Source organism: Rhodamnia argentea, chromosome 2, assembly GCF_020921035.1.
Source record: "Rhodamnia argentea isolate NSW1041297 chromosome 2, ASM2092103v1, whole genome shotgun sequence".
NCBI lineage: Eukaryota > Viridiplantae > Streptophyta > Magnoliopsida > Myrtales > Myrtaceae > Rhodamnia > Rhodamnia argentea.
Window position 1 is genome coordinate 6,527,903 of NC_063151.1, and position 212,387 is coordinate 6,740,289.

The 212,387-nt window shown below is 41.4% G+C and overlaps 28 protein-coding genes and 1 long non-coding RNA gene across 49 annotated transcripts; 16 read left to right on the plus strand and 13 right to left on the minus strand.

Moving 5' to 3' along the window:
* The first annotated feature begins 4,611 nt into the window (after window positions 1-4,611).
* LOC115726247 (phytosulfokine receptor 2) lies at window positions 4,612-8,997 on the plus strand. Its single transcript, XM_048274134.1, has 3 exons — window positions 4,612-4,936; window positions 5,025-5,335; window positions 5,424-8,997. Exon 3 carries the CDS (start codon window positions 5,595-5,597, stop codon window positions 8,754-8,756), a length of 3,162 nt encoding a protein of 1,053 aa, XP_048130091.1. The 5' UTR covers window positions 4,612-4,936; window positions 5,025-5,335; window positions 5,424-5,594; the 3' UTR covers window positions 8,757-8,997.
* A 1,201-nt stretch (window positions 8,998-10,198) lies between these two features.
* Window positions 10,199-13,034, plus strand: LOC115726257. Of its 2 annotated transcripts, XM_048274176.1 has the most exons (3): window positions 10,238-10,330; window positions 11,626-11,764; window positions 12,405-13,034. In XM_048274176.1, exon 3 carries the CDS (start codon window positions 12,424-12,426, stop codon window positions 12,802-12,804), a length of 381 nt encoding a protein of 126 aa, XP_048130133.1. In that variant the 5' UTR covers window positions 10,238-10,330; window positions 11,626-11,764; window positions 12,405-12,423; the 3' UTR covers window positions 12,805-13,034. The 2 variants fall into 2 exon arrangements, with proteins under 2 accessions (XP_030511909.1, XP_048130133.1); XM_030656049.2 differs by lacking the exon at window positions 11,626-11,764 and having other exon boundaries at window positions 10,199-10,330.
* A 2,643-nt stretch (window positions 13,035-15,677) lies between these two features.
* LOC115726248 (germinal center kinase 1-like) lies at window positions 15,678-26,192 on the plus strand. Of its 4 annotated transcripts, none has more exons than XM_030656023.2 (21): window positions 15,678-15,845; window positions 16,426-16,536; window positions 18,269-18,325; window positions 19,449-19,476; window positions 19,547-19,669; window positions 19,821-19,932; window positions 20,134-20,171; window positions 20,299-20,352; window positions 20,917-20,985; window positions 21,099-21,215; window positions 21,343-21,411; window positions 22,283-22,362; window positions 22,630-22,755; window positions 22,823-23,084; window positions 23,750-23,842; window positions 23,944-24,111; window positions 24,535-24,665; window positions 24,741-24,873; window positions 25,312-25,436; window positions 25,529-25,711; window positions 25,917-26,192. In XM_030656023.2, the coding sequence occupies exons 2-21, from the start codon at window positions 16,442-16,444 to the stop codon at window positions 25,954-25,956; spliced, it is 2,103 nt and encodes a 700-aa protein (XP_030511883.1). In that variant the 5' UTR covers window positions 15,678-15,845; window positions 16,426-16,441; the 3' UTR covers window positions 25,957-26,192. The 4 variants fall into 4 exon arrangements, 3 of the variants coding, with proteins under 3 accessions (XP_030511883.1, XP_030511885.1, XP_030511881.1); XM_030656025.2 differs by having other exon boundaries at window positions 16,431-16,536; XM_030656021.2 differs by having other exon boundaries at window positions 15,682-15,845; window positions 16,405-16,536.
* Window positions 26,193-26,777: 585 nt separating this feature from the next.
* LOC115726255 (PRA1 family protein H) lies at window positions 26,778-31,205 on the minus strand. The gene is made up of 4 exons (XM_030656046.2): window positions 30,685-31,205; window positions 29,539-29,675; window positions 27,252-27,323; window positions 26,778-27,139 (listed from the first exon to the last, which is right to left on the minus strand). Exons 1-4 carry the CDS (start codon window positions 31,110-31,112, stop codon window positions 27,072-27,074), a joined length of 705 nt encoding a protein of 234 aa, XP_030511906.1. The 5' UTR covers window positions 31,113-31,205; the 3' UTR covers window positions 26,778-27,071.
* Window positions 31,206-32,860: 1,655 nt separating this feature from the next.
* On the plus strand, window positions 32,861-35,868 carry LOC115726261 (ribosomal protein L11 methyltransferase). 2 transcript variants are annotated; one of them, XM_030656053.2, is made up of 7 exons: window positions 32,861-33,177; window positions 33,320-33,403; window positions 33,789-33,929; window positions 34,229-34,294; window positions 34,528-34,695; window positions 35,132-35,458; window positions 35,769-35,868. In XM_030656053.2, exons 1-7 carry the CDS (start codon window positions 32,908-32,910, stop codon window positions 35,862-35,864), a joined length of 1,152 nt encoding a protein of 383 aa, XP_030511913.1. In that variant the 5' UTR covers window positions 32,861-32,907; the 3' UTR covers window positions 35,865-35,868. The 2 variants fall into 2 exon arrangements, with proteins under 2 accessions (XP_030511913.1, XP_048130121.1); XM_048274164.1 differs by having other exon boundaries at window positions 32,893-32,940.
* A 290-nt stretch (window positions 35,869-36,158) lies between these two features.
* On the minus strand, window positions 36,159-39,104 carry LOC115726260 (transcriptional regulator ATRX homolog). The gene is made up of 3 exons (XM_030656052.2): window positions 38,868-39,104; window positions 36,554-38,275; window positions 36,159-36,413 (listed from the first exon to the last, which is right to left on the minus strand). The coding sequence occupies exons 1-3, from the start codon at window positions 38,925-38,927 to the stop codon at window positions 36,348-36,350; spliced, it is 1,848 nt and encodes a 615-aa protein (XP_030511912.1). The 5' UTR covers window positions 38,928-39,104; the 3' UTR covers window positions 36,159-36,347.
* A 1,818-nt stretch (window positions 39,105-40,922) lies between these two features.
* On the minus strand, window positions 40,923-43,730 carry LOC115726267 (protein yippee-like At5g53940). Its single transcript, XM_030656058.2, has 5 exons — window positions 43,477-43,730; window positions 43,063-43,106; window positions 41,905-42,013; window positions 41,362-41,417; window positions 40,923-41,270 (listed from the first exon to the last, which is right to left on the minus strand). The coding sequence occupies exons 1-5, from the start codon at window positions 43,570-43,572 to the stop codon at window positions 41,186-41,188; spliced, it is 390 nt and encodes a 129-aa protein (XP_030511918.1). The 5' UTR covers window positions 43,573-43,730; the 3' UTR covers window positions 40,923-41,185.
* An 8,029-nt stretch (window positions 43,731-51,759) lies between these two features.
* LOC115726273 (ethylene-responsive transcription factor 4) lies at window positions 51,760-52,895 on the minus strand. The gene is made up of 2 exons (XM_030656065.2): window positions 52,883-52,895; window positions 51,760-52,799 (listed from the first exon to the last, which is right to left on the minus strand). The coding sequence occupies exon 2, from the start codon at window positions 52,710-52,712 to the stop codon at window positions 52,050-52,052; it is 663 nt and encodes a 220-aa protein (XP_030511925.1). The 5' UTR covers window positions 52,713-52,799; window positions 52,883-52,895; the 3' UTR covers window positions 51,760-52,049.
* Window positions 52,896-56,882: 3,987 nt separating this feature from the next.
* On the plus strand, window positions 56,883-58,931 carry LOC115726271 (putative pentatricopeptide repeat-containing protein At3g15200). Its single transcript, XM_030656062.2, has one exon. The coding sequence runs from the start codon at window positions 57,156-57,158 to the stop codon at window positions 58,737-58,739; it is 1,584 nt and encodes a 527-aa protein (XP_030511922.1). The 5' UTR covers window positions 56,883-57,155; the 3' UTR covers window positions 58,740-58,931.
* LOC115726272 lies at window positions 58,870-60,107 on the minus strand. Its single transcript, XM_030656063.2, has 3 exons — window positions 59,896-60,107; window positions 59,524-59,621; window positions 58,870-59,374 (listed from the first exon to the last, which is right to left on the minus strand). The coding sequence occupies exons 1-3, from the start codon at window positions 60,026-60,028 to the stop codon at window positions 59,159-59,161; spliced, it is 447 nt and encodes a 148-aa protein (XP_030511923.1). The 5' UTR covers window positions 60,029-60,107; the 3' UTR covers window positions 58,870-59,158.
* A 1,350-nt stretch (window positions 60,108-61,457) lies between these two features.
* On the minus strand, window positions 61,458-63,685 carry LOC115726285 (30S ribosomal protein S20, chloroplastic). The gene is made up of 3 exons (XM_030656092.2): window positions 63,482-63,685; window positions 63,228-63,397; window positions 61,458-61,853 (listed from the first exon to the last, which is right to left on the minus strand). Exons 1-3 carry the CDS (start codon window positions 63,633-63,635, stop codon window positions 61,623-61,625), a joined length of 555 nt encoding a protein of 184 aa, XP_030511952.1. The 5' UTR covers window positions 63,636-63,685; the 3' UTR covers window positions 61,458-61,622.
* Window positions 63,686-65,570: 1,885 nt separating this feature from the next.
* LOC115726265 lies at window positions 65,571-74,708 on the minus strand. 2 transcript variants are annotated; one of them, XM_048274155.1, is made up of 17 exons: window positions 74,486-74,708; window positions 74,311-74,374; window positions 73,954-74,062; window positions 73,704-73,766; window positions 72,667-72,770; window positions 71,344-71,410; window positions 71,167-71,238; window positions 70,725-70,886; window positions 70,265-70,338; window positions 70,096-70,193; window positions 69,576-69,683; window positions 69,130-69,227; window positions 68,300-68,437; window positions 67,484-67,531; window positions 66,689-66,803; window positions 66,146-66,246; window positions 65,571-66,052 (listed from the first exon to the last, which is right to left on the minus strand). In XM_048274155.1, the coding sequence occupies exons 1-17, from the start codon at window positions 74,556-74,558 to the stop codon at window positions 65,963-65,965; spliced, it is 1,584 nt and encodes a 527-aa protein (XP_048130112.1). In that variant the 5' UTR covers window positions 74,559-74,708; the 3' UTR covers window positions 65,571-65,962. The 2 variants fall into 2 exon arrangements, with proteins under 2 accessions (XP_048130112.1, XP_030511915.1); XM_030656055.2 differs by having other exon boundaries at window positions 65,571-66,012; window positions 74,486-74,706.
* Window positions 74,709-80,636: 5,928 nt separating this feature from the next.
* LOC115726266 (protein CUP-SHAPED COTYLEDON 2) lies at window positions 80,637-83,058 on the minus strand. Its single transcript, XM_030656057.2, has 3 exons — window positions 82,641-83,058; window positions 82,278-82,561; window positions 80,637-81,429 (listed from the first exon to the last, which is right to left on the minus strand). Exons 1-3 carry the CDS (start codon window positions 82,837-82,839, stop codon window positions 80,845-80,847), a joined length of 1,068 nt encoding a protein of 355 aa, XP_030511917.1. The 5' UTR covers window positions 82,840-83,058; the 3' UTR covers window positions 80,637-80,844.
* Window positions 83,059-98,865: 15,807 nt separating this feature from the next.
* Window positions 98,866-102,150, plus strand: LOC115731441 (probable aminotransferase TAT2). Its single transcript, XM_030662105.2, has 7 exons — window positions 98,866-99,287; window positions 99,779-100,118; window positions 100,211-100,429; window positions 100,565-100,624; window positions 101,124-101,279; window positions 101,374-101,467; window positions 101,822-102,150. The coding sequence occupies exons 1-7, from the start codon at window positions 99,034-99,036 to the stop codon at window positions 101,938-101,940; spliced, it is 1,242 nt and encodes a 413-aa protein (XP_030517965.2). The 5' UTR covers window positions 98,866-99,033; the 3' UTR covers window positions 101,941-102,150.
* A 1,784-nt stretch (window positions 102,151-103,934) lies between these two features.
* LOC125313799 lies at window positions 103,935-115,682 on the minus strand. Its single transcript, XR_007197417.1, has 3 exons — window positions 115,672-115,682; window positions 113,345-113,348; window positions 103,935-104,108 (listed from the first exon to the last, which is right to left on the minus strand). It is a non-coding gene; the product is annotated as an uncharacterized LOC125313799 (long non-coding RNA).
* LOC115731442 (D-amino-acid transaminase, chloroplastic-like) lies at window positions 107,660-110,202 on the plus strand. Its single transcript, XM_030662106.2, has 5 exons — window positions 107,660-107,837; window positions 107,935-107,996; window positions 108,694-108,869; window positions 108,992-109,665; window positions 109,947-110,202. Exons 1-5 carry the CDS (start codon window positions 107,801-107,803, stop codon window positions 110,042-110,044), a joined length of 1,047 nt encoding a protein of 348 aa, XP_030517966.2. The 5' UTR covers window positions 107,660-107,800; the 3' UTR covers window positions 110,045-110,202.
* On the plus strand, window positions 112,460-115,283 carry LOC115755085 (uncharacterized protein At4g28440-like). Its single transcript, XM_030694361.2, has 2 exons — window positions 112,460-112,845; window positions 114,830-115,283. The coding sequence occupies exons 1-2, from the start codon at window positions 112,608-112,610 to the stop codon at window positions 115,018-115,020; spliced, it is 429 nt and encodes a 142-aa protein (XP_030550221.1). The 5' UTR covers window positions 112,460-112,607; the 3' UTR covers window positions 115,021-115,283.
* Window positions 115,683-117,232: 1,550 nt separating the features above from the next.
* LOC115755079 (homeobox-leucine zipper protein ATHB-52-like) lies at window positions 117,233-125,054 on the plus strand. 2 transcript variants are annotated; one of them, XM_048274174.1, is made up of 3 exons: window positions 117,233-117,947; window positions 122,683-122,685; window positions 125,041-125,054. In XM_048274174.1, exons 1-3 carry the CDS (start codon window positions 117,509-117,511, stop codon window positions 125,043-125,045), a joined length of 447 nt encoding a protein of 148 aa, XP_048130131.1. In that variant the 5' UTR covers window positions 117,233-117,508; the 3' UTR covers window positions 125,046-125,054. The 2 variants fall into 2 exon arrangements, with proteins under 2 accessions (XP_048130131.1, XP_030550214.1); XM_030694354.2 differs by lacking the exons at window positions 122,683-122,685; window positions 125,041-125,054 and having other exon boundaries at window positions 117,235-118,211.
* Window positions 125,055-126,857: 1,803 nt separating this feature from the next.
* Window positions 126,858-130,209, plus strand: LOC115755087 (E3 SUMO-protein ligase MMS21). Of its 2 annotated transcripts, XM_030694363.2 has the most exons (7): window positions 126,858-127,136; window positions 127,467-127,538; window positions 128,243-128,353; window positions 128,464-128,574; window positions 128,801-128,940; window positions 129,582-129,667; window positions 129,816-130,209. In XM_030694363.2, the coding sequence occupies exons 1-7, from the start codon at window positions 127,041-127,043 to the stop codon at window positions 129,962-129,964; spliced, it is 765 nt and encodes a 254-aa protein (XP_030550223.1). In that variant the 5' UTR covers window positions 126,858-127,040; the 3' UTR covers window positions 129,965-130,209. The 2 variants fall into 2 exon arrangements, with proteins under 2 accessions (XP_030550223.1, XP_048130130.1); XM_048274173.1 differs by lacking the exon at window positions 128,464-128,574.
* A 1,265-nt stretch (window positions 130,210-131,474) lies between these two features.
* On the plus strand, window positions 131,475-134,736 carry LOC115755088 (uncharacterized exonuclease domain-containing protein At3g15140). Its single transcript, XM_030694366.2, has 6 exons — window positions 131,475-131,822; window positions 132,298-132,500; window positions 132,709-132,789; window positions 133,035-133,160; window positions 134,093-134,216; window positions 134,466-134,736. The coding sequence occupies exons 1-6, from the start codon at window positions 131,562-131,564 to the stop codon at window positions 134,661-134,663; spliced, it is 993 nt and encodes a 330-aa protein (XP_030550226.2). The 5' UTR covers window positions 131,475-131,561; the 3' UTR covers window positions 134,664-134,736.
* A 2,494-nt stretch (window positions 134,737-137,230) lies between these two features.
* On the plus strand, window positions 137,231-146,012 carry LOC115755050. 5 transcript variants are annotated; one of them, XM_048274131.1, is made up of 8 exons: window positions 137,231-138,183; window positions 138,334-138,616; window positions 138,797-139,425; window positions 139,895-140,044; window positions 140,178-141,939; window positions 142,724-143,034; window positions 143,785-144,635; window positions 144,716-146,012. In XM_048274131.1, exons 1-8 carry the CDS (start codon window positions 137,620-137,622, stop codon window positions 145,878-145,880), a joined length of 5,715 nt encoding a protein of 1,904 aa, XP_048130088.1. In that variant the 5' UTR covers window positions 137,231-137,619; the 3' UTR covers window positions 145,881-146,012. The 5 variants fall into 5 exon arrangements, with proteins under 5 accessions (XP_048130088.1, XP_048130086.1, XP_048130087.1 ...); XM_048274133.1 differs by lacking the exon at window positions 137,231-138,183 and having other exon boundaries at window positions 138,337-138,457; window positions 138,537-138,616; XM_048274129.1 differs by having other exon boundaries at window positions 137,231-138,616.
* A 791-nt stretch (window positions 146,013-146,803) lies between these two features.
* Window positions 146,804-148,618, plus strand: LOC115755086 (ras-associated and pleckstrin homology domains-containing protein 1). Its single transcript, XM_030694362.2, has 4 exons — window positions 146,804-147,270; window positions 147,623-147,841; window positions 148,020-148,045; window positions 148,169-148,618. Exons 1-4 carry the CDS (start codon window positions 146,881-146,883, stop codon window positions 148,392-148,394), a joined length of 861 nt encoding a protein of 286 aa, XP_030550222.2. The 5' UTR covers window positions 146,804-146,880; the 3' UTR covers window positions 148,395-148,618.
* A 3,327-nt stretch (window positions 148,619-151,945) lies between these two features.
* Window positions 151,946-157,182, minus strand: LOC115755033. The gene is made up of 2 exons (XM_030694273.2): window positions 157,173-157,182; window positions 151,946-154,624 (listed from the first exon to the last, which is right to left on the minus strand). Exon 2 carries the CDS (start codon window positions 154,450-154,452, stop codon window positions 152,170-152,172), a length of 2,283 nt encoding a protein of 760 aa, XP_030550133.2. The 5' UTR covers window positions 154,453-154,624; window positions 157,173-157,182; the 3' UTR covers window positions 151,946-152,169.
* A 6,619-nt stretch (window positions 157,183-163,801) lies between these two features.
* Window positions 163,802-168,070, minus strand: LOC115755034 (reticulon-4-interacting protein 1, mitochondrial). Its single transcript, XM_030694274.2, has 7 exons — window positions 167,622-168,070; window positions 166,787-167,014; window positions 166,567-166,640; window positions 165,879-166,038; window positions 165,426-165,545; window positions 165,241-165,349; window positions 163,802-164,009 (listed from the first exon to the last, which is right to left on the minus strand). The coding sequence occupies exons 1-7, from the start codon at window positions 167,889-167,891 to the stop codon at window positions 163,828-163,830; spliced, it is 1,143 nt and encodes a 380-aa protein (XP_030550134.2). The 5' UTR covers window positions 167,892-168,070; the 3' UTR covers window positions 163,802-163,827.
* A 557-nt stretch (window positions 168,071-168,627) lies between these two features.
* On the minus strand, window positions 168,628-173,937 carry LOC115755035 (protein SAWADEE HOMEODOMAIN HOMOLOG 2). 4 transcript variants are annotated; one of them, XM_030694277.2, is made up of 10 exons: window positions 173,733-173,937; window positions 172,030-172,063; window positions 171,776-171,861; window positions 171,644-171,686; window positions 171,406-171,571; window positions 170,447-170,507; window positions 170,268-170,319; window positions 170,028-170,171; window positions 169,807-169,926; window positions 168,628-169,203 (listed from the first exon to the last, which is right to left on the minus strand). In XM_030694277.2, exons 1-10 carry the CDS (start codon window positions 173,765-173,767, stop codon window positions 168,832-168,834), a joined length of 1,113 nt encoding a protein of 370 aa, XP_030550137.2. In that variant the 5' UTR covers window positions 173,768-173,937; the 3' UTR covers window positions 168,628-168,831. The 4 variants fall into 4 exon arrangements, with proteins under 4 accessions (XP_030550137.2, XP_030550135.2, XP_030550138.1 ...); XM_030694275.2 differs by having other exon boundaries at window positions 170,447-170,522; XM_030694278.2 differs by lacking the exon at window positions 172,030-172,063.
* Window positions 173,938-183,219: 9,282 nt separating this feature from the next.
* LOC115755040 (probable E3 ubiquitin-protein ligase ZFP1) lies at window positions 183,220-188,019 on the plus strand. 2 transcript variants are annotated; one of them, XM_048274154.1, is made up of 6 exons: window positions 183,220-183,368; window positions 185,336-186,161; window positions 186,539-186,924; window positions 187,009-187,107; window positions 187,246-187,413; window positions 187,544-188,019. In XM_048274154.1, exons 2-6 carry the CDS (start codon window positions 185,369-185,371, stop codon window positions 187,688-187,690), a joined length of 1,593 nt encoding a protein of 530 aa, XP_048130111.1. In that variant the 5' UTR covers window positions 183,220-183,368; window positions 185,336-185,368; the 3' UTR covers window positions 187,691-188,019. The 2 variants fall into 2 exon arrangements, with proteins under 2 accessions (XP_048130111.1, XP_030550147.1); XM_030694287.2 differs by having other exon boundaries at window positions 183,235-183,380.
* A 642-nt stretch (window positions 188,020-188,661) lies between these two features.
* LOC115755042 (ras-related protein RABA1f) lies at window positions 188,662-190,758 on the minus strand. The gene is made up of 2 exons (XM_030694291.2): window positions 190,402-190,758; window positions 188,662-189,487 (listed from the first exon to the last, which is right to left on the minus strand). Exons 1-2 carry the CDS (start codon window positions 190,623-190,625, stop codon window positions 189,055-189,057), a joined length of 657 nt encoding a protein of 218 aa, XP_030550151.1. The 5' UTR covers window positions 190,626-190,758; the 3' UTR covers window positions 188,662-189,054.
* Window positions 190,759-192,767: 2,009 nt separating this feature from the next.
* On the plus strand, window positions 192,768-197,136 carry LOC115755084 (homogentisate 1,2-dioxygenase). The gene is made up of 10 exons (XM_048274160.1): window positions 192,768-193,073; window positions 193,487-193,717; window positions 194,353-194,432; window positions 194,714-194,881; window positions 195,070-195,245; window positions 195,447-195,516; window positions 195,625-195,779; window positions 196,083-196,166; window positions 196,578-196,824; window positions 196,861-197,136. The coding sequence occupies exons 1-9, from the start codon at window positions 192,868-192,870 to the stop codon at window positions 196,794-196,796; spliced, it is 1,389 nt and encodes a 462-aa protein (XP_048130117.1). The 5' UTR covers window positions 192,768-192,867; the 3' UTR covers window positions 196,797-196,824; window positions 196,861-197,136.
* A 626-nt stretch (window positions 197,137-197,762) lies between these two features.
* LOC115755060 (sodium/calcium exchanger NCL2-like) lies at window positions 197,763-208,384 on the plus strand. 5 transcript variants are annotated; one of them, XM_048274144.1, is made up of 9 exons: window positions 197,763-198,348; window positions 199,483-199,689; window positions 200,160-200,341; window positions 200,600-200,745; window positions 200,833-201,097; window positions 201,188-201,330; window positions 201,432-201,699; window positions 201,794-202,093; window positions 207,869-208,384. In XM_048274144.1, the coding sequence occupies exons 1-9, from the start codon at window positions 197,931-197,933 to the stop codon at window positions 208,097-208,099; spliced, it is 2,160 nt and encodes a 719-aa protein (XP_048130101.1). In that variant the 5' UTR covers window positions 197,763-197,930; the 3' UTR covers window positions 208,100-208,384. The 5 variants fall into 5 exon arrangements, with proteins under 5 accessions (XP_048130101.1, XP_048130104.1, XP_048130102.1 ...); XM_048274147.1 differs by having other exon boundaries at window positions 197,766-198,348; window positions 201,794-202,099; window positions 207,876-208,026; XM_048274143.1 differs by lacking the exon at window positions 207,869-208,384 and adding an exon at window positions 202,392-202,687 and having other exon boundaries at window positions 197,782-198,348.
* Window positions 208,385-212,387: the final 4,003 nt, after the last annotated feature.

Below are 212,387 nucleotides of genomic sequence, written 5' to 3' on the forward strand. Positions count from 1 at the left end.
CCTTTGCCAGGGAAAAAAGAAATTATCTTTTTGGTATGTAATCATATCTCTAGTGACATGATCCGATAAGCCAGAAGGATGCGATGTTAGAAAATTATGTCGGAATATAGTAATTTGTTGAGCATCGAATCGAAGTTGCGTCTCGTGGTTCATTTACTTTGCTATTTGGCTCAGATTCGAACGAACCGGCCCGTTTCATGCGAATTGAATCCCCGGAAGAGTGTTTCGACTAAGCGCAAAAAGTACGATCATTTAAGGATGGGTACGTCTTACTTATGGATAACATCACAAGGTTTCGTCCATCCTATGGATCTTACTCAGCTGTACTGATAAAATTGAAAATGTCAAAGAGGGAAAAAGAGAGAGAGAGAGAGAGAGAGAGAGAGAGGGAGAGAGAGGGAAAGAGGAGGAAGTCGCTCCATAAGTGACACTACGATCCGTACGGCGACGAATCACGCTTCGTTTGAGTAACAGGATTTCAATAGACCTTGGATGCATTTCCTCTCCTCTACCAATGTGATTTAGGATTCAAAATTTCACAAAGTGGGAAATGATACAACTGGAGAGCTTTTCCCACTTACTAGGGTGTATGTAATTCTCTACTATCCACCGATAGCAACTACGACTAAAAAGTCGCATGGGTTGGTCTAGCGGCTGCTAGCTAAATTGACAATTCTGAACCCCGATCTTCAAACTTCAACAGATTAGGTAAATTCGCACAATCCTAGCTGCAACTAATGGTCGTGATTGCAGCCTGGAATTCAATGCATGCATCGCCAAATTCTATGCTCGATGTTTGGGTGTCTCCGGAAAAAATGAGACGAAAAGACAGGGAAAAAGAGTTCCGTTGACATTGCGTCGCTTAATCACCGGTAGTATAGATGAATCGGGACACTCGGCTGGAGAAATGATCGTTTGGACATGTATATCACGTGATTTGTTTTTCTCAAAAGTCATGTCAACAAATGTCTCGGATACGCTTTTCAAGCATGCTTAATTGGGGGATAATTACAGCAACAAAAATCGTAAACCTACATGACAATTTGTTATAAAATTTTTAATTTGGCCAAATTAGTTCTAAACATTTTGACAATTTGTCAATGTAGCCTTTTCGGCCAATTTTGACCAGAAGTCACATACATAGCGGTCTAGTCAATGCCGACTATCTTAAATGATACAATAAATGCCGATGTGGATAATTTTTGCAAGTTTTTTTTTAAAAAAAATCTTCTTTTTCCTTTTTTCCTTCTTCATCTACCAATTGTTGGGACTTCGATGAAGGCTGCCCGTGCCATACCTAATATGGCGAGTGTTGATCTCGCCGGCTCTCACTTGTGACTGATGACCGGCAAAGGAAGAAAAAGAAAAAGAGAGAAAACAATAAAAACTAAGGAAATTATAAAAATTAAAAAAAAATTATCAACATTAGTGGACGTACCATGTAAGACTCCCCGGACAAGAAAGACTATATCTACAAATTATAAAAAAAAATATTAAATTGATCAAATTGAAAAATATATAACTTAATTAACATTCGTACAGTAGATTTATGACCTTTTTTTAAGCATTTTTCCCTTAATTGGGAATGATTCTATTTTCAAAATTAATGTCGCACAACGTGAAAATAGTATGTGCATTAAAAACTAAAAAGAAAATTTTAATTGATTATTCATAAAATAATTTTTTCCCAACTTTCTATTCCATTAATTTTTGCACACAAATCCGGGGATGAACATAGTTCTAGGGTAGAATCGAATTGATGAGATTCCGGGTTCTAAGGCATCCAAGGTAGGTTACAAGCTTTAAAAATTGAGGAATCAATTTCGATAGGTAGATCACAGATTCTAGATACAAGTTTTTGTGTTTTTCTTATTCTATGCATTCATATGACCTTATAGTATTTCAAGGCGTTTGATGAGTAGTGTGTAAACTGGAACTACTAGTTCAAGTTTTCATTTATGGTAACATCAATAGTCGAGACTTTTACGTTGTTAATATTTCATATTTTTCATGTGCCTAAATATAAATTGTCATTGTAATAGTAAGTGGTTGTCATTAGCGGTAATGATCACCGCAATCGTTCAATTAAGAATACGGGGTGAAATGCGAGTAGATCCTATAATCGACCGTCGAACATGTGACAAGGGTTTTAGATTTCGGATTATGTATAGTAAGTTTCAAGTTTTAAAAATTAGAGAATCGATTTCAACATGCCACCTAAAACCTGGACCGACTCTTGAACTGCACACCTCTACACAAATCTTTGGAATTCACGTACCATTTTTGAGATTTTTTTTTTATATCCTTTTTTTCTTCTTCCGGAGAGTGTGGTAAGCAGTGAAGGAATAAGAGGTGGGTTCGGTGAGAGATCACGTGAAAGTAGGTAACGAGTGGTTGACCCAACAATGGAGTGGCTGGGGACTGTCGGACACATTTGCTCAGATCACGGCCGCGGAATCCCCCGCCCGACCCCGTGACGTCCGCTCACCGCCGTCCGTTCTCTTTCCACCGGCTGCTCCCGGTCAACAAATCTCACGTCACCTCTTTGACTTGACAACTCCCCCTCACTTCTCACCCTTGTTTTCTCCCGCTCCCTCGGTCCCCGTTCCACCACTTTCAGGTCGGGCGCGTACACGACACGCGCCGCTAAAAGCAATGTACTTCGGCACGTTGCACACCTCCATGATGGGATGCACATAGAAGTACTCATTTTGCTCACAAGCATGGTCGAGGTGTGGCCGTATTTGTAAATCGATTTCGTCTGCGTTTCATCATGAGAAGTTGACACTTGCCAGCGCTGTTTTGATCGGGAGGTCCTCCTCCACGTGGCCTATTGATTGATATTTGCACTGCGCATTAGGTCGCGCATAGTCGGACCACGATCTTCTGAAACTGATGTTTGACCGGTTCTTCTCGAGCCTAAGAAGTCTCACCCCGTCGTTCGTACCTCCGATATTGACTGAATTACTAAGGCCAATATTAGTCAGGATTAGACATGGGCACCAGCTATGGTCGTGTATGATAGTGGGTATTTGTACCTTTATGGTAACCTATATGGCGTTGTAAGATTGTTATAGCTGAAATCCACGTTCGGGTCATAAACACTCTTGCTGCAACAAGTTCACTGGCTCTCGAAAAGTTTTGACGATAAAGCATTTCTATCTCACCAATGCGTTGCAACTTTTAACCTTCGTTAACTCATATTCTATGTTTCATTCACCCAAGGATAACGAGTTTTGACATTGACCCTATGTAGATTTAATGAAATCGATCAATTTAACCAATTAAAATTAAGATGTAATGACGATATTTCTTTGCTTGTGTCACGAGACACAGAATTTGTGCATTCATGCGCGCCTCAATTTTTGTTTAGACTTGGAACGATTAAAAGATGAAATCACAATTGTTACATTCTTTTAAGACCATCCTTTTGGACTGATCCAAAGAAAATTGGTTGGCCAAGAAGATCAAAGAAAGCGCCTTCTTTGCACACAAGGTTTTACCCTAAAAAACCCAATCTTTAGATTTAGACCCATTTTTATCTCGTATTTTTTTTTGTCTAGAATAATTTAAATTTTAGGTGTAGTTTCAATTCTATCTCGAACTTTTTTTTTTTTTGCTTAAGATAAAACACCGACTTTAGGTTTAGTCTCAATTCTACTCTAAGCTTTTTTTTTTTTGTCTAAAAGAAATCAGCAAGTTTCACTCGAGTCCTAGATTTATCCCCAATTAACATGCTATCCAAGTAGCCATTGGTTATTCGACGTAGCATACACGTGTATCCGTTAATATGAAATTTAGGTGTCACATCAGGTTTTTTAAGGCAAAAAAAAAATGTTCGAGATAGAATTGGAATTGTATCTAAAGTTAACGAGTCTTTTAAGTTAAAAAGTTCATACAAATTTAGAAAGGAGTCTAAAGGTGAGTTTTCTTTTTTTTTTTCTCAGGGCAATGAACCCATGAGCTTCAACCCCCCCTCCTTGATTTTGTCTCCACACGCGCATGATGGAAACGAGGACGAGCCAAGCCGGTGCTCCTGCTTGCGGAGAGCACTAGTTAGACCCGCACCAACCAAAAACATGTCCCGGAAACCCTCTATAATCTCCCTCCAAACCCCGCCACTTTCTCCCTAATCAATCACATTACTCTCTTGCCCCCACAGAGCGACATCGACAAGAGGACAAACGTAGGTGTTGACAATCAGACCAAACCGGGGTCTGCCGTGTGAAGCCAAAGAAGGAAAATTGGATTAGATAAAGAATTTAGCAGGAAGACGGGTCCAAAGAAAAGTCAGCTCTTGGGCCCCCATTTCAAACAATCATCACTTTAGAATCTCAGTGCCAATTTTAATTTTGAATTCGTGTGGAGACGAAAGAATTTAGTTCTCGTTTTCGCATGAATCGGATGAGTATCGCGCATTTTATGCGCTGTCGAAGGCGACCTAAAGAGATATATGCCAACGCGACGATTCGAGTTCGAAAAAGGAGAAGGAGCTTATGAAGTTGTAGTCTTGTTGCTTAATCCGATTGAATATTTGATTTTTAACTAGGATTTTCCTTTTCTGTGTTGCACTTCCGAGTTGCGACCAACCCCATTTCCGTTCTTTGTCCTCGCTCTGATTTTGAGATATCGGCTTTGCTTTCCCTTTTGTTTTCTTTATACCTCCAACCCCTCCCTTCTTCTTTTTCGCAATGTCCGTTTGACAAAAGGGAAATGCAGCGAGGGCGACGTCTTTGTTTGAATTCACGAGCAGGGAATCAGGACCCACGAATAAAAACAAAGAAAGAGAGAGAGAAAGAGAGAGACAGAAAAAGAGAAGAAGAGAATTCGCCCACTGTCGATGTTGGGTTCTCAGGAAACTCTTGCTTCACTTGCAAGTGACGGTGGCTGCGCGATAGCAAGTCTCAAGGTCTCTAACGGCGGCCCCTCTTCGCCGGTAAAATTTCATTTCTTTATCGTTGTTTTCAACCCCCCGTCTCTCTCTCCTGCTCTCTCACGCTCTCTTTTGGTTTTGCTGCTTCAAGATTCAATTCTTTTTTAACCACTCAACTGATCTTGGGATCTGATATTGAGTGGAGCGCCATTTGATCGTTGTTGCTGGCTTGTTGCTTCGCTTGCAAGCGCCGTATTCTTGGCGGGGGGTTTTCTGTCTCGTGGGTCTTTGTGTTTTGGGACGCGCGGGTTGAGGCAAGCTTCTTTCAGAGGGTTTATTATTTTAACTGTGCTCCGAAGAGAGGTTTTAGCTGCTTCTGGTGCTAATTTACATTCAGTGCCATTGCTTCTGTGGTTCCTGAGGCACTTGCTGAGCACCCAAAAAAGAGGAAGAGCAAGTCCAGTGTGTTGTTTCTTCATGGAGTGACATTTGAGCTCTGCACATGCACCGTTGAGCTCAGTTGCTTTTTTGCTTCTTTCCTTGGTTCAAGGTCTGAGGATTTGTTGTCGGATGAGCATTGGCGGAAGCAGGTGATGCTCTCGCTGTTTCAATTTGTCTGTGAGATGCAATTCGGCATGTGGATGTGCAAGTTTCTCCGTAAGAGTTGATGGGAGTGTTGGCCTTGATTTGAGCTCAAGATCCGAGTTGAATAATAATAATAATGCTGCTGCAGCTTTTTCCAGGGATTTTCCAGAAATGGGTCTTCCTGGCCTTCTCTTTGTGTTCATTTCTATGTCTGAAAACCCCAGCACAATCTTGTGATCCAAATGATCATTTGGCATTGAAGGAATTCGCCGGTAACCTCACCGACGGGTTAATTATTGCTGCTTGGTCCAATGATCTTGTTTGCTGTAAGTGGGATGGCGTTTCCTGCGAGTATTTAAGTAACTCATCAACTCCCTTCAGAGTTACTAAGTTGATTCTGTCGGACCGAGGCCTCAAAGGCTTTGTTTCTCGCTCCTTGGGCCGTTTGAGTGAGCTGAAATTGCTTGATCTCTCGCACAATTATCTCAAAGGTGATTTGCCTGCCGAACTTTCGCTCTTGAAGAGGTTGAAGTTTGTTGATTTGAGCCATAATATGTTGTCAGGACCAGCTTGGGGAGCATTATCTGGTATTTCATCCATCCAATCTCTGAATATTTCCAGCAATCAGTTCACTGGGGATTTGCTCCAGCTTGGGAATTATCCTAATCTTCTTGTGTTCAATATTAGTAACAATTCTTTCTCAGGAAGCTTCAATTATCATGTCTGCGTTTCATCTAATAGTATTCGTGCCCTTGATTTATCGATGAACCATTTGGTGGGGGGTCTCGATGGCTTGGAGAAATGCGGGCTCTCTCTTCAGCAGCTACATCTGGATACTAATTCCCTTTCTGGCCATCTCCCAGAATCTTTGTATAGTATGTCATCTCTGGAGCAACTCTCCATATCTGGGAACAACTTCTCTGGCTCATTGAGCGCAAACTTAAGCAATCTTTCTAGCCTCAAAGCCTTGATTGTATGTGGGAATCGGTTCTCGGGCCCTTTTCCTGATGTTTTTGGAAACCTTAAGCAGTTAGAACGGTTAATTGCGCATTCAAATTCATTCTCAGGCCCACTTCCCTCTAGCCTGTCTCTCTGTCCAAACCTTCGAGTGCTTGACCTTCGGAACAATTCTCTTACTGGCCAAATTGATCTAAATTTCACCAGGTTGTCCCGTCTCTGTACAGTTGAGCTAGCCTCCAATCATTTCTCTGGCCCTCTTCCAGATTCCTTGTCCAGTTGCCGTGAGCTGAAAATTTTAAGCCTTGCCAAGAATAGTTTCAGTGCAGACATCCCTGTAAGTTACGGGAAGCTCACATCGCTCTTGTTCCTCTCATTGTCAAACAACAGTCTCGTTAACTTATCCGGTGCTTTGTCCGTGCTTCAGCAGTGCAAAAATCTGAGCACTCTTATCCTCACAAAGAACTTCCATGGGGAGGAAATTCCTGGAAATGTGACTGGTTTCGATAGTCTGATGGTTTTAGCTCTTGGAAATTGTGCTCTCAGAGGTCAAGTCCCTGTGTGGCTATTGAGTTGCCCAAAGTTACAAGTTCTTGATTTGTCGTGGAATTATTTTGATGGAAGCGTCCCTTTTTGGATGGGGAAGATGGAGAACTTGTTTTATTTGGATCTCTCGAACAACTCTCTCTCTGGGGAGATCCCCAAGAGTTTAACGCAGTTAAAGTGCCTTGTTTCTTCGAACCTTGTCTCGCCAAATGTCACTGCTTCTGCCGGAATCCCTCTATATGTCAAGAGAAACCAGAGTGCAAATGGCTTGCAATACAACCAGGTCTCGAACTTTCCTCCCTCGATATATCTGAGCAATAACAGACTGAATGGGACTATATGGCCTGAAATTGGTCAGTTGAAGCAGCTTCATGTCTTGGATTTGAGCAGGAATAACATAACCGGAACGATTCCTTCTTCCATCTCAGGTATGGAGAATTTAGAAGTACTGGACTTATCTGATAACAATCTCTATGGATCTATCCCGGATTCACTTGAGAAGCTCAGCTTCCTCTCGAAGTTTAGTGTGGCCAATAATCACTTAACGGGTCCCGTTCCTACCGGGGGACAATTTGGGAGCTTTCCAAGCTCTAGTTTTGAAGGGAACCCTGGGCTTTGCGATGAAATAGATTCTACATGTGGTGGAGCTGATAATACGGGGATGAGGCCTAATATTACAGCCGGGCCCCAGAACAAATTCAGCCGTAGAAGCGGCATTCTTGTCATAACAATCAGTGTCGGGATAGGGGTTTCACTACTGCTGGTTGCCATTTTGCTAAAGATCTTGAGGAGGGACATTAGCGATCACATAGATGACTTACATGGGGAACTAGGCAGGCCTCATAGGTTATCTGAAGCTCTTGAATCTTCCAAATTGGTGCTTTTTCCAAATTCAGACTGCAAAGATCTTACAGTTGCGGACTTATTAAAGTCAACAAGCAATTTTAGCCAAGCGAACATTATTGGTTGTGGTGGATTCGGTTTAGTTTACAAAGCGAACCTCCCAAATGGCACAAAAGCTGCAATCAAGAGGCTTTCTGGGGATTGTGGTCAGGTCGAACGCGAATTTCAGGCCGAAGTGGAGGCTCTGTCAAGAGCTCAGCACAAGAATCTTGTTTCTCTCCAAGGTTATTGTCGCCATGGTAACGATAGGTTGCTGATCTATTCGTACATGGAGAATGGAAGTCTAGATTACTGGCTGCATGAGTGTAATGATGGAGGCTCTGTTCTTGCATGGGATATCAGGCTCAAGATAGCTCAAGGAGCTGCGCGGGGATTGGCGTACCTGCACAAGGTTTGCGAACCAAATATTGTCCATCGAGATGTGAAATCCAGCAACATACTATTGGATGAGAAGTTCGAGGCTCATTTAGCTGATTTTGGCCTCTCGAGGCTGCTTCGTCCCTATGATACTCATGTGACTACGGATTTGGTCGGAACTCTAGGGTATATTCCTCCAGAATATAGCCAGATGTTGACAGCCACCTTCAGAGGCGATGTTTATAGCTTTGGCGTCGTTCTTCTCGAGCTTCTCACCAGTAGAAGGCCTGTGGAAGTTATCAAAGGCAAGAATTGTAGGGATCTGGTTTCTTGGGTGTTTCAGATGAAGTCCGAGAAGAGGGAGGAAGAGATCATCGACCCGTCGATCTGGATCAAGGATCACGAGAAGCAGGTACTGGAAGTGCTCAGTGTGGCGTGTAATTGCACTGACAGGGATCCCAGGAGGAGACCCTCGATTGAGCAGGTCTTGTCGTGGCTTGACAGGGTTGGTTTGCAGGGCTCTCCAGGATCTTGACTCAATCACCTCTCTTTGCAAACTGAAGGGGTTGATCCATGGAGATTGTACATGTAAAGCTACAAAAGTGTTCCTAGTTCCTGCAACGCTGGTATAGTGTCGACAGACCATGTCATCACAGCAGTTATAGGAAAACATCTTTGGCTATGCATACTGAAAGATAAAATCTTTTGGATCTTTAGGCTGTTTCGCCGTTTATATTGTATAAATAAGAAGTTTCTCCCAATATTCTTTTGCATCAGCATATGTTCCTGCATATCTGTGTACAAGCTATTCAGATTAATATGTCGAATCTGCGTTGCATTGTGTCAATATTATCTATTCTCTGTAAACTTGTATAAGTAAAGGGTCTAATGACATTCGTCCAAATCACTGCTAGAACTGTTGGACTGGGACAACATATCACATTATAATCTGAGGATTTTTATACAGCTAAAAGGGAAGGTACGCTCATTGGTTCAGGAGCGGAATCAAGGACACTTCTCTTTTTTCGAGTGTCCCTTCAGCTGAGTAACATTCAGAGACTTGTTGGTTAGTGGATCTGCGAGACTGAATGGGCTATGCAAAACTTGAAAAGGAAACATTTCTGTAAGGCGGTACTGAAGTTAACTTTGGAATATTGTCATTTTACTACACTTTGGAACGAGAGAAATGCTGCTTTGCATGGAGGGGTTACTCCTTCAGTTGACAGGAGTCATTGAGAATGTCTTTATTTGCAGTTCTCATATCTCTGTCTCACTTATGAATATGTCATTCTTATTGAAGCATACATTAGTCATTACAAGAGTAAATTTCACTTGACATAAATAACTTCACTTACGTTTCTTATGACATAAAAATTCGTGGAAGAAATTAAAAATACCCATCTCGTTGCCATAATATATAAGTATGATCTATTTCGTCAATTGAACGTCTTTCAATTTTGCCAATATAATCTTAAATATTAATGTGAAATTCCAATGAAGTCCTTTCGGCTCACTTTATATGTACATTTCACTCGAATCTAACGAAAAAAATCAAATTAATACATAATATTTATTCTGACGGTTGACTCAACTCAAGTGCCCCTTGGGGAATTACTAATCGGTTAGGGGGAGGAGAAAGGCTTGGGACTACTGATCCCAACAAGATCATTTTACGTTATTTCGAAGATTTCGTCTAATAAGTACTCACCCCGGACGAAAGACATCTTATCCTAAGACGATATAATTTATAGCTTATTCAAATAATTTATCTATAAGATAACTTAAATTGAGAAAATATAGCATTTTATATATAAATTCCGACAATGATAACATTGAGAAAAATAAAGTCTTGTGAAAAAAGAAGGGGATTCTTTTTAGTGGCAAAAGGGAAACATTTCGTGGTGTACTCCTCGTGTCGGGGAGAAAAAGGAGAAAAAAGGAACTTAATGGGCTATAACCACAATTAAGCAGATATTTGAGGACCATCTTAGTAAAAGCCCAAAGTTCGGGGCAAAATCAAAAGTTCACTCCAGTTTCAGAGTCGTCTTCTCCGAGTCGATCGAGAGGGCACAGCGAAAGCGGTCGTGAAACCCCTTGAACATCACTCAGGTACAATTATCTCTTCGCAAAGATCGCTTGATTCATCCTGTATTTCCATCCTCGTTGTTTTGTTAGGTTCGAGAAGCGAACAACTCTTCGTTGTACCTCGCTCTGTGTGGAACGTAAACGAACTGTGTGCGCTGTTGCTTGTTGTTACAGACGAGGCACAGGCAGTTGACATTACGGTTTAAGTCTTATTCTATCTTTGACATAACTCGCGGACGACTGACTGCAATCTTTTGCCCGCGCAATTTGGTTATTACGTTCATATTGTTGCAATGATGGGTTTAAGCTGGGATGGAGTCATGGGCAGTCATCTGTAAGTGCTGGTAGTCGTTTATTGATCGAGGGTGGCTTTGAAATGTGATAAGTGTGACCTGGGGACGCGTGCTTCCTGATACGAATGGTACGCGCTAGAAAGTTGAGGGTGCCCATCAAGTGTTTGGTTTAATGTCTGATAGAAACTTGGTTACACAGGCTATCGATGTGATTATAAACAGATAAATTGCGAGGTAATATAGTTCCTCTGCCAACATAATTCTCTAACGAAGTATGACTTTGGTACTAGATCATGTAAGAATTTCATTTAGGACCCACCCATTTGCCACCTCTACTTGTACCCATTTAGTATAGAGGGTTCGGAGATGGCAGGTAAGGTTCAGACGTTGTCTATATGTTGGCTGGGAGGTTGATATAACATATTTCTGTTGCTAAAATAAGCCACGTGAGGATGTGTCCTTCGGTCAATGCTAGTCATTGGTAGTGCCGGAGTAAGCCTTGTGCTGGCCTATTGTGCATGTACTATTTCATGCATTTAGCGTAGCGACCAACACCTATGAAGTTTCGTTAGAGTCCAAGCCGAATAGTCGAAAGAGTACTGATCACGAACGTTGATGATTTACTCCAGTGCTTCCCATGGCCAGTGGCATGCAGAAGCTCAGTTATGTGAAACTGTGCATGCCAATTGTTCTTATCAATACCTTTTTTATGCCATGTTGTCTCTCTGCTTTATTTTGAGAATAGGCTCTATGATTCTTTAATTCAGAAGGGGTCAAGGTACAAATACAATGCTTCATTCTTGAAACAATTTATCAAGGCAAATAAGAGCTCCAGTGTAAGATTTGCTGTCACTGTGTTACAAGTTTCTTCAAGATAGTGAAAAGTCTATACTGAAGCATTGGCAAAGCATTCACTCATAGAATGCATGAGATGAGACCGAGGCATGGTTGCCGATTCTTCTTTTATTGGCTAGGCTCTAAATGGATATGACAGAGTTTCCACTTTTCTTTTTGAGGAATATCCAGTAAAAGTCTTCAAAAGGGCTCAACCTCTCTCTAGGACCTGACACCAGGAGCTTCATCAAGAACGGTAAAGTCAAAATGTACTAATGCAAGTGGCCATTTAGCAGCTGATTCGATAACAGTAGTGGACGACTTCTAGGCGGTCAGAAGGGCCATCACTCTGTCTATATTCTAGTTTTGTTAGAGATTTCCTACAATTTCCAGCTTCTAGCTCCTATATTTTGCAATCCTGGAGAGTGTGGAGCCTTTTGTGGTATTATCAGAGTGACCTGATGTTAATTGGGGCGAAATCTAAAATAGGCAGGCTGAAGCAATTTGAAGATTGAACATACTATGTAATTCTTCCTCAGATTAATGCTATTTATTGGAGATGTTTTACTCGTACCAACCATGAGTGGTAATTTGGTATCAGTTGTAGACACAATAACATTTAAGTGCCCTAATTGGATAACATTTACTTCATTGAACTGCTTTCTGCTTGTGAGCCATGTTTAAATGATTATGGTACTACTTTGGTATCGCATATTCAAGTTGTGGCATGTTCATATCAATCCGATAATTCTAGAACCCTAGAAAGGGTTGAAGCAGTCCTTTCATCTCAAATTTCTCAATTGTTTCGTGTAATTATTGAAGTTATGTTGGAAAAGCTATGATTTGCAGACTCCATCTGCATATAATTTGATACTTAGGTTCGATTTCCTTGCAGTGGATTATCACTTGAAAGGCTAATTCACGGTGCCTTTGAGGTGAAATAATTTGTTAATTTTCTTTGTGGTGCATAGAGAAGCTCGACACGGGCTGATGGCTGGTAAAGCTGCCCAATCTGTGGTGAAGACTATTACAGAGTACCAATACCCATGGCGCGAGAAGTTGGTGAAATACAAGAGCGAACTATCCAAGGGTGTGTGGGGTTACTGGGAGTTGGGAGCATGGAAACCACTGGGAATCAGTGCTCGTCGCCGAGCTAGGCTTCGCAAGGAAGTCCTGCTTGCCGGTGAAGATTGGCCTTATGACCCCGAGAGGAAAGAGATGAGAACCAAGAGGAAAGGGCACAAGTGTGACAGGATAGCTGCCGAGAGACGGGAAAACACTGCGAGACTGATGGAGAAAATGCCGGACATGTTGCTGGCGTACAGGAAGCGGAGATGGGAGAGGAAGATGAAGGAAGAAGACAAGAAGTAGTGACAAATTCGTCTCGTCTTCTAAACGTCCTGGCTCCTGTGATGTTATTTGTATGGAGAAATCTTTGGTGATAACACTCCTGGCTCACTCGGACCCAATTTTGGCCTTTTTTCTTGCGTTTTCAGTTCCATGGTACAGATTGACTGAATGGTTCAGGCGTAGGCTTCTACTCATTTTACGAGCGAAATGTTCAACCGTTTTCTTGGTCAAAAAGAGATTTTTAACTTGGATTTGTGATTTTTCTTGACTCTGTACTTTTGTATTCTACAACTGCACGTATGCCGAGTTTTCTGCAGCAAGCCCATTAAGTGATTTTTAAGGCAAAGCTGTGTCCTGATAGTGTTCCCAAAACGCACGACACATTGGATCCAAGTTCTTGCCTCGGGCCTAAGGCTTTTTATGAGAAAAGTACTAAAAAGTCCTTAATTTATTGTATTTATATCAATTCAGTCCTTTCAGTTGGCTTAATTTAGTTTTAAACTTTTTGTAAGGTACTAATTCAGTTCATTAGGCCAATTTAGATAGGAAATCGCTAATGTGGATTGCGGTTGTCACGCCGATCGTCCTACATGACACCGCCGATGTTGACATGGCATTTTTAAATAAATTTTTAATTTTTTATTATCTTTTCTTTTTTACTATTACTCTTTTTTTTCTTCCTCCTATTCTTATTGAGGGTGGCCAGCCCCACCTATGGCCGGTGAGGGTGACTTTGCCCAACCTTGGCTGGCCGACCACAAATAGGGGGAAGAAAAAAAAAAGTGAGGGAAAAAAAAATAAAAATATAAGAAAAATAAAAAAATTGTTCAAAAAATTATTTAAAAATACGTCATGTCGTGCCACATCAGACGACCAGCATTAACGTCGGCCTAAATTAGTTGGATGGACTACATTGATATCAATACAAAAAGGTTGAGGACTAATTTAGTCCAATTAAAATATTTAGGACTGAATTAATACTAATACAACAAATTTATGACTTTTTTTAAGTATTTTTCCCCGACTTTTTATAGGGCATTGAGCTCAGCATCGGGAGACTGCCAAAAGGATCTAACCATTGTCCTATCTCTCAGGTTTTCAGCTTATTCTCCGCTATAAGACATAAAGGTAACGAGGACAAATTGTTTTAAGAGAAGAAGAAACATGTGTCGAGCACATGAAAATCCACCAACATGAGCATTGAAAAGTCCCAATGAGACGCCCTACGTGTCCGATTCTTGCCATTGTCCGGTCACTGGACTTTGCCACCTTTCACACGCTCCGTGCATGCTGTGGGCGGTGGCTACTGGCTGTGCTGTATATCCCAAGATATAGCAGGAACCAAATGGGGGAAGGCAAAGGCAAAGGGGACAGACGAGAAATGGCCAATATGTTCAGGGCAAATAGAGCTCTCCTCAACAACAGCTTCAGCACTTCGTCCGGAGACCCAGCTTTCTTTGTCCAACGCACTGTCGGCCCGACCAGGGCTTGCTTCCTTTCCACTGCTTTTGAACGCGCAGAAGTACATATTCATATCTCTCTCTATCCTCCAACTTTTTAGCCTAGGATTAATAGGTGGGTTTGTCCTTGGAACTTCAGGGCTGCGATGCCGTGGCCGAGACGAGCACGGGTGATCGCGGGACGGGGATCCCCGAAATGGGGTCCGACCCGGTGAGGGAAGGGATGTACGAGGCCAAGCAAGAGGCCCTCGGCCTGGACGAGGGCCGGGCGAGCGTCCTGACCGGATATATGGCCTACAGAGGGAGGGACGGGCCAGAGACGGCGAACGAGATGTCCCTGAGGGTGGGCGGGGCAGCCCAGAAGACAGATGGACGGCGCCTGGAAGGCCGCTAGGGAGACCGCCGAGGAGATTATGGAGGAGGAGGCGGCGGCGGCGGGCTGCAGCAAGGAGGGGAGGAGAGGGCCGAATCATGAGAACTTGGAGGGTGACAGGAACGTGGAAGATTTGAGGAGGCGTGCAGGAGGATATGATAAAGCGGAGTGAGAGTATAAAGGAAGCCCTTAACGTAGAATCTCTGGATCCATTTAAAGTTAAATTCTTGTTGCCAGATACGTAATCCAACTTTTGTCGTTTCGAGTCTTGAATGAAACATAAAGAAAAAGGACACCCCGGGATTAATGACGGTGCTTATTTTCAGTAGCCCTGAAGAACTTGAAGTTATAAGACAGGCCAGGCTCGGCCGGGCCCGAACATTGATTGGGCCTGAGAGAAATTCTAGGCCCACCCTAACGGCCCAAATTTTCCGTTCAAGCCCGCCCAATGAGCAGGTCCCAACCCGCAGTCGTCTAACTAATCTACTCATTAAGGGAGAATATGTGAAAATTGTCGAGGATCATGACAATAACCACTTTTGTTCTTGTCCGATGCTTTTAAGAAAACAAAGACTTTTCCGGTTAATGATTCGGCATACCTTTTAGTGGCCAGCACGTATTTTCAATAAACACAGTATTATTAGATAAGATCCGATTCAATATCGAAAAAAGACAAATGTGACGGCTGATATATCAAGAGAGAAATGATGAGGAAAAGAAAAATTAAATGAAAATGTATAGCCAATAAATATTATTAAAACTTAGATGCTTATTAATCTTAAATTAAAGCTAAGCTGTAAAGATTATTGAATTAATTACCTCCAGCTTGCTTTCCTTATTTTATCACTTCATCAGAATTTCGGACAATGGAAAGACCTTTTTTTTTTTTTGGGTGCAATTTCAATTAAACGCGATGTGTTTTTTCAGATAAATTTCGTATTTATACCGGACTTGCATCTAAATCAGAAAAATTAAGCACGACGATTAGTTTGTCCTTGCGAGAAAATTGATTTCTTTGAGGGACAAAAAGAAAGCAGAAAACGCAAAAACTCCGTTAACATAGCAACAGGCGCTCTCTCTTTCTCTCTCTTTTCTTCTTCTTCTTCTTCTTCTTCTTCTTCGATCCATTGAACCATCCGAAGTTCCTATAGGCGAAGACTTCCAATGGCGGACGAGAAGAAGCAAACGAGATCCATGTCTTGAGCCTTCTGCCGTATCTCCTCCGATAGGTACAACTTCTCCTGAAATCTCTCCTCTGTTCACGACACGAATGGCGAAACGGACGAGTCGAATCGTTAGGTTTCGCGACACTAGTGAAGAAGCCTCAGTTCGAAGACACGTGCAAGCTGCTCTCTCGCTTTCGCTGGCAATTGAACTTTTGTTTAGCGCTGAATCTCTGATTCTTTCGTTTTTCGGTTGAGCCGTCACTTTTGCACTGTTCCACTTCACCTAACGTATTCTACGGGGAAATTTGTGTGCGACAGCTATTATCCTTTGCTTCCAAGTGCTTCTCCGCATATTGACGTATGCAAATTGAGTCTTGCTTGAACTTTTTAATGTTTCTCTAGATCCTTTGATTACGGTTGATCTGTGAATATGTGGTGTCGTTGCTTGAGAATGTTTCTGGGTTTGATGGCGATAGTGGTTGAAGAGCTTGTGTTATGAGATTATTTATCGAGATTGCCGTTTGAGCTTTTTGTGAGTTTATGTAATGTTTGGAGGTAGTTTCGCAAAGAAAATATGGAACGTTGATGTCGTTGTTGAGTTTAATAACTTAGTTTTGTTCAGCCTCTTGGTTTTTTGTGGCAGAACAGTGAGTGTGGAAATGGCTGATGTAGCGGGTCTGGCAGAAGCCGCGGGGGCCAGATTCAGTTCACTCGAGTTGATTGGAAGAGGATCTTTTGGAGATGTCTATAAAGCGTAAGTGTCTTTTCGGATTCTGTTTTTACATGTTCTGCTCTAGGCCAAAGATGTTCTTCTTACCTCATTTAATCAGGAGAATGCCTGTGCATGGTGCTATAGCAGTACCAGAGACCAATGGATAGATATACTGCCTTTAGAAGTAATCTCTTGGGACATTCCTAATGCTTGGGTGGCATTTGTTCTGAGCGGAATTGATAACATTTTATTTTGGAATATTTCAGTGGGCTGTAATTGATAAGTACTGCAGGATATTGGGGATCAGTCGCCCCATGACGTCCTCATCTTTACACGATCAGTTGATCTGAAATCATGAAATGAGGATCATAAGCTGTTAACACTTTCTTTAACTTTTATGCAGATCCTAATGTGAACAGAAGGCACTTACTAAGGCTACTACGTGTCTGTCTGTTGTTTGACTTTTGAACATTAACTGTCTGTAGTAACTGGTTTGGGAGGGGCCTTCAATGTTTTCTATACACTGGAAGAAGTTAACTTTGAATATGTCGTGAATATTGACGGAAGATTACATCAGAAACTTAAAATGCGGCATTACTTGATCTAATGGACATTATTAAGTTCAGAAGGAACAAGGTGAGAATGGAAGGAAGGAACAAAGAAGAGGACGGAGAAAACTTTTGTTCAGTCATTTTCATACATGCCAGCTATGTACCGAATTTTGAGAAAAGACTAGCAAGCAGAATATTAATGACGATTTAGGCTTTATTAGATTCAAGAATTCTCACAATTTTCTATCTTCATTTCCCTTTGAGACTGAAAACAATCTAGCAAGTGCCTCTGGCAACCGTTTGAGACATTTTGAAAAAATAAGTGGAATTATTTTCAATATTGAAGCTATAAATGAAAATAGCTATTTTGGTGTTTTCGGTATTTCCATTCCTTTAAGAGTAGAAGAGAGGGGTTCTGATATAAGGTCTATTTTGCTCTTCTGATAGGATGCAAGCATAATCTCACAATTTTTTAATCCTCTGACAATTCTGATTATCCAAATGTGTTTCCAAGGAATAAAAAATGAAAACAGAGAACCCTTTCTTTTCATTTTTGATGATATTGAAAATCATTTTTTTTTTTTTTCAAATCAAATGGCCTCTTAGTTTTTCCTGTAACCCGTGGTTTAATTCTTCAAAGTAGACCTGCTTTACTATAATTTTGTCTGAGATGTTTCATTTTGTTGCATTATGAGTGGACTACGTGATGTACTTTATCGCACTTTTAGTGATATGATACAGTTGGAGAATGATTACAGTTTCTATGAAGCAAAAATTGCCCGTTGGTTGCCTTTCCTGCCCTTACATTGTGACCGCACTGGCGGAAAATGTTTCTTTTCTGTGCGAACTGTCTTCAACTTACCATTGTGAGAAGTTTGTCATGAAGCTTGTCGTAGCTTTGTTTGAATTTTCTGTCATTCAGTGGTCAAGTGCCTAATGTCTTATGGGTAAGGCAGGGGGATCTTTCCTCTGATGTACAGACGCCATCTGTCGGTCTATGTGTATTTGCCTTAACAATTTCCTCAGTTTCCCTGATGGTGTGTTTAGCAATCTCAGAAAAATAGTGTAGGACAAGAAAGACAGCCTCAGAACTGTAGAAGTATTCTTACTCTTCAAGCTGTTTTGACATTCACTTTGTGGTGATGTGAGATGGATTGCACTTGTGTACACTTGGAATTTAAGAGAATGTTGACATTGTTGCGATGTCTCTCTGGTTTCTGCAGGTTTGATAAGGAGCTCAGCAAAGAAGTTGCTATTAAAGTTATTGATCTGGAAGAATCGTAAGCTCCTCTCTCATATTGGGCCCATTGTCATTATTGTCATTATTATTGTTTTTCTTTTTCATTTCCTGTTGGGGGAGGATGCTGGAATCATTTTTTCCATACGCACCTCTTAAAGGAGTTGTTATATACTCCTATCGTCTCTACTGTAGGGTACCTTCAGTAGAACAGTTAGAGTTAATTATATTTTGGCGTTTTTGCTTTTCGCCCAAGTTTGGACATGAAGTTTGCCTGCAGATAGTCTATATGTATCTGTTCGGTTGATGATCTTTACAATGCAAAGGGCGCTCATGTTGATTTTCCTACTCCCTCTGTCTTGCATATTTAGTGTTACTGTTTGTTTGTGAACCCTCATCAGTTTCCCTTTGTTTTGCATTACATCACTCAAGGGAGGCTTAGAACAAACTTTATTAGGATGGGCTTGCACTATTTACTTCCTCGGGGGCTAATATTGTGCTGTCTAACAAGATTTTTGCTTAGTTCCTGAAGAGAGCCATTCTTCTTTCTACTACTCGAGCTGTCAGCAGTGTTTGCTTAGAGTTGCTTACCTAAAGCTGACCAAATTGGTGATAGATAGGCAAATAACATGTCCATCTTATTCTTATAGGATCAGATATGACGATCAATATGACTCCCGTGGTTGGCTAAGTAATTCACGGAACGGCCTTGTGCGTGAAGTTTGCACGCATTGCACGAGTTTGATAGTCACACCACCAACTGTGAACAATCATTTGTTTAGGTCATCTACCCAGGCTTAGGGTTGAGTCTAACCTAGTCCCTGAACGTAGTAGGTTTCTCGCTGGCCTGGGTCTTGTTTCCCTGTTTTGGTGTTTTGTCATTATTGGAAAGTATAGTAATTGTTGGTTTTTGGAGTGATCTCCATTTACTTGAAGCAAATATGGCTTTTGAGTCCATGTAAGGAGCTTTTACACTTCATTTGAAACTTCTTATCATGCATCTCTACATGTAATGTGGACATGGTCTCCCCCTTTATTCATCATTCTGTAGTGCTTGTACAATTTATTTGAAACTTCTTATCACGCATCTCTACATGTAATGCGCATAGGCCCAAATTCAAGGATTTTAGCTTTAAAACTTACTTGTGTGCCTTTTCCTTCTACAGAGAGGATGAAATCGAAGACATTCAGAAGGTACTATTTCTGTTAACTAGTACCAAAGGTGCTATGCAGATCAGCTTTTCATAGCTCTCATTCTTTCCAGGAAATTTCTGTTCTATCCCAATGTCGATCTCCGTATATTACGGAATACTATGGTTCCTATCTCCACCAGACCAAGCTGTGGATAATTATGGAGTACATGGCCGGTGGTTCCGTTGCGGATCTAGTAGGTTACCATAGTACTTTTTATGTCACTTTACTTCTCACCTAGTCCTGTTAGCAGTACTGCAGTGCATTAGCCTTTGCTTGGGCGTGCTATTGATTGTTAAGTTTAATTATGGAATTTTCATCTAGAGAAGCTAATGGAATTCCTGCAGCTTCAATCAGGTCCACCTCTCGATGAGTTGTCCATAGCCTGTATTTTACGTGACTTGCTACATGCAATTGAATATTTGCACACTGAAGGGAAAATTCACAGAGATATTAAAGGTAAGGTTTCTCTCTTTGTGCACCTACTTTTTTATTTGGTCAGGCCATCTTCAACAGGCTCTGTGGGGTCAAAACTCTTGCTCTCATTGCTGTTCGGATTGCCTTGTTGAGCAATACACATTTTGGCTTCACATACATCTGAAATTGAACCTTACATAGGATATTGATGCAGTAACTTACTTTCTGTTGCGATTTGTGCAGCGGCCAACATTTTATTGAGCGAGAACGGCGATGTTAAGGTAAGTTCATGCCCTCTACTAAGTTTATTGATAGGTTACGTTGGTCATTTGGGTTGCTTTATGATATATTATAACTGTATGAGACCATTAATTCCTTATATTGTCCGCTATGGGTAACGTTGTGCAGGTTGCAGATTTTGGTGTTTCTGCTCAGTTAACGAGAACTATATCAAGGAGAAAGGTAACCTTGATTGTGGCTTGCAAAGCTGTCTTATGTCATCTGAGTGTATTTAAACCCCTCAATGACGTTTTTTTTTTTTTTTTTGTCAAAGTCAATGACTTACTTTAGCTTACACAATTCTTTGAAGTATAAAGAGGACATCGCATGGGAGTAAGATTGCTTTAGGTAGTGGCTTTGTTTTATATTATGGGAAAATGAATGTGGTTGTGGCTTTTTACTTATTGACTCTATGTGCTTGTATTGAGCGTGTTCATCCACTTTGCCATTGGACTTTTACTGTTTTTCTTTTCCTGGCTTAGACACTGTACTTTGTTTTTTAATGCGTTTGATAGATTGTTCTTAGCTTGACATGGCTTTCTGTGATATACCAATTTAAAAGTTTTTGCTTAGCATGCTTTAGCTCTTTTGCAACCCTTGTCATTTGGGAGGTGAACTTGAAGCTCAGCCATTAGCACTGTAGGAAAATAACATCAAATGCTAATATCATCAATTGTGATGCTTGATCATTAAGACCATGTTATAGGTCATCAGGGTAAGAATATGCTAATACTATTTTGATGACAGACATTTGTTGGAACCCCCTTCTGGATGGCACCAGAGGTAATTCAGAATTCAGATGGGTACAATGAGAAGGTACTTTTTGTTGAAGCTATCTGTTACTTTTTCCATGTTTCTATTTTCTGCTGATGCACGTTCCTCACTTTCTGCTCATGATTCTCTTGATCTCATGGTCTTTCCTGGAGCAGGCAGATATCTGGTCTCTGGGGATCACTGCAATTGAGATGGCTAAAGGTGAACCTCCGCTTGCAGATCTTCACCCAATGAGAGTTCTTTTTATCATACCTCGAGAAAATCCCCCACAGGTTTTATCAGAATCTCTTGGTCACTGTGATTGAATCAACTACGATATTGTATACACATTGAACAGTGTCTACTCTGAGGCTCTGTATCTTACAGTCTATAAGAGTCTTCTCCCTGTATTCTGCACAGCTGGATGAGCATTTTTCTCGTGCCATTAAAGAATTTGTTTCTTTGTGCCTGAAGAAAGTACCGGCGGAGGTAAATTGTTTGTCCCACACAAGCTGCTAGTAATTATTATATATGCTTTTTTCTAGAAGTAGTACAGAGCTTTTGTAATGCTATCACAATATGGGCGCACAAACATGCTCATATAGTTGCTAAAATACCTTTCTAATGAAAGAGGGTACCTCTCCTGCAATTGCTATGCCTTTGTTGAAGATTGCCTGATTTTATGCATTAAATGCAGTCGATTCAAATTTACTCTCCATCCTATAAGAAAGAAATCTCATTGGGGCCTGTCAGCCACTCAGGAAATTCAGCAGAGGGATCTTCCCCACTTATGAAAAATTAGCAAATGTATGGGTTTATAGGATAAGCAATTTAATGCTTAATCATGTTTATTCGAAAGTTCTGTTCTGTTGATAATAGTTGGAGTTAGCCAAGAAGGCATTTTTTTTGTAGAAAAGCCAATGAGTAGTTCATTCTTCATGGTGTTTTAGGAGACCCAGTTTCCTTTTTTATTATTAGCTTTACTATAAATTTCGTATCCTGCCTCTGATCCTTACGATAACTGTTTTTGAGCTTTTGTAAAGCCAATTAGAAATATAAGAAAGTTAACATATCCATAAGAATCATGCTATTTGCAAGGGTCAGTATTTGCTTTCCATCTTTGTGAAGAAAAGGTGAAGAACAGATCTCGTACTGTATCTGCAATTTGTCTTGAGATTTCACTTCTTCATAAATGTGTTAGGTTCTTGGTTCTGTTTGCTTGCTTTTGTTAAAGTAGTGAGATCAAGCCATAGATCTTCAACCTTTACTTGAGTGGTGTACAGTCTTTCCGAGTTTGCGCTAGCGGTTTTCCTCCAAGATTGAATAATTTTCTGTCATTACTTTACTGCCTCAATTACAGCGGCCCAGTGCCAAGGAACTTTTGAAGCACCGTTATATAAGAAATGCCAGGAAGAGTCCAAGGCTTCTAGAGCGAATAAGGTGTAATTTCTTGCTAATGCCATCCCATGCAAATTTTTTTGTTTCATGTTCTTGCAAATCACTTGCATGTCAGCAGTATAGGGATGCTATTGTATCTGCATAGTAATAATTTACGAGCAATTATGAGTTAGTTAAGCAACTACAGGACTTGAACTGCGAAAGGTAGTGATTGAAGTCATTTTGTCTGCGCCCCTCTTTCCCATGGTAAGAGAACTTTGGTATAAGAGCGTCTTTCATGGTATCTATGCCTTAATGCTTTCTTGACAGAGAGCGTCCAAAATATATGATAGTGGAAGATGGAGAAACACCTAGGATTGGTAAAGGTGAGTTGGAGGGGTCAGACACTGTGAAGGTGAGAAGAGACATAAAAGGAGAAGAAACAGTACGAGCCAGGTGAGTATATCGCTGTTGTCTTCTTTGTGATGCAATTGAATTCTGATTCTCTCTAATCTATCTGCAGTAATCAAGGGCGAGGAGTGAAGAGTGCTGGATGGGATTTCAGCATTGGTGGAGTGCAGGGAACAGGGACTGTTAGGACCAATCTATTGCCACCTCAAGTCAGAGAGAGGAAATCAGAGAATTCCCACAATCAGGCTACCCCTAGAAGAGTGGGAGATGGTGGTAACACATGGTTTTCTGCATCTGGAAATGCACCTCAGACTCCAGAAATATCACTCCGGAAAGATGCTAGAGACTTGGATTATAATAATCACCACGATGATGTGAATCTCTCTCTCTCTCTCTCGTGTGCATATGTGCAAGTAAATTTTTGGTCTCTGTGAAGGTTTATGCTTGAATTCGTAATGTCACCCTGGGATTACTTTGCATGTGTTCTTGTCAGTACAAGAATAAAACTTGAGAACCTGGTAATGCTGAAACTGGGTCATGGAATTGAATTATGTAAGGTGTCAAAATATTAGGAGAATTAAGAATCTGGTTGGAGATTTGTCCAGCCAACTAATGATATTAGACTGGCTTTTCATGTTGTTTAATTTGAAAACTAACTAAAAGTCAAATCAACTTTTCCAAACAAATGTGGTGCCAACTTATGTGAATATGGTGAGATAAGTATTTCCTTTATCTTTAAACAATGAACCTTTACCTTTTAAAATTAATAGTAGACAGATGCATTCATCTTGGGGCAAGTAACGCGGCAGTGGGGAGGGAGAGGGTGGGGATGAGAGATTAGGGTTTTTCAAAAAAATCTTAAAATGAATTGGAATATAAAGAAAGAAAGAGATAAAACTTCTTAACCTCGGACTGAAAGAATGATCGTTTTTTAATCCACAGATTCCTTATTTTGTTTGTTTTTCCATACTAATTTTATACTGTACTGGGAATTCTATGAGATTTTCTTTCCCTTATGTACCAAAATGCTTGGTTATAGGAAGATTCGTCTTTGAGTGGATCGGGTACTGTCGTGGTACGAAGTCCTAGAGAATCTCAACCATCACCCTTGCTTCGCGATCAAAGCACTCTTGTAAGTCTTCTTCAAGTATGATAGCATTATAGGTTGATAAACTCTCTTCATTATAGTGCTGTGTCGGGCATTTGTCTGATGGATCTTTATGCAACATGTAGTCTAGCAGCTCCTACGCTTCTATTGAAGATGCTTCTACGACAGGAACTGTAGTTTTGCGTGGTCAACACGATGAGTCTGATTCTCCTCGGACCCCAAAATCGAGACTTGGGATTCAGGAGAGAAGTTCCAGTGCTTCACTGGAAGACAGTGCAGCAAACCTTGCAGAGGTTATTTTGGTTCTTTCTGTCCATTTCATTTTCAATACAATATAACATACAGCATTTTAAGAATAGTAGGCTTTGAATGAACAGAAATTGAATGCACACCTTTTTTCCTGTTTTTGCATGTCTCTATGTGTCTACCTTGCATAATGATAGATGATGATATTTCAGAAGCATCTATAGTTCACAGTTATTATCACTGTCCAGACTCGAGAAAAATCGGTATTGAAGTTTCAGAAACGTTGCAATTTATTACCTGATCTTTTGATTCATGAAGTTCCCATTTCCTAGTTGAAACTTTGTCTTCATAGAGGGGTTATAAGCTCAACAGTTGATTTTGAAGTTCAGCTCAGAACAAGTTAAGTGATCTGTCCATGAAAGATTGATATCTTCAGTCAAAAGTAGTCTTTTGTTGGTTCTTTTACGCAGGCTAAGGCGGCTATGCAAGGGGCTTTTAGAAGAGGAAATGCAAGAGAAAAGAGGTCTGTCCTAGGTAAGTTAAATGACGGGCAGGAAAATGGAAATAGAGAACAACTATCGAAAAGCTCTGATTCGTCAAGGTAAATCTTGTTAGATATTTAGGAATCCTTCTACTGAGAGAAAGCATAGTGTATAATCTTGGAGCCATTTTTCAGGAATTCATATGAGTATTTTGATGCTCATAAAGTTCTCCCGAGGTCCCGCCAAGCAAGCGATGATGAGGAGATTGCAAAAATATTATCTTCATCTGTCCCATTGTCGGTTCTGCTCATCCCTTCCTTGAAAGAGGTGGGCACTCTTGCCAGGTGACATGCGGGTTATACTTAATAAATGTGACGCATTAGCAAGTTCGTAGATGTTTCTACTGTAGCTTTTGTCATGTGAGCTGGGAATTCTGTTAAAAAGTCTCCCATATAAGGGGTTGCAAAACTATAGATGCCAGGTCTGGTTCATGCTCTTATATTGCTAAAATCATGCTTAGTGCCAGGTGTGATTTAGTCAATTTGCATGGAGTTGACTCGCTGGCAATTCCAGACCATTACCTCCCACATATTTGTAAACTTTAAAAGTGGACTTTGTTTCTTTTATTTAATCAAAAACACGTATGCTGATGCTTAGATCTATCTTTGTTAGAGGTTGCTGACATGATACCTTTGTTTTCGCTGCTTTGAGATGTGGACTTTGTCTTATGTATTTTGATATGGTTACTTTGCCGACTTCTATTAGGCAACTGGCGATGATTCTGAGGGACCGGTTGCCCATGCTGTTTCAAACTCACTCACAAACTTGGAGCGCATGAAGCCAGGATCATGTGAGGTTCTTATCAGCAAGTTGCTACAGAGATTGGCAAGGTTTTTTAAGTCTCTTCTATCTTTTTATTGCTTCAACCTTATTAGAGCTAGTTTCATCGTAAGGAGCTCACATGTAAGTACTGTGTGCGCAGTTCAAAAGAACCCTCGTTGAAAGACTTGCAGGATCTGGCAACTCACACCTTTTCAAAGGGCCAGATATCCCCAGAAAAATCCGGAAATGCAAATACCGAAGTTGATAACCGCAAGAAACAACAGAACAAAGAATCCAATTCTAATGCTAATTTAAGCCCACTAGCAAGATTTTTGCTCTCAAGGTTTGTCCAACATCCTCGCTATGGGCTTCATATAGAAGTTTTGATTTTTTGCGCCCATTTTTTCCCATAATAAAGTGGGGGCAAAGACGCATTGGACTTAGCTCGTAAACGAGGACACACCTCCGGGGTTTGAGTTTACACTTTCTGAGAGGATTCTATATGATTATGAACTTGAAAAGGGTTTATTTGGATGCTTCTTGTGCAGATGGCAAGGCCAAGTATCCCGAGATCTTAACCCAACTTGAGAGAGAAGACGGGAATAGTACCTATTTATTTGTATTGTGCTTCATATCGATGCATTTATTCTGATTCAATGTACATAGAAATGATAGTGTATTTGTTAGCAACCAACCTTTGTCTGAGTAAATTTGCCTCTGATGGTAGAGTTGCTGCGTGACTAAGGAGTTTGTTCTTGATGCACTAACAGTGTAAAAAAAGAAAGAACCACCATTCTTATTCATCGATGGTTGATTTTTGGCTTTGATTGTCTCATCGGTGCTTTCCCTGATGATTTCAATCGAAACAAGAGTAATACCATAGATTCGACAGAGTAGTCTCTCACTCTCCCCCGCTCTATTGTTTTTGCTCGTGCTTGTACTCGGAGGGCGTGAGTTTGTGTTCATAGAGCAGGCTTCTTGGCCTTCCATCATCCACAGCTAAGCTGCTGTCGGCAGCGTATCACCGCTGTTTGGATTGACATGGACCTGAACTGGCTGATGACTTTTTCCTTTGAAACTAGACTAAATATGTTCAGGCCTCCTCGAGCTCTTTGTCTCCTTGTGAAAGACTTCCCAATTACCAGACATAAGTATTCGTATAAAGAAAAAGGCCCTCCAATCAAAGTAACAAACTCAAAGCTGTTTGAACAATGGAGATGACCCCTCCCTTGACAGTTCTACTGAGAATTTTAAATGGCTTTCGCGACCCTTGCTTGCTCATGTGACAAAGATCAAGCTAATGAATCCATACATTCCGACCAAAAAAAAAACCATACGCAAACTGCTTGCTCCCGCCTATTAGAACATTGATTGCCTCAGCTAAAAAACAATTTACAGCCGATTGCCCAAGCAAAAGCGCAAAAAACTCACTCAACACGGTTACCCTATGAAACTATTAGACAAATTAGCAGAGCAAAATTCGACATTTAGCACCATTCCGCGAAGCAATAATTCTTATCACCGTCTTCATTGTGGTATATGACATGTACCACGCAAAGGAGCACTAAGTTCTATCACGTCTTCACGTTCAGCACTATCGCGGTTAGGGGGGGGAAGCATGAGTTTGCATAGAAGAGCGCATTAATCCTGGCAAATCTGCACCCAGTCAGACAGCAAGTTTCTCCTTGTTTGGCTCAGGGTTTCTACTTCCTCTTTTTGTGAGGAGGTTTTGATGGCGTCAGTTTCCGGAACGCAGCATGCAACATCAAGGCTACAGAGGTGTTCAGAGTTATTAGAAGGCTCACAATTAAGGAATAGAAATGAACAAAAGAAAGGAATTTTTTTTTTTTTGGTCGAAACCGAGAGAAAGGAAGTTTACTCACCAGCATAACTGACACAGAGCGCACAGAAAAGTGCCATTTGGACATTGCACCATATCAAAATAAGAGCAGTTACTGCAAAATTTCAGATAGTCCTATTATGATTTGTAGATGTAAGCACAAAGAGGTTAGCTATAATAAAGCTGGTGAGTGAGAAGCAAACATCGGAACACTGTGAGAAGCAAACATCAAGAACACGTAAGAAGCAAACCTCAAGAACCACAGCAGCAAGGTACATCTGTCGGACACACAATCCATAGAACCACAGGTATGAAGAGAATGTATGGCAAAACATGGAGGAAGAACCGCATATATATACAGGGTAAAAGGGGGTGGAGGTCTAATATTAATTCAAAGGCACGAAAAACAGCCCTACAAAAAAGGAAGGTGCATTCAACCAGTCACTAGACAGCAAGGAGTACATTAGAAAATTGAGGATGAATATAAAAATCGCTAGGGGCTTCAGTATAATTAAACCTATGGAAAGACAATTTTTCATTTTCAATTCATTATAGTAATAAGAGAATAAAAGCAGCAATGCATAACACAAAGAACCTCAGGGATTCAAACCAGATCTAAAGCCAATTCAAAATAAGTGTGTGGATATGAATATAACACCTGAAATTCTAGAAAGACAGACCCCATTATTTCAAGTGCCGGATACAAACTTAAACTGGCAAATGTGATTATCAAGGTACTTAGTCATTTACTCCAAACATCAGCAAATTCCCACTTAAAAACATGACATATCCAATCAGCCTGGGTCGGTAGCCAATTACTCCATGATAGTAGAATGCTGGTGCTTAAAAAACACCAAAAGGTATCCATCTGAAACAGAACAAATGAATTGAGATCTCAAAAACATTTAAGACTAGTTCTCCTGCAGATTGTATCAGAAAAAGACGTCCAAATAAGGAATAGCAAAGTAAAATACTCATTCCCAAGCAAACATCTTAAAGCTCAAGAATGTAAAATAATATTGCTATGCAAGTTTAGATCAATCTGACAGGCAGTAGTCCAAAAGTCCTTTAATATTAATAACACATCATACTCCTATAGGACCAATACAGCTCATCCTTTTTATCATCTCAACAATTTCAATCCTAGCAGCATGACAAAGTAACCACATGCAACAGAAGAGGGCTTAACGTTCTGAAAATCTGGTATCTTATTAATTGCTCAAAACACATAGATTTACTTTCTTATTCTAAAAGTCAATCATTCAGGCAAGCAAAAGTCCACAGCGCTCAAGATTTATCACATATCGTAATCCCTAAGATCCAAGACTCTTTATTGTTTTTATCCATAGGAGCTTACTTTCAGCACTTCCAATCCTAGAAGAACAGAGGAGTAATCCTATATAACTAGAGAAGAGACTGGCATTTTCAAGAATCACCTCTCAAGATATTTGCATATTGTGAATCCCTCAAAATGTGAAGATATTGGACATGAATCCGTGCAGATGATAAGGCCATATGTGCGTATCTGCATCTGTTCCATCACTACGATCCTTCACCACTACCACAACTCCTACTCAAAACCAATCATCGCCTCTTGGAGACGAACGTTATGGTGGAGATGGGAGCCAAAGTCTAATCCCAGTGGCATTGATTGCAAATCAGATCTCACTGCTAGGGTTTAAAAAACCCTTATTGCCTTCAGCAAGATACCAAGCCTTTAGCCATACAAATCCAAGTTGGACTTTCAACCCAACATAAAAGTCCTAATCAATTGACGGCATTTCCTCATAAACCAAATCCAACATAAAGCAGGCTTGCCCTTTGAATCTCATAGCCCATTAGCTTAAAAATTTATCACCTAAATTTATCGTTCATAAGCAACACTGATAGCACCTGAAAAGCCACTTTTCATATCCAATCATTCTACCAAAAATAGGCCCACAACTTTTTCTCTCTCCAAGATAGCCTCATCGCCAAGTCCAATAGCATGGGAGGCATGAGGTACATAATAGTTAAGCATTCTCGCTGTATCATGAATGTGAGGCTGGCCAAGTTTTAGTACTAACAATCTCACGGAAAACTAGGCAAAAAGAAAGCAGATGAAACTAGATCATGCGTAACAAGAACGATAGGTTGTGACCAGTGAGACATGAAGCTTCTGAAACCCAGCTTCAGTAAGGGCTTATAACACATAAAGTGACTGCCAAAGAGTGAAGCATAAAGTGCCTTTTTATCTATTCCCATATGATAATGAAAAGACACAGTTCAAAAAGAAGAGAACTATCACTTTTTTTTTCCTAAATGTTAACTGAAGGGGGCCAACAACATACCAATCTGGGCTGTGCGAACCAAACATTGGCGGATTGCAGGGCGTTGATCCAATCCCCACTTATCACTACTGAACTTAAGAAAATCCCAGAGCGCCAAACTTGACAGCAGTCCGATAAGAGCGAATGGCATCTGGTACCTACAGCCCCCAAAAATTTGATAGAAGCAAGCAATACATCAGATGTCGAACATCTTAATCTAGCCAAACCAAGGTCAAGAGAGAGACGAACAAGTCGATTCGTGAAAAAGACACTATAAGAGGGAGAAATAGTGTGTTTGGAATGTGTGACTGAAAAATCTCGATCCAGCACAAAGCATTCAAACATATAGAACGAGTTCAATCATCTTTCCTTTCAAGAAGATAATTCCATCTGCCGTCTGTAGGAGAACCGTACTGAAATCACTCGACAGGATAATAAGATAGCTGAGGCTGTTCTAGATGTTAAGAGCAAAAGCCATGCCATCAAATTGATATCTCCACTTAAATATTAATCAAGTTGTTTCATCCGTAGTACAAATTTTGGGGAAGTAATTATCCTGATGAACTAGTAGTGATTTTCCACATTTCCACAGTAATCTTCCCCAGCTTCTTTTCTGACACGACAAGGTCAAGAGAGAAACAAAAATGTTCATTTTTGCATAATAGACCCAACAAGATGAAGAAATAATGTGCACCACTGAAGCGTGTTACCTAGAAATACTGATCCACAATGAAGCATTCAAGCTAAAACGAGTTCACTCATCTTTCCATAAAAATAAAAATAAAAAAAAGAATCACCTGTAATCTGTAAAGAACACAATGAAATGACCCAACAGGAGAGCATAGGTGGCTGAGGCTGTTCTATATGTCAAGAGTAACAGTCATAACATCAAACTGATATCTCCACTGCCATATAAATCAAGTCCTTTCGTCGGAAGTATAAATTTTGTTTTTTTCTTTGATTCATTATCCTTATGAATCGGTGATTTGCCTTATTTCATCAGTAATTCTCCTAGAAAAATAGTTCTGACATGAAAATTTTCCTAGTTTTTTTGTGACTCATACCGATACACAGAAAGGCTCAACAATCAAACAAGCACAAACTATCACCATGGACACTCTATCGCGCGAACGTGTGATCAAGGAGAGAGAGAGAGAGATGCATTACAGAGCACAAGCGAGGAAGAGGATGAACAGAGTGGCGTAGTTGCGAGCGAAACGCTTGACATTCTCGTGAACCCTAAGCCGAGCCTGAGTGGGCGACGAGGGGAACGAGTACGAGTCGCAGGAACCGATGAAGCCGTGGGTCCAGGACGGGGTCTCGCCGGACAAATCGTCGGTGGTGAGCTTCGACAGGGGGTTGAGAGTCACGAGAGACAGCAGGGTTCCCAAACCAGAGAAAACGGAGGCAAAGAACCCGGGGCCGTAAGGGTCGGAGGCGGCGTCGTTGCCGGAGGAGGAGGTGTCGGCGGCGGTGGCGGCTGCCAAGGAGGAGGATCGCTGGTCGAGGACCTCGAGGTAGCCGGAGTCACGGAGCCAGGACTCGAAGGCGTGTTCGGGCACGGTTAGAGAGAAGGGATTCGCTTTGAATGCCATCGTCGGATAATTTTCGTGGGTTGGTGGTGGTCCGTCGCAGTATTTGGCGCGAGAGAGACAGAATCGAAGGGCTGTACGCACTGCGTATAGTTTTCGGCAATGGTGTGGGAATATAATAAGAGATCCTAGAAGATTTCTATTTAATTTAGGTTAATACCTACCACAAATTTTATCCCAAATTATTTTTTCGATCACTATACTTGACAAATGTACCTCGATACTAATTTTTTTACCACTAAAGACTCAAATCGGTACATATGACAAATTTACCTTCCGTTAGTTTTCGTTAAATTGAGTTAATTTCACGAAAATAGTAAAAATCTCCAAATGTATACATCCGATTATTACCATATATCATCCAACTCAACAATTTAATAATAAAATTTAATGTAAACTAACGGAGGATAAATTATCACAAGCATACCGGTTTGTGATTTTTTGTGATAAAAAAATAATTTTAGATCAATTTATCACGGGTGTATTAATTTGAGTTCTTTCGTGATATTAACCATTTTATTTATGTGATATTATAGCTTCTTTTCATGTAGATATACGCCAATCAAAAATAAGGGATACCATAGAGGAAACTAATGCAAACAAATCTGCTCATGGTTCAAATAGTCTTTGAAATTTATGCCCAGCATTATCAATCATAAGAATGAAAGAAATCGATAGGGATACGGGTTGTCGACGTTTACTTTCTATTCAAGTAAGCATTTATCCAATTCTTTTATGATACGTGTTAAGTCTATTTAATTTATTAAGCCTCTTTGCCTTTAATGGCCAATGTAGAGATGACAAGATGGGCCATTGACCATAATAAAATATAAAATTAAATTGGATTTAATGAAGCAAATCCCAATAATGACTCTTGATAAAATGGGCCGTTGACTTTTTGCAGACCTCTACATGTGCACAAAAATCGGTTTGATCGGGAATCGAACTGAACTCTTTGATTATGCGCAGTTCACTGCTGTTTCGAGTACGAAACCAAATCCGTTTGTTTATTTATTTATTTTTCTTCTTTTCAAGAGTAAAGAAAAGGAAATTGACATAAATCTAAATCAAATCGGTCCAACCTAAAAACTAAACCGGAATCTATCGGTCCGATCCCTATTCTAAGGATGGAATCAATCCAACTCGATGACCAATCACCCCTAGCTATATCATGGTTCCTACTCAAGGTGTCATCCATCTCAAAAGTAGATTTTGCTTTGCATGAAGCATGTCGATTGGATGCTTCGAATTTGGACTATTGCATCTTTTGACCATCGTCGTTGCTTATCTCTATCAATTTTTTCTTTTGAGATTCATTTATTTTACAATAAATGAATGATTTGAAAAACTATTCTCCTAAAATCGGTCACTTGTGCGGTCGAACAAATAAGTCGATGAGAAATATTTTTATTATCGACAATAATCAATGTCCATATATTTTTCATGAACTGCGAAAAATATTGTCGATTCGCTCGTTTCTATAAAGAAGACAAGAGATCGATTTAAAAAAAATAAATATTTTTTTAAATTATCAATTGTTTCAAAAACCGAACGGAGGCTCTAAACTTTATTGGAAGGACAAGACAATCATCCTTTCACAAAAAATCTGTATGTCTCCATGGAAATTGTGGACCTTCTCTGTGGACGAAAAGTCTTAAGACATAATTACGCTTTTTTTAAATAAATTTATCGGATTACGGGAAATTATTTTGAGAACGGCAGGCGTTGCTCGCCACACAACGAAGGTGGTTGCCTACGCCACCACTCTAGACTGGAGACCGTGGTTCAGCTTACGAGGATGTCGGTGGTGAGTCGATTCGTCAAACACCTGGTGAGCTCCAGCCCCCGGCTTCTCCTCCGACCACCTCCATCTCCATCGCCGCCACCGTACTGCCCCTCGGCTCTCTCCGTGACCCAAACCACGGGCATTCCCGATCTCGTCGCCGCCACCTTCTCATTCTCCACCGCTTTTTCCAGTCCTTCGCTTTCCTCGTCGGACGGTCCCGCGGTGGAGCCCTCCTCGCCTTCTTATCTCTCCGTCCGTATTCGGTGCCCGAAGGACGTCGCAGTGAGTTTCACGTCTCTCGGAACTCTAGACTTCTTTGAAGATCGAAAAAGACTTGAAATTTTCAAGTTGCATTGTGCTGCGCCTTGTTACTTTGTCACTGACAAGCAACAGTCTGATGTTTCTCGCTTCTAAACTGGGTCAGGATGTGCTTTCAGAAGCTCTTTTATGCTTTGGTGCGAGTTCGGCAAGTATGGATGAGGAAGATGGATCTGAAAGTCCTGACGAGGTAGCACCACATTAAGAAACAAGTTTCATTTTCTTGTCAAATCGAGTCAAATACATTCTCCGAAGCATCAGATTCCATTCTAGTTTGCTGCACTGAATTTCTAGTTGTACAGATTCTATTTGTTGATATTGTCCCTAGTGAGATTGTTTTTGTTAGCTGTCTATTTGAAAAGAAGCCATCTCTTGTGTGAACTTATTGCGCATCATCACAACGGTAAAGTCTATTCAAATTCTAAACCTTTCATACTTCTAATCTGCATAAAACATCTTGCGCCTGCTAAAAGAAGCGCCATGAGATTGCTTGAAGAATAAAAAGATAAGGAAATGGAGCATGTAAATGTATCAACCTCATTGTTTTGAAGTTGACGACTGCTTGGTCGTTGCAGATTTCCATCAATTCCATATTTCTTCCTAGTGAAGATGTGGATGCATCCGTTTCAAACGCTGCTGATTCGATAGGCTTAAAGGACGTACCTGTCTATGATATTGAAGTGTGTGAGCAAGAAGATTGGGTGACGAAAACTCAGGTTTGGTTACTTCTCTTCAAAAATTTCCCTTTGAACTTCTGTATAAACCAATTTTTGCATTCTGTGAGACCACAATGGCAGCGTGACAAATGAGTTTAGGCCTTCTAGATTTTTTCAATTGTTTTCCAGCGTTGTTCATCATGCACAAGCTACTAATTGATTTAGTCTGACAAAATCATCAGTTTCCAAGCACTTGCAAAGTGATCTACTGTGATTAAACTGTCTTTTTTTCTGTTCTTTTGGACCGGTGTACTCATGCTCAAAGATGTGCTCTTTCGAACTTTTTCTGTCTGTTGCAGGAATCGTTTCATCCTGTCGAAGTGACTGAAGGACTTTGGATTGTCCCCGAGTGGAAAACTCCTCCGGTATGAGTTCCTCGGCAATGTATATAGAAAGTGTAGACACTACAGCATCTAATAAATCTGTTCCTGTTCAAGGCTGAGCATCCTACTCCTTCTCTAAATTATACTTTTAAGTCGATAGTAAATTAAGACGGGAAGATCCACCATATTCAACACTGCTATTCGAGTTGGAATAACTACAATATTAGATTGCATCTTTATTCACTGCACAACTAATCACTCTGTTGCTTTCATAGATTATTGAAGCTACAAATATAATTCTAAATCCTGGATTGGCATTTGGAACTGGGGAACACCCGACTACAAGATTATGTCTATTGCTGCTTCATGACCTGATAAAGGGAGGAGAACACTTGTTGGATTATGGAACTGGTTCTGGCATTCTTGCAATAGCAGCGCTTAAGGTACCTGAAATTTGAAGTGATGTCGTGGCTTTATTTTCATACTGATATGACCTTTGGGATAACAAATCTAAAGCAGTAGACAAGTTTGGTAAGGACTGATTTAGGTGTCTCCAGCTGGCAGCTACCCAATGTTTACTTGTTATAGAATTATTTGACGACAAAATTGTTTAATTAGCAATCTATTGCTGCATTATAATGAGCTTCTATGAGATGGGTTATCTAGCCTGATAAATTTGATCCTGCAAAAGTGACAGCTGCTTCTCGTTCCATCCAAATTACGACATATTTTATAGAATTATAGTTAGTTACATAAAGCTAGGAAAAACCTATTTTTGTGGCAAATTTTAAATACTTATTGTGGACATAGTTAGGTGATGCAGCTGCAGTGGGATGGCCTATTTTCATTGCAAATTTTAAGTACTTATTGTGGACATAGTTAGGTGCTGCAGCTGCAGTGGGATTCGATGTAGATCCTCAAGCGATATCATCTGCTCGTCACAATGCTGCTCTAAACAACATTGGATCGGACAAGATGCAGCTAGAGCTGGTCCCTAGCAAATTGTGCCCTCAAACAACCAACGAAGGGATAGACAAAGATCCAGGACAGACCTTGGATAAACAGGGACTCATTTCGGCAACAGAGAAATATGATGTAGTGGTTGCAAATATTCTCTTGAATCCTCTGCTGGAGTGGGCAGATCATATAGTATCTTACGCCAAGCCAGGAGCAACCGTTGCTGTCTCCGGTATCCTGTCTGACCAGGTATTCTCTGAATCCCGAATACAGTTGGTCTTGCTTAAACAATTATAATGCAATGTAAGTACGAATAAGGGAGTGCTGATTGCAGCCTAGATTTATTCCAATGTGTAAAGAGTCCTTAGTTTTCGTTTTTTTTTTTTTGGTTGCCGAACTTGTTCAAAAGTTTTTAACAAGTTATAGAATAAGAACCTCTAATAGTACTTCCAACTTCAGCATCGAGAAGTTTTAGAATCCACGCTGCTTTGACGATTTCCTTGAGGACAGATTAAGAAACACGAACCGCGATTTGACCCTTACCTGTCTCTTTATGCAGCTCCCATTAATCAGAAGCCGATATTCTCGTTTCTTGGAAGACATATTGGTCTCGGAGCTGGATGATTGGGCATGCTTGAGTGGCAGGAAAAGATGAACTTTAACATAGATTGGAGAATATTGTAGCTTTTAGGAACTGGATATGCAGGAGTGCAACTTGCTCGAATGTCCTTGGTGGCAGCATGCTCAAAGGGTGTTGGGCAGGCCGGCAGCAGATTCGAGTACCCGTTCGGTCCGAAACACAATCTCATGTTTTATTTTTATTCCGTTTGTAATGCCCGACATATTGTACATGTATCACAGTGACTTATGGACGGGACTCCAGCAAATTGCCCTTAGGATTTCACAGACAATGAGACCGGGACAAATCTTTTCCACTGGGCCGGCTCTATCAAGCAAATTAATGACAACTTTATTAAGTAAAGGTTTAGTCCTTTTACATTGCAACAATACTCTAAATCTGTCGCAAAAATCAAGGTATACACTCCGCTGAACTCGGCCTTCTTTACCTTCATGTTGGTCAACTGAAAAAGAAAAACCAAAAGCGGCATCCTTACGGAGCGAAAGCAAAGATCCGGTATCATCGCTTAAGTTGCCTCCTCGCCAGAGCAGGGGCTCTCTTGGGGATATAAACCTGGTAGTTCACCTGTGCACAAATGAATCACATCGGATTATGTAACACATCGAACATCCATAATCTTATAAACTAGTTGCTCCATTCAGATTTTCACAGCACGCGGACTTCAGGATAAATAAGTAGAATAACATTTCACATTTGCTCCTCACCTGTATCGTTTCACCACCCCGAGTAACAGACATTGTCTTTTGTTGGTATTGGGGACCATCCTTAGCATCATTCCCATCTTTGTTTGAGCTCACAGCTCCAGATGTGGACTCGGAACGAGAAGGCAGCTCAGGAGTGGGAGACGCATGCTGCTCGTGGACTTCATTTTCGTCAACTTTGTTCTCAGTTACGACAGTTTCACTAGCAGTTTTACCACCGATAACCTTTGTCACCAGAGGCTTTGCCTGAGGAGGTCCTGAGGAAGGACACAATTCCTTGGATGGGGCTTGAACCTTTGCCGACTCTCTCCTCCATGTATATGACATCACCGTTGGATTACTAGTATTGGAAGCAAATGTTGGTATGACCTCTTGTTTGACATTAGCGACGCTAGTCCCCCCGTGCAATAGTTTCAACAAAGATTGCCTAGTAGATCCACCTTCTTTGAAACCACTGTTCCCATGATCTGGCCTGACCTCAGAGGACTGTCTCCTAATGGCAGGCACAATTTTACCGCCTTTATCACCTAGACTAGCATCATTCGAATTTATATTAATAAATTCTCTCTTCATAGAAGGATCAGAATTGGCACCATTGCCTTCAACTGGAGGTGCATTGGCTACATTGTCTTCAGGAAACTTATGGTGAGACAATTCTGAAGAAGCAATTAAAGATTGCTCCTTATTACTATCCACATTTTCTTTGTGAGCTGACAAAGCTGCTGTGTTTTTATGGACACCTCGGAACTTTTTGAGATTATCCAATGCCCTCTGTCTCAATATTGACTCCAAATCATTACTATCTGACCCACCAGAAATATTATTTTCATTGTCCCCTATGGCATGGATGGTTCCAACTATAACAGAGCTTATATTGTTTCCATTCTTCTGACCATCTTCAGTTATTGCAGTAGTATTCATATCTGAAACAACAGCCTCTTCATTTTTTTCAATATCTACCTGCCTCTTCACCTCAGATTCAATCAGTGGATGATGGGTCAATTCCCGCTTGCCCCCCGAATCATTACTGTCATTGCTTTTGCAAGAAGGATAATCATCATTTTCATAAGAAATTTCTTCCTTATGTCCATAAGCATGCAATTCTCTGTCCTCATTGTTAACCATTATAACAGACCTTAATCGCATTGAATTGTTGCTGCATCTCATTTTCTCATCACCACTGCTTATGCTGCGATGATTAATGGGAGAATAACTCCTCGGACTATATCCGCACTCTTTTAATTCAGTTTTACCCTTCTCTGCTGTCCACCTATCCGCATCTTTTCTCTCAGAACTGGCCCTATAACTTTGAGATTCACTCTGTCCACTGTCACTACTCAATTCCGCACAGGTTGAGCAGTTTGAACCACTGCTCACGGAACTTACACTCACATGTCTCTTAGATTTCTTTCTAGTTCTCTGCATCCTTGGACTGAGCTTACCATCTCTTTTGGACCCTTTTCTTTTCTTACGAGAAGGCAAGTCTTCACTGCTTTCAGTACCATACGACTGTCCTCGAGACCTCTTCTTGCTTCGCCGACTACTCTTCTTAGAAGAGGATCTTGCCCGTCTTTTACTTTTTTTCCTGTAATCCTCCTCAGAACTCGCGGTCGATGGACTCAGAGAATCATAATCGCTGGAATAAGAATCTGAATCACGATGACGGCGAAAACTCTTCTTCAACTTACTTCTCTTTTTAGTCTTACTTCTCTTCTTGATTCGAACCTGAACAATCAAACCTTATAGAGCATTAAAACCACATTGAATGTATAACTAAAATCTGACACATTCAAATAAAAAATTCATCTCATTCAAATTGCCTAACAAAGTCCAGCACTTCTGAATCCATAGCAACAGATTTTCTCCCTTCCCAGACACCAAAACTTGAGCATCAATAACGTGATTATCGGTGCCGTGTCGTGTCAAATTGTGTTGAAACAACTAAGCTAACTCAGTCGGCTAGCGATTCCAGTGAGAACATGGCGGCGAAAGCACTAATGCTAGAAAGTAATGCGATTACAACTTCTAGTTAGTTCTAGACACCGAGAATGACAGACCAGCGACCGGTAAAGCCACCGGAGAAGTTCGCCCGTTGAACTCATACAATAAATCATGAAACTTCCGATTACCCACTTCTTCTCGAACTGTGCGTTTGTGGGAAAAGGCAAAACCGACTCAATATCGTATCATCGTGAAAACAACATCCAATCGAATCGTAACGGATCAAGAACTTCGGGATTAACCGAACAATTACAGCAAACCCTAAACGAACACGCCCCCCACCAAACCCCCCCCAAAACCCCCAAAGAGACGGTACCTTAGACGAAGCCTTGGGCCGCTTTTTCTTCAGGGAAGTAGAAGAAGAAGGTTTTCCCATCTCCAAGCACCAAATCGCGACCTGCAATTATCAATCAACGCCACAGAGAGAGAGAGAGAGAGAGGAGATTATGAGATAATAACGGGGAACGGGAAGGGCAAAACCGGAGAGGAACTCGGAAAATCTCGAATCGGAGCAGGGGAAGCGAAGATCGCCGCAGATTGCCGAATTTAAAAGGAGCGACTCTCTGCGGGGTACGAAATCTGAACTATGGGCTCTATTTCGGAAAGGGGCCCACGTTGGTGAATCTTGTGATAGGAGGGTGAGACACCCGTCTCATTACGCTTCTTCACACCTTCCTCCACTTTTTCTTTTTCTTTTTCTTTTTTTCGTTTTTTTTTTTCCTTTTTTCTTTTTCGAAACACAGAAATTACTATAGAAATTTAATGCTTAATTTTTTCAATCAATCCCAGATTATCACTCGAAAGATCAGTTTTCTTGACCTCACCTCACAGCTCCTCTTATCAATTTTGACCTAAAAAAAGCACAAAAAAAAGTCCTAAACTTATTGCATTGATGTCAATTTAGTCATAGATCATTCAATTGTGACAATTTAATCAGAAATATTTTGTATTTATACCAATTTAATCTATATGGGAAATTTTGATTGAAAATTATTGACATAGACACCATCCGTTTTACGTTACGTGACCGGCGCTAATATGGACGTTTTTTTAATTTTTTTTTTTAAGTTAATTTTTTAACTGTTTCTTTCTTTATTTTTGGCCAACGAGGCCGCATTCAATTGTGCCAAATTTAGTCCTAAATCTTTTGCATTTATGCCAGTTTAGTCTATATGGACAATTTTGACTGAAAATCATTGGCGTAGACACAATCCGATTTACGTCACGTGGCTGGCGCCGATATGGATATTTTTTAATATTTTTTTAAAAAGTTAAATTTGTAACTGTTTCTTTCGTAATTTTGGCCGGCGAGGCCACAATGGCCTATCATGGCCGTAGAGGCTCGCCAGCCATAACCGCAAAGGCCCTCGCCCAGATTTGGTGAGGGTTGCCAAAATGAAAGCAAAAAAAAAAAAAAGATAAAATTCAATTTGCAAAAAAAAATTAAAAATATGCACGTCGACGTCGGTCACGCCATGTAGGACGAACGGCTCGGGAGCTGGGCTATGGAGTCGTCATCGTGGTCCATTTCATGTCAACTCTAATTAATTATCAAAAGGCCTGCTTTACAAAGAGAACGTCCTTTCCCGAGAACCATTCAACCTTGCGGTTCCCAAGAACAGGCCAACCGCAACCGGCCGCATCGGAACGATGCCGTCTAGATAAACAGAGAACCGAGAACGGATAACTTTTTCCTATTTTCCCTTTTTCCAATCTACTATTTAGCATCTGTCCAAAAAAAAAATTCTAGTATTTAGCATTAAAGATGTCGATTCCGGTGCTGAGGGATAGGGGACAAAAACTGACTATATTTGCCACGAGCGATGTTCGAATCTAGTTTCTAAGACCATTATCTCAAGAATAAAGAGCATGCTTTTATTTGCCATTCGACTCGATTCCTATACCTTCCAAGCCATAAAAAAAGAACCTCAGCTGTACAGCTTTCCTTCATTCAAAGAAAGAAAGTGACTGAACAGTCTTCCATCTTGCTCCGCCTCTGCCTTTTCTTCACCTCGACTCCAAACCTCACATACAAGCTTCCCTTCCGAATGTGTACGAGTAATTCATAATCTGCTGTGAACATTATGGCGCCGACTCAAAAGGGAGAATCCTCAGCGATGGTCGCGCAATCAGTCCATGTGGCCAGATAACTCGGTAATTGTTATTGCGGCCTTTCCGGCCCCGTCGTGACTAGAAAGTTTTGAGAGGTTCGACTCTCTCCTACGAGGGGTTTGGGGAATCACACAAATTGCTCGCCAGGACAAGAAGAAAAGAACCAAGAGGGTCATCAGAATATGTCATCCATCCGCTGCTACCCACCAAGCGGCCGCGAGATTACATCGAGAAAAATGGACCTTCTAGTCACCCCCTGTCAAAAAGCTAGTCATGTATAAATCTGTACTAATCTGAAATCATCGGCAAATGCATGACGCTCGGGTTTTCCTTGCAAGGTAATCTTTCCGAGTACGAAAAAGTTAGTTTATAAGTGCTCTAGTGACAATAAGAAGCACATACTTCACATGGATATATACATCTACACTTATTCTTGATCATACTGAGCATGTACTGAAGAAGTATCCGCTATTTCCGATGATGCCGACTCTGATGCCACTAAATGTACAGACGGAAACCAGTCTACACATCTTCACCGTCACTAACATTGGGACATGTGTCAATGTAGAACTCGGAGCAGAAGTCAGATTCATCCACAATACATCCCCTGTTTTACATGGATAGGTCTTGTTCTTAAGAATGAAGAGCAAAAAATATATACAGAAACAAAGACTTGATGCCAAACAAAGGGATGGTACCTCTCAAGCACGAACTTTCCTTCTTTGTACTTTTGGCTATTCTCAGTTGCTGCCTCCTGCAAAGAAATGAAATGCCCGGGAAAGCAGATGACCATATAAATAATAACTCTGCCAAAAATGTCTGTTCACTATATTAATATTACTATCATTGTATGTGCGGTGCGCCCATACGCATATGTGTGAAGCTATGCCTCTGAAATGCAGTAAGAGATTACACAATCTTAGCTGTACCACTGGATATTGTGTCTACTGAAGGTGGGCGGAGAAGAGGACAACATAGTGCTAAGAGCTATCTAGGAGTTTTACCCTGTGCTAGTCCATGCTTGAACCAATGTCAGATTTCAGGCGATATGCAACCAATTAGTACCAATTTGATGCAATTTCATGGAACTTTATATCTGATATACACCATAGGTACTATCCTCATATTTCATCAGGAAGGTTCGTCATATGGGTCTTCTTTGCATGACTCCTGACCAACCCATGAGCCTCCTCAGAATTGGTGTGCATGTGTAGAGAGAGAGAGAGAGAGAGAGAGTATACATATTTCCACCCAACAATTTGGCCACAACAGCAACAGAATATGTCTCCCACAGTGTGCAGTCCTGAAAGCATCAGCCTCTCTTCTAGAGTTCCCACTGTGACATTCACCCTACAGCACAAATCAACAGACAAATGGGAAAAATTCACGGCTCATTAGGCAAACATTTTGCAGATGGGAAACAACAAAAGTAATTGAAATTGCAGCGTCGATAAACACAACCTTCGTGACACTAAAAACTTGGAATGAGGACATCTATTTCCACATTCCCTTCCCCAGAGAAAAAGTGGTCTTCCTTTTCTCTGGACAAATGAACCTCGGTACTCTTGCATTGACAACCAATGAATACTAAAATTAAGATGTCTTATAAGGTCAGCTAAAAACGAGGACCTATTTACAATGGTAGTGAGAACTTAAATGCGACTCTTTTTACACTTTGCATCTTTGGATGAAAACCTTATCATACTTGCGATCATAAGAGACCTAAGAGAAGTCGCTTTAGAAGTCATTAGGCGATGCAATCTGTGTTGATGAAGAAGGCAATATGCCGTGAGAATCTCCCACATGTAACCTCATTCTTCTCATCCTCGATAAACTATGACTTCTACAACTAGATTCTCTTACTAAAATGCTCCAACAAGCATCAGTTGAACCTGTACCATTATCCACTTCCTCTCTCTCGCTACTATACTTAGAAAACGAGAGGAAGGGAAAAAAAATGAAATAGTGTAAAGACCTAAGACCACATAATGTGTACTGTCATTTGCCTAGATCTCGATTCTCAATTCTCAACCCATCTAGGAAGACATCCTAATGCAGAAACTCCCGGAAAAAGTTGGTGAGAATAATTAGAGCTATAGACAAAGTAAAAATTTCGTATATAGAAAGAAACAATCTCCATAGTACTAGTGAAGCTAACAAATGGACATGATATCACCATCACCCTTGCAAAAAGCAGCAAGAAGATTATTCATCGTCCTAATATCATAACACGAAAGCGGTACAACAAGATCATAGGGGCAGCAATCAGTTGGCATAAATCTTATAGCCAGCATGCAATCACGCAATCTTGGTCCCGAGGGGTTCTGAAAACCATGAACACTTCCATCACCATTAGAAAGAAAAATCCCAAACTGCAACTACAGTTGAGAAGAACTTACGCCTTTTTGAAGAGGTACGCTTTTCCTCGGCGACAATGAAACGCCTGAACAAATTACAGAAGAAAAATTATATCAGGGTTCAACATCCTTGAGACAGGACCTCGACATAACACGCTGTTCTACTCAAATCAGTACTTGTAGTAACAACTATCGCAGGTGATAAAGTTCATTGCTTTCCTTTCAGTTCCCACTTTCAAGAAACAATTCAGCAGTAAAGCAATCCGCCCGAAACTAGTCTCACCAAAAACAAAGCAACAATACATCAGATGAAACACATCCAGTCCAATTTATCAAAACAAAGCACCCTAAGTTCACCCAGCTGAGGCTCGAAAAAAGAACCGACTTTTATTCAATCAACAACGCACGGAACAAATCCCGCTTCACTGAGCGAGAAATTAGAGAGAGTAGAGTTACCCGAGAGATGAGATCCTCGGCGAGGGCCAAGTGGGTCTTGCAGTACTTGCACCTGTAAGATCGCCCTTCTAGCTCCACCAAGTATATCCTCCCCATGGTGGTTTCCACCACCCCTTCTTCAACTCCACTCGCTACTCACTCGCTACTCACTCGCCACCACCCGAGTTTTTTTAGCTATCGCACATTGGCGTTGGATAAGAACGAGGAACAAACCCTTCGTCGTTCGTAACTGGGCTATCTCGAATCTCGGAAACTGGTGCAACCAGCTGCAGACAGCGACGGTCGCGAACCCGCACCGCACGTGAGCTGAACGTGAGAGACGGTTTTGGGTCTGCAAGGCTAGCGTGGAATCGAACGACCGACCGATTCGGGCCGGGCCTGCTAATAGTGGACAGAATCCGGCCCTTTGGACCATAATTAGCCCATTCTTTCACATTTGGGCCCAACATGCTGGCCCAAATGGAATTTCGTATGCTTCACTTCCCCTCGAGACTCTTTCTTTTTCGGCATAAGGGCTTTAAATTAGGGTTAATAACATTAAAAACCTTAAACCATTATATTCGTGTCAAATTTTCCCAAAACTAATTTTTTTGTCACAAAAACTTCTAATCCGATATACTCGTGCCATATTTATCCCAAACTAATGTACATGTACCATATTTACTCAAAGTAATTTTTACGCTTAAAAAAAATTCCTAAACCAGTAAACACATGCCATTTTTACCTCAAAATGATGTACCTATGGCACATATTACCCTAAAAAATCTCAAATTTACCAAAATTTGAGGTTGATGTGACACAAATATATCGGTTTGGTGTTGATGCGGTATGGGTGTTCCGGTTTAGGATACTTTATGACACAAAAAATTAGTTTAAAGTAAATATTGTATAAGTCTATCAATTTGAGATTTTGGTGATAATTAGCCCTTTAAAATTATGCATCGCCCGACAATTTCGTTCTATCTCACTTTCGGTTCCTTATCAAGTACGCTGTCAGGTCGTGGGACACTGTACCATGTAATAAGCCATGCGTGTACGTATCTAATCCACGATATGATCCCATTTTACTACATGAAAACTGTTATGGCACGAGTCGAGAGGGATTCTAATCCCACACCGCTCCGATTGAGAGGCAAACTTAGTCATAAATTGATAATGTTATGTGTTTTCCACATGATTGGATACTGCATGATCGCTAATTTTTTTTTAAAAAAAAATTTCGTGTTTACTAATAAAAATCTAACACACCTAAACATCGGCTTCCGTCATCGGACAGAAGCATCAAACGTCCGGCGAAATTGGACAATCCGAACAAAATAATCGAACATAAGGACGTCACGCGCTCCACTTCCCCCTTCACTGTCACATGACCACATACACTAATGTTTTCGAGATTGAACAAAGAAGAACTCTTTGTTTTTTGTCGCTCTACGTCACACTTTTTCAAATCAAATTCATCTGCTTTTCTAATTTTTTATTAATTATATTTTCGTAATTTTTTTAATAAGTCCCGACACGAAATCCATCTAAGTTCAACCGACATGACCATCAAAAGATCCGAAAGCATATCTTGGATGAAATGCGAGGATGTCCACCTGATTAAGTACTTCTCTCTGCCGTTGACCCAATCGCTAGCTCTGAACAAATGTTGCTTGTCAACACATGATTAGAGATAACAATGTATTTGAAATACTCAAGAAACATGGAGACATTGCCAGTTAAAAAAAAAACATTTTTCGTGGATCGAAAATGAGAGAAAACGACTTTCCCTTCTCGCTAAAGGAAAACCCTTTCCCTAAACCACTCGTGGAAGATATTTTCATATATCGTGAAATTTTAAGTGAACCAAACACTCACTACACAAGCTCAACGCACCGCGATCATTAGATTGGATGGATTTTCACTTTTACGGAGAATCCATCATCAAATTAATGAATATCTTGCAGTGGACATATCTAAGTACGTTTTCAAGAAAAGGGCGGTGTCCGGGGTTCTATACTGTCTAGAATCGAGTATAGGAAATAGTTTACATTATGTCCAAGAAAAAGTTGGATTCGTTTCTCAAAACTTTATAAGAAAATGGAAGTATTATAACTCGATTAGACAAATTAAATGTATGGAGATACGATTAAAGAAAAGGGTGAAAGTACGTAAACGGGAATTGGAGAAGACTTTAAATCTCAGCATAAAAAAGAACAGATTCTTTTTTCTTCTTTTTTTTCACTTTCTAGCACTCTGCTCCAATTATTTTTAGAACTATTAAAGAAGAAGAAAAAAGAAGGTAGGCGTCCGCGAAACGAATGTGACTTTAATATTCAATGAGCTTTAACCGCACTTAGGGAAAGTAAAAGTAAACAAAAGCGGGTCTCCGTCTCCCTAAACTCCAGTCAAAACCGGACCCCGGAAAAGAGAACCGATTCGACCGGGTCCAAGACACCTGACAGCCCGACAAGCCGTTACGCAGCCAAGCCGCCCCATCCCTCAGCACCGAGCCACGCCACGTACGCCAAGAAACCAAAAGCCAAAGCGACTTTTCCCACCCCCCCCGCGGGGCTTTGAGTTACGTCTCATCCTCGCGTGGGGCCGACACGTGTCGTCACATCCCTCAACTGCCCCCCGTGGGGCCCACGTTCCAAAAACCGCCGACGCGCCGGCTTTTAAAATCGCCTGTCCTCTTCACACCACCACCACCACCAACAACACGCCCGCCGCTACGCGCCAAGAAAAAAGAAGGGTGGGTCCCCGTCATCCCGTCCGTACGAGATCACGTGGGTCGTCCTTACGTGGCGCGACCGGACTGGATGGGCTTCGCTTTCGCAGTACCTGTTGCGCGTAGCATAGCGTGGCCTCGCCTCGCCCCTTCACCGCAAAGGAGGGGAAGAAAATATGGGCGGTGGATTCCAGGCGAAATGATGACGCTGGGTCTCACCTCAAAAGCGGCCGCCGCTAACCATACCATTTGTTCACACGTGGACCCACTCACATTCGTCGCCCGATAAGATTAAATTAACGGCGTTAAATAGTCTCCATAAGTTAAATTTTTTCCACGACCTGAATAATTCTTTTTCTCTGTGCAATAATCAAACTGAATTTCTCTTTTTTCATTATTTTTTTCCTTTTTTTTTGGCACATGTATGTATTATTACTCTTTTTTTTTTTTTGGCTATATGGTGTGTTATGATGGTATAGTTAGTAGGTTGGTATGGTAAGTTCCAATCGGTTGGTAGTCCAAATTAAGCAACGCCTCCTTGTTACAGGGGAAAGCTTGTTTGGTGCACCTTTCGACATCAGCAACCGGAAATTTTCGTGACTTCTTTTGCTCTTTCGCCCGCCTCTCTTCTTTGCCATTGACCTTTTCAAGTTAATTCTTTTGGTGAGACATATAAGCTGTTGGACTCTTCTTCTGCCGCGGTTTTCTCTAAATCAGTTGATTGTTAAAAATATTAGTTTTGCTAACTTTAGACGAAATTCATGTTTTTAAAGGACCAAATTGCCCCTTTCTGGTGATCGCCATACCACTGAACTCTCTAGCAAACACGGCATGCCGGAGCTAGATCTCGAGCGGCCATGGTCGCTAGACGCTAGACGCTAGATCCGACCTAGCCATGGGGCTGGCTCGAGCTCGAGCTCGAAGCGGATAGAAAGACACGTAAACCTACCACTTAAAGTGATATTATTTGGATATGGTTAACGAGTATCTCTAGGAGATCGATTATGCGTATTTAGTTTCGGAATGATTCAATCCACAAAGCATCGATTCCGTATAAATCAGCGAGACGACCACTGTTTTCAAAGAAATGCAATATTCACTAAAACAATTATGTAACGAGTACTCCGAGATACTCATTATCGTAATACATATTATTTTGAGACAACCGGATTAGCTCCATTAAGGGAATGGGAAAAAACTTCATTGACATATTAAAAGGGTAATTAATACATCTAAAGCAAGTTACGAAACCAAACTTTCTCACACTTAGTCGCTTACAACCGTTTAATGCTAACATTCATCATCTTTCTATCCGATACATCAAATGCATATGGTCCTTTTTCTTTAAGCCCTTTTGGTGGTTTGTTGTGATTTTCGACCCCAATGACCAAACATCATCGGTTTCTCTCCGGCCTCGGGGGCAAAAAGGGAAACTACAGTGGCCGTGGTCGGAAAAATTCTTCTCTTTATTTTCACCCACGTCTAAGGATGAGCAAGACGGACCGACCGAATCGGGAACCGCTCGGACCGGCGATCCGATTCCGGTTCCATAAACTTAAAGCTGGTAATTTTTTATTTGGTTCTTAGATTTAGGGAAGAACCGGACCGGATCGATTATTTATTATTTATTATTTTATTTCTGAAATGTAAACCTAGTAATTTATCGATAAATCAGATTAAAAAAAATGATGTTCATCACCACATTGGCGCGCAAAAATTGTATTGGAGGTTGGATTTTTCGTTGATTTGATCTACTTTAATTTTTTGTTTTTTTGGGTCGTATGATCTAAGTTTAATTCAAAGGCGCTTTTTCTTTTGGATCGTACTTTTCCGCCTTAAAAAGGGGAGACAGATACGAGGGTCGCATTGAATTTGCAAAGGAAAATTTTCCTTTTACAAGTTGTGGCCCTTGTATTTATCTATATTTCCAATTCCGCCCATTAAGCTAAGTAAATATTTTTTTTTCTATTTTCGTCCTTTTTGAGGCTGCTCCTCCATTTTTTTTTTTGTTTTTATGTGTGTTTTCCTTTCACGTTTTCGTAGCAATGTCATGGTCAAACGGGTGCTAGGGAATAATTGCGTGGTCCAACCACGTCAAGCGGATACTGAAACTCAGAAATCCAACTTCAACGTGTTAGAAAATTCGATGTGATTTTCGTGACCATTTTAATGGACAGGAAGGCACGGAAATCCCGATTCAATAAAGCAAATCGCTATTCAAAATGTTTTCGTGAAGACATGCTTATTTCAATAAATCATCGTAATGCAATCGAAAATCCATCACATCATCTCAAGCGTGTTCCGACACCTAAACTAGTTTACAAGATCAATTTAAAAAGCGGTACCACAATCCCGTTCCAACAAAACATTTAGGCAAGCGAGGCAAGCCGTCTTTTATATTAAATGAATGCCCGGGATGTCACTTCATAAATAAATTTTCGTAACGAGTTGTCCGTCTCGCACGTGCATTTTTTCCAAGAAAATTGTCTTAAAAGTCCTAAATTTATTATTTTGTTGTCAATTCAGTTCTCCATCTTATAATTTTGCCAATTAAGTTATAAATATTTTCACATTTTGTCAATTAAATATATTCGAAAATCGTTAACGTGAAAGTCATTATCTTATGTGACATGATCGGCGTTGTTGTGGACGATGTTTGATAATATTTTAATACTTTTATATTTATTTATTAATTTTTTTGTTTTAGTTTTTCCTTCTTTAGTTTTTTCCTTTTTTCATTTTCTTTTTCTTTTTTTCCCTTTTCCGGCTACCGCCGGGTCTCGTTATTGGATGGCGAAGGTTGCCGGCCTCAAGTGAGGTACCCTCGAGCCTGGGCTAGCAAGGGCAGCCCTTTGTCAGATCAATGAGAGGGAGGGTGGCCCTCGCTTGTGGCCGTCAATGGAGGGAAAAAGAGAAAGAAAACAAAAACATAAAAGTCAATAACGAAAACATAAAATATTAAAGTATTATTAAAAATTGTATATGTTAGATCTGGCCATCCATGTTGGCGAATTTAGGCCAAAATTAGTCCGGCGTACTCAATTGGCAAAACGTGAAAATATTTAAAACTTAATTGGCAAAACTATATAAATAAAAGAATAGAATTTTTTAACAAAAAAAAAATGATCAAACTAGGTGTATGATTAAATTGACAAATGAGCAATAAATTCCAAGTTTTTCTGATAAATTTTCTCCGATTTTTCTTAGAAACTCCCTTGTTTACGAGGGCGTTCGAGAATTTGACTTCAGCCTCGGCACATTTCTTCGGCAGCTGCTGATTCGTTTCTCCTCAGTCTATATTGTCGAACTCCGGTCAAGACGTGTTGAGGTACGGCTTAAGAGTAAACTTCAAACGGTGATTGGGCAAAGTGCGATCGATCAAGACCCGACGGTACATGCCTTGTAAAGTCCCATTGGAGAATGATTTCACGATTTTGACTTGAGAATTTCTCGTTAGTATCGTTTCTCCAAATTTACCACGGTCAGTCGTAAAACTAACGAAGATTCTGTTTAGTGACCGCAGCCACATACGGCGACAAAATTCCAATCGGAATAGTTTAGTGCGCTTCTTCGCAATGATCACAAATCGAATTTCGCAATTTCTTCAGTCTTGGGTCAGAGGCTCCACGAATTGAACACCTCATCAGCGACCAATCGCTGGCTTTAAATAATTGCATACGCCCGGCATCATGCCGGAGGATTTCCTTATCCGTATAATTACTTTTGTCGTTTTGAAGTTACGAATTAGTATAATAGAAAAATTAACACGTTAAATTTGTGCACTGTCTAAACTACTAATAGATGAAAGCGTCCAATTAAAGCGTGCCATCGTGGCTTCTGTTAAAGAACGAGGGGAGAGCTTTATACATGAAAAGGCAAGCTAAAAAATACGCTCAATCTCCTCTAAATATGCAAAACGTAAGTCTTCCGTGAAGATAATCGTAGCGGGGGGGAATCGAAGAGAAGCAGAGTGCCGATCGAAAACATTTTCGAGAGAAAAGGCTCGAATACAGAGCTGTATGCAAGTGTCCATCGGAGACCTGACTGTGGGTGTCGGCATCGCGGGTCATGGCACCGGGCCGCCCGGTTTGCTCCACGGAGACTCGGGTCTGACCTTGCCATGGGGATCCGTTTTCATTCTTGGAAAGTGATTTTTTATTTTTTTTTATGTGTTCTGTTAACCACTGTCGTCGGAGGAAATCGTTAAACGCCCACCGGGCCTCCCACTTCGACAGGTAATCAACGGATTAGAAACCGAAACATCGTGTGCGGTTAACGAGCGCCCGCGACGCACGTGATCAAAGACCGTTTTATCGTTTCCAGAAAAATATGGGCCTCCAAAAGCTAAGTTGTCGTGAAACATGGGAAGACTGAGAAAGATGGAGGATTTTAATGTTAAAAAAACAGATGGAGGACGGTAGGGCCCGTAGGGGGGAGGTGCCGCGTGATGACAAACCCGAAACCCGACAAAGAAGTCGTCAACACGGAACTTACTCCTCGTGGGCCCCGCACCGCCCGCCTATTCATACGCGCCTCCTCCTGATTCGGTCTTCGCTCCCCCCCTCTCTCTCTCTCTCTCTCCCTCTCAAAAACTGCATTGCGGTTTCGCCGTCGGTGCCGCCTCCCAGTTGGAAAATACGCAAAATGACTCGGCTTTAGGATTAATTCCGATGCGGGCGTCCCCACGGTGCAGGCTTTCTCCCCTCGTGCCGTGTCCCACCGTCGGATCGGTGAAAAGCATTGATGCGGATGGAAAGATTCCCCCCATAAGGAACAAACGCCAACGCGACTCACGAGGCCGCCCCCTCCCTCATCTCTCGTCATATTTTCTTATTCACTTCCCTTTCACGATAAAATATTGACACGTAAATTCACATATTATTTATTTCTCACAATATCCCTAAATTTATCCGAAATTACTGATAATTCATACTTGAGAGTGATTAGTGCATTTCTTTCTTTTTCCTTTTGTTCTATTGTCAACTTTACTCTCTCTCTTTTTTTCCCTTGTGATTTAGATTTATAAAGGTAAATTTTATGTAGTTTCGCACGAATGAGATAAATTGTGATTTTTGACTGTTTTCATCATTACAGTCAAAGACAGAAAGCGCACAACCCCATGTTTCTCATCATGAAGCCGCGCCCATCGGCTCCCTCTCTCTCTCTCTCCGCTTTTAAGCGGCAAAGCAACGAACCAAACGCGAGTGGATATTTTAATCGGACGCTAGTGCCGTTTCCGTACGAGTGTGGGCGCGACACCTGTCGCGCTGTTCCGTGATCTCTCTTATCTTGCGCTCCCCCCCCGGGGGGCGCACCTTAGCGCTTACCTTTCCTCCCACGACAAGGCTTGTCAAAGCAGCTGCTGCCCCGCCGGCTACGTGTCCTTGTGCGATTACCCGATTAAATATTCCAGATAATTCTCTTTTTTTTTTTTAGCTCGTAAATTGATCTGTTAACGATTTTGTGGGAGAGATTTGAAGCACACGTCAAAATTGGTCGATGATTCGTCGTTGTGATAACGATCCGAACGAGCAGAAGGTTGGAACGAGAGAGATTCCAAGAACTTCTGTAACTGATGGAAACTGTAAATGACATCGCCGATTTCATTTATGGCGGAGAAGGAAGAAGGTTAAACAACATCGACAAACCCTAATCTTTCTTTTCTCAGTTGCAAAAAAAAAAAAAAAGAACAGTCGGAGGTTAATCATCATCGTCAACATCTTTCTATGTACATGATTCATCGTCCGCCGTCGTCGGCGCACGGATCTCGCGTCAGGCTCTGAGTAAGTTCTCAACAAAACCGATGAAACCAAAAAACGATCCAAAAATTCATCGTCCCGATCCACCGATCCAAACGGGAAAATCAAGCCACCTCTGGTGGGGGGAGGTTGAGATCGAGGAGCGATTTGCCGCCCGCCGGCCTGTCGTACTCCGCCACCGCGGGCGCCGAAGAGCCAGGCTCGCTCTTGACCCCGACCCCGATCACCGGGCGAAAGTCGGCCAGCACGGGACGGTCGAATCTGCACGCCTCCAGGCGAGCGCCGCCCCCCTGCTCCACGCGCGCGAAAGCATCGAAGAAGAACACAGGCCGCCGCGCCACGGGAACCGCCGGGAAGCACATTGCGGCCGTGCCAGGGAAGTAAGCTCCGGGCCCGGCGGCCACCGGGTGGTGGCCAAGGCTGAGGTCGAGGGGCGGGGCGAGGGCCACGACGGTCGGCGGCGGGGGGGAGCGCTCATCGAGGGAGCTGCTCTGGCTGGGGCTGCGGGAGGAGGCGATCAGCTCAGCGGAGGTGGGAAAGTTGGTCTTGGCCTTTGCGCCACGGAACTCGCGGGCGGCGGCGTCGTAGGCGCGCGCAGCCTCCTCGGCGGTGTCGAAGGTGCCAAGCCACACCCGGGTCTTCTTGCCGGGGTCACGGATCTCGGCGGCGTAGCGGCCCCAGGGCCTCTTCCGGACGCCCCGGTAGCGGATTTCCTTGAGGCCGTTAGGGTTTGGGATGGCGGCGCTAGGCTTTTCTCTCGGAGCCATGGTTTTTCCCTCTTCCTTGTTTTTTTTTTTTTTTTCTCTGGTGGTTTCTTCTGCGAGGGGAGGTAAGAGAGAGAGAGAGAGAGAGAGAGAGAAGCGCGCTGGCTTGAGGGAGGACAAGGAGGCGAGTGGGGTTTTAAATAGGGAAGAGGGGGGGGTGCGGGGGGGAAGGTGAGGAGAGGAGAGAGAGAATCGTGGGGGTGTGTAAAAGATACGCTCCTTTTGGGGCGCTTGTTGTGTACAGACCAAGCAGGTTGTTCGCTTCTCGGGCAAGAACCCCACGGTCCCCTTTTCTTTTCCCCCTTTTTTTTTTTTTTGACCTTTTTCGCGTTTTCAAGTTATTGTATGATTCTCCGACCCCAAAAAAAAAAAAGTTCTTACATGATTCGACCAAAAAATAAAAAATAAAAAATATTATATGACGTAAAATTTCTCTAGAAAGCCAAAACAGGGGGGATAAAAAGAAAGAATTGGGCCTCAAGTCGCGACGTGTCTGCTCATCAAGCATGATGGAGCGAAATTACCGCAAGAACCCCTTTTGCGCGTTCAAACGCTCCCCTTAGGTATTCTCCGCCTCCCCCTTACTTATGTAAATTTCAAGCATAGATACCCTTTCTTTAGAGATCATTCGAGTTTCCTTTTTTTTTTTTTTTTAGTATGACATGAGTTATTGCAGCGTTGTAGCGCCGAGTATTTCCACATTATATTTGACAGTCCTCATTGATCTTGTTTAACGACATTTAAAACCGAGTTTTTTTTTAAGCTCAACCGATTCTTTTTTCCCTTCGCGTTGGAAGGATTTCAATAAAGCTTTTGGCCTTCTTTCGAATAACGACGTGGGTGCGTGGTTGTGGTGCAATCAATTCTCAATTTTTTTTGGATCTAAGGGAGCAGCCGACTTCTTAGGGAGGAAAGAATGTTGTTTCCTCAAAAGGGAAATTAGAAGAGTTGGCAACAACAAGGGGTCCCATTTCGCTTGGGCTTGAAGCTAGTAATTTCGAAGAGCGCACACAGAAGTGTTCTCGCGGATCCAACAAACGGATGCTTTTGTTTTTTTCGAGTGAATATCAATGGAGCATTTTATTTCGCGTCCATTTAAATTAAGTGCTCGAAACATTTGTGATACGTTGATGTCCACTCGTAAATTCAGATATGAAAAGGCTTCTTTTTAAATTGGAGGATAATTTTATATGCACAAAAAAAAAGGAATTTTTTTTTTTGTGCATTTTGGCTTTTTTTGGTTGAAGCTTTTTCGGCTTTTAAATAAGCAGATTATCGGTCCGAAGTATCTCAAAACCAACGCCGCGCCACGTGTGACGGACGATGTTATGTTTCACGACCATCAGAGACGGGGAAGGCCCAATCATCACGCGCTTCACGTGCTGCGCGGGGGTGGGGGCGCGCCTGCGCCTAACGCCTACTCCCTACGCCGGCCCAGTCAACGAGGATGTTGACCGTACTCTCTCGCCGCCCCTGCTTTAACTCTCTTTTATTTAAATAATTTGTTTTTTTCGACAGACAGCTTTTAAAAGCAGAAAGAAAGAAACCGCAAAAGGCCAACCCCCCCCGCCTCCGCCCCCTACGTAACCCCCCCTTCCACGTGGCACGCGGCACGCGGCAAAACGCCAGGCCCCCACCGGTGGAGGCGGCGTCTTTTAACGGCGGTTAATGCCGGGCCCACTTTCGGCGTGCTGTCCTCCCGATTCCCGTACACGGCATCTCGCCCCCTGACGGCAGTTTTTGTTAGTTTATCAGCTCTCCCCACTTTCCTTTCCGTAAAATTTCTCCCTTTTTTATTATTTTATTACACGTATTATGCGGTGTAGATACTAGATTGATTTCGTGCTATTGATTAGAAACTATTAATTGTCGATTAATCCACATAGACTTATCCGCCAATTATCGTGGTCGTGAAACGGCCGAGGCTTTTTTAATCACACGAGCATGGCCCACAGCTTATTCTAAAGATGAGATGTTATGGTTCGACGGCATCATTAATCACATCGAATTTGAAAATGAGCGTTTGACCAATCGGCTAAGCTTGAACTTTTATCATCGTGGAGGCGGCTTTTAATTGGTTTTTGTTTTTGGAGCGCGTCGTGTGGATTCCAAACATTAAACATCGTCGGCACTATCCTCTTTTCCCCCTCCCCGGTGTCTCATCTCGTGGACTGGATCGAGCGGGGCGACATGCGTAAGAGCATAGAGCGGCCACACCGTCCTTTAACGTAACGTAAGCAGACGAATTTAAAGTCGGTCGGAATGGATCGGACAGCTCGCATGGCCCGGTAAAGCTTTCGGTCGCATGTCGGAGATTAGACATGCCTACGTGCTTCGATCAAACGGCATTTTAAAGAACAAGACAATTGATTACTATTGGGACGCGAGTACATTCTCTGAAAATCCTGGGTGGCACTGGCATATAAATATGAGCAGAGCACGCAAGATTGAGTATCGTAATAGAATGTGTCTCGACTCGAACTGGTGAAGTCGCGATGTCGATTTCAAATTTGTCAGCAAACAAGCAGAATCTAGCACTGCTGGGGATCCACCGGCAGGAATGATTCCGCTAAAAACATTAAAAATAATTTGAATTCCTCAATCATGCGTGTCGCCAATGATATAAGGATGAAAATGTTTCTAAGCCCTTCTTTCGAACGTGGGTGCGAGCAGACGATTACGTGTATGAATGCCACTCGTGATGGAATTTGATGGCGATGTTCATATCAACTCGAAAAATGGAACAATAGCGGACACTTCCACTTTAATTCGTTTTCAATCCAATCAAAACATTAAACAATAGAGTCGTATTGACCTGGCGAAATTTTTATGTGCCTTCGAGTGCGGAAGAATAATAACAGGAGTGTCATAATTTTCGATCGGCGCTCACTTGAATATGATAACTTTTCTTTTTCGCTCTCAATTAAGTGTCACGAATTCAAAATATAAAAAATTTAAGTGCCATTGCCAATTTACATCTTCGGAAATCCGACGTGGACGCCTAAAAATTTGACATGGCATTGCAAGCACAAAATTTTTGAGTTATTTTTAAATTTTCTTAATTTACTTCGAATGTTTTATTTTTAATTTTATTTTTTTTCCCATTGGCTAGCAAGGGTCACCATAGCTGCCATGTGCCAAGGGTAAGGGTTGTAACTCCCTTGCCCATGGTCGAAGGCTTCTCTGCCCTCGCCAGATTGGGACAAGGGGGCGACGGCCCTCGCTAGATTTGGGCAAGGGCCGCGTCGCCCATGGCCGTCGAGGCCCCACCGGCCGAGAGCAAGGATTTCGTGACCGGCAAGGGTCAATGAGAACCCTCGCCGACCAATGAAAAAGAAAAAGAAATTTTTTTAAATATTAACATCCACATGGAACCGAAAAATTAAATGAAAAATTCACATATGATAATTTGCTAGAAATGACACCCAAATGATTGATTTTAATCCAATATAGCACTTAAGTGAGTGAAAAAAAGTCATGACATTTAAGTGAGTGCCATACGAAAGTTATGATATTCCTGCTATTCTTCTCTTGCCTTTGAGTGGATGTGAGCCCACTAGAGATTAAATGGACATAACAGAGGTCCAATTCTACATGCTTCGAAGGTTTTTATAATTGGAAGCAGCCGGGATTACATCGGGTATGCGTAAAATAACGTGGTGGGTGCGGTGCGTTGGTTTGGAATTTTGTTACTGAATTCGTGGGAGACGAGTACTCTTTCGAAATGGGCATGCCGAATTCTTTTGCGGTTTTAGTTCTAGGCAAATTAAATTTGCCCTAAAGAGAGAAACTGCAGGGTGATGTCGACAAATCTCATGGGCCGGTCGATCGACATTTTTCGCATCTAGTCATGAATAGCGGCGATTGTTTGGTGAGTCCCACGTGAAAACTGGCCACAAGCTTCCCCCACATTCGACGTTGATTGGGAAGTAGGAACCACGACATCACTGACGCTGACCACCGCGGGACCACCTCGCGAAGGCGACGGCGTTGTCTCGTTGTCGTGCGATTATGAAACCTCAATCGATTGTCCTGAAACTACCATGATTTTGGTGTCCAAACTTATTTTGGGTGACGAACATTTCTTCCGTAACTGTTTCAAAAACCAAGAATTGTCGGCAACGATAAAGATTGATTGGAGGACGTGCGTTCTTTCTTTCCATACCGGAAACAAATGCCTGATTCACGAGCCACGACGAACCCACCACTTGTTGGCCAACCAAAGATCATGGGCTTTTGATAAAAGGGGTAAGAGAGGCTGATGGGGCCGACCCAGGATGAAGGGACATGGCTGATTCGTATTCAGATTGCACGATCTTCGTGTCGTTGGCCCGAAGTAGCCGAGCGCTCGCCAAGTGCTCGACCAGATGCCAATGAGAAAGCTGTCTTGTCCCGTGTGACTCTTTATCCATCGGCTGTTTTTGCTGAGGACCTGAATCATTAACGATGGCTTCACCTCCTTTTTTGTCTCGTCTGCTTTCCTTCGTCAACTCGTCGAAGTGCGCTGTAAATGCTAATCTATCTCCGGCTTTGTCTTTGGGCGTTACGAGACGCGAGTGTAGATATGCCCTCCGTTTCGCTCATGCTGTGGCAGATGCTCACGATTGTGAGGGATTTAAGGAATACCCAGGCCGACGTTCGGCTACTTTTATCCAGAACATGCTAAGAAATCTGATGGGCAGCTCAATCGACGAGACCGAGAAAGCGCTCGATCAATGCGGCTTCACTTTGACTGATGATTTAGTCACGGCTGTCGTAAGCCGGCACGCTTCGGATTGGAGACCTGCTTACACGTTCTTCAACTGGGTCTCTAAAAAGAGTGGCTATTTACCAGGATCTGGTGTTTATAATGAGATTCTCGATGTTTTGGGCAAGATGAATCGATTCGGAGAGGTAACACAGGTACTCGAGGAAATGTCAAAGAGAAAGGGTCTTTTTGATGAGAGAACATATGGGGTCTTACTGAATAGATATGCAGCTGCACATAAGGTTGACGAAGCAATCAACATCTTCCATGGCAGGAGAGATTTTGGACTTGAGACCGACTTGATGGCGTTTCAGGCTCTTTTGCTGTGGTTATGCCGTTATAAGCATGTGGAGTCAGCAGAAACTTTGTTCTACTCTATGAAAAGTGAGTTTGGCACTGACATAAGGACGATGAACATCATCCTCAACGGATGGTGCGTGTTAGGGGATGTTCGCGAGGCCAAGAGGTTTTGGAAGCACATAATTGCATCTAAATGCGCACCGGACAGGTTCACTTATGGAACATTCATCAAGGCGCTGACCAAGAAGGGAAAGTTGGGCTCGGCCATGAGGTTGTTTCGAGGAATGTCGGAAAAGGGATTGGGTCCTGATGTGGTGATCTGCAACTGTGTCATCGAGGCACTTTGTTTCAAGAAGAGGATTCCTCAAGCGCTGGAAGTTTTTCACGAAATGAAGGAACGGGGGTGTCTTCCTAATGCCGCGACTTACAACTCGCTTGTCAAGCACATGTGCAAGATTGAGAGGATGGAGAAGGTCAAGGAGCTCGTGACCGAGATGGGATCAATCGGGGGAGATTGTTTGCCCAATGCCATCACTTTCAGTTACTTGCTCAAGAGCCTAGAGAAACCAGAAGAAGTCCCTAAGCTATTGGAACAGATGGAGAAAAATGAGTGCAAGATGACAAGCGACTTGTACAATTTGGTTCTCAGGCTCTATTTGGGCTGGGATTGTCAGGAAAGAGTAAAACATATATGGAATGATATGGAGAGAAGTGGAATGGGACCTGATGAACGATCATACACCATAATGATTCATGACCTTTACGAGCGAGGGAGATTGAAGGAAGCTCTGCATTATTTCGAGGAAATGGTTTCCAAGGGAATGAGGCCTGAACCAAGGACTGAAATACTGGTCAATGACATGAACTCTAACATTAAGGAAGGAGAAGCTGATCACAGGAGACAGAGAACCCTCACAACCGATGAATCAACACAGCAGCGTCCATGGAGGAGGAAGGAAAAGGTCACTCAAGGACTGCCTTAAGAGAAGTCTGTCGTAGCCGCATCTTTGTCGCATGTAAATGTCATAGCTGCGTCTTTGTCAGAAAAATACAGGTACTTCGATGAACTGTCATTGCTGCAAGCAAGAAAAATATCCACATCCAACACTCCACTTGGCAAATTGCTCGATGTTCTTGTATCATTCAACCATACATCTACATTTGCTTTGCTAGAAGTTGGTTTCCTTACACTGTCAAACCGCCATTTCTGAAAAACAAGAAGCAGGTACATAGATAGGCATCTCAAAAGGCCATATCTTCTTTTTATCAATCACCGTTTCCTAGCAAGGAAGCATACCAGTCACCGGGCCGCCAAATTCTCCGAGCAAACGTGTGCACTCTGATTCAGCGAAAGGTTTAGATTGTAGATCAAAACTTCTTTGAGTCAGGATGGTTCCTTTTTTTATTCTTGAAACAAGACATGCTGATGAAGGACAGGGTCGTATTTCCGACACTTCAATTTGTCTTTGGATTGAACACTCTTCGTCTTCGCGTAAGAAAACCCAGTTCTGGCAGTCGAGACAAGGTTGATCACTTTGACACTCTTCTTGCTCCTCCTACTCTTCCTCTTAGCCTTCCTTTTCTTCCCTGGATCACCTCCTCTCTTTCTTGCCTTCTTCTGTTTGTCCCCAATTAAAAAACACCCCAAAATCAGATCGTCGTCGGCTACATGATTGAACCATTAGCAAACATCAGGTACAAAGAATCATATGCATTCACGTCCACATGAAACGTAATGAGAACCCCCAATCTTCTAAAAGTGCAAACCTTTCTCAAGGTCGAATCAGGGGCATATCTGTATGACATGCAGACAAGGGAAAGACACAGTGGCTTCTTCTGATCCCTCGCTGACAAAGGAATGCATCCTGGACAATTAAAAAGAATTGAAAAAAGGCACCAAAAAAGAGTAAAAATTCAATCTTTCTTATGCAGCTTCAGTTCAGGTGACTGGCAAAGCAATGGAATAAGGAGGCATCAAATTTCCACGCCAGAAACTCTAGGGCAAACACCTGATCATGAGCGACCACACACTGAATCTCGGATCCTCAGCTTTCCCAGCAAACTACGAGGGAAAACTCTTAAAAAAAGTCGGGAACTTCAACGATCAAAGACAACATGAGATAAAAAGCAAGACATCACCTGGAGAGAAGGCACGGAGCAAGAGGTTTCTGGAGAAACAGAGGGACTTCGGAGAAGGAGCAATAAGAGACCGATTGCTTGAAATATGGGAAGCTATGGAAGGGAAAAAAAGCCGACATGGAGAAGCAGCCATCTCTTTCTTGGACGTCGATGGAATGTTACGCGTAGGGAAGCACGGACGAGGAAGAGTTCCTTTTCAAACTCGATCACTTTTGACCAAAAATGAAAAAAACTCGATCACCAGGCCTGCGTCAACCTGGTTTATAGCTCTTTTCTTTCTTCTTTGGGTTCTTTCAACAAAGGGAAAAAAAAAAAAACTTCTATGAATATTTTCCTTTTTCTTTCGATCAAATTATGTTAGTTTGGAGCCGGAGAATTCATGTAATCTTTTTTCGGGGTTTGTTCGGTGGAATTCAACATAAAATTCACGATATGTGATTGATTAATTTCATAGAGTCGATAGGGAGAGTATATATTCATTCAAGAAATGGCGAGGAAGGCATGGAAAATTATAATTTTATGAGACCGTTTGGCCCTTTTCTCTTTTATCATTTTCAGTAAAAACCAAAAAGAAAAAGCTTTTTACGTTTAGTTTTATGGCTTTTTTTAAAGCGAGCTTGGATTGTCAAATAAAAAATTTTCAACATAAAAACAAATTTCGAAAGCATTTTTTTTTTTTGTATGAAAAAGTGTAGGAGCGATGTTACTGCATGCTAAGGCCATGGCATACTACAGGTCTTAAGGGAACTACTCTGACAGGGGTTCGAATCTGGGCATGCTGTGCGGAGAGCTTGAATCTTACCAGCTAAGCCAACTAATTTTAGCTTCAAAAACATTTTTGATTGCGTTATTTTCAGAGTCGAGAATTATGTTCCATTCAAGCTGTAGGCTTATCAAGTGGCCCATAGGATCGCCAAAAGTCTTCGTAAGAAATGTTTCCCCTCTGATTGGGTCTTCCGAACCTCCCCCTCCAGCCCCTTTGGAATCTCCTATATTGCAATATGGAACATCTTTGTTTTAATTAAGACACTTAACGTGTAAAGTATCTTTTCTGACAAAAAAAAAAAAAAAAGAAACTGTAGGCGGCGTACCAGTTAGGAATTCAAGTATTGAGAATGTTCTAACAGATTTCCATGATTTCACTTTTTCACGCTATGGACCTTGATCCATAGTCTCTTGTTTCCAGATGTTTCTCGTGAGCCCGTTAAGACAACAGGACACCCGCATCTACGAATTACAGAGTACTTAATATGATCAAAGAAGATTCATTATCCAGACATGCTGAGTACGCACCATTTGTGTTTTCCTACGCATAATCGTCTGACCAACTCAATCTCAAGAGACTCGACCCAGAAAAATTGGGAGCTCGGATAGAATTTCGGAAAAGACAGAGAGTGCAACTATAATTCCTCCAAGCCCATCACTTTGGGGGTGGGTGGAATAATGAATATGCTCCCGGACAGAACTATTTAGATATTGATTTCGATTTCGATTTCACACAAGCGGGAATTCTCATGTTCCATGACACGAATGTACTCTTCAAATCCATACCTACTGAAACATCAAAGAATGTCGGTCCTATTTGATTCAACATGGAGGACATGAGAAAATCAGTCTTAATCAACCAGACAAAGGTCCCAAAAGATGGGCAAATGGGTACAATGTACAATACTCGTGACACAAAACCTATCCGTAGCCTCAGTCTAGACTCTTATAGAGAAGTATTGTCACGCAGTTTCAGCCGGTGCAGGGGTATACCAGCCATGGTGGATTTCCACAGCCTTCTTCCTCCTGGCAAGCCGAGACTTTCTGCGTGCCCCGGTGTTCCTGTGCAACGTTCCTACCTTCACTGCCTTGTCGATGACAGAGTAAGCCTCCGCAATCAACTTTTCAATTTGGAGGATGTCCTCAGCTTGCGCATCAGATTTCTTCCTAAGCCCATCTAGCTCTTCCAAAACCTGGGAAAGAGAAAAAATGAACGTTAGGGAAGTAACAAACTATCACAAAGAATGTTTCAATCTCTTCCAAAAAGCTTCTGGTACAGTTGGCATGACACACCGTCAAAACTTCTGCTTTTTGCAATGACTAACACCAACACCCATCTTACTGCAGCAGCAGATGCTAGAATAATCACAGCAGAGGAGTTATCATCTTATCAATCCCCCCCAAATTTAACTCACAATCAATCTGAGAATGAGTATATTGCTCGCGATTTTCTTGATTTTACACAGTGAAGTTCAATAAACACTTACAACATCTATATCCTTGATGATCATGCTATACTTCCAGAAATCTTAAGAAAGTCTTTTTTTGTGCCTATACTTGGTAAATTACATTAGAGAGCAATCTAATAACACTTGTCAAGTTGATTGTTAATAGATCATAACAATGCCATCAAATTACTCATTAATTTACATACTCAATGCTCCTATTTAGTTGACAAAATAAAAGCTTCAGACGGTGCAGCAAAATGAAGTTCATAAAATGATATGCCTTTGAGCTAATTCGAGACTGCTATATTAATGCTCCTTCATTTACGATTCATCCATACTCATGCCAACAACCTTTGCATGCTTAACAGAACTACAACTGGCACCAGAACACTTTCCATCTGGAAAGATACCAATACCATAACGACATCCAGCCCTCAGACATATGTGTAAGTCCTCTACCAAGCTGAACAACCAAATATGAGGACCAATCACACCTGATGTTAATTTCTGTGTCCAATGGCTCCGCCAAAGCGCCATGTACTTAGTTGAATCATAGAGAACACATCCTGCAAAATCTGCCGGCACCCTACTTATGTATCTTTCGGTTTTTGTTACGCAGCCATCACATTGCCACATCTTCTTGCAATGCTATTAACCCATTTTCTCTGATCCATCTGCATTGCACCTACTAAGAGATTCTCCACCATTCTACTTCGGATTCTTGATGCATTCATATATATCGCATCTCACCCTAACTTTCCCAGAGGCTCGATGACTATACCGAGTCTCCCTAGAAGAGTGAAAATCAAAGAGCACACTTCTGTTCATTCAGAGAAGAGTTCCAGCATTCAACATAATCAACATCCGAGAACACACACAAACGCGCTTCTCTCAATGAAAGAGCAAGGCATTATATCAAGCACAAGAGCTACCCAACGCGGACCACTGCATAACCACAACCTTAATCAACAAAATAACGAAATGGCAGGACCAACATCCCGAGGACATCCAGCAAAAATCATTTGGACGACTTCACCGGAGACCGGTGATTAGCCGATAGCTTCAAAATAACGGAATGCTTCGGACAATAATCAGATTAACTGAAACAAACGCCGATACCTTCTTCATCCGCGTCCTAATCTCAGATTTACGGGCTTTGTTGTAAACGCGCCTCTTCTCGGCCTGGCGATCCCTCTTGGCGGCGGAGTCGGCCCTCTTCTGCGGAGCGGCCTCGCACACGACGGAGAAACGGGGCGGGTTCTTCTCGCCATGGCTCACCGACAAGCGACCTGAGAAAAACGAAGAGAGAACGACGAGACTGAGACTCGAGAAGAGCCGAGGAGGGGAATCGGAAAGGTTCCCGTCGAGGTTACCTCCGGAGAGGAGAACGTCGCAGGAGAGGCCACCGGAGAATCCGAGGGAATTGGCAGCGATACGACTGTGAGAAGAAGAAGAAGGTGAAGAGGCATGGAGGGAGAGGGTTTTGAATTTGCAGGGAAGAGCGAAGCAAGAAGATAAGCTCGCCATCTCTTCGTCTGTCGCCGTGGGAGCTCTCCCGCTGTTCGTTATCTTGTACAAGCTCCGTCGCTGCCAGCAGCAGCCAGCGAAAACGAGCGAATTCCCTCATTTGCCCCTCCCGGTGGCAACCTAACAGTTAATTGCAATTTTTTATTTTTATTTTTTAAAATATCGTTATCCAAATCTTACTCGAGTCCTCTACTTTTTATAATGACATTTAATTTTGTGTATGAATGTCGTGGCTTCTAAATTCTGCTAAATCGAAAGCTAACTTTCCTCCGTAACAATTACTGACTATATTAAAAAAATTAAAGGCCGAATAAAATTTTTAATTATAATAATTGCCGACATGTTTACCCCAAACTTTTTTCCATGACATGAAAAGCCCCAAACTTGTGACATGTCACACATTCACTCCAAAATTGTATTCATATGATGCATTTACCCTCCATCAAAATTTCTTTAACAAATGCCTCTAAAAGTTTTAGTGGCTGCCTATGTGGATGGCAGAAAGCAAAGAGTGTTGAAGTATTTTTTTTTATTTTATATAATCCTCATTTGTTTTCTTACTTGATTTGGCGGTGGTCCGGGGCGATGGCGTAGCGACCGGCAAGTGCGGCGGTGGTGGCTATGAACACAAAGGAGAAAAGAAAAAAAAGAAAAAAAATATCTTAAAAAAATCTTACCGAAGTCTCTTGGAAAGAACTACACATTTACCCTCCTTTAAGCCAATTCAATGAGGCGCTTGGTCGATTCTCTTGCCGTGCAGGTAAGGTTACACCATGTTTGATAATAGTAAATTCGACATCATTGTTGACCCACCTATATAGCCTTGTTCCTATAGTTAAAACGTTGTTGGTAAATAGGTAACTTTATTATCAATAAGCATGCGGCCTTATTAGTAAAATGATTGGGGAGATAAGGAAGCTAGTATCATACGTGTGTGGAGTTCGACTTCCGAGCTTTGCAAAAGAAACAGAGCAAGGCAGGACAAAAGCGTGTGTGAGAGAGAGAAAGAGAGGAGAGTTAGAGGTAGGACAGACAAAAAAAAAAAAATAATAATAATAATAAGTATCTTTGTCAGGATGACCCCAAATATTCTAGCTTGTACAAGTGCACAGAGTTGCCTCATCTATCCCTTCTGAACTTCTTTGCATAATCGGTGCGGAGAGTAGACTAAGGTTGTCTGGTCATCTGTGATAGGCTCTTGATCAGAACATTGAAGGCAAGCTCTCTCAGTCTCAGCTTTGCCATGTTCCGTTACAATTTTGTTGGCCTTTTATTTACTGCATCTGATAATATTTTGCACGACGGCGAATGTGACTATAGCACAACCTCTCCTCGGACTCTGACTTCACGTGATATTATTCTTGACCGTTTTAACTCCGTACTATTTGGTCGAGATTTTCTCGAGTTCACCTATTCACGTCCCTCTAAGGTGAATCGATTCTCCCTGAATGCTTGCCCCTTTGTTATGCTTTCTTGGGCATCGCTCATCGTGCTCCCATTTCTTTCTAGCTTTGCAAGGAACCTGGAGTCGGAGGAATGGACTGCTCGTACAAATGTTTTACGACACGTTGTGTGATCCGGCAGGCCTTGAACTTCTTTTTGGTCTAGTCTTGGCTTATTTTATCCATGTGATATCAGTTGTCATGCTTTTATTTTGTGAGCGTTGCAGGTACAAATCGCTGTGGTAAGGAAAATACACAGTGCTGCCAGATTCTTATCTCTGTCTTGAAGGCGAGATTGGGTCACTGAAAAGTCATAGTTTTTGCAGGCATCTTGTATAATCTCTCTCTCGGACGATTTCTGCAATGGTCGCGATTTGGTTACTTGCTTTAATGCCTTTTCCTATTGATTTGGTTCTTGCTGGTTGGGTTCACATTGCAACCACTTGGTGCACAAATTTTTCCAATGACTCTCTTCTTGAAAACAATTGGAATTTCAAGAAAAATGAAGTTTCTGGAACACCATGCTGATTGGCATTTTGTTCCGTGTCACATTGGGTAGGAAATGTGCGGTCCATCCATAACGACAGTTTGTTTATCAAAAGTATCCCTACAACGGTTGCATAGAGATCCTACCCCCAAGATAACGAGACAACTGCGGTCCGCTTCTACTTGGGGATTAACCAAAAGTCGGCTCCTATAACATGTGAGATTTACAAGTTCCGATCATGTCCAAAAACTCTCGTCCAAGCAAGCATCGGAAGCGGCAAGTTTTTCCCAGCATTAAGGAAGAAAGACGGCTTTGAGCACGGACTGGATGCTCCTCCCGAGTTCCGAGAGACTGACTTCGTCTAGAATCTTTCAGCTGTCATTACAGCAGGTTGAGCCTCAGAATGCCTTCTTGCAAGATAGGGACCCCTTCTTACAGCATCTTGCAACTGTGCAAAGAAGGAACATCATCATCAAGTCCAAAGATACCTGACGGTTTTTCACATTAACATCATTTCTTCATCCCAAAGGCAGATGACAGAGATGATGCATTCCGCTTTGTGTGTGATTTGTATATCTTACCTTGCTAGCAATTCCAGCCAGAGAAGGATCGCTAAGCAGTTTGCTTGAACGTGTGAAAGCATTGTGCGTTGCTTGGCAGCATCTGTACCTTGCTTCCATACCTGAGAAGTCGACCAACCCAATTAAAAGGCTATATGAGAGGCAAGCAATGCTTCAACCCGTTCAACACAGACAGAGAGAGTACAAAACAATGCGAGTGGGCAAAAGGGTAAAACAACTACAGATGACTCCTATTCAGTGTGCATTTTTGTGTCTGTGAAGTCGCTACTCAAGTTGATGGACTCAGAAATAAACAATACGGGCAAGCCCAAAGACATCTCCCTGACAACAAAAGCAGAAGGAAAAAAAAGTTCCAGAAGACCACCAACACAAATCTATTGTACAATAGACGTAATAACTAACATTGATATGCTTAAAGAAATGACATCAACATGATTACTAAAGCTCCAACCCACATGCTTGAAGGAATAAAATCTCCATCTGATGCTCGTGTTGGTGATTGCTGTAACATGGTGAATAGGAAAAGGAGCAAAAGATAAATACCTCCTTTTGTGGTTTCAATGCATGGGTCAGTTACGATATCTATTATCTCTTCTTTTGAGCAGATCTCCATCAGGCACCATGGCCTAGCTACGAAAGCTGTAATCAGCCTATAACCCTGGAAACATCGAGTTCATCACAATGATTGACGAGCAAAATTAACCACAAATAGCAACAAACTTCATTAAGCACATAGCTACTGTCAAATAGATGTCAAAACATTCATCGGTCATTCTCCAATATAGGACAAGAACGCCAATTTCTCGTTCCGCCTTGATTATATTAGTTTATTTACACCTCACATCTAGGGAAGTACAAAGCTTGGCTCCTACAAAAAGTTTTTTCCTCTTTTCTGCATAGGAAATAACAAAGAACCTATGTTTACAGGAAAATTGAAGAAATCATACTTGATGCTCCTGTTTACCAAATGGATCTCTTGCTGCAACCATAAGTGGATACATAATAGTAAAACTGAGAAACAGTAGGAAGCAACCAGGAAGGAAATAACCAACTGGATTCATAATTCCTAAAACAAAATCATCTATTTTCCAGTCCTCCCCCTTTCTCTTCAGCTAAGAAGCAATTGTAGAAGACACCACCTAAGGATAAGATTCTGAAGGAGGATCTAAAACATACTCAGGACACTCAACGATTTCATTTAAAAAAAAAACAAGGTTGGCCAGCACAAAGCAGATGCACATTATGCACAAAGGCACAAACATAAACAGTACTAATTACGCCCAAATCCAATAGTAAGATTTTATAAATTAATTGTGTAAATGACTGTAAATGACATACTGCTAAACGAGTTTCTGCCTCCTGCTGAAGAACTGATACGAAAAAGCCCTGCGAATCATGGCACCAGCTCAGTAATTAGATGGGAAAAGAAATAGGTGCTAAAACACCCAAAAACTTGGAGGAGTTGCTAAACAAGCATTGAACAGCTTCAACACACTGTCTTGAAGGTTGAGCTCAATGCTTTATATCTATCACATATTCATCTCACTAAATGGTGAACCCAACAACTAGTCAGTCATGGTCCCTTGCTTTTGCTCTTAGATTAACATAAAAGCACTAAAAGGAAGAAATTCCATAGAAGAAGAAAAACTAAGGGACAGACACGATGAGAAACTCTGACAAGGCAGTCTCGTGGGTTTATTATGAGATTATACCCCATGTCAATATGAGTTACAAGTATACTCGAGGTCGCAATGAGTCAATGACCCAAAGGAGCTGCTGTTGATGTTTACACAATTTTCTCCCAACTATGGGACCTGCCAACCTGTTGATGAACATAATCTGGATTTGGCAAACTTTGCACTTAAAATAAGCATAAGGCAATTGATCTAAGTTGTCCTTACTTTTCTCAACTGCCATATCCCCATTTTGCTTCTCTGTTCACTTCTGTGAAATATTAGGCACATTCCCCCAACACAAATGATCAATTAAGTTTCACCTCCTTTTCAGGGAGAGCTTTTCTAGACAATTCATATTTGGAATCACCACTTCGCTCTTGAACCTCTTGAACCAAAGAACAGATTACAGAGATGAGACACTAACATAAGCTAACAGCCAAACACACTGAAAGGGGACAAGGAGACTCAAACTACTTACAGATGGTGTCAACTTTGGACTCCTGGATGCTGCCTCATAAATCAAGAATCTTAGGGTTTCTTCTGCAGCACCATTTAGTATTACACTATTCTCTGACCGAGCTTCTCCAGCCAAATTTCCCAATGCATGCAATGCAGCCTGAGCAATTTGAAATCATATCATAAATAAACCACCATAGGAGATATAAGTGAAACCTTTCGACCTTGGCTTACTGTTAGTCTAGGAGTAAGCCATAAATCAAGATGTGTACAGTACAAAGTTTTTTTTTTTTTTTGGGTCGAACCAGTACAAAGATTTGACAAGTTACAAACTCTCAAGAAGCTACCCATAGTTTGCACTATTATGGTGAAAGCATGTAAGTTCACGTTTGATGATGCACGTGCACAAGATACTGAGTAATCATAAAAAAGAACATGTAAAAATGTAGACAACATAGCTTCTTTAGATTGTGGCAAGAATGGCGAACATAAAAATGGTAGAAAAATTTAGGCATAGCCATATACAGGGGCAAAAAAATATAGACAATGTCACTTATATTAGACAGTACCGAAGAACCAATGAACTGTAACGAAATTAATCTAAAAGAAGTCTAACTTCGTCTAAAAAAATGACAGGCTTTCCCTTATGCAGTGTCTAATTCATGTTCTCTTCACTTTGTCCATCATCTTCGATATCATCACTTTCTCAAATTACAAGATTGACTCCATCTCATGCTATATAATAAATCCTTAGTTCCAAGATATTCACACTAATTGGATCCCCTTTATTTGATGATTAATCATGACAAAACAGAGAGAGTTATACGGACACAGAATCATATATCTGCTCACCAGCTGTTTACCGCGTCCTTGTCTGTCGAAGGCACCATGCACTACATGTCTTGCAGCAGGAGATGTGCTCGACAACAATAATTCAGCTCCCTGAGTTGCTAAAGACCAAAATAAAAGACAGAGAAGAGAGAAAATCTTAGCTTCCCATGGATGACGGCACAAATTAATAAGAAAATATAAAAGAAGAATGTTAATGCAGCAAGCTTGGACAGAAAAAGAAGCACACTAAACAGTTAAACCAGCATGGAGTGAGTTAGCTAAGTGTCTTCTAGCAGGGTAGATGCTGGAAATATTGACGTATGGTAACAATTCATTTAATTTGTGAACTAGCGAACCAGTAAAAACTCCTCCTTGTGGCAGGGACCACAACAGCCAGACAAGCCATGGCAAACCAACACAGTTCTAATAGCCTAAATTTAGCCAGCTATTAAGTTTAAAGTACTTACATAACCCGATTTGACCTAATGCTTCAAGGGCAGATTCACATTCATCTGTATCCAGACTCTCCGATGAGCTGAGACTTGCATCAATGGCAGAAACAACTACTCTGACACCTGCACTACAAAACAAGTATCATCGAATTATCACTCAATAGGGCAAGCACTCAAGTAAACCCATAATGCAAATTCTTAATGGGACAAACAACTCATGCAAGAATAATGCCACTTTATAATTGGAAGAGAAGCTACGAAAACCGTAGTATAAGAACTCTGCAGACAAGCCACTCGATCAAGCACACCAACTTCCTTGATACCAGTAAGAACTAGAAAACTAATTATTGCATTGACATGGTGATGAGATAGAAATTCTTATCTTAAATATGAAGGCTATTATAGTGCACAAATGTGCTTAGAATGTGCTGACATAAGGCAATACCTACCAAACAATTAACCTCCTCAATACTGCATAAGCTAAAAATTGCGCATATCAGGGTCAAGCTGCACAGAAAAGATGGATTAGCCTTACTGGGTTCATCTGTAAACAAATAAGTGTCCTCCTTGGACAGAAGTCTTCCGCAAACCATCATTGCCCTTGACCTCAAAATTGACTCCAACGATGCATTACTACAAACAATGACAGCTATCAGAGCGATGACACTTTCGGACTCAGAAGAAGATAGAAAGCTCCCAATTACCTTATGATAGAAGAAAGTAGCTGAAGAAGTGCAGTCCTTGACAAAATTTCCGTTGCATGCCGAATCTCAACCATCTTGTTAAATATGCAAAGGAGAAAAAAATATTACGAAAATTTATAGAAACAGAGGAACATAGATCGACAAAGCACAATAAGTTTTAATGTTATGGTAAAAATATAGGTTCATCTTCCTAGACACAACTCATGTTTTCCATCCTCACCGCACAAAAAGTAGAATCGTACTTGCAGTTGGATGTCAAAGTAGTAAAACTATCAAGGGCTAGCCCAATGAGATCGCACTCCCTATGTGATTATGGTGTTTGGCTGCGGATGTACGTAGTTCACTGAGCCAAGGATGACACCTCCCTCAAATAAATGTTAAAAGACTTGAAGTGCATGAGCAAGTAGTACGTTTCTTCGCTATGGAAAGAAAAAAGGGAGATGCATAGAGATTAACAAACCTCGTACAGGAGCTCCAGAACACTTAAAGATACAAGGGTATCTTGAGAATTGCTGATTTCTGCCTCAAGTAAACTTAGTAGATTGGAACTGTAGATAATTGATGCCACGGAGCTGGAGACAGAAAACAGCTTCACTATCAAAGCTAGAACCCGAACACGACCCTGAAACATGGTTATTAAATTAGAAACTTCATCAACACTCCGCTTGCTACGAGTGTACATAGGCAGGTGTACATGCAAAAGTAGTGCAAAGGCAAGTAAGGACATCGTCGACCAGCTTCCATGACTTCATGGCACTATAATAATGTCTTAGTCCAATGCTAAATCACACTCAAGTATGTCCAGGCAAAGGGAGTAACATGCTGATGGAACTTGTTCTGGCTAACTGATACAATGCAACTCAAGTTCAACTGTTCAAGTACCGACATATATTCAGCCGTACCAATGACGTGCATTGAGCTGCTAAGTTTCTAAGATGAGAAACTTCATTTTCACTGGCTGGAAAAACAATGTTCTGCAAGGTAACACAAGACAGCCATCTCAGGCAAGTAGGTTATATTATCAATAAATGGAACCCACGAGAAATAAGTTTGAGCACAGAACAGAGCCAAATCCTTACTGTGCCTCCTTGAAAGCATGCCAGAACCTTAATAGCATCCATTGAAGCTGCGGCAACTTGTTCATTTCTATAAAACAAACAAACTACATTTGAATAAGATAGGAAGAGATCCGACCGGTGAATGTGATTCTAACATGGACGATGTCAATCACTAAAAATAACACCACTTGATTTTACTAAAACCTAGGTGAGTCTTGAGAGGAATAACCGAAACTGTTTCTGAACTTGAAGAGAATACCATGCCATACATCCAAGTTACATAACAGTTCATTCAACGATCATTAACTCTTTGTCCCAAAACATTTTAAGAGAGAAATTTTCTCCTTTAGCATTCAGACAGAAGATTACAGACAACAGTGAATGTATGTAAGTTATAATGACAAATTTACCCTTTAAAACAGTACTGCTTTTCAAGTCTGCTAAGAAAGGTATGAAGAGCAGCAAAAGGTCAGTTTGGAGAATTTTAATCTCTCTCTCAACATTCCTTCCAATTCCTTCACTTTCCCTCTCTTTCGATTTCCTCACTACATCCATAAAAGGTATTAACAAAGCAGATGATGCTACTGGACAGAGGCTGCTTAATTCCCATTATCTCACTGATCAAGCTCCGGACCTCTACGTAGACTCTGCTAAAGAAGGTCTAGTAATTGCATCTCTAGTGAAAATTGAGTCCCAGTTGGCAAATTGCTTTGAATGTCGAAAAAGCTGGCATTTCTACAAAATCCTTGGTAATTTTGCGAGGGGGAAGTGAAGCCTTTCTCATTTTCTTTTACTAGGAAATTCGAATGCCATCTCCTTGACATCTCAAATCACTGAACATGTTAAGTGTCAATTCATCTTAAAATTTTGAATGGACATCACAATGACTACTGGTGCAAGATCCAGGGACATCTCTATAGTGGATCTTTTGTTGGATTTGAATCCATTGGGACTGACGGGTCTCAAACCCGCAGCTTCTGCCGAAGATAGTATTGAGACTTTTCAATAAAAGGTCTCTGCCATTCTCAGTCTTGATAAACTGCCGTTTTACTCGACAAGACTGGGGTTTAAGTCTCAAAAGTCCCTCCTTCACCTATATATGTATATACTACTTCTACCATTGTGGATGCTCTACGTATGGCCATGTTCCTCTCTATCTAATATGTAAACTTACTTCTGCATTTATGGAAACCTTTACACGTGGCCCAATTGCTCTCTATCTTAAACTTCTCATTTCTAGCATTATTTAAACAACAGACCATGCGCATGGAGTAAAGAGTCAAGATCAAGACATTCCAGAAAACAGAGTCAATTGAAGATAACTACTCATAATTATGTTCTTACCCATTAACAAGGCAATCAAGCAAAAGTGGGTAAACATTGTAGTCAATAATTAGCTTCACAGCAGACACAGACTTTTCATCAGAATTCTCCAACAGGCAAGACACCTGAAAGAATTAATAATGAAAAGAAATAGACATAAGAAAAATTTTAGCGCAATTCAAGTCGCGAGGTACATATAATCACCGTATAATTTAACTTTGATTAAGGGTGGACATTTCATCTATTAATTTCTCCTTGACACAGCTCCAGTGAATATCTTCCTCAAACTAAGTTCAGCAACTCCCTCAATTTCTTACTTCTAAATTCGAATGACATTCAGGAAAAATATGGATAAACAAAAGAAACAGAATTTACCAAGTATAAGCAACTGGAAGCTTTAACATTTCTAGCGGTTATCAAAGTCAAAGAGAGAAAAGAATTGATTTTGTCAACTCACGAACAAGATCCAAGCGCTGCTCATTGCTATCAATTCATAAAGAAGGAACAAGACGGATGCTAAATGGATTCTTATTGGTCCGTAGAATGCAAATCAATGTGATCGAGCTAGGAGAATTGATGAACGCTTTGTTTCCCTTTGTTTATGACCAATCCCACCAAAGAAAGTAACTCTTCAATCTAACTTCAGGAAAATAGAAACCCACAAAAATTGTTTTAGAAAAATGAAGCAGACACATGGAGTAATGTGCACATGTGGAGCACTCTGAGCTTTTCCTAGAATTGTTTGTTTGACTTTCTTTAAGAGATCTGTATGTAATGACTCGATGCACTCAATTTGCAAATACCTAGGAAATCATTACTTATGAATTACAACGAGTTCATGAAGGCGGTCCACCTCATGACTATGGGTCTGCAGCTTATTCTCTAAGCTAAAGTTCCAGGACATTGGAAGTTAGGGATGTGAAGCGAATGCGGTTACCATTCTGCATTTTAAAAGTTAACTTGTGCTGTCTGGTGTTGTAATTGTATGGCCAAAGAACACAGAAATCATCCATTGGACCTAAATCAGTACCGGGTGTTGGAACCTATTTTACACTTACCGTTTTGCAAGCAAGACATCTGACTTCTTGCGAAGCTGCCTGCAAACCAACTTGTACAAAAGGCTGCACAAACAAATAAAATTAGGGAAGCATGGAGCTTTTCTTTTTATATAACTAACACAGGCAAGCGCGCAGAGACGGGAGAGAAATTCGCCTAGACTGCAAACGCAATAGAGATGCAGAGTCAAATTCATCCAAAAGGAGTTAACATTGTACAGGAACCTAAGATTATCAGAGGTTTGGAGCACACCATAAAGTGCGGGATCAGGGAAGCGCCGTATTTGGTCTTGAACAATCTCTCCAGACAATTAACCAGCGTAGTTTCGAGACCAGGCACATCCGCTCTCGTTTGCAAAGTGCTGCACATACGAGAAAACAAAAATCATGCAAGCTCCACTCTTAACTTCTTGAGCAAGTCTCTCTCGGAATCAGCCAAAAAAAAAAAACACGTCAACAAACAGTATACGGTCACGAGTTGCTATCGGGTCGGAAGAAATAAGCAAAATCCAGTGAAAAAGAGAAAAAGCAACGGTTAGGCAATGGAACCCCAAACTTGTCCGAAGGAAAAATTAAGCAGAAATCAGTAGAATCAGCCACATGATATCACCTGATGATGGCAGGAAGAGGAAAGCGATCGAGGAATTCCTTCGCAGCCGCGTCATTCTGGACGCCTGAATCAGCACGACAGACGAGAGATGAACAACAGCTCCGGGAAACCCCCGAGTAGTTCGCGACGATGGAGAGAGAAGCGAAATCGAGAGGGAGGACGAGGAAGCCCTAACCGGGATAGTGGGCGAAGTCGGAAGCGGCTTCCATCAAGCGAGAGGTGTCCGCCATGGAGTATTCTTCCTTCATTGGCTCTTCTGCTCTTTTCGCTTTGCGAGTTGACGAAGCAGAACGGTGGAAGAGAAGAGGAGAAACGTTGCCCGGCTTCGTGCGTTGGAGAGGCGCGTGGCAATCGCCGCGGGTTCGTGTCTGGATTTACAGGCAAATTGGGTTTGGCGTTTTCATTTGTAGCGGTTTGTCAACAGCTACAACTTTGTCTTCCTAATTTAAAAAATTATTCAGAATACTTTTCAAAATTTAATTAAAATTGAGTAATTGACTTTAAACATAAAACAAATACGAGTAAATTGTATAACATATGTCATTATTTGAACAAGAACAAATTGCACACAAGAGAATATCAAATTGATTCGTTATCTTCGACGCCGTGACCCTCATCGTGATCGGGATGATATAATTATCGGCCTCTTCTTCTTAACGTTCGACTAGAGTCAATTCTTGCGATAGCCAATCGTCTCCACAGACGACTATTTCTAGATTTTTTTGTTCGAAAGGTCACGAGCCATGGTGGAAAGAATTAGAGAGCACGAACCTTTGCACGTTCACCGTGTAAAGAATGTTGACATTGTCTTCCGTGAACTCCATAGAGAAATTTAGAGGGGAAGGTTTACGAGAGGAGGCTTGGAAACCGCTCTTCTATGCACAACGCGCACACGAGCTCCTGGAACATGATTTTTCGTCGAGATCGTGGCCCAGGTCGGGGGGACCTTGGGTTCTGTCTTCACCCAGCCCGGGTCCGTGTTTTCAATATTATATAATATAGTTAAATGAATATTAAAAATAGAAATTAAAAGAAATTAAAAAAATCAGAAATTGGAAATTTTTGTAAAATTGATTAGGAAAATGCTACTTCTCGTTTTCCCTGTGTAATTCATGCTTTTGCTTTGCTGATCGTTGGTTGATTTGTGTGCTTAAATGGAAAATTTTAATTGTCTTTACCCATGGATGCTTCAGTTGTTGTATAATTACACACAAATGCATGATTCGACGGGTAGCTTAGGGCGCGCATGACAATACTTCGGAAGTAGAATTTATAATCGAGAAGTGTTTCTGGAATAGAAATTCGTTTGGTTATGCAATTTTATTTTTCTATTTCAAGAGTATTTTTTTTTTTTTTTGCTCTAGAAATAAATTTGGAGCCATTTGAAGAAGTAAAAAAAAATCAACTTATGCTCAGAAGCGACAATAAAAAAATTAACTTCTGGCCATAAATTTATTTTTATAGCAGAAGTGTTGCCATGTGCACCCTTAATGGGTTGATTGAACTAATTGGGGATTAGCGAGTTAACCTACAGTTTTGTGAACGCAAGTGGGGGTTAATTATCACAAATCTTAATCAATGAACCCCTAATTGATTAGGGGGTGGCTAGAATTAATCAAATTGCATGTGTTATCAAAGGCCGATCCCGAGGTCATTCGAGTTTCGATTTTGTGAACTTTGCTAATTGTTTGCATGTATAATCAAGTGGGTTTTTCTTGTTTATGGTAAAATCGAGAGTGAACCTAAAGTTGGGGTTATTATGGAACAAAAAAAATTATAGTAAAATTAGGATTGAACTTAAAATTGGGGTTTCTTATGGGAGAAAAAACAAAGTTTATGGAAGATTAGGACTAGATCTAAAGTTTGGATTTTTTATGGGGAAAAAAAAGTTTATGTTGGAAGTCATCTCCTCCAATATTTTGCCCTAACAATTATATCTCCACCCATGACCGCGAGTCTCGATTAGAATGTACATGGGTGAGTCGGTCATTGTAACCCCATCGAATAATTAATCGACATCTCTATCTATTCGGCGGAGCCCGAGCTCTACTCTACATGAAAATCGAAATACCACTTTCTTCTCAACACCCAAATTATCTATCCAAATGAGGTTTATGAAACACTTCCCCCCCTCCCCCTAAACCCAAAAAAAAAAGAAAAAAAAAAGGAATCGACAGATGCAAAGGAGATTAGGATTTGATGAAGGGTGTGTGTCTTTTGCCGTTGAAAAATATTTTTAAAAAATAATTACTTATATCGCTTACAAAAATGAATGAATGATGAGGTGCGCATATGCAGAAAGATTTCGTATATATGGAGAAGACAATGCATGGACCGAATGGTTGGCCCACTAGATCTTTGCAAAGTTTCCAAAGAAGATTTTGAAGGGAGTGATGCGCAAAAGGGATTCTGCACGGCGTTACTTAGGGGGCCTGGTCAAGAGCACTTATCTGCGTGGTCCAGCCGACCCGTTTAGGACAGAACATTTTGCATTTTTTGTTTTTGTACTAAGAACGTTATGCATTTGATTCTTTGGGTTTTGGGACAGTTTCTTTTAGTTAGTATCGTACCAAGGATACGGAGACCATAGTATTTTTTTTTTCAATGACTATGAGAGTAACCGCATGTTATGTGTCATAATTTTTGAAGGGGTATACCTCAAAGTAATTTCTAATTTTTTTTTATTTTTTATTTTTTATCATGACAAACTGTTAATCTCACGGTAGATTAAGGACGGTCGCATAATCATTTATTTGGAAACCGCTATCCCGATGACCGACAAGATCTGTACTAACTACATCATCTCCTAATCAATGAGTATTTTATGTAAAACACGCGATAATAATGTGTAAATCTGCGGTTGAGATTGTACCGTACTTGTAAGGAAAGCATTTCCCCATTTCTTTTTTTATGAAATCACTGCACTAGTTGACGTGTGATGGCCTCATTGGATGTTTATTTACCGACCCAATCATACGAAGGCCCCATCACACTTCTTAAGACACTAATCTTGTACATCAATGTCGCAATAACCCTATGCATCACCCATCTCCTTTGCCCCCAAATAGTGTTGTCATTCTTCATTTCGAACTCAAAACAAAAAAACTAAAAGTAAATACGAGATTTTATGAGATCATTGTCAAATGTTTTAAAAACTTAAATTGGTAGATGAAGTTCAAATATTTAATTACTCTAAAAAAACAAACGAGAGGCCCAAGAAGAAGAAAAAGACAAGAAAGAAATTGTGTGGTGTACTGTGCTCTGCTGCAATGAGCAGCCAGCAGAAGAGAGCCAAAAAACATGCGGCCTTGGCCATCATGTTCTCGCCCGCTGCTGTATCTTCCATGGCCGTACTTCCTGCGAAGCCACGTCGAGTCGAGTGTGTTTTGGCGTTTCTTAAGGGGTTCGGACCGTTTCGTGTCTCTGTCTCTCCGTAACTCAAAACACCATCAAAAATCGAAACTACGTCTTCATCACCTTCCGAAGATCGAGTGCAGATCATTGCGATTTGCCGATTCACCAGCAGATCACGCCGATGCCTCCCTACTTCGTGCCGTGACCCAAAGCCCGCATCGTGTTCGTGATGAACCCCGAAACATCTTCATATGATGTCTCGCTCTTCTTTGACCAAGGCAAAACGACACGATCCCATGTTTCGCAGGAGGGTTTTCATCTCCTTCCCTTCTCTCCATTTCAGTTAGTTTTTTTTTACGTGCCAAAAAAAAAAAAAGTGTTTTCATTTGGAAAATGAACTAGTTTCATCCAAGTCGTGACGCATCAAGAACGTAATAAAAGCACCGTAACGACAGTGCATGCAGCGAAGGGCCCTCCGCCACCCCGTCTGCTGATGCTTTGCATACGCTGCGCTGAGCATGTACGATTCAATGCGCGCGGAGACACATAAATACCCAAAGATCTAGAAAGGACCCTTGGAGATTTCCAAAGCTACGTCGTTATAGAATAACTGATGAACTGCAACAACAGCCATAAATCTGTCCCCCACCTAACGAACTTCGCACCGTAATCAGCCCGAAGATGAGCTCAGGCCTCTCCCCCCACCCCTCCCCAGTCGCTCGGCCGCGCGCCAACACGTGCCTCGGCTCAAAAGCAAACCGTCCCGCGAAACCTGCCATTGCTGTTTTTCTATCCGGACTACCACATTCAGCTACCTCTCTTTAATGTTTGGAGCATGACATTGTGTTATTTGATTTGATGTATGCCAAGACCTACGCCATGCATACGTACCGTCATTCATGTTCAGAAGTCAGACATGTTTATCTGTCTAGTTTTTGTGTTGCTTGGCAAGGGAGAGAAGAAAGGCCGAATAAGATTCCTTACGAGGCCAGAATATTTAATCCTCGTCTTGCATGAGTGATTGAATTTAGACAGTGAGCTTCATTATCCAAATAAAGTCGATTTCATGCTGTAATTGTCTACCATTTGCTGGGCTGGATAGGATTTCTGTGTATGGATTGCTGAGCTCGACCTTGAATTTGAGTAGGAAACGAATATGAGACCATAAATCAGCTGCTTGTACTTAGTCTTAACAAGAGCTATTAGGCTTAACAAGAGCTATTAGGCATGGTCGGAGCGGTTCTTGGATAGAGTCGCCCATTCAGAGCCTCAATTTGGGAACTAAACCGGTTTGTGCCGAATCCCGACTTTCTTACACGTGAAGCTACTCAATTCACCTACGAACCAACCTCGAACCGGTCGGCCCATGCCCATTTGAGTCGGTTCTGATGTTGAACTATATCGACTTGGGAACCATAACCGGCTCTGGCCAAATCCTAGCTTTGTTATCTATGAACCGGTCGGCTCATGCCTGTTTGAGCATGTTCCAGCGTTCAACTGGGCTTGGTGTGCGATCCTTAATGCTATAGACTAATGAGTATCCAGAGACGATCAATTATACCACCATAGTCATAATCCATAAGTCTGAAGTAGGCTAAGCTCGATACCAACCTCACGAACTTACTAAATCTTTAGATATTTCAAGAAAACATTCAAAAGCAAGATACACATACAAAATCCCTTTCGTAATACCATGTTCGATTTTAGAGAGAGGCAACTAATATGGCCATGCACTGCCGGCACCACCACAAGAATCCCTCTCGCCCAAATATTTAGATTTTGGAGGCTATCGAGTTATCCTAAATCGTCACCACTCATAACCCAATTAATCTAAGAGAGACGACGCTCAACACCATAACCTCACCAACGTGCTAGAGATTCATCACTCCTTCAACAAGACCGAGATGCATGGAAGGCATTCTGCCACAAGCAAGTTCGATCTCACAAACTCGGGATAAGTACACCGTGAATACCATAACTTTTAAAAATCGTTCACTTAAATGCCATAACTTTCAAAAATCGCTCACTCAAGTGCTACATCGGTTTTTTCGGTATCCACGTCTCGCTTTTCGACATGCCACGTTAACTTTTCGGCGTCCACGTCAGCGATAACACTCAAGTAAATGATTTTTGAAAGTTATGGCACTTAAGTGAATATTTTGAAAATTATGACATTCAAGTGAACGCCATACAAAAATTATGACATCGATAATGTACTTATCCATGCAAACTCCGTCTTGCAGAAGTACTAAAGCCCATACAATTACACCTCCTTGTCTCTCATCCGAGGAATATCCTTCAACAAACGGCACACTTAAAGTTGATCCTTGGCGCCAATGGGATTCAACACTGAGGAAGTTAATGACATGATCCTCGTTCAACACATAAGACCCGGACACGGACAAACTTAAAATACATTATTGCCGCAAGAGAGTTGCCAACTAGGGTTCTTGGTAATGTGCAATTACTGAAACGCAGCAGAGACATCTCCAAGGCGCAATAACTCTAAGAAGGCCTATAAATAACTATGTCAGTTCTCGCAGCCAAATACGACATTATGGCATTGATATCTTTCTCATAGGGGAGACCGCGAAAAGATAGAAACGCAGCGACAGCCACGATCTCTGCATTGATGAGCACACCGAATCGAGAAGTTAAGGATCCTTTCGACACGTAAATCTTCGGAGGACTATTATGGGTCATAAATTCATCAAGAAAATGGCAACTCCGATTGTCCCCCCACGATTCTTCTTTACGAGGAGCGACATTTACTTGCTACGTTACTCAAAAACATAATCGTGCGTAACCTGTTAAAATGGTTCTATACGATGCTGAGCTTGCAGGTTAGTTTCCAGCTTTATTGACTGCAGCCATTAAGAACTTGAATATCCAATGAGATCGTATGATTGGAGTAGCAAAATTTAATGAAGCAATGATTCACAGTAGAAGAGACAAAGATATAATTTGATGAAGCGTGATTTAGACGTGCGGATTCGAACTTGCAAAATGTAAATACCGGGAACTCTTAACATGGTGCAGTTTAAACGCCAGCACAACAACACTACCAAATTAAAAGAGCAAACACACTTCCCTACCGAAAACTAGACCTTAACAGACAGCACACATGAGACAAACAAAGAGAGCGAAATTAGAAACCCTAGCGCACCACGCAGCGTGACATCAGAAGTTCCACATGCAGTCAAGCTCCGACGATCCCATTCCCATGCGACCACCGAGGTCCGGCGCCTTCTGATTGTCCGGAGCAGTCCAATTCCCCAAAGAGCTCGAACTCGAGCCGACCAATTCGCAGATCCCGCCGCTCAGATGCTGGTTAGCTGAGAAGAAGTAAGGCAGCTGGAGATTTTCCTGCAGGGACCTTAGGCTCGGGAAAGCCGAGACACCAATGCTCCTGGAGAAACGGGCCATCGGGTCAGTCCCATTGTTCACTGGGGCCACGGGAGGAGCCAAGGGGAAGCTAGGGTTGCTGCAGAAATTGGGGGTTGCCGAGGAGGCGGCAGCGGCCGTGGAGAAACAGGACACGTGCTCCTTGGGGATTGAGCTGTCATAAGAGCCAGGAACGCGGTCGATGAACGCCGCCGTGTTGGAGTAAGGGGAGGTGTCAAGCAGTGGCGGGAGAGACACCGAGGGGGAGCCGATTTCTGGGTAGAGGTTCATGTGGGAGCCCAAGCGGGTCTTCTTGCCACCGCAAGGGGCTGCGCAGCCGTTGCTGGACTTCTGGAAAACGCGGGAGATCACCCACTCATCCTGCAAAACCAAAAACCGTTTTCAGGAACTGCATCGGACGCCATTTAACGTGACAGTACACAGTACTAAATGCAATAGCCAGCCTCCGGTAGTAAGAACACTCCGATCAACCTAGGGTTTTATGGAAATCAAACGAAAGTTGACGATGATGTTGCCCCATAAGAAACGAAAAGTTGACTTTTCTTTTCCGTTCTTGCCAACGTACCTCATATTAACCCGTTGATATGATGTCTAGTTGATCATTTTTCGAAGTTCAAAATTTTTCTGACAAAGTGTGCTCGGCGAATAGTCCTAGCACTGGCCCGAATATGATACATCTTTAACAATTCTAACAATTAGAAACCACAAACTCAAAACAATTTACGGTAAGAAAATTACTCAGTTCAGTCATCCTGCAAAAGCCCTTTATAAACATGACTCTTTTAACTTACACGAACTTGTCAATACAGTTTAGAAGTTCTCGTTGATCTACAAGTGAATCTAATCACTACAGGTTGAGAAAAATTATGATTTTAAGAACCAAGTACATCACTATCAGCAAAATGAAAAAAAAATCCATAAAATTCCGAGAAGATATATAAATCCAAAGAAAATGCAGCAAAGTTAGAATGCCGCTTGGACACGTTTTAAACTTCAAAACGGAAATAAATGACCGGGTCAAGACGTCCGAGTGAAGTCTCTCATGCATTCAAACTAGCTGTTCCATACGCTGAGCATCTGCGACGTCGTCGTGAAAGCAGTGGAAGGGCAAAGATAACAGCGCTCGAGAAAGCTTGCAAGCACAGCGAAAAATGCGACTAACGCCATCAGTGACACGCATTAAACCCGAAGAGGAGGAGTAGTATTACCTTGGAGGAGCGGGAGAGGAAGGGGTAGGCGAACTTGCCGTCGAGGCGGAACTCGTGCATGACCCAGTTGCTCTTCTCCCCCTTCGGGGCTCGTCCCCGGTAGAAGACGAGGGTCTTCTTCATGCCCACCAGCGACCCCGTCTTGCCGCTGTAGATCTCGCGGTCCTTCCCCGTCGCCTTCCAGTATCCGGCCTCCGTCGCCCGGTTCGTCCGGAGCCCCGTCGGGTACTTCCGGTCCCGCAGGCTGAAGAAGTACCACTCCTTCTCCCCCATCTTCGCCTTCTCTGCAAAAGACACACTGTGTCTGTCAGGACACTCGTTCCGGTAAAAAAAAAAGTGCTGTCGCTGTTGGATTTGTCTTACCGGGAAGCTCCCAGGGCTCGCACTTGTTGAGGTCGACCTCCGCGATGGCCCGTCCGGTGAAGCTGCTGTCCAGGACCTTCTTGAGCAGGTAGTACGTGATGAGCTCCTCGTCGGTGGGGTGGAACCGGAAGCCTGGAGGCAAATGCCCGTCGCCATTGACAAGGTGGTGGTGGCTGTTGAACTGGTGGTAGTTGTCCATGCCCCAAGACACAGACAGAAGCGAGCGAAACCAAAACAACACTAGAGCGGAACTCGGGAGGGTCGAACAAACCGAAACCAACTTCACGAACAACCAAGATTGACCCACGACTCAGAAAGCGTGGAAGAAGGGAAGAACCAGCTCACATTCATTGCTGAGCGGGACTGCGCGGGGTGGGTTACGAGTTTAGGGTTTGGTTAAGGGGAAGAATAGATGAGAGGGAGGAGCATTTGGTGAATCGAGAGCGACAGAGAGTGAAAAATATAAAGACGGAGAGAGGGTGCGAGAAAATCTGCGTTGCTCTCTGAGCTGTGACCTCTTCTTCTGCTTCTGTCCACCTGCAACTCCTGCCAACACGGCCCTTATCATATCCATAGCCCTCTTCAGAGAGAGAGGAAGAGAGAGATGATGATGTATGCTTCTGGGAGAGAGAGAGAGAGAGAGAGAGAGAGATGGAGTGGGCACACTGGTTTTTGCTGAGAGAATGCGTGCGTGCGTGAGAAAGTGTGCAGAAGGGTATTCCTCTGTCAGTGATCGAAAGTAAAAAAAAAAAAAAACTTTAACCATTCGTTTTATTACATTAAATATCAATTTGGGTTGGGAACAGAAAGTAGTTTTTCTTGCATCTTGTCCTAAACCCCAGATGAACGGTCACAGCTTTCTACTCCAGTAAAAAAAAACACAAAAACAATTTTCACCTCTCTTTCTCTCTCTGTCTGCATGGATCAATAAAAGCTGTTTCGTATCTCAACTGTGTCAGCACAGTACCACATTTTGTTTTCGGGAAAGAAAAACACTACTATCGAGCCGGACAACCATGTGAAAAATATTTGAGATGGATGAAGTTCAAGCAGGTCGTCGATAGCTTCTTCACTGTTTGTAATCACAATAATGAGAAAATTATTTGAACCTTTCCCGAGTTTTATTGCTCTAACTCCCAATTTATTTATTTTTTCTATTTTTTGGCCTGTTCGAGTTGAATTCGAGTATCACCTGGATCGGGTTCGAAGATCGAACGATCGTATCTTGTGAATTCGTTCAATCGTCCACTAAGGAGTGAGATTAAATAGATGATAAATACATTCGCTTTCCATTCCTTTTTAAGTACGAAGTTATCTTTTTTTTTTTTGTCAGAAAAAGTTACTTTCTTTACCAGCGTAAAGTTTGCAACAAAGACACGGAAGATTCGGAACAAAGTAAATTTTAAAGAGATTCGGGGAGGTTTGGTAAGCCAATTACGAGACAAGCAGTTGATCCGTCGAGCCTTTGTTAGCCAATCTACGGCCCTATTTGCTTCGTGGCTACTATTGTCCAAAAGACAAAATATAAGTCAATATATAAGTGTCTAAGTTCAATCATATATAAGTCCACCAAATAGAAAAAAAAAATCAACCGATTTAATTCGAGTGGAGACAAGCTCGAACAACTGGATTAAGTCAAGCTTGACAAGTCAGATTCGATCGAGCTTTGGTAAGCGTGGAGCATTCTGTGCTTAACTCGAGTAGACTTTGAAAATTAAATTGCGATTATTCATTTAATTATATTGGTTATGTTTGACACTCAATAATCGTTAAGTATCCATTCATAAACTCGACTTAGTTATCCGACAGCACTATTTGATTGGGTATTACAAACTCGTTCGATTAAAACCAAGCTAATTGTACGTAATAAACATAGTGAAGGTTAATTATAATCTCTTCTAATCGAATTCAATTGACGAACCGGCAAATCGTTGTCCCTCTTAGACCTGATTGGATCAAATGGAAAAACGGACTAGACGGAGGCAATTCCCTTCTTCAACTTGGTTTGCTCATCTTGGCACATCCAAACTCGACAAAATTCTCAACATTAGGTCAAATTCTCATCCTGCCTCGAACTTTTGTCTTGTCTAAATAAAAGTCAACCTTTACTATAGTCCAAAAATCTACCAACATGTCCAAAAGTCGATATTGATTTCTTCAATTTATTTACATCAGGATCAATTAGAGGTTCGGCATCGGAACACGCGTCTTTTCTCAACACCTTGTAAAGCTTATAAGTAAGCTCATGTTGACATTATTGAAAAAATCAGTGACGATTTTTCAGAAGAGAAGCCAAACTTTGAGACTAAAGTGAAAGTTGGGATAAAAAAAAAATTCCGCTAAAATTGAGATTTGACTAAAAGTTGAGCATTTTTTTGCCTAGAAGAAATAGAACATTTTTTTAGCGTGGCATTTGACCATTATTAATCAAGTTTAGTTCCAAATCTAAAGAAAAAGTTCATTTATAATTCCAAACATTATTCATGCGCTACATTTGCTAAATGAATATGTTGATTTTGTTTGTTAGTAGCTGTCCATTAGATAGTTTCATTGCAATTTACATGCGATTTCGCGGTTCTAGGGAAGCCGAAAAGCGATTCCACTTCTTTGCTCGTGTTGTTGCTATTTACTCCGATGATTACGCACCTAAATGTAATTTGCAGTGCGTAATCTGCGTCCGAACTGCCCCAAGTTGTTCCGTAGTAGAGCAGACGGTGAAAATCCCACCCTTATGGTTTGCCCGCTATGCTTCTGTAGGGCTTTGTATGTGAAAATCCGTGCGACGCGAATATCGTACAGTCTCGGGTTAATTTGATCTCTTTGGAGAGAGATTTTAGGAGCCATACGTGTTCTTTTCTATCAAATGAAGCTTCGAACCTGCGTGGTCAATCGTGATAAGTCAAAATCGAATCGAAACACCATCCGACCTGTTTTCGGGTATTTTCGATTTGGGTCTTCTTCGGTTCGGGTAATTAGTTAAAGGAATACATATTATAAAGATTTCGGGTAGCTTAGGGGGTGCATGAAATCCATCCGGAAATAAAATTTATGTTCCAAACCTATTTTTGGAACTGAAATTTGTTTGCTAACGTAATTTTATTTTTCTATTTCTGAAACAAAAAATTGTTTTAGAAATAGATTTGAAGAAAAAATGAGAAACAAAAATTTTCTACTTTTCCGAGAAATAGAAATAGAAATAGAAATCTCACTTTTTTTCAAATACCCACCGCAGCCGACCACCACTTGTCGGCCGCCGCCGCCGCCGGTCGCCGGTCGCTAGCCGGCCGCCGCCGCCGCCGACCACCTCCCGCCGGCCGCCGCCGCCACTCGCCGCCACCGCCCGTCACCGGTCACCCTAGGCGCCCCCCGCCGTCGACCGACGGACACATTTTTCAGAAGTAGAAATTTTATGTCATTATCAAACATATTTTTTTGCTCGAAACTCATCCAGAAACGAGAAATAGAAAAAACTATTTATAGTCATAAATCTATTTTCAAACAGTAATAGTTATCATTCACCCCCTTAGTCGTCTTTGTCGAGGATGGAGAGTTCGATTCTACTGTGATTTGCAAGTGAATATTGTCTTCAGCCCTTTTTTTTTTCTTTATGGGGATGTGCCGAGTGAACGAATCCGAGATATGTCCGAGCATCGCATCGGCTCTATCAACTAGTTGACTCATGTGTGGACTAGGAAAACGCACGAGGTCGAATTTGTGTAGCTCGTCTAACTCTCGGCAACTAATCGCAATATGTTGGAATGTGTTTTGAGCGACTTTTGTTTTTGCTTTTATTAGAAGACCATTATTCATAATTGCCAAAATTTAAGTGATTTCGTAACTTTTTTGAGAAAGTCACGCAAGTACGTTTATGAAAAGAGCCGTAGCGCCCCCTCATGAATGTTCGAGGATCGGTAGTAAAGGGCTCGATTGCTTAATCGAGGAGTCGACTTTTCAACATGTAGGGCATGAGAATGTAACGATGCCAAAACTTAGCTAGAACCGTTTTCCCTCTCTTATCCCTTAACATGTCGGGAACCCTAAAACGAGATAGTAGTAATGGTCGAGACTACTTGTTTACTAACGCTTTCCTCGGACTACCTTCACGAGGTGGTCACCGAGTTCCCAAGTAACGCCTAATCGAGCCATCGGATCGCAAACCCCGGCTCGAGTATGGGCTCAGAGACGAGCACTGCGCCGGTCCTCAAGGCAGCTTGGCGGTACTCTGAGGCATGATGAAACCCTCAGTTGGACAGGCTCCGGTACTTCATTGAGATCAGATCATCTTCTCCAGCGTGAACACAGAAGAGAAAGTCGAACGATTCTATGTTGTCTCGTTTCGTCTGATTGATTCCCTCTGGCATTGATTCCTCGGTGAAAATGGCCCCGTGGTCGTCAGGGTGAAATTGACGGGGGTTTCCTGATGTTGAAACGAACAAATTTGGTCACTCCGGACATCTTTGTCATGCGAACCTCCCCCACCATCCCCACAATCAAAAATGGCAAAAAGGGTCTATTGCTTTCCACGAAATCATGACCATCGTCGTCGCCCCCCCGGGAAATCTTCCCACTTCTCCCCCAGAATCGTGGCACATCATTAGATGCAGGCGACAATGAAACGATGGATGGGCAACATGTTGGACATCATCATTAGTTTTTATAAATAAATAAAATTAATTATGTGGAAAATTGATTTGCGAATTTGAAATATTATTTGCTTATAATAAGCGTCATTGCCAAACCGCGGATTTGGTATAAATCGCATCTCGTGGGGTGGACGGTCTCAGGTTCACTCAAGATAAGCAACATACATGAATTAGAGGAAAATCTCGTAAAGAAAAACGCTAAATGTGTCAAAAGTTATGTACGAACTCAATTTTAGTAAAAAGACCACTTAAATAATAATTTTTTTTAAAAAAAAGGTCACTTAAGTACCAATTTCAATATGTTTGGCAGAAAATCTGATGTGGCATTTTTATGGATATTTAAGCCGACATGGCTTGCCGGAGGTCCAATCAGCAAGAAAAAAGTTGAAAGTTCAAAAAAATTAAAATAAAAACTATAAATTTAATTTGATTAAAAATATTTTAAAAATTAAGAATTAAAAAAAAAGATAAGTGCACTAAAAGCCCTAAAACTTGTATAAAAGTGCAATTGAGCTGTAAAACTTATAAAAAGCGCAATCAAATATTAAAACTTGTCAAATTTACGCAATCGAATTCTCTCATTAACTCCATCCATTTAGACTAACGTAAAAATACCGACATGGCTTTTTAAAAAATATTTTTGCACTCCTACATGATGATGACGTGGGTAGATCGACGTTGTTTTGTTCCAAATCGACTTTTAATAAAAATTTTATTTTTATTAAATTGAAAAATAAGCTAATTAAAAAATAAGAAGAATAATTGAGAACCGGGCGGTGAGGGTTGTGTGCCGAACCTTGGCCAGATGCGGGCGACCCTTGTCGAGCACAAGCCGGGGCCTACCGGCCCTCGCCCAAATCTAGGTGCGGGTCAACCGAGGGAGATGACCCTCGGCCGATCTAGGGGAGGGTCGCGACTTGCGCTCGGATTTGAGCAAGGGCTTACGGGCCCTCACCGCTTGGGGCCCGAGTGAGGGCTGTGCAAACCCTCGCTGCTAGTTCTCCATCCTTTTTTAAGCCATTTTGTAAATTGAAATTTATATAAATTTGTAATCAACTTTTTATTTTGAAAATTTTAATTTTTAACTTATTTTTAATTTTAGAAGTCCACGTGGATTGAGTTTTTAAAAAATATGCACCTCGGATTAAAAATTTAACAAAAAATGTCCGGTAATTAGTTTGGCCAAAATTTCTTCAATTTACCATTTAAGTGATTGTTTTTTCTTCGATTTGACACTTAAATAATCTAGCGAAAACTTTTGACACTAAAACAAACGCCATACATAACTTTTGACACTTCTAATTACCTTATAAAAATTGCCAATGGCAACCCACTATTTCCAAGAAAAGAAGCAAAACGACAAAATATACGCCGACCTTTTTGATAGGTTTCAATTGTATTCCGACTTTTTTATCCTATTACGAAATATATCACCTTTCAAATCTGCTTCAAATGCACCTCAGACCATTTAGCACCATTTTTCAAAATGAAATATTTCGTTAGATTACTTTTACATTTCAATTTCGGCACAACACATCGTTTAAAGTTAATATCATGAAAAATTCATAATTAGTATACTCATGATAAATTTATCTTAAAATAATTTTTAGCTCACTAATATCCCAAATTAGTACGCATGACATTTACTCTCCATTAGTTTTAATTAAATTTGACCGTGAATTTGTCATTCCAAACTAATTTATTGTGTTTCATGTGATTTTTTCCCACCCTTATTCTTTCATTTTCTATGGTGCAAAGGCCGTAAAAAAATTCAAAATTATATCCACCGTGACATATTTACATTAAAAAAAAATTATGACGCAAAAAACCAGAGACACTCGAACCCATGTAACGGATTTACCTTCTTTCAAAGTTTCTTAATAAGAATCATTACAAATCTGCCTACATCAAATAGTGTTGACTTGGCGCTCACACGACGATGTTGTTTTGGTTGAGAAACTATATAACGGAACTTTGACGGATGGTAAATATATAACAAGAAAAAGTTAAGGATAAACGTGTCGCAGTGGACATAGTTTGAATTTTTTCCCCCTTCCTTGTATTATACAGTGGAAGATGTTCTGGCTACTTCATGCCGGCAATTCTTACATAATTATAAATTGTCGAACTTTTTTTTTTTTTTGGTTGTAAAAAAGATATGCACAGATTAGGTTCTCTTAAACAAAGTACGAACTTAATAGGAGCCTTGTAAGTACATAAACCCAATCTGACCAAAAAGAAAAAGAAGAAGAAGAAGAAAAAAAAGAGTACATAATCCTGAAAGGGGGGAAATTGATAATCAAGCTACAGCGTCAGCAGTGAATCTGATCTTCGAATACAGTTCACATGATTTCATGAGATGAGAATTTTTATTCCGATAGCTTAAAAACGAGGGGATAAAATTGAAAACAGTAAAAGCGTTGAAAATATTTATTTTTCCAACTTCCTTTTCAGTAGGCTCTTGAGGCATCGAATCAAAAGTCCCATCCATCCATCCATCCATCCATCAACCCCGTTCCATCAAAGAGATCAGAAGGGGAGAGGCGAGGGGAGGGAAGGGAAGCGGGGCGAGTGATGCTACCGGATCTGGACGCGTCATGCTCGGATTTTGAGGCTTCAACTTCTCCCCTCTGCCTCTGCGCCTCTCGCCCTGCAGGCTTTACATCAAATCACTCTCTGTCTCTCTCCTTCTCTCTCCCCTGTTCATTCCCCACTAATGTTGATCTGAATCTGAATCCCTCTCCCGCAGTCACCTTGGCTTTCCTGGTTTCCGAGAAGCGCCCTGGCCTAGGGCTTTGCCTCAAAGGCAGCAGCTTGCTTAAAATGGCCCCTCCGATCTCGCCTCCCGCGATCCCCCTTTTGGCTAACGTCTCGCTTTGCCTTTCCTTCTCTCGGCGATCATTTAATGGCCCCAGGTAGAGAGTTTAACGTACGCGCATGGCGGTTTCAGCATCACCCGCTCGTGCAAAAAAGAAAGGAAAAGAACTCTTTGTTTCCTGAGCTAAAACCCTAGCATCAGGAAGGGAAAGAAGGGTGCGCGCAGGTCTGGCTAAAGATCGAGAGACGAGCGAAAGGTCATGCGTGTGGATAAAAAAAAAAGAGTTGGGATTCGCTCCTATAATCCTGTTCTGCAACGTTAGAGGTTGCGTGATTTCGTTCTGCAACTAACCCCAGCTTTCGTAACTGTGTCAACTTCTGTTCTACCGAACGGATTCAAGAACACGGCCCGTTATACATGATTTTTGGGGATAAACGAGCCTCCATTACCATGAAAATTGTCACATGGTTCTTTTAACAAATACAAAGATACAGCGTTCGAGATTCCTTCTACATGGGACTTTTCTTTTTTCCTTGGAAAGACGGGAGCCAAATAAGACTGTTTCAAACAATTTTTATTCGAGTGGAGTGACTCGAATAAAAGCTTACATGAAACTCCGAAAAAGTACAGTTAATTTTTGAAAAAGCATGTCGAAGATGAATAGAAATTCGAAGGCCCGCTCCAGTAGCCCCACCAGCCTCAGGCTAGAAAGCACGACACTCTTCGGAGGAGTCTTTATGTCATGTCCAACGCTTGTCGAATACTCCAACACTATCCGATATGCGATTGACACATAATCAATCCCTTTCAGACATGTCATTTAGGCACATATGTGATTAATTTTAAGCATTTTTAATTGGGAAAAAACCACCAAAAATCCTGAACTATATTAATTGTGACACATTTATTCCAAATTTTTTTTGTGACATCAAAAATCCTAAACTTTTACTCATGTGACACATTTACCCTAAATTTTTTCTTGTAACATCGAAAACCCTAAACTTATACCCGTGTGACATATTTATCCAAAAATATTTTTTTGTGACGTCAAAAATCTTAAACGTATATCTATGTGACACATTTACCTCAAAATTTGGGATAAATGTGTCACATGCCTATAAGTTTGGAGTTGTAGTGTCACAATAAAAAGTTTGGGATAAATGTGTCACACGAGCACAAGTTTGGGATAAATGTGTCACATACATACAAGTTTAGGGTTTTTTATGTCACAAAGAAAAGTTTGGGATAAATATGTCACAGCGGGCATAGTTTAAGATTTTTGGTGGCTTTTTCCCTCAATTAATTAAATGTCAAAATATAAATCCATCACATATATATACTTAGGTTACATACCCAGCTTCGACAAAAAAAAGTCACATACCTAGCATACTAAAAAAAAAGTTATTGTGAATTCCTAACATTATATATATATAACATGTCCTAACGTGTCATATCATATCCTAAGTCAATGTCGATATTACTTAGGTCTAAGGTTTGTCTACCCTTGTGATGAGTCCCAACAAAACCAATCTTTGTTTCTCGGGTTCTCTCGTTCGGCGAATTTTGTAATCCAAAAAAACAATACGACGGGATTTTACATCAACGGCTCTCCCAAAAAGGGTCTCAATATACAATGAATTTAATAATATTTTCACCATCGAAATGATATGCACTTGTTTTAACGTAATCCAAATCCAAGATTAATCGCGCGATAAAACACAAGTCGATTTTTTGAGAATCTTTGGAACAAAGGGCTCTCATCCCTCACTCAAAAAAAAAAAAAAAACGCTAAAACCTTCTCGGGAACCAGAGAGTCGGGCGGCTTTGAAGTTGACTTTTTTGCAAATAATGACACAGAGAGAGAATAACCAAACAGCCCCTTTCGTTTTTTATTTTTATTTTTTTGTCTTTTTGGAAGAAAATAAAGAGAAAATTAAAAAAAAATTGGGATTCGGGCAGTGAAACAGAAAAGTGAAAAAGAAGGGGGAGAGGTAAAGGAAGGAAGAAACAAAAGGGGTTCATGTCTCGAGAGATCGCGTCGTGGATCGCGCATGACGACAACCTTAAGTCACCCTCCCGCCGCCCCCCGACATACGGCCGCTCACGCTCTTTTCAATCCGGGCCCCACCTTTTCGTGGTGTCCGGTGGGGCCCATTTCTTCTTGGGCCCCCACATCCTTACGTCACCCCCCGGCCTCCACCTTGTCATCGGGCCCTCTATCGTTTCATCTTCTCAGCCCCCTCCGTCGCCGACCGCCATTTATTGTCTCTTCGGCCTCTCCACCTCTCCTTATGTAAGAAAAAACCGCATTCAATTGCCCCTTTGGGCCAGCAGTCACTGACCCCGGTTCTGAGCCGAAGGAGAACTCTTAAATTGCATCAGCGTGCGCGGCCATACATTTGTTACGCAGTGCCAAGTACCCACCCGGCATGCCATGACGCGCCCAATCGAGGACGGTCCGGTTCCCGACAAAGAGATTCGAAGGAACAAAGTTGCCTCGAGGCATCGTCGGTCGTCTTTAGCTCGAGGAATCATTTAAACTTTTCGTCGCCCGACGGAGTTGTTAGTTACAATCGCCGCGAATGAAAGCGCGACGCCGTGGATGCATCCGTTAAGAGTCGCCAAGACTCAAGATTCCACCATCACAATGCGGTTATGCTTCGAGCCAATGAGATATTTTCAAAACGCTATGGCAAACGACGCATCTTCTTTAGAGTCGATTTACTTTATGAAAAAAAAGATATCAATGAACTTCCATTAAAATGGTTTCACGGGATTCAGTCAACTGCCTAGATCGTGAAATATCATTGAGCAGTAAAAATCCGCATTATTAAAAGATTTGTTGTGATTATTTTTGGTATGGAATGAGTGAATCACCCGTTTTGATATCTTATTGAACATAAGTTATTGGATGCGAGTGTATGAAAATGCGGATGCTTTTCAGTATTGCACCACTAGTATCGATGGAATACACCGAATTTATACGATTCCCAGCTCGAGCGCGCCGCTTGATGAATTCGTCCAACGATTGGTCAATCGGTATCAGAACTAAAAAATCAGTAGAATCACTCGATCGACATAAGTTGCAATTTTTCAGCGCGAGGCGCGGCCCTCCGTGCTGTGAAACTTGATTTGGTTTTTCTCTGTGCTTGTTTACCGTTCCTCGGCTGTGCGCAGTGCGCACCCATCTCCGTACCAGCTGTGCACAGCCCTGCGGAACCTCAATAGGAAATTTGCAGGTTTGTCGGTCAGTCCAATAATGGCGGTGAAATAATTACAAAGGTTGTGCTGAAAAGGGTAAGGATTGAGCCCCGTACAGCACGGGCATCCTGCGAATCCCCGTTTGGGCCATCGTCTAGTCGTCTCGCTCGCCGGTGGGCTTTCTGATGAACACTTACGGGCTTCGTTGTTGCTATCTGCGGAACATGCAGTCCATGTCCATGTTCGTGTCCACGGCCACTCCACGGCCACTCTGCCTGTGACTCGACCGTTCATCTTCAAATCTTCTCGCCAATACCCGGAGGCACGAAAAAAACTACCAAAAAAATCTTAAATCTATTGTGATTATGCCATCTCAATTCAGTCTTAAATAGTTTTTTTTTAAAATTAAGTCCTTAACCTTTTGCATTTTTTGTCAATTTAGTCCATCCGATCAGGTTTAGCCTGAAATTGCTAACGTGGACGTCGATTGTCTTACGTGATATGGCCATCACTAATGTAAATAATTTTTAATGCCTTTTCAACATTTCTCTTTCCATTTTTTTTTTCTTTTCTTTCCTTTTCTTTTTGTTTCCTTTGAAGTGGGTGGGCGAGGGTCGCCTGGCCCTCACCTGACTTGGTAAAAAAAAGAAAAAAAAAATATTAAGATATTTTTAAAAATTATTTATCTTAGCGCCGGCCGTGTCATGTAATGGCTGAGGTTCATGCCAGTGATTTTTAGTCAAATTTGATCGGATAGACTGAATTAACACAAATACAAAAAGACTCAACTACCAAAATTTTTTTTTTTGAGATCTGAATTTGTACAATCGCAAATATGTGTAACACTTTTTTGCTTACATAATTTTCCCCTGCATCAATGGACAGTCCATTTTGGACCACGTGATTCACGTAACCGTAGTTGTTGGCGTCGCATGTTTGTGGCACCGCATGGAAATCGCACCGTGATTTGACTGTTACGAGAATCAAAGGATAAGCACTCCAAAGGGGATGAGCAGACTCCGGGCTAGTCTTTTAGTGCCCGGCACCTTCCATTTTCCTAATTCTCGAGCTCGAAGTTGAAGGTGACTTTTTCACGGTTAAGGATGGAAGACAACGACCTTCGAATGATGGAACCTTTTTACTATTGAGTCTGAAGCCCTTGTGTTGTCGAGTCGAATGTCGCATTCCCTTTCTGCAGCAGAACAAATCGTTCCCCCTCAAGTCCGTCCCATCGACGAAAGGACGAGAAAGAAAAAATGAAATTGGCTTGCGCGTCGTTAAATAGTGGCGAATTTTGTCGCGAACCAGACTACGGCATGGAAATTTCAAGGCCACCGAATTTCTTATGCCATGAACAATTCGTGTTTCGTTACGCACCATTCGTTATGTCGGAGTCCGTATTATTCGGATTATTAAAATTGGAGCGATCAATTTTAGAGTGAGTCGGTTCCCAATTGAAAACTAGAAATCGGACCGGACATGATCGGTTTCTCGTATCTATAAGCAGGAACCAATCATGTTCGCTTTTGGAACTGGATCGGGATCGGCCATTCGGTTCAATCCGGTTCTCAAATTTTCCCGAGAATTGGTGATGTTAATTTTTTTACTACGGTGTTATATTTTCTTTCTCTTAAGTTCTTAAATATTTTAAAAATTACTTTAGCGTGGGATGAAATTACTAACCAAAGGGAAGTTGCTAGTATGAGAGGCTTTTACTCCTTCAAATATTTTGTACCTTCTTGCCTCGTTGAATGTAATAATGATATTAATAGTAAGATACCAATAATAGTGATAGTAATAATATCGGGCCGGTTTCGGTCCCTTTCCCGGATTAGATCGGAACCAATGCACTCCCTTCCAACACATCAATTGCAGGAGAACAAGATACGAGCTAATGAACAAGAGAAGGCCAATATATCTCCATAAACTCCCAATGCGCGAATAGCTTTGATCGAGGGAAGCTACCAATGAGTGGAAGTGGCCTATTTTGTTAGACAAGCGCTGCCCATTCATGTGAGTTCGTGAGGTAGTAGTTCGTAGAAGTAATGTCATCAAAGTGTTTTTGCTAGGAGTTTAAGGGTAGAACGATTACAACTGCGAGGAGCTATGAATGTTGCATTGGCCTCCTCTGCATAAACCGATCGGGGAGCCGATATTGCTCTCCCGATAAGGTCACGGTAAGTTGAAATTAATTATTGTGCCAAAGTGTTATGTATATCTCGCTCGAAAGATTGAATGTTCGAACTAAATTAGGCATGGTACAATCCGATACTAAAATGGAATTCGCCATGCCACTCTTAAGAACAACCTTAAAATGAAGGCTCGTTTGATGTTCTCGGCTTATTAGGAGCCGCACGGGCAATCCCGTGGCCGAAAAATCCTATCGGCCCGTAATACATGCCCATGGGTCCATGCCATTCATGTGTGACTCTCGACAATCATCTTCAACCTACCAACGTTGAACAGTCCTTTCGGGGACAACGTGATTCGCGTAATTGTGGTCGGCGTCGGACGTTGCTACACCGCATGGAAAATCGCACCGTGATTTGACCGTACAACAATCAAAAGGATCGGCACTCCGAGTGGGATGAACAGATTCCAAATTTTTGTTTTTTTCCTGCCCCGTCACTTCCATGTTCCAATTCTGGAGCTTGTAGGGGGTCTTCTCTCACGGCATCCGATCCACTGAACAAAGACAAGGCCGTCGTAACACATCTCCATCACCGCCCAGGACGACAAGCGACGTTTCGGCGATTGGTCGATGAAATTTATAAAAAAAAAAAAACTGATCGAGCGTTGTCGGAGGGAAGGTGCTTCCCCGTCCCAAGAAAAGCGGGGAAAGAACGAGGAAGGACAGGGATAGATAAGGAAGGGTTGCCTGGTAAACGATCCACGTCAGAGACGTCGAAAAGCGGGGAACTCTCGGGGACATCCGCATCCAACGTGTCCGGCAGTGATCCGGACAAAACACGAATCAGCGGAACTTATCTTTTGAAGATTGCGAGTGAGTTTTGTCCCTGGAAAACGTCTCTTTTTCCAAACCCCAACTTCGCTTGGCACGGTGGCGCCACCTAAACAGTCGGAGAGAGGCGTCGGCCGAATCGACGAAATAGAATTCTCCCGTAGCCCCGCCGAGTTGCTGCTCTCGCTTTCTTGGAAGTCAAGGTGTGTTACAATAATTAAATATTAAATCCGTCTTTATCTAACAGCTTAAACTTTTAAAATAATTCGCAGTTATCCCACAAATTCTAACATAGCATCAAAGCAGGAGGTCTTCTATTTGACCCTTCAATGAAATATTTTCACACTCAATACTAGACAAAAGAAAGATCGGATTAAGCATGAGGAGGAGTGCTAAAATAATTAAAATAAAATCCAACAAGGTGGTTCTTTCTTTGGCAAGATCTACTAGCTCAAAAGCAACCTTCGTCCAGTTCTATCCTCTAATCATCTCTTCCTTTTCGTGCAGATATTTCAACATCTTAGCTCGAGTGAACAAGTTTTGGGTTTTTATTTGCTCGCTTTGTTGGTATTTGGCCAATTGTGCATATGTGCTTGTCCTGTTAGAGATCATGCATTCTCTTTCCGGAATGCCAGTATCTCGGACCAATTGTTATGTACGTGGACACGATTGTATTGTCTACGCTAACCACGTCCTAGTTATACATAGGTTTCTGCATGGCCTATTGAAATCCCGTACTCATTCATTGCTATGTACATAGGACCATACTTCCCTTTACATTTGCTAGCTTTCTCTGAAGGATTGATCGAGCAGTTACCTAGCGGCTCACTAGAGAAAATGGCGACGTTTGGCTTCTATTTGAACCTTTCCATTTGAAATGGGGTCTAACCAAACTACTTTTAAAATGATATTGCTCGATAGATAGACAGGTAGGTCCGACTACAACTCATTGAGCCTAACCGCCATCTCCTCCCTCGGTCGTCAAACTTCAGCATTCAAGTAATAGCAATTGAGGTAAGATTTTGGTCATCCAAATCGAAGTGATTTCCGACGTACAAGGAGCACTAATGGAATTAAGTGCTGCGATATGAATGCAACCCGTGCAACTAGGGTCGGGTAATAGTTCGGAAGGGGATACGATGGGTCAAAATGTCGGGTCAGCCCAGTTCAATTTTGTCTGGGAGTGCCCCTTGGTGCTGATGGTCCACCGTTGGACATGGGAAACCCACGTTCGCGATCACGTACGAGAAGAAGCGATCCACGCAATCGATACATCGAAACGAGAATGCGTCTCGCCCGGAGGTCCTTATCAGTTTTGAAGGACAAAAATGGGTGCTAGTGGTCATGTAGGAGCCGCGAGCTTGCAGCTTTCGCCCCACCATCCCGATCCATTCCTCATTGTCATGCCACAAGTCCGTGTTCCATTTTGACAAGTAAACTAATGAGAAGCAATCCCCTTGGGGGCGTTGCGATAAGAATCCCGCATCGGTCATGGAATGTTCGGTTTGAGACATAATTATCCCGGACCATCGATCAGTGTACACCATCACCGCAGCCTCACCGGCGTATTACAAGTCGAGAAGTCTCTTCACGTGAGGTAGCAAACTCCCAAGCCAAGACGCAAGCTAGTGAACGGTTCGCTCGCAAAATGACTCGAATTTGAGACTTATATGGAAGAGAATATTACGTACCTTTACAATTAGGATACCACATTGAGTAGTTCATAATGCACGTGTTGATTAACTAATCAGAAGTTTTTCATTCTTTTGGGAAATGGTGATTACCAATACCGAGTTTTTCACGCTTCATATCTTATACGGTCTCCGATTTTACGGAACCTACAAGTAGCACTCTTAATTTTGCCACTCCATATTAAGTTGCTTCTTAGCATCCCCGATTCGCCGTTTTTCTTCTAGACTACACTTACCTCGGAGATAAGCCACAGACCCTAAGACACCGTCTATTTCATGAAAAATGTATAATTTCAAAAATATTTTTCTATAAATAATCACTTGAATCGTTGGAAATAATTGGTCAATAAAAAATATTTTGAAGATTGACAATAATTTATATCTACACATTTTTGTAAACGAAAAAAATGCTATTCGACCCATGATCATTTCTAGGAAATCATTATATATATCTAGACATTTTCGTAAACGATAAAAATATCGTGCCCACCAACAGTTGGCCGCTGCTTCTCCACCAAGCCCATCCCGCCTTGGATCTTAGTTCCAGATCCGGGTCGGACAACCCGATTTGGGATGGGCACGAGCATCGCGGGTCCCACCCTCATTTTGGGGGAAAAACAGGACAATATTAATTCTGACGAGCGGGCGACCACAGCCGCAGTTTCATTTCTCGAAATGACTCAGATGTCCTAAAACCGAGTGGAGAGCATCCGACAGGTGAGTGCACGCAAGTCCGCTGTCTCTGCACCGTGCAAAATTGTGCAATCTGTAACTACTGAAGTTGTGAAAGCTGCTTCTTGGAGGGGATCCCTTTGTTTCTTCCCCACTTTCTTGCCAATATCTCCCTTCATTGCTCTGTTTTTTTTTTTTCTGTTCTCAGCAAGACACAGCTCCAACCTGTTTTTGTTCTCATGCGCTAATTGAGAACACTCACCATGTGGCTTTCAATGCGCTAAATCAACGACCCACTTGGTCATCTGCCTTTCTCTGTTTCTTCATCAATCCCCAGCCTCGAAAGCCGCGAGAAAACAGAGGGAAAACCAGAGTGAATTGAACCGGGAAGAAAGGGACGAGAGAAATGGAGAGTCGAAACGCGAACCGTCATGAAGTGGAGACCCCTTCGCGCATTACCATCAAAGGCATCCTCAGCTTACTGATGGAGAGCGTCGACGCGGACAAGGGCAAGAGGGTCGTTTCGCTGGGCATGGGCGACCCCTCTGCCTACACGTGCTTCCGCACCACCCGCGTGGCCGAGGACGCCGTGGTGGACGCTCTTCAGTCGCAGAAGTTCAATGGCTATTCACCCACCGTCGGTCTTCCCCAGACAAGAAGGTGAGTGGAACTCCTCCGGTTTGTTTGGATTATCTGTTGCAGTCAACACCTGAATTTTTAGACGCTGAGATTAATTTGATGCCAGGGAGAATAGTTCAAGTCGCATACAGTTATCGGTTCAGTAGGTTGGTCAGACTTGCAAATCGCAATTAGCAAGAACCCGAAGTTTCTGTTCACTCGTTCCTCCCACTGCAATCTAATTTGGGCGAAAGTTTGTGTTTTCGCACGTAATTTTAGTTCTCAATTCTCACAAGTTGTCGATCGGTGCATGCATGACGCACGGTTTGCATGTCCTCTTGGATTTTGATTATGGTCGGAATGTGTCCGGAACTCAATTGGGTTTTGAACTATCCCGGCTTCATTCGATCAGCTGAAATTTCTCCAGTCTTCTGGGCGTGGAAAACAATTGACTTCTTGATTTGCGTATGGCTTTAAATATTGGCATAAGAACCTGAGACAGCAACTCACCATTGCATGTTTCACTTTGGCAGAGCAATCGCCGAGTACTTGTCTTGTGATCTCCCGTACAAGTTATCATCCGATGATGTGTTCGTGACGTCTGGTTGCACGCAAGCGATAGATGTTGCATTGGCAATGCTCGCTAGACCAGGAGCGAACGTACTAATTCCGAAGCCCGGCTTCCCGATTTATGAACTTTGTGCTGCTTTTAGACACATTGAAGTTCGGCATTATGATCTCCTCCCCAATAAAGGTTGGGAGGTTGATGTTGATGCTATACAAGCATTAGCAGATCAGAACACAGTGGCCATGGTGATTATCAACCCCGGAAATCCTTGTGGGAACGTGTACACTGATCAACATTTAAAGGAGGTCAGTGTCCATACTGTATAATACAGCTTCAAGCGCCATTGCATCGCCTTATAGGATTTGAACTGATTAGACTGTTTGTGCACTGAAATTAGATCGCAGAAACCGCAGAGAAGCTGAATATCCTTGTGATTGCTGATGAAGTTTATGGGCACCTCGCTTTTGGGGACACCCCATTTGTGCCGATGGGACGATACGGGACGATTGTTCCTGTTCTTACTCTTGGGTCTCTATCCAAGAGATGGATTGTACCTGGGTGGAGACTCGGCTGGTTTGTGACAAGTGACCCTTGTGGCATGTTCAGGAAGCCCAAGGTATCTATGCGTGTGTGTGGCGGGTGTGCCCACTTGCCTTCCTGGCTTAGTGTTGTTACAATTCCTAAGAGCTCTTGCATAAAGTTGACATCTTTGCAGTTATTGAGTTGTTCTTTACGCCTTGTCTTCAATTAGGTTGTTGAGCGCATAAAGAAGTACTTCGACATATTGGGAGGCCCATCAACTTTCATCCAGGTTTGTTTTCAAACAGATATCGTTGACATTTTGATCATTGAAGGGCAAGCATACCAATTTACATCCGATGGCTCAAATTGATTTCACAATGCAACTTGTACCTCGTACCTCGAAGTGATAACTATTTTCCACGGCGAAACAGTTAAATAAGCAGAGAAATAGATGTTTCTTCATAGATAATGTATTTTACAAGGTAAAGTTTGGGAAAAGAACAACAGAGATGCATACCTAAGCATACTGAGGGAGATACGAAATGCCTCCTACTCATTCCCAAGTGAAGCATAATTTAATCTGTCATGCATCCATGTATATATCTGTGGTCATGCCTTGCATAAAAGAAATGTCTTTCTACTGTAAATATACAATTTTCATCCAAAACTTCACCTCAAACCTCTACATGAGTCTAGGCCTTTCTTCTTTCTTGGGCAATTTGTAAGTTCGGCCTTATGAAAATTCAACAACTTATGTTCCTTATCTTTTCCGTTGCCTATTTTGCCAGGCAGCGGTTCCTCAAATCCTCGAGAGAACCGATGAGGTTTTCTTTCGAGAAAACGTCAACATGCTGAGACAGACCGCGGATATTTGTTGCAGCCGGATCGGCGAGATTCCCTGCCTTACTTGTCCTGATAAACCCAAGGGATCTATGGCTATGATGGTGAGGCCACCTCTTGAATGCTCTTACATAGCTAATATAATACCTAATGATGCCAAATGGGCATGACTTGAAAAATTCTTTTTACTCTGGGCAGGTAAAGTTGAACCTTTCACTACTAAAAGACATCAGCGACGATATCGACTTCTGCTTCAAGCTGGCCAAGGAGGAATCGGTCATCATCCTTCCAGGTATGATACCTAGTGGCAGAACCTGATATATTATCGCATATCTGTCGCAATAATCCAGATCCATCTTTAGTTTGAAAGACCATTTCGATCCTTGGTTCCTTAACTGACTTTTTTGGGATTGAAGGACGAAAACTGCTCTTTTCCTAGACAGTTTTGAAAAGCCCTACATCGTTTGAAGCTCTTACTCGAAATTTCAGACAGATCAGAAGAGAAAATCTGCCTTTTGAAGTGAATTGGCATTGTAGCTTATGGTTTTTGACCTCTGCAAGAAATTCATCTGACAGAACCTAGGAGCCAAACTGTGTTAGAATGAAGCAGAATCATTTGACGACATGAAAATTCTCTGTTTCGCAGGACTTGCCGTGGGCTTGAAAGATTGGGTTCGCATCACTTTCGCGGCTGATCCGTCATCTCTCGAAGAAGGCCTTGGAAGGATCAAGTCGTTCTGCCAGCGATATGCCAAGCAAGTATAAGACCAGCGGAGGACAAGACCAACAAGCAGATCAGAGGACCTAAATACACACTTAAACCTGCTGAGTTTACGCAGATAAAAGGGTTCTTGGTCTCTCCTTCATGTCCATAGCTGAAATATATGCGATCAACAGTTCAATCTGTATGGGACTAGCGAATCTCACATATTCATAGCAAATTTATACATGCCGGCCTTATCGGACATTAAATTATCCCTGTGGTTGTTCGGTTCAGTTCGGTTAGGCATCGTTGTCCATTTGGGTTCCTTGCGCAAATTGCTCAACCCTTGACAGAGTTGAAAGCAATCTTGCACTTAATCTCCTTAAGAAGCCACTTTCTTTGTTTGTTTAGATGGTTTTTAATACTGAAAGAAAGCTATAAGATGATTACAAGATGAAGGACTAGCACTTCCGACCAAAAAGGAAACAAAATGGACGAGCTCATCTAACGGAGCAATAGGATTGGATAGGATAGACTAAAAAATCCACGGATTTGGCCATATTCTATCCACTGTTTGATAAACTGCGGATTTAAAGTCGGATATTCTCATATCCTATCTTATACTGCATTTGGTAGAAACTATATATCAATATAAAGGACATATATGCTCTTACGTGATGCTCATGAAATATTCCGATTTTATTGCTATAAAAATAATGTTCTCATACACAAAAAAACTTGAAAATATACTCATTTTATTAGATTTTCAAACCTCTTTGCAAAAAAATAAAAAATAAATAAAAAAAAAGAAACAAATGAGACAAGAAAGTTGTCATCATTGTCTTCATGTTTGCCCCATGAACTTGAAGCCTTTTCTATACACAATCAAGCACAGGTTGCAATCTATGGAAAATAGAACACCCACCCGGGGGAAACCTTTTCATGTGTAACAGCACAAGATCCTTTAGAATAATGAACAAGTTTTTCTTGGCGTTATCTTAGCGAGCTGACCTTATCCAATTTATATTGTTTTTCGCTGAATATATTGCCTAGGAAGGAAGTGGCGAACGAGCATAAAGAAAAAGAACTGAGCAAAAAATATATATATAAAAGCAAGGGTACAATGAGACTACAACAACAACTATGAATAAAGCTCCAAACTTCACAAGAAAAAACATATTCCAAAAAACTAAAGCATTCCAATAGATAGTAAAATCAATATTGTTCGATGCTGTTCATTGTCTAAAAATAGCAAAAAGAGACTACACACGACATTACTCTTCTATCATCTCTTGGAGAAGCATGTCCACAAATGCCTTCCTATCATCTCCTTGAAATCCTAAAAAAAGATGAATATTCTCGGGATCCTTCACAATTTTTCTGCACAATTTTATTCTGTCCATAGTATCTAGAGACATCTTAAGAAGCTCTTCATTGATTTTTCTCTTGTCGTCATCCAAATCTTTAGCATGTCCGATGCGGCTAGTAATCATCTCCATCCTCTCGTTAGCTTTTTCCATAAAAGAGTCAAAAGTGCTTGCAATTTCAACTAACCCAGCAGCTCACTTATCACTTGCTTTAGCCCTTTTTCTTCTTGAAGAATCAGCAACATTTTGCGTTTGAGAAATGATAGTGGCGGTAAGTTTTGACTTGCACTAGTAGTAGCGACGTCATAATAATTCTCACCTTCTTCATTATCTACAGCCGCATGAGCTTCTAAAGGGTCTTCACCGAGATTTCCTTTGGCACGATCTTTTCCAAATACAGTTGCTAGTCGATCATATTGAGGGAAGGACTTTCCTCTCAAAGAAGCAGCTCCTGGATAGGCCTACAAAGAAAATATATTGTTTTTTTTTTTTAAGAAACAAGTTGTAAAGAAGAAGTAACACTAACCTTACAATATTTTTGCCAACTATCTTCTGAATGAATATCAACAGAATGTTTTTCGTGATCCCATCCAAAGCCACTCTGATCCTTCAAGTCATAAATCTGATTATATAACTTTTTCAAGTTTCTCATTTTCGACTCAATATGAGGATTACCCTTAATGCCAGAACTAGGAAGCTTTTCTTCAAACCACTTCTCTAACATAATCATGTAACCACTCTTGAAGTGGTTATCGGCTTTCATTCCTCGCGCAACTAGTTCTTCAAGACCATCTAGAAGTGCATTTTCTTCATCTATTGTCCATACACGTCGGTCTCTCTTTGTTCCCCTTCCTTGAGTTTGACTAAAATCGCTATCTTCCATTTCTAAACATTTCATTGCAATTTTACAAAATTTAATGATAGAGGATATCACGGTAGAGAAAATTTAATCATAAAGACAACATCGTAATAAAAATTTAAAATGATATAGCCATAATTCAAACACTACATAAGGAATATTTTTCTCCATAATGACAAATCAGCACCATATTATACGTGTCTAATGGCAATGGAACAAAAACATCTTACAAAACAAGCCTTATAGTAATTAGAAACAAATGAGACAAGGAATAATGTCAAATTAGGCGACTCCTCCATGTCCTCGACTTGCATTCCACTCATTAAACATTTGTATTGCCAAATTTTACCTCCATGTCGTCCAATGATCCAATGGCTCAAGAACATTAATTGTTTCCACATCTTCAATGGTGTTAGCAACTTCATCTAATTGTGCCTCAATTGGATCAATAGCCATTTTTTTTCTTATCAAGTTGTGTATAAGGCAACAAGCTATAATAATTCAACCTTGCATTCTAATTGGATAAAAAGATGGACTCCTAAGAATAGCCCATCGCGAGCATTTCTAGGGATAAGTATACCACGAGTGCCATAACTTGTTGACGACGTTCACTTGAGTGCCATAACTCTCAAAACGTTCACTTAGGTACCATAGCTTTCAAAAATCGTTTACTTGAGTGCCACGTCGGAGCAAAATCGTTCACTTGAGTACTATAACAACTTTTCCGGCGTGCCACGTCGGCTTTTCGGCATGCCACATCATCTTTCCGGCGAGCCACGTCAGCTTTCCGGCGTGCTTCGTCAGCTTTTCCGGCGTCCACGTCAACATGGCACTCAAGTGAACGATTTTTGAAAGTTATGGCACTTAAGTGAACATTTGAAAGTTATGGCACTCAAGTGAACGCCGTACAAAAGTTACGGCACTTCTAGTGTACTTTCCCCATTTTTCTATGACATTTCTAGCTTGAGAATGTTTCATGTTGAAGTACTCCTCAGGGGGATTTAGCATACAACCTTCTCTCCACTCGGATAGGGGGTATCGAGTACTTCTATAAGGAGCAAGAAAGCCCTCCCCATTTGTGTATCCGGCATCTGCAAGATAATAATTACCTAATAACAAATGATAACATTATTAATTGTCTTAGAATCGTCAAAACCTACACGTTAAATAATGTAACATATTGATACATGCTTATCTTACCAACGGGAATCTTGGACTATTGGGTTTAACTAAAGCATCTCAGTACTCTAGAATCGTTGAACCTTCTCATCCAGGTAAAACGTATACGAATCTCATGTCACGTGAGCAAACTCCTAACACATTAGTCGCTATCTCACCCTTTCTATTTCGGTACCTTGCTTTATCAACCTCTGGAACACGTACCCTAATGTATGTGCCATCTAATGCTCCTAAGCAACCCTAGAAACATGAAATTAATAGAATAACCTTATGTTTAAAGTATTAAATTAATCCATATAATAGCAAAGCAAACATACCTTAAACAATTTCCATTTCTCGTCGGTACATTCCTTTGGAACTAGTTCAGGTGACACAAGAAGCACACTATGCATTCTTATCACATCACTTAAAACTAAGTTAAAATACCTACTTATTGTCTCTCCGGACCTCATAAATTTGAACTTGATAACACGATTTTTCACATGATGGGCAGGTATATGTAGGAACATTGCTACTTGTTCTTCTATAGTCACGACTCCATCTTCTTTTAATCCACCAATTGTCCGTGCCAACTCGCATAGTAGAGTAAATGTATGTCTATCCATCCTAAGTTGTTCCACACAATTCAAGTAACTACTATTAATGAGGCGATCAAGATGATCTAAACGAGCTTGCCTTTTAAAAAATGTGTGATACTTCAATATATATTTTCGGTAGTGTCTTTCAGCAGCTGTGGATGCCACAATCATATACATCATACCCAAAAGCAACATATGCAGGTTCATCTCCTCTAATATCAAAATGTTAAAAATTTCCTCTCTCTCATCGTGATCCATTTCTAATAACGGAAAAAAAAAAATAACGTTAGGCAAATACTAACTAGTAGGTTAGATAATAGCAAAATTATCCAAAACAACATCTTTTCCAAATCAATTGATTTTCACAGAATCTTACCAAATTAATCTATGATTATTCAACCTCTTCCCAAATCCTTCGCTTCAGCAATATACCCTCGAGCTTCCGCAAAACAGCCCATACATCAACTTTAGTTCAATGGAACTCTATCTATCAATGACTCAAGTCCCTAACACCAAAGTTTGACTTCACAAATTTTGCTCCAAGCTCGCCAACCAAATTATGTTTCGCAACCTCTCTTTCGTGGGCTCTTTTCGCATGCTTTGATTTATACTTTTGAGAAACAACCTTGTCTTAGTCAAAAGCTACGTTGACATCCAACTCATGACTGAAGATGATCTCATTAAGTCATCGGAAAATCGTAGAGAACTTGTCGACAATCGCTTCTTAACCTCCAAAGCCCTAAGCTACGACACCATCGATTGTTTAAACCGAAAATGAAAATTACAAACCCAAACTTTTGAAAAAATTTAAACAAGTTGTAGACGATCATGGATGAATACATACCTTCGCAAATTGCGAAGCAAATTTGTAAATTTTTTGTTGTAGATGATCATGGATGAATACATACCTTCAATTGCAGCAAGTTGTAAACGTGAAAAAAAAATTGTAGAAGCAAGCTGTCACATGGGTGAAAGAGTGCGTGAAAGAAGGGATAGGATTTCTAAAAATTAACTTTTATATAACGGATAAGAGAAATCATATCCGACCTTATCCTACCTCCTCCCTCAATTTTTTAGTTATATCCTTATTCCGCTTATCTATCCGGCACTTCCAAACACATATGTAAACATATCCTATTTTGAGTTTTATACGGACGACCAAAAGCAGTTTAAGCGAACTCGTAAAAAAATTTGTAGGAAAAAGAGACTCCTTGTCCTTTGTGTTTGTTTTCTTTAGGGTTTTCTTAAGAGATTCATTTCAAGCGAACATGTGTTGGGCCACTTGGCGACGGCAAGAAAGACGACACAAATCCCCCGTTCGTGCCGTCCGAGACTCGTCCTGTCCCGTCCCGTCCCGTCCCGAGTCCTTTTCTTCTCCTGAATGCAGACCAAAAATGGGTTTCACTCCTCTGCCATCACTGTTCATCGCTTCCCTGTTTTTTTCCGCTCTTCTTAAGGGAACTGTTTGTTCATGCAGTGGCGCGATTCAGATGTTTCAAAAGCCTCCGAAACATACTTCGATCGGCGAAGAAGGATTCTCATCTGGAATTGGAAACGTTGGTGTTGGTGCGATCTTGATCTTGATGAACCCTCTCTGCCTCACCTAATGGAAACAACAACACCACCACCCCCCCCTCTGCTTCCACCAACAACCACACTAAACACTCGCTAAAAGCACAGCATATAAAACAAGATCTAGTCACCTAATCCCATCTTTTTGCGTCCGATGCAAGCATTTTCCGTATTCTTTCCAATCGTGCCAAGACAAAAAGGAGGTGAAGCAGCTGACTTTTGCATTGTACCCATTTGAAAAAATGCACAGCGAGGTGCGTATAATTGGGCTTTCGTCACCCCCTTTCTCTCCATCGCCTTTTGGTGTTTCCCTTTCCTGTCTATCCCGTCTTTCACTCTCGCTCCCGCTTTCAGTCCCGTTGACGCCATGGATTCTTGCAACTCTTCCACTGACAGGAGATCAGGTGATTGAGCCTATGGTCTTTGCCGTTTGTTTCTCCCCTTCTGGTGTCTGATGTTCGTAAAGTTTGGAACTTTTATTTTCTTTTTCTTGGGGTGCAGATGCTTCGGAGGTTGGAAATGCAAGTGACTCCAAAGTTCATGTGTTCTCGTCGTCATCCGAGGTAGGTAAAACCCATCACGATATTTCCCTCGACCCTGGTTGTCGGCGCTTGATCTTTTCAGTTATGGGCATGTGTTTTAGTATTTTGAGTTGGATCAAAATCACAACTGGCTAGGCAATTGTAATTGATTTCCCTGCTTTATAACGGCTTGCCAAAAGCTCCGATGGACCTGATGATGGGATTAGTTCGAGGATGATCAGTTTTTGTCCGAGACAATTCTAGGCAGGACATGTTCTTCCAGGCAATAACATCTGTATGAATTCGTAGTGCCTCGCAATCTTCAATTTGGGGATGAGATGTTAATAGCAGGAAGGCCAAGTGTTCGGAGAATCTCATGATAAGCCGATGAATTTTATTTTCCTCGGCTATGTACTGGGGTACAAAGTTCAAGCTACCGAACTTTTGCTTAGGCCTCCATCGAGTGCGGCTAACCCTCTTGCGAACTGCCTTCTGCCCTAGGAAAAGATTTGCACTCTGAGGAAAATTTGTTTGGCTTTCAAATGGTCTCTCATCACTATCTCGTTTTTCCAGTTAGATGATACTACACCATGAATCCAGTGATGTAGGAGGCATCTCTCGCAATGATTGCCTGTTCAAACTAAACTTCTTGTTTCCCTGAAGTTTAGTAGTGTCAATGAACTGCCTCTGACCTTGTTTGTCCTATTTTATTTGTCAATTTGATCGGTATGTCCATCAGCTGCTTGACAAGCTGCATGAGAAGTGGAGTTCAGTGAAAAAGCAGCCATACCCTGCAATGTATTCAAGCGTTTTTGGTGGGATAATACTTGATCCAGCTATGATGGTCATACCAATAGATGATCACATGGTTCATAGAGGTCATGGTGTGTTTGATACAGCGATCATTTTGGATGGGTAAGCAAGTTTATGGTTGGGAGCACAGATAATATCGATACAAATGCTTTGATCCCAAGTGTTGAACTTGCCAATTTTGCAGAGAAAGTTTTGTTACATGTATATTGTCTTGTTGGCTGCAGATACCTCTATGAACTGGATGTCCATTTGGATCGCTTCCTTAGATCAGCATCACAGGCAAAAATCTCCTCTCCTTTCCCTCGGTCAACCCTCCGAAGCATTCTCATACAATTGACTGTGGCGTCACAATGCAAGAAAGGAACTCTGAGATACTGGTTAAGTGCTGGCCCTGGGGATTTTCTGCTCTCACCTGCCAGTTGCCTGACATCTGCTTTCTATGCTGTGGTCATCGACGAGGACTTCTCTCAATGCAAAGAGGGAGTGAAAGTCATAACTTCCACGATCCCCATGAAGTCACCTCTGTTCGCAACCATGAAGAATGTGAACTACCTACCGAATGTGCTTTCCAAATTGGAAGCTGAAGAGCAGGGAGCATTCGCTTCTATTTGGGTTGATGACGAGGGTTCTATTGCGGAAGGACCGAACGTGAATGTGGCGTTTATAACGCACGAGAAAGAGCTGATCTTTCCCGTATTTGATAAGATCCTCAGCGGGTGCACCGCCAAAAGGCTTCTTCAGCTGGCTCCGAAACTGGTCGAACAGGGACTGCTCAAGAGTGTGAAAACTGCCAACCTCACTGTGGAGGAAGGCAAAGGCGCAGCCGAGATGATGTATGTGGGAAGCACCCTTCCTCTGTTGCCGATAATCACGTGGGATGACCAACCAATTGGAGATGGTAAATTCTGTTTTCCTGATTACTTTGCCAATCTTCAGCTTTTCTTTTGGCAAGTACTGCAAAGATCCCATGAAGTCCTTTCATTTTCTATCCCTGCAAATCATTAGTTGTACTGGCTGGACTTTAAAGCTTTGTGCAGTGTTGACCTGCCTTCATCAATCACAGAAGGTTTTGAGAGGACTTCAGACAAGCCATCCTAAAAAATGAGATAACACCATGGATGAATGACCCTTTCTCGAATACTGTTCTGGTTAACAGATTATATTTTGTGTTCGTTGCAGGGAAGGTGGGAGAATTAACAATGGCACTTTCGGATCTGGTTTGGGAAGATATGGTGGCTGGCCCGGAAACACAGAGGTTACTCGTTCCATACGCGTAGAGAACCTCCATTCCATCCGATCAAGGCTGCAAACTCGAGATTGTTAAATCCTCTGATTAGCCTTCTTGCTGCAATTTAAGGAGAGCTTTCTGTATCATATTCTCCTTGTTCTTGTGTTAAGTGGCAAATAAAAGATTGGATAGCTCTGCCTCTAAAAAGTTCAGAAACTACAATTACTAGATAGCTTTTCCTTAAAATTTTATTGGCTCGCGCTATTTTCAACTTTTTCAAATATCTTCGATACCCACAAAAAAATTCGATTGTTCAAAATAGCCTTCATAAGGATTTCACCAATAGTAAGATTGGCGAAAGACGAAAAAGGCACCTTTAATGTAGATCAGTCAATCTAATGATCTTATCAACCTTTCCTAAACTGTTGTTTCTTCTTCTTCGGTGTTCAAATTGGAGAAATTCAAATGTTTCTTAGATTCAAGCAAAGGAGATTTAAGGATCGGCATTCTAATTAAAAGAAGATTAATAAACTGAACTTATTTACAATGTCGCTCTAAAGCTTAATTTGCAATAACTCCTTGCGATATACAATTCTTCAGTTCAAGTTCTCTTTAGGGGAATTCTTTGGTTAAAGTTGTGTTTGGCAACTTTCAAACACATTACAAAAATCCATTTGTAGAAATTAGTTGAGCACATTAGTATCTAGAACTAGAAGAGACGAACGGAAAATGATAGGAGGCGATGGAATAAAATGTTATTGTTCCGATTAACATTCTACATTGAGTGTGTTAAGATTAGATAGGAGAAACTTTTGTCATGAAATCTCAATTTTCATCTCATTCTAATGGAAAATTCGCAAAACTAGCTAAGTAGCAAATGAATATATGTTTAGTAAGCTCCATTTGTTTCGTGGAAAACAACTTTCACAAAAAGGTTTTCTGGATTTTCTGACATTTGGTTCGCGAAAAGTAATCTAGTTAAGGAAAACATTTTTCATCCATGAAAAAAACTCCTTAAAAAATGAGGAAATTATTTTCCTCTTTTTGAGAAAAGGAAAACATTTTCCCTCATCTTTGTTGCCTCAACTCCTTTACATTCATTTTTTTAGTTAATTTAAAAAACAATTCTGAATTTTTAAAATTTTTAATTTTAAATGATCTTATTTTTTTCTTTTCCGACCTCATTGTAGGCAAGGCTCGAGCGAGCTCGCCTCCCTAGAGAACTGTGACGCCCAAGGCTCCACCTTGTCTGGGGCTGGCTGAAGAATAAGGAAAACGAAAAATAAAAAATAATTAAGTATTCGATTTAAAAAGTACAAAAGGAAAAGATAAAGTAAAAATAAAAAATTTTATTAAAATGAGTGCAAGGAAAAAAATCAAAGCGAATTTTTTATTCCAAACAGCAAAAATTTATGTTCTAATTCATTTTAGATTATAGCCGAACACCAAAAAAAATTGCTGAAAAATATTTTTCGAAAATGCGATATTTTCCGCTAAACAAGCATAGCGAGTTGAAGAAAATCATCTCATAAGATCAAAGAGGGTGATGGGATACATCTTTGATGCCCATAATTATGGAAATTACAAGTCAAGTGGGAAATACATTGCGATATCTGCTTTCCATTGCCGTGCCCTTAATTCGATCGCTCCAAATTGTCTGCAAGCAAAGTATTCCACCATTTAACTGGATAATACGAATGAAAGATCTCGAAATTGTGTCAAAAAGTCGAAAAGGAATCTGAAATGGCACGTGACCGATCGTCGTTAAATCGGCAAAAAGAAAAAAAAACTCAACCTTTCGTAGTTATTAGTTGTACGATGGGACAATGATATAAATAGTTTGTGAATTTTGACTTAATGTGTAATGTGATCTAAAAACTTTGGCATAATATACAATGTAGCCTCTAAACTTTTAATTTGTTCGATGTAATTCCTGTACTTTAAGCACATATTCCATTTAGTTTACAAACTATATAAAAATATTCAATGTTATCGCTATGTTAACTCAAATTCATAAACGACATTGAGCATTTTCATATAGTCCGGAGATTGAATTGAACATGTACCGAGATTTCAATGACTACATTAAATAAATTAAAGTTCATGGACAATATCGAACATTTTCTTGTAGTTTATTGGCTAAATTGAACATGTACCAAAAGTCAAGGAACCACATTGAATACTGAATTATAATTCATAAACTACATTGAATAAATTACAAGTTTATAGATAACGTCGGATGTCGGGCCAAGTTTCATTAATCATTTGCGTCATTTTCTCTTGAATAAATTGAACATTCAGTGATCATTTGTATCATTTTCGCTCGTAGAATTTCACTTGACTTTTCGATATTGCACGAGAGAAAATGGAGCAGTAGTATTCAATCCGAGGAAGATTAAACGTGGGTCATTTTCCTAATAAAGGGCAAAAAGCAAAAATAGCGCCTCGTCACACCGGGACTCGCGCTTCTAAATCAGACCACCACGCTCACTCTTCGCACGGAAGCGAGACGCAGAGAGAAATCTCGAAGTGGGGAAGGGAATCGATCGGTCGCGTCACTCCGCTCCGATTAGGGTTACTGCCTCGATCGCCCACCAAAACGCTCTCTTTCCATGGCGACCTCACCCGAAGATCCGCAGAATCCACCGACAAGCGCGGCGAAGCCGGGCCTGAGGAAGCCCGTGTTCACCAAGGTGGACCAGCTCAAGCCCGGCACCAACGGCCACACTCTGACCGTCAAGGTGCTCGAATCTAACCCGGTTTCCTCGCAGCTCCGCCACGCTCGGATCGCCGAGTGCCTCGTCGGGGACGAGACCGGCACCATCGTCTTCACCGCCCGGAACGATCAAGGTCTGTTTTTCCCTTTTTTGAGCCTGCATTTACGTTTCTTTTTACATGTTTGCGGTCTTTTCATATCCTTTTTTCTTTTAATTTTCGATGTTTGCTCTCTCGTGGTTGGATTTCTAATTCCTTGGCGTGAAATGGAGAACGATAGAAGATTGTGTTAAGGGAAGTTTGGGTTCTGGGTTAGGCTGGTTGCTTTGATTTTACTAGGGAATGTTAAATTTGAGGCTCAGCTGCTGGAATATAGTGCATTTGAAAGTGTTTGGAGCAGAATCCGTGTTTCAAGCCATGAAGAATTAGCATTGCTATGATGATAGATTTTTTTTTTTTTTTTTTTTGGGTGTTTCATTGGCGATGGAAGCAGAAAATTTTCAATTGTGCGGCAAAAGGAGGGAAGAGAACAGGAAATTGAGTTAAGAGAAAGGTAGAGAAATGTACACGGTTTGTTTCATTTGTGAAATGTAACCTAGAGATATTTTGCAGTGGGACTGCTTGATCTTTCCACTTTGCTAGCCCTGGATGTCATTGTGCCATTTATTTGATTACTTAACCAAAAGAACCTTTCCATGCTACTGCCTGTAATTTACTGAGAAACTTTCTGCGGATTGTAAGATATTTGGGTATGTTTAATCCACTCTAGCTTGTCCAAATAATGGACCTAAGTGAAGCAAGTACTTCGACTACAAATTAAGATAAGTCAAACCACGTGGCATGTCCTCCCTATGTTAAGCAAACAAGAAAGCCAAAACCATTCTATTCAAATTTGATGTGATCGATTTGATGCCATTGTTTTGCCTCCGCAGACTGTGGAGCCTCCATGGGCTTACAAGATAATGTACTGATTGGCCCTGACATTGGTGTGTTGAGTCTAGGCAAGGATTTTTCACTTGCCCGTGGAAAAATTTATTTATTACTATTGAGCAAAATGGAGTATGTTAATGGATTTATTTGATAGTTAAGTTTTCTAGGTCACTAGAAAAATGATCTAGGAGAGGTGTACTATCATTTTCCGATAGTCTCCAAGTTTTGAAAGAAATAGGAGCCTAGTATGAGGGAGATTTTCCCTTTTGATTCTCACCATTTCCTTCCATTTCTCTTCTTTTATTAACTTAAACCGCTAGCTGCGGCAGATACTTTTCTGTGTCTGATTCCTCAACTTTCTTTCATTCCCTTTGTGTTATTTTTGTTGTGAATTCCATAGGCATGTGACTTAATTGATTGCTTAACAGGTTATTTTTTTTTAATGCTTCTGCTACTTGATTATACATCTTTTGATGCACGTGAACTTAAGTACATCTATCCTTTTTCTCTAGGAGATTACATAGTAAGCATCCATTTTGAATCATGGCATTTCTTTCCTTGGGAATACCTTGTAAGACCATAATCACAATGTTCTGTGCAGTCCAGCAGTTGGGCTCCATATGATGACTCTGTGACCTTTACCTGGATATTAGAAACTTTAAATTTGATTGGTTAAGGTTCAGCACATTTTATCATTACTGGGAAATGGGGATAACAAACTGTTTCCTGGATATTTGAGTGAGACTGGCATATCTACTTAGCAAACAATGAAAAGAAGAGATTGGTGTATTTTCCTCATGGCTATAGCCTACGTTAATAAGTACTGACATTAAGCTAATCATATTACTTTCAAGAGCTAATTAAAAGTCGTGACTTTTTTTCTTAATGACTGGTGCAATTTTAGTTGCTTTACTTTGATGCTTTCTTGGTGTCCGATTTTGTTGATCACTTTTCTGATTCAGCATGGCTTTGTTTTCACTAGAAAAGTACACTGATTTACTTACTGAGGATCTCTGTTGGTTGCTTGGTTTTCCAGTGAATCTCTGTCTGATAATTTCCAATCAATCTTCTGATGACATTGCTAAAGCTTTAATGCATGACCAGGGGACAAGTTACACATCCATCTTGTTTAATATAAGCGACCCTGCCCCTTCTTAGTGAGTTCCTAATATATTTACTAAATGTACAGTTGATATGTTGAAGGCTGGTGCTACTGTGATTTTGCGCAATGCAAAGATCGATATGTTTAAGGGTTCAATGAGGCTAGCAGTTGATAAATGGGGCCGTGTCGAAGTCACAGAACCTGCCGATTTCACTGTAAAGGAGGACAACAATCTCTCCATGATTGAATATGAGCTGGTAAACGTCGCGGACGAGTAGTTGATATCTGTTTGCAGCGTCATCATTTCGAGCTAATGTTAACTTAAGAATTTCTTAGGCTGTTATAATCGGTTTCTTATTATAGTTTCCTGATATATGCCGGTACTATTGGTGTACTTTATGTTTGAGATTCTACTTTGTCAAGCATTGAGTGGGGAGATTTCTACTTTCTAGGGTCTAGGCCAGGGATATGGTGGATAAGCAAATGACTTCTTCAGGTCCTGACATGGATTTTACTAGCGAATCGTTCCTTCTGTTCTTTACTCTGCGTTATGAACAATGCCTACATGGTGCTAACCTGAATGTTCATGTTAGACATCAACAAGGTGAATGCGTTTTTGCGACGATTACAGTAATGCAATGGCAAAATCTCGATGAATTGAATCGTGCCACACATGTAGAAGGTTTGTTACGGATTTGGGTATAACTAGGATTTGATCAAACACGAAGATATCTGTTCTTTTCCCTGATGAATGCTCAGATACGAGTTTAGGGCGTCTGACTGATGAGTGCATGAACAGATTCCTTATCATTTCCATAGAACATATGAGTTGTCCCAATATTTAATTCCGGAAGTTTTGGATAGACCCCATAAATCTGGTTAGATGCATGAATTTAGAGGTTCCAACCACCATGGAGGGTCCGAAAGACAAAACGTTGACAATGCTACGTATGTGGTGGCGTAAGTTGGCTTTTAATCGCAAGTTTATGTATATAAAATATGAAGACACTTGATGAAGCTGTCTTAGTTAATACCTGAACTGCGAGATTCATGCACTTGTAAGGTACAATACCATCGCCTCTTTGCTTATACAGTGACTTTCTTACAGACAATTTCACTTTTTGAGTTTTTCACTTGACTAGCCCTAAAATCTTTATGTATGGTACACTGCCAGTGTCAAATATTTGTTACACGAACAGTTGTAAAATGACAAGTCTCGTCTACTAGTGGAATGAATCTTAATGTCAAATTTAAAGAACTGGATATGTGTCGGCGTTTAATTCTCACTTGTCATTGTTCGTGTACCATATAAAAGGCCCCCCAAAAAAAAATCAGTTCAAGTTCGAAGGAGTTGGCCAATTGTTATGCTCATCAGAATGCATTCCTGAGTGAAATACGTTGGAAATCGAACATGGGGTGGTATTCAATATTGTCTTTCGAACGCTTCTTTAGACGTGTGCCTAGACGACAGAATCACTTGAGCTTTAGCACGGTGCTTGGATTATTGTCCTATTTGGAGTATGGAGCTGTAGAAATGAGTTTTGTACATTTTGGAAGGTGTTTTTCGTGAACGTTTCACTCATAACTGCAACATCCTGCTTATAAAAACATCATCGTTCTGTGTTGCTGCAGCTATGAAGTTGTGTTTGGCCGGCGTTATTATGCCAAATCGGCGAGTAATAAGATGATAGAGGACAAGTTCAAGTACCTACTACTAAAGTTAAGGGACTTGTTGTATTAATCTTTCGGTGATGGGTGACGCCTAAAGCTGGGGGGTGTGGTATTTGCCAGATATACAAAAGGAAGTACATGAACATTTCTAAACTACGTCCGCCCCAAGAGTTTCTAATTCAAGAAACGGAATGGTGAACGTGGGGCCAGACTTTGTTTCAGATTATCGACTCCAACAGCTTTCTAGTCAATGTTGCTCCGCAGCTTCCTGGTCCAATATGCGATCTGTCATCACCGATTCACGTGCCCAAGAGCTTTTGCTTCAATCTCCCATTTGATTATCCTACTGCCTGGCTCATCGCTGCACCGAGTAAAACATCTCAAATTGCTTTCCTGATCTTTCCCATAACCTGGCATCGTGCTCTCTAAACCAAAAGCGAAAAACCCATTCGGAGAGCACTCTCTTTGGATTTCTCATTTTCGACAGACATTGAAGAATTAGTAACAATTTTTACCCAACGAAAAGATCGGTGAATAGGGCTTCAAAGGTTCTATAACTTCTGCTCTGTCGAGGCATGCGCATGCGACTCAGCCGGACGACTCGAGTTGAGTACATGTAATTGCCATGTGCTTAGGATTCTTTACTAAGAACGCATCTTATGATTGCACATTTTCTGTGTGACGTAGTCGAGCGAGGATATGCATCGGCCAATATGGTATTGAAGCTTATCTTCATAACACACTCCTAACGTATATTAATAACCCCCACCACCTTAGCCAGATGTTAACTAAGTACTCCGTACCAGTTCATGCCGTGATGTGAAACTCGCAATATACAAGGGACAGGATAATGTGTTTACCCTTTCCAAGAGTAGGACCAACCCACGTGAACAACCAGTGACCATCTACGAACATGAAGTCAGCCGCCACCGAAGTCTTCACACTTCTCTCTCATTCCTTCCCAATTTAATATTACTGGCTAAACTCTGTATCTCCAATCCAAAACCTTATATAAAGACATCACAGAAGTGCCAAAACCCATTTCAAATCCTAATCTCGCCAAGCCTCTTCATGTGTCGTTTCGGATCCTGAAGGATGGAATTTTTCCAAACCCATTATCTTCAGAAGCCAAAGCAGAAGCAGCAGCAACCATCGCCGTCGAAACATGTCGCGACGAAGAGGCTCGCTCCGGACCAAGTGAGGCTCCTGGAGCGGACCTTCGCCTCCCACAAGAAGCTCGACCCAGATCGCAAGCTCCAGCTCGCGGCCGAGCTCGGCATCCCGCCGAGGCAGGTCGCCATCTGGTACCAGAACCGGCGCGCCAGGTGGCGGACGCAGACCCTCGAGCTCGACAAGGGCGCCCTCCAGCTCAAGCTCGACGACGCGCTGGCCGAGAAGCGGAAGCTCGAGCGGGACGTAGCATCGCTCCGCCAGGAGCTCGACAGGGCTCGGGAGATGCTCGACGCCGCCCGTGGCGACGGCCGCAGCCACAGCGAGAGCAGCAAGAGCGCTGTTCCCGAGGTTCCGATGAGCTGTGCGTTCAGCGAGGACGATGTGAATTGGTGCGATTGGGACGATCATGGCAGTAAGGTCTTGCGAATGGACGATGGCGATGAAGACGACCTCTATGCCTGTTGGATGTTGACCAATAACGGGTCGCGCTTGGATTGAGGAGAGAGAAGAGAGATCGATTGTCGGGTGACCAAGTGGATCATACTGTAATTAATGTCGGACCAAATCGGCCAATGTGCTCTTGAAGAAATTGTATTTTCTATTGGAAAGACGAGTCATTTTCATGCATGATCTTTTTTGCCCTTTCCGGTGATCACGTCATAATAGGTGTTTCCCACACTCGAAAATTTGGTCATTGTCATTTCATGAATATATATATTTATTTCTAAGGCCGATATCCTATTTATAGATCATATGCATGCGGTGGTGTATAGCGGTAGGACATTATCGATAGTGATTCATCTGCCATGATACGACATCACGAACAGTGATTGATCGGCCTTGATGGGACATTAGAAACGGTGGTCTCTTCGCCACCTTCTACTAAGGTAATATCTCGTGCTGCTTCAACCTTGAAGGGTGATCTTCTTTTCGCGATTCTATTCTACATCGTCTGTCAATTTGACACCATTGCATTCGTCTTCAATGGAATCTCCGCTGTAGTGTGATTGGGTTGAGTTGCCATTTGATTCTTCACCTTCTGATATAATTTGCTTCATTATAGAAACATATTCACTTGGTGATTGAACTGCTGCAAGTTGTAATGCTGCCAATGTAATATTTATGTTGGAGAATTGATGCTCTTGATGGAAAACATATTGTGGAGATGTGTTGTGATCTGGCCAGTTTGATGGTCAAGCCAATTTAATACCGACTCTTCTAACGTTTGATGGAGGAAATTGAAATGATCTCACCATTTGGTTTTGAATTTTCTAATCAGATTTGGGATGCTGGGTCTATTTGAGGGGGCATATTATCTAAGTTCTCAAGCTTATCCATGAAACTCTAAAATTATGTGAAAATGGTCGTGCCTCTTTGTGAAGGTCGGACTCTTATTTATAGATAGTATGTGAGTGGTAATACATAGTGATAAGACATTATAGCTATATATATATATATAATTCGTGGGTTACAAATATGGACATCATTCATCTTCAGTTTTAGTTAAATTTACATGTCGCGATCATGCAACTTATAATCCGCCAATCAGACACGGTTGATATATTTGAGTTTGTGCATGGGAAATGAGGTAATTTTAGTGAGGCTAGTTGGGCCTTTGAGAGGGGACTAGAGTTTGAATGACTAGCTTGGGTAAGCCCGAACTAAAGCCATATCAACTTGCAAAGATGAAGAGAGAGGAATATTTTATTGTCTTTAAAGTTTTTCTGCTCAGGTGCTCCCATCGGCTTGATGAGAAGCAAGTTGCAAGTCTTCTTGTTCCTATTGGAATCATTCCAGTTCAAGATCGGCTGTTTGCTCATCGCATGTTTCATACTTGAGGACAAGAAAATCATTTTGCATGCACAAATGGAGAATGGGCAATGCTAAAGTTTCCGAAATCGACAAAATATAAAACGATAACATAGTGTATAAGTAAAAAAAGGAGTCGTCCCAGGTCGCTTGGTATATCAGCTCTTGATGACCGGTGATCATGTGTGTCGTGTGTCGAAAAAAGTTGCATCTACCGTATGTGTCTTGTACAATTTCTGTCAATCTGCGTAGACTTCCCTTTCACACTGCAATATGATTGGATAGGAAAGCTTGTTTAAATCTCCCACTTTAATCTCATGGATCAAATAGTTTGTGTAAGTCAGAATATAAATGGACAGTGCAAATATGAGATTGTTAGTCTATATAGGATAATACACGGAGTGGAAGACTTATGTCATTTACCTAGAGGTATCAAATAAGTGGATCGAGAAGAATGTGGTCCAACCCATATTAACTCATTTAATCCATTTTGATTCATTTTCATGCAATACAAATGTAACAATCTATATCCAACCCGACCCATACCCAACTAATACATGATCCGTATTACTTAAACATTTATATATTTAACCAAATCATAGAATAATTGTTTTTTATAATTTGATAAAAAAAAATGATATTGCTAATACACTTTCATGTAATAAAATTTTAGTGAATTTTAAAAAATATATATTTGCTTATAATGTGATAAAAAAATGATTTTGCAAAAACACTTTCATGCAATAAAAGTTTAGTAATTTTTTTAAAATTTATTATTTTTTAAAATTTTTAAGAGGTACTTCTTATTTTTATTTTCTTTTGTATTTTCTTTTCCTTTTTTCCCTCCGGAGACCGACGGTGGCCGACGGTGAAAGGTCGACTGCGGCGTTCCATCTCTTGAACAGTTTTTACATTTTTACATTTTATTTTTCTTTCTTTCTTTTTACTTTTAAAAATAAAAACTATAAACTGTTTTATTTGAGGCCAGTTGACTCAAACCAAGTCCAATCCACTTAAATATTTAGACGGGTTGAAAATGGGTTCACCCGTGTGACCCATTTTTGATCCATCCGATTCAATTTTAACTTTTTAGATCTATTTTCACTCGATCCTTTAAAAACTTACCACCCTTTTGTAAAAAATATGAGTAAGAAAATGGGTCATGAATCCATATTGACGGCTCTCCATACATCTAATCCGTATATATGTACTTGGTTTTTTAATCGGTAAATCAGTATCATGATGTTAGATGGATTGACCTAAGGGGTACATAAATGGGCCGAACTACTTGAATATTGCTCAAATTGGGCTCTATCTCTTTCTTGGATTTTTTTGGTCTTCCTAATCTACCCTCCTCTCTCTCTCTCTCTCTCTCTCTCTCTCTCTCGCTCTCGTATTTTTCTCAGCTCCCATGCAAAGTGGTGTTTCGATCCCAGCCTGCATCCCCACCCTTCAAATCCGATTACCAGCGGGATTACACGCCTACTGCCGATCTCCGTTCGAGTTTGAGCTCAAAGTTTCAAGCTAGACCCGATTGAAAATTTATTAAAGTTGAACTTGAGATTAAAAATTAGGAAAAATTCCAAATAAGAACTCCAAATGCTCTTAATTTCTCAAATAAAGGGCCTTAAATTGATATTGTTTTAAAGAAGGGTTTGAAGTGCCCTCATTATCTCAAATAAGGGCTTAAAATGGTCATGATTGTTTCAAATAAAGACCTAACCTTGCCGGCTGGTCACCCGATCAAATACTCCGGCCGATCAAAGGCTTTTTTTGTTGAAATACAATTTTAACCTAATTTTTAGTTAAATTAAATTAAAAAAACTAAACGTAAGAAAAAAAAAAAAAAAACAAAGAAGCGTATACGGGCGGGAGGGGTTGCCCCCGCCTTGTGGTTGCCACCCCACTATTGGTGGTGTAACGCCCCCAGAATGTCACGCGCTACACGTGCTATTTATATTATTTAAAAGTATTTGCATGTGGAAGCATAAAAAAATTTTCTCATCATCATCCCCGACACAAGATCGCATGAGTTCACTAAATACATATGCATCATTTATTTTGTACCACTAGTTTACCAAATTGTACATGTCAATTATTTATATTTTACAAGTATAGTCAGCACATCATATAATACAATATAACATAGGCCTAGGAAAAGAGTAGGGTCACCTATCTCCTCTATTACGCTCCTCCATCATCAAAAGTCTCGCCCGTGTAAACGTTAGTCAACAACTACGGATCAATAACTTCACCCGTCAATAGGCCATCATCGCCGAACCTTGGAGGACCATCAAAACCTCTAATCGGTCCTACTAAATTGCCCTCAACGTTAAGTACCGGGCCACGTAGAGATGAGGGACCCATTGCGCAAGTCCCACATCTATCCATATGAACGTTATACATTTAGTATATACTAAAGCTTGCTCGACCACAAAGACATCTTCATAGATATACTCCACATGCTCGACGGCTCCAAAAAGCGATGGTCGATGATCCATCCTACATATATCGAGAAAATAAAGGGGTGAGTCGAAACCCAGTAAATGAAATCTCTAAGTCTAAGGTGGATGATCCTCTTACCGCTCACCCTGGCATCCATAATCACAAGTATTTAAAGTAATACATGAGTGCGTGAACACGCGCATGATTTTCTTCATTAATGTCATATCATAATATCGTGCACACGATATATGCCAATGTCATGTTATATCACAATGCACCAATATCACCTAGTGCATTATCATCATGCATCAAGGTATGCACATGAATATGCATATTCATCTTTTCTTTCATCCTGAAACTCCCGGGGCATCCCTACTCTCTCTTCGGGGCATCGCAACTCTGAGGCATCGTCGCCACCTCGAGTGGTCGACGGAACATCATCTTAAAATTATCATGCAAAGATGTGCTCGTGAAATGCTTGAATTCAACATTTTCACATCATCTTTCTCAACTCTTCATGCATGATTGCATCCATGCATCACTTCGGTAAGCATATGCATTTTCATTCATCACTTCGGCAACCCAAGAAAAATGAGCACGTCAAAAGCTACAACTCATTCCTTCATGAAATCAATAATAATGATTTTTTTAATAATTAATAATGTATTATTTTAATCGGGAACTCCTTGTTCGGCAACACCAAAACACAATATCAATAACACCCACAACAAGCAGTAAGTGCATGAAATCAGCAACTTTAATTGTATTTTATTTTATTATTTATTATTGTGCCATAATATTATTGCAAGAAGGCATCCGCAGTTGTCGTTAACTTCACTTAGTCGGTAACTCAACATCGTTTTCATTTTTATCGTTCTAATAATATTTTATTATAATAATATTATAATACTAATAACAATCCTTGCTTACCAACTTCAAGTTCGGTCAACAATGTTGACTTTATCATTCCACAGATTCACTAAGGGAAGATGACCAAAATAGTCCCTGAACTTTGATTAAATGTGCAATCTCGTCCCTATACTTTTAATTTGATACAAATGATCCATGGACTATTGATAAATGACCAATCTAGTCCTTCTGTTTGTTCAAATTGTTAAGTGATTGACATGGAGCGTTAGCTGATGACATGGAGAGTTGAGTTGGAATTAAAAAAATATGACTCAGCATATACTTTTAAAAAAAGAAATCTTTTTAAATTAGGGTTTTAGATATCCCTCTTCTTCACGATCATGTTTCTTGGAACCAAAAGAAAGGAGAAAAAGCCGTTGTTCTTCCTCCTCAATTGCGGATGTCTTAAAATGCTTCGATTGACAATACAACGAAGAGGGCTGGGTTGAGATCGATGCCGGGGACGATTCGGATCTTGGGATTGTAAAGCATGCTCTGTTGGTGGGCTCGTAGGGACACACGCTCGGGTTTATTTAAAAGAGGAAGAGTTGCACAAAGCCATCCAGATTCGGTGCACCTACCGGTGGGCGCAACCCAAACATTCGTTGGTGTCTTGATTGTGTGGAGGTTTTCATCTTTTCCTTTCTTTGAAAACTCGGGTCTATACAAGTGGGGGTTTTGCAAGGACGACATGTCGGTAACTCCTTTCTTTTTTCCCCCCTTTTTTCCACTGTTAATCAATTATTTTATTATATTGCTAGAATAATCGGGACTTCAAGTTTGGCACGCCAAGGAAGCGGTCATTAACCTTCACTGAAGAATCTACATTCGGGAACTTTTCCCCTCCTTTTAAAATATTAATTTATTAATATAATAATATCATTATAATATTAAGCAATTAGAAACCAGTCAACAAAGTTGACCATCGGTGACAGATCCACTACATCATTTTCACCACTTCGGCTTGCAATTCGGTAATTCAAATTAGTAGGCAATTTTTTTTTTCTTTCGTTAGTCATATTTCCCATTTTTCATAGAATAACGGTCAAACCTCTCATTTACAAAGAAACACCAATCAAATACCCCCAATCAGAGAAAGAACTTCACATAAAAATTTTTAGTCTCTAGCACACTAATCACCAAACTCAACTAAAATAAATAACCAAATCAAGAGCACTAATTAGATCCTTCTAACTCAGCGCTTAAATTTTTCACTTACCTTGAAGATAACTTGAGCACAATTCAAAGCTTTATTTCCCTTCAAAATAACAAAATGGGAAATCAACGAATGCTTTATTTCGACAACGACAAAGATCGTTGGTAGAAAGTCATCGAAAATCAAAATATACCGTGTCCGAAATCGAATGATCAAAGCAGAAACTTTAATAACAAGCGTCGGGCCTTCGTTCTATTGAAAGCGAAAGAGTGGAAAAAGGGAATGAAAGCTATTTAGGTGCAGTGAATTAAGTGGGGACCTCACTGCCTTTTATACTATGAGTTTCTTACCCATTCGGTAGGTGAAGAATGAAAGAAACTCAACCGTGGTTAAAGGAATTAAATGTTTTAGGGTTAAACTAATGAATACAGAGAATACGTGGTCTACTGAGGTTAATTCAAATGGCCCCTAGGTTTATAGGTAGGGCAAGTGGCTTCATTCTATTTGTTACAAGGGAGGATATTTTGATGAAATGAAGGAAGGAATGGTTCCTGTCGGCCAAGTTTCGGAACGAAACATTACATGCATTTATGGACTAAGGCCAAAATTGTTGAGGCAATGCGTGACCTCATATTTACCGAGCTTCATTGGCAAGCCAAGGAATGAAGTGTTCCCCAAGCGTCAAGAGAACAATTGCTACGTAAACAAAATTATTCGTTTTGAACATAGATACGTTAAAAAATATTTCAAACCTATCGAAATGTTTTGGTGAAATTTACTGAACGTAATTAATTATGTATATTTCAGTAAATTTAAAACCTACTACGAAACTCGAAGCATATCGATCTCTATTAATAATCAATCGTATTTCGTTACCATTCTATAAAATTGATACGAAACGAATATTGAGTAATCAAAACATATTTCTCAAGAATCATAGACACTCAAATATATTTCGTGTCTCCGCTAAACTATACAAGTCACCCAACTTAAATTCTTGAGTGTGAGAAATATCGCCTATGAATTTCTACGCAACATAAGGTATGGTAGAAATTTTCAAGATGTCACAAGTGGAGTGGTGACGATGGCCGGCGAGATAGCCGGCACCTCAACAAGGGCCGATCGACCTCACCAGTGTAGGGAAAGGGTTGGGACCCTCTCCCAGATTTGGGCAAGGGTTGTCGGCCCTTGGCCGAGTCCAAAGGGAGGGCTACGGGCTGGGACCCTCTCCCGGATATAGGCAAGGGTTGTCGGCCCTTGGCTAGGTCCGAGGGTAGGGCCGCGGCTCTCTATCGAACCAAGACAATGGTCGCGACCTTGGTTAAGGGTAATGGCTATCGCCTTGGTCCGACGACCCTTGTCAAAGCGCCGACAAACCCAATGACCATCACCACCGCCCTACCGGCATTGGGGCTGCGACCATAGGCGAGCTTGTGTTTCTTTCATTTTGTTTTACTTTTAGTTTTTCAAAATTTTTGAAAAAGAAAAAAAAAAACCAAATAATTAAATAATTAAATTACCATAAATGCCCCTAGCAATTGGTGTTTCAAGCCATTTTTTTTAGACTATATGGCCATTTGAGTCCTTATTTGAAATAATATCTACTTCATATCCTTATTTGACATAATAAGGGCATTTCATGCCCTTCTTTGAAACAAGGTCAACTTCAGGCCGTTATTTAAGAAAATGAAAACACTTCGGGTCTATAAACTTGATTTTGAACATACAAATAAAAATATAAATAAACAATAAAAAATTTATTTCTGTTTTTGTTATATTATTTTGAATTTTATTTTACTTGTATTGGAACTTAAGTATTACATATTTGAAATTATTTTAATTTTATTAACTAAAGAAGTTTGTTATCAAGGAATATAAATTTTAGGGAAAAATCCAAAAAGGGTCCGAAATCCTCTTGTTTTTTCAAATAAGGGTCACAAGTAAACTATGTTTCAAATAAATATCCAAAGTAACATAGTACGTTCAATGAAGGGCCCGAAGTGGCCATAATATTTCAAAAAAGGGTCCGACCCGAAGGGTGTTTTCGTCATTCCACATTTTAATTTTTTTATTCATTTTTTTTTCTTTTCCCTAATTAAAAAAAAAGCCACACATAAGCGAGAGGGTTGCCCCTCTCCCGCCGGCCCGCCGCTTATTGGTCGGCGGTGTGGGCGGCGAAGGCCCGCGGGGTCGCCGGGGTTTGGTCAAAGGCGAGGGTCGGCGATCCCCACCTAAATCGGGGCCACCGGGGTGTCACTCGGGACTAGGCGGGGGTCGCCTTGACTAGGCGACCCCCCACCGGCGATGGGGCGATGGCCCCCGATCTGGGCGGGGGCCGCCGGCCCTAACCTAGATCCGGGAGAAGGCCAGAGGCCCTTGCCTCTGGTCGACGGGGTTGCCAACAACCCTACCAACCTTTGTCACCCTCACCTACCGCCCTCTGGCGGTGGGGCGATGGCCACAAGCGGGAGGGTTGCCTCTCCCACCCGTGAATGTCCACTTTCTCTTTTTTTAGAAAACAACTAACAAAAAGTATAATAAAAAGGAAAAAAAAATCAAATAAGTAAAAAGACTAAAATGCCCTTGAAATCAGGCATTTTTTTTAGATTTTATGGTCATTTCAAGCCCTTATTTGAAATAATATTCATTGCAAGACATTATTTGAGAAAATGAGGGCATTTCAGGCCTTTATTTGAAATAGGATTTACTTGGGGTCCTTATTTGAGAAAACATGAGGACTTCGGGCTCTTTTTTGGATTTTTTCCTAAATTTTATGTCAATAAACATAAGAAATTCTACCCACCTTTATCCCATCTCCATATGAAATATTTTTATTTCAGTAAATTTCTTTTATATTCGATTTTATCCTTTTTTGTATAGAAAATAAATTGCTCTTACCTTAAGTTTCTTTTTTTTTACCGTAGCTTTAGCCATAACTATCAAATGTAAAACGGTGCGTTTTAGGTAGCTATTTCTGTTCTTTCCCTCTCCGACTTCCCTCCAAAAAGTGAACACGTTCGAGTACGAGCTCGTATTTCTTGACGTTCAGGGCTCGGTCGAGAGGGAGCGAGGAACTGAAGAATCTGCTCAAGACCGGCTTTCATATTCAGTAGAGAGCGGGCGAGACAAGCTCAAATGGCATCGACCTCGGCGTCGCGGGCTGGTGGCGTCACCGGACGGATACGGCACGCCGCCGTGACGCTCCAGGACGATAATCAAGCTATCGTCGCTGTAATTTCCTCGACTTCCAGCAGTTCTCTTCGAATCGGCGCGTTTCTCTTACCTGCGGATTTGATTTTTCTATTTTAAAATTTAAGGTTGATTCGATACTCGCTTACGGAAACTGTAGACACAGCTTGGCTCGCTCAGAGTTTTCAACCCTAGAATATCTGCTGGTTAGAGAATTAGCGGATGCAGTGTGGAAATAGTGCTTAATCACATTTTCTTGCAGGTCTCCTCTGCCCGTTGATTTCGAATTGCTTCTGATGCTTCCTTGTCCTTGCCTTTTGAAGAAATTTAGGGGTCTACAGCATTCGGATTTATTTGTTTTGTGCGTTTCAGGAAATTCTGAAAGCTTTCGGCATGCTAAAGGAAGTTGCTGTTGCTCTGGAGAAAGACAATCAGACTCAGAAGGTACTTTTGGATTTAGGAGAATTTAGTCTGTTCATCAATTTCTACCTCCTGTCCATACATTCATCACAGCTTTTTTGGAGGATTTTTTTGGGTATTGCAGAACACTGTGATACTATTTTCCTCAGGTATTATGTGCCGTGTTTTATGCTCCCTTTGGCTGTGAATGTAGTGTTGTCGGAAGAAGTGTTTTAAAGTTATGATTGCAAAAAGTATTTATTTGCTGCTAGGTTTAAGCATTGGCTTAGTCCTATTGGGTTCTTGCCAATTCTAATTTCTGTGAAGAATGGATTATGATTTAGTGGGATACTCTCTTACTGTTCCTTGCGTCACATGGGTATACTTGATTTTCAGTTATAAGTTACTGAAACTACCGTTATGATGCAGACTGCAGAATTGCTGTTTCTTTGACTATGAATCTAGGGTCTATGCTGACTAGAAGTCTCTGGATTGCATTATAAACAAGCCTGTGCTTTGATACTATAGTACATTTGTCCCAAGGTTTCCTTTTGGCCAACCATTTGGCAGAGCTGGCTTAATTAATTGTGTCATATAAGCAACCCCAGCTTACAATGCAAAGTAGATTCACAGGAGTTGATACACTTTGTGGACTGTGGCTTTATAGATGGGTTGGGAAGTCATTTGAATGTCCCCTAACTAGCATGATGGTACTTCACCTGCTGAATTGATTGTTTGACATTTGCCAGGTGAAAGAACTTGAAAAAGCTGCTGTGGAGTTGCTGCAAACTTATGAAGATTGTATGCATTTCTCAACAGCCATCAAATCTGTTGGTGATACATATGAGCCTGGTCCTGAGGTAGTTAATTCCTTTATTTGGGGGACTGTTCTGCCTGCTGAAAAGAAAAGTACAGTGTTTCTGCTTGGTGTTTTAGCCAATAAAAATTTGCTTTGATATCCAAAATGCAGCTAACAGACTTTGGTAAGGTGTTTGACCATGAGATTGCAAAGGAAAAGTCAAATTCATCAACAGATCCACAAAACCACCCGTTAGTACGCCAATTTAGGGAAGCAGTATGGGTATGACTTCTACTTCTGTCACTAAACTGTCCCCTCTGGCTATGATTCGTGATTCGGTCTTCTATGTTTTATGGCTATTTTCTTCTACAGCAAGATGAGGCTTTTGGATGGAAAATATCCCACCCGTCACACATTGGTTGTCATTCTGAAAAATTTGCTGTTGATGACCCTGTCTTCATCATCATATTCTCATTGGCCTTCGTTTTTCCCTATTTTGAATTTGCAGAATGTTCATCATTGTGGCCAGCCCATGCCTGGTGAAGAGCAGGATGATGTCATCATGACCAGTACCCAGGGCAACCTTTTGAATGTTACTTGCCCATTGAGTGGAAAGCCAGTCACCGAACTGTTGGCTCCTGTTCGCAGGTATTACACTTGCTTCCACTTTGTCAAACTAAGATGAAAATTCATGATACCATTTGATGACTGAGTCTTGTGATGACTCTCGTTGGTATGGATTTCCCAACTTTGAATTTTCTTTTTAATGTTTGACTCGAAGTTTGGATTTTACATTGTGGAAACACTCAAGGATCTCTGGTAACTTAATCATCACTATGATGAATGCGAAGCATGGTTAATTTAATTTATTTAGGACAATGTTTTCACACAATCAGTTGACTGTCCATTTTTTGTGAATCATTAGGCCATTATATCTATTTTCGTGTGAACTTGCTCGGGACAGATTGGTTTATGTAGAACTGCTGGATGATTTGAGCATGTTCCAAGAGTTCACTTCTGAAACTTCCCACTCGCAGAATCAAAAACTCATTTCTGGATGATAAACCAGTATTTTTTCTTGGATAAGTAATGACAAACCATTCATCGTGGAAAGTGAAATCAGTTTTTTGACTTGGGCTCAAGCAATGAAAGTAAAGGTAGAGAAGGCACAAAGGCTCAGTGTTCTTTCTAGCTCTATATGGTTTTGTCATGCCTTATTGAAGTCTTATTGGATTGTCTCTGGTGGTTTGTTTACCTGTTTTACCTATTGGACCGTCTGCTCTGTGCAGTGTGGAGTGCAAGCATATATACGAAAAAGAGGTTATTTTGCATTATATCAGGTCCAAGGGTGGGAATTCAAAGTGTCCTATTGGAGGTACTCGGACAGTCTGTTCAATTAGGGATTCGTTTCTGTTGAGCATTTTAAAGTTTTCGCTGCCCATCTCAACGTTGAGTTATGCTTTTTCCATATTCATTCCAAAGAGTAACAGAAACATGTATTTCTCTTTGTCATTTGCTGCCAGCTTGCCCTAAGGTATTGTCAGCAGATAAAGTGAGTTGCGACCCTATGTTACTTTACGAAATCGAGGAGATGCGCTCAATGAACAAGCGGAATGCTGCGACTGAAGTCGTGGAAGATTTTACTGCGCTTGGTGAAGAAGGAGATGATTAACGGAGATGATTCTAGCTGTAATTGACCAAATCATTCTGAAAAAAGCAGCTAGGCTTGCTAACCTTTTCCGCCAATTGCTAAATAGAAACGACATTGTACAGAAGATGTTAACTTAAGTCTATCATTTCTTTCTATTTACTGTCCCTTCTAGGGTTTCATACTCCTTTTGTCCTCCCATGATCATGGGTGGTACTTAACAAAAATGTCGGTAACTGCTGAGGATTGTGGTTCAAGCACATAGAAAAGACTGGCCTCTTGCCACATTGATGTATTCTTGCTGAAAGGTTCATCCTTGCTGCTGCGCTTTTTGTAGGTGTGTCTCTGAAATTGTGGTCAAGTGGTGGGTACCTGCGCGAAGGCATTGTTAATTTGCTTCAAATGGAACACCAATGTTGTTCAGAGTTCGTGCAATGGTCGAGGAAGAATTTGTTTGGTGTAATTTCTGAAAGTTTAGTTCAGCTTTTGGGAGAATCTTTGAGAAAATGCAAAGGACTTAAATTTAAAGGGATATTTTGAAATGCAAATAGTGTTTGGCAACACAGTATAATGTGAAAGTTTATTGAAAAACAATTTGGTCAAATGTTGTTTGGAAAAATTCACACTTAACAAAGAATCTTTGCTATTTTCTTTTTAATCGAACCTCGATCCTTCGTTGATCACTAGCGATCCAGATTTGGCATTGGCCGGCATCATTTGAGGTTGCATGATCTCTGGCGACCATCAATGTAACTCCATGCCACTCTTGCAACTGCCAGATCTGACTTGCCGCCGACGGTTAAATTTGGCATCGCGGGAGGTGGAAAACGGTGTCACCATTTTCAGAATTTCAAAAATTTAGCCAGTGCAAAAATGGAAAGGAAAAAAATTTGGCGAACGCTCAAAGGCCTTTTGCCAAAAAGCCTCTCCTCTCATGCCGTCCTGAGCAAATAATATATGCAAGAGTAACGTACATCTGCGGACGAGGGCGATGAAACTCCCTTCAGAAAAGACTTGCTTTCGACAACAATCTATGACCCCGTTTGGTTCAGCATTGAAAATGAGCATTGAGGCTCTAAAATCCTTAACCAAATGCAAATGGTGTTTGGTTCATTTTTTAGCTCACTTTGGGGAGATGCAATTGTATCTCAAATGCTCTCCAAATCCTTTAGCTCAAAATACCTCTAGAGGTACTTTGGGCTAAAGGAGTTTTGCCCTTTGCCGCCTGGCCACCGCCCGCCCTCCGCCGCCCGGCCACTCCAGCCTCCGCGCCGGGCCGTGCCCGCGCTCGTTGTGGCCGGCCATGCCCATCGCCCCCCCGCCACGGCCCCTGTCACCCGCTGCCGCGCTTTTTTAAAAGTAAAATATTTTCCAAGTTCTTTTTTCTAAACAATATTTCGTAAGTTGTTTTCCAAATGTGTTTTTAAAATACAATTTATCAAACATTATTTGTATTTTGAAAAAGGCTTTTAATTCAAAGATATTTGTATTTTTAAGTGTAACTGACACTCCTATGTCACTAGGTCAGAGACAATTTGCACTCTTTAGCAGTGGTGCTACCTGACGGGCCGGGTGCGTATGTTCCGCAAGAGGTACAGGCAAATCCAAAAACCAAGAAACGATGGCTTCATCTCTTTCCCGAGTCCTTCCTCTCTCTAGGGTTTCGCCTCATCGCTTCCCTTCTCTCTGCCCCTCCTCCTCCTCCTTCGCCAGACCTCGCGCCTTCAGTCTCTCCGCTTCCTCTCTCTCCTCCGCTGCTCACATGTCCAGTCCCTCACCACCCGCGCGCCACGACCACCTGCCGTCCCCGAGCGATTACACCCGCGATGCCGATCGCTGGAGGCCAATGTGCTTGTACCACACCCAGGGCAAGTGCACCATGGTAGTTTTCTCCGCCTTCTTATGCGTTGCTGGAAGTTATTTAGTGTTTTTCATGCTTCTTAAATTCTTGGTTTCCACGGTCTATGGTAGTGAAGTCCTAGTTTCCATTTGTCTGGTTTGCTCTTTTACCAAGACGTTCCTCGTTCGTTTTGGGATGAAATTCCTAAGTGGCTGTTCATGCCTTCTTCGTGGCACGATGGACGGTGGTTTACATCCATGCATAGCAACTACGGGATATTGGAAAATGATGAATCTTTATGGTCTTTGTGATCACTGCGCTTGTGAATTTTGCGGCCTGGCTTTTTAGCTTCGACAATATGTTAGTTAGTATTTTACCACCGCATAAATTGAGACAACAGTAAGAGTTCCTGCGAGCGTGTGGATTTATTTGGATCTGTTGAAGCATTCAATGTAACGGCAGCGTATGAGGCCATTTTCATTATCAGTTGTCTGATTGAAGTTATTCTGACTTTCAGACGGATGATCCTCTCCACCTTGAGAAGTTTAATCACCATGCCGCCAGAGATCTTCAAGTTAGTGCTGCCAACCTTGAACATGTGTGCCCTCAAGACCTAGATCATTTTTTGGTGCTTGATTTGGAAGGGAAAGTCGAGATTCTGGAATTTCCAGTCTTGATAATTGATGCTAAATCACTGAGTGTCATAGCTTTGTTTCACAGGTCTTACTCTGCCTAATTCTTGAATTCCTTTTCAACTGTTTGATTGTTCAATGCTGGGAATGTGGATTTTTTCTGTACGTCTTACTATGTCCTGTGGTCTATATTTGTGATAAAATTTTCTGTATAGGTTCTTATTAAGTTTGTTGATGCAATTTATGATAATTCTTTTGCTTGCATTTTAATTTTTCTTCTCATAATTAGTTTACAGGTTTGTAAGGCCATCACAGATGTCCGAGACTAGAGTGAACGAGTATGTCAAAGGAAAATATGGAAAATTTGGGGTTGATCGGTAAGTTCTTGGTTTGCTCTTCTGCTATATCATGCTTGGCTTGTGAAGTATCCTCTTGTATGGCATCCAATAAAGTAGTAGGTTATGAACCTCAATTTTAATGTTGCCACCTATTAGTTTTTTGGCCTTATTAATTGTCACAACGATATAGTGCAATAAAACTAATTTGCTGCATTTTGAAATTTAGTGGCAAGTTTTCTCTGACATATAATTGTGGATATTCGTCTCTAAATGCGAATCTGCAGTGTCTGGCATGATACAGCAATACCATTCGAAGAAGTCATTGCCGAATTTGAAACTTGGTTGGCTCAACATCATCTTTGGGCTAAGGAGCAAGGAGGCAAGCTTAATCGTGCAGCATTTGTAACTTGGTGAGTTACCATCTGTTCGTCTTGCAATGTCTGGCTTTCAGATACAAAAAGGAATTGTGACGGACTGGAAGCTATGTTAAGAAAGAACCGTGAAATCAGAGAAATCTTTTGCACTGTGCTTCCTGTTAGTATTTAGTAGCCCGTGATAAGTTGATTTTACCTTTTCAATGGCAATATGCTTTGAGATGAGGTAATATGCACCTCAAATGCCTTATAGATCAGAAAAAATTGTAATTTAAATATGAAATTTAGTTTTAGTCCTAACTCCTAATGAGACAAGCACGATCACTCATTATTCTGCTTGATATCTTATTACTGGCTCCTATTGTTGGTTGCAATTTTGAAAGTTCCCAATTTTAATTCTGCAGTATTGACTAGCGGCATGCATAATGTAGTATGCATCTATCCTGAACTTTTTCCGGTAAAACATTTCTGAGATGGAGAAAGGCAGAGACAGAGAAGCTGACTGACCTGACTTCTTTTTGTTCTGCCCTTGACTATGTATTGAAGTTCGTTTACTTGTCTAATGTTTTGTTTTAAATCTTAGAATGCAAGTGTCTCCTATTGATTATTCTAGATCAGATTCCCACCTATATACCTATATATATATATAGGTATATAGGTGTGTGTGAGTGTGTGTGTGTGTGTGTGTTCACACTTGTTTCATTGACTTATCTTTAATCTGTCCCAGTGCATCTTTAGCAACCTTTTTCTTAGAACTGAACTGTATAAAATTATAGAGAAAGGGAGATTGTTGAGATATGGGGAATATGTTGATTAAATCTGCCTGCCACAAGATATATTTTGAAAGGAGGTGGGAAAAGCTGTTCTCAGTAATATGGCGACCTAAGTTGTTATTGACTAATCCACTAAAGATGGAAAATAGAGGCAACCATGGTTTTGCTGATGTATATTTGCTCTGTTTGTTCTAGCGGAAATTGGGATTTGAAAACTAAGGTCCCTCAGCAATGCAAAGTCTCGAGGATAAAACTTCCTGGATATTTCATGGAATGGATCAATCTGAAGGATGTGTATCTAAATTTCTACCACAGAGAGGTAAGTTTACGCTTGACTTCTCACACGTAACTTTTGAGGTTTGGAACTTATTGTATACCTTGTCGATTTGCTGAAACTTTGCTCTTCGAACATAGAAGGTTAAAGAGCAGTCTGATTCTTGTTACACGGTTGAGGTTCTTGTCAGGAACCGTTCATTGCAAGACCCAACTGCACCTTCTTCCGCTGTTTTTTTTTTTGGGTGGTGCGTTATTTCTTCTTCTGCTTGATATGTTGCTTATATTATGACAGGCCAGAGGAATGATGGCAATGATGAAGCAACTAGATATATCAGTCTTGGGAAGTCACCATCTAGGAATGGATGATACCAAGAACATTGCGAGCGTGTTGCAACGCATGCTTGTCAATGGTGCCGTTATGAGGATCACTGCATGGAGGACCCCGAAGTCTCCTGATAAAGTTCAATTTGCATACCAAAATCGTATATAGTTGTCCTTTTGAATAAGTAATTTGTGTGTATTATGGAGGGCGTTCCGGCTTTTATTGGGCAAAAGGTTTAGCTGCACCTTGCTAGGTGTCGTCCGAGCCGCACAGAATAGACCTCATAGGCCCCTTCTCTCAACACCCCTCCACCAACACCTTCCCCACCACCACTGCCGAAAAAATCATCAATATTCCCTGGCTTGAAGAGCTTTGCTTTGTCGTGAGCTCCGATGGGGTCCAATGCTCTGACGTCTCAATCCTGTAAATCTCTACCTCTCGATCTTTACGGTCTCCTTGCGGTTGAAAGCGAAGGAATTGGAAGAAGAGAGGGAAGAGAGCACGAGAGAGAAGCATGGGACACCAATGGACAACCGTAGTCTGCTGCTGCCGAGAGACTCGCCGGAAAATTGGCCGCCAGGGTGGAGCTCCGTGGATGGATTTAAACTCCATTGGAGCGTCGGTCTGAGAGAGAGGTGGGTTGGTTTGGGACCTACGAGGGCAAAACTGGAAAAAATTGGGAAAAGAAAACGGTAATAGTGTGGTTGAGTCCATAGATACCCAAGAGGACTACCAAGGAACGCTTGCCTTTTTGGTTTCAAGGTCGCGTGTGGTTAGATTCTCTTCTGGGCATTCTTGAACGATACAAGTGGAAAGCAGTGAAGTGTCGGCGCTTAATGACATGTCTACCGAGGAAAAAAAGGGAAAGCCAAAGACGGAACCTTTGTTCTTCTCTTTGTATTCAGATGAGATTTTGCAGATTGTTTTTGAGATGATGAACAAGATCATAATTCATTAAATATGCCCTTCTGCGTAATTAGTCTATGGAAAACCAATGCATCTTTTATTTTATTTTTCATATAAAATAGCCATTTGTGTAATTAGAACTAGTGCTGCTACGTCTAGATGTCCCCCACAATTACAAAAGAGCCATCTTTCCCTAACGAGCCTGTGCCCCGCAAAAGTGCCGTTGGTCCCAGTCCTACTCCTATTTGGCGGCAAAATTTGGTTGGAAAAGAAACCGGCAAAACACCATTTGGTTGCCAATTTTCACTGGGCTTGAAATTTCGATCCACGCTCTCGACGGGGCGCGTCGCTGAAAATTTGACTTTCCAATTTCCATACGTTGAAAGCGCACGCACATTACAGGATGAACATTAAAAAGATTTCCTTCTCCTTTTCCTTTTCTTTTGTTGTCTTTAGATATTCCCAGCGTTTGTTATTATTGATACTACTAGCGATGAAGCAGGATAAATCCGAATACAAAAACTTAATATCGTAAATTTATCATATAATAAAATGTGAAGTAACTCTCTAGAAAATAATGGAAAAAAAATCTTGTATCCACGCATATATCGGTTCCAATATTAGCTAGCTAGTCTCGATAATCATGTTGCACTTTAAACTCAAAATGAGCACTCAACAGTTTTCTTAAACTAGATTAGTAATAAGATCAATCATAGCTTTAGAGTTGATCTCAGTGATAATCTTATGAAAAACAAGTTGTCTTGCTAGTCGAGTCCCAACCACAAAGCCCCGAAATTTTGCCTGTGTCGACGAACGTACTCCCGCGAGTATGGCAAAGCCATTGGCCATCCACCCTTTTCCGTTTCTGGATAAACTCCTACACCAGCAAGTCCAGGTCATGGATTTGCCTTTAGAGGCTCTATTGGTGTTCAATTTAATCCACCCAGAAGGCGGAGGATCCCATCTGATCAAAATCAGAGATGTGCATGATGCAATTAACATAAGTTATCCACTCACAAAGCTTTAATAATTTCCTTTGTGTATGCCCTAGTTACTTGTATCAATTTCGAAGGGAGTGTAAGGTGCGTTTGTTTGAGTGAAATGTTTATGGGAATTAGTTTTTCGGACTTTCACTCGTTTTACAATGATTTAGCCATTGAAAAATACTTTATAGTTAACGGAAAATTCATGCATAAAATTAGAAAACTTGAAATTGCTCATCTATTTTTAAGTTTTTAGATAATATAAATACTTTTTTTTTTTCTTCTCGCCTCGCCCCGCGCCCCGGCCAAAAAAAAAAAAAAAAAAGACCACCCCCCCCCCCCCACCCGAGCCGGAGATGGGGAAACGCGACCCCCACCCAACCCTTGGTGGCCCTGCGGGGGGGTGGCGGGGGGGGCCCCGTGGCCCCCGCGCCGCCAATCAACGGAAAATTCTGCCATATCCAACATAAAGTTTGTAGATCTTGGGGTGTGGTTTTTAGACCGATGGAGCAAGAAGAAAAAAAAAAAATGAAATAAACAATATATTTGAGAGTTATAATTTTCTTTTGGCTTGAAATAAGGTCATAAGATTAAAATAATTTTTCAAATGAAATTCAAAAACCAGAAAATATTTTCGGTCGGCTATCACCAAATAAAGAAAAACTAACAATTTCCCTGAAAAAATAATTTCTCGAAATGTATTTTACTTTATCATGCATTTTTCCTCAAATAAATCCGCCCTAAATAATAATTTAAAAACCAAAATACTCGCATATATTCCGACCGTCTATCACGGGCCGTGCCTACACGCGCGTAGTAATAGCGCGAAAATGGCAATGGTTTGGTCTAGAGCTGCTTTCTACTCTGTACGCCCGCCCTAGTCCTTCTTCGCGAGCATCGGAACAGATATACCAGCAAAACACACACAAAAAACGCGAGTGCTCACGCTCCGAGCAATCTTCGCAATCACCGTAGCTCCGATCTTCAGGGAATCAACTCGATCAAAACCCCCCACTCGAAGCCTCTGGACATTGATTCTAGGGTTCGAGGTATCCGTTCTTTCCCTGTAATCGAAGCAATTCTGCCATAGACATGGTGATTCGCTGATGATCGATCGTTCGACCGTACGTGTCCTCCTATTCCTTGCATTGTTAAACCGTGTATCGGTTGGCTGAGGGGATTGATCGGTACCTTCTGCCCTAGATATTATCTGGAGAAACGGGTGTGGTGTGTTCATGAGATTCAAATCCACCCCTGTTTCGTCTCTGAAGCAGCAGACTTCTCATTGGTCGGCCTCTCGCACTCGTACGAAGCACAAGCGGCTCGACGCCATATGCGAGGAGACCTATAACCTCAACCATGCTGAATCGAATAGGCAATCCACTGGGGATGAGGAGGTGGCGGCAGCTGGTTCCGAGCTTCGGCGGAGCTCGAGGGCTCGTCGAGCTCCGGTGTTGCTGGATGCATCGCCTCCGCCCCGAAAGAAGAGACGGAAGCTCGGCAAGAATGGGAGATTGAGTGGTGAGAAGAATGTGAGAGCGTTGTCTCCACGGGTAAAGGAGGATGACTCTGAGAATGGGGAAGATGAAGAGACTCCGGGGACTTGGAGGTCAAGGCTGAGATCCAGGAGGAGAATTGGGTTTGGGCGGAACAAGGAGAGAAATTCTCCCAGAAGAAAGCTTTTCGCGGAAATGGATGGAGTAGAAAAGGAATGCAGGAGGACAGAGGGAGTTGTGACGGAGGGAAAAGTTGAAATGGTTGACAAGATAGAGGAACTGGAAGTCGAGTGCCCGCTGAAGGTAAAATTGAAGAGAAAGCGGACGTTTAACATGGCAGGTGCTTCTAGGACAAGAGATAAAGTCTTGGTTTCTGAGACAATGGATGGCACCTGTGATGATGAAACAGGGGACGAAGGGAATGACTGTGGAGAAGTTGAGAGCCCGCTGAAGGTAAAATTGAAGAGAAAGCGGACGTTTAACATGGCAGGTGCTTCTAGGACCAGAGATAAAGTCTTAGTTTCTGAGACAATGGATGGCACCCGTGATGATGAAACAGGGGACGAAGGGAATGACTGTGGAGAAGTTGAGCGCCCGCTGAAGGTAAAATTGAAGAGAGAGCGGACGTTTAACGTGGCAGGTGCTTCTAGGACCAGAGATAAAGTCTTAGTTTCTGAGACAATGGATGGCACCCGTGATGATGAAACAGGGGACGAAGGGAATGACTGTGGAGAAGTTGAGCGCCCGCTGAAGGTAAAATTGAAGAGAGAGCGGACGTTTAACATGGCAGGTGCTTCTAGGACCAGAGATAAAGTCTTAGTTTCTGAGATGATGGATGGCACCCGCGACAATGAAACAGGGGACGAAGGGGATGACTGTGGAGATGGGCTTCAGTCAACAAACAAAGGAAATGAAGTAATGCCTTTAGAAGGTGAAATGCTTGGTATTCATGAGGATGAAGAAGCAGATGTTAATGACATGGACTTGGTTGTGGAGAAACAGGAAGAGCTGTCTAATTCTAATCAAGCAGCGGGGGATTGTGCTGTCAGTGATCACGTAACAGTTACTGAGGATGTGGAACAAGGGGAGTGCATGGATGAGACTGTAACTGTTGATTTGAATGAGGTGGTTGCTGATTTATCAATCAATGATGTAAGAGGAGGCCCCCATGATGGCAAAGATGCGAATTTGGTCAAGCTTGATGAGAAGCTTATGGAGGGTGGAGGGTACCCGAAAGAGGATAAAAATACCTCTCAACGTTCTGGTGAAAGGCCCGTGTATTCACATATCAAAGAGGGAAGACGGTGCGGATTATGTGGAGGTGGTACTGATGGTAAGCCTCCAAAGAGGTTGACACATGAAATAGGTGAAAGTGAAAATGAGGCATCCAATGGCTCTTCAGCTTCAGATGAAGCTAACTATGATATATGGGATGGTTTTGCCGATGAGCCAGGGTGGCTTGGACGTCTTTTAGGTCCCATAAATGATCGATATGGCATTGCGGGGACGTGGGTTCATCAGCAGTGCGCTGTTTGGAGTCCAGAGGTTTGGTTCCATCTTTTTTTTTTTTTTTTGCAGAGTAGTATATCTTAATCATTTTTTTCTGTTTATGATGCTTTTGACTAGTATGCGCACTTCTTTTAGTATGCTTTGGAGTATGATGCTTTGCAGAGTAGGATCACCCCCCACTCTCCGCGCGCTCTTTCTTTGGATAAATAGCAGTAGCATAGACTATAGCGTGAAATTTGTTAAATTGGAAAGCCACATGGTCCTCTGATCTGTGGTGCTTGTCTTTACCTGACACTTTTGAAAATAGTATGGTCATCTAGCGGAAATGACGATTGGCTATGCTTCGCTTGGTATGTGGGCTTGTTCTGTGAGGCAACTTTTGGTTTCTTCTCTGTAGAAGCTTGTCTTCTTGAAGTACAATAAGACAATGTGATTGATCCTTTTCAATGTTAAGCTGGTTAAATATGACGATGTGATTCCAATAAGCTTCCATGCTTGATATCAGTGTTTTCAGGTGTACTTTGCTGGTCTGGGATGCTTGAAAAATGTGAGGGCTGCGCTTTGTAGAGGAAGGGCACTGAAATGCAGCCGCTGTGGGAGACCAGGAGCAACGATTGGATGCCGTGTTGATAGGTGTCCTAAAACTTACCACTTGGTGGGTGTTCTAATTTCTTGAGTGGTTTTTTAATGTCTTTCTGGCGGACTTCGCAGAGTAAATATTACTTATGTTGTACATGGCTGTGTTCAAAACCTATCTGGTGACACTTATTTTATGCTGGGCTTTGCAGCCTTGTGCTCGAGCTGATGGTTGCATCTTTGATCATCGAAAATTTCTCATAGCTTGCATTGATCATCGTCATTATTTCCAACCTTTTGGTAGTAAGATGGAAGATCGGATAAAGAGAATGAAAGCGAAGAAAATGAAGATGGAATTCAGGAAACTATCTAATGATGCTTGGCGGAAGGATATTGAGACAGAAGAGAAATGGTTGGAAAATTGTGGTGAGGATGAAGAATTCTTGAAAAGAGAGAGCAAGAGGCTTCAACGAGATTTGATGAGAATCTCACCTGTCTATATCGGAGGCACAGATAAAGAGAGTCAAAAACTGTTTGCAGGTTGGGAATCTGTTGCAGGTCTTCAAGATGTCATCAGATGCATGAAGGAGGTTGTCATATTACCCCTTCTGTATCCTGAATTCTTTGATAACTTGGGCATTACACCTCCTAGAGGAGTCCTTTTGCATGGTTATCCTGGAACGGGTAAAACTCTTGTAGTGCGTTCCTTGATAGGTTCATGTGCTCGTGGTGATAAACGAATAGCATATTTTGCCAGGAAAGGTGCAGATTGCTTAGGAAAATATGTTGGCGATGCTGAACGTCAGCTGAGGCTTTTGTTCCATGTTGCTGAAAAATGTCAACCTTCCATAATATTCTTTGATGAGATAGATGGATTAGCTCCATGCCGCACGAAGCAGTCAGATCAGACACATAGTTCAGTAGTATCAACTCTCCTTGCTTTATTAGATGGTTTGAAGTCTCGTGGCTCAGTGGTAGTTATAGGTGCCACCAATCGGCCTGATGCTGTTGATCCAGCACTTAGGCGCCCTGGGAGGTTTGACAGGGAAATATATTTCCCACTTCCATCTTTAGAAGATAGGGCTGCCATTCTGGCACTTCACACTCAGAAGTGGCCAAAACCAGTTTTAGGTTCTTTGTTGAGGTGGATTGCTGGAAAAACGGCTGGATTTGCTGGTGCTGATTTGCAGGCTCTGTGCACGCAGGCAGCTATTATTGCTTTGAAGCGGAACTTTCCTTTACAAGATGTCTTATCTGCTGCTGGGAAGAATTCTTCTTGCAGTGAACGTGTACCTCTTCCTTCATTTGCAGTTGAGGAGAGAGATTGGTTGGAGGCTCTATCAAGTTCCCCACCTCCATGCTCTCGTAGAGAAGCGGGAATAGCTTCTACTGACATAGCATCATCCTCTCTTCCATGCCACCTCATTCCTTGCCTGCTACAGCCACTATCTACTCTCCTTGTTTCTCTTTATCTTGATGAACATGTTTCATTGCCTCCTGCTCTTTCTAAAGCAGCTGCTGGAGTTAAAAATGTGATATTTTCTGCATTGGATAGAAGGAAATTGCCTAATCATCTCTGGTGGTCTCATTTGCATTCTCTCATACAAGAAGCTGAAGTTGGTGAAGAGATTGAAAGACTACTTTACTCAGCAGATATTGCTGTAGGAGAATCTGTTTCTGTTGGTTCTGATGCTTTTGGTGTTGGAGAGAATCGTGAATATATCAACCCTGAAGCTTCTGTGACCTACAATTGCGGCAGTCATACTGGTTCAGCGAGGAATATGCCTTTCTCATCGAGGAAAAAATCTGGACATCGAGTATTAATTTCTGGAAGTCCTAGATCTGGTCAGCGGCATCTTGCTTCTTGCCTCCTTCGCTGTTATATTGGGAATGTTGGAGTCCATAAGGTTGATTTGGCTATAGCTTCACAAGAAGGACATGGAGATGTGGTGCAAGGGCTAACGCAGATATTGAGTATGTTTCATGGCTTCTTTTGATATTTGCCTAAAGAATCTATGAACTTAGCTCATAAAAAGTGGTGCAACAGTATTAGTGAGCTATACGTTTGGCTGCAATCCCAAACTTCCCATAATATGTGCATCTCCTCACCTGTTAGTCTCAAAGCGTTTAGTATTAAATTGACTTCTTTCCTCACCGATTGTTGACTCAAATCTGATTTGAAAGTCAGCTCGGCTGCTCAGTCAGTTCCATACATTGAGAAACTGATCCCAGTGTACTTGGATAAGAAAAATGACGTACTTTTAATAAATGAAAGTTCAACATCAGTAACTTGACTAGATTGTGCAGGCTGTCTACCACAATGTAACGTACCTGTGGCCTTCATTCTCTCAATTTGATATATTCTATATATATATGTTTGAGATAGCTAATATTGTGAGCTATTCTGACCATATAGATGACCGGGTTGGATCTGTGTCCAACACACCTGAGCTACTTCTGCAAGTCGCAGTGTCTTCATGATTACTAATGGGTTAATGGGTGACTCTTTTTATTGATTTAGAAGTAGATAAAATATTCATAAAGGTCCTTCAAATTACATCTAAGTTCTAACATTCGAAATTTGTAATTTGGGGCACCCACCTATAGCAATCAACGCCCTTTGTTTTGTATTTCTCAGTGTACTTATTACAAATATGTTCTGTGTAACACTGGACCCTCATATTCAGTGCTGGGAGTCGGTGTGGTGAAGTAATTCTTTGCTATTTTTTATCCTAACACTTCTCCACTTATTTTGTAGTGAAATGTGCCAATGTGGGTTCTAGTGTTGTATTTATGCCGAGGATAGATCTTTGGGCTGTGCAGACGCATCAGCAAGTTTCTGATGACGGAGACAGTTCCACTTTGTTTGATGATCAGTCATCAGTGAGGAAAACAAGCTGCTCCATAGATACCCAAGTACTTAAGACAAAAATCACATCTAATATGCAAATCAGCAAGTCAACTGCAGTGTACGGACATCAAAGTTCTTCCCAGAGCCCCTCACATGCCTGGAGCTCTTTCGCAGAGCAGGTCGAAGCAATATGTGTGAATACATCCCTGGTGATTTTGGTAGGAATGCTCTTTGGCTTGCTGTTTCTTATATTCTGACTTCCTTGATGTGATATGGCTAATATTTTCATATTCATCTACTTCTGGCAATATGGCGCTTTTCTACTTTCTAGTTATATTCTGATATCTGCAAAGAAATTGAGGGCTAATGTATCTGTCTTTGAGGAAGACTCGATCTTGTCTTGACTCTAGTTGTTGTGAAACCTGCTGTGAGAATAAAGGTGTCCAAAAAAATGTGAACTGTTGTACCATCTGAATTTTAGGATGTAAATGCTTCTTGTAGTCGTATGACTCCTTTGCCTTCAAAAGGATGATTTTGCAAAAGTCAGTTCCATGGAGAAACTAACAAGATCCAACGGGGGCAGAGTTGTTAGGCTAAAGTTCTATGTGAAAAAGATTTTTCTTGTTTGGTTTCTAGGAGGAATACTTAGATCTTACAAAAGACTTGTTTAGAATTAACCGCAATTGCTTGAGAAAATTTTCATAGTCTACATCACTTGGTGGAATGAGGGTGACTTTGTTCTTTTTGTTGTTTAGTTTCTTGGGTCACTATTGTTGGTTCCTTGATCTCCTACTTCCTTGATCTACTTTGTCCTCAAGCATTAACTTCCATTATTTTGCGACTGGTACTAGCTCCTCCCCCCTCCCTCTGCTTTCTGTTTTTTTGCTTTCTCTTTCTCCCCCAAAAAAAGGAGAGAGAAAAAATTAAACTGCTAATGTCATAATGTCGCATGTTGGATGTGCCAACAGGCTACTTCTGATGTTCCTCATGCTGAACTTCCCATTGGAATACGACAGTTCTTTGGCTGTGATGTACAAGATGGCAATCAATGTACTTCATTGGAGCACACTTTACCAAGATTCAATGTGCAAATTGATGGCAGTGTGAATTATGATGTCGTGATAAATCGGTGTGCTGCAGAATTGTCAAGGAATGTTGTTCGGCAGTTTGTGCAGTTGTTTTATCAAAAAGCTCACAAACATCCTATTCCCGATAATGAAACCTCTGCTTCAACTGGAGATCAAAAACAAACCCCAAATCACAACCTAGATCGTCCTTTAGAGGAGCTTGACCCTAGGACACAAAATAGTGATGATTCTGTGCCAAGACCATCTCTGGTTTTGAACAAGCGTAATCTGAAGGGGAAATCAAGTTTGATGTTGGGGATATCAACACTTGGCTATCAAATACTCAGATATCCTCATTTTGCTGAACTTTGCTGGGTTACCTCAAAGTTGAAAGAAGGCCCTGTTGCTGACATAAGTGGATCTTGGAAGGGCTGGCCATTTAATTCTTGTATTGCTCGCCCTAGTAACATAGTGGAGAAGATGGCTGTTCCTTGTAATCCTGGCAACATCAAAAGCAAAGAAGGATCCCTTTTAGTCAGAGGGATAGCAGCAGTTGGTTTGTTGGCATACAGAGGGTTGTACACTTCAGGGAAAGAAGTTGCTTTTGAGATTCGCAGGGTTCTTGAGCTCTTAGTAGGGCAGATAAGTGTCAAGGTCCAGGCTGGGAAAGATCGATATCAGTATGTTCAACTTTTATCCCAAGTGTCGTACCTGGAAGATATTGTTAATAGTTGGGCATTTTCATTGCAAAGGTACTCATCTTTTTCACTAAAAAACTGGATTAAATTTTGAGTATGCTAGGAAGTGTTAACATGGTTTATTTTGTCTTCAGTCTGGAGGTGGATGCCCAAGTTGGACAAGCAAACCCTGTTCTCTCAACCACAGCATCTTCAGCCAATGATCTTCAACTTGAGGAACATCAGTCACCTATCTCTGGCAGGAGTTCCCCTGAAGCCAGAGTTTTGGAAGAAACTCGGCCAGATTCTGCTGCTGAAAATGTTGATCCTTCTGTGTGCAACAATGAGAATGGCGACTCTGGCCTTCATGATTTTAAAGGAAGAGTTGGTCTTTTACAGGATGACATCGTAGAAAATATTTCCTTGTTCGGAAACTCCACTCCGAACGAACGCCTTTGTAGTTCCATTCCTGCTGGCATTTCTGTTGGTAAATCATTGCTCGAGTGCAATGAGGCGAATGCAATAAATCAGCTTGAAAGCCCTGGAGAATCTACTAATATACATGGTGTGGCTCAGTCATTCAATCATCCCTACCATTCAGTATCAGCAGATGATGTTGTGCTTTCTAAAGGTGGTGCTTGCCCTTCTGGGCAAATGGGTGGAGCCGCATATTCTGGCTCTAGCAGGGGAAAAGACCAGGTAAAGGCTCCGGCCTCAAAGGACAACAGCACTTTGTCTCCTGATGATGTCCCAGATTCCGATAAGCCATCATCAGGCAATTTTTCTTCATGCAAAAACATCAATGCTCTTGCTGACTCTATGGCTGTTTGTCTCTACCGCTGTTGCTCTGTCTGCATGAGTTCCCTCCATGATGTGATGCGAAAACTTCTCATTCATGAAGCAGGGTTTAGTAAGAACAGCTGGAATATAGAGGACATTCATGACGTGGTTGCATCATTGTCCGTGGATCTTGTTTCAGCAGTTAGGCAAGAGTTTTCTAATGCTAGCAGTTTATTTGGTGAAATTCAGAGGAATTCGGTTCTTTGTCCGGATATAAGCACATGTGATTGCAAAAGTCCAGGGTGTAGATTGAGTGTTCCTGTGGAATGTGCATTCCACTCCACTGATGGAGGTGCAAGCGAAACAGTAAATACGGACAGATCATCTCAGTTTGGTCAGTCTGTTGAATTTGTCTTCAGAAATGGTGTGCTGATATCTACAAATCACGACAGGGATGTTGCCTGTCACTGTAAATTGGAGAGTTTGTGCCTTTCTTCTCTAGTGGAGTTGATGTTATCGTCCAAGCAGTTACCCAAGTGAGTAGATGTTGGGGCTTGGCAGCATAGAAATGGTTTCTCTACTCTGTTCAGGGTCGAGTTGTTACGTGGGACATTAATCTACCACAATTTTGTCACAACTGAGAATCAGTTTGAAATGGTAGATTATTTTCTCGCATTGTGCTTCTCCGTAACAAGCTTCTGTCTTTCTTTGTTGATTGCGCTGCATTCTGTCATGGTTCACAGGAGCCATCGGTTGGTCCTAAGCATCTTCTTGCGATTCTGTTCCACTACCCCCACCCTCCCGGCACAACATGTCCGGTTGCAGTAACAGCAGTTACATTGTAGTGAACTACTAGTGATTAACATTAGAACGTTGACCATTAATGCCAGCCAATCGTGCTTGTGATGGGCACTTGCTCATGCCTCGTTGACCCTTTGTATAGGTATAGACATATGATACAAGTGGAAAGTCTGTCGATAAGCGAATGGAGATCACAGCACTAGCACTGGTGGCATTTGATATCCCCCATAATCTTGATCGTAGCCAAAGCCGTACATAACAATCGACAAGGCTTCCATTCAAAAGCAAAGAAAAGAAAGGAGGGCCAAAAGGATATCAACGTGGGACAAAGTTTTTCGTTCCCATGAATAACGAGGAGAGAATTGATCCACACTAATAAATTCGTCTAAACATTATTGCATATATCCCATGACCGTTAAGAAAATATGCTCGCAATTTGAATCAAACCGGTGATCTCTTGCATTTTATCTATAAGCTAATCGTCCACATCTAAACTGGAACGAATTGGAGGAACGAGCAGATATTTTTTTTTTTTAGTCTGTCTGAGGAGAACGTGAAAGCATTTTTTTTTTTTTAGTTGGAGCAGCAAAGAAGAAGATCCACAGCTGCAAAGCAAGAGCCAGGAGAAAACAATAGAAAAGAAGAAATTCCAAGCTTCATTCTGCTAAGTCCCACCACTCACAATCATCCTTTCATCTTGTGCTGAGCTCGCTCGCTCGCTCGCTCAAGGTATCCTCAAATGCTGCATCTCCAGCTGCCGTCCCACCACCCCCACTTCCTCTCTCCCCATCTCTTCCCGCTCTCTCCCCTCCACTCAACCCTCTCTCTCTCCCCCTTTCCTCCTCCTCCTCCTCCTCCTCCCCTCTCCGCCTCCGCCTCCGCCTCCACCTCCGCCCTCCCTCGCCGCCGGCCCAGACCCCACCCATGCCTCGCCCAAGCCTCCGAACCCACCGCCGCCGAAGAGCCGCCGGAGGGTCCCATCGAGCTCCCTCCCTCGGCGCCTTCGATATTCGCGTCCACCGACGATCCCACTCCCCTCCAGGTGGCCACCAGCGTTCTTCTCACCGGAGCTATCTCTGTCTTCCTCTTCCGCTCCGTTCGGCGTCGCGCCAAGCGTGCCAAGGAACTGGTATACTTGTCACGATTCCCTTGTTGTTGCGTTTTATATTTGAACTGAATTTGGAACTAGTTGAGCTGGTCCGTTCATCGGTTGCTCCAAAGTTTCATCACCGTGGGTTTAAATGCTTCTCCTGTGAAGTTGAATATGGAAAAAGGAAAGTTCTTCCATTTGCCTTGTTACAATGCTGGATGGTTTTGCGGTTTCTCTCTAGTTGTTCGATTTCATTGAGAGATCTTTCTTGCTTGGTCCGTTTTTGAAACCGTGGCTTGCATTTTGATTGATTAGATCAGTCAATGCAGGTATAATGCAATGTGAGTACTTGTTGGTGCTTCACTTTAATGTGGTGTTGTTGTTGCTGTAGAAATTCAGGTCTTCAGGAGCAAAGAAGACACTGAAAGAGGAGGCCTTGGACAGCTTGAAAGCAATGGGGACAACCTCTATTCCTGCTAAGGCACCGCCTTCACCTGTGCAGGCACTGCTGGGTGGAATCGCTGCCGGTGTGATTGCTCTCATCCTCTACAAGTTCACCACCACCATCGAGGCGGCCCTCAACCGGCAGACGCTTTCCGATAATTTCTCCGTAAGTCCTCCAATCTTTAAGCTTCTCAGCCCTGTTACGCCCATTCTGATTCGACAATGATAATTGAGGAAGTTGAACTGTGACAGCTGGATGTTTGAGAAAACTCAGATTTGTGACTAGACCGAGAATAAACATCGTGCCTTCCCATTTCTCACTGTTTTAAGCTTCTCTTTTGCAGGTGAGGCAGATATCGATAACCATAAGGTTGACCAACCGTTTTTCTCAGCTTGTAGCACTGATTCTTTAAGCCTCATGCTCTGTGGTCAGTTTTATCTGGAGGTGGCACACAAGGCTTGCGCACTCACATTCATCGTCTCGTGTTTGCAGGACAATTGTGAATGGGTTATGCTACCTGGCGACATTCGCATTCGGCATCAACTCCATCGGTCTATTCCTGTATTCTGGTCAGCTTGCCATAAACTCCTTCACAGAAGGATCTTCAAGCAGACAAATCAACGAAAGTGACGGCCAATTAACGTCACCGGAGAGTCTTATGGATACTCCTAAAACAAATGACAGCCAAGACAATGATAAAACGGATAGTACACAGTGACAGAAGATAAGTATTGTTACTTATGCTGGGATCTATTTAAAGTGATTTTTTTACCTCAGTCTGCTATATATGTTTCTACTTTGAAATGCTAATCTTCTATTCAGAAAAGATGTCAACCTTATATACGTGGCTATTGCACGCTTTTGGGCTATCCATAATAGTGCTGCATATTAATAGTTTAATCAGTTGATTTATATACCAAAGTTCAGGAGATGATCTGCATATATCCATCTGCTAAGATTTTCAGTCGAATGTAGTTTTGGCAATGTTTCTTCGTTTGGAGAAGACAGCTGTTTTATTATGCGTATTCCTGCGGTCATGGACTTGCTTCATGCCTTCTCTCCACAAAGTTCAATACCATCATTGTATGGGTTGACACTTTACAAAAATTCATTTCACAGATGTTCTTCAGAATTTTGAGTAAAAAATGCCTGCTTTTCGTCTTAATATACTTGTTTATTATGTGAATAATCATACGGTTTTAGAGCTGAAATCTTTACATATGTTACACAAAGCACAATGGATGAATCGTGGCAGAAGTTCTGAGAGGATGCATTGTTTTCAAGTGCACACAAATGTAAGAAAGATCATCTTTTGTGCAGTCTTATGCGACATAGATGAGCAAATTCATGCATGTAGTTTGACCATATATCCCTAAATGATCACAGCAAAGTAATCTAAAAGGAATCGGAGTGGCTGTATGAATAGGAACGCTTGCAGAATGGAGCAATTATGAACTGATAAAAGCGGATGGAAAGAGTTAAGCACCAGAACTAGAGAACCCTTGAACATACTGTTAACTCTTTGAGCTTGCCGGTACAAACCAGCTCTCCGGCGAGGACTTTCTCGCCAAACAGCAAAACCGCCTCTTTCACGGACTTGAACGGTGCCCTCTGATCAATTTTGACCCCCTCACCATCACATTCAAGCCTTCCATGATCTCCTGATTGAGAGGAAGTATCAGAGGGACTTGGATTTGGAAAGAGGAAGGGACGCTTGGGATTCTCAGCCCAAACCAAGTGAATTCACAGAGCTTCATTTCTCTCTTGCTTTCCTGGGCTTTGCTCCTAGGTTGGGTGGGATATTTCTTGCTGTTTCTTTTATCAAAACATCTGCAGTCTGAGATGCTTGTCCAAATCAGCTAATGGAGACCAAGAATTAATCCATACACCTCCTAGCTCTCTTACTCTACCGTTTGCAGAGCCTAGTTATGAAATATGATGATCTGGTGACTGTTAAATTCAGTGATGAAGTCCAACGATGTCGTGAGAGAGATGAGTGATCCTTGTAAAAGTGGTTAAATTCATGTTGGGAGTCTGCAGAGTCACTATCATCGTCAACAAAGCTCAAGGTGCATACTGTAGAGCTCGGAGTCCCTCTATCTGGAAGTATGCCATGTTCTGTTATGGCATTTCAAACGCTAAATCACGTTCCTATTTAGTAACTACAAATTTTCAAGGGTTCATTCACTTTCATCACATGCCCGCGAGAACATTAATCTACAGAAGTCCTTAAACAGAGTCGACGATTGTCTCCAGCAGCTCTCTGATCTGTCTTAGGGTTGATCCCTCTATCGTACTCTGCTAATCATGAACATGTTGTTATAGTGTCATGAAACGATTCAATCACTTGGACAAACGGTTATTCGAGAATTGTGGGAGCTCCAATCGTTTCCTAGCAGAAAAACATGTCTTGTCTCCGACAACACTGGCAACACAAAAATGAAATAAATTTTCAATTACTCTTTGCACCTCACCTACTATGTTAGTGGCATTCGGCAAGAAGCGCTCCCAAAGACGCTTGGTGACAAAAAGTGCTCCAAAGCTAAAAGTCTCGCTGACCGAACACGGGGGAAAGAAAAGCGAACAATTCTCTGCTCCGGAAAGGCTGAGATTTCCTGCGTAGGTTTTCTTCGTTGGAAATTGATGGACAAGGAATCTATACACCTAATTTTCAGAACTCAAACTTCAAAGCCAAACCACAAGAAAAACAGGGGAAGAAAAGGACAGAACACGAAAGCAGATCCCACTGATTTAATTAGTCTTTTGAATCTCTTTACAGCTATGCACACTTTTACATGCAAAGATATGGCTAACAGCCCCAATCCTTGTACCATCACAAACCAGCGACATAAAAAAGAAAACAGTAAACAGTCCAGTCTTACTTTTTGAAGCTTTGCAATACCCTATTTTTTTTTTTTTTTCAATACCCTAATTTTGTTATCCAGAAAAGCGCAATTTTTTTTTAATGAGATTAAAGAACAGGGGCCATCAATCTGATTCATCCTTTTAGCCCAGAAAAAGACATCACGACGATTCTGGATTGTCAGTGCCAACACGTGCACTTCTGCGAGAAAATCTGGATGCTGCAGCACTATGGGCTGTTGCTTGCTGGATAGGGTTTCATCTTTACAGGACCACTCGCTGGATTTATCTAAGATCGTGAACTAGCGATGTCCTCCTCTGTTTTGCTGTCCAAATGCACCTGGTGATTCCGGGCTTATGGTAAACATATCCAAAAGACCATCCAGAGGACTAAAGTTCAGGAGACATGTCTTTCATCTCCATCTCACCCGGACTATTTCGAATACCACTAGTGTATTTCCTGCCAATTATGCGAGCCCCCCAATACATATAGGCGGTGAGAACCAAAGAGTTCCCGACGACAATGATTAGTGTTCATTATGCCGGGGATCAAACGAATACACAGATGAGATGGGCGCAAGCTTCTTGCTGTTCAAACATTTCTTTTTTTTTTTTTTTTTTTGGGGTCAAAATTCTAACATTTCTTTGAGAATGACAATCTTGCACCTATTCCAGATACAATAAAAGGCCAAAGAGGAGCATCTCATTCTCAATTATTGACCCATCTTTAGACCAATGCACAAGCACAATCCTGTACTCCACACCTGCTTTTTTGTACCCTTTCTCTTTTGTTTTGATCTTAAACTATTCTTCACTTTGCGTGCTTGTCCTTTCACCTCAAAGAGAAGGGAGGAAAAAAGCAGAGACTTGGCAGAGGAAAATTCGACAATGAGAAACCCTTTGGGCTTAAGAGCCTGGAAAGGAAGAGGCTTTTCTTTAGATGGTCCACCAGGCCCCTGCGGGATTTGAAGAACCAGAGGACCTAAGCGGCTTTAGAAAAAATCCCTTTTACTGTTACATTTTCATCTTTCATCTCATCATCCAACGGCCTCAAATTGACCCATCTTCATCTTCGCTGCTAAATGGTCCCGCCAGAGACTCTCAGACAACCTTTAACGGTTGGCTCGACATGCGCATTTTATGACAACTAGACATGAACCAAAGAAACAGAACAGAAGAACATCACACCATAGACAGGCACAACACATCTCTCGAGTCTCTCTTACCTTTCGCTACTCCATTCATTCACCAAAACTCACATGGATAGCTTTGGCTGCATCGATCAATCCAACCGCAAAGCAGAAGTTGACACTTGAACCGCAAGGGCATTGGCACCAAACATGTGACATGCGGCTTGAAAAGCAAAGCAGCGTCGTGGAAATTTATAATCCGGTGGAATTGAGAGAATGAAGGAAAATGAAGATCATTTAAATAGACCCACCAGATAAAAATTTACACAGAAGCTACAGCAGTGAAATAACCTGCGAAAAGACTAGACTTTTAAAGCTAAACCCCATTTCACAAACTTTCTTCAACCAACGGAAAACAGAGGGACCAAAAGTTAAAAAAGAATTCACTAACTCCCATAGTTTCTAGCAGAATTACCTATACAACCATCGATCAAGCCGGTTTCAGAATCCGACCCCAGCCGCCTTGACCCCGTGCGTAGCCGGGCGATGCGGCTCGAGCTTCCTGTTCTTCCAAAAGCAAGCATCCGGCGCGAGCTTGGTGGCCGACTGCATAGGCTCAGACTTGCATCTCGTGAGGACAAACGGCTCACGAGCCTTGGCGCTCTCCAGCTTCTGCTCGATCATCGTGGCCATCGACTCGGCGCCGGTGGCTCGAGCCGCGGCTCTCGGCGGCAGGGAACAGGAGTTCCTCCGCGGCTGCTGCAGAATGTGGGCTTGCTGAGCCGTGAGAGCCGAAGCAGAGCGCTTGGATTCCGCATTGCCCGCCCTTTTCTTCGGCTCGTCCTTGCCCCCGTCGGTCTTGACGGGGATCTTGCCGACCTGCCTTTCCGGCAGCCATCGGATGAAGTCCGTACTGCAGACCCATGTTTCCTTGGAGACCTCCATAGAGAGCTTGGGCTCGCACATCATCAAGAGCAAGCAATCCGGCAGAACTGACTTCTGTTGACTTCCCTCTCTCTCCGTCGACTTCACCTGCTTCCCCTCGGGCCATGGCGGCTTCAGGCCATTGGATTCGGATCTCTCGTGCGGGGGGACGGTCACTTGGGCTTCTGGGTCTACTAGGCCAACGGCCTCCTCTGTTGGAGCTACAAGTTCAACGTGAAACCGTGACTCTATTTCATGGTCTTCATCTCCTCCCGATTCTTGATTTAGCTGTGCGGACAAAACATCATTATCATGATCTCCATCATCTGATTCAACTCCATGCTCATGGTGGGCTTCGCCTTCTTCAGTGTAGGTGTGATCTTGTACTGAAAGCTGCAAGTTTTCTCCGTCTGCGACTGCAAAACACCTTACCTCTGTTTCTTGCGTTGTCACTACCTGACTAGTCACCTCCATTAACTCCTTCACCTCACCTCCTTCTTCCTCTAGCACTAGCACCTCCTTGACTTCTTCTTCGTCTTCTTCTTCCATGATCTTCTGGTCTAGTTGTTCCTCTAGCACATTGACCTCCTGGTTCACTTCTTCTTGGTCGTACTCCCCTCTTTCCTCCACAGTCAAACTCGACTCTCCGAGAAGTCTACTCTCCCAGCTAGCTTCAGCAGAAATCCACTTCTCACTCACTTCCTCTTCTTTATCGTCATCCATTTCATGCTCGACTTCACCACCTTTCTTCACTTCAACTCCCTCATTTTCGCAACCACTCGCGACAAAATTCTCACTCTGATTCTCATCTTCATCATTACCGTCCACTACAACCGGAGGAGCCTCACAGAACCTGCTAGCAAGAGCAGCCATTTTCACGGGATCAGATCTACACCTCATGAGCAAGAGCGCATTCTTGGGTGGAATACTAACGCTCGCTCTGCCTCCTCCATCGTCTTCCTCAACTTCACTTCTTTCTCTGCATATTTCTTCTTCATTAAACTCGATCCCCTCAAATGCCCTCCTCCTGTAACTCCCACTCCCCTCCGCTGCATCCGCAGCCGCAGCTGCCGCTGTCCTCTCTTCATCTCCAACAATTATCTCCACTTCTCTGCCTCTACCCTCTCCTTCCTGCAACGCCACGAGCCACCTTGCAATCACAGCTCCACAGGAACTACTGTTGTGATTGCCCGAATGGCCATTCTCGCCATTGTTAGCCCCTCCCTCTGTCTTCTCTTCCTTGGACATGCATGACGATCTGCACGGCAAGAAGCAGTTCCAATCCGACCCGAAGGTCCTCAAGGCCTCGCAGATCGTCACGGGGAAGTGGACCCACCTCTGGTTTCTGTGAGGCAAGCATTCTTGATTGTTGCCCTGCTGGTTCTGGAAGTAGAAGCTCTGCGTTGCCTCCGTGCTTGGCGCACCATTACTGATCTCGAGCTTCCTGAAACTGACTTCTCCACCTCCACCACCGCGCTTCGAGCGAGCCCTCAGCTTCTTGCCCTGCTTCTTGGTCTTGACCCTCACTTGCCCAATGCAGGTCACCTTGGGAGACGACGGCTCTGGGTTCTCGAAAGCGGACCCACGTTTCTTGCCATTCGTGGGGAACATCGGCGAAGCTTGGCCTGCGCCTTTTAAGCTGCCGTTGCTTCTGAGCCTCCTGCTCAGAGAGGAGGAGAGCGAGATCTGGGGGGTCTGGTGGTCTCTGGCTCGACCTGGGCTGAGGATGGATTTGGAGATCTTCATGGAAGAAGAAGACGAGAGCCGAGACGTGAAGCAAATAAAGAGCTCGCCAGTGGTGTTGCTGCCGCCGCTGCTGCTATTGATGCTAGTCGTGCGATGGGGTCTATCTGAGTCCATCTCGCTCTGTTTTTCTTGCTCTCTCTTGTTTCACCTTGATTTGACCATTGTTGGGAGGGTGAAAGATTTGACCGGGCGTGATAGGGGGTGCTTGGGATCTTTTGCTTGGAGGGTGAAAATGAAAAAGATCATTCAATCATTCGTGGAGGAGGGGAGTGGAGAGATGGAGGACCTGATTGTGGTAATGGGGGTGAAAGTTGCGAGAGAGAGAGAGAGACTGCAGAGGGGAGGGATTGAAGAAGAGAGAGAGAGAGAGAGAGAGAGAGAGAGTGTGTGTGTGTGTCTGTGGGGGAAGATGACGAAATGCTGTTTGTCTTTAGTACAATGGAACCGAGCGAGGGTCTGGTTCGATCTTGCAAAATTAGTGCGACATTGTAATTATGGTGTGAGTCGTGTGACCATAATGTCCCTGGTCTTCCTTCCCGTTCAGTACTGAATCATCATGACGATGATCTGTCCATCCATGTGGATAAAAACATTTTCCTGAACCAACATATCATTTGTCAAAGTTTGGAAATGATTTAGACAAGTCAAAAAGAAAGTAACAAGTGTCATAAACTAGCGAAGGATTGCAACGAACATCAGGCGATCGCTGTCGAGTCGAGACGAGCGATCTTTCGTCAAACCGCCCCATTTTCAATGTCCATCGTCGTCGATGGAGCCTAGAGTGTCAGGCCGTAACACCCCAACGATGAAAATTTCGCCAATTTGATCTTTGGTAAACCAAATTATGAGTCAAAATAAGGTAGGAAGCATTGAGCTACGAGTTTGACCTGCACATTGAATTTGATGGTGTGCTGCAATTAGTGAAGCCCCATGAGTTGGAATGAAAGCTAGCTCATGGAGAGAATGTCCCGCTGCCATTATAGCCATGTGATGAGGCATTGAACGTGGCCAGATCATGGGACAGTGCCGCCTTGAATACGACACGATGCGAGGGGTGAAATGGTAAATAAACGTCCCCCCCTCGGGAATATCATAAATTAAAACGTTATTAAAGCTTCGGACAGTCTCGTGTACGTGGCTTTTTTGGTATTTCTTGAAATTCAGAATAATAATAATAATAATAGCCATTCTCCCGCAATTTGTCGCTAGCGGAAGACCACTTTTTTCATATCACCCAGTGGCGATTCCGTAAATACTCCACGAAACGGCGGCCCATTTGGTAGGGAGGTCACATGGGGGTGCGTTCACTGCGACGGTGACTGGGGAAAAGAGGAGAATCCGAAGGCGCACGTGACTTCGAGACCGGGGGATGTGGGCAATGATAAGGGAGTCGGGGGTCGGGGTGGGAAAAAGGAAGCGGGAAGACCCACACGCGGGGCTGGAGAGTGGACGCCACCTCCCGGACATCAGTACGGTTCCTCGATCGATGGGAGACGCGGCACGCTCCCTGGGCTCGCGCGTGCCGGCATGTCGGCTGCTGTGTCCCGCGCACAAGCATAGAGAAGCGTGGCTGCTTCGGGCGGCGCGTGGACTTGGACGAGAGATGCGGAAGACCACTAACACCTTTAATAAATAATAATCCTCTCTTCTGACCAAATAATAATAATAATAATAATAATCCTCTCTTAACACTCTCCCGAAAGCTACTCTTTTAAATACGGCGTAAAATTCGACAAAAAAAATACGATGTGTAAAAAAAAAAACACGGTGTAATTAAAGCTAAATTCGACAAAATAAAATTTAGTTTCCGGGCCCGGGCATGTTAAAGCCCAAAAGTTTTGGGGCGGGTCAATTCGGGCTTTCGGGCCAGTGGGCATTTCGCTCTGCCCTAATGAGAACCCTCGTTTATACAAAAAAAAAAAAATGAGACCCTTAGTCCGATGCACGTCACGTAATTACTATGTACTATAGTATTAATGTGTCCCCAAAGCAGCCCAAGAAATACCTCAATACAACGATAGCGGTTTTTGGATACTTTGACCCAAAAAAAAATTATGGCTGCACTATACAAATTCTAAAATATGTCGTGTATATACAATTGGGTCTTAAAATTTATACAAAATATAATTAAGTGTTAAAATTTGTTAAATTTGTGCAATCGAATTCTTCCATTGTCTTCGTCCAAATAAGCTAACGGATAATACCATGGCTTTTTTGTTATCTTTTCCCTCATATATGGTTATGACATGGCTAAAGCACGGAACATAAGATCATCAAAGTCCGCCGACACCGTCATTGATGCCGCAAGCCAACTTCATGCTAAATGAGGGGCGGGTTTAGGTTTAGGGCCGATGGTGGGGAGGCGGCGATACACCTGCATTTGTCTTCTTCTTCTTCTTTTTTTTTTTTGTAAAGTTTGCATTTTTTTTCTTTTTTGTATTAAAAAAACCATATTCGGACCACAACGATATCGTCTAAGCCACGTCGGCGCTCCGTGATACATAAGAAATGCTTAAAAGAATATCGCGTTAGTATTTTTGATGAGCTAAATTATACGAAATTAATGAATGGGGTTTTGAACGTTATTAATTATATCACTTAAAAATTTTAAAATTTAATAATAAATTCGTGATGATTTTCGAAATTTGTCGCGTAGTTATCCCCGATGATCCAAAGATAGGACTTCCCATGTGGTTAAGGTAGGAGCTGAAACGAAACCCTAGAGTCTCGAGCTGCTGCTGCTGCTGCGGGCAGAGCGAGGCGTGGGAGCAAAATGGGCGAGTCAAAGTCAAAGGGTCGCTGGCAAAGCGAAACGGTGGGGTTTGACCCAAAACGAGGAAGCAGACAAAAAGCAAGGCATTAAAAGCCGCATTAATCTTCCCTTTTTAATAATCTAATCCCACTTTCTAAAGTAGTATTATTCTTTGGGCTGGTCTCCACTCCTCTCCTCTCCACGGCGGAGTTCCGCTAATGCCAGCTGTCACGGGGGAAAGCAGGAGTTGGATGTGGATCGGAGTTGGTAATTTTCTAAAGAGCTACTCATTCTAGACCTAAGTAAGTGCTTAAATAGCTTCGTCCGGCCTTTGAGACGTTAAAATTCTTGATATTCCTTAAAATGAAAGGATTTTTTTTTCTCTCAGCTTAAGAGGATAACAATGAAAAATGTAAACTTCACGTTTAACTTTAATTGACTACTGTCATGTATTAGCTCCTACGAAGTTGGCATGTACTTCACACAATGGTAATTAACCAATTTGCTAGCTACGTACCCTAGTCTCCTCTCCATAGAGTCCTGCTAATGGTAGCTGTAATGGGGAAAGCAAGAGTTGATGTGGATCAAAGTTGGTATTTTATATAGAGCTACTAACTCCGAACTGATATACGCATATCATATTTATATTAAACTTATTTTTTTTTGTCACAAAAACTTTCAAAATCGATACCCTCGTATCAATTTTATCCAAAAATAATTCGTGTGTACATTAGAAATTACAGGAATATCAGTTTAGGAATAAACGCAGCATAGACTTATCAATTTAAAGTTTTTTGCGACATAAATTATTGGGAAAACGGGGCATGAGTGCACCAATTTGGAATAAATGTGATATAAGTATACCAGTTTGAAATTTTTTTTCTAACACAAAAACTTATTTTTTTTTTTTTTTTTGCAATACTAGCACGAAGAGCACAATGAATCTTAGCCGATAAACGAAATGGATTTTGTGGGCGACCCGTTACGATCTAACCATCAAGATTCAATAGACACATGCAAACGGTGTATTTCCTTTTTATATGGTTTTTCAATTAACGTTCCGTTTGCTTTGCTCATCGCATGATGCCCAAGCGGTGGTCCCCACCTACAGTGGGCCAAGATAATGCACTCCCCAGTCCATTGATGGGCCACAGATTGGGCCAGCCTTTTCGGACGTACAAATTGTACATCCGTCCTTTTTTTCGCTTGATGTAGGCTGCATCCGTACGATTGCAAGTGACCCTTTTAAATAAAACGGATTGAATCGTTTTTTCAACTCAATAATAGTCAATTAGAGTCCGTCACATGACGGTATATCGACTTCACGCGATGGGGTCGTAAATTCTTGATTGATTCATTTATTCGCCGAGCATAACTTTTTCATCCGACGTCCCATTCACTCCATTTTTGCATCGACGGAAAATTTGTGACTCGATTCTTCCATAAATGTCATTCGATTTTCAAGGAAAAAAAAAAAGGTGTTCGATCAAATTGAACCGAACCCGTAGCTATGATATATCTTCATTAAAAATCTGATCACTGTTTACCGAACTGCTAATTTAGATAATTAGAAAACTTCACCCCTCATTATCATATAATTGTGGTTTCAGAATTGATATTCATGTGGTTTTTGGCCGAATTTTGATGGGGCATAATTTTTCCATCCGAAATCCTATTGACGGAGAAATTCGTGACCCAATTATTCAAATGCAGTTCAATTTTGAAAAAAAAATGTTGGGATTGCGATTTTTCAAAACTTGGATCAAACGGCCGGTCATGTTTCTGATTGCTTGTATTGATCATGAGATTTGTGATTCGACAGAATAAAGAGGCGCCGACATCTACAAGTATTCATTCTTCTTCACAAAGGCTAATTTGGGGATAGACGTGCTTCCCTCACATATTTACAGGTTCTCAAAGTGAAATAATATTTTGAATCAATCGAAATTCTCGGTAATTGTTGCGTACGGAAGAATGGCTGAACTTTTCATGAGGTCTCAACCTACTTTGAAAATCAAATTCTCAAGTTTCTTGGAATCTTCTAAAGGAAAGGGCCATATTTACCGTATAGGGCCATATCACTAAGTCACTCCACCTTGAGGTTCTCATGATATGGCGGTTGAGGTGTACCATTTTGTCTACCTTGAGGAAAGAGAGATTGATTCCTGTAAGGAAGTGTCTTGATCTCTAAAGTTTTCATGAGCATTCTAGAACACTCATGGGGACGTTATGGGAGTTGTATGCCCAATATATTTACGCATATAATGAAGTAGTTGAGGAGAGTAGATCTTGACCATTCAATCAAGGGGTAATCGTCGGTAGGGATTACAAGGCTTCTTGTATTTATAGGATACTCTCCCACTTATTTGTATCACCCAACGCTTGAGCAATAGAAACATTTTATTCTATATCTTCTCTTTCTAAACTATTTCTCTCTCTGTGATCTGAGTAGGTTAGTGATATCCAAAGAAGCCGCATGGTCTCGATCCCAAGCATCGGCCCGAAACACATGAAATTGCCTCATTTCCATGTGAAGAAATGGATTGTTTTTATTTTATTTTATTTTGCCAACCATATCATGAAATGGTGAAAGCAAACGCACAAAATCATCAGACAAAAAGTGACCACATACAAATTAGTTTCCTTGGTCAAGCAGCTTTATCATATAGATGATCTGCTCCACTATAAAATCTACAAGTATAGAAAATGTAGTAACTACCAACAACATACCTCAGCTGAAATCGATAGCCTGCTCAGCGCCAGTTCCCAAAGCCTTCGACTGCCACAAGTGGTTACAACTCAGCATCCATTAATCACTGCAAGCTGAATTGTCGCAAGATCTGCCGCTTCATCACCACCACCGATAACTAGCACCCTTTGCCTACCAAAAGGAAGCAACAAGGCAACTCTCTTAGAACAGGCAAAAGGAGTTGTTCCACCAAGTTGATCAGAATACTGAAGTTTAGAATTTCATTCTATTGTTCTATTTCCAAAGCAATCGGGAATCGAATCTTAACTGAAGAGAGAGTCACATGAAGTAAACATACGATTTCGGTTGCCCACTGACGGAAACGAGAATTGGCAGTGTGTTCAACCTCAAGGACAGAACAACACCGGAAAACCGGAGATAAAACCGAGGGAAGTTACAATGTCGGACGTGATCTATAATGGAAATGGATAATCGCACATCGAAACCAACTCGAAGGAAACGATTATGCAAAAGCATATTCAACATTTTACTCAAGTATTTTTCTCGAATATGTGATATGTAGTCTGTAACACAAGCTCTACATGCGAATTTAATGAATTTTCTTGCTTGAACTTGATACATCAGTCTTCAAATCAACATGAATTGGCGCAAAGTTTAGAATTAGTAAGGTGATATGCTGTAATTTCATAATCAATACTCTCTTCCACCAAGTTTGTCATAATAGATGAGTTGAAAGCTGTAATTTCTAACCATGAATAAGAGCTACATACATAACTCAAAATAGAAAGCTCACCACCATCCTATCCACGACTAGTAGACTACCGGTGACAACAACCAATGCATAACTTACTGCAACCCGAGAAAGCTACGTTTCGAGTTCACTTGTACCTTTGTGTTTAGCGAAGAGGTTTCTATGTTTCGGAGAAACGAGCAGATTCAGCAACCTAAGTCCTAGTTCGAATTTGCACTACAGTTCATACCATACTACTAAAGCAAAAGGGATAGAACTATCACGGCTCTCAATTGTCTCCTCCGAAACACATACGCTATGGACGACCCAAAAAGGAACAAATGATAGCAAAACCGAACTTCAATCAAGAGCATGCAGCTCAGTAACTATTATCGATCGGAGTGATGGACACAACACCAGCATGAACGAGGACCTCATTCTGCTTGGGATTAGGGACCTTGACAATGTCGCGGAGCTCCAACACCTTCGGGCCGCCGAATCGCAGCAACAGCACGGCTCTGCAACCGGTGGTGATGGGCCTAGGCGCGATTTAAGAAGAATAAGGTAGCTCTTAATTGTAATCCACCAATGAAGTCGATACGTGCTTGACGATCAACTACTCTTGAGTCCATTAAAAGAGTGAAGGAGGACAAGGTCGATATTCTTGCGTAGGGAATGAGCGTTTTCTGATTCTTTCCACCATGGCTCATGACCTTCTGAAGCCACGTACGTATGACTGCGAAAAATATAGAAATAATTCATTGTGGACGTGATTGGCTATCGCAAGAATAATTGACTCCAGTGGAAGACATCGAATTAATATGATATTCTCTTGGGTGTTATTGGTTCTTAATCAAATTATGACACTTGTGATATAATGTACTTGTATTTGACAAAAAAAAGAGAAAAAAATATAATGTACCTGTATTACTTTTATGTTTAATTCAATTACTAAATGTTAATTAAAATTTTTAAAACTGTTCTAAATAAATTTTTTGTAATTAAAAGTCAAGAATATAGCTGTTGACCGACCGCTGCAAACAAAAACACCAACCCAATCTGCCTGTATATAGAGCACCTAAATGAAAGGAAGAGGAAAGTCGAGAAGCATCTCTAAATCAACATTCAAAAGTCGAGAAACTGTACCCCCTTCACGTTAGCAACCCAACAAAACAGCAAGTGGCCGATTTAAACGTCAATGTACCTGAGTTGAGTAATCGACAAAATAGAGAGGCATCAACGTCTGAAAACTGTTCGATCTGATTAAGTTAGAATAATCCCATGAGCCATGACAACACTCCACGGAAGATTATCTGTGCAATTGTAAGTGAACATTTACGTGGAACGAATCTTGTTTTCAACTCAACACCCAATTCAAGTCGATCACATCGCTATATATCGATTTCACGCCATCGAGTCATAAATTCTTAGCTCATTTATTTATTCAGGAGCACGAACAACTGGACACAATTGGCTTTAATTGGTGGAGAGACGTGTTCGGCTGCTCGGTTACCGTGTGCGGATAGTGAACTTGTAATTCAGATGGAATTCTGTCTTCACTTCACGGGTGAAATGTCCCAAATCTCGAACGTTGAACTCAGAACGTCATTTCGACCAAAAAAAAAAAAAAAAAAGAACTCAGAATGTCATCGAAGGGTGCTATAATATCAAAGTCTCATTAGTCCTCATCCGGCAAAGTTGGCACTCGACGCTTATCAGTACAGAACTGCTATTTATGCTGTGGCTTCTGATTTGGTCGCTGACCGTATTTAATCACAGATGGGGTCGAAACTGCAGCTTTAAGAGGGATGATAAATGAGTGAAAAGCACTCAGAAAGGCAGAGGCTTGAACCATATCAGGCACCAAAGGAGCGACTGATAGGAGACGCTTTCATGCGCTTAGATACATAGAGCTACACTGCTTCTAGATCGTCTTTAGAAGGAACGAAGCTAATGCTTTGTCCTATGCTTGACCACATCACATTCCTCGGGTTTATTTTCGACTTCTGTAACCCTTCACCAGTTTCAGAACAGCTTTAAATACGATGCAACCCTCAAATAACTGTTCAACTTTCCCTTTTTGTACACATTTTTGGCATGATTTAGACTATGGATGATTGGTTTCCGATCCGATTCTCCTCAAGAACCTAGAACCGGACCGGTGGTCTCGATTCTCAGTTTTCGAAATCGGAGACCGATCCGGTCCGGTTCTCAAGTAGTCCAATGAAACTGGTAGCGATAGCAAAGTTATTAGTTCTTGCTTCAATGTCATTTTCCAAGCAATTTGAAACAAAAAGAGTAGCGATGGCAAAGTCAAAAAACTCGGAGAGAAACAAGAAAGTGAGATGAATCGCAACAAATCCTACAGCACAAGAATCGGAGAAATCAGATCATCATGCAAACAGGGAAAATCTATGATTCAATTCCGTAACAGGAACTTCCAAGAACAAAATATCATGGACAATGGAATAAAAAAAATTAACAAATAAAAACATGGGCAGGGTCGCATCAATTCAAAGTCTACTACGTAGAACCCATGAAAAAGGATCGACGTCCCGCAACGAAGAAAGAAAGATAGTTGAATGTTGCCAAAAACTACTCAGTTCGGAAGCAGAACCTTGGACTGCAATGTCACCAACTCTCTCTCTCTCTCTCTGTGGGATGACAGCAGTGAACAGAGAAATTAGGGATGTGGGGTTAAAATCTTTTGATCCGGTCCTGTACTCCTGAAACCGGGACCGGATTGTCCAGACACCGGTTTCAATTTTAAAACTGAGAACTGGACCGCTATCCTCTGGAACCGAGAATTGGACCACCAGTCTAGGCGATTTCCGATTTGATCAATCCTACTTGCTCACCCCTAATTTAGACACCAAATGTCTCGACATTTCCACCAAGAAATGTGAAAATTCAAGATGACATACATTAAGTCGGTCTTGGGACAATGCAAAACGCTAGCCAGTTTATACAAGTTCATCAGTGCGATCATTAAGTCCTCTTAAGTGACATGAGGAAGTCCGAGCATAACGTCTTTGGCTGGGAGGATATGTACTCATCTCTACTTTAGAGCTAGATTCTGAATTTTCTGGAGGGGACTACCACGGACAATGCAAGTTTTCATTCTTCACAAGTAGTAGACGAAATGACACGAGATGTTTTATTAACACAAAGTTCATCTGGAAAAAATGTGCTTACATATTTACAGGTTTCCAAGGTGAAAAAATATTTTGAATTGAACAAAACTCCTGGTAATTGTTGCTTAGAGAAGAGACTAGCCAGAAGCATCAGCTACACATTTCAGTTGAATTCCAGCACCACTTTACCGGGAATTTGCTTTCTATCTTTAGCCTCGTGAGCCTCTCTCACTTGTGTGATTAGGAATGTTTTATCAATGGGTATATGCATCCTCCCGGCTTCAGATAGCCTGCGGATCTCCACTAAACCTTCGGAATCGGCCCTCATGTATGTCCAAAAGTATTCTGCCACCATTAGGACGCAAAACAAAGATGAATATAGTCACGACTGACACATTAACAGGACATGCCTTTCCTCTATAAACCAGGCAGGTTATGTAAAAAGTATACTAGCACAAGGAACAACAATGTAATATGAAAGACAATGGGATTTATTAGATGGACATTGTATACAATGAACCTAGGGGCATGGATTTGAACACAAGAAGAAAACTATCCCAAGCAAGAAATGGAAGAGTTGACAAACAAGACAGGAATATGTGACAGCTAGCAAGTTCAGAAGCTAGTTGATCCACCCACCTGATGATCCTTAATCCCTATACTCAGTATACCAGCTTTTCCTTTCCTTCAATCGATATTTTTACATTGATGAGTTATGCCGATTATACACAACACTCCTAAGCAAAGTCCTATGTTCTTCCTAGTTAAATAATATAGACCAGTCAAGTAACACACAATCGCTTCTAACAATCAAGGAACACAGATAATTAATTTGCAAAATGTATGCAGAAGAATGGGGGAATACATCACAGGCTGAACTTTCCAAGAGATCTCAGCCTACTTTGAAAGCAATTTCTCAAGATTCCTCTAATCTGCGAAGGGCTAGCCCATTCAATAAAGGCTGATTTTGGATCGGGCAAGTTCCAGAGGACTGGCACATGCACAACTCACTGCTATTAGAAAGTATGAACTTCTAGCGCTATTACTTAGTAATGTACCTGGAAAGAACTTATGAGGTTCAAGCTGCCTATTTTGAAACAGAATGGAGATGGGACAGCTGTACTCCATCCATTCGGCTTCAATACAGAAGGAAGAGCAATCCTAAACATTTTTTATATTTTGCAAATATTCTTTCTCCGTATTTTTCTTTATTGACCTCTATCTCAATCTATATATACATCAATTCCTTCAAACAAGTAGATGGTCCAGCAAATTAATTTCAAACAAAGGAAGTGTAAGCTTGCATGGTAACCAGGAAAGTTTGCCACACTTTTTCAAGCAGTACTGGACAAGGCCCCAGATTTACCAAATAAGGCCATATAACTAAGCCATTCCATCTTGAGAGGTTCTTGTAATTTTGAAGAAAAACTAAAGACAAAATTGATCGGACAATAAAAAAGAGTGTTAAGACACAGTAGCAGTAAGGCTCTCCCTACCAAAATAATGTTGAGGGCTATCATTTTGTCTATCTATTATATAGTGTGGAAGGTTCAAGTAGAAAAAAGCATAAACATACCTATTCCATGCGAATAGCGGTACTGAAATTGTTTCTTCAGTAACAATGCTGTAGCTGCAGGGAGCCCAATGGCTATTCCATATCTATCAGCCAATGCTGCTGCCTCCCCCTGCAACAGAGTTCGAGAGAAATTTGAACTCGCAAAACTCTGCAAGAGGAAACCATGCAACTTTGCTTTATCCTACCTGGAGTGTCATATAGTGTCCACCTCTCTTCAAAAAATTAATGCCTATTCTCTCGGTCTCTGATCTACCTATAGTATCTAAAACCGCGTCAAACTTCCCCTTTATTGCCAATTCGATGTCCTGTCAAGCAATAACAATCATTTCTTTAAAGAGGAGAGAAAGCAGACACCTTGATTGCTATCAGAAAGTTCAATGCGAAAGTATATTTCTCTTGTAATAGGCATGGAACTTCCTTATTTCTATGTGCAAAATGGTTTTTTTCTTGGCCAACCATGTCATGAAATAGTAAAAGAAAACACACAGAATGAATAAATAGATGATCAACAGAGAAAGGTGCCCACATACGAATTAGCTTCCACGGTCAAGTAGTCTTGAGATGTTTTACCATATAAATGATTTTCTCCACTATAATATCTGAAAACACAGAAAATAAAATAACAACCAATGACATACCTCGGTTGTGTAGTCAACAGCCTGCTCAGCGCCAGCTGCCAGAGCTCGATCAAGGCTTTGACTGCCACAAGTTGTTACAACTTGGCACCCATTAGCCACTGCAAGCTGGATTGCTGCAAAACCTACTGCTCCTCCACCACCAATAACTAGCACCCTTTGCCTACCAAAAGGAAACAACAAGGCACTCTTAGACCGTTTGCCTACCAAAATGACAACAAAGCAACTCTTTAACAGGAAGAGAGTTGCATTAAAAGCTATAAATTCATATGCTATACTCTGTTCCACCAAGTTGATCAAAATAGATAAGTTACTACAAGATCATTTATTAGCATGAATAATTTGAGTACAACCACACACATAGCTCAAAATAGAAAGCTTATTGGAATTCCCAAGGGGAAATGAATTGGTTTCACTGGGACAGAATATGTTAAATAACTCGAATCTTTCCATCACATGCCAGGAAAATCGAACAAACTCTGAAATATAATCATCTTGGACCATATTTCAAAGACAATCCAGTTGTGTCCCATGCACCTTCCTTCTTAATTAAGTTGAAAGCTTTCCAGAAACTTTTTCCAGAAACTATGTGAAGATGGGCCATGTAGAGCAAACCACAAAAAGAACATCAACTAGAGAAAGGTCAAGACACGGCATCGGGCAATTGGAAGCAAACCGATTCAGAACGTACCCTTCACTTATCCTAGCAGTACTTTTTAAAGCTCTCCATGCAGTCAGTGCAGCAAAAGGGATGGTGGACGCTTCCTATAAGATGTGAGGTTTCCGATGTCATTTTCCAACGTTAGCTAATATGCACAACGCCAAAGAGCACTACAGTAAAAATACACAATTGCAAGACCAATACAAGCGTAAAAAACACTTAAAACTTTATAAAAGAACTCAACGCCCACCTCATGTGTAATTGACTTTGGTTTTTGAGTAAGTTCATCTTCTGACAATATTGCATAGTCAGTGTAAGTACCCCTAACAGCAGTAGGATGCAATGCACCAAAAACTTCTTGGCCTAGAGTGAAAGACCGAACTGAAGCTCCAACTGCTGCTACCTCTCCACTGATATCACGACCCAAAATGAGAGGTAGAAGTGGTTCAAATATTGAGCGACCGTAACCAGAACGCATCTGCAATCAAAATGAGTTATGAATGTAACACAACAACTGTGCACCGTGGAAAAAATTCCAAAACAAATCGAGACTCAAGTCACTGAACAATACATGGTACAACCAATTTAACAGCTAACATGCTAAGCAACCATGCCTTTTCACGCATACCGATGAAGCGGTTTGCAAGAGAACACCCATCATATCAAACTAATTAAATTATGTGCCTTTCCAAGGAAACATCAATCGTATCGAACAAGTTAATTATGTACCTTGCACTACTAAGTAAAGTATCAAACCAAAGCTCATCGTCTAACTGACCTCAATCCATGCCGAACAAAATTCCGCATGCAGTAGCAATACACTACACCATCCTATCCAGCATTACCAATCACAACATTCAATACTGGCTGCAACCCGAGAAAGCTAAGCATTTCAAGTTCACTTCTGTTTCAAGGCAGATTCAGCAACTAAGTCCTAGTTTGAATTTGCACAAGAGTTCGCCGAACAGCTAAAGAAAAAGCGATGTTCAATTGTATCACATAACCTCTTGACGACCAAAAAAAAAAAGTAACCAAATGATAGTAAAACCGAACTTTAATCGAGAGAAAGCAGCTCAGTAACTCACCCTAGTATCGAGCGGATTGATGGACACAGCGCGAGCGCGAACGAGGACCTCATTCTGCTTAAGATCAGGGACCTCGACATTGTCGCGGAGCTCCAACACCTCCGGCCCGCCGAACCGCGGCAACAACACCGCTCTGCAACTGGTGGTGATGGGCCTAGAAGGCGGACGAGGAAGCGATCCTTCGCCGACGCATTTGCAATGGAGGATTCCGTCTGCTAGAGCGGTGATCCTACGGTTGTTCTTAACTCTGCGAGACTGCAAGAATCTCATGGCGTGTTCCTCAATCGATTGAGGGAGTCGGAGAGCATGAAAATGAGGAAGGAGGCGATGGTGGCTGCGAACTTCGAAAGGCGGTTCATACCATCCGGGTCGGGACCCGAAACGGTCCGTTGAGCCTTTTTGTGGGGAATTGTTGCAGTACGTGGACAGCTCCGCGTCCGCATTGCGACGACGGCGAGTTAACTCAGAAAATTTTCCCCTCGCACCAAAGTTAAACCTCGTTTTTTTCTTTTTTCTTTTTTGTTCTGATCGGGAAGTTAAGCCTTGTTAAAGAGTAATTTAGGCTGCATATAATAACCATTATGTTCCGAAAAATTGATTCTGATTAAAATGACTTTTTTTTATTTTGTTCCTGAATGAGTTTTAAAGAATCAGAACGCATTTAATAGACTAAGTACACATAACAACATTTTAGGGTTAGGATATAAAAAAAACCTAGGGCTAGCCACCGGTCTGTGTCAGCCCAGCACACGTGGGCCAGGTTAAATAGTGGGTTTGTGGCCAGCGGGCCCGGCGAATTCGTAAGCTAAAAATCCAATAGTTTGCAAGAACCGACCTAGAATTCTCAACGTCATTAGTCCGACCCTTTGTAGAAACTATCCGTAATATTACGAACTTACAAAATGAATCTATTTATATAATGAAAAGCAAAGTTCGGCGTTCTCTGATTCTTTCTACCATGGCTCGTGACCCTTCTGACGCCACTTGCATATGACTGCCAAAGATCTAGAAGTAATTATCTGGGAACATGATTAGCACCAGATGTACAAATTCTTGTCAACATAGAGATCGACCACGATCGACAAGCTGAAGGCCACCGGCAGAATGATCACTAGCTTACCAAAGAGTTCCAAGAGTATTGCTGCTATCCACAGAAAAGAAAGGACAAAAAGAAAAGGAAAAGCTTCTTTCGTGGGCGATGACAAAAGACCTATTTTAGTTCCGGCTCTTGGTCAGCAGAGCCAGCAGGAGTGGCGCTGCTAACCGCAGCAGCACTGGGAGGAATGTTAGGACTTCCGGTCTGGATTATGCTGCCTGCTTCAGGAGTAGCTTTTCTTTCCACGTTGGCGGCTCCGGTAACTGATGGCACGCTTTCGCATGAAACAGGGGTCATGGGAGATGCGCATGTCACTTGCTGCTTTTGCGGCATTTCAGCAGAACTGACAGTTCGAGGGGTCAAACCAGTTGATGAGTCTATGCCAGTTTTTGGCTGGTCTGCAGAGGCCGAATCAGTCGCATGCAGCTGCTGCAGCCTGTAGTCAGTTTCAGGCCGCCGGCACACCTTTCTTAAAGGCACGATTTCCTGATATATAGGACAAAGTAAGTTGTCAGAAACACGAAAGATCTCCTTCTCAGTCCCTCTCAACTATTACTGTATACTGAATCATCAAGTAACACATGATTGACAACATAAGTCCATACTCTCGAGCAATTTATTACGATTAAAAACTTACCTCAGAGCCATCAGTGTCTAAATAGGTCTTGTCATAGTTAACTTATTCCAGAAGAGTGGAAACAAAAACATCATAGACATTTATGTTTCTCATGGACGTACACTGTTAAGCTGTCACAATCTCTTGATGAGCAGCCTAAAGTATATACACGATGGTATGGTTCAAATCTCATGGTTGAAGACTAACAAGATGACCTTTCTTTTGTTACTATAAGATGCAAATTTATTCATAGGGAAAACTGTTTATTTCAATCAGAAATATACAATAAGAGGTAAAATAAACCGACAGGACAACAGTTCCAATGACAATCAATGAGGGTGGTTATTTTTCTATCCTAGAAACAACTAGAGACAAATTATAAATCCATGGTTGTCTAAGCAGAATTTCATTGAGGAAAATAAAGCATCATTGCATAATCTTTTTTTTGCCACTTGGCTGAAATAGACTCTTACCTCTGATTCATCATGGTCATAACGCACCAAAAATCGACATCGACAACCTCTTACGTCATGCCTTCGTCTTTGCGCATCAAGGACATGAGCATCAAAGTACAGTGCCTGATCTTTACCTTCCTGAAACATCAATCAAAAGTTTCCAGGACATTTATTAACAACCAAATTCTTTTGTCCTTCAAAAACAAGCAATACAACAAACAGAGCGTTTATTGAGATACCTGAAAACAGAGTATGAGATCTCCCGGAAGTACAGCAACACATTCCGATGATTCACAAGGGAGAGAGCGCATCCTGACATGCTTACGAATATTAATCCACTCATCCTCCTCAGCTCCAAAACCAGAAAATCTTACCAGTACTTCCTGGAAAAAGCTTCCAAAGTTTACCACACCAGAATATAAAGAAAGAAGCAGAAAAGCAAGTTAATGCGATTCGAGACACTGGAGCAGCAAAATTACCGGGTCACCACTCTCCAAATTCCTGTGCGCCAAAAAGGTCGACACATCATACCTGGGGAAAAGCGACCAATTACAAACAAAACACTAAAGAAGGGGATATGATAGAAGAACAAGCAACCAAGAAAGCACTAAAAACGAAGTACATAGAATTGTAGATCTTAAAAACTATAAATACCAACCATGCACCATCCCTCGCTGACTTAGCTTCAAACTCCATAGTATTATCCGAAGCAGCCCTTCCTGCACTTGGTGGAACTGGCTAAAAAATGAGACAACTAGATTTCAAAGTGCCTTTAAATTATGGAACAAAGGTTGAGAAGATGAAACTATTATCCTTTTTTATCATGTCTAGTGTAATTAGTTCCCCGGATCATGAAACAACATATGGGTGCAGACTACCCATAAAATTGATCAGCCTCCTTCACAAAGCATATTCATGGAAAGCACCAACTAAATGCATTCCATTTTTTTTTTTTTTGGGTAAAAAAATGCATTCCATTTGAATAGGCAACTAATGTTAGGCGAAGGGGTGGTACTTCAAAGACAGTTTGTGGCATCCCCAGACACAAGGTTTAGACTATAAAGTAGACTGCAATGTAATATGGCAACATACTGGTCCATCCTGAAACATGCCAAGCCTACCTCTATTGTTTCATAAATAGATTCCAGAGTGCTCAGAATAAATGATAGCACAACTATCAGTGGCAACCATCAAAATGTGTTATTTCAATTAGCCATGTTTGAAGAGAATAACGAGACAAAAGGAGTGATAAAACAATAGACTCTTTGGCAAACTTTGTAAAACTTGCCGTATGGGAAGAGGAGTATCAGAGAACCCATCTTTACAGTAGAATAATATTTTTCGGATTACGTCTTATCCTGGTCTTTACGGTCGCAACAAACTGGCTGATAACACCCAACTATCACTATCGGAGGACCAATTTATCAGCTCGTCGAATTATCTAAATGAATGGATCAAGCCTTTAGGAAGAAGAAAGCAGTTAAAGAAACGGCCCACTTTAGAAATATCAATCAATGCAATTGACTTAGGAATAGTAAGAGGGACACATTATGCTTATCATCCGTATTTACAAATACTTTAAACAGCACATCAACGTCTCAATTCATAAAGTCCTACCGGTTGGAGCAGGCATAGGTGCAGAAACTGGAGCAGCCATAGGTTGCATGACATTCCTCACTGGAATCGAGTCATCCCGAGTAAAAGGAGAAACATTTAACTTTCCAGGAACCTTACTTGTTTTTGCCCTGATTGAATACCGTTTATTCTGGAACCAATTCCAGACCTACACACAGAATAAAGAACAACAGTGGTAAAACCACACTATAATCCAATGACTTGAAAGTGCAATTCTTACTTGCTTCATCTGCACAGCTAACCCTTTCCGTTCGGGCGCATTACTGCATAAAATAAGAAGCGCTCTGAGTTCCAACTGCAGTTAACAGAGAAGAACTAATCATCCAAAAATGAATTCTAAAAAGGGACATACCTAAACTTCTCTGCAAGAGCTACAAGAACTTCCCGTGCTGGCATGGTATTGTTGTGTTGTTGTAAAATAGCTTCCATCTCAATAACCTTGACGAAGAATGCTATTACATTAGCGGAATTTTCAAACTCCAGAAAAAAAGCTACAAGGAAACCAATTGATTCCACAACGATTGGATGAAGATTCTTCAACTGCAAATTGGCAATGCTCAATTTAATCAAACAGCTGCCCCTGTTCTGGACATCCTAATGCCTTACGTGTTTAGACAAAAATCTGGCCAAGTAATGGCACTTGTGGAAAGTTAAAAAAATGGACACAAATAGGGGCTAACAGAAGCTAACCATCCCTTCCAAGAATTGTATCATGCAGAAGCGAAATTCTCCTAGAGAGAGCCATGCATAAATAGCCAGGCCATGGGGAACTACATGTCCTTTTCTTTTGTTTTTGGGCCACTGCAATATATCCTATGTCCACACGTCCATATTATGTTACTGTATGGTCTTTATATAGATTAACCATTCACAAATTGACCAGTGAAGAGTAATAAAAAGGCTGATCTAACTATATGAATCTAGCCTGTTACAGATTTCCAGGTGGAGCCAAACCGGCTGTCCTGCCCCATAATTACAGCAAAAAGAAAGCTTACATTTACTTAGTTCCCCAGCATCGAAGCCAAACTGCAAAATGGATCACCCTATGTCTACAAATGCTAAAAATCAAAGGACCTCGTCAATCGAAACTTGCTTATGTTGCTCTCTGTAGAATGAATTCCCTTCACAGATTTCAAACATCTAAATCCAACAAAGTTAAAGAACAACAACGATAATGAAAAGCAAAAATTACAAAAAAACCCCTGAAATGGTGCTTGTTTCTTAAAGTAAACCCAGACTTGACTTTGTTCCAAAATACCCGTAAACTCAATCCATTAATTAAATAACCCCTGGAGCTTATTGCCACTGAAAATAATGGTCGACCAATGACCACATGCTTGTCATGCGCACTATTTGCGGCTCTTAAAGGGGCATGTTAATTGGAAAAAACACATTTCTTCCATGCGACTCACGTGGGCATGAAAAACGTTAAAAAGTCCCCAAATTCGCCCCAACTTTCCAAATCAGAATGAAATGGCTAGCAGTTCTCGAGCACAGATTGAATAATTGGAGATGGATGATCACTGCAATTGGGTGAAGAGTTGCAATGAGAATGTTGCGGACTGAAGTGAAGCTAGCCAGGCTCTTTCTTGCATGCGAGAAGTGAGGGCAAGGTCAATTGAGGGTTTTATGGTAATGGTAAGGCTTAAAATATGCGTGCACTTGTTCATAAACCAGCCATTATTTCCACGACAATGAGCTCAGACATTATAAGGTAAAAGTGATCAAGAATTTTGGAACGAAGTCAGATCTGGGGAAACATTAATAAACGGGGCGCTGCTTTAGGGGCTATTAGGCCAAATTGATCAAGTTCAGGAGCAAGTTTGATAAACATGCACCACTTCATGGGATTCGGAATTTTCCTTAATAATCATAACGCAAGGAAGACTCAACACGGATCATCGTAAGCTTGAACTTTCCATCAAGAGCAAATCTTTCAGGAACGTATAGCTAAACGAAGAAATCCCAGTTCAGTATCAGGATAATGATGCAGATATTCCTCATCAAAACAATTATTGCGAGCCGCTGTAGTCCAGCATTGCATATGACACACCAATCATCGTCGCTTGAGAAGGAAAAAAGGGGCGCGTTCATTGAAATTATACTCTAAAAGGAGAAACAACAATAGGGTAGACAAATCCACAGGACTCTCCATATAAATTCAACTCAAGAACAGCGACTAGCGTAAAATTAAAATATGTAATATCAACCCCGTCGTGCCCAGATGTACAAAAATTGAAATTAACGGGGGCGGAAGCAAGAACAGGCAAAGAAGAGAAAGGAGAAACGGAGTTCGCGAAATCAGTTACCTCAGGAGGCGTGAAACGAAAAGCAGGGCCACCATTGCTGGGAGGTCTTCCCATGGCGAAGAAAGCCGAGGAAGATAAAGAGCAGCCAAGAGACCTCACTCACGATGATGCATGTGCGCTCGATTTCATCTGAAGTGAGGTGCTTCTCCTTCACGTGAAGCTGGGAGAGACGGGAACACACCGATTTCCCTTCTTTTTTTTTTTCGTTTTTCCAAGGGTAGAATCCTACACATGGGAGGAGGGAGACGATGAGCGGGACAATGGGCCTTGGGGATTCGGCCCGTTTCAAGACACTGTTCGTCTTGTAACGTCAGCCCATTAATAGGTTTCGACCCAAGGCCCGTGAAGAGGTTTGATGCCATTATCATCTAAGTTTTTTCGCATTACATTCCGCAACTTGACCTTCGTAATGACAATTCGACTCCCATCTTTTCTCTCACTCCTCGTGCGCGACTTAAATTTAGATGAGAAGACACCGATGTGTTGCCCGATGAAAAAATTGCAATTGATGGCCAACACAAAATACTGGCCGAAAGATGGTTCATCAACTGAAAACAAGGTCTTCCCTCAGTGCAAATATCAGGATAATGGTTGTCGATCGCCTAAAAAAAAGTTTCTCATACGTTCATTTTGTAAAATGTGACCGAAAGACCATTCATCACATAACAGCTTTCGACTACCTAAAGTTCAAGATCGTACATCGACATTTTGTGCAAATGTCATGAAACCACTTAAAAGTGTAATATCGTATACCTACACTTGTCGAAATCTTACGGACAAATAACCATCGACCGTGACCATTTTTGGGTTTTCTAATAGACAATGAGACTGAAATGCCATCATTGGTATCCACATTCTATGGTACCACAATTTTCGCCTCCACTAACTGGTCTATTCCTCGATGGAGATCTAACTACTTGTCTCCAAACTTAAAAAAGGGAAATGCATTTGAAAGATGGTATTCAATTCATCAATTGAACTTGTGTTCCATAAATATTCGTCTTGAAAATCTTTTGTTCTTGGCCCATCGAGCCCATCCCCTTCGATGGGCCGGCAGGCTTCGCGAGAAAGGTAGGCGAACGGGGCTGGGCTCAAGTGAAGAGAGGCCGAGGCCCAACAACAAATTTCACGTGGGATTGGGAAAGATTGAGATGGGATGGCGGTAATGGTGGTGTAGGTGAGGGTCAACGTCCCGAAACCAGAAGAGAACCAACCCCGTTCATTTGTCCTTCGGTGGGGGATAAGGATAAAAAAGGGAATGAGAATCTGATCCTTCATTCGTCACCTTGAGTTCAAGCTTAAACTCACGAGCTCCGAAATTCGAAAAAAAAATAATAATAATAAAATGATGATTAGGTGGCCAATTCGCATCACTTGGTCATGAATTAAAATTGGTTCCTAACACTCTGCAACGTGGTAACCAGCTATGCTTGCCCATGAATTTGTTTATCTTTGTTTTTATTCGACATAAGCATTAATGAAGACTTAGAGATTGTCAATTATACAATTATTCTTTTTTTGGTTACAAAGTGACACGAACACGCTATGAGTAGATGAATTACTTAGGAAAAACTGTCTAAAAATATTACTAAACTTATTGTACCGCGGCCTCCTAGACTTTTTAATCGTGCCAATTAAGTTCTAAACCTTTTAACAATTTTCTAGTTCGGTCATAAATCTTTTGATATATATATTTTTTTAATGTACTCCTTTCAGTCAATTATCAAAATAATAGATTTATAACTGAATTAATAAAACTTTAAATGTTTATGATTAAATTGATTGAAATTGAAGTTAGTTACTTCAAATAGTCTTATGTCCCGATTGCATTACAAGGTCGCAATTGAACGGATCGAGCAAATCTGGGGATACCGAGAGAGCAAATTGAGGGTGATGAGAATTGATAAATCGTCAAAATGTTTAAAACTAAATTGGCATAATATAAATGTTTATGATTGAATTGATCTCCGTACAATAGGTTTAAGACTTTTTATGGAATTATCCCAAATTACTACTCATGAGATATTCCACTCGGCTTTTAGGCTATAAAGGAAGAAAACCAAATGTGAGCAAATATTGAAATTTCAATTGGTTGTGCTTGGTAACATATCGTCATGAAATCAATTTTGAGGATATTTTCCTCAATTTGAAATATTTGTATGTAGAATTCTTTCCTTGATTTTTGGAATTATTCTTTCCTTGATTTGAGGAATCACTTTCGTCTTCATTTTGTGATTATGTATCTATTTAAACTCATAATTTACATCAATAGTAGAAGGACAAGGAAAATAAAAAATTCAAAAGTTTCTTTTACTTCTTTATGGTATCAAAACTCTGCGTAATAGCATTTACGTGATCCCGTTGCTTCTTCCTCATGGCTCATTCAACTAATCTTGAAGCTACTGGCAATGTTAATGCATAAGCTACTAGCTCCATTAATGCCTTAGTTCGGTCCCCACCTATTGTGATTTCGAACATTTTTAGCCTCATCCCAATCAAACCGAATGCCTCCAATTATCTTCTTTGGAAATCTTTGTTCACATCTATTTTGCATGGTCATCGCATGATGCATCATGTTGATGGCTCTATTCCTCTACCTTCACTTGATGATCCTACATATCCAACATGGTTTGAAAAAGACTAGCTATTGTTATCCTGGATCAACGCTACATTAAGTGACTTTGCTCTTCCGTATATCATCGGACTCACCTTCGCTAGGCAAGCATGGGAGCTGCTCAATAATAGACATGCCTCCACAACGCATGCCCATATGATGTCCCTCAAACGGGTGCTTCGTCAACTCAAGAAGGGCACTCAATCTATAGCCGATTATCTCTAGCAATTTAAAGTCATGTCTGACCAACCGGTTGCCTATGGCTCTCCTCTACGCGAGGATGATCCGCTTATTCACATCCTCGATGGGCTGCCACCACCATATCGCCAATTCTGTTCATCGATTCGTATTTGTGCTTGAACATTGACCTTATCTTTGGAAGAATTGTATACACTAATGATTTGTGAAGATCTCTTTTTAATTGACAATACACCGCCCGCAGTCTTAGCTCGGTTCTTTGCATTGATTGCTTCCAAGCCTTCTAGGCCTAACAACTCTCATCAATTCTCTTAGCGTCGAGGCCATGCATCATCTCATGGTACATTTTCTCCACACTAGCAATCATCCGGATCCTCCGGATCGGTGCAACAACGACCATCACCCTAAGGTCAACAAAAATTTCAAAATTCGAGTGTTCATCCACAATGTCAGATTTGCAATCATATGGGACATATTGCCATCGATTGTTATCATCGAATGGACTACACCTATCAAGGTCACCATCCACCAGCAAAACTTGTAGCGATGGTAGCTATTGCCTCCACCTCATGCAACATTTGGTACACCGACACCGAAGCTACTCATCATTTCACCCCGAATCTCGAAAATCTCCACATTTCAAATGCTTATGACGGTAATGATACTGTTGAGATAGGTAATGGCCATGTTATGCCCATTGCACATGTTGGTTCCACCACCATCTCACCCTCTTTATCCCTTCTTCACCTAAAATCTATATTCCATTGTCCCACGACTTCACACAATTTACTCTCTGTTTATCGCTTTTCCAAAGATAACAACTGTCTCTTTAACTTTGATGTCTCTGGTTTTTGTATTAAGGACAAGGCCATGGGGAGGATACTATATCAAGGGCCAGTTGAGAATGGCTTGTACCCATTTCGCACTCCAACATCATTCACCGCTCAAAAGGCTCATTACGGTTCCTCTATCACCACGGATCAATGGCATGCTCGTCTTGATCACCCCTCTCATAACATTCAACGGGCTATTCTCTCAGTTATTTCTATTTCCAATAAATCAAGTTCTTGCATTTGCTTATCATGTCAGCAAGCGAAAAGTCACAAGCTTCCTTTTTTCAATTCTCATTCCCCCTCTAGTCGTTCTCTAGAATTATTACATTGTGATGTATGGGGCCCTGCTCTCACATCATCTTGTTTTAATTGTTCTTATTATGTTCTCTTTGTCGATGATTTTTCTAAATATTCTTGGTTATTTCCTATGAGATTAAAATCTGAATTTTATGATATATTCGTTAGTTTTAAAAAGCGAGTTGAAAATCTATTGCGGCACATCATCACCACATTTCGCTCGGACGGTGGTAGTGAATTCACAAGTAATGCCTTCAACAATTTTCTTCAATCATATGACATTATACATGAATATTCTTGCCCCCACACACCGGAACAAAATGATGTTGTGGAACACAAGCACCGCCACATCATTGAAACCGGCTTAGCTATGATGGCTCATGCTCATATGCCTTCTAAATTTTGGTTAGAAGCATTTACCATGACCATTTACTTGATTAACAGCATGCCCATACTTCAACATCATACTTGTCCCATATTAAACTTTATTTCGGACCCCACTTGATTATTCATACTTACGAACCTTTGGTTCTCTTTGCTTCCCATGGCTTCGGCCTTATAATGCTAATAAATTGCAACTTCGATCAATGCCCCGTTATTTTATTGGCTATAGCTCTAATCATATAGGATATCGTTACATGGATCTCTCATCCGGTCAAGTATATATTTCTCGTCATGTCATCTTTGATGAAACTAAGTTTCCCTACTCCTCCATTACTCCCACTCATTCTTCACATCCTACACCTCATAATCTTGATTTCTTTGGAGTCATTCAAACCGAGCATGCTCATTGTGGTCCTTCCACCACTTTACAAGTCGTTCTCACATCCGGCAACACCTCCCCGGTGCCTTCTTCATCAAATACGGAGCCATCAACTACCGAGCCTACCTCTAGCTAACCCATTCCTGCACCTATTAACAATCAACATGTCCCTCCCTCTTCTACTCACCCAATGCAAACAAGGTCTAAATCTGGTATTACCAAATGGAAGGTCTTTTCCCACACCCTTCACCCACTTCCACTTGCACTTATCGCCAGCCATATCTCCGAACCAACATGTTACTCCCAAGCGGTTAAGGATCCTCAATAGGGTCATGCTATGGATCAAGAATTTACCTCTCTTCAACAACAACAAACATGGTGCTTGGTCCCTTATGATCCTACTATGAACGTAGAGGGCTGCAAATGGGTATTTCGAGTTAAGAGAAATCCGGATGGCTCTATTAGTCGCTACAAGGCTCGTCTTGTTGCAAAGGGTTTCCATCAACAACCGGGTGTTGACTTTGTTGAGACTTTCAGTCCCGTGGTGAAACCTACCACCATTCAACTTATTTTATCTCTTGCAGTCTCTCACAATTGGCCACTTCAACAATTGGATGTCGAATGTGCTTTTTATATGGTGATTTGCGGGAAAAAATGTTCATGTCCCAACCTCCAGGCTATGTTGATCGGGGCAAATCTAATCATGTTTGTCACATGAATAAATCCATTTATGGCCTCCGTTAAGCTCCTCAAGCATGGTATGAAAAGTTCAATTCCAAACTCCACGATTTTGGATTCATCGTCTCCAACTCCGATCCATCGCTATTCATCTTCCACCAAGGGCATGTAACAATATATCTCCTCCTCTATGTTGATAATATCATACTCACTAGTAATGATACTTTAGCTTTGCAGCAGTTAATCTCATTTCTCGGCCATCATTTCCGCATGAAGGACCTTGGACCTCTCTTTTATTTTCTTGGCGTTTAGATAACATGAAATTCCGAAAGCATACGACTCAATCGGTCGAAATATATTATGAATGTTCTGAAGCATGCAAATATGGATGGATGTAAACCTGTCCCAATGCCTGCTATATCTCAAAAACTTGGCCAAGGCGATGGACCTCCATTGTCGGATCACACTCTTTATCGAAGCCTTGTTGGAGCATTATAGTATGTTACATTGACGTGTCCCGACATTTTTTTTCCATCAATCAAGTATGTCGGTTCCTAAAGTCTCCCACCGAGGATTATCTTGTGGCGGTCAAACGGATTTTGCGTTATTTGAAAGACACAATTACTCACAATCTTCACTTTCGTCCAAGCCAACATCAGCTCATTGCCTCTTGCGACGTCGATTGGGCAGGCTGCCCCATTGATTGACGTTCTACTGGTGGATTCTATATTTTCTTTGGTTCCAACCCCATTTCTTGGAGTTCTAAAAAACAGGCCACGGTAGCACGTTCTTCATCCGAAGCCGAGTGCTGGTGTCTAGCTCACATTGCAACTGAATTAGTTTGGCTATGCTCCTTATTATGTGAACTGCATTGTTCACTCCTTATACCACCTACCATATGGTGTGACAATGTTTCCACAATCTCTCTCATCCACAATCCAGTTTTTCATTCAAGAACGAAGCATGTCGTGGTTGGTTTTCATTATGTCGGGGAGTTAATTGGGCGCAAGATTCTAATTGTTCAATTTATCTCCATCAAAGATCAAATTGCAGATCTGTTTACAAAAGGTCTAAGTTCTAATCGCATCGGATATTTGCGGAACAAGCTTCACCTTCAACCAACTATGCTCGGCTTGCGGGGATGATAACATATCGTCATGAAATCAATTTTGAGGATATTTCCTCAATTTGAAATATTTGTATGTAGAATTCTTTCCTTAATTTTAGGAATTATTCTTTCCTTGATTTGAGGAATCATTTTCGTCTTCATTTGTGATTATGTATCTATTTAAACTCCTTATATACATTAATAGAAGGACAAGGAAAATAAAAAATTCAAAATTTTCTTTTACTTCTTTAGCGCTTTGGTTGGCTGAATAACCGGACTTGTGTCGGATGCCTAATTGCGAAGAAATCATCCCCACGTTGTGCAAAAAAAAATCATTTGATAAGTTTGAATGAATTAGTTGAAACGATATCGTTATTGAAAAGAAAAGCAATTTGAATTTCTTTATCGACAAGTACGACAACATCTCGTCGTTATGTAGTATGATCTCTTGAAGTCAAGTCCCGAGAAGGTTATTCCCTATATTTTTTCACCTCTAATTTGATGGGCGACGAAAAACTTCAATGCGAATCGCAGTAGTTCCTTCAAAATAGCCCGTGACTTGAATGCCTATAATGGAGGAAAAGGAAGCGAGAAGGAACGCAAGATCTGAACATGTTTAAGGTCGTTTTTCACGTTTCGATTAGAATTCATTCAAACCTCAAACTAATCGAATATCCTTGCCGTCCCCTGTTTCGTTTACCACCTTCAAAAAGGCGGACAAAAAACAAGCTTGTTTCATAAACGCACAAGAAGAAACGACGCCGACCATCTGATAAATTTCATGTTGAGCTCGTGATCGAATTCGGAAATCGCCCAGGAAAGTGGATGCAGTTACGTAGGGTTTCTTTGACCACGTTCTTCCCCCCAACTCAAAGCGTGTTGACCTCGGTCTCCATTGCAGCAAATTAACCTAACCACTGCCCATTTGCTGACATTGTTCCCCACAGATTCTAAATTAGCTGATTATGTGGCTTTCCAGATTTAGGGTAAAAGTACCTAAAAAGTTTAATCTAACCACGACAAACGTCCACATTAGAAATTTTCAGCCTTAGATTGGCCGGATGAATTTAATTGGTATTGAAGTGAAAAAGTTTAGGACATAATTGATACCCAATTGAAAGATTTAAGACATAATTGGTATCCAATGCAATGAATTTATGATTTATTTCATACTTTTCCCCAAATTCAGTCAATAATGAGTCAATAAACTACATTTATTTATACTTTTCCGTTTTTCCCCCCTTCCAATCATTATAAAAAATCAAGATCGTAACGGATGTGAAATTAGCTGACATAGTCGAAACTCATTTATTAAACGATCGACCATTGATATGATTAATTCATATCGTGTGCGCATTACTGTCTTGGCATCATTATGGAAATGCCTGGGTAAGGGACATTAAAACGAATTGAACAAGCATATCAAATGATGTGATTCGCATGCTTAATACGGCGTAATTACAAATTTGCAACCTAATTTTGACCGCTCAATTGGGTTCGTTTAAATTTGTTCACCTAAAAAATAACAAGATGGAAGAACTTCCCTTATACTGAATGTATAACGTTGAGAATATGTCTCAAGCTTGAGTTCACGAAAGAAACTCGATCCAAGTAGCTAATTTAATACGAGTACGCTTGCTATTTTGAATGATTTCTTTGTTTAAGTAGGTTCCCTAGTTTTAACAGGTTTCCTAAAATGGGATTTCTTGTTTTGGAGACAAATATTACCTATACAAGTGATCGTATTCTGCTCATTTATCATATACAAGAGCTAATAAGAGAAGTGTCGGGGATATTCTTTCAGTGAGTCTTCTAAGTGAGTTCTCATTCACAGGGACACCTTTCCTCGTGGAATTAAATATCGGCACTCGGATCAAACCGCAAGAATCTCCGGCATCCTTATCGTTCATTGCCGACTCCCACACTAATTTTTTCTTCTCGCATTAGACTTGAATTGCAGGATCCGCCGGCTCCCGCGCCATTTTCCATATACGTCGGATGGGAAGTGGCCGTGAACCTGGATTTTGCGGCTGAAGAGGGAGGACCCCCGTCCGACGAATAGTCCTCGGTTTTTTTAGCGTTGCATCGTCGCTCTTCGCATCACGTCATGTTTTATATCTAATATTGCTCCTTCCTGCAATAAAAGAAAAAAAATTTGAAAAAGTCGAAGTATTTATCAATGAATTCAGGTATATTCTCCGCGGCAAATGCTGACCGCCCCACCCCATCTTTACTCATTGGATCCGTTTTAACTTGGATTCCATATTCCATCTAGTTTCCCCAAAAATTAAAAGGAAAAAAAATAGATAAATAGGGATTTTAATTACTTTTTTTTTTCTTCCTTTCTTTCGCTCTTTGCTTTGCCTGGAGGGTCAACAAGATTCACCTGCCTCCGAATTCTAAGGTGTAATAAGATAGCGGGTGGTTATCAAAAACCCCAAATATTGTGATGTTTTCAAGAACCCAATTGCCTTGAATAGAGTTTTTGGATTTTTTTTTTTTTGATTTCGATGCAATTTTTTTCATCTTTCTCTTGTGATTAAGAGCATGCAGGATAATTTGTTATCTTCTTTATCGAGCTCATTATCTCCGTCAATGTGCATAGATAATCATACATGGATGATAATAAATTGGACCTTTGCTCGAAAAAAAAAATCGCTTGAAAAGGAAAAAAATCACTGGGTCATTCTCTTTTATGAAGTGGGAAATATGATTTGATGGGTTAAATAGGAAATAACGAAATTGATTTTCTTGTGTTTTTGGGGAAATTCGAAAGAGGAAAGGTGATGAGATAGGAAATAATAAAAATCGATTTTTATCTTTTTTTTTTTGGATTTATTATTTGCGTACTGGTAACTTCCCCTATCTCAAGGAGGTGGGGCCGACTTGCTGCTATTAATAAATCGGAAAACTCCATGGGCGGTTAAAGAAAGCTCTCTGTTTTCGAGAACCTAAAGAGAAGAAAGGATTACATCTCTGGCAACCAAAAAAAAAAAAAAAAAAAAAGGAAGAAGAAGAAGAAGAAGGAGAAGGAGGAAGAAATTTCTCTTGCATTATGAGCTCTCGCTCTCTCCTCATCTCCAGTCTGCGAAATTCTTCAGGACCCAGAACGATCAACAGATTCTTCTCCATCTCTGTTTGACCGGTTAGTTTTGCGGTACCCTTCGATCTTTCCGACTCTTTAATCTGTCGAATTTTGAGATACGGTGTTCCTTCGAGGATTTTGTTGTTGTTTACTTGCAATTCTTGCATACCCATTATGCGATCATCGATCATGTCGCCGTTTCGCTTCTCGGTCTTCTTCTTCTTTCTTCTCTCTTTTTTTTTTTGTCGCCTTATGGACCTTTTCATGAGAAATTCCCCTGACCGTTTGTAGTTCACTCCTTTTTGTCTTTCACATATTTTTGTCCCCGCGACATGCGTGCTCTGAATCAATGACTTATGGGACGCCGCATATTTTGAATATCATGTCGGAAAAGTTGGAAGATGATTTGAAGTTTTGATTTTTCATCCGATGCTTTTGTGGATTTTCAAGAAATTGGTTTTGATGTGTGTAAATATCATCAGTTTCTCAATTTAGCCCCGTCAAAAGAATTTTTTTTTAGTGTTTTGAGTCTTGTAATTTTTTTTCCCCGCATAATTGGAGACTTTATCTGTAGATCTCATGGTAAAGTTTTGATTTTTAATCCGAAGTATATAGTCGGGCCGGATTGATTACATGAGCTTGGATCATAAGTTTTATGTTATCGCTGCCAAGATTGTTCGGTAAAACAAGTTTGTTTGGTAAAACAAACTGTAAACAAACTTGTCCTGCTTCTTTCTCCGAAGACGTTTTCTAATTCTTGCGTTCTGTGAATGCATTCTGCCACTTTGGCGTATTTTAAAGTTTGATAAGATCACGGGCTTTTTGTTTTTCGGATTCATGTGATTTCACTTAGGGTAGTTTAAGAAGTTCATCCCGTCTTGGTAGTTGATGATCCAAACTGCTAGTTTAAAACAACATCTGCACTGGCCTAAGCAGTTTAATCCAGAGCTAGCGAGCAGAAAGTAATCTGTCAGAAGATGGTGTCATCCCAAATTGGAGAGAGAAAGAAGGGGTGAGACCCAAATGTTTAGGACAGAAAAGACCTAGCCGAGGAGATTCTGAGGGGATAGGTTTTCACCTAGTAGTTCTTGCAATTAATGCATGAGAAGTGTGAACGTGTGCCTAGTTTCTACAAGTGATTTTTTAAGTAAATTGATCTTTGTCTTCTGCTCGAGGCATCTCTCAGGATGGTTCTTGAATTCATAAGGGGTGTTGCTTTATGTCAATCTAGTGGTGTGGTAAGTGCTCCTTTGGATACGTGGAGACCTCTTACATCCGAGTAAAAGTGAAAAATATCAGCCTACCTTTACCCTCAATGGCTTCTGCATTTAGACAGCTTCATAATTGCTACTAGCCCAACAGAAATGAGGAGGTAAGTATCTGTAGAGAGTACCAATTCTTTATCGAAATGAGGATTGGTAGCATTTTAATGGCCATTGGGGAGTAAGATTTGTCCAGACTGCTGAGAGATTTCCTTATTTTTTATTTTTTTTGGTCGGAAGAGATTTCCTGATTAACCGAGCTAGTTTTATTCGGATCATTAGTCATTTATTGGAGCGGAATGCTTCATTTTGAGATGCGGGATATTGATGCCGTGATTTATTGCCCGCGGATGGAGTTGCTTAGGTGAAAAATGCCTGCCGTACATCTTTTTCTTGAGATTATGCAGACCAGAGGGCGTAGTGTGGGTTGTCAGGTGATTGGATAATTAAATTGCACGTCAAAATAGAAATGTAACTGCCTATCATCTTTGATACACCATCTTTATCTCATATCTTCTATGTCTCTTCAGATGATGTTAAAAATGGCTTGTTTATGTAACTGCCTAATTAAGCAGGTGCAAATGTTGGATTTGCAAGGAATTTGCTGTTTGATTTGTTTTTTTTTTTCTTTGGGATTTCTCCATCGAATGAGTCTGTGAACTTATTGTTAAAAACCTAGAGATTTTGCTTCTGATACTATAGTTCTTCAAATTTTGTTTTGCTGCTCCGTGTAATTCTGACTGTATTCAATTGTCTTTGCTACAGTTGACGTGAAATATTTGTGCTAAAATATTAAACATGAGCCAAAGGATGCCTTATGCAAGTCAGATTGTCGACTTGCAAATGGAGCGAGGAGTCTCAAGCTACGCACATCAAGAGCCCAGCATTCTCATGGGGGGTACCTGGCAATCTAACATGCACTCTGCCACAGCTTCAGGGGTCAGAAATAGCATAAATCTCAATCAGTTAGCGGATGGACATGACAGTTCTGCGTTGTATCAGATGGTGCCATATGATGGCGTTCAAAATCATGCCGCAAGATTTGATATGGGCACTTCAATGTCTTCGATTGTCTATTATCCATATGTAGCCCCTTTAGCTGTTCCCAGAGTATCCGCTGTTCCCATGAATTATGGGTCGTCCGAACAGTTGATATCCTTCAGCAATTCTGGGTTCATTGGAGGTTCATCTGACGAGTATGGAAGGAGCCACTATAAGGATCATTTCGAAGGTTCATACAAGAGAAAGAACGCCGAAAGCACAAGCGCTTCTTTCGCTGCTCCTGTAGATATGAGGACTGATGGTGGGACCATCATGGATCCTCCACCTCACGCATTGCCTGGGTATAGAGAAAATGATGGTCCTTCAGTCATGGATGATGGATTTGACAGGAGCGTGAGAGTAAGATCAGGTGCTCTTGGGATAAACTCTATTTATCCACATAATGGTAGCAATCTTGTGCCAGGAAGTTTTGTTGCACGGTCTATTCAGCCAACGGGTGCTTTTTCGTTTGACCAACCACCTAGAAGTAATGCCCTTGCTGGAGGTGCTGTGGCTTGGAATCAGGCCCCTGTAATTCCTTATATGCATGGTGCGTTCGTGATTTTGTCAATATTTCGCATTAAATTGGTCAACTATGTCATAATAGTTCCTAGTGCCTCTTTACGCAAGTTCAAATTCATATGGTCTCTGAGATGTGGTGACATCTATAAGGACCTACGTGTTTTGTGTTATTCTTTATAAGAAGAATAGTGGCAATGAGTTTCAGTAGAGAGTATTTTCCATGTGGTCATGGTCATGTTCGAAACATCTTAACTGATTTAAGTTTAAGCAATGTATTGTTGCCATTTTTTCATGCCATTCTTGCATGCATAAAAAACCTGTAAAGAAAATAGTTATCCTATGATGAAGAGCTTTTATGCTTCTGTTTATATCTTCGTGACTAATGGGGACCTCTCTCTCCCTTAGCAGGCCCTGTGGATGGAATTCCTCTAGAAGTTGGCCACATGGGTGTGCGAGGACCTCATGAGACAGACAGAGAAAGAAGGGGCCTAAATTTCCTGCATTCTTCACACTTCGGCTACATGGGCTATAATAACGTTCACCACCAAGTGCCTCATGTGCATGGAGTCAGAGATCATAATGCCCCATTTTCCCCTCAAGTTCCAGCAGCTTCATTTCCAGTTCCACACAGTGCCATGAACATCCATGGAGACGGTGTTAGGGGCCCTAGACATGTGGGATCTTTTGCATCGCCTGGATTCAGGATGTACCAACCTCTCGTTGAGGGAATAGCTCCTGAGACGAACCCAATACATTGCAATGTTCCCCAGCTGAGAATTTTGCCCGCTGATGTAATCTTCTATCTAGACGGCCTGTTGCTTCTCGTTTTCTTGCTGCGAATGGATTGTGATGTACTTACTGTTTGATATGTGCAGGAAGTTGCGATACTGGATCTTCCTGATTACTACAGAGTAGGGAATCACATTGACCATCACAGGGACATGCGCATGGATATAGAGGACATGTCTTATGAGGTAAGTGAACAAAATGTTGGTATAGTACTAGTATGACAACATATCTTCGTGTGTCACGTAGAGAGAACAATGGCATGATATTCATTGAATGAGTGTAGTAGTGGATTTATGTCGAACCACTGTGCTGTTCAACTGCAGGAGCTCCTTGCATTGGGGGAGCGGATTGGCAGTGTAAATACCGGGTTGTCTGAGGAAACATTAAGCAGTCAGCTAAAAACGAGAAGACATTTGTTGCCTTCGATCTCTATTAATCTAGAAGAGGTGCCGAGTTTGGAGAAGGAAGCAGCTTCTTGCATCATATGCCAGGTACTCTTTTCTGTTCTTGGTTTTGGATTTGGGGAATTCTAGCCAGTTGCACACGCATCATCACACATACCAATCCCAAACAAATTATGAATTATGTAGATCTGACTGCTCCGTTGCTGAAATGTTTCAGGATGCTTATGAGCAGCGAGATCTTATAGGCACTCTTGATTGTGGGCACGAGTATCACGCTGATTGCTTGAAGAGGTGGCTCCTTGTGAAGAATGTTTGCCCCGTATGCAAATCCGAAGCGCTGCCCATGGAGAAAACGGGATTGTAGGTGGATGGTGACATCAATATCGCCATATAAGATTTGGTGAAACTCACCATTTTATTCCTTCATAAGAGAGGAAAAGTACTAATTCATAATTTGGATGTTGGCCGTGTAATTCATTTGTGTACTTGTAGATATTCCGCTAACGATATTTGTTGCCTTCCGTTCCGGATGATCTACCGATCCCACGCTCCCAAACTAATTTTTTGCATCCTCGTAATGGGGATGCTTTCACCCTGTTAATGAGACTTGTACAGACTTGTATAATGTGCATGTGTTTTTTGCATTTATGTTAGTGGATACTGTTTGCAAAACATGGCACCTACTTGTCGTTGCATTCTGATATTTTGGAGGTCTAACCAGGTAGGAGGCTGGAGCATGAGTTATTTCCATCAATTTGGTTGGTAGCTTCATCACCAGTGGCGTAACAATGGCTTGTAATGTATGCTAACTTCATCACATTGAGGAGATGTTCTGTCTCTACTCTAGCTTGATCAACCATTATTTGACAAATAATCACTTTTTAGTGGCATTAATTAGGTTTTTTTTTCCCGTGAAAAAGCAAGCGGTGTTTCCCCTCTTCAGTGCTTATTGATCCTCAAGCAATTCAACACGCCGACCAGTGCTAGTTAAATACCATGAATTTCGTTGCTTTTCGTAAAAACACAAACATATTTCGGGGGGGATTGATTCGTTTTACTTAACCATACCAACCGTGATCCAAAGATTCGACATCTACCAAAGAGGCAAAAAGCAGTTTATCCGGATTCACCTCCTTTTTCTGTAAGAATGTGGAATCACTCTGCTTAAGCTGCGCAAAAGTGATTCTCAACCCCGTCATTCCGGCAACGATTGTTTCCTTCGGAGTGACATCACACAAGATCGCATGCACAGTGTTCCTGAGAAGAGTATGAACATCTTGAGGATGCCAAAGCATGTCTTCAATGGTGCCACATCGGTCTCGCACGGTTCCCGTTGTTCAAAAGTAAACTTTCCTTGTGTCTTCTCAGGATCCGACATTCATAACACCAATTGTAAATCAGATACATGATTAAACTTGCTGTGTGACATGACCGATTCAGCTTAAAACCTAGAGAGCCTAACAAACAAATCAATACAGGATGGGAATAGAAAAATAAGCATCTGGAACAGAAACAAATGAAAGATACGGAAGCCCTAATCATCCGGTTTTCTTGGACTTCAAACTCAAACTGATCCGGCAAAAGCTTAAGCATCACCACACATGGAGATGATGGTGCAAGGTCAGAAAGAAGGTCTGCACTTCCCATGTGACATCTTCTGATTCTCCAGGCAGCAGATTAGTATTCAATAGGACTTCCCCAAAGTCTTCAAACTGTCGCTCTTTAACTTCAAGCAGAGCAACAGCCAGCTTTCTTGACTGCCGAAACATCATCCTTCGAACCGACATTGATAGTTTGTCCCTTGGGAAGTGCCGCCGGATCGTCCCCAACATCAAGTGCTTTTCGACTCACCACGTGGTATATTTGTGTGAGTACTTCGGTGAATGCATTCTCTACATTCATAGACTCAAGGGCGGAAGTCTCCATGAAGTAAGTGCTCTCTCTTTCTGCAAAGGCCTTGGCGTCCTCCGTAGAAACGGCACGCAAGTGCCTCAGATCTGCTTTGTTTCCTACCAGCATTATCACGATATTAGAGTCAGTGTGGTCCCGCAGCTCCTTCAACCATCTTTCGACATTCTCAAAAGTGACATGTCTTGTAACATCATAAACAAGCAATGCACCAACCGCTCCTCTGTAGTAGGCGCTTGTGATTGCACGATATCTACATGATGAAGAAAAAAGAAAACTCAAGACTTCAAGAGAAACTGCCATGCGTGGTATTGAATGCTTAAAGTGAAACAAACAAATAGCTTGTAAGACTGCCAATTGCCTGGTATTGGTGCTCTCTTAGGAGGAACTTCATTTGCTACTAAACATTACATGTTGCAGTATATAAACAAAAAGAAAGTTGGTGATTCCATATTCTTTATAAAAAACTATCAGCCTAACCCACCACCATTATCTAAAGCATAGAAACTATCTATATACTTTTGATCCAATTGAAATAAGTTCAAATACATAACATGGCAGTGATAAGAAGTAGACCAATTATACATATAACCAGTAGATCCAGCGTGTCATTACCCATGTTCTTGATTCGAATTCATGCAGAAGCACACATGCGAAATTGTCTAAGAATACTCAAACTACAATGACATTCTACAATTCCGACATCCTTCGTGAAAGAGGCCTTAAAAGCTGATGACATAAATCATCCACTGTAAAAGACATGGCATCTCCCGTCATACACAGTAATGTCCACACAACATTAAACTTCGACTCTTATGGATCTTAAATATACAAACTCCGAAATCACGAAACTTAACTCATACATCAACTTAGAGTAAGCCCTGAAACCTCAATATCACTAGCGACTCTCATTTGCTCCCAGATCCGCACTCACCAAACCCAGTATACAACCGATGAATATTCAAAATCTGGCAAGCCCACAGAACCCAATCCAATCCTCAGAAGAAGATCAGAACTGTCTCAGATCTCAATTTAACACGACGCCACAACGTCCGATTCAAAATTCTGTTCAATAAACTGCTGCAGCTTGTCCCATTCGAGATCTCATTCCGAGCTGCTAAATTGCGAGACATCAACATGAACAGAACGAGGACGGGAAATACAAACCTCTCTTGCCCGGCGGTGTCCCAAATCTGGGCCTTGACGACCTTGTCATCGACGCGGATACTCCTGGTGGCGAACTCAACTCCGATGGTGGACTTGGACTCCAAGCTGAACTCGTTCCGCGTGAATCTGGACAGGAGGTTGGACTTGCCGACGCCGGAGTCGCCGATCAACACCACCTTGAACAAGTAGTCGTAGTCGTCGTCCGCTCTGTAGCCGCCCGCCATTGCTCCGAGCTTCCCTTCCCCGCGGATCGAAGCTCAAAAACGGAGACGGCCTTTGGGTTTTAGCGAGAGAATTTCGTCAGAGTTTCAGCTTCGATTGAATCAAATCGTGACGCTCGAAGAGGGGGAGAGAGAGTTAAAGCAATGGAGAAGACGACCAAAGCATGAAGTCATTTGCCAGCTCATATCAAACCAGGCCCAAACTCCTTCGATTCGTTGAATTGACGGGCTAGGCGGGCCGGGCTGAATCTTGTTCGTTCAGGCCCGTCTATTTTTCCCTGAGCCGATCGGGCCTGAGCGGCCGAGCGGGCTTAGTTTGTCGTGGAGAGGGAGAGGTAGTCAAGTGAGAATGGATGACAAAGACATCGACAACCTCTTTTTTGAGAAGGGTGTTTGAACATGTGGATCGAGAATACAAGGAGAGGGAACAAAAAGTTGGCTCGACTTTAGGGGATAAAAGACGAATACAATTTGACAACTTCCAAATAAAAGTGGTCACCTTGCTTGGATGCATGATTCCGAGGTGATTCTATAGTTTATTGGGTCCTTGTAATCATTCACCGTTGAATGAAAATGCAACAGCTGTCAAGTTCAGCAGATCTCAGCCTGAACAATTGTGATATTTTAATTTTTCAAATCCAACAGTGAAAAGCCCCGGAAACGCCATCCCTCCTAGGGACTACAGATTCACCCAATTCAAAAATCCCATTTGAAAATTTTCTTCTTTGGTGCTTATCTGTGTTTTGTTTGAAACTCTCGCTTGTTGCATTTCTTTTTCATGTTCGATGGACTCTCCCGAGATTTTCTATCTAGCAAAGGGTGGGCCGCTTGTATCACAAAAAATAGAGATGGAACCACACCATTCTGGAACACTTTTATAATGACCCGAGTGTACCGCAAAACACTACAATGGGCCGTCGTAATCAAATGTGAAAGAGCCGTAAAAAATTTAGTGGCATGATATTGAGAATTTCCCACAATTCCATGACATTGATTAGTTTTTTTTATAACATAATAATAACCGTAAGGGGATTAGTGCCTCCTTACTTTTACCGGTGCAACGATAAACCCTCACCCTCTCTCCCGGTCGTTACCCCGAAGCGACACCAAACCGCTCAAGTAACACGGTCGGGGTTTGTACGGTCTATTTTGTATTGGAAATTCTCATATCCATTGTTTGAAACTTGTGGTCCAAGAAGAGTGGTTCTACTCGATACCATGAAAAGATGGGTACATCGCTAAGATTGGGGTGACTCAAAATGCCTTGGGTTGCGAAAAAAACACCTTGAGGTGCTTCAACCATTTTGCCAAGGAAACTAATGAATCAATTTAACTAATTTAGTTCTAAAACACTATTGTATTGATACTAATTGAATCGTAAATCTTTTCAAGTTGGTGCCATTTGGATTCATTCGACCAATTTAGGTTGAAAATTCTTACCGTGAACGTTGACTATCTTAAGCGGCACAAATGACGTTAATATGGACATTTATTTTTTTGAATTTTTTGAATTCTTTTTTTTATTAATTTATATTCAAGGATAATATTGAATATTTTTCATATAGTTGAGGGATTAGTTCAAACAAGAATAAAAAAATTCAAAGACCATGTTGAATTTATTAAAACTTCAAAGGTGATATTGAATATTCAACTAAAAGTTTAATGATCACAAACATTTTTAGTGTCTCACGTTCCGTAGTAGGTCGTAATTCAATTTAATGACTATTTGTGCCGTTTTTCTTGGAAATCGATCCTGGTTGGATAGGTTTCAAGTCAAGAAGCACGCAGTGCGGGACCGGGGCCGGTCAATCCTAATCCAAAGCACGCCGACCGATGGCCGTGGAATCTAATCATTGTCAGCGCGCTCATGGCCTGCCTCGGCAACATCATTGTCGATGATTGAGCTATCGCTCTCTCTCTCTCTCTCTCCCTTTCTTCCTCGCATTCGCATCGCAGGAGAAACGAAACGCCGTAATCGAATTCCGCTAACATGTCGCGACAATACTCTCGCTTCGGTCGCTCCTCAATCCCAACACGTCTCCTCTGCGCTCCACCCGGTGTTCGTTCGGATCACCATGTCACGTCACTCCCCTAATCTCCCTCTCCCCGCCCGCCCACCCTCTTTCATCTCATTATTAATAGCGCTTCACGCTTCCCCGGGTCACCCGCCCAATGCTCGCTGCTTCGCAACTCCCTTCCAACTGCGGATTCCTCGACTCGGGTACCCTTCTTTGAGTTTTGCATCATGGCGCGTGTGGAGGGGGAGGAGGGTAGGGCGGGCTCCGACCGCGTCGAGTACCTCACCGGCTTCGGCAACCACTTCTCGTCGGAGGCGATCGCCGGCGCCCTCCCTCTTGGCCAGAACAGCCCCCTGGTTTGCCCCCACGGGCTCTACGCCGAGCAGATCTCCGGCACCTCCTTCACCTCTCCGCGCAAGCTCAATCTGCGCAGGTGATCACCGGAGCCTTGCTTGCATTTCGCTTCTTTCCTCTTCGCGCGAGTAGATTGAACCGCGCTATCGTCAAGCATTCGATTTGCCACTGCTGCGTTGCTTGGTTGACTGCGTCGGAACGATCGTTGACCTGTTTCTTGCCCTGGAAAAAATTCATTCTATACGTGTTGCTGCAGTTTGTTCTTCAGGTGTAGGTTGTGTGAATTCGACTTTGTTTGATATCATCTGGCGACTTTCGTTTCTGTGCTTGCTTCTTCTGGTCAACGCGTGCTCATTTGCACTGTACTTAAGTCGTTCCCGTCGCACTTTGAGAAATAAGTGCTCATCGCAAACACATTGATGTCGGTACATTCTTGTGGATTCATTCGCTTAATTGTTCGTGAAGCGACTGATTCTCTTTGCCATCGAGCAGCTGGTTGTATCGGATCAAACCATCGGTCACGCACGAACCATTTAAGCCCCGTGTTCCAGCACATGAGAAGCTTCTTAGCGAGTTCGACCAGTCCAATAGCTCCGCGACTCCGACTCAATTACGTTGGAAGCCTTTAGAAATTCCGGATGCACCGACTGATTTTGTCGATGGATTGATGACAATGTGCGGGGCTGGAAGCTCATTCCTTCGGCATGGATTCGCTGTTCACATGTGAGGGGCATCTTTTTTCTAGTTCTTTCTTTGAGCTCATTTGCTTGCTTTTTGTATGACCGATTCCTGCAAGTGGTTCCTATCTGTTTTTTCTTCCTTAATCATGTGATTCTGTTCATGTTATTGTGCTTTCTTTGATACTAAAGGGTTCAAGATTCTACTTTATGGAAACCCTGTTGCTAGAATCTGTGGGAGAGAGGAGCTTTCTCTGGTTTCATCGTCTCTTTGGGTGTGCTCAAATCATGACAACGGCTAGTTACGTACTCTTTTTTCAGTGTTGGTCCGCCACAGATTAGGACATTAACTCTGCATTATATGTTCAGTTGATAAAATCTGCATTTTCTGGAGTCCACGACTGATTATTTTTCCTCTTCTTCAACGGATGGAAGTGGATAAAATGGTGCTTATAGCTTGGAGAACGGCTGCAGTGCTAGTTTTAGCTTGGCATGCCCAATTACTTGTGTTTTCCTTCTTGTATTGGCTCCCATTAGAACTTCATTTTTCTTCACATTCAATTCCTAATGATAGGAGATTGTTTAACATGTTGTCTGCGCATATTCTGAACTGGCTTAACCTACTAGATCCAGCATGAAGTATATGTTCATTTCTGATAAGAAACTTGTTTTCCTTTTTAGGTACACTGCCAATAAATCAATGGACAACTGTGCATTCTGCAATGCTGATGGTGATTTTCTAATTGTTCCACAGAAAGGAAGTAAGTGCATTTAGGAATTTTGGATGTCATTTTCCTCCTTCCCGAGCCCTCGTACTTTCTACCTGCGCCACTGCTTGCCAAAATATGGAAGAAGTTTTCCTTGATAATTGCAATCCCTTGTTGAATGACGGTACTTGGCATCTATAGAGGTGCTCTGCAACACTAGAATCAATTTCAAAACTAACTCTCGAAACATACTCTTGAAATTCATTTACATTTTACACTTCATTTTAAGTGGGGGTCCAATGAGGAAGGAGATCTTACTCTTTGAACTATTGTAGGGTTGTGGATCACTACAGAATGTGGAAAATTATTGGTATCCCCTGGTGAAGCTGCTGTTTTACCTCAAGGATTTCGTTTTTCTGTGGACCTTCCAGATGGCCCATCTCGTGGCTATGTTGCTGAGATATTCGGCACGCATTTTCAACTTCCTGATTTGGGACCAATAGGTATCAGATATTCAATTAAGTTTTCATGTTAATTGATTGAAGTTGAATTATCAGTTGTCAAAGCTTCAAATGACAAAGATTTCTCCAGTTAGATGTTGAAATTACTACATAGGGAGAATCTGAGAAGATTTCTCCAGTTAGATGTTGAAATTACTACATAGAGAGAATCTGAGTTGTGTTTCTATTAGGTGCCAATGGTCTTGCAGATCCGCGACACTTTCTTGTACCCAAAGCTTGGTTTGAAGAGACGTCTTGTCCAGGGTACACTATAATACAAAAGTTTGGTGGCCAACTATTTACAGCAAAGCAGGATTTCTCTGCTTTCAACGTGGCTGCATGGCATGGAAATTATGTTCCTTATAAGGTGAATACTCTCATTGCTTCTGCTTTTGACTATGTGAATGAACTAAGGTGGCGTTTTTATATGAAGAAATTTGCAGATATTTTTTTCTCATGCTGTTAGTTGATTCTCTATGTCCAAGTTGGGATTATACATGAAATAAAAAATCAATCAGACTTCATCTTCAAATAGCTAATTAAAGTATCTTCCTGTGTTTCTTTGCAGTATGACCTGAGCAAGTTTTGTCCCTATAATACGGTGTTATTTGATCATAGCGATCCATCAATAAACACTGGTATGCAGAATTGGTCCTTATGCTTCTTATGCTTTTACAATTTGCTTTTCCTATTTATAGGTTTCTATGGGGTATGGGCTTGATCAATTCCTGGTTATCATAACGCAGTATTGACAGCACCAACTGATAAACCTGGAGTGGCATTATTGGATTTTGTCATATTCCCTCCTAGGTGGTTGGTTGCAGAACATACATTCAGACCTCCCTATTACCATCGTAATTGCATGAGTGAATTCATGGGCCTTGTCCATGGTGGATATGAGGTAATTTCTTCCTTGGTTGCATTGCTAACTTAAAGAATATATAAAACTCGGAGAAGCTCTATAGTCTAAACTTAATGAAGAGAAGGATTTTCATATTAAATAAAGCTTTGCGGTAGGGTTGAAGAGTTGTGTCCTTCCGTTTTCTTAGTGATGGAAGGGCGAATGAGGTGAGGAGCCGTTGTGGCAAGATTCTAAATCTGAAGCTAAAACCATTCAATTAACTTTGGCATTTTTCTTGACGTGATGGTTAAGATCTTTCATATAGGTTGTAATGTATTTGACTTGATTACTAATTCTCTTCAGGCAAAAGCTGACGGTTTTGTCCCAGGTGGTGCTAGCCTTCACAGCTGTATGACTCCACATGGTCCTGACACCAAGACTTTTGAGGTTAGCTATTGCATTCAGCTACACTGATTTTTTCCTGAAAGTAATGTCTTTTATCTCGTCTTCAACTGTTCAATGAGGATGACCAGAAAATGCATTTTGAAAGTAGAGTTTCATGTCATTGTTTGAGTGGTTTGGCAATGAGGAGTGTGGACTCAGAGGCTAGAAATTTGAATTACACTGAGACAGCTCTCAGGAACATGATATAGTGCTGAGTTTTCCCCAAGTTGGCATCTTACAGCTGCTTATTTATTTGCTAATTTTCTTTCCTATTGATAGGATAACGATAAAGGTAGTTTTCCTTAACTATTGCTTCTAAGTTGGGGAATGGGGTAGCTGGTGGTAAGCTCTCGAACAATCTGTAAGTAGATTAACTTCCATAGTTCACCCATTCTCGATCCTTTTGGCTGACAGGCAACCATCGCTCGAGGAAACGAGGCAGGACCCCATAGAATTACCGATACCATGGCGTTCATGTTCGAGTCGTGCCTAATCCCGCGAGTTTGCCATTGGGCACTCGATTCTCCCTCCGTGGATCCTGATTATTACAAGTGCTGGATCGGACTCAGGTCCCACTTTGAAGGGATGAAGATTGAAGGCCACGATACACACAACGGACATGCAGACGTCTAGCTCCTGCCGTTGTGGTTTTGTATGAGAATGGTCTGAACAGGACGGTAAAGGGACACAGAATTGACCTACCTCCATGTAGATAACAGATATAGAATGATCGTACATAGTAAGCGTCTGGCATATGTGAGACAAAACTTGCCGTGGTTCTGTTGTCGCTCTTTTTGAGGTGATGACATGTAATCTAGTCTGCTACCTCATTGCGTGTAGTGTACCAGATTGTGATTACAAACGTGGGCACGTAAGGTTTGCAATGGATTGAATGTTGCTTATTCCTCCTTGTAATGTTTCTTGTTCGTTCTTTATAAAAGAAACAGAATGTTGCTTGTTCCTACTTTGGTAATTAGAGACTTTGCTCAACGAGGGATATAGACATAAAAACTCAATCCTAGATCAGAGTTTACTTTGCTTTTGGATTAAATTTGTTTGCTTAAAGAAAAGGTGTGATCAATAAATTTCATGAAATCCATAATCGAGGGTGGTTTTCAAAGATAGGCTGGATTAATTACATTCTTGAATTGTAGACACCATGAACGTGGTATGTCACACCAACATGGGATTGGGTCCACCAATTAGTCTTATAAAACTCCAAACACCGGCTCTCATCACACCTTCCGGGAAAGCCGTTCCTATTCAGAATCTCAACCAAAAGGGAGGCTAACCCAATCGCTGATGCATGACCCTGTCATCATCAATCAGCACGGGTCTTCGGTCTCTGCCATGTGTTAACATCCTCCGTATGGGCAAAAGAGTAACCTTACGTACAGACTGAGGACGACATGGGCGCAGTATGCAAAGTGAAAAAAGAATGAAGACGACATGGATCAACCCGAAACATGCACGGTCAGACAGCTGATCGTCCGACAAACCAACCTAAATTTCAAAAGTCCGCAAGACACCCATTCCTTAATTTAATAGATGTCTTTAGCCAACTGCGAACATGGTGGCACCAAACCCATTAAAAAGATAGTATCTTGACTCGATCAGTCCTCGTGCTGATGGACCCCATTAGTCTTGCGCGACTGTTAACTGAACTGTTGTTGGCCAAGCTATTTCAAGGTTGAAACAGACAGCTTTGATCTTCCCCTCCTCAAGTATCTAACTCTTATTTCCAATTCATCTACACACAGCTTATGCATGACTCTGCATATGATGTTCATCCGGAGCATCTTCACTCTTGTCGCGATTCTTGCAGTAATCTCGACGATCGACAGCCGGTCTCTGCCGGGTGATTCTTCGCCGCTAATTTCAGATGGCGTTGATCGTGGCCGTGATCAGCATGGTGAACCATCTAAATTGCTTCTTCTCAGAGGAACAGCGGTTGTGTTGGACGATGAGGTTGAAGTTTGTGAGCAGATGTATGGATTCTTGCCATGCTCGTACAGCACAGCAGGTCACCTGTTCTTGATATTGGTCTATGAGTATCTGCTGTTTCACGGGGAGTCCTACGTTGCTTCCGGGAGCCAGCAGATATTTAAGGTGCTTGGTCCCGGAATATTTGGTGCCTCTGCATTCCATGTGCTTAGTGCTCTACCAGAGGCCTTAATACTTCTAGGTATGCATCTCCATAATCTTTTTCTGCAAAACCTTTCAATCTGCTCTGTTCACTGTCGTCTTCTTTTTCCTAGGTGGCCGAGTTTGTGCTTTAGGCAATTGCTTTAGTAAGAAGCAAAAGATGGACTCTGACAGCTAATAATTCTTGAAAGTTCACTGTAAATTGAAGAAGCGTGGGTAAAATTGAACTTTGGAGTCAGAATCCGAGAGGAACAAGATATTAGTGTCAAGTAAATGGAATTAAATGAAAAATTGCTGCTCGTAGGCAATTTTTGTGTGGATGCACGTTTCTCGATCATCAAAAGCTAGCTTTGGAAATAATCGAGTTAGAGCTGTAGCTACGAGTGCTAAAGATGGTCTAATGAGAGGAATGGAAGTGATTGACACAGGAGCTCCTCTAAGTGTTCCAGTCGGCGGAGCGACTCTATGCCGAATTTTCAACGTGCTTGGAGAGCCTGTTGATGGTTTAGGACCTGTAGATACTCGTACAGCATCTCCTTTCAAATTGTCATGGCAGGGCCATCATGTATGACTCTTGACTATTGGTAGTATTGAGATTTCTCTTGGCTCATTCGATTTCCAAATGTCACTTGGCAACTTGAATACCACGCAATGGGAACCTTATCATCTTCTGTCAATTCTGAATGATAATGTATCCCAGTTGCTCTTTCAGGAAATCAGATTCACCTATTCAGATTTGAACTTACTTTTATCACGTGTAAACATTATTGATGAAGAATGCTTCCGAAACCATGAGTAACGTGAAATCAGCGGTTCAGGAAAGGAGGAAGCTCAAAAAGAAAAGCTCGAGTAAAAGATGAGAAAGAGTTTTAAGTTTGGGAAGAGAAATAGTAATGCTGGGATTTTCATGGGACAGTGGACCTTTCATTATTCATGAGTTGGACATTTGCAAAAAATTGTATTGTTAAATTCTTTTCAATCGAGTATGCTGATTGCACATTGCAGTTACTCTCCCTTTCCTGATAACCTCCAGTCACTCTCTCCAATCATTTCTGCAGTTGAAGTTTGATCATTCTGATTCACTGAAGAGATGACTGCTGAAAAGAAGGGCTATAATATCGAATTACATCTCACAATGTATCTTCACTTTATCATTTTTCCCTCTTTTTTCCAGCATCTGGACTTCTAAACAGCAAAGAGGTGGCGCAGGAATATGTCGTGACTGGTGTTGGCTTGCTGGCCGGATCCTCGATCCTGCTTCTGACATTGCTATGGGGAACTTGCGTCCTCCTTGGTAGCAGAGATTTCTGTGATGGAATGGAGCGCAACACTTCAAGTTCAAGCAACTATTCAGGGAAGAAGTTCTTATCTTCCTTGAAAGGTAGTATTTCCAGATTTTCATTGAGCATTTACTTCATCATGTCAAAGTTGAAGGGAGTATATTGTCGTAATATACTTGGATATAAGGTTCTGTACGTAGTTCAAGTTAAATTCAAGAATCACAGAGTGAAGTCTATTTTGAGGAAAATTTTCAAGACACGAATCTTACTTGGTTCTGTTTCTAATACTGCTGTAGCAAATTTCCATGCTATCTTGTTGCAGGCATTTTCTCATTCGTATGCACATTCTTCAACTTGATTCGTCTGCTTTCAAGTCATGTTGTTCTTCCTAACTTTCCTCTAAATTCTTTGTAATTCTTAATACCTAGAATGGATGACCTTAATACATAATTTTGTGCTGATACACTAATGGCCGAAAGGAATAGCTCGACGAGCAAAAGAGAGAGGAAATCAGCATTGTTATCTGAAACTTAGAGGGAATATGATTAAACTTTCTTATTTGAGATCACAGGCTCCGGTATCATCACTGATTTGAAGACTAGCTACACTGCCAGGATAATGGTATTCTCAGCAATACCATTCATCATGATACAAATCCCGGATATATTCTTGATTTATTCAGCTCAACGCATTGTGATCCTGTGTGCTCTTGCTGTTTCAGTTGGGTTGCTGCTCTTATACTTCTTCTATCAGGTAACTTATGCATGCCATATGTTTTCGTACATTGCTGAGCTAGCATGAAGCCTTGACCACGTCATGAACTTTGAGGCTTCTGTAACTTCAGTAGCGATACTGAGCCTAGTGGTCAAAACTAGATGTACAGAGATGAGGCACAAAGTTTAGCTTTATGTTCATATGTCATGATATTTAGGATCGTCATGAAAGCAATAACTAATGGGTTCAAGCAGTTTAAATATCCTAGGGCGCATTTCCTTTGGCTACTTGTTGCAGATATTTGAGCCATGGATTCAAAAGAGAAGACTCGAGTATGTGAAACACGAGCAGCTAGTACTTCGAATCATACAACATATGCAACGTCACGCACTAGAAAGACTTGTCACAGAGGATGGAGCGCCAAACATACAGGCTCTCAGGAGGCTAGTCTTCATTCTACGATGTCACTTCAACTGATATGAGCAAGATGGTGTCGTTCTAATTTGTACTAAAGGGTTTGCAAACTGCAGGCTATTTGAAGAAATCGATCATGATGGGGATGATGCTATATCGCCATCCGAATTAAAAGAGTTGTTGCTAGAAATCAAGTTCAAACACGAGCATGTGGACAAAGATAAAGCGGTAGATGATGTTATAAAGGAATTTGACATTGACAGTGACCAAAGGATAAGCAAAGACAAATTCGTCACTGGATTCACGAAATGGCTCGAGGAGGCAAAGATTACGATGGACAAGCAAACTCACTCAAAAAGGTCTTTTAAGGACTTGTATCAGGTAATTTTGCAGTTGAGGGGATTGAATTCTGCAAGTTAAATTACCATCTATGATGAATGTGCAGTTAAACTATTCAGACGTATTTTCCAGCTCTTTCAACCTTTTATTCAGAAGAAGGAAGAACGTAAACTGAAAAAGAAAATAGTTGAAGAAATTCTTGCGCATGTGCATACCGATCCTGTCGAAAACCTATTCACAGAAAATGGCACACCTGATCTACCTGCTATTAGAAGGTTACGTTCTGTTAATTACTTTCCCATTAGTACCTTATTGAGAGAACAAATTAGCTAGTTATTCTCTTATAAATTTATGACTGTCTGCATTTTGGTTCCAGATTGTTTGAGCAGATTGATCGCAATGGAGACAACAGCATATCACAATCTGAGCTGAAGGAACTCCTGATGGGCATCAAGTTTGGTGACATACCTTTTGACGTGGACGAAGTAGTTTTAAAGGTCATTGAGGTCTTCGACAGAAGCGGAAACCGCCAGATAAATGAGGAGGAATTTGTTACTGGATTGGCTAGTTTGCTCGATACTTCAGTTAAAGGCGATGAGAGCCAAGCGCCTAAATTAAATACCAGTCAAGACGATTTCTATCAAGTAAGGCCATTTCAAACTCGGCTTTTTCACACGCAATGTCAAATGCTACCATAGTTCTTTTCACATGTCTGATATTGTGACATGATTATGCAAGCGAACTTGGGAAGAAACCGACAAATTGGTGGACGAAGATAATGGAAAAGGAGATGTCGAGAAGTCGTCGTGGATTTGGGTCAAGTCTATATCATTGTTGTTGCTCGGAGTTATCATAGTATCGGTCCTTGCAGAACCTCTCATCTCTAGTGTGCAGAGTTTTTCGACATCAGCGGGCATACCGTCTTTCTTCGTCTCATTCATATTGGTTCCTCTGGCCACAAACGCAAGAGGAGCTACTGCAGCAATCAAAGCCTGCAGACATAAGAAGGCGCGAACCACTTCTCTAACATTTTCCGAGGTCTGTCCAACTAATTCTATAAATTGAAGGAAATTCTTTATGATGTAGGTGTAGAAAGCTAGCACCTTCTCAATTTCCTCAAGTTTCGCTCGTCTGTTGGTATGACCCCCTCAATTTTCATTGTAGTGTTAGACTGGGCAGTACAATTTGATGTTTCTTCTCATTGTTGAAACAGAATGCGTATAACTTAGTATCTTCTAGATAAGTGACCCTGGATCGTCAAATTGATTCAGACCAGTTTCTTAAAGAGGACTAGTGGTTAACATGTTTTTTCGGTTTTGCCTTTGTGGTAATGCAGATCTATGGAGATGTGTTCATGAGCAACATGCTCGGCTTCTGCGTCCTCTTGTCGCTGGTATATGCCCGCAACTTGACATGGGAATTCTCTGCTGAAGTTCTTGTGGTGCTAATCGTGTGTGGTGTGGTGGGTCTGATTGCAAGTTTCAGGTCAACCTTCCCAGTTTGGACATCAATCTTGGCTTACTTCTTGTACCCTCTGTCTCTTCTCTTGGTCTATGTTCTTGATGATGTCCTGAATTATTCCTAGGAATGCACACATACTGCTTGAGAATTCTATGCTGCCAATTTTGGTTATATGAGTGCATTCCGGATTTGATAACTGAAGGCGTAATAATACTTTCGGAGCCCGGATTCGTGCCTGGATGGTCCCTCGGACACTTAAGTTAAGAGTCAAAAGACTGCAGAAAGCCAAAATAGCGAGAGGATTTTCTCAGTCATCCTTCCTTACCCGGTCTTTGGTCTTGCTCTCTATCTATAAGCACTCGACCTATCCGAGGTCGGCTCGCCGATGTCCTTGGTTCCAGGCCGACTTCTTGGTTGCCGACATTTATGGTTGGCTGGCGGGTGCCTTCATTCGCTAACGATCAAATAAGGGATCTTTCCGGGTTAATAGGCTTCTCGTTTGCGGGTAACTGTATTTCAATTTTTATTTCAAAATATTTAATCCATCATTTTCCAATGGTCTGTAGATAGTTTCTGCCAAATCAAATAACCGGATCACTTAAACTAAATCATCTTTCATCTTAGTTAGATAGATTTGATTTTACTGAATAGCTACAGCATTTGGCTATATCATTTAGATAAAAATCATGTCTTTATCTGTTATTAAGATTTGAATTTAACAAGCCACATGAGGCAAAGTTCAGTGCAACATGGTCGGATTCTGGTCAAAGTATGGTCTCGTTTGGTTCAACATTCCAAATGAGCATTGAAGTTCTAAAGTTCCTTGGCCAAATGTAAATAGTGTTTGGTTCATTTTTTAGCTCACTTTGGGGAGATGCAATTGTATCTCAAATGCTCTCTAAAGTCCTTTAGCGAAATACAACTAATTTTTTTATTATTTTAATTTTGTCACCGCCACTGCCGCCCATCGCCATCGCCCATTCGCCGCCGGTGCCGCCGGTCGTCGCCGCCGCCGCTTTTTTTTCAAAAAAAAAAAATATTTTACAAAGTTCATTTTTTACCAAACAACGTTTACGTCAAAGTTACTTTTCAAATGTGTTTTTAAAATACACTTTACCAAAGACTACTTGCATTTTAAAAAGGCCTTTAGCCCAAAGGTATTTACATTTTCTCAAAGTTCCTTGGCCAAATGCTGAACCAAAAAAAAAAAAAAATTACAGAGAAATCTTAACGAATTGGGTGATTAAAATCAAATTCGGTGATCATGGAAAGAATTTATCTTGACGAACTCGAATCACTTGAAGTTTTTGTTCATTAATTTAGATGGAGCAAGAATGCGATGTTTTGATATCAATGGAGCATTTCTCGTCTACAAAGCATCATTGAACACACCTTAAAGTAGGAATTTGAGATCGGTCAATTCAATTTTAAATCTTTCGGTTGTGCTAATATATATCCAAAGACCTATTGTGGGGCGGCTAATACAGTCCTAGATCTTTTAAACGTGTCAATTTAATTCTAAATCTTTGGAGAATTTGTCAATTTAGTACTAAATATTTTAACAATTTGCCCCTATAATCCTTCCGAGTAATTCTGCTCGAAAATCGTTGAAGGACTTTATTGACAAATCCTTAAAAAGCTTAGGACAGATAAATTATAAAAAAAAATTATGATTAAACTAAAATAATTAAAAGGTTTAGGGACGGAATTAGTTGCCCTACACCACTTTATGACAAACATCCTTAAAAGGCGCTCCTTTTTATATTAGGACTAGGAAGCGGTTGAGAGAGCGAGGATGAGGAGTTGCTGAAATGATGCCAAGGATGGGGCAATCCCTCTGCTCTGCCTCCGCTTGTTCGACCACCATCTGGTAATCTCACTCTCACTCCTGTCTTTGCATCGGCTCTTCTTCTTCCTCGCAATGTCGGTTCGTCTCCCTCCCGTCATTTTCGCACCTCGCCCTCCACTTCTGGGCTGAAAGTTTTGGAATCTGTGATGAACCTATGCAAAAATGGCGGCTTGGCCAAGGCAGACGATGCTTTGCATTATTTCAAGGTTATGATTCGGCTGAACCCTTTGCCTTCGACTCCCTGTTTCGTCCAACTCTTGGGAGCTGCAGTGAGGATGAAGCATTATGCTACCGCCATCCACGTGATCGAGCTAATGGATTCCTTGGGGCTATCTCGCAACGTTTGCGTTCTCAATATTCTGATAAATTGCCTGTGCCACTTGAAAAGGTCTGATCTTGGATTCTCCGTTTTGACCAAAATGTTCAAGCTTAGGCTTGAACCGAGTGTGGTGACCTTGAACACCTTGTTCAACGGGCTCTGTCAAGAGGGTCAGATCGAACGAGCCTTGACCTTGGTGGAAGAAATGTGGGGCGCAGGGGTTGAGGCTGACGTCTTTACATGTGGTGTCATCGTGAAGGGATTGTGTAGAGCCAGTAATACTTTGACAGCCGTTCGGTTCATGAGGAACATGGAAGAAAGGGGTTGCGAGCTGAATGCGGTCATGTGCAGCACGATCATCGATAGTTATTGCAGGGAAGGACTGCTGGCGGAGGCATTTGGCTTCTTGGACTGTATGAGTCACCAGGGAATTCTGCCAGATATAAGGAATTATGGTACCTTGATTCATGGCTTAGGCTGCATAGGTGATTGGAAACAAGCAAAGGCCTTGTTAGAGAAGATGATTGATGATGGGATCCATCCAGATGTTATCACTTATAACTCCTTCATCCTCAGTCTATGCCGCTGTGGCCAGTGGGAAGAGGCTCAAGTCCAGTTGAGTGAGATGTTGCGGGGAGGAACAAGGCCAGATTATCAAACCTTCACTATTATCTTGGATGCACTCTGCAAACGCGGCATGACTGATAAAGCGAAGTTCTTATTGGATACGATGATCGAGATGGATATTGAGCCGGATGTAGTTACTTACAACTCATTGATCTATGGCTATTGCCTTCAAAATCAAATGGATGATGCTGCAAGTACATTTTATTTGATGACTGCAAGGAAATGCAATCCTGATGTCGTGATCTACACCACATTGATAAATGGGTATTTTGCGGTGAAAAGAGTCGATAAGGCGATGAGTCACCTTCGGGAAATGTTGCAGAAAGGATTAGTCCCCAGCATTTCCACCTATAGTTGTCTCATGGATGGGTTTTTCCTTGCTGGAAACCCCTTGGTTGCACATCAGCTGTTTTACAAAATGCTGGCTTGCAATCATATAGATAAACAAACTTATTCCGTCATGTTAAATGGTCTTTGTAAGTATCGGCAAGTCGACAAGGCAATGACATTGTTTCAACAAATGGAAGATGGCATGGGAGATGTTGATATCGTCCATTGCACCATCCTTATTAACGGCTTGTGTGAGGCAGAAAAACTTGGACCTGCAATGAACCTCTTCAATTCGTTGGATGCCAAAGGGCTGCGACCTGATGTCGTGACATTCGGTGCCATCATAAAAGGACTATGTAAAGCTGGCCAAATACGTGAAGCTTGTGAGCTATTTCATAATATGAAAGAGAAGGGATGTCCTCCAGATGGTGTCGTGTATAACATTATTATCCGAGCACTCCTTGAAGATGGTGACAAAGCAAGGGCAATGCTTGTTCTAGGAGAGATGATTGAGAAAGGCTTCTCAGCAGATGCATCCATGGCCAAAATATTGGATGCATCTGCTAACAGCACATTCAAATCCAAAAAATCTGCACTGGGTACATAAGCTTTCGTATATTACTATTGTTTGCACATTGTAAGTAGCCAACTTTTATCTCAAGATAATTTCTGGTCGGGAACTTTATGTACATTACATTTAACTTCAAGATGAACCCAGTCGTCCCCCTCCATTAATTTTATTGTCGCAATGGTGTAGCCGCCAGCTGGTGACATGAAAGTGAAAGATTAAGGAAATTTGGTTAGTTGAAATGCAAGGGGACAAATTCGATGAAGTTATAAAGGAATTTGACATTGACGGTGAACTAAGGATAAGCAAAGATGAATTTGTCGCTGGATTCACGAAATGGCTCGAGGAGGCAAAGATTGCGATTGGCAAGCGAACTCACTCAAAAAACTCTTTTAAGGACTCGTATCAGGTAATTTTGCAGTTGAGGGGATTGAATTCTGCAAGTTAAATTACCATTTATGATGAATGTGCAGTTAACCTATTCAGACGTTTTTTCCAGTTCTTTCAGCCTTTTATTCAGAAGAAGGAATAACGCAAACTGAAAAAAAAATAGTCGAAGAAATTCTTGTGCATGTACGTACCTAGTCCATTGAAACCCAATTCACAGAAAATGGCACACCTGATCTACCTGCTATTAGAAGGTTAGGCTCTATTAATTACTTTCCGATGTGCTAGTAGTAGTACCTTATTGAGAGGACAAATTAGTTAGTTATTCTCTTATGTATTTATGACTATCTGCATTTTGGTTTCAGATTATTCAATCAGATTGATCGCATTGGAGACAACATCATATCACAGTCTGAGCTGAAGGAACTAATGATGGGCATCAAGTTTGGTGACATACCTTTCGACGTGGATGAAGTAATTTTAAAGGTCACTGAGGTCTTTGACAGAAGTGGAAACCGCCTGATAAATGAGGAGGAATTCGTTACCGGATTGGCTAGTTTGCTCGATACTTCAGGTGAAGGCGACAAGAGCCAAGCGCCTAAATTAAACACCAGTCAATACAATTTCTACCAAGTAAGGCTATTTCAAACTCGGCTTTTTCACACGCAATGTCAAATGCTACCACAGTTCTTTTCACATGTCTGATATTGTGACATGATTATGCAAGCGAACTTGGGAAGAAACCGACAAATTGGTGGACGAAGATAACGGAAAAGGAGATGTCGAGAAGTCGTCGTGGATTTGGGTCAAGTCTATATCATTGTTGTTGCTCCGAGTTATCATAGTATCGGTCCTTGCATAACCTCTCATCTCTAGTGTGCAGAGTTTTTCAAAATGAGCAGGCATACCGTCTTCCTTTGTCTCATTCATATTGGTTCCTCTAGCCACAAATGCAAGAGGAGCTATCGCGGCAATCAAAGCCGCCAGACATAAGAAGGCACGAACCTCTTCTCTAACATTTTCCGAGGTCTATCCAACTAATTCTATAAATTGAAGGAAATTCTTTATGATGTAGGTGTAGAAAGCTAGCACCTTCTCAATGTCCCCTCAATTTTTATTATACTGTGAGATTGGACAGTGCTACTTGATGTTTCTTCGCATCGTCGAAACAGAATGTTTACAACTTAGTATCTTCAATATTGATTCAGACCAGTTTCTTAGATAGGACAAGTTGTTAACATGTATTTCCGTTTTGCATTTGTGGCAATGCAGATCTATGGAGAGGTGTTCATGAGCAACATGCTCGGCTTCTGCATCCTCTTGTCGCTGATATACGCCCGCAACTTGACATGGGAATTCTCTGCTGAAGTTCTTGCGGTGCTAATCGTGTGTGGTGTGGTGGGTGTGATTGCAAGGTTCAGGTCAACCTTCCCAGTTTTGGACATCAATCTTGGCTTACTTGTTGTACCGTCTGTCTCTCCTCTTGGTCTATGTTCTTGGTGATGTCGTGAATTATTCCTAGGACTGTACACATACTGCTTGAGAATTCTATGCTGCCAATTTTGGTTAATTTAGCACGTTCCGGATTTGATCATTGAAGGTGTAATAATACGTTTGGAGTCCGGAGTTGTGCCTGGATGGTCCCTCGGACACTTGAGTTAGAGTGACAAGACTGTGGAAAGCCAAAATAGGGAGTGAATTATCACAAGGCATTCTTACTTGCTGGGTCTTTGGTCTTGCTCTCTATCTATAAGCACTTGACCTCATAATATGTGAGGTAATACGGGAGTCGGAACTTCTTGACCTATCCGAGGTCGGCTCGCCGATGTTCTTGGTTGCTGGCCGTCGGGTGCCTTCATTCGCTAACGATCAAATTAGGCCTCTTTCCGGGTAATAGGCTTCACGATTGTGGGCTTTGGGCATTTTTTTTCATGGGCTTTTGTCTTGGGCCTGGCCGATATAAGCCCAATAGCCATAAGACCACTTGACGATCATTATAAAATGCGCGACTCTATTCAAAGTACTTAACAAAATTGGAGGGCAAATACATATCTAGACTTAAATTCGACATGGACCGGATCAACCACAAACGTTGGTCACGTAAGCCCCATGCGAGCCCCATGTAACCCGATAGCCGTGATTGCACCCGATCCGTCTAGACTCTTATCAGGTCTTTTGTTGATTCTCGAGTGCATGCCGATTTTCGTTTTTTTACTATTATTTGTGTGATAAAGTCTTTTTTTTATATTTTATAACTGAGGTATCCGAGCCAGTTTGCACATACCTCGACTATTTCTGAGGAGAGATTAGCACAACAACCCACCACCATGGCCCTTCAATTAAATCGCAAGTACTTATTTGGGAAATCGAACCTGAAACCAATGCGCCTAAACACAATCTCAAGTGCGTTATAACCAACTGAGCCACCCATGATGTTACATTAAGCGAAAAAATGTATCTCGAGGGCCAAGTGATTAGTAAGATGTGGGTCTACTAAACAGCATGCGATGATAACGGATGATTCAATGACAGTGTTATGCAGTCCAGAGACGGAGCAATTTTGGCCTCTTCTCAATTATGTCTCTTTGCAATTTTCTAGGAACTTATCGAACACCTGCGTCTTTCAATCACCAATAATTCATATTTATGACTTTACCAAATAGGAAGATAGGACGATATCGGTCAATTTTTAAATTTTATCAGCCAAATCGAGGTGTCTCCTTGTCGAGTCAAAGTAGTAACGACGACCACTTTGCGAAAGTGTTGCTCGTCGCCAACGGGTTCACGAGTTAATTACATATCTGCTTGGTCTTTGATAATGCAATTGATGTGATATCAGAAAGCCATAGCAAAATAGCCCAACAACACGCTGAGAAAACGGGTTCACGAGTTATTACATATAATTTGCTAACCATGGCCTCTAAGGTCATGATTTGGCAATGGTAGTGTATTGGGGAGAGATTTTCTGTAATTTCTCTTGTATGACATCCTGTAATTTCTCTTAAGCTAGACAACAAAGTTGCCAAAGGGCACTACTATAGCCACGAGTTCAACACATCTCTGATAGACAACAAAATATGCGAGCAGATTTCCAGCGGTTCAACTTATATCAAACCTACGACCTCTCTCTCAAACTGACATCTACCAACAAGGTCGGAATCTACTTGTGATTTCAAGAGTCGTTATAGATAGTGGACAACCTCGTCCTGCAATTACTTCTCGTTCTTACCATATTCTCAGTTTTCCTTGGAATTGAGGACACCCCACCCCCACCCGCTTGATGAAATTCCAGAAAGCATCTGATTTGGAATGGTTTCCTTAAATTTCACACCTTTCTGTTTGTACTGATACCATATACTCTTTAACTCTTTCTGAATTAATCTATATATCCGTGTTAATTCTGGACTCCTCACGGACGAGTGACCCTCCAGGTTTCTCCTACATCTAAAGGTACTGGTAAAATTAGTGTCATCCTCTATAGCGATTTTCTTATGTTCATCAGTGACACAAACTATAGCGACTCTATAAGCCAATAAAGGCATCCAGGCATCATCCTCTATCATATCAAGCTAGGCCCCTGCACCTGCAATACTGAGGTTGGTTCTGGAGACCCATCTTGACTAAAATTTTCCCAGCTGCTGTAGGAGCTTCCCATACAACGCAAACTCCTCAATGTGTGCTTATTAGCATGTAATCTAGTACTGTAGAATGTAAATCCCTTGAAAGTAGCCTAAAGTACCAAACATTTCATTTTCCGTATAGTCAGAAGCTTGACATCATATGGGGGCAGAATTATGTAAACTTCATTAACCCTCATAATCAGCCAACAAACCTTTTGCTTTCAAGTCAGGTGCAATCCCATGATGATCAGGTGTGATGTATCCAGGCAGGCAGCAAAATGCTGAGCAGTCCCCAGCCCCAATCCCCATTTAATTATACAAGAACCTTCAGCTTAAGCACATTCCAAGCTGGAGTTCTCCAACACTCCCAAGTGCCATCACATGAAGAGGCAATTTATGACTTCGCTGCCTTCTCCACTCCACCATACAATAAGGTGGTATTTATGCTTTTTCGCTTTACAAACGGCCTCAAATCCCTTGAAAACTGGTGATTAAGCATGCCACAGAATGCATCGACAGTGCCCGCCATTACCATTCATAGGTATGGCATTGCATGGGCCATTCAAAAACTAGGATGCATTTCCATTTATGCAACTTTTCATGACTGAGGGTCCATTACTCATGCCGTTAGTGATTGCCTTGCTTCCATAGCATAAGACTCCATCTCACTGCCCACACGAAGATGCTATAAGTCCTGTTGCAGTTGAAAGTCAACGGTAAAACATTAAGGCAGGTTAATCAGAAGAAAGCTAAAATTCTGCTAACAGCAAAACAAGAGTGAACTGGCTTATGATATCTATCTTAATGGCACTGCCAAATAAAACGGTAGGACTAGGTGCCTAAGAAAATTTAAATATTCAAACTGATAATGTAGGAACTTCTGCCATCTAAACGGCTCGAGGAGCCAACGAATTCTCCCAATTCCAACAGAATAAAAACTCGACCAATAAGATTACCTTGGCAAAGACAACATCAAACAGGACTCCATCATCCATGGTTGCATCAGCTCAAGAAAGTTCTCACGCAAAGTTAAATGGAACTCTCTCTCTTGGATAGTGGTTACGGTGAAGGAATGACAAATGTACAAATAAGTAGAAAACCATGGAGACATTATTGACAGTGCATTACCTAAAAAGGGACCAGAAGGTTTTCCTGGCCTGGACTAAAGTCAGCAGTTCCACAATCTGCAGTCGATGTACAGAATTAACTATGAAATCAACAAGAAAGCATAAGTACTTACTAGTACTGAATATCAGGTATTGCCATAATTATTAAGAACAAACTACGACTGACATATTGTTAGGTTGTATTCGAAAACTTAATAAAAGTACCATGAATGCTTCTTCCCTGTGCTGCCCAGCCTTTTCCAGTTCTGGTACAACCTCAGGATTTACCTAGGTGATATCACTAAACTTGTTAATGACCAATCAAGCAAAAGAAAAGAAGATTACTAGTGACTGATATCGCAAGCAGTTTTATGCTAATATGGGTTCACCTCATATCTGTACTGATGTCACTCATCAACAAACCTCGCATTACCATACCTAAAGGAATAACAATTTTATGAATACATCAAATATTTTCATGATACGTCATCACCTATAAGTGTGACAAGACAACATAATATAAGATTTAGCCTTAAGCACTTGATTATCCAAATTTAACACTCATGAACATGAAACAAGCTTAAAAATCTCCCAATTCCTTACAACTTTGCATATTTGCAGTCAGTGATCCTGAAATAAGCCCTCCTTGATCCTAAACGCATCGTCCCTCCCACGTGAGTCTTCGAAACCTGATAAATGCAGCCCGTGAATGGATGAAAAGTAACTTAATAAGCCAGAAGGAATTATAGTCATCATCTTTAACATTGTAGAAGTACTGCATGCCTCTGGCATAAATATAACACGAGGATTCTCTGTCTGAGGATCAAATTCCGTTCTGTTTGCGTCATGCAAACCCAACACAGATCTTGCAAACTCTAAAAAGGCAATTTGCATCCCCAAGCAACTGCCCAAGAATGGGACATTATTTTCCCTTGCATACTTTGCTGCGAGAATCTTCCCTTGCACTCCCCATCAACAAACCCCCCCAGAACCCGCACTCCATCAGCACCCTGTCAACGAAAAACAGTTCAGTTGTTCAATCGGTTGCAATCACGGAACTGGCTG

Excerpts from the sequence above, each read along its gene's own strand:
- LOC115726247 (XM_048274134.1), top strand. The coding sequence starts at position 5,595 with ATGCTGCTGCAGCTTTTTCCAGGGATTTTCCAGAAATGGGTCTTCCTG.
- LOC115726257 (XM_030656049.2), top strand. The coding sequence starts at position 12,424 with ATGGCTGGTAAAGCTGCCCAATCTGTGGTGAAGACTATTACAGAGTAC.
- LOC115726248 (XM_030656023.2), top strand. The coding sequence starts at position 16,442 with ATGGCTGATGTAGCGGGTCTGGCAGAAGCCGCGGGGGCCAGATTCAGT. Across the intron at positions 20,986-21,098 it reads CAGATGGGTACAATGAGAAG|GCAGATATCTGGTCTCTGGG; the intron begins GTACTTTTTGTT and ends TTCCTGGAGCAG. Across the intron at positions 22,363-22,629 it reads AGGCTTCTAGAGCGAATAAG|AGAGCGTCCAAAATATATGA; the intron begins GTGTAATTTCTT and ends CTTTCTTGACAG.
- LOC115726255 (XM_030656046.2), bottom strand. The coding sequence starts at position 31,112 with ATGGCATTCAAAGCGAATCCCTTCTCTCTAACCGTGCCCGAACACGCC. Across the intron at positions 29,676-30,684 it reads CTCTTCCTCGCTTGTGCTCT|GTACCAGATGCCATTCGCTC; the intron begins GTAATGCATCTC and ends TGGGGGCTGTAG. Across the intron at positions 27,324-29,538 it reads GGTTCGCACAGCCCAGATTG|TAACTGCTCTTATTTTGATA; the intron begins GTATGTTGTTGG and ends GAAATTTTGCAG.
- LOC115726261 (XM_030656053.2), top strand. The coding sequence starts at position 32,908 with ATGTCGGTGGTGAGTCGATTCGTCAAACACCTGGTGAGCTCCAGCCCC. Across the intron at positions 33,930-34,228 it reads ATTGGGTGACGAAAACTCAG|GAATCGTTTCATCCTGTCGA; the intron begins GTTTGGTTACTT and ends TGTCTGTTGCAG. Across the intron at positions 35,459-35,768 it reads CCGGTATCCTGTCTGACCAG|CTCCCATTAATCAGAAGCCG; the intron begins GTATTCTCTGAA and ends CTCTTTATGCAG.
- LOC115726260 (XM_030656052.2), bottom strand. The coding sequence starts at position 38,927 with ATGGGAAAACCTTCTTCTTCTACTTCCCTGAAGAAAAAGCGGCCCAAG. Across the intron at positions 38,276-38,867 it reads GGCCCAAGGCTTCGTCTAAG|GTTCGAATCAAGAAGAGAAG; the intron begins GTACCGTCTCTT and ends TTGATTGTTCAG. Across the intron at positions 36,414-36,553 it reads GGGGTGGTGAAACGATACAG|GTGAACTACCAGGTTTATAT; the intron begins GTGAGGAGCAAA and ends ATTTGTGCACAG.
- LOC115726267 (XM_030656058.2), bottom strand. The coding sequence starts at position 43,572 with ATGGGGAGGATATACTTGGTGGAGCTAGAAGGGCGATCTTACAGGTGC. Across the intron at positions 43,107-43,476 it reads CCGAGGATCTCATCTCTCGG|GCGTTTCATTGTCGCCGAGG; the intron begins GTAACTCTACTC and ends TAATTTGTTCAG. Across the intron at positions 42,014-43,062 it reads GCGTACCTCTTCAAAAAGGC|GGTGAATGTCACAGTGGGAA; the intron begins GTAAGTTCTTCT and ends TTTGTGCTGTAG.
- LOC115726273 (XM_030656065.2), bottom strand. The coding sequence starts at position 52,712 with ATGGCTCCGAGAGAAAAGCCTAGCGCCGCCATCCCAAACCCTAACGGC.
- LOC115726271 (XM_030656062.2), top strand. The coding sequence starts at position 57,156 with ATGGCTTCACCTCCTTTTTTGTCTCGTCTGCTTTCCTTCGTCAACTCG.
- LOC115726272 (XM_030656063.2), bottom strand. The coding sequence starts at position 60,028 with ATGGCTGCTTCTCCATGTCGGCTTTTTTTCCCTTCCATAGCTTCCCAT. Across the intron at positions 59,622-59,895 it reads GCTCCGTGCCTTCTCTCCAG|GATGCATTCCTTTGTCAGCG; the intron begins GTGATGTCTTGC and ends TTAATTGTCCAG. Across the intron at positions 59,375-59,523 it reads CTGATTCGACCTTGAGAAAG|AAGAAGGCAAGAAAGAGAGG; the intron begins GTTTGCACTTTT and ends GGGGACAAACAG.
- LOC115726285 (XM_030656092.2), bottom strand. The coding sequence starts at position 63,635 with ATGGCGAGCTTATCTTCTTGCTTCGCTCTTCCCTGCAAATTCAAAACC. Across the intron at positions 63,398-63,481 it reads CGACGTTCTCCTCTCCGGAG|GTCGCTTGTCGGTGAGCCAT; the intron begins GTAACCTCGACG and ends CGTTTTTCTCAG. Across the intron at positions 61,854-63,227 it reads TTAGGACGCGGATGAAGAAG|GTTTTGGAAGAGCTAGATGG; the intron begins GTATCGGCGTTT and ends TCTCTTTCCCAG.
- LOC115726265 (XM_048274155.1), bottom strand. The coding sequence starts at position 74,558 with ATGAAGGAAGAATACTCCATGGCGGACACCTCTCGCTTGATGGAAGCC. Across the intron at positions 69,228-69,575 it reads ATTAGGTCAAATCGGGTTAT|CAACTCAGGGAGCTGAATTA; the intron begins GTAAGTACTTTA and ends TTTGGTCTTTAG. Across the intron at positions 67,532-68,299 it reads GTCCAAAGTTGACACCATCT|GGCTTTTTCGTATCAGTTCT; the intron begins GTAAGTAGTTTG and ends CATGATTCGCAG.
- LOC115726266 (XM_030656057.2), bottom strand. The coding sequence starts at position 82,839 with ATGGACAACTACCACCAGTTCAACAGCCACCACCACCTTGTCAATGGC. Across the intron at positions 82,562-82,640 it reads CGAGCCCTGGGAGCTTCCCG|AGAAGGCGAAGATGGGGGAG; the intron begins GTAAGACAAATC and ends TGTCTTTTGCAG. Across the intron at positions 81,430-82,277 it reads TCCTCTCCCGCTCCTCCAAG|GATGAGTGGGTGATCTCCCG; the intron begins GTAATACTACTC and ends TTGGTTTTGCAG.
- LOC115731441 (XM_030662105.2), top strand. The coding sequence starts at position 99,034 with ATGGAGAGTCGAAACGCGAACCGTCATGAAGTGGAGACCCCTTCGCGC. Across the intron at positions 100,119-100,210 it reads CTGATCAACATTTAAAGGAG|ATCGCAGAAACCGCAGAGAA; the intron begins GTCAGTGTCCAT and ends CACTGAAATTAG. Across the intron at positions 101,280-101,373 it reads AGGGATCTATGGCTATGATG|GTAAAGTTGAACCTTTCACT; the intron begins GTGAGGCCACCT and ends TACTCTGGGCAG.
- LOC115731442 (XM_030662106.2), top strand. The coding sequence starts at position 107,801 with ATGGATTCTTGCAACTCTTCCACTGACAGGAGATCAG. Across the intron at positions 107,838-107,934 it reads TTCCACTGACAGGAGATCAG|ATGCTTCGGAGGTTGGAAAT; the intron begins GTGATTGAGCCT and ends CTTGGGGTGCAG. Across the intron at positions 109,666-109,946 it reads TGACCAACCAATTGGAGATG|GGAAGGTGGGAGAATTAACA; the intron begins GTAAATTCTGTT and ends TGTTCGTTGCAG.
- LOC115755085 (XM_030694361.2), top strand. The coding sequence starts at position 112,608 with ATGGCGACCTCACCCGAAGATCCGCAGAATCCACCGACAAGCGCGGCG. Across the intron at positions 112,846-114,829 it reads CACCGCCCGGAACGATCAAG|TTGATATGTTGAAGGCTGGT; the intron begins GTCTGTTTTTCC and ends CTAAATGTACAG.
- LOC115755079 (XM_030694354.2), top strand. The coding sequence starts at position 117,509 with ATGGAATTTTTCCAAACCCATTATCTTCAGAAGCCAAAGCAGAAGCAG.
- LOC115755087 (XM_030694363.2), top strand. The coding sequence starts at position 127,041 with ATGGCATCGACCTCGGCGTCGCGGGCTGGTGGCGTCACCGGACGGATA. Across the intron at positions 127,539-128,242 it reads AAGACAATCAGACTCAGAAG|GTGAAAGAACTTGAAAAAGC; the intron begins GTACTTTTGGAT and ends GACATTTGCCAG. Across the intron at positions 128,575-128,800 it reads AATTTAGGGAAGCAGTATGG|AATGTTCATCATTGTGGCCA; the intron begins GTATGACTTCTA and ends TTGAATTTGCAG.
- LOC115755088 (XM_030694366.2), top strand. The coding sequence starts at position 131,562 with ATGGCTTCATCTCTTTCCCGAGTCCTTCCTCTCTCTAGGGTTTCGCCT. Across the intron at positions 132,790-133,034 it reads GGAAAATTTGGGGTTGATCG|TGTCTGGCATGATACAGCAA; the intron begins GTAAGTTCTTGG and ends GCGAATCTGCAG. Across the intron at positions 133,161-134,092 it reads CGTGCAGCATTTGTAACTTG|CGGAAATTGGGATTTGAAAA; the intron begins GTGAGTTACCAT and ends TGTTTGTTCTAG.
- LOC115755050 (XM_048274129.1), top strand. The coding sequence starts at position 137,620 with ATGAGATTCAAATCCACCCCTGTTTCGTCTCTGAAGCAGCAGACTTCT. Across the intron at positions 138,617-138,796 it reads AGGGAATGACTGTGGAGAAG|TAATGCCTTTAGAAGGTGAA; the intron begins TTGAGCGCCCGC and ends AAGGAAATGAAG. Across the intron at positions 141,940-142,723 it reads AGGGCTAACGCAGATATTGA|TGAAATGTGCCAATGTGGGT; the intron begins GTATGTTTCATG and ends CTTATTTTGTAG.
- LOC115755086 (XM_030694362.2), top strand. The coding sequence starts at position 146,881 with ATGCTGCATCTCCAGCTGCCGTCCCACCACCCCCACTTCCTCTCTCCC. Across the intron at positions 147,271-147,622 it reads CCAAGCGTGCCAAGGAACTG|AAATTCAGGTCTTCAGGAGC; the intron begins GTATACTTGTCA and ends TTGTTGCTGTAG. Across the intron at positions 148,046-148,168 it reads CAGATATCGATAACCATAAG|GACAATTGTGAATGGGTTAT; the intron begins GTTGACCAACCG and ends TCGTGTTTGCAG.
- LOC115755033 (XM_030694273.2), bottom strand. The coding sequence starts at position 154,452 with ATGGACTCAGATAGACCCCATCGCACGACTAGCATCAATAGCAGCAGC.
- LOC115755034 (XM_030694274.2), bottom strand. The coding sequence starts at position 167,891 with ATGAGATTCTTGCAGTCTCGCAGAGTTAAGAACAACCGTAGGATCACC. Across the intron at positions 166,641-166,786 it reads CAAAGTCAATTACACATGAG|GAAGCGTCCACCATCCCTTT; the intron begins GTGGGCGTTGAG and ends CACATCTTATAG. Across the intron at positions 164,010-165,240 it reads CCGCTATTCGCATGGAATAG|AATACTTTTGGACATACATG; the intron begins GTATGTTTATGC and ends TAATGGTGGCAG.
- LOC115755035 (XM_030694275.2), bottom strand. The coding sequence starts at position 173,767 with ATGGTGGCCCTGCTTTTCGTTTCACGCCTCCTGAG. Across the intron at positions 169,927-170,027 it reads ATCTCATACTCTGTTTTCAG|GAAGGTAAAGATCAGGCACT; the intron begins GTATCTCAATAA and ends TTGATGTTTCAG. Across the intron at positions 169,204-169,806 it reads ATGACCATGATGAATCAGAG|GAAATCGTGCCTTTAAGAAA; the intron begins GTAAGAGTCTAT and ends CCTATATATCAG.
- LOC115755040 (XM_048274154.1), top strand. The coding sequence starts at position 185,369 with ATGAGCCAAAGGATGCCTTATGCAAGTCAGATTGTCGACTTGCAAATG. Across the intron at positions 187,108-187,245 it reads TAGAGGACATGTCTTATGAG|GAGCTCCTTGCATTGGGGGA; the intron begins GTAAGTGAACAA and ends GTTCAACTGCAG. Across the intron at positions 187,414-187,543 it reads CTTCTTGCATCATATGCCAG|GATGCTTATGAGCAGCGAGA; the intron begins GTACTCTTTTCT and ends GAAATGTTTCAG.
- LOC115755042 (XM_030694291.2), bottom strand. The coding sequence starts at position 190,625 with ATGGCGGGCGGCTACAGAGCGGACGACGACTACGACTACTTGTTCAAG. Across the intron at positions 189,488-190,401 it reads GACACCGCCGGGCAAGAGAG|ATATCGTGCAATCACAAGCG; the intron begins GTTTGTATTTCC and ends TTCATCATGTAG.
- LOC115755084 (XM_048274160.1), top strand. The coding sequence starts at position 192,868 with ATGGCGCGTGTGGAGGGGGAGGAGGGTAGGGCGGGCTCCGACCGCGTC. Across the intron at positions 193,074-193,486 it reads CGCAAGCTCAATCTGCGCAG|CTGGTTGTATCGGATCAAAC; the intron begins GTGATCACCGGA and ends GCCATCGAGCAG. Across the intron at positions 193,718-194,352 it reads CATGGATTCGCTGTTCACAT|GTACACTGCCAATAAATCAA; the intron begins GTGAGGGGCATC and ends TTTCCTTTTTAG.
- LOC115755060 (XM_048274143.1), top strand. The coding sequence starts at position 197,931 with ATGACTCTGCATATGATGTTCATCCGGAGCATCTTCACTCTTGTCGCG. Across the intron at positions 200,342-200,599 it reads TCTTATACTTCTTCTATCAG|ATATTTGAGCCATGGATTCA; the intron begins GTAACTTATGCA and ends TACTTGTTGCAG. Across the intron at positions 201,331-201,431 it reads GATCTACCTGCTATTAGAAG|ATTGTTTGAGCAGATTGATC; the intron begins GTTACGTTCTGT and ends TTTTGGTTCCAG.